The 288,358-nt window shown below is 43.4% G+C and overlaps 2 protein-coding genes across 5 annotated transcripts; both read left to right on the top strand.

Annotated features, from left to right (window-relative positions):
• Nucleotides 1-54,725: 54,725 nt before the first annotated feature.
• ATXN7L1 (ataxin 7 like 1) lies at nucleotides 54,726-260,632 on the top strand. Of its 4 annotated transcripts, XM_077264763.1 has the most exons (13): nucleotides 55,051-55,090; nucleotides 55,459-55,527; nucleotides 109,173-109,261; nucleotides 117,179-117,283; nucleotides 175,736-175,955; nucleotides 202,740-202,996; nucleotides 205,313-205,398; nucleotides 229,675-229,931; nucleotides 230,616-230,808; nucleotides 232,700-232,821; nucleotides 242,406-243,336; nucleotides 259,674-259,748; nucleotides 260,241-260,632. In XM_077264763.1, the coding sequence occupies exons 3-13, from the start codon at nucleotides 109,216-109,218 to the stop codon at nucleotides 260,280-260,282; spliced, it is 2,334 nt and encodes a 777-aa protein (XP_077120878.1). In that variant the 5' UTR covers nucleotides 55,051-55,090; nucleotides 55,459-55,527; nucleotides 109,173-109,215; the 3' UTR covers nucleotides 260,283-260,632. The 4 variants fall into 4 exon arrangements, with proteins under 4 accessions (XP_077120877.1, XP_077120876.1, XP_077120878.1 ...); XM_077264762.1 differs by lacking the exon at nucleotides 109,173-109,261 and having other exon boundaries at nucleotides 54,726-55,090; nucleotides 260,244-260,632; XM_077264761.1 differs by lacking the exon at nucleotides 109,173-109,261 and having other exon boundaries at nucleotides 54,726-55,090.
• Nucleotides 248,047-251,338, top strand: LOC143775959 (uncharacterized). The gene is made up of 4 exons (XM_077264765.1): nucleotides 248,047-248,243; nucleotides 248,392-248,587; nucleotides 248,738-248,897; nucleotides 249,694-251,338. The coding sequence occupies exons 1-4, from the start codon at nucleotides 248,097-248,099 to the stop codon at nucleotides 250,670-250,672; spliced, it is 1,482 nt and encodes a 493-aa protein (XP_077120880.1). The 5' UTR covers nucleotides 248,047-248,096; the 3' UTR covers nucleotides 250,673-251,338.
• Nucleotides 260,633-288,358: the final 27,726 nt, after the last annotated feature.

Below are 288,358 nucleotides of genomic sequence, written 5' to 3'. Positions count from 1 at the left end.
CAGTATAACAGTCAGTGAATAATAGGCAGTATATGGAGAAAACACCAAACAAAAGTTCAAAATTGGTGTGAAAATGTCACTGAACCACTTCACAACTAAATATATATAGTTTTGGTAAATGGTATTATCATTTTTTTGACGAAATTCGGCAGGAGCTTGAAGAGCGACGTCACTGGGACCGCCTCCACGCAGTAGAAACTTGCTGTGAGGTAAAAATTCAAAAATCACACCAAAATGGCGGGCGGAGTGTGTCACAGTACGGCACATTTCTGATTGGTCGCTCGCGGCAGGCGGCAACCAATCAGAAAAGTGCCGCGCACCACGAAGGCATATATCTTTGTCCACCCTGAGCGGGTGTAGGACGCTGGTGACGTCACTTATCTCCGGACATTATCTCCGGACAAAGCCACGGAAGTTGGCACAAATTGCCGGAAGTAGTATTCTAGGCAATTATATATTAGATTTTAATGTTATCAGTGTTTACCTTTGAACGTTTATATTGTATTGTCCTGTCACCAGCCATGTGTACGATTATCAGCCGAAAGCCTCTCTGGAACCAATAATCACCCCATGTAAAGGTATCTTTATAAGTTAAAGATTCAGAATACTATGACTTTTATCATATCCTGAACAGTCAAGTTTTTTATGAACCGTTAAGGTTTTCTGGTTGAAGTAAAAAAAACTCTGAGTGTTTACAGTTTGAAACCATAAAATGTTGAAAAATTATGTCATTCTTGAGTATATCACTCAATGGTGCTCATAAACGTGTCAAATTTGATCTATAATATACTTTAATATACGTTACTTTAATCCTTAATATACTTAAGAACAGGGCCCCAGACATCAGACAGGGGGTCTGAAACACCGCACAGTGGTCCAAAATATCGCTGTGCTCTGCCTGGGGCCCCATATGCTGCCTGGGGCCCCTGTGCTCTGCCTGGGGCCCCATATGCTGCCTGGGGCCCCTGTGCTCTGCCTGGGGCCCCTGTGCTCTGCCTGGGGCCCCATGTTCTGCCTGGGGCCCCTGTGCTCTGCCTGGGGCCCCATATGCTGCCTGGGGCCCCTGTGCTCTGCCTGGGGCCCCATATGCTGCCTGGGGCCCCTGTGCTTTGCCTGGGGCCCCTGTGCTCTGCCTGGGGCCCCATGTTCTGCCTGGGGCCCCGGTGCTCTGCCTGGGGCCACTGTGCTCTGCCTGGGGCCCCATATGCTGCCTGGGGCCCCTGTGCTCTGCCTGGGGCCCCATATGCTGCCTGGGGCCCCTGTGCTCTGCCTGGGGCCACTGTGCTCTGCCTGGGGCCCCATAAGCTGCCTGGGGCCCCTGTGCTCTGCCTGGGACCACTGTGCTCTGCCTGGGGCCCCATATGCTGCCTGGGGCCCCTGTGCTCTGCCTGGGGCCACTGTGCTCTGCCTGGGGCTCCATATGCTGCCTGGGGCCCCTGTGCTCTGCCTGGGGCCCCATATGCTGCCTGGGGCCCCTGTGCTCTGCCTGGGGCCCCTGTGCTCTGCCTGGGGCCACTGTGCTCTGCCTGGGGCCCCATATGCTGCCTGGGGCCCCTGTGCTCTGCCTGGGGCCCCATATGCTGCCTGGGGCCCCTGTGCTCTGCCTGGGGCCCCTGTGCTCTGCCTGGGGCCCCATGTTCTGCCTAGGGCAACTGTGCTCTGCCTGGGGCCACTGTGCTCTGCCTGGGGCCCCATATGCTGCCTGGGGCCCCTGTGCTCTGCCTGGGGCCCCATATGCTGCCTGGGGCCCCTGTGCTCTGCCTGGGGCCCCTGTGCTCTGCCTGGGGCCACTGTGCTCTGCCTGGGGCCCCATAGGCTGCCTGAGGCCCCTGTGCTCTGCCTGGGACCACTGTGCTCTGCCTGGGGCCCCATATGCTGCCTGGGGCCCCTGTGCTCTGCCTGGGGCCCCATATGCTGCCTGGGGCCCCTGTGCTCTGCCTGGGGCCCCATATGCTGCCTGGGGCCCCTGTGCTCTGCCTGGGGCCCCTGTGCTCTGCCTGGGGCCCCATGTCCTGCCTGGGGCCACTGTGCTCTGCCTGGGGCCCCATAGGCTGCCTGAGGCCCCTGTGCTCTGCCTGGGACCACTGTGCTCTGCCTGGGGCCCCATATGCTGCCTGGGGCCCCTGTGCTCTGCCTGGGGCCCCTGTGCTCTGCCTGGGGCCCCATGTTCTGCCTGGGGCCCCTGTGCTCTGCCTAGGGCCACTGTGCTCTGCCTGGGGCCCCATATGCTGCCTGGGGCCCCTGTGCTCTGCCTGGGGCCCCATATGCTGCCTGGGGCCCCTGTGCTCTGCCTGGGGCCCCTGTGCTCTGCCTGGGGCCCCATGTTCTGCCTGGGGCCACTGTGCTCTGCCTGGGGCCCCATAGGCTGCCTGGGGCCCCTGTGCTCTGCCTGGGGCCCCTGTGCTCTGCCTGGGGCCCCATATGCTGCCTGGGGCCCCTGTGCTCTGCCTGGGGCCACTGTGCTCTGCCTGGGGCCCCATATGCTGCCTGGGGCCCCTGTGCTCTGCCTGGGGCCCCATATGCTGCCTGGGGCCCCTGTGCTCTGCCTGGGGCCCCTGTGCTCTGCCTGGGGCCCCATGTTCTGCCTGGGGCCCCTGTGCTCTGCCTGGGCCACTGTGCTCTGCCTGGGGCCCCATATGCTGCCTGGGGCCCCTGTGCTCTGCCTGGGGCCCCATATGCTGCCTGGGGCCCCTGTGCTCTGCCTGGGGCCCCTGTGCTCTGCCTGGGGCCCCATGTTCTGCCTGGGGCCCCTGTGCTCTGCCTGGGGCCACGTGCTCTGCCTGGGGCCCCATATGCTGCCTGGGGCCCCTGTGCTCTGCCTGGGGCCCCATATGCTGCCTGGGGCCCCTGTGCTCTGCCTGGGGCCCCTGTGCTCTGCCTGGGGCCCCATGTTCTGCCTGGGGCCACTGTGCTCTGCCTGGGGCCCCATAAGCTGCCTGGGGCCCCTGTGCTCTGCCTGGGACCACTGTGCTCTGCCTGGGGCCCCATATGCTGCCTGGGGCCCCTGTGCTCTGCCTGGGGCCACTGTGCTCTGCCTGGGGCCCCATATGCTGCCTGGGGCCCCTGTGCTCTGCCTGGGGCCCCATATGCTGCCTGGGGCCCCTGTGCTCTGCCTGGGGCCCCTGTGCTCTGCCTGGGGCCCCATGTTCTGCCTGGGGCCCCTGTGCTCTGCCTGGGGCCCCATGTTCTGCCTGGGGCCCCTGTGCTCTGCCTGGGGCCCCATGCTCTGCCTGGGGCCCCATGTTCTGCCTGGGGCCCCTGTGCTCTGCCTGGGGCCACTATGCTCTGCCTGGGGCCCCATATGCTGCCTGGCTGGGGCCCCTGTGCTCTGCCTGGGGCCCCATGTTCTGCCTGGGGCCCCTGTGCTCTGCCTGGGGCCCCATGTTCTGCCTGGGGCCCCTGTGCTCTGCCTGGGGCCACTGTGCTCTGCCTGGGGCCCCATATGCTGCCTGGGGCCCCTGTGCTCTGCCTGGGGCCACTGTGCTCTGCCTGGGGCCCCATGCTCTGCCTGGGGCCCCATGTTCTGCCTGGGGCCCCTGTGCTCTGCCTGGGGCCACTGTGCTCTGCCTGGGGCCCCATATGCTGCCTGGGGCCCCTGTGCTCTGCCTGGGGCCCCATATGCTGCCTGGGGCCCCTGTGCTCTGCCTGGGGCCCCATGTTCTGCCTGGGGCCCCTGTGCTCTGCCTGGGACCACTGTGCTCTGCCTGGGGCCCCATATGCTGCCTGGGGCCCCTGTGCTCTGCCTGGGGCCCCATATGCTGCCTGGGGCCCCTGTGCTCTGCCTGGGGCCCCATATGCTGCCTGGGGCCCCTGTGCTCTGCCTGGGGCCCCATAGGCTGCCTGGGGCCCCTGTGCTCTACCTGGGACCACTGTGCTCTGCCTGGGGCCCCATATGCTGCCTGGGGCCCCTGTGCTCTGCCTGGGGCCACTGTGCTCTGCCTGGGGCCCCATATGCTGCCTGGGGCCCCTGTGCTCTGCCTGGGTGTAGGACACTGGTGACGTCACTTATCTCCGGACATTAGCTCCGGCCATTAGCTCCGGACATTATCTCCGGACATTGGCTCCGGACAAAGCCACGGAAGTTGGCACAAATTGCAGGAAGTAGTATTCTAGGCAATTAATCTCCGGACATTAGCTCCGGACATTAGCTCCGGACATTAGCTCCGAACATTATCTCCGGACATTAGCTCCGGACAAAGCCACGGAAGTTGGCACAAATTGCAGGAAGTAGTATTCTAGGCAATTATATATTAGATGTGATCATGTCACAGCGCAGGCGGCGCCGCCGCCTGCCTGCTGAATGTGAATTTTTTTTAATCAAAACATGTTATATTCAGTATGTAAAAATAGAGGGCAGGTCACTGAGGGATCAGGGACCTGTCATAAGCTAATAAGCTATACTGATGAATATGTAAGCAGAGCAGCACATAAACCCCCCCCCCCCCCCCCCAGCTCGACAGCACAAGAATCTCATTAACTGAAAATTACAAATAAAGATTAACCCCTTCACGACATGCGCCGTACTATTACTGCGCATGTCGTGTCTCCCCTTTGATGTGGGCTCCGGAGCTGAGCCCACATCAAAGTCGCGACATGTCAGCTGTTTTGTACAGCTAACATGTGCGTGCAATAGCGGCGGGTGAAATAGCTATTCACCCGCCGCTATTAACCTGTTAAATGCCGCTGTCAAACGCTGACAGCGGCATTTAACTACCGCTTCCGGCCGTGCGGCCAGAAATGAGCGCATCGCCGACCCCTGTCACATGATCGGGTTACTGATGCCTGCCTGCTGTGAGCGCCCCCCTGTGGTCGGCGCTCACAGCACACCTGCAATTCAGCTACATAGCAGCGATCTGATGAATAACGGGCGATCAAAAGAACGTATCTGCACAAAAGTGATATGATTAAAAACATCAGCTCGGCACGCAAAAAATAAGCCCTCACCCGACCCCAGATCACGAAAAATGGAGACGCTTCGGGTATCGGAAAATGGCACTTTTTTTTTTTAAGCAAAGTTTTGAATTTTTTTCCACCAGTTGGATAAAAAATAACCTAGACATGTTAGGTGTCTATGAACTCATAATGACCTAGAGAATCACAAAGGCAGGTTAGTTTTAGCATTTAGTGAACCTAGCAAAAAAGCCAAACAAAAAACCAGTGTGGCATTGCACTTTTTTTGCAATTTCACCACACTTGGAATTTTTTTCCCATTTTCTAGTACAAGACATGGTAAAACCAATGATGACTTTCAAAAGTACAACTCGTCCCGCAAAAAACAAGTCCTCACATGGCCATATTGATGGAAAAATAAAAAAGTTATGGCTCTGGGAAGGAGGGGAGCGAAAAACGAAAACACAAAAACCAAAAAGGGCCGCGGCATGAAGGGGTTAAACAGGTACCAGGTCTCTCTGTTAACTTTCTCACTGATCAGCAAAGATTTTGTTAAATGAGTACTGCTGGTTGTTCATAAAACATTTTTGTGTCCTGATCCTGAATCTGCAGTCAGCCTTTTCCTAGTGGGCACCAATTTTCCTTGCACCAATAAATTTAGTTTACATCGCCTCTTCATAAATTACTTTATCTTTTTAGGTGCTGGGATTGTCATAACTTTGCAATGTTCTCATGTAGTCTGATTGTTTTCATACTTTGGTAATAAATAGAACTCATTTTAAAAAACAGTGTGGGATTGCACTTTTTTTGCAATTTCACCGCACTTGGAATTTTTTTCCCGTTTTCTAGTAAAAGACATGGTAAAACCAATGGTGTCGTTCAAAAGAACAACTCGTCCCGCAAAAAATAAGCCCTCACATGACCATATTGATGGAAAAATAAAAAAGTTATGGTTCTGGAAAGAAGGGAAGTGAAAAACGAAAACGCAAAAACGAAAAAGGGCCGCGACTTGAAGGGGTTAGGCCGGCCTCACACTAGCGAGTTTTACGGACGTATGAGCGCATAAACTACATCCGTAAAATTCGCATTACACACGGCCCAATGAATCTCTATGGCCCAGCTCCTATCTGCCGTATATTATGCATCCGTAATATACGGTCTTGTACGGCCGTAGAAAATCGTAGCATGCTGCGTTTGTCACCGTATTGCGCAAAAAAAAATCGCCAATGAATGTCTATGGGGGCGAGAAAAATACGGATTCCACACGGACCAGCAGTGTGACTTGCGAGAAATACGCAGTGGTGTTAGTGAAAAGCCGGTAATTCAATTGCCAGCTTTTCATTTCTCCTTCACAAACCCGACAGGATATGAGACATGGTTTACATACAGTAAACCATCTCATATCCCCTTTTTTTTTTGCATATTCCACACTACTAAGGTTAGTAGTGTGTATGTGCAAAATTTGGGCTCTGTAGCTTGTAAAATAAAGGGTTAAATGGTGGAAAAAATTGGCGCTTTTGTGAGATGAGTTTTGTGTGGCGACATGCGTGTAGCAACTTTTTGTGTGTCGAGTTGCATGTGACAGGTTAGTGTAGCAAGTTGTGTGCAGCAAGTTTTGCGCATGGCGAGTTTTGTGCGTGGTGAGTTTTATGTGTGGTGCCTTTTGAGTATGTGCAAGTTTTGTGTGAGGCAACTTTTGCATGCGTTGCAACTTTTGTGCATGTGGCAATTTTTCCGCGTGTGCAAGTTTTGCGTGTGGTGAGTTTTCCATGAGGTGAGTTTTGCACGTGTGGCGAGTTTTGCATGTGGAGAGTTTTGCGCGTGGCGAGTTTTGAGCGGCGACTTTTGTGTTTCGACTTTTATGTGGCGAGGTTGGTGTATGTGTGGTGAAATGTGCGCTGAGGGTGGTATATGTGTTCGAGCACGTGGTAGTGTGTGGCAAATTTTGTGTGTGTGTTCATATCCCCGTGGTGGTGTGGTGATTATCCCATGTCGGGGCCCCACCTTAGCAACTGTACAGTATATACTCTTTGGCGCCATCGCTCTCATTCTTTAAGTCCCCCTTGTTCACATCTGGCAGCTGTTAATTTGCCTCCAACACTTTTCCTTTCATTTTTTCCCCATTATGTAGATAGGGGCAAAATTGTTTGGTGAATTGGAAAGCGCGGGGTTAAAATTTCACCTCACAACATAGCTTTGACACTCTCGGGGTCCAGACGTGTGACTGTGCAAAATTTTGTGCCTGTAGCTGCGACGCCTCCAACACTTTTCCTTTCACTTTTTCCCCATTATGTAGATAGGGGCAAAATTGTTTGGTGAATTGGAACGCGCGGGGTTAAAATTTCACCTCACAACATAGCCTATGACGCTCTCAGGGTCCAGACGTGTGACTGTGCAAAATTTTGTGGCTGTAGCTGCGACGGTTCAGATGCCAATCCCGGACATACACACATACACACATACACACATTCAGCTTTATATATTAGATATGTCATTGAGACACATATATATATATTCTGTATTTATATTTAATTCTGCGCGATATATGTGAAAAGCCGGTAATTCAATTGCCGGCTTCTCATTTCTCCTTCCCAAACCCGACATGATATGAGACATGGTTTACATACAGTAAACCATCTCATATCCCCTTTTTTTTTGCATATTCCACACTACTAATGTTAGTAGTGTGTATGTGCAAAATTTGGCCGCTGTAGCTGCTAAATTAAAGGGTTAAATGGCGGAAAAAATTGGCGTGGGCTCCCGCGCAATTTTCTCCGCCAGAGTGGTAAAGCCAGTGACTGAGGGCAGATATTAATAGCCTAGAGAGGGTCCATGGTTATTGGCCCCCCCGGCTACAAACATCTGCCCCCAGCCACCCCAGAAAAGGCACATCTGGAAGATGCGCCGATTCTGGCACTTGGCCTCTCTCTTCCCACTCCCGTGTAGCGGTGGGATATGGGGTAATGAAGGGTTAATGCCACCTTGCTATTGTAAGGTGACATTAAGCCAGATTAATAATGGAGACGCGTCAATTATGACACCTATCCATTATTAATCCAATTGTATGAAAGGGTTAAAAAACCACACATTATTAAAAAGTATTTTAATGAAATAAACACACAGGTTGCAAAACTCGCCACACGTGCAAAACTCACCTCATGGAAAACTCACCACACGCAAAACTTGCACACGCGGAAAAATTGCCACATGCACAAAAGTTGCAACACATGCAAAAGTTGCCTCACACAAAACTTGCACATACTCAAAAGGCACCACACATAAAACTCGCCACGCACAAAACTCGCCATGCGCAAAACTTGCTGCACACAACTTGCTACACTAACCTGTCACATGCAACTCGACACACAAAAAGTTGCTACACGCATGTCGCCACACAAAACTCATCTCACAAAAGTCGCTACATGCATGTCGCCACACGCAACTCAACACACACAACTTGACACATGAAACTCGCCCTAAAACACACACAAGTCTGGTATTATCCTTCAAAAATAAAAATCTGATTAATAAGCAGACAAACTACAAGAGCAACAAATGTACCATATAGGAATCCGGCAGCTGTCAGTCACATGACCTGTCTATTATGTGTATGTGTGAGCTAAAATATACTGCCAGGGGGTGGGCTTACTGTTGGCTGGGGATTTATCAGGCTGCCAATTTAGCTTACAAATACTGAGGTAAAAATACTGACCAAATAACGTGTGAACGAGGTCTAATACAGGAGGAGATGACATACAGATATATACTATTTACAGGGGAGATGACACACAGGTATATACTATATACAGGAGGAGATGACACACAGATATATACTATATACAGGAGAGATGACACACAGGTATATACTATATACAGGAGGAGATGACACACACATATATACTATATACAGGGGAGATGACACACTGGTATATACTACATACAGGGGAGATGACATACAGGTATATACTATATACAGGAGGAGATGACACACAGGTATATACTATATACAGGAGCAGATTACCTACAGGTATATAGTATATACAGGAGGAGATGACATACAGGTATATGCTATGTATAGGAGGAGATGACATACAGGTATATACTATATACAGGAGGAGATGACACACAGATATATACTATATATAGGTGAGATGACACACAGGTATATACTATATACAGGAGGAGATTACATACAGGTATATACTATATATAGGAGGAGATGACATACAGGTACATACTATATACAGGGGAGATGACACACAGCAGGTATATACGATATACAGGGGAGATGACATACAGGTATATACTATATACAGGAGATGACATACAGGTGTATACTATATATAAGGGAGATGACAAACATGTATATACTGAGGTGAAAATGAGAGGTGTGAGGTGAAAATGAAAAGGTGTGAGTGCAAAATGAAAGGAGTGAGGGAAAATAGTGGAGTGATCGGAAAATGACAGATGTGAGGTCGAAATGACAAGTGTTAGGGGGGAATGAGAGGAGTGAGGGGGAAAATAAGAGGAGTGAGGGGGAAAATGAGAGGTGTGAGGGAGAAAATGAGAGATGTGAGGGGGAAAATGAAAGATGTGATGGGGAAAATGAGAGGCGTGATGGGAAAATAAGAGAAGTGAGGTGCTATAACTAACCACAGATATTTACTATGCCCAGGCAACGCCGGGCTCTTCAGCTAGTATATATATATACTGTATATATGTTTTACCGAACATTTGAGCACATAAATCCATTAGATGTTGGTTTTGCAAGCCTGTGAGAAAATATCGCAGTACGGATGCCATACGGATTACATAAGGAGGATGCCATGCGCAAAATACGCTGACACACCCTGCCTACGGATGACATACGGATCACTATTTTGGGGACTTTTCTGCGTATTATGGCCGTTAAAAACGGACCGTATTTACATACGCTGAGTGTGAGGCCGGCCTTAAGCAACAACCACAAGATGGATTTCATCAACCAAGGTATTATTTTAATCAGTATAACAGTGCCAACGTGACACTGTCTGTAGGTTACTCAGCACAATCCTGCTGACAGGTTCCTTTTAAGGCTGGGGTCACACTTGGCGTAAGACAATACGCCACGTATTATACGTTCGTACTACGGCCGTAATACGGAGAAATGTTCCCAAAATATTGATCCGTAGTCAGGGTGTGTCAGCGTATTTTGCGCATGGCATCCTCCGTATGTAATCCGTATGGCATCCGTACTGCGAGATTTTCGCGCAGGCTTGCAAAACCGACATCTAATGGATTTATGTGCTCAAATATTCATTAAAATATATATACAGTATATATATATATATATATATATATGTCATTGAGACACATATATATATATTCTGTATTTAGATGTCATTCAGCGCGATATCTGTGAAAAGTCGGTAATTCAATTGCCGGCTTTTCATTTCTCCTTCCCAAACCCGACAGGATATGAGACATGGTTTACATACAGTAAACCATCTCATATCCCCATTTTTTTTGCATATTCCACACTACTAATATTAGTAGTGTGTATGTGCAAAATTTCAGCGCTGTAGCTGCTAAAATAAAGGGTTAAATGGCGGAAAAAATTGGCGTGGGCTCCCGCGCAATTTTCTCCGCCAGAATGGTAAAGCCAGTGACTGAGGGCAGATATTAATAGCCAGGAGAGGGTCCATGGTTATTGGCCCCCCGTGGCTAAAAACATCTGCCCCCAGCCACCCCAGAAAAGGCACATCTGGAAGATGCGCCTATTCTGGCACTTGGCCACTCTCTTCCCACTCCCTGTAGCGGTGGGATATGGGGTAATGAAGGGTTAATGCCACCTTGCTATTGTAAGGTGACATTAAGCCAGATTAATAATGGAGAGGCGTCAATTATGACACTTATCCATTATTAATCCAATTGTATGAAAGGGTTAAAAAACACACACACACGATTAAAAAGTATTTTAATGAAATAAACACAGCGGTTGTTTTAATAATTTATTGCTCTCTCAATCCATCAGCAACACCCTCGCTTGGCAAAATAATAAACGCACAAGATACATACCCTCAGCTGAACCGTCACGTCCCACGAAGTAATCCATCTGAAGGGGTTAAAATATTTTACAGGCAGGAGCCCTGCAAATGCAGCTGTGCTCTGTGCCTGTAATCCCCGGCGAATGAATGAAATGTAGGTCATTGACCTACATTTCCTTCAGTCGCGGTGATGCGCCCCCTGGTGGATGTCCTCATATGACCTGGAGTGTGGGAAAAAGTTCCCAGGCTGCAGTTCATGAGAACATCCAGCAGGGGCGCATCACCGCGACTCAATGTAAGTATAGATCACTCTGCTTTCCTTTCAGCACCCGGGGGATTACAGGCACTAGCGAGTGGTTTATCGCAGCTCGTGCCTGTAATATTTGTTAACCCCTTCAGATGGATTACCTCGTTGGACGTGATAGGACATCAGAAGGTATGTATCTTGTGCGTTTATTATTTTTCCAAGCGAGGGTGTTGCTGATGGATTGAGAGAGCAATAAATTATTAAAACAACCGCTGTGTTTATTTCATTAAAATACTTTTAAATCATGTGTGTGTGTGTTTTTTAACCCTTTCATACAATTGGATTAATAATGGATAGGTGTCATAATTGACGCCTCTCCATTATTAATCTGGCTTAATGCCACCTTACAATAGCAAGGTGGCATTAACCCTTCATTACCCCATATCCCACCGCTACAGGGAGTGGGAAGAGAGTGGCCAAGTGCCAGAATAGGCACATCTTCTAGATGTGCCTTTTCTGGGGTGGCTGGGGGGCAGATGTTTTTAGCCACGGGGGGGGCCAATAACCATGGACCCTCTCCTGGCTATTAATATCTGCCCTCAGTCACTGGCTTTACCATTCTGGCGGAGAAAATTGCGCGGGAGCCCACGCCAATTTTTTCCGCCATTTAACCCTTTATTTTAGCAGCTACAGCGCTGAAATTTTGCACATACACACTACTAACATTAGTAGTGTGGAATATGCAAAAAAAAAATGGGGATATGAGATGGTTTACTATATGTAAACCATGTCTCATATCATGTCGGGTTTGTGCAGGAGAAATGAAAAGCCGGCAATTGAATTACCGACTTTTCACTAACACCGCTGCGTATTTCTCGCAAGTCACACTGCTGGTCCGTGTGGAATCCGTATTTTTCTCGCCCCCATAGACTTTCATTGGCGATTTTTTTTGCGCAATACGCTGACAAACGCAGCATGCTGCGATTTTGTACGGCTGTAGAAAGCCGTATAATACGGATCCGTAATATACGGCTGATAGGAGCAGCCCCATTGAGAATAATTGTGCCGTATGTAATGCGAGTTTTACAGACGTAAGAGCGCAGAAATTACGTCCGTAAAACTCGCAAAATAAACGGCACAATTATTCTCAATGGGGCTGCTCCTATCAGCCGTATATTACGGTTCAGTATTATACGGCTTTCTATGGCCGTACAAAATCGCAGCATGCTGCATTTGTCACCGTATTGCGCAAAAAATTTGCCAATGAAAGTCTATGGGGGCGAGAAAAATACGGATTCCACACGGACCAGCAGTGTGACTTGCGAGAAATACGCAGCGGTGTTAGTGAAAAGTCGGTAATTCAATTGCCGGCTTTTCATTTCTCCTGCACAAACCCGACAGGATATGAGACATGGTTTACATACAGTAAACCATCTCATATCCCCTTTTTTTTTTGCATATTCCACACTACTAATGTTAGTAGTGTGTATGTGCAAAATTTCAGCGCTGTAGCTGCTAAAATAAAGGGTTAAATGGCGGAAAAAATTGGCGTGGGCTCCCGCGCAATTTTCTCCGCCAGAATGGTAAAGCCAGTGACTGAGGGCAGATATTAATAGCCAGGAGAGGGTCCATGGTTATTGGCCCCCCCGTGGCTACAAACATCTGCCCCCAGCCACCCCAGAAAAGGCACATCTGGAAGATGCACCTATTCTGGCACTTGGCCACTCTCTTCCCACTCCCTGTAGCAGTGGGATATGGGGTAATGAAGGGTTAATGCCACCTTGCTATTGTAAGGTGACATTAAGCCAGATTAATAATGGAGAGGCGTCAATTATGACACCTATCCATTATTAATCCAATTGTGTGAAAGGGTTAAAAAACACACACACATGATTTAAAAGTATTTTAATGAAATAAACACAGCGGTTGTCTTAATATTTTATTGCTCGCTCAATCCATTTCCAGGCCCTCGCTTGGCAAAATAATAAACGCACAAGATACATACCCTCAGCTGAACCGTCACGTCCCACGATGTAATCCATCTGAAGGGGTTAAAATAATTTACAAGCAGGAGCCCTGCTAATGCAGCGGTGTGCTCGTGCTTGTAATTCCCCGGCGAATGAATGAAATGTAGGTCATTGACCTACATTTCCTTCAGTCGCGGTGATGCGCCCCCTGATGGATGTCCTCATATGACCTGGAGCGTGGGAAAAAGTTCCCAGGCTGCAGTTCATGAGAACATCCAGCAGGGGCGCATCACCGCGACTCAATGTAAGTACAGATCCAGCTTTCCTTTCAGCACCCGGGGGATTACAGGCACGAGCGAGTGGTTTATCGCAGCTCCTGCCTGTAATATTAGTTAACCCCTTCAGATGGATTACATCGTGCGTTTATTATTTTGCCAAGCGAGGGCCTGCAAATGGATTGAGAGAGCAATAAATTATTAAAACAACCGCTGTGTTTATTTCATTAACATACTTTTAAATCATGTGTGTGTGTTTTTTAACCCTTTCAAACAATTGGATTAATAATGGATAGGTGTCATAATTGACGCCTCTCCATTATTAATCTGGCTTAATGTCACCTTCCAATAGCAAGGTGGCATTAACCCTTCATTACCCCATATCCCACCGCTACAGGGAGTGGGAAGAGAGTGGCCAAGTGCCAGAATAGGCGCATCTTCCAGATGTGCCTTTTCTGGGGTGGCTGGGGGCAGATGTTTGTAGCCGGGGGGGGGCCAATGACCATGGACCCTCTCCTGGCTATTAATATCTGCCCTCAGTCACTGGCTTTACCATTCTGGCGGAGAAAATTGCGCGGGAGCCCACGCCAATTTTTTCCGCCATTTAACCCTTTATTTTAGCAGCTACAGCGCTGAAATTTTGCACATACACACTACTAACATTAGTAGTGTGGAATATGCAAAAAAAAAGGGGATATGAGATGGTTTACTGTATGTAACCATGTCTCATATCATGTCGGGTTTGTGCAGGAGAAATGAAAAGCCGGCAATTGAATTACCGGCTTTTCACAGATATCGCGCTGAAGTAAATATAAATACAGACTATATATACAGGTCCTTCTCAAAAAATTAGCATATAGTGTTAAATTTCATTATTTACCATAATGTAATGATTACAATTAAACTTTCATATATTATAGATTCATTATCCACCAACTGAAATTTGTCAGGTCTTTTATTGTTTTAATACTGATGATTTTGGCATACAACTCCTGATAACCCAAAAAACCTGTCTCAATAAATTAGCATATTTCACCCGTCCAATCAAATAAAAGTGTTTTTTAATAACAAACAAAAAAACCATCAAATAATAATGTTCAGTTATGCACTCAATACTTGGTCGGGAATCCTTTGGCAGAAATGACTGCTTCAATGCGGCGTGGCATGGAGGCAATCAGCCTGTGACACTGCTGAGATGTTATGGAGGCCCAGGATGCTTCAATAGCGGCCTTAAGCTCATCCAGAGTGTTGGGTCTTGCGTCTCTCAACTTTCTCTTCACAATATCCCACAGATTCTCTATGGGGTTCAGGTCAGGAGAGTTGGCAGGCCAATTGAGCACAGTAATACCATGGTCAGTAAACCATTTACCAGTGGTTTTGGCACTGTGAGCAGGTGCCAGGTCGTGCTGAAAAATGAAATCTTCATCTCCATAAAGCATTTCAGCCGATGGAAGCATGAAGTGCTCCAAAATCTCCTGATAGCTAGCTGCATTGACCCTGCCCTTGATGAAACACAGTGGACCAACACCAGCAGCTGACATGGCACCCCACACCATCACTGACTGTGGGTACTTGACACTGGACTTCAGGCATTTTGGCATTTCCTTCTCTCCAGTCTTCCTCCAGACTCTGGCACCTTGATTTCCGAATGACATGCAAAATTTGCTTTCATCAGAAAAAAGTACTTGGGACCACTTAGCAACAGTCCAGTGCTGCTTCTCTGTAGCCCAGGTCAGGCGCTTCTGCCGCTGTTTATGGTTCAAAAGTGGCTTTACCTGGGGAATGCGGCACCTGTAGCCCATTTCCTGCACACGCCTGTGCACGGTGGCTCTGGATGTTTCCACACCAGACTCAGTCCACTGCTTCCTCAGGTTCCCTGCTTCCAAGGTCTGGAATCGGTCCTTCTCCACAATCTTCCTCAGGGTCCGGTCATCTCTTCTCGTTGTACAGCGTTTTCTGCCACATTGTTTCCTTCCAACAGACTTACCATTGAGGTGCCTTGATACAGCACTCTGGGAACAGCCTATTTGTTGAGAAATTTCTTTCTGGGTCTTACCCTCTTGCTTGAGGGTGTCAATGATGGCCTTCTTGACATCTGTCAGGTCGCTAGTCTTACCCATGATGGGGGTTTTGAGTAATGAACCAGGCAGGGAGTTTTTAAAAGCCTCAGGTATCTTTTGCATGTGTTTAGAGTTAATTAGTTGATTCAGAAGATTAGGGTAATAGGTCGTTTAGAGAACCTTTTCTTGATATGCTAATTTATTGAGACAGGTTTTTTGGGTTTTCAGGAGTTGTATGCCAAAATCATCAGTATTAAAACAATAAAAGACCTGACAAATTTCAGTTGGTGGATAATGAATCTATAATATATGAAAGTTTAATTGTAATCATTACATTATGGTAAATAATGAAATTTAACACTATATGCTAATTTTTTGAGAAGGACCTGTATATGTGTCTCAATGACATATATATATATATATATATATATATATATATATATATATATACTGTATATATGTTTTCCCGAACATTTGAGCACATAAATCCATTAGATGTCGGTTTTGCAAGCCTGCGCGAAAACCTCGCAGTACGGATGCCATACGGATTACATACGGAGGATGCCATGCGCAAAATACGCTGACACACCCTGACTACGGATCAATATTTTGGGAACATTTCTCCGTATTACGGCCGTAGTACGGACGTATAATATGTGGCGTATTGTCTTACGCCAAGTGTGACGCCGGCCTTACGTCCGTAAAACACGCATGTGTGACCCCGGCCTAAGGGTACATTTCCACTGGCGAGAGACAAATCGGTCCGTAATCTGGACCGAAAAAACGGATGTAACGTATGCGATTGTCATGCGAGTGTCATGCGAGTGCAATGCGATTTTTAATCGCATCATCCGTATGACATCAGTATGACATCCGTATTGCTGTCCGATTTTTACGCACCAGTGTCCTTTGAAAAGCCGGCAATTCAGCGCCGTGTACAGTAAAATCACACTGACAGGTTAGAATAGAGTAGATATATGCACATAGAATGTGTATATATACATACACTCACCGGCCACTTTATTAGGTACACCATGCTAGTAACGGGTTGGACCCCCTTTTGCCTTCAGAACTGCCTCAATTCTTCGTGGCATAGATTCAACAAGGTGCTGGAAGCATTCCTCAGAGATTTTGGTCCATATTGACATGATGGCATCACACAGTTGCCGCAGATTTGTCGGCTGCACATGCCAAAGATGCTCCATACAAGGCAGGATGGATCCATGCTTTCATGTTGTTTACGCCAAATTCTGACCCTACCATCCGAATGTCGCAGCAGAAATCGAGACTCATCAGACCAAGCAACGTTTTTCCAATCTTCTACTGTCCAATTTCGATGAGCTTGTACAAATTGTAGCCTCAGTTTCCTGTTCTTAGCTGAAAGGAGTGGTACCCGGTGTGGTCTTCTGCTGCTGTAGCCCATCTGCCTCAAAGTTCGAGGCACTGTGCGTTCAGAGATGCTCTTAGGCCTACCTTGGTTGTAACGGGTGGCGATTTGAGTCACTGTTGCCTTTCTATCAGCTCGAACCAGTCTGCCCATTCTCCTCTGACCTCTGGCATCAACAAGGCATTTCCGCCCACAGAACTGCCGCTCACTGGATTTTTTTTCTTTTTCGGACCATTCTCTGTAAACCCTAGAGATGGTTGTGCGTGAAAATCCCAGTAGATCAGCAGTTTCTGAAATACTCAGACCAGCCCTTCTGGCACCAACAACCATGCCACGTTCAAAGGCACTCAAATCACCTTTCTTCCCCATACTGATGCTCGGTTTGAACTGCAGGAGATTGTCTTGACCATGTCTACATGCCTAAATGCACTGAGTTGCCGCCATGTGATTGGCTGATTAGAAATTAAGTGTTAACAAGAAGTTGGACAGGTGTACCTAATAAAGTGGCCGGTGAGTGTATATACATGTCAGTAAGACACCTATATATGTATATTTATATTTAATGCAGCGCTAGATAGCTTAAAAGCCTCTAATTCAATTGCCGGCTTTTCATTTCTCCTGCACAAACCCCACAGGATATGAGACATGGTTTACATACAGTAAACCATCTCATATCCCCATTTTTTTTGCATATTCCACAATACTAATGTTAGTAGTGTGTATGTGCAAAATTTCGGCAGATATTAATAGCCAGGAGAGGGTCCATGGTTATTGGCCCCCCCGTGGCTAAAAACATCTGCCCCCAGCCACCCCAGAAAAGGCACATCTGGAAGATGCGCCTATTCTGGCACTTGGCCACTCTCTTCCCACTCCCTGTAGCGGTGGGATATGGGGTAATGAAGGGTTAATGCCACCTTGCTATTGGAAGGTGACATTAAGCCGGATTAATAATGGAGAGGCGTCAATTATGACACCTATCCATTATTAATCCAATTGTCTGAAAGGGTTAAAAAACACACACACACATGATTAAAAAGTATTTTAATGAAAGAAACAAACAGGTTGTTTTAATAATTTATTGCTCTCTCAATCCATCAGCAACGCCCTCGCTTGGCAAAATAATAAACACACAATATACATACCTTCGGATGTCCAATCACGTCCCACGCGGTAATCCATCTGAAGGGGTTAACTAATATTACAGGCACGAGCTGCGGTAAACCACTCGCTCGTGCCTGTAATCCCCCGGGTGCTGAAAGGAAAGCAGTGATCTATACTTACATTCAGTCGCGGTGATGCGCCCCTGCTGGATGTTCTCATGAACTGCAGCCTGGGAACTTTTTCCCACGCTCCAGGTCATATGAGGACATCCACCAGGGGGCGCATCACCGCGACTGAAGGAAATGTAGGTCGATGACCTACATTTCCTTCATTCTCCGGGGAATTACAAGCACGAGCACAGCTGCCTTTGCAGGGCTCCTGCTTGTAAATTATTTTAACCCCTTCAGATGGATTACTTCGTGGGATGTGACGGTTCAACAGAGGGTATGTATCTTGTGCATTTATTGTTTTGCCAAGCGAGGGTCAGCAAATGGATTGAGAGAGCAATAAAATATTAAAACAACCGCTGTGTTTATTTCATTAAAATACTTTAAAATCATGTGTGTGTGTGTTTTTTAACCCTTTCAAACAATTGGATTAATAATGGATAGGTGTCATCATTGACGCCTCTCCATTTTTAATCTGGCTTAATGTCACCTTCCAATAGCAAGGTGGCATTAACCCTTCATTACTCCATATCCCACCGCTACAGGGAGTGGGAAGAGAGTGGCCAAGTGCCAGAATAGGCGCATCTTCCAGATGTGCCTTTTCTGGGGTGGCTGGGGGCAGATGTTTGTAGCCGGGGGGCAATAACCATGGACCCTCTCCTGGCTATTAATATCTGCCCTCAGTCACTGGCTTTACCACTCTGGCGGAGAAAATTGCGCGGGAGCCCACGCCAATTTTTTCCGCGATTTAACCCTTTATTTTAGCAGCTACAGCGCCCAAATTTTGCACATACACACTACTAACATTAGTAGTGTGGAATATGCAAAAAAAAGGGGATATGAGATGGTTTACTGTATGAAAACCATGTCTCATATCATGTCGGGTTTGTGAAGGAGAGAGCAAAAGCCGGCAATTCAATTAGCGGCTTTTATGCTATCTAGCACTGCATTAAATATAAATATACATATATAGGTGTCTCACTGACATGTATATATGTATATATACACATTCTATGTGTATATATCTAGTCTATTCTAACCTGTCAGTGTGATTTTACTGTACACCGCGCTGAATTGCCGGCTTTTCAAAGGACACCGGTGCGTAAAAATCGGACAGAACTCGCATAGTGCGAGTGCTGTGCGATTTTTTTCTCTCACCCATTGACTTGCATTGGCGAGTCTCGTCCGAGACTCGCAGCAAATCGCAGCATGCTGCGATTTTTTTCTCAGTCCGATTTCGGCAGAGAAAAAAAATCGCAAATGAAAAGACAACTATTGAATAACATTGGTCCGAGTGCAATCCGATTTTTTATCGGATTGCACTCGTCCGTTTTCCTCGCCAGTGGAAATGTACCCTAAGAGTCTGCATATTTATACAACCACATTATTATAATTTTTTATTTTACCACCTTTAAAAGTTCTCAGTTTGTTTTTACACACAAATTTTATGAGAGAGAGAGAATATGGTATAATAAATCAACATTTAATTTAGAAAAAAAAAGGACGAATAAAAACAGTTTGAGTTTGGTGAATATATCTTTATCTAGTTTAGATACGGTAATTCGTGTGAAAGTTTAGTTGTCCCTAAATTTATAGAAAATAAAAGACATGATGCCCTTGCTGTCTCTTGGACCAATCTCCTCAAATGTTGTAGCATGACATAAATCATGGTGACAGATTTAGTCCTGTGTGGGGTGTATCAAAGAAAATGCTTACATTTGTATTCCCAAAGTTTTCTGTCTTTTTGTGATGTGAAGTTACCTTTTAACATGACAACTTTCATATGTGTTATCCTCGAGCACAAAAATATATAGCCACAGATATTGATGGGTCTTTTATTTTTGAATCGTTTGACCTTGAGAGCTCATCCTTGCTTTCAGTTTCTGTCCTATTTCTCCAACATAGAGACTCCCAGTAAGACGTTTAATGAACTGAATCAGGTACACCACTTTAGATGTAGAACATGCAAATGGTAACATGGATATTTAGCACATCAAGCAGAATATTTTTTTCTTTCTAAAATCTCTTGACGGAACTCAAGATGGTCAGTGGGTGTTAGGGCTAGCGGAACGCACCGAGTAAATATAGATGTTTATTATAATTGGTGCGTTCGCAGCCTGGGGTCCACCATGCAGGAGGAACCTGCTGCTAGTGAATGGTGGCACTGTTCGGCGGTATAGACTAGCTCTGTTACTTCACAGAGTAGCCGTGAAAGGAAGCACTGCGCCATGTTAGCCTCACAGGAGCACAAGCTTACTGCCGAACTGATAGCAGTCAGTGGTTATGCAAACACGCAATCTCCTCACCGGAGGTGCCAGTATTCTAGGGGCTTATTTCTGCCGGGTCCCTGAATACATTCACACATAACCACACTGGCGCAAAGCACATATTTGGATTGATACTAGCACATGGCTGTGCGGCCATGCAAACCTTTTATAGCTGCAGCAAGTACAGGACCTTCCTAGAAGGACCAATGAGAGGCTGCCACAGAGCCTGAGCACCTTCAGGACATTCCTGGAGAACCAATGGGATTTGCTGCAGTATCTAAGCATGTGACCCTCGATCTCCAATGCGAGATCTTACCCTGGGCATGCTCAGAAGGTGAAAAGCAGGACTTAGTCCCAAAAGCGTCTGCTCGCCGCTGCCCAGCACTGGCTTCAATGGCAGAAGCTGGAAAAGCAGCAGTAACCCTTTGCACAGAGTCAGACTGAGCGAGACGCTGGGACCGACGTCTCCGCTGAGCAGGCTCCACTGTGGCAGGAGAAGAATGGGAGACCGCAGCGGAGATGGCCCGAGATTCCCCCTGTGCAAAGGCGGGAACTCGACTCCTAACAGTGGGGCCCTTCTTCTGTTTGAATCAGTTATTCAACTGATCCGTTTTGGACATGAATTCTGTTAATCTGTTCCTAAAGTGAAACAACCAAATGGAGTGCAAATGTGAGCTCTGCCGAACTTGTGTCAGAATCATGGTTGTTATACAACTCTTATTGATTCCTTTAGGGAAAAAAACCCTGTCATAGAAATGTTTAAAAATGTTTACCAATTTTACCACATTGATGGGAAGCACCAGTTATAGAATCCGATTAAGAGATATCCCACAATACATCCCTTGCTCCATGCAGCTCCTGCATCAATCATTACTAACAAACATTGATGCTGGAAAAGCTCATAGTGGCTCTTCTATGTATATAATTGTCTAAGGGGTACCTCCGTCTGTTTGTCTGTCTGTCTGCAACTTCCGTAACGGAAATCCTGCGTCGCTGATTGGTCGCGGACGGCAGCATTGCGCGCATCGGGACAGCTTCGCTGGATGCCAGAGGGTGAGCATATAACTATTTTTTATTTTATTTTATTTTTTAACAGGAATATGGTGCCCACACTTCTATATACTACGTGGGCTGTGTTATATGCTACGTGGGCTGTGTTATATACTGCGTAGGCTGTGTTATATACTGCGTGGGCAGTGTTATATACTGCTTGGGCTGTGCTATATACTATGTGGGCTGTGTTATATACTACATGGCTGTGTTATATACTACGTGAGCTGTGTTATATACTACGTGGGCAGTGTTATATACTACGTGGGCAGTGTTAAATACTACGTGGGCAGTGTTAAATACTACGTGGGCAGTGTTATATACTACGTGGGCAGTGTTATATACTACGTGGGCAGTGTTATATACTGCGTGGGCTGTGTTATACACTATGTGGGCTGTGTTATACACTGTGTGGGCTGTGTTATACACTACATGGCTGTGTTATATACTACGGGGGCTGTGTTATATACTACGTGGGCTGTGTTATATACTACGTGGGCTGTGTTATATACTACATGGGCTGTGTTATGTAATACCTGGGCTATGTTATATACTGCGTGGGCTATGTTATATACTGCGTGGGCTGCGCTATATATTACGTGGCCTGTGTTATATACTACATGGGCTGTTTTATATACTGCATGGGCTGTGTTATATACTGCGTGGCCTGTGTTATATATTATGCGGCCTGTGTTATATACTACGTGGCTGCTATATACTACGTGGCTGCTATATACTACGTGGCTGTACTATATACTACGTGGCTGTGCTATATAATACGTGGCTGTGCTATATTCTACGTGGCTGTCTGTTACGTGGGCTGTGCTATATACTACGTAGGCTGTGTTATATACTGCGTGGCTGTGTTATATACTACGTGGCTGTGCTATATACTACGTGGCTGTGCTAAGCACGACGTACATACATACATACTCTAGAATACCATCTAGTATTATATTACAGCCGTGGTGAGATTCAGGGGGTTCTCCCAGGTTCACTGGAATAGCTTGTTAAAATAGCAGGTGGTTCCCCAAGCCGGCAAGGATGTGGAGCCAGGAGGATGGCGACCTGATGGATGTGGGGCCAGAAGAATTTAGAAATTATGGATGTGAAGCCAGGAGGATGGAGACATGATGGATGTGGGGCAAGGAGGATGGAGACATGTTGTGGGGTATTTTTCGGACACTACGTGGTGGTAAAATGTGGTCCTGTCATGGTGTGGAGGTATTTATCCCATGTGTATGGTATTATTTGGTCACTATGTGGAGGCAATATGTAGTCTGGTCATTGTGGGATGGTATTGTGCACATATTTGCTGTTGGCCACAGATTAGTTGTAGCAGTTGAGGTGACCGATGGACAGGTAGTCATCCTTTCCAATTTGAGCAGGTTCCTTTAGTACTAATTTTCAAAACTTCTAGAAAACCCTTTAAAAATATCTACCACACTAAGTGACTGACAGTGACTGGGACAACGAGTGCTGGACTGGAGGCAATGAGGTGGAGTAAGGTAGGGTAAGAAGGGTAAAGCGCCTTTAATTTTATTTACCGTTAATTGTATTTTGTGGTTGAGGAAAATGTGCATAAATGGGCATGGTTTAAGAAAATGGGTGTGGCTTTGAATGGGCATGGTTTTCTAAATGGACATGGTTTTCTAAATGGGCATGGTTTCCTAACACAAACAGGGAACCGATCGTTAAAAAATTGCCAAGGAAAAGATGGCCTTTTCAACCCCAGATGGTTGTTTCCAGTATAGCAGGATGCCATTTGTTTTGCAAGGTGCTCCAGCTACCTTCCAGAGAACAGTGGACTATCCCAGCTCACCACAAGAAGTATGCAGCAGGCTACCTGGGCCTTTAATGAGCCTTGCAATATGACTTAGGATAAGAGCCAAACCAGAATCCCAAGTAGCAGATATGGTGTTTTGGAGAATTGCCCTTCATCAGTGCAAAGTATAAGATCTCATTTGGCTGAGAGGCTAAGACCAAATGCGATCTCATACTTTACACTGACGAGTTGCAATGCCATTAAATACCGTGTTTGCAATTGGGATTCTGGCTTGGCTTTTTTCATGTCATATTGCAAGGATCGTTAAAGAGTCGATATTGAGTTGTAGGATTGCAGCTTCCAATATGTGGCACTAGAATTCAAGATTGCATATTTAATTTCCCAGAGGAGCTTGCAAGGCAGTTAAGTCTCCTCATACTGGCATGCCACACCTGGCTTGCACACTCCATAAGGAATCTCCTTCAACTGAAAATTTGTCTGTGTATAGCTGTCTGCTATCTGCTTGAGAAAGAATATCTCCCATGCAATTTTACCTTTCACCAGTAGATGGCAGAGAGCATTAAGTGTAGACTGTACGGGTATACTCACATTGTGTTTTTGACACTTTTGTCCCATGTTTTTTCCATATTTTTGTGAAACACAGCATTTTATTGTTCCAAATAAGCACATGTTGCTTATTTGTTCCTTGTAGATTTGAAACAGCATGTCAATTCTTTCAGCATTTTTGCAGCGATTTTACCCATTTCTAATAAATGGGAAAATATGCATGAAAAATGAATCAAACTTACAAAAATGCGGTTTTCCTGCCGCGGGACACATTTTTGCTGAAAAATGTTTGCACATTCCCTAAGTGGGCATTAGCAAGAAAGCAAAAGTAAGGCTTGGTTCGGGAACTCCATTTGTTCTGTTCTATCCAAAACTGATAAGTTGCATACAGTAAGTGATGAAAATTAAAGCAGAAGGGCCCTATAGATGATTATGGGGTACGTTTTCAGAGTCCCGTGGGTTGCAAGATGGAGTACTAAGGGTTTGGACCTGTTTTTTTCAGCACATCCCATAAATGTTCAGTTAGACAGAGATCTATGAAAACCACACCTTGATTTTTTTGTCATGTTCCTCAAATAATTTCTAAACAATTTTTGCAGTGTGGCAGAAAGCATAATTTTGCTGGAAAACTGCCTTTAGAAAAGACTATTCCCATGAAGGGATGTACATGATCTGCAACAATGTTTACTTTTAACGTATTTTTCAAACCATAAGACGCACTTTTTTCCCCAAAAATTTTGCGGGAAAATAGGGGGTGCGTCTCATGGTCGCAATATACTTACTAATCCTGTGGCTGTGGTGGTGCAGCGGGACTCTGTGGTGTGGTGGTGGCGGGCTGTGTTCCGGTGCAGTGGCAGCGGCTCTCTGGGCTCTGTGGGGGGCTCTGCCGGCATTTCGTCAAAGCCTGGAGGCCCTCGCACATCCGTTGCTACCATGTTGCGGTGGCCTCCGGGAAGATGGACGCTGGCATGCTTAGTTCCTGAGATCTCATTGTCGAAATGTGAAATGCCGGCGGAGCCCCCCACGGAGCACAGAGAGCCGCTGCCACTGCACCGGAGCATAGCCCCTGCCCCGGAGCACAGCCCCCCTGCCCCAGCACAGAGCCCCTGCCCCAGCACAGAGCCGCCGCCACCGCACCAGCTCGGGATGGGATTTCCCGGAGGCCACACCAGCCTGGACCACCGAACGACCCCTGTGACCACTCCTCCACCTGTGCCGATCCCTTCTCTGGTAAGCTGAATTCGGACTGTAAGACGGACCCCCATTTGACACATTTTTTTCCCCCCTATTTTCCTTCTGAAAATTTGGGGTGCGTCTTATATTCTGAAAAATACAGTATGATATATTTTCAAGTGTCCATTAACATCTACATGAATGCCAGGACTCCATATTCCCCAACAGAGCATTGCCTTGAGCAATCTACTCTATCTTCTAGTTTCCCTTCTTTACATATTGCTTTCTGGCGCCATGTGTTGCTTGTGTAAATGACACACATGCATGCAACTGGCTGTCCACATGATGTAAATGAAAACGTGATTCATCAAATCATCTTCCGTCTTTGCTCTATTATCCAAGTGGAATGCTCATATACCAATTGTATGTGCTTTTGGTTGAGTTCAGGATGGTCACTCAGAATAGTCAGAGTGTTATGTCCCATGAATGAGACATTTTACAGACTGTCCTGTACATTTTATATGCTGTATTGCAGTCTCTCATATTGTTCATTGTTGCTATGTGTTCCTGTGTTTTGCATAGCTGAAATCCTCCCTTTCCATCAAGTTTGTCCCTTCTGTCTCCCTCTGCTGGGTGTCATGTCACTTCCTTCTTCTTCTCCCTGTGTCTAAGTCTCCATCTTGGCTTCATTAGAGGCACATGTGCTTTCAGCTTGTCTCAAAGAAAGTATTTTTTATCTGCTGCTGCTGTTTATGCATTCAACAAGAATTCTTAAAGAAATCAAAGTCTCTTCTGGATTCTTCATAACATGTGTCAACTTCATGCAGAATATATTCGACAGAGGTCACGCAGAACCCACACCCCTGCTAAAGGAAGGTGAAGAATGCTGGTATCTCCCATCCTTTGGTGTCTACCATCCTCGCAAACCCGACCAAATTAGAGTGGTGTTTGACTCCAGTGCTCAGCATGAAGGCATCTCCCTAAATAGCCTGCTCCTCACTGGGCCTAATGTAAACAACAGCCTTATATGAGTACTTATTTGTTTCAGGCAAGAACCTGTTGCAGTAATGGTCGACATTCAACAAATGTTTCACTGTTTTATCGTGAGAGAAGACAGCAGAAACTACCTCAGATTCCTATGGCACAAAGACAACGACGTCCATAACAAGGTCATAGACTACAGGATGAAGGTGCACGTCTTCGGGAAAAGCCCCTCACCTGCAGTGGCCATCTATGGATTATGACGGACAGAACAGGAAGGTGAGAGAGAATGGGTCTGCTCATCTATAGATGCTCGTCTATTTGTGGAAAGAAACTTCTACGTAGATGATGGGCTTTAGTCTCTTCCCACAAGTGAAGAGACAATCGATCTGCTCTCTAGGACTCAGGAAATGCTGTCAACAGCAAACCTTAGACTCCACAAGATCGTCTCCAACAGTAAAAAGGTAATGGAAGCATTTCCATCTGAGGATCATGCTACTGGTGTAAGGGATCTTGTTCTGGGTTATGACGTTCCTCCCACGCAACGCAGCCTCGGTCTGCTTTGGGATATTTAGCAGGACACGTTCACTTTCCAGGTGTCAGCTTGTGATAAACCTTTCACTAAACGAGGAGTCCTATCTGTTGTGAACAGCATCTATAATCCTCTCGGGTTTATCGCACCCATCACCATTCAAGGCAAGATACTGTTGAGACAGTTGACCGCCGAGAGTATGGATTGGGACACTCCGCTACCATCCCAGAAACAACAAAGGTGGGTGGCGTGGAAGAAGTCTCTGAAGGTCTTAGAGCATTTCCAAGTCCCACGTTGTTATTCCCCAGGCACCCTTTCAGCCACCATCAGAAGAGAAATCTACATTTTCTCCGATGCTTCTACAGAGGCTATAGCTGCTGTAGCTTACCTGAAGACCTTGGAAGAAGATAACAAGGTGCATTGTGGATTCTACACATACAGTAAAGTGGTACCATTAACATCGGACCCTGATGCACCAATGATCCTTACTCCTGCTACACTTCTTACTCAAAAGGTTGGAGCTGCCGCAATCCCTCCAGGGAAGTTTGTGGACAGGGACATTTACATATGTCAGTGGAAACGGGTACAACACTTGTCCAATGCCTTTTGGCACCGCTGGAAAACTAAATACCTGCACTTGCTTCAAAGCCGTCACAAATGGCAGACTGCAAAACCTAATCTCCAAGAGGGAGACCTCGTCCTCCTTAATGATAAAGAAGCTCATCGCAATGACTGGCCAATGGGTCTTATCACCAAGGTTACATCAAGCAATGACGGGAAGATCCGTAAGGTAGACGTCAAGGTTACGAAAGGCGGTTCAACTCGTATTTTCTTCCGTCCAGTCACTGAGCTTGTGTTACTTTTACCAAAAGAGGACATCACATGAAAATCATTGTTTATGGACACAGCTCATGGCGGGGAGCCTACCGCCATATATTCCTCCAGCTGTGTTGGAACGTTTGAACTTTCTCCAGTGGATTGTTGGGTTGGTGGAAGTGTTTGCACGTTGCGGCTTTCCCAATCTGATGATGGGTTTACCTTTGGACTTGGACTATCCTGCTGTTGAGAACTTCATGCCTCCAAATGAAGATTGAAGATTGGACCATGCCAATTGGATTACAACTGTTGTTATTGTTACTAGCATGCTTGTTTTCCTTTTGTTTTTCAGGTCTACAGTGACATCCCCAGAGGACATCATAAGAATTATGAAATCTAAAGATTTCAGATGGGGAGTGTTATGTCCCATGAATGAGACATTTTATATGCTGTATTGCAGTCTCTCATATTGTTTATTGTTGCTATGTGTTCCTGTGTTTTGCATTGCTGAAATCCTCCCTTTCCATCAAGTTTGTCCCTTCTGTCTTCCTGTCTCCCTCTGCTGGGTGTCATGTCACTTCCTTTTTCTTCTCCCTGTGTCTCAGTCTCCATCTTGGCTTCATTAGAGGCACATGTAATTTCAGCTTGTCTCAAAGAAAGTCTTTTTTATTTGCTGCTGCTGTTTATGCATTCAACAAGAATTCTTAAAGAAATCAAAGTCTCTTCTGGATTCTACATAACATGTGTGCCGGCAGCTGAGTTAAGCTATCTGCGAACGAGGCCAATTGTAAGTAAGGTGAAGAGATCCAGCATCTCACAGAGCCATATTTGCAGCCACAGGCCTCGGGGACAGAATACTGAGGCAATGCAAAACCAAAGGCAGCAAGTTGTGACTCACTTTGTGTTCTAAACCTTGTCTATTATAAACAGCATTATCTATTTCAGCAGTCTATGGTACAGTGGTATATGACTAGATCGGGTAGTCATTGCTCCAGTAAACCTGGTGTTAAAGCTCATATGGTGAAGTAGATTCATAAAGCCCCAGGTTAGAGTGGACAAACTGATATGGAAATTTGGCTTGGATAAATTTATCCCTGTGTGTGCTGCTGCCGCTCCTAATAAGACTGAGTATTTTGAGCGCTCATCAAGAATGGACTGTACACCATTGTGACAGAACAACATTCCATCAATACTGACACTTTATTGTACATACATAGTTTTATATTTTCATATAGAAAGGAGTGGTTAGGGGTTGTTAGGGGTGGTTAGTTAATTACCATATTGTCTAGCTCCTCTGTCATTGGTTATCTAAACATATATGGAATATTATGATTAATGCACATATGGGTGCTGATTAAGCAACTAAAATGTAGCTCTGCATCTAGGACAAAGTTGAGACATCTGATCAGCACCTAACACATCTGGCGTTCCGCTTTTGAGATGGAAAACCCCATACAATCTGTCTGGCTTATATCAGTTTATGTCAGCCATTTTAAGCCATTGATTATAATGTATATATTAGCTGTGAGTATATGAGTATATATGATTATAGAGCAGTATACATGCAAGTGAGATCTACATGATATATATATTTCTATCACAAAACCGACCCGGAATTTGATACAGCAGGCTGGAAGGCATGTGAGAAAGTATTGACCCAAGCAACAGGCTATGCTGGATGGGAGACTAACAAGCGAAGCAAGACACACCAGAAGGCACAGAACCAAGAGAGTGGATGGATCAGCAGGTGTGAAGCAGAACTTGGATATAGATTGAAGAATACTTAACAGCTTGTACTCTAATATCAATTTGCAATGCCACAGCAAACGATGGGTTAACCAAGGTTACAAAAGCAGTAGATGCAAGTTGAAGAATTCACAGCAGATTGCAATGTAATGTGAACAGACTTCAATAAAAGTTCATAAATCTTATAGCAAACTACAGATTAACAAAGGTCCTGTAGAGCATTAGGCACAAATTGTACATACCATGTGAGTCTGGGGTTATGATAGCAACAAAAGAAACTGGATTGTGGCAAAATCCAAACAAACAGCAGCTGAATGACAATCTGAATACGCAGACGTAGTGGTCTCTCTAATGATGTCACTAAGAAGCACCCGTTATAAAACATGGAGCACAGCAAAGTGTGGCGGCTACGGCCACCAATAGAAATGAGAAAAGAGTTCAGCAGTCTGTTTAACTACTGGGTGAATAATTCCGTTCTGTTAGAGAAAATTTAATGGAGAAGAATCTGTAGGGAAGATTTCTAGATCCAAAGAACTTTTGGAAGAGGTCTGCTTATATACCAATAGCAGAGGCATTACTGCCCTTACTGGTGTGTGGGGCTCAGTGAGCAGAAGCAAACTCACATCTTATTTTTTTTGTACTGAAAGCTGCAATATGGGGACAGGATGGAGACACATGGGGCCAGAATGGGAGGACATATGGGGGCAAGATGAAGACACATGGGGCCAGGATCGGAGAACATATGGAGGCAGGATGAAGACACATGGGGCCAGAATGGGAGAACATATTGGGGCAGGATGGGAGACTATATATGGGCAAGATATGTTATTACAGGAAGGTGCCAGGGTGTGGGATATTATTAATGTTGGGGCTAAATAAGAGATGCTATTACTGCTGTGATGTATTTTATTTTTGAGGATACCCTTTTTCAGTGAAGGGGGGTGTCTTATTACTATGCAGGGCGACACTATGTCACTTTTTTTCTATATATTCTATATAGTATAGAAGTTGGGAAAAATTGGGGAATATGCTCTGGAAGTTGTTCTCTAGATATCTGTGTGTTATTTTCTGCAGAGACGAGCCGTGGTTGGAAGGGGTAACGGTCTGCACTGGATGAAGAAGAAAAGCAAAGATGAATATCTACAACTAGAGATGACACTTACATTATACACTATATACAGAGCTCCTGTATATAATGTCACTGGTGATCCCTGTATTACCTGTACACTGACACTCTATTCAGAGCTCCTGTACATAATGTCATTGGGGAGTCCCTGTAATATCTGTACACTGACACTATACACTGTACACTATGTACAGGGCTAATGTTTGTAAAAGCACTTATAGTAATACTAGTATTGTGGTTTTTTTCAATTAATTATCAGTATTGTAGTATTTGATCACTATATGGTGGTGATGTTTGATTTGGTCATGGTGTGGTGGCATTTGTCTCTTGTAAGTGGTAATATGTGGTCTTGTCATGGTGTGGAGGTATGTGTTCCTTGTATGTTGTGTTATTCGGTCACTATGCAGTGGTAATATGTGGTCCGGCCATGGTGTGATGGTATTTGTTCCTTGTTTGTGGTATTATTAGGTCACTATGTAGTGGTAACATGTGATCTGGTCATGGTGTGGTGGTATTTGTCCCTTGTATGTGGTAATATGTGGTTTGGTCATCGTGTGGCAGTATTTGTACCTTGTTTTGGTATCATTCAGTCACTAAGTGATGGCAATATGTAGTCTGGTCATGGTGTGGCAGTATTTGTTCCTTGTATGTGGTATTATTCTGTCATGTGGTGGTAATATGTGTTCTTGTCATGGCGTGGTGGTATTTGTCCTTTGTATGTTGTAGTATGTGGTCTGATTTAAAAAACTGACCGTCACATGCAAACATAGACTAAGTGCAAATAGGTAATAATAATAAGACAGCACACTGTAGCGCCAAAACCTGCAAACATGAAACATGAAAATTGAGTTGCATTACTGCACTAGAAATATGAAAAATTGAGAAAGTTTAGCACATAAATTGGCCAATTTATGTGTACCTTGTAGCCACGATTAGGCATTTCTCATATACAAGGGTCTAGCAATGCCTTTCCTCTCTGAGAATACGGTTTTCATCTGAATGGGAACCTAATGTGAGTCCTCTTTGACTAAAATCTCTCTCTGTGGAGGTGTAGTGGTCCTACTATAATTAACACACCTGTGGCTAAAAGGAGGAGTTCTCAGTCAGAAGGCTAATGAATACAAATTTCAAAAAACTGACCGTCACATCCAAACATAGACTAAGTGTGAACAGGTGCTGAACCTAGAGTCACCAACTCATATACATACCATAGTATGTGGTCTGGTTATGGTGTGGCGGTATTTGTACCTTGTATGTTGTATTATTTGGTCACTATATGGTAGTAATATGTGGTCCAGCCATGGTGTGACAGTATTTGTGCAGGGGTGGAGGCGCAGATGGGGTGGAACCTGGGCGGAGTATCAAGGGGGTCTGAAAATTTTGTCAGTATGAGGCCCTGAAATTTCTGGTGGCAGCCCTGGCATCAACAGGATGGTGTAGGACAGGAGCACTGGAAAAATTACATTTAAATTATTGGGACGCTTGAAAAGCAGAATCTGACAAGTTCCAAGAAGTAGGACAACCCAGAGGAATTGAGAGAAAATGACATAGGCACTAACAGTTAACCTAAAGATGATAACACCTTATTTGCCTAAGGTCTGAAGATTCCTTGTTTGGTCTTCAATTTGGAACAATTTATTTGAAAATGATCCTGTTCACCACAATATGAACAGAGTGCTTTACTCAGGCAACAGAGGTTTTTGACCGAAGATAATATCTTCCAGACAATTTTCAAAGCTTCCGATATGGCCACTCCTGAAGGAGATTTTGAAGAAGCTCTGGCATGTAAAATACACAACTTTATGGATTTTCCTCCTTGACCTCTCATTAAAATTTAAATTCACACAGGTGGCATGAAAAGTTAAATCATTAAATCATCAATGGTGGGAGGCAAATCTCTACTAACAATCTTTTATCTGACTGGATAGGATGATGTAAAAGATAGCCAGAAAACATCATTGTTGCAGGGAAATTCAGTAGACAAGGTGGGTAACTGGATGGCATAATGTCCCACAGTGTTAGTCCTGACCTTATTTGTCAAACACTAGAAAGTCAAACAGAAAGCCAGATCGTACCGCTCTGGTAATAGTGAAGCCCAGGCCAAAGCATCTCTGGTTAACAAATAATAAATGTATGCCACTTTCAACAGAAAAAAATTGCTGGGGCATAGCTCAAAGTGTTTGGTGCACTGAATTTCAAAGCCCTGGCAGCCCTTTGGATCTCCATTAAAATCTTCTGAAATAGATAAATGTGGAGATTTTCCCCAAGAAGTATGTCCCAGGTAGGAATTAGACAGTGATAGGGGTTAAAGACCCATAAGTGTTGCAGCGCCCCAGAGTCCTGGTCGTTGCAGTACTGATGCTCTGCCGCTAAGGGGGGCTATGGTACGTCTGATGGCACTGAAGGAGTTCACCTGACCAGGTATCACAGACACCAATACACTTCACAGTCTGGCCTCCAGGGGGAGCTAAGGGTGCTATGTATTAGGCCACTCCTCACAATCTGGTAAAACTGGGGGTTAGAGAGGAAGTTAGGAAGAAGCTGACTGGGAATCGAACAGGCAACACCCTGTGGCAGAGGGTGTTGCGGGGAGAGACTCAGGGGGGTCCCTGTCAGGGGTGGGATCCTGACGGAGGCCTAGCGAACAGAGAGAACGTTACGGAACCGCGCCTGCCCTAGATAGCGGCGGTGCCCTAAGAAAGGACAAGAAGCGAGGTATATTGTGCTGAGTGAGAAACGAGATCAACGCAACAAGGAGAAATACCAGTAGGAGTCGTGCTGTAAGACGAGGCAACATCCTACTGAGGCGCGTAGCCGGTGGCCGGAACGCCGAGGAAGTACTAGGCTCCAAGCAATACTTCAAACCTACGGCAGGACAGTCAGCTATAGGCGGGCTGTCTCACACAAATCACCTACGAAGACACAGGGGGCAACAACAGGAGAAGGGCGACACTAGGGTCCAGGAAGAGCTCCGAGCCTACCCGTCATACGGGTGCGTCCTAGCCATATCATCTGGGGGACGAAGAAGAACATCAGAATCGAGTTGTGAGGGAACACGAGAAACAGACACAACAGTTGTGGGGACTATCCCGTAAGCACAGCAGGGGAGGACCACAACACACAAGCGCTAGAAGGTAGGCACAGATTTCCACCTGCAAAGGGAACTCTGGAGGTGCCATCGGACCGGCCGGACTTGCGCAGCCTGGTTAACCGTATTCCGGACTGAGGATCCTGAAGCCTTCAGTAAAGAGACTGCAACCTGGTGTCCTCGTTATTTACTGTGACCAGCACTGCACCGCACTACCACCACCATCCACACCTTTCACTGGGCGCCCCTCAGCAGGGTCACGGACCGGGTCTAGCCACCGTGACAACCCCAGAGCAGAGACCCAGAGGCCCGGTACCGGGTACCCCTCGGCCCTGCGGCAGTGGGGGCGCTACAACTTGGCGTCACGAACAGGATCTACTTAAGCCTGAAGAATCGGGTCATGTGTGCCTTGGAACTGTGCTTTATTGTGCTTGGACTGTGACTTATTGCAAAGACTGTGCAGTGCCACTTGCCGCCAAAAACCGCCGCCATTACAGCGCTGAGGTGAGCGCAGGAGAAGAAGAGGGGCGTGGAGTAGGCGTGGACCAGCTGAAGAGCGCGAAAGACAATGGCCGCCCAGTCTAAATATTTCTGCACCGTGAGGACGTGTCCGTCAGCAGCCGAGATCCGCCTCCTGATTCTCAATGGTGGGCGGAGACAGAGAAAACAAAACCGCCCACGAAGGAGAGAGCGGGAAAAAGACCAGGAAGCGACCCATGCGGAGGACGCCATGACGAGTCGCTCAGACCAGGAATGCGGGGTTGAAGCCGAAGACTCCCCCAGCCACCCAGATGAGCCTAGCGGCCAGCTCTCCGCGATTGGGGCCGGCCTCCTGCAAATGGAGATGGAGGGCCTGATCGAACAACTCCTCCAGCTGCGGACGGAGGCGCCAGCGGAGGACCTTCTAACGTCGGACCCGGCGTTGCTGCCGGAACCCCAGCCGACGCTCCCATTGACCATACCGCCAGCGGAGCCGACCGAGGAGGAGGGGCACGCACCGACTGGTGAGTCCGCCGACCCTGTCCCGCTGGCTGAGGGTCTGTTGATAGGCCCCGTCGCGGCACCCTCTCTCCCTGGGACCCATAGACTCCAGCGCTTGTTACCGTGGGAGGAGACAACGGGTATGGAACACCTCTTGAAAGCCCCGATTCCACCAATTACCCCGCTGAGTGAGGTCCATGCGGAGCGTACAGTGTGCCACTTGGTGAACCTAGGACCCAACCTCATGGGGTTCCCCGGGGTGAAGACACAGGAAGGGGAGATGGTGCAGGCCCTGAGCTGGGAGGAATACCAGGTCCAGCTGGAACAGCAGTGGGAGGAGAAGGAAAGGGCGTACCAGGCCGGGCTAGAGGCCTACCACCAAAAGGACTTGGCGGTCAAGGACCGGGCCCGCAAGGACCCCATCGCTCACCAGGCCCCGCGCAGGCAGGGCACCGTTGTCGCCTTCAAGCTCTGCAGAGGCTGGGGCTTTATAAAAGAGCCGGGCCTGTACGCCGAAGTCTTTGTTAACCGGCGGGATGTGGAGTCTCATCTCAGAGAGGGCCACCCAGACCGGGATCTCTACCCGGGGGACGAAGTTACTTATACCAGGCACTTTGGGGAAAAGGGGTGGTTCGCCCTGAATGTCCATAAGAAGCAAAACCTCGTGACACCCCCGACTAAGGTGCCAGTGAAGCTGACCCCCATAGCAAAGGTGCCCCCTTGTGGTCAGCCCATGATCATCACCAAAACCACCGAGGTCACTCCGACGTACACCATCTTCAAAACCACGACCTGCAACATTGTCACCTCAACCACTGTCGTGGCCAAGGGGGCGTCTTCTCAGGTGGTCAGTGCACCAGCTGCCCCAGAACGGAAGACGGTGGGCACGCAGACCCCCAGATGGGACAGCGCTCCCCCTTACGCAGTACCAGGCGGCGGGCAATATCCAAAGGGGTTGCCCCTGCCGGTGCTGCCTCCTGAGTGGTTCAAGTAAATGTTCTAATCTTCCGAACATGTAAATAGTAAACTGTTTGTCTTCTTGCTGCTACAACCCGATCAGGGTAACTCTTAAAGGGATCCCTTTGTTTACCCGGGATCCCTTCTTCTGCTTTTTGTTTTTGTTCCTGTTTTATTATTGTTGAAAGAACTGCTGGATCATGAACACTGCATGATTACAAACTCCTTGTAAATAGTTTGCACCTTCTTAAAGGTGCCCTCTACTGGTTTTATAAAAGAAAGGACTCTTTGCGAAGAAACTGTTCCTGGAAGCAGTACCAGAGTCCTCGCTGCGTACGGACTTGCAGCTTGAGAAGTTGCACTACCTCATAGAGACTTGGTTCCTTCTTAAAGGGAACGTTCATCGATAGCACTTAAAGAATGATGATGCTTTAAAAGAAAGTACTAATAATGCTTATGTATAGAAAGTTATATGTAGTGAGCTAGTTAATTGTGAGAAATGTTTAATGATGTTGCTAGAAGAATGAGGACAGGAAGTGAACCCATACGGGGTTAATCGGTGAGTCCTCCTAGGAGCCATACAGAGATGGCTCGGTGATCCTGAACTGAGAGATGGATGATACGTTCTATACTGTGTATAGTAGCAGAAAGGCAGTAGGCCCGGGCGGAAAGGGGCGGTCCTGCAACAGAACGAGAGGCAGTAGGCCTGGGGCAGATAGACAGGCGGTCCTGCAGCTGTAAAGATGGAAAATGAAGGAAAAGTTGATTAGCCTTATAGTGTTTTATAAGAAGGTCTTTAGTGGATTCAGCGTGTACGTCCTTAAAGGCAACGTTAAATTATTGTTCAAAATTTTGCACTTAGTAGAATACCCGGTTGGGTAAGAAAAGTTATTTATAGTATGCTATTTAAAGTATTCAACCATGTTTGTAACGTTCAAGTGTCCTCACCTCCCATAAAGGGAAGCTCTGTTCAAATTTACTTATTGTTATTGCATTTCAAAATTGTATGTCTTTTTGCTGACATGTATTGTTGTTTTCTTCCCAGTCCAGGAGTACTGGATTTAACCGGGGGGGAGTGCAGCGCCCCAGAGTCCTGGTCGTTGCAGTACTGATGCTCTGCCGCTAAGGGGGGCTATGGTACGTCTGATGGCACTGTGTTATGACCCCAATGGCGAGGGTCTCAGAGATATCAGCAAGTCTGCGAAGTACAAAAATCCAGCTCATAGGGCAGTGGTAACTGGGTTGACCATATATCTACTCCTAACGCCAACACTAGAAGTAGCGGGGGAACATGCCTACGTTGGTCGCTAGATGTCTCGCGCCAGCCGGAGGACTAACTACCCCTAGAAGAGGAAAACAAAGACCTCTCTTGCCTCCAGAGAATAGACCCCAAAAGTAGGATACAAGCCCCCCACAAATAATAACGGTGAGGTAAGAGCAAATGACAAACACAGAGATGAACTAGGTTTAGCAAAGAGAGGCCCGCTTACTAATAGCAGAATGTAGTAAGATAACTTATATGGTCAACAAAAACCCTAACAAAATTCCACACTGGAGATTCAAGAACCCCTGAACCGTCTAACGGCCCGGGGGGAGAACTCCAGCCTCCCTAGAGCTACCAGCAAGGAAAGGATACAGATAATGAACAAGCTGGACAAAAATGCAAACAAAAACAAATAGCAAAAAGCAAGAAAGCGGACTTAGCTTAATCACGCAGGAACCAGGATCAGTAGACAAGAGCACTACAGATTAGCTCTGATATCAACGTTGCCAGGCATTGAACTGAAGGTCCAGGGAGCTTAAATAGCAACACCCCTGACCTAACGACCCAGGTGAGCATACAAGGGATGATAGACATACCCAGAGTAAAATCACTAGTAGCCACTAGAGGGAGCCAAAAGGTAAATTCACAACAGTACCCCCCCCTTAGTGAGGGGTCACCGAACCCTCACCAAGACCACCAGGGCGATCAGGATGAGCGGCGTGAAAGGCACGAACTAAATCGGCCGCATGCACATCAGAGGCGACCACCCAGGAATTATCCTCCTGACCATAGCCCTTCCACTTGACCAGGTACTGAAGCCTCCGCCTGGAGAGACGAGAATCTAAGATCTTCTCCACCACGTACTCCAACTCGCCCTCAACCAACACCGGAGCAGGAGGCTCAGCAGAAGGAACCACAGGCACAACGTACCGCCGCAACAAGGACCTATGAAATACGTTGTGAATGGCAAACGACACCGGAAGATCCAGGCGAAAGGACACAGGATTAAGGATCTCCAATATCCTGTAAGGACCAATGAATCGAGGCTTAAATTTGGGAGAGGAGACCTTCATAGGAACAAATCGAGAAGACAGCCATACCAAATCCCCAACACGAAGTCGGGGACCCACACCGCGGCGGCGGTTGGCAAAACGCTGAGCCTTCTCCTGTGACAACTTCAAGTTGTCCACCACATGATTCCAGATCCGCTGCAACCTATCCACCACAGAATCCACTCCAGGACAGTCAGAAGGCTCCACATGTCCCGAGGAAAAACGAGGATGGAAACCGGAGTTGCAGAAAAATGGCGAAACCAAGGTGGCAGAACTAGCCCGATTATTAAGGGCAAATTCAGCCAACGGCAAGAAGGTCACCCAATCATCCTGATCAGAAGAGACAAAACACCTCAAATACGCCTCCAGAGTCTGATTAGTTCGTTCCGTTTGTCCGTTAGTCTGTGGATGAAAAGCGGAGGAAAACGACAAATCAATGCCCATCCTACCACAAAAGGATCGCCAGAACCTGGAAACAAACTGGGATCCTCTGTCCGACACAATATTCTCAGGAATGCCGTGCAAACGAACCACGTTCTGGAAGAACACAGGAACCAGATCAGAAGAGGAAGGCAGCTTAGGCAAAGGAACCAGATGGACCATCTTGGAGAAACGATCACATATCACCCAGATGACAGACATGCCCTTAGACACCGGAAGATCCGAAATGAAATCCATAGAGATGTGTGTCCAAGGTCTCTTCGGGACAGGCAAGGGCAAGAGCAACCCGCTGGCACGAGAACAGCAAGGCTTAGCTCGAGCACAAGTACCACAGGACTGAACAAATGACCGCACATCCCTTGACAAGGAAGGCCACCAAAAGGACCTGGCCACCAGATCTCTGGTGCCAAAAATTCCCGGGTGCCCTGCCAACACTGAGGAATGAACCTCGGAAATGACTCTGCTGGTCCATTTAGCAGGCACAAACAATCTGTCAGGTGGACAAGAGTCACGCCTACCAGCCTGAAATCTCTGCAACACACGTCGCAGATCTGGAGAAATAGCTGACAAGATAACTCCTTCCTTAAGAATACCCTCAGGTTCAGCGACTCCAGGAGCATCAGGCACAAAGCTCCTAGACAGAGCATCGGCCTTCACATTCTTAGAACCTGGTAAATACGAGACCACAAAGTCAAAACGGGAGAAAAACAATGACCAGCGGGCCTGTCTAGGATTCAGGCATTTAGCAGACTCGAGATACATCAAATTTTTGTGATCAGTCAAGACCACCACACGATGCTTAGCACCCTCGAGCCAATGACGCCACTCCTCAAATGCCCACTTCATGGCCAACAACTCCCGATTGCCCACATCATAATTTCGCTCTGCCGGCGAAAATTTCCTAGAGAAAAAGGCACAAGGTCTCATAGTAGAGCAACCAGGGCCTCTCTGCGACAAAACGGCCCCTGCCCCAATCTCCGAAGCATCCACCTCAACCTGAAAGGGAAGTGAGACGTCAGGCTGGCACAAAACAGGCGCCGAAGTAAACCGGCGTTTCAACTCCTGGAAAGCCTCCACGGCAGCAGGAGCCCAGTTAGCTACATCAGAGCCTTTCTTGGTCATATCCGTCAGCGGTTTAACAACGCTAGAGAAATTTGCGATAAAACGACGGTAGAAGTTAGCAAAACCCAAGAACTTCTGAAGACTCTTAACTGACGAGGGTTGAGTCCAATCATGAATAGCTCGGACCTTGACTGGATCCATCTCCACTGCAGAAGGGGAAAAAATGAACCCCAAAAAGGGAACCTTCTGTACACCAAAGAGACACTTTGAGCCTTTTACAAACAAAGAATTTTCACGCAGAATCTCAAAAACCATCCTGACCTGCTCCACATGCGAGTCCCAATCATCAGAAAAAAACAGAATATCATCCAGATAAACAATCAAAAATTTATCCAGATACTTCCGGAAAATGTCATGCATGAAGGACTGAAAAACTGAAGGTGCATTAGAGAGCCCAAATGGCATCACCAAGTACTCAAAATGACCTTCGGGCGTATTGAATGCGGTCTTCCATTCATCGCCCTGCCTAATGCGCACAAGGTTGTACGCACCACGAAGGTCTATCTTGGTGAACCACTTGGCACCTTTAATCCGGGCAAACAAATCTGACAACAGCGGCAAAGGATACTGAAATTTGACAGTGATCTTATTTAAAAGCCGATAGTCAATACAAGGCCTCAAAGATCCGTCCTTTTTGGCCACAAAAAAGAATCCCGCACCAAGAGGGGAAGAAGAAGGACGGATATGCCCCTTCTCAAGAGACTCCTTGATATATGAACGCATCGCGGTATGTTCAGGTACCGACAGATTAAACAGTCTCCCCTTAGGAAACTTACTGCCAGGAATCAAATCTATTGCACAGTCACATTCCCTATGAGGAGGCAGTGCACTGGACTTAGACTCGCTGAAGACATCCTGATAATCAGACAAATACGCCGGAACTTCCGAAGGCGTAGAAGATGCAATAGACAAGGGCAGGGAATCTCCATGAATTCCATGGCAGCCCCAGCTTGACACTGACATAGCCTTCCAGTCCAAGACTGGATTATGGGTCTGTAACCATGGCAAACCCAAAACAACCAAATCATGCATTTTATGTAGAACAAGAAAACGTATTACCTCCCGATGTTCGGGAGTCATGCACATGGTAACCTGTGTCCAAAACTGCGGTTTATTTTTTGCCAATGGCGTAGAGTCAATGCCCCTAAGAGGGATAGGATTTTCCAATGGCTCAAGCACAAATCCGCAGCGCTTGGCAAATGACAGATCCATAAGGCTCAGGGCAGCACCTGAGTCCACAAACGCCATGACAGGATACGATGACAGTGAGCAAATCAAAGTTACAGATAGAATAAATTTAGGTTGCAAATTACCAATGGCGACCGGACTAACAACCTTAGTAAGACGTTTAGAGCATGCTGAGATAACATGTGTAGAATCACCACAGTAGTAACACAAGCCATTCTGGCGTCTATGAATTTTCCGCTCATTTCTAGTCAGGATTCTATCACATTGCATTAAATCAGGTGCCTGTTCAGACAACACCATGAGAGGATTTGCGGTTTTGCGCTCCCGCAACCGCCGGTCGATTTGAATAGCCAGGGCCATAGAATCATTCAGACCTGTGGGAATGGGAAAACCCACCATCACATTCTTAATGGCTTCAGAAAGGCCATTTCTAAAATTTGCAGCCAATGCACACTCGTTCCACTGGGTCAGCACGGACCATTTCCGAAATTTTTGGCAATACACTTCGGCCTCGTCCTGGCCCTGAGACATCACCAGCAAGGCTTTTTCTGCCTGAATCTCAAGATTGGGTTCCTCATAAAGCAAACCGAGCGCCAGAAAAAACGCATCAATGTCAGCCAATGCCGGATCTCCTGGCGCCAGCGAGAAGGCCCAATCCTGAGGGTCGCCCCGTAAAAAAGAAATAACAATTTTTACTTGCTGAGCGGAGTCTCCAGATGAACAGGGTCTCAGAGACAAAAACAATTTCCAATTATTCCTGAAATTTCTAAATTTAAATCGGTCTCCGGAAAATGGTTCAGGAATCGGTATCTTAGGTTCTGACATAGGATTTCTGATAACATAATCTTGTATGCCCTGCACACGAGCAGCAAGCTGGTCCACACTTGTAATCAAGGTCTGGACATTCATGTCTGCAGCAAACACAAGCCACTCAGAGTTAAAGGGGAAAAGAAAAAAAAATGAGAAAGAGAAAAAAAAAACTCAGAACTTTCTTTCTTATAATCCCGCTTCTGCAATGCATTTAACATTTAATACGGACCTGGCAAACTGTTATGACCCCAATGGCGAGGGTCTCAGAGATATCAGCAAGTCTGCGAAGTACAAAAATCCAGCTCATAGGGCAGTGGTAACTGGGTTGACCATATATCTACTCCTAACGCCAACACTAGAAGTAGCCGGGGAACATGCCTACGTTGGTCGCTAGATGTCTCGCGCCAGCCGGAGGACTAACTACCCCTAGAAGAGGAAAACAAAGACCTCTCTTGCCTCCAGAGAATAGACCCCAAAAGTAGGATACAAGCCCCCCACAAATAATAACGGTGAGGTAAGAGGAAATGACAAACACAGAGATGAACTAGGTTTAGCAAAGAGAGGCCCGCTTACTAATAGCAGAATGTAGTAAGATAACTTATATGGTCAACAAAAACCCTAACAAAATTCCACACTGGAGATTCAAGAACCCCCGAACCGTCTAACGGCCCGGGGGGAGAACTCCAGCCTCCCTAGAGCTACCAGCAAGGAAAGGATACAGATAATGAACAAGCTGGACAAAAATGCAAACAAAAACAAATAGCAAAAAGCAAGAAAGCGGACTTAGCTTAATCACGCAGGAACCAGGATCAGTAGACAAGAGCACTACAGATTAGCTCTGATATCAACGTTGCCAGGCATTGAACTGAAGGTCCAGGGAGCTTAAATAGCAACACCCCTGACCTAACGACCCAGGTGAGCATACAAGGGATGATAGACATACCCAGAGTAAAATCACTAGTAGCCACTAGAGGGAGCCAAAAGGTAAATTCACAACAGCACTGAAGGAGTTCACCTGACCAGGTATCACAGACACCAATACACTTCACAGTCTGGCCTCCAGGGGGAGCTAAGGGTGCTATGTATTAGGCCACTCCTCACAATCTGGTAAAAATGGGGGTTAGAGAGGAAGTTAGGAAGAAGCTGACTGGGAATCGAACAGGCAACACCCTGTGGCAGAGGGTGTTGCGGGGAGAGACTCAGGGGGGTCCCTGTCAGGGGTGGGATCCTGACGGAGGCCTAGCGAACAGAGAGAGAATGTTACGGGACCGTGCCTGCCCTAGATAGCGGCGGTGCCCTAAGAAAGGACAAGAAGCGAGGTATATTGTGCTGAGTGAGAAACGAGATCAACGCAACAAGGAGAAATACCAGTAGGAGTCGTGCTGTAAGACGAGGCAACATCCTACTGAGGCGCGTAGCCGGTGGCCGGAACGCCGAGGAAGTACTAGGCTCCAAGCAATACTTCAAACCTATGGCAGGACAGTCAGCTATAGGCGGGCTGTCTCACACAAATCACCTACGAAGACACAGGGGGCAACAACAGGAGAAGGGCGACACTAGGGTCCAGGAAGAGCTCCGAGCCTACCCGTCATACGGGTGCGTCCTAGCCATATCATCTGGGGGACGAAGAAGAACATCAGAATCGAGTTGTGAGGGAACACGAGAAACAGACACAACAGTTGTGGGGACTATCCCGTAAGCACAGCAGGGGAGGACCACAACACACAAGCGCTAGAAGGTAGGCACAGATTTCCACCTGCAAAGGGAACTCTGGAGGTGCCATCGGACCGGCCGGACTTGCGCAGCCTGGTTAACCGTATTCCGGACTGAGGATACTGAAGCCTTCAGTAAAGAGGTAAAGAGACTGCAACCTGGTGTCCTCGTTATTTACTGTGACCAGCACTGCACCGCACTACCACCACCATCCACACCTTTCACTGGGCGCCCCTCAGCAGGGTCACGGACTGGGTCTAGCCACCGTGACAACCCCAGAGCAGAGACCCAGAGGCCCGGTACCGGGTACCCCTCGGCCCTGCGGCAGTGGGGGCGCTACAAGTGTCACTGCGCGAGATTTAAATCAATGCATCCATGCGAGATGAGAGGTCACCTATTGCCTGGACAAGCTCCCATTGGCTCACAGTTAGTAGCATAACTAGTCTAGATAAATCCTTTGCATCAAGCATAGTCCTCTTTATCCATGGCCTCTATCCATTGAGTCTTTGGCTCTGCTGTGGCCCGTCTGCATTTTGTATGAGCATCCTTCTTTTAAATTTTGCTCCAGCGCCACTCTTGCCGCAGGTGGCGCTTGTGAACATTCATGTTCTAGTATTCTCCAGCAAAATGGAGCCAGAGGGGGTGCATGCGCAGATTGGGATCTCTGCTCAATTACAGCGTTGTGCCTTCCTGGCCATTTTGCTGGAGAACGCTGGGACATGAATGTGTGCAAGCGCTGCCTGTGGCAAGGACGACGCTAATGAAACTCAAAAATTGAGGCTCATACAAATGCGAAGGGGCCACGGCAAGTCCGAAGACCCTACCCGCAGTCCCGCCTTGATGAACAAAGAGGCTATTGCACCAAAACGTCTAAGATAAATTAAACAATAACCTGCCAACGGATTTTCTCACTACAGGTATCCATTACATCAGTATAACAGGGCCATTATGGCCATACCTTAACTTTAACAGGTTAAATCGTGATGACAGGTTCTCTTTAAACATAGTTTTAAAAAGAGCGTGAATGGGTAAAAACCCATTTTGGTTGCCTTTTCCATATACTCAGAAAGGTAGGTCCTAACAGGTTTTTTCACCCTTTTCTGACATATGAAGTACTGTTATGTATCATATAGGATATCCTCTTTGATGCAGGCTCATAAGCTGAACCTGCATCTTTTCTGGTATCTGCCTCTAATAACAGCAAAAAAAAGCTTCACGTGTTGCTGTTAACCACTTAAATGCCACTGTCAATCTCTGACAGCATTTACAGTGTGCAGTTTTGGGGGCATGCCGATCAAAATATTTATAAGCCCCGCATCCCCTGCAGTGTGATTGCAGAGTACCAATGGGTTGCCATGGCAGCAAGGAGCCTGCAGATAGCCTTAGTACCTGCCATTTCAGTGCTGCTATGAAGACCAACCTGTGGTTGGTGTTAAGAGGACACCCTGATTTTTCCTATATCGCCCAAGTCCCCACGCTCTGAGGGGGCCCACCTGGAGCTACCCGCCGATACAGTTACATTCTGCGGCAGAGCAGGGAGAATCAATCTCCCTGCTCTGCCGCCCCTGAAGAGGTGTGGGGCGCGATGCTAGTAGTGGGCCCCCCGCCCGTCATCGGAAGGTCAACTGTACTGGCATTTAGCCGATACAGCTGATCGCATTAATGTGAGGAGCGCTACACTCTTTCTCCCATCATCCCCCTCTCAGCGTCTGACGTCATCGACGCAGATACTGACAGGGGGCGAAATGACGTCACTAGCCGGCGCCCGCTGTCAGGAGATGAGCGGGCGCTCAGAGCTGCGGAGGAAGAGAGGTGAGTATTTATTTATTACGGGTGCCGCCTTGTACTACAGGGTCTGCCTATAGGGGTGCTACCTTATACTACAGGGTCTGCCTATAGTGGTGCTGCCTTATACTACAGGATCTGCCTATGGGTGTGCTGCCATATATTACAGGGTCTGCCTATGGGGTGCTGCCTTATATTACAGGGTCTGCCTATGGGGTGCTGCCTTATATTACAGGATCTGCCTATGGGGTGCTGTCTTATACTACAGGATCTGCCTATGGGGTGCTGTCTTATATTACAGGGTCTGCCTATGGGGTGCTGCCTTATATTACAGGATCTGCCTATAGGGGTGCTACCTTATATTACAGGATCTGCCTATAGGGCTGCTGCCATATACTACAGGGTCTGCCTATAGGGCTGCTGCCTTATATTACAGGATCTGCTTATAGGGGTGCTGTCTTATATTACAGGGTCTGCCTATAGGGGTGCTGCCTTATACTACAGGGTCTGCCTATAGGGGTGCTGCCTTATATTACAGGGTCTGCCTATAGGGGTGCTGCCTTATACTACAGGGTCTGCCTATAGGGGTGCTGCCTTATACTACAGGGTCTGCCTATAGGGGTGCTGCCTTATACTACAGGGTCTGCCTATGGGGTGCTGCCTTAGATTACAGGATCTGCCTATGGGGGAGCTGTCTTCTACTACAGGGTCTGTCTATAGGCGTGCTGCCTTATACTACAGGGTCTGCCTATGGGGGTACTGTCTTATACTACTGGGTCTGCCTATGGGGTGTTGCCTTATATTACAGGGTCTGCCTATGGGGGTGCTGTCTTATACCACAGGGTCTGCCTATGGGGTGCTGCTTTATACTACAGATTCTGCCTATGTGTGCTGCCTTGTGCTATAGAGTCTGCCTATGGGGGCTGCCTTGTGCTATAGAGTCTGCCTATGGGGGGAGCATTATACAACATATAGTAAGCCTATGGGGAGTGCATTATACTATATGGAATCCTATGGGGAGTGGATTATACTACATTTTGGACCATCTGGTGCATTATACTATATGGAGGCTATTTAGGGGGCCATCGTACAGTGTGGGGATTACAGTGAAGGGGCCATCATACAGTGTTGGAGCAATCAAACAGTTTGGAGGCTACTAAGGGGTCATTATACTGTGTGGGTGGTACTATACATTGAGGGGGATTATACTGTGTATAAGAGAGCATCATGCTGTGTATAGGGGAACTGTACAGGGGGGAGATGCTGGACATTATTAAATGTAAAGTGGGCACTTATTGTTATAGGGGAACTCAGTTTACTGTTACTATCAAAGGGGCACACACAGGACATTATTACTTTCTAGGGGGCAAAATAAGGGCACTGTTTTCTAGGGCACTTGCACCCGGAATTACTATATTAAAGAGGATTGCTTTAGAATTTAGAGGGCACAGAGAACCACACAGCAGGTGCAGTAATAGGGACACATACAGCAGCAGCGGCTCAGCATTGGGATATCAGCAGGATCAGGAGTTTGTGCAGGTTGGGAAGAGATAGTGATGGCTGGAATATGAGAAGTGAAACGTGTCTTTGTTGTATTCTCTGCAGACGAGTCCTGGCTGGAAGAAGTTGTCATGTCGGTCTGGGCCAGATGGAAAAGACGGGAAAAGTGAACGATTCCATCAGAAAGAACGTCAGCGGTAAGTCATTATCGGTAACTATGCTGTGATCTCTTATACTGTATGTTCTGTAGGGCTGGTATCTACCACTGACCATATGGCGGTAATATCCATGTTGGTCTTTATATAGAAATTATCTTCAGTAACAGCGCGGTCATCTGCTGAGGTTCTCCTCCACTATTAAGGTGCATCACCCAGTTGTAATCAAGGTTTCCTTGTAGATTGTAAGATTGTGAGCAGGGACCTCACTCCTAATGTCACTGTTTAAATTGTCTTAACTTGTACTGAATTTATTGTCTGTACATGTCCTCGCTTAATTGTAAAGTGCTGCGGAATATGTTGGCGCTATATAAATAAAAACTATTATTATTATTATTATTATTATTAGGGGACCCACTCAGAAGCTTCGCCCCCCCTGAACCAAAACCCTAGCTACGCCTCTCCTAATACTAAATGTTCTGGTAGCAAGATTGCTCACATTAAGGGCTCATTCAGAATAGCGTATAATCGGTCTGTGTAATGTCCATATGCAAAACAGTGGCATACCATTAGCACAGAGACCAATGCAAGTCAGTGTGGGAGTTCACATGGACTTTTCATTTTTTTTTTTTTTTACACATGGACTATGGTCTATGTGTAACAAATCGCAATATACATTAATCTGATAAATATTTTAGATCAGACTTGCCCATTGAAAGTCAATGGATGAGCAAAAAAACATTACAATTAAGGCTGGGTTCAGACAAGCGTATATAAAATCATTCATTTTTTATCCAAAATATAGTTGATTTTTTATCTATATGGTTGGCCTCACACTCAGCGTATGTAAATACGGTCCGTTTTTTACAGCCGTAATACGCAGAAAAGTCCCCAAAATAGTGATCCGTATGTCATCCGTATGCAGGGAGTGTTAGCGTATTTTGCGCATGGCATCCTCCGTATGTAATCCGTATGGCATCCGTACTGCGATATTTTCTCGCAGGTTTGCAAAACCGACATCTAATGGATTTATGTGCTCAAATGTTCGTTAAAACATATATACAGTATATATATATATATATATATATATATATATACAGTATATATATATACACAGTATATATATATATATATATATATATATATATATATATATATATATATATATATATATATATGTCATTGAGACACACATATATATATATATATTCTGTATTTATATTTAATTCAGCGCGATATATGTGAAAAGCCGGTAATTCAATTGCCGGCTTTTCATTTCTCCTTCACAAACCCGACAGGATATGAGACATGGTTTACATACAGTAAACCATCTCATATCCCTTTTTTTTTGCATATTCCACACTACTAATGTTAGTAGTGTGTATGTGCAAAATTTGGGCACTGTAGCTTGTAAAATAAAGGGTTAAATCGCGGAAAAAATTGGTGTGGGCTCCCGCGCAATTTTCTCCGCCAGAGTGGTAAAGCCAGTGACTGAGGGCAGATATTAATAGCCTAGAGAGGGTCCATGGTTATTGGCCCCCCCGGCTACAAACATCTGCCCCCAGCCACCCCAGAAAAGGCACATCTGGAAGATGCGCCTATTCTGGCACTTGGCCACTCTCTTCCCACTCCCGTGTGGCGGTGGGATATGGGATAATGAAGGGTTAATGTCACCTTGCTATTGTAAGGTGACATTAAGCCAGATTAATAATGGAGAGGCGTCAATTATGACACCTATCCATTATTAATCCAATAGTACTAAATGGTTAATAAAACACACACATGATTACAAAGTATTTTAATTAAATAAAGACACAGGGTGTTGTAATATTTTATTAGACTCTTAATCCACCTGAAGACCCTCGTTCTGTAACAAAGTTAAAAAACAAACAACAATATTCCATACCTTCCGTTGTTATGTCCCACGATGTAAATCCATCTGAAGGGGTTAAATCATTTTACAGCCAGGAGCTGTGCTAATGCACTCGCTCGTGCCTGTAAACCCCCAGGGACTGAAAGGAAAGCTGGGTGATCTGTAGTTACCTTGAGTTGCGGTGAGGCGCCCTCTGCTGGATGTCCTCATATGAACTCGAGCGTGGGAACTTTTCCAAGGCTCCAGTTCATGAGGACATCTAGCAGAGGGCGCCTCACCGCAACTCAAGGTAACTACAGATCACCCAGCTTTCCTTTCAGTACCCGGGGTTTACAGGCACGAGCGAGTGCATTAGCACAGCTCCTGGCTGTAAAATGATTTAACCCCTTCAGATGGATTTACATCGTGGGACATAACGACGGAAGGTATGGAATATTGTTGTTTGTTTTTTTTACTTTGTTTCAGGACCATGGTCTTCAGGTGGATTAAGAGTCTAATAAAATATTACAACAACATGTGTCTTTATTTCATTAAAATACTTTGTAATAATGTGTGTGTGTTTTATTAACCATTTAGTACTATTGGATTAATAATGGATAGATGTCATAATTGACGCCTCTCCATTATTAATCTGGCTTAATGTCACCTTACAATAGCAAGGTGACATTAACCCTTCATTACCCCATATCCCACTGCTACATGGGAGTGGGAAGAGAGTGGCCAAGTGCCAGAATAGGCGCATCTTCCAGATGTGCCTTTTCTGGGGTGGCTGGGGGCAGATGTTTGTAGCCAGGGGGGCCAATAACCATGGACCCTCTCTAGGCTATTAATATCTGCCCTCAGTCACTGGCTTTACCACTCTGGCGGAGAAAAATGCACGGGAGTCTACGCCAATTTGTTCCGCAATTTAACCCTTTATTTTAGCAGCTACAGCGCCCACATTTTGCACATACACACTACTAACATTAGTAGTGTGGAATATGCAAAAAAAAAGGGATATGAGATGGTTTACTGTATGTAAACCATGTCTCATATCCTGTCGGGTTTGGGAAGGAGAAATGAAAAGCCGGCAAATGAATTACCGGCTTTTCTCTCTAACACCGGTGCGTATTTCTCGCAGGTCACACTGCTGGTCCGTGTGTAATCTGTATTTTTCTCTCCCCCATAGACTTTCATTGGCGATCTTTTTGCGCAATACGGTGACAAACGCAGCATGCTGCGATTTTGTACGGCCGTACAAGACCGTATAATACGGATCAGTAAAATACGGCTGATAGGAGCTGGGACATAGGGAATCATTGGGCCGTGTGTTTTGCGTATTTTACGGATGTATTTTCTGCGCTCATACGTCCGTAAAACTCGCCAGTGTGACGCCCGCCTATGTCTGTTTTTTACATTTGTATTCAATCTACACACGTGGTCAAAATTGTTGGTACCCCTCATTTAGCGACAGAAAAACCCACAATGGTCACAGAAATAACTTGAATCTGACAAAAGTAACAAATAAAAGATCAATTAAAATGAACAAATGAAAGTCAGAGATTGCTTTTCAACCATGTTTCCACAGAATTGAAAAATGAAACTCATGAAATAGGCCTGGACAGAAATGATGGTACCCCTGAAAATAATGTGACAAAAGGGACATGTTAAATCAAGGTGTGTCCACTAATTAGCATCACAGGTGTCTACAATCTTGGAATCAGTGAGTGGGCCTGTATATATAGCTACAGATATTCACTGTGCTGTTTGGTGACATGGTGTGTATCACAGTCAACATGGACCAAAGGAAGAGAAGGAAAGCGTTGTCTCAGGAGATTAGAAAGAAAATTATAGACAAACATATTAGGCTAGGTTCCCATTGCGTTTTAGAGTGAGCGCTAACGGACAGCGTTGCACGGCGAAATTAACGCCGTGCAACGCATCCGTTAGCGCTCCCATTGCCAGCAATGTTAAAGCGCATTGCTAGCACGTGTCATTTTCGGCACGCGCTAGCGTTGTGCCGTTCTTTTGTAGCGCGCCTCGGACGCTGCTTGCTCGGGGATCTGCGCTAGCAGGGACGTTTAACGCGACCCCTTAAAAGACATTGCGTTAGCGCAATCCGCTAGTGCTTAGCGCTAAACGGATTGCCCTAACGCAATCTGAACCTAGCCGTAGGCTATGTTCACATGATCCTTTTTTTGCTGCTGTTCCGCAGCGCTTTTCAGGCTGCGGATCCGCATCCTTTTTCCATGCAGGGTACAATACAATGTTACCCTATGGAAAACAAAAACTGCTGTGCCCACTATCCTTTTTTTCTCAGGCAAATCCGCGCGGATTTGCCTGCAGAAAAAAAGAAGTACCATGTCACTTCTTTCTGCGGATTCAGCTCCTGTTTTCAACAGGTACCAATAGGAAAGTGCTGTTGAAAACCTGCAGAGGAATCTGCAGAAGAAACTGCAGGAAAATCAGCAGTGCAGTTTTGCACTGCGGGTTTTCCAAATCAGGACCTGAAAAAAAAAGGATCAAAAAAAGGATCGTGTGAACATGGCCTTAAAGTTAAAAGTTATGAGACCATCTCCAAGCAGCTTGATGTTCCTGTGACTACAGTTGCACGTATTATTCAGAAATTTAAGATCCATGGGACTGTAGCCAACCTCCCTGGACATGGTAGCAGGAGGAAAATTGATGACAAATCAAAGAGACGGAGAATACGAATGTTAACAAGAGCCCAGAAAAACTTCTAAACCGATTAAAGGTGAACTTCAAGCTCAAGGAATATCAGTGTCAGATCGCACCATCTGTCGTTGTAAGAGCCAAAGTGGACTTCATGGGAAACGACCAAGGAGGACACCATTGTTGAAAAAAATCATAAAAAAGCCAGACTGGAATTTGCCAAACTACATGTTGACAAGCTACAAAGCTTCTGGGAGAATGTCCTATGGACAGATGAGACAAAAATTGAACTTTTTGGCAAGGCACATCAGCTCTATGTTCACAGACGGAACAATGAAGCATATCAAGAAAAGAACACTGTCCCTACTGTGAAACATGGAGAAGGCTCTGTTATGTTCTGGGGCTGCTTTGCTGCATCTGGCACAGGGTGTCTAGAATCTGTGCAGGGTACAATGAAATCTCAAGACTATCAAGGGATTCTAGCGAAAAATGTGCTGCCCAGTGTCAGAAAGCTTGGTCTCAGTCGCAGGTCATGGGTCTTGTAACAGGATAGTGACCCAAAACACACAGCTAAAAATACCCAAGAATGGCTAAGAGGAAAACATTGGACTATTCTGAAGTGGCCTCCTATGAGCCCTGACCTATATCCTATTGAGCATCTTTGGAAAGAGCTGAAACATATCATCTGGAAAAGGCAACCTTCAAACACGAGACAACTGGAGCAGTTTGCTCTTGAGGAGTGGGCCAAAATACCTGTTGAGAGGTGCAGAAGTCTCATAGACAGTTACAGGAATCGTTTGATTGCAGCGATTGCCTCAAAAGGTTGTGCAACAAAATATTAAGTTAACGGTACCATCATTTCTGTCCAGGCCTATTTCACGAGTTTTATTTTTTTTTTATTCTGTGGAAGCATGGCTGATAAGCAATGTCTGACTTTAATTTGACTATTGTGGGTTTTTCTGTCATTAAACGAGGGGTACCAACAATTTTGACCACGTGTGTATATGGTGTATATGCCTGTTTTATACATCTGCATCACATTCAGTATTTACAAGAATAATTTAATATATAAGACAAAATACAGTTTCCATTATTAACAATTGTTATGAATCTGTGAAAAACACATGACGTACGGATGGTAACCCATATGTGATCTGGTCTTTGTGTACCCATTGCCTTATAATGGGCAAGTCTAATCCAAAATATGGATCAAAATAAGGAATGCTGCAATTTTGGTACACACAGACCATCGGTCTGCATGTAAAAACATTTATGTGAACTAGCCCATTGACTTGCACTGATCAGTGTGCTATTAGTATGCTTCTAGTGATGAGCGAATGTGCTCGGATAAGGTGAGCATGCTCAGGTGCTATCTGAGTGTCTTCTGCGTGCTGGAATAATATGTTTGAGTACCTGAGGCTGCATGTCTCGCTGCTGTTAGACAGTCGCAACACCTGCAGGGATTTCCTGACAAATGAGCCCTAAGGCCACATGCACACGTTGAGTATTTGGTGACTTTTTTTTACCTCAGTATTTGTAAGACAAAACCAGGAGTGGAACAATCAGAGGAAAAGTAATAGAACACGTCACCACTTCTGTGTTTATTACCCACTCCTAGTTTGGTTTACAAATACTGAGTTAAAAAAAACTCATCAAATACTCAATGTGTGAATGTGGCCTAATATGGGAAACTGTATTGGGCCTTCTATTTCTCATTAAATTGGTCACGCAAAAACTGAATACCATATAGATGTACAAACTGAACATAAATAGTGAATAAGGATGAAAACACAGATGAAATTTTTTTTTTTTTTTTTAGGGATTCCGGCCTTACTGAGCATACCGATTAGGGCTAGCTAAGATGAGTATATTATACTGACGGATGTGTGATGTCCGTGTGTGCCAACAAGTGCTCAGGCAGCCATTATGGCCAATGTGCTGGTGCACAGAGCTTATCGACACGGACTAGCGGTCTGCAGGGAAGAAAATGGCAGCATGTACCACTTTGGTCAGATTTACAGACCAGAGTAATGCATGTACATGGCAGACAGCTCCTGCACTTGTCTGATATGCCGAGTAGTGGTGAGCGAGTATGTTCGTTACTCGAGTTTCTCCGAGCATACTCGAGTGGTCTCCGAGTATTTCGGCGTGCTCAGAGATTTAGGCTATGTGCACACTTTGCGGATTTTGCTGCGGATCCGCAGCGGATTTGACCGCTGCGGATTCGCAGCAGTTTCCCATGAGTTTACAGTACAATGTACACCTATGGGAAACAAAAAACGCTGTGCACATGCTGCGGAAAAAAACGCGCGGAAACGCAGCGGATTACATTCCGCAGCATGTCACTTTTTTTCTGTGGATTTTCACCTGCTCCAATAGGAAAATGCAGATGAAAAACCGCAGAAGAATCCGCAGTAAAAACCGCGATAAATCCGCAGTAAAAACCGCGACGGGTTTTCACTGTGGATTTTAGAATTCCGCTGCGGAAAAATCCGCAGTGGAATCTGCAAAGTGTGCACATCGCCTTAGTTTGTTGACGCAGCTGCATGATTTGCGGCTGCTAGACAGCTTGAATACATGTGGGGATTGCCTGTTTGTTAGGGAATCCCCACATGTATTCAAGCTGTCTAGCAGCCGCAAATCATGCAGCTGTGTCGACATAAACTAAATCTCCGAGCACAATCCGAGCATGCTTGGAGAAACTCGAGTAACCAGCACACTCGCTCATCACTAATGCCGAGGAGCAGATGGAGCTGCACATGGCCCCAATCTGACTTGCGATGTGACTAGCTTGAGCTGTAGTACGGCTGTCTGAATGGGGCCTTATAAAGCGCCTGTTGGCAGTTTTGCAGACCAGGACATTTATTTTTAAACTAAAAGCAGGAACCCATTGTTATCTTATTACAATAGGTACAAAAAAGTGCCGATCCATAAACCAGAAGGTGGACATGGGCAGAAGGGCCCATATGCAAGGACAGTGTATGGGCCCCTCTTTGTGTCTATGACAGAAGCAGCTATGGATGTGGCCCCCCTCACCTCTTGGGCCCCTGTGTGGCTGCCCAGATTGCACCAATGGTATGTCCGCAACTGTAAACCCCAATAAAAACAACCATTATTCATGTTGCAAATTCATGAGGAGAAAACAATATAAAAATAAGCTGTAATATTGCAAAGTAACGGTTAAGGGTGTGTGCACACGTATTTTTTAGGTCTGCGAATTTTTCCGCAGCTGTTTTGATAAGGCTATGTGCACACGTTGCGGATTTTGCTGCGGACCCACAGCGGATCTGCAGCTGTGGGTCCGCAGCAGCTTTCCATGGGTTTACAGTACAATGTAAACCTATGGAAAACGCAATCCGCAGTGCCCATGCTGCGGAAAAAAATGCGCGGAAACACTGCGGATTACATTCCGCAGCATGTCAATTCTTTGTGCGGATTCCGCAGCGGTTTACACCTGCTCCATAATAGGAATCCGCAGGTGTAAAACCGCATGTGGAATCCGCACAAAATCCGCAGTAAATCTGCAGGTAAAACGCAGTGCCTTTTACCTGAGGATTTCTCAAATCCGCTGCGGAAAAATCTGCAGAGCTCAAAACTACATGTGCACACAGCTTAAATCTGCAGGTAAAAAGCACTGCGTTTTACCTGCGGATTTAATGCGGTTTTTGTGCGCATTCCTATTATGGAGCAGGTGTAAACCGCTGCGGAATCCGCACAAAGAATTGACATGCTGCGGAATAAACAACGCAGCGTTTCCGCACGATTTTTTCCGCATGTGCACTGCGGATTTTGTTTCCAATGGGTTTACATGGTACTGTAAACTCATGGAAAACTGCTGCGGTACCGCAGCAAAATCCGCAACGTGTGCACATAGCCTAAAAGTTCTGGACCCTATACAGCCATAAAAGAGACACAGTATGGCGACACTTTACAGAACAAGGAATGGCTTTAAATAAAACTAAATAAAATAAAGTTCTGGTGTTGCATGTTTCTTCTTGCCATTTCAGCGCCCCGTGTATTATTTCATGACTTGGATTTACCTCACAGTATACCATGAATGGGAAGCATAGCTCCCTCTCTGGTCACAGGCGGCACTGCAGCCACAAGTCGCCAAACATGAGCATGGAGGATCAGAGACACGGCCGCTCGGCTTCCCCCTCCCCTCCAGTCAGCTCAATGTCGGAACGTTCCGAAGATGACGTCACGGAGCCTCGAATCCCGTGTCGCTCCGCTTCCGAAGGAAAGGAAAAGCAACAAGAAGGAAGAGCAATGGCGACACTGGATCGCAAAGTGCCCAGTCCGGAGGCTTTTCTGGGCAAACCGTGGTCCACCTGGATCGACGCAGCTAAAATCCACTGCTCCGACAGTAAGAACACGGCCCCATGCATTGCTGTGTGCCCGGGCAGTGAGCCGCACAGCCCGGCTTTCTATAGGCATCTAGATGGCTGTATAGAAAATAAAAGTGAGAGAGCGCCCGGTCCCCGGTGCCCCTGCGGCTCCCGGTAGTCCTGCTCAGGAGACAATCCCCAGGTCCGGCAGGAGACAGGCAGGCTGAGTGTGTATGAGGCCCATCCTTCTGCTGTCTATCCGCCGGGGATCCTCACTATGGCATAGAATAGCAGCCAGGCTCCAAGTGTGGGTGCCCTCTGCGCCTGGCATGGGTGGCCCATGGGTGCCCGGCTTCCTACACATGGCGCCTTACCTTCGCTGACTTTGGCTTTTTTTCTCCCACAGATGTAGACATAGAAGAGACTGGAAAGGACGGCAGCAAAAGCAGGGAGGTGATGAGGCTTAATAGAGAAGGTAAGTGTGGGCCGCGGACGCGGACCCTCTGATAAACAAGGGTTGGCCATGCTGACCAATCCGCACTGGTCAGACGTGTCTATAGGGTGAGGTACGCGCTCACGTTTACTAACCCCCCTGCTGTTGGAAGGTGGGCCCCCAAGAGTGGATTTGTGGGGTCTTGGAGGGGTGTTATGTGCTCTCGTCGTTCCTAGGGAAGCTTGTCCATATGGCCCACCTCATCTGAAAACACCACCCCCTGACCCAGGCTTTGACAGATCCCAAGGAGCCTGGTAGCCAATGTTCCTTGCCAGTTGCTACTGCTGCCTAGCCTTAGAATTGGCTTCGACTCTTCGTGTGTGGGCCATTAAAATAGTAAAGCTGACTTCTGTCTTCTACTTTTATTTATTTTTTTTTCTCCCCGCTACAATGACGGGATGAGCTCTTGGGCCTATACTTGGTTACCTCAGTAAAGGCCTGGATGAATCCACTGGTGTCCAATGGCTTGTGTTTCCTTTTTAGCGATTGTCTGTTTTTACTGGTTACTAGAAGGGTGTGAATCTGTAGTAAGCCATCTTCCTTCTGTATAGTACATTCATACCGTGTTCTCTGATCTGTTCACACGGGCATATTTCATGGTCGCATAGAGCCCACCATGGCCTGACTGACCGCGAGTCTTTGGACCCAAACTCAGTCTCATTTGTGTCTCTGAGGCCATAAAGGGTCCTATACAAGTAAGAGCTCATTCAAATGTCCGATTTTTATGTACGAATGCTATTCGGGATTTACACGGATAGCACCCGCACCAGCGATAGTCTATGGGGCCACTCACATGTTCAAATTTTTCCTCAGACTGAGCAGTCCACAGGAAAATATCTGAGACATGTCCAATTCTGATCCGAGGGTCGGATCAAAATCAGCAATGCAAGTCATTAGGTCCATGAAAAAATCGGACTGCACTAGTATGAGATCTAAGTGAGGTTGAATTTTCACTGACTCTCAGAATGGAAAAGATGGAGAATTTTTATTTTTTTTAATCTCTCCACGTATGAGAAAATCAGATGACACATCAACTCTGATCAGAAAAATTGGTCCGATTTTCCAAACTCGCTGATATCAACGAGTTTGACTGGCACTCTAATGTGTATGGGGGCACTGGCCAATTGATTGTCGGGAAAATGTTGATTGGGTAAGTCCAATTTTAGATTGCTGATCGCTTTATTCACCCAGAGAGAAGCTGGCAGCAGAGTTGTCTTTCAGTGGTTTTCTCATAGAGAGTGCTAGGCCAAACGAGTAGCTCCTACGGCTGACTGAGATAGCTGTTGGCCTATTAATCGGCCTAAGCCTCATTCATTCGACAGCTGTGTAATTTGTAGGGCCAGCTTTAGTTCGGGTCAGGAGCTCTGTGGTGTGTACATGGGCAGCACGGTGGCTCAGTGGTTAGCACTGTATCTTTGCAGCGCTGGGGTCCTGGGTTCAAATCCCACCAAGGACAACATTGTAAGCATTTTGTATGTTCTCCCCATGTTTGCCTTGGTTCTCCGGTTTTCTCCCAGACGCCAAAGGCATACTGATAGGGAATCTAGATTGTGAGCCTCAATGGGGACCGCGTTGATAATACATGTAAAGTGCTGCAGAATATGATAGTACTATATAAGCTAAGCATAATAAATAATGCACCTGTGTGAATCCCGCCTAGCCCCATAATTCCAGTCATATACATGAAACATAGAGACTCTGTTGACATTCTTTGTGTTTTTTTATTATTTATTGTTCTTATACTTTGGAAATTGCATGCTAGAATCCGTGTATTCGCCATCACAAAATCTTTTTTGGTTTCAACACCAGACAGGCGCTCCATGTGAGGTGCGGTTGGTTGTCCACTTGGCCTTTATTATGCATACAACTCTTTCCTTTCTGTGTTGCCGTTTTTATGAATTTGTCATTTTCCGAGATTGTTTCCTAGTTGCATTCTGGCGGCTTTGTTTTAGTTTATTTTACAATGTAAACTCTGGGCCTTAGAGCAGCATACTTTGTGTCATTGCTGACAGGTTCTCTACTGTGGGCACACTTACGTGATCGCTTGGTGTATAACCGTCAAGTATAGTTGACGTTCTCCGAAATGGAAATTCTGCCTTTCGGAGTGACACACCAATTTAGCTGTATAATAGCCCGTGCTTTAAGTCGGCTCCTAGTGACTAGTCTTCAATGAAATTGTTCTACTAGAGCCACGTTTTCTATGAAATGGATGAAGCTTTGGGGTTGCTTGTAGCCGAATGGTTATTTTGTATTTATATTTTTGTTTTACGTCCAAAACATTTACTATTTATTCTTTACAAATTCCACGTTACTTAGCCGTGAAGGCATTCTTCTAATATTTTAATATGACCCTCGCTTTCTTGGAGTGTCTAATATGAGCACTTTCACCTTTTATATTCATAAGTGCACTGGAAATGAGTTTGCCTTCTGCTCTCTAATAAGTACGACACATTGAAGACGTCTGCCATACCCTAGTAAACAGACTTAGCATGCATGCTTTCCATGGATCTATCTCCACAAGGCTACTTGTTGCCATATTACTAGATGCTACGGCCTCCGGAAGATCGGGCTTCCCAATCTGAGCAAAATAATGAAAAGTTCTGATGACGTTGCTAGTACTTTTCCTATATTTATTTTTCAGTGTTTCTATAAACTGGGGATTGAAAAGTACACTCCTTTTTCATTTTTTTACAGTCCTTGTTATGAAATCTTCAACTCTGATGCTTATTAATTTAGTATAGACCAAAGATTTTCACAATTTGTATAATTCCACCTCCACACTACTGGAAAGAAATGGGGACTTGCTCAGTATTTCAGTTCTGTAGGATAAAATAGATGTTTTTTCATGTCTAAGTTAACATAAATATTGTTTTGTTTCATGTAGTGTCTGTGTGCATAATGGGCGACATACTGACCAGTGTTGGTCTGTGATCTAGCGCACATGAGCGTTTTCTGTGGGAAAATTACATCATGCACTAATCTTGTTCTTTTATTGCAGTATTAGTATGAGGCCGGGGTCACACTAAACGTGTGAAAAATCGGTCCGAGTCTCCCTGCCGAGTCGCACGAGTTTTCTCCGTATGATCATCCGTGTATAATGCGTTTGCAATGCGATGATTCGATTTTCTCACACCTATGTATCTGTATGACATCCATATGACATCTGTATGGCTTTGCTTTTCTCACTGCTTTTCCCCATTGAATTTTATGGCTCAATGGGCTGAAATGAGGAAAACGTGCATATTTCTTGCAAGCTACACTGATGGTCCGTGTGGTGTTCTATTTTTTTTATTTTTTTTAATTATTATTTTTTTTTAATTTTTTCTTGCACCCATAGGCTTGCATTGGCGAGTCTCGGGTGATATACTTGTACAATAGCAGCATGCTGTGATTTCACTCACATGCTAAATACGCCTGAGAAAAAATACGGTGATGTGAGCTGCCCCATAGATTAACACTGGTCTGAGTGCTACGCAATGTTTTCTCGCATAGCACTCGTCCGTATTCTTCGCTAGTGTGACCCTGGCCTTAGTATTAGTATGAGTGCTAGTATTAATGGCTCCTGCACCCATTAGTGTAGTGTAAGCACATGGAGCTGCATACTCGGTCGCATCCTCAATTTGTAGAGTTGGTCCAGTCAATCATATATTTGTGTGAACTCTGCATTACTCATTGGTCATTAGTATTGAGTGGCACTTTTGAACTAAAGGGGTTATCCTTTACTTTGGAGATAAGAACTTGCATGCATGCCTGTGCCCAGGCTTCAAAGGAGACTGTGGTTTTTGCTACATGCAGCAATACTGTGGCAGCGCTGCACATAGCACAAGCGATCAGACGATTGCATCTTCAATTCCCTAATAAGAACAGTAAAAAGTAAAAAAAAGTTTTAAAAATGAATAATAAAAAAAACCCTAAAAGTTCAATTTGCCCGCCTTTCTCCCAATTGAAATAAAAGATGTTAAAAAAAAAATACACATGTGGTATCGCCGCGTTCAGAAAAGTCTGATCTATCAAAATGTAAAAACACCGTAAATAGAAAAAATTCAAAATTAGGTATTTTTAGTCTCCACAGTTTTCCGAAAAATGCTGTAACAAGCGATCAAAAGTCACATCTATCTCAGAATGGTACCAATAAAAACATCGTCTTGCCCCCACCCCCCCCCAAAAAAAATAAGCTGTCACACAGCTCCATCATCCGAAAAATAAAAATGTTACGGGTCTGGGAAAATGGCGACACAACTTCAAAAATTTTTGTTTGCAAACTTCAGATTTTTTCTTTTTACACCACTAAAATAATAATGAAAAAAAATTAACATGTTTGGTATTGATGGGAATCATTGCATGGTTATTTTTGCCACAAAATGTAGACAGTAAAAACAATTTTTCAAAAATTTCAGAATTTTTTTTTTTCACAATTTCACCACACTTGGAATTTGTTTCCCAGTACACTGTGGGGTAAAATAAATGCTGTCATTCAAAAGTACAACTACAAAAAACAAGCCCTCCTATGCCTGTGTGGACAGAAAAATAAGAGTTACGGCTCTTGTAAAATGTTTTTCAATGACATATAGACTTGCATTAGCAAGTTGGATTCATGACTAGCATAAAAAATGGATGTTTTTTGGGCTTTTTTTTACCGCAAGAAAAACAGACATGTGAGTGACCCCATAGGCTATAATGGGTACATGATCTATATGCAAAAAACACAGATAAGAAAAAAAGAACTTCTGAATAAGGTCAGAAAGAGTATGTTCCTCTCGCCATGAAAATTGCTGTAAGTCCGCCAAAACCCATTGTATGAATAATGGGAAACTTGGACTTCTAAATCTGAGTTGTGATAACATATTTGATCAAATTGATTATCGAAAAAGAATTTTCCTGGTCTTTTTGGTAAATCTTCCAATTGCAAACTTTTCTGATTTGCTTTAATATATTATTTTTTTTAATGACCTTCTTGAATGTAATAGTACCTGGTTCATAAAGCATGAATAATATTATCTAGTAGATATACGTTCTGTCTGTAAATCTGTGGTGTATGGGCACAGAGTTTAGCTTATATTGCTGACGGGGTTTGATAAGGCTTTGTCCACACTGGAATTACAAGTGAACATTAGTGATGAGCGAATATGCTCGTTACTCGAGATTTCCCAAGCACGCTCGGGGGTCCTCCGAGTATTTTTTAGTGCTCGGAGATTTAGTTTTTATTGCCACAGCTGAATGATTTACATCTGTTAGCCAGCATAAGTACATGTGGGATTCCCGAGCAACCAGGCAACCCCCACATGTACTTATGCTTATCACTAGTGAACATGATCCATAATAAAACAGATCTGCAGTACAATGTCATAGATATTGTAAAAAATAGGAACAGATCTGCAGTATAATGTCATAGATATTGTAAAAATAGGAACAATGTTGCTAGTGTTGACAGCACCTAAATAATGTTTTTCTTGTATTTTTACTGTTCATTTTGTGGATATCTTCCTTGTAGACTTACATCATTCAATGGATGTTGGATCTTACATGTGTGTGAACAGAAACCAATGTGGCAACATAAGCTTGTGTAGTTCCTAGCTATGAGTTTGTAAAGGCTTCCATAAGTGTTAAGCCAATATGAAATTTCAAATTTCAGACTGCCAATCCTTTCCTAATGCAGATATAAGCTGCCATCAGAGATGTCTGGTAGCAGCTCTCTCATAGGAAACATAGGAGTTGTCGACAGAGCATGCGCTTCCATGTATAGAACAATCAGGAGAAGGAGCTGTTGGCCGAGCCCACTATCTAAAGTGTATGTGGGCTTTACGTTTGGATCACACATTGTGCATTTTCCTAGCTGATTTTCTGTTTGTAAAATCTGCAATGTTATAGGTTATGTGCACACGTGGAGTATTTGCTTGCAGAGATTTCTACAAGGCTTCTGCATCTCTTGGCAGCAAAAACGGTACGGCAAAAACACGCGTTTTGCTGCTGTTTTGTATTTGTTTTTTGCATGCGTTTCTGTACAGCAATGAAGGCTTTTTTGAGCTAAATAAAGCTATTGAAAAAAGTTTTGTGATGTAATTTATTGGGTCAACACCACCTTTTTCATTCTGATGCAGTAGCATCAGGGTAATGGGATTAGGGCTTGGTGTCAGCAGCAGTCATTGACACCAAGGCCTAGGCTTAGTAATGAAAAGGTGTCAGCCCGACACCCTCATTAATAAAGGTACCTTCACACGAAACGACGCTGCAGCGATAGCGACAACGATGCCGATCGCTGCAGCGTCGCTGTTTGATCGCTGGAGAGCTGTCACACAGACCGCTCTCCAGCGACCAACGATGCCGAGGTCCCCGGGTAACCAGGGTAAACATCGGGTTGCTAAGCGCAGGGCCGCGCTTAGTAACCCGATGTTTACCCTGGTTACCAGCGTAAAATGTAAAAAAAAACAAACAGCACATACTTACATTCGCGTCCCCCGGCGTCCGCTTCCTGTACTGACTGACTGAGCGCCGGCAGTAGCAGGGCACAGCGGTGACGTCACCGCTGTGCTGTGCTTTCACTTTCACTTTGCGGCGCTCAGTCAGTGTGGGAAGCAGACGGCGGGGGATGCGAATGTAAGTATGTACTGTTTGTTTTTTTTTACATTTTACACTGGTAACCAGGGTAAACATCGGGTTACTAAGCGCGGCCCTGCGCTTAGTAACCCGATGTTTACCCTGGTTACCAGTGTAAAATATCGCTGGTATCGTTGCTTTTGCTGTCAAACACAACGATACACGGCGATCGGACGACCAAATAAAGTTCTGAACTTTATTCAGCGACCAGCGACATCACAGCAGGATCCTGATCGCTGCTGCGTGTCAAACTAAACGATATCGCTAGCCAGGACGCTGCAACGTCACGGATCGCTAGCGATATCGTTACAAAGTCGTTTCGTGTGAAGGTACCTTAAGTTGGGAAGTAAACACACACACACACACACACACACACACACACACACACACACACACACACACACACACACACACACACACACACACACACACACACACACCCTATGTAGAAGCATTAACAGAAGTAACCTACATAGCCTGTAACCATGCAACAACTCTAAATTAAAAGAAAAAAAGATGGAAAAAAAATTTGCGTGTGTTCCCTCATAATTTTCGTAACCAACAGAGGGAAAACTGACGGCTGGGGGGTGATGTTAATATTCTGGGAAAGAGCCAATAGCCATAAAGGTTCCCAGGCTATTATTTTGAGCTCACAACGGTTTGCTTAGTCTTTACTGGCTAGTTTACGGGGGGACCCCAGAAAAAATTGACATAGGGTTCCCCTATAAACTCTAACAAGCAAAGGCTAGGCAGACAGCTGCGGGCTGATATTAATAGCCTACGAAGGGGCCATGGATAATGGACCCCAAGGCTAAAAATATCCCTCAGTCGCCCCAGAAAACGCGCATCTATAAGATGCGCCAAATCTGGCGCTTAGCCTCGCTCTTCCCACTTGCCCTGTAGGTGTGGCAAGTGGGGTGATGGTTGGGGGGTTAATGTCACCTTTGTATTGACATCAAGTCCACAGGTTAGTAATGGAGAGGCGTCAATATGACGCCCCCATTACTAACAACATTGTGATAATATAAAATAAACACACCCAGAATCAAGTCCTTTAATTGAAATAATGACACAGACTCCTTTATTGAATCTAAATTAAACCATACTCACCGAACGCCTAATTCATGGACACCAACGTCTCCTGTAACAAAAATAAAATAATAAACCACAATGTTCCTCACCTGTCCGCAGAGAAGATAATGTATAATATCCCACGACGATCCTGATGACTTTGAGAGCAGTCATTGATGTGACTGCTCTCAGACATTCACGATACACTGTGGGAGCGATTACCTCCTGTCAGTGTATCACTGAGCTGCCTTGAGAGAGTTCACCGGAGTACATGAGCTGATCAGCTCTGGTGCTCTCACGGCACCACCGCTGCCTGAGAATTTTCTCACGCAGGCAGCAGTGATGCCGTAAGGGAGATAGCCGGAGCTGATCAGCACAGTGTGAGCACAGGTGCCGGCTTATGAGACTACGTCTCCCATCAGCGGCTCCTGCCATCACTGTTATCAGTGGCAGCCGACGTAGGCTGATGGGAGGAGTAGTCTCATCATCCCACGCCTGCTGACCTGCAGTAAGCGTTTTACAGTGGGTTACCGCTGCAGGGTCACGCTGACATCTGACAGCATGACCCCGCAGCGATCTGACCGACGGTCTTACAGGCGGTAGCATTACCGCCAATTAGAACCACCGCGCCGGTCTTTCCCACCCTGTCACACAAATAACAGTGTGGGAAACACCATAGCAAGCGGTAAAAATGCAAGCAAACTAAGCAAATCTGCAAACATTTTTAGACCTACATTTTTGCTGCGGATTTGACTTGACTCAACTGAAGTCAATGGGTGGAAAACGCTACAAATCTGCACAAAGAATTGACATTCCTAAGAAAAAAATGCACTGCAAATAGTCAAAGGAAATTTACTGATCATGTTCACAACACTTTCGGATTGTCATTGAATTAGCTTGCATAAGCTTTCCATAGCATTTTTTGCCCATTTCCGCACTGAAGAAAAAGCTGTGAAAACGCATCAAAAATGCACCGTGTGCACATAGCTTTACAGTACCAGCAACATGGATGAGTTTTTTTCTTAATTTTATCCACATGCTAGTTTTTTTGTGTTGTATAGTAGTTGCATAAATTGGCTTTTACTACTTTTTTTTTTTAAAATATTTTTAGAGCACTTCATGCTTTCCTTTGCCGACAAGCTTTTTGGAGATGGAAATTTCATTCTCCAGCAGGAGTGTCCTGCGTACCCTATCTTTAACATTGGATATGCAGGCCATGCAGATGTATGCGCATTCTTCCGCATGCGTCGTTTTGAAGCTGCGCCGACCGCAACAAAATGCAACATGTTGCGTTTGACGCAGGTCAGCACAGCGTCAAGATGACGCATGCAGAGGCATCCACATACATCCGCATGGCCTGCGTACCCAATGTTAGAGATCGGGTACGCAGGATGCATGCAGAAGTAGGCGGAGCTGAAGGAAGAGACACAACAGTGGGCGGGGCTTCACGGAGGAAGAAGGCTTTCGTCCGCATCCCTGCCGAACACTAGTGTGAAACTAGCCTAAGTTAAGTAAACTTGAACTCAAGTCAACTCTCAAGGGAAAAAATCTGTCACTGTAAATGACTAGTAAGTAATATAATTATAATCCGTTTACAATGGTTCTTACAGTTTGCCTTGATTACTATGAAGGACAAGGTATTTATTTTATTGTAACTTTTTATCTTGTATCATACTAGGATGTTTGTTGGGGTACTTCTTATGTCAGTGTGTGTTTTCACTGCTTAATACGACAGTACTTCTTGAGCCAGCATTTGGTGCTGTTTCAGATGGTAATATCTGAAGATGTCAGTGCCTAATCACATACATTGATCAAGCCTTCTTTTTATTTACCTTTTCTTTAAAGGGAATCTGTCAGCAGGATTTCTCCCCCCAAACATCTTATATGTATATGTAGCTCTTACAAAGACAAGTCCAGCAATACCTTTACACATCCAGTTTGTTTCTCTGTCACTGAGAAATCAGAGTTTGAATTGAGGATGAAGTGCTATGTTAGATCTGAAGCCTTAGTCACTCTCACCACACATCGCCTCCTCCTGCCCAACTAACAGCCTCTGTGCTGTTTGAATTCAGGCAAAGGAGTTGTCAGTCAAGGAAGAGGAGGCGCCGCTGTGCGGGGAATACAGCTGGACTTTAGATCTACAAATAATTGTTGAGCCTCATTTGCATATCAAAATTAAGTGCTGATTTCTCAGTAACGGAGGAGCTAACTGGCCAGGTCAAGGTATTACTGAACTAGTCTTTCAAAGAGCTACATGCACTTATAAATAGTTTGGGATGGGAAATCCTGCTGACAGATTCCCTTTAAGCTTCTTAATTGTTTGGAATGCACTTGATAGTAAAAAAATCATATGCTGCTTTTTTATTCCTATAGTGGTTATACCATGACCGTGTTAAATAAGAACTTAATTTCCTCCATTTTTGTACCTTGATCACAATATAGCACAGTGCTCGCTATTTTACTTGTTAGGCTATGTGCCCACATTGCAGAAATGCTGCAGAAATAATCTCATTTTCCATATAAAGAAATAGAACAGAAGGCGGCACTCGCCAGTTTGCTGTGATGAACGTCTTTAATGTGTCTTTAATCCATATTACAGGTTATTTTAGACACATTCCAGGTGATAGCGAGGGAGCGGGGAGTGCAGGTGGACGACGGCCGTTTCGTGCAGTCAGCACTTCTACGGGTCCATGTGCCAAGCCATGCGTTCTGTATTTCTATATTTAACATTAGAGACGCATGTGTCTGCGATCGGTTGCGTTTTGCCGCGTTTGACGACGCATGTGTCGTTTCGTCATCTGCGGTTTGGCGCGGTAAACGCAACATGTAGTAATTTTAGAGGCGTCAATTTGCCGACTAGAACGTATGTGGTTGTTAGCGCAAGGAATGCGGCAAAAAAACGCATTACTGTCTATGGGAACGCATGCGTACACATGTCTTTGCGTATGCATGCGTTTGATGTGCTTGCGTACTTCGGACTGCGCATGTCCAGGAACTGATTTAGACACGCCCATTAAAGACACACCCTCCTGGAAATATGAAACGCATAAAAAGCGCAAACACTTGTAAAAACGCATGCAAACACTGCGTTTTTTTTTACCATCATGTGTAAGCTGATGCAGATAAAAACGCTGCGTGAGCACACAGCCTTATCCATCCATTTATGTCTGACTAATACTTGTGAAAGTAAATATGGAGATATTTAAAGGGAACTTATCACAATATTATCTGTCGGTAAATTTCCACCTTGTTCTTCCTGACTGTAATGGGTTTCTAAGGATGTCCCTGTCTAAATTGTCATTTGCCCCATACAATCGTGCACACTGTATGTTAATGAACCATGAAGAATCGTGGATGGTACAGGTCTTGAGGACTCTTGCAGTCCTCACTTCTTTGAGGGGTGGAGACTAGTGATGAGCGAGTGTACTCGTTGCTCAGGTTTTCCCGAGCACGCTCGGGTGATCTCCGAGTATTTGTTAGTGTTCAGAGATTAAGTTTTCATTGCCTCAGCTGAATGATTTACAGCTATTAGCCAGGCTGAGTACATGTGGGGGTTGCCTGGTTGCTAGGGAACCCCCACATGTATTCAAGCTGTGCCAGCCACTAGTGATCTTCCTTTTATCTAATCTAGGTCTATTACCATCTTTTCAGTCAATCACTGAAGACTCTCAAATGTTAATATTATTATATCTACTGGTTAACACGGTGCAAAGATATATAGTTTTTTTCTTTTATCTAACTACAGTTTACTGTCTGTTATCAAGTAGAATCCATCTCTAGCAGCAGATCACAGCAAGTGAAAACAGGTTTTTGTCTCTCTGCTCCTGCTCTCCTGTCTGTCTGTTTGTATATGTTCATAGCTGAGGTTTCCAGTCCGAGCATGTAAAGTAATATCTTCTGGCGCCCACAGGGAAGGGAAGTTCCCGCACTTATAGTGATGAAGAGGAACAAGTTACAGAGCATGAGAATCCAGGTTGTTCCTGGACATATTAGACTGGCATGTGCATTATAAGACGTTACATTTGTGGTGGGGCTGAGTGCAGACAAGGTCATGCTTCTCGGCAAGGTCTTCTGCTAAACAGATATTCTCATGTTCAGGTGGCAAAGTCCTTATGAAAACAATTGTTATGAGGAAATGAGTTTTTTTAAATTTTGTTTACTGCTCATTACCTTGGCTACCGTCCACTGCTGCAGTCTAGCAGCGGTGACCAAACTTGTAGTGATTACCAGCTCTTTTAAAATTGAGCTTGTAAGTGCCGCTCTGAAGCTGACCAGATCGCTGGGGCACATTTTCTCCAAATTTGTCCAGCTTTATTTCTACTGTAATAATCAGATGCTGCAGAGGCAATCTGGCTCACATAGCAGCATGAGAAAGCGTACTGCTCGGGCCACCAGCGTGACGGTGCCACTAGCCTAAACTGTCATCAAGCAGGAGCGCTCCCCCGCAAGCATGAAGCCCAGGAAGCGCAGCGCTCCTGCCAATGATGAGAATCCCCTTAAACGACAGGTACTCTTTATTTGTTTTATTTATTTTACTCTCTTATATTGCACCATTAATTTGCACAGCGTTAAAGGTTTGCAGTGCTGGAGTCTCTACTTGCTTGTCCACAAACCAAAGTAATTACCTGGTTGGAAAAAACAAACTCTTTTTAGGAAATTACACAACAAAAATTTGGTGATTCTCTGATGCCATGCAGTACTGGCATGAAGAGTTAATCTGGGAATATAGTTGAAAGGTCCGCATTGTCTGGAGCAGCTGAAAGTTCCACATTTACGGGGGTCTCAAGACTATCCTTGACAGATGTTGGGGAGAGGGATTGGGCAGTTTAGATTTCAACATTGCCAGTCATTACTTCCCATGGGGTGTTTACGTTTTTTTTTTTCGTTCTCCTCATTAAAACAAACATGCATGATTGACCAAGTGGACATGTTTATAGCCAGGTAGGGAAAAAGAGTAGTTAGTCAAATGGGCGAATGGCCAACAGCTATCTCCAGTGTATGGACAGATTTACAGTCAGATTAGAATAGTTCATATGGTTTTCCTGTGCTTGTGCTGAGTGAGGAGACCTGGTCAATGACTTTCTATGCAAGTTGGTCTTGTATGTGTATCTGAAGATTTACACATATGACACTACTAACAGCAGAAATGCTTTATTCCACTAATGCATTGTAATAGATTATATTTCCTAGATGGGGTAAACCTGAAGTCATGTGCTCATGTAGGGATTATTATTGTAAATTGGAGCAACATTCCCTGTGTCTACATTTCCATAACAATTGCAATATTTGACAATTGTTAGTAGCTGATTGGAATAGAATCTCCATTATATTTCTCTCTGTGACTGCAGACTTGTGAATCGTCACAACACATGTACTGGGTGCTGTGAGGAGTTGCAAGTGTTGGCGCATGGAGCGGCAGTCACGTGACACCCAAGTATGCGATATGCATACTCCCGGCCACAATCCAACTAGACTGTTCCTATGCACTCAATGCAAGTGTATTTAGCGAGTTCTAAAAGAGTCTAGTTGCATTGTGGCCGGGAATGTGCGCATCCCATACTTGTGGTTACGTGACTGCCATTCCCAGCGCTTACAACGGCGAATCCTCACAGTTCACTGCGAGGATCACAAGTCTGCAGTCACATAGTGTGACTGCACACTTGTTGGTTTAGACTAGACAACCCCTTTAAGTAATTTTATCTTGGTGTTGCTGGCTTGTCTACATTTCTTTGTTTTCATATAATCAAACTGTGCAAAAGATGTGCTTCTTATTTTGTTCTAAGGAAAGTTTCTGTTTTCTTCCTAAAGAAAGAAGTAAGAAGAAACTTACTGCTTATTATAAAAAAAACAAACCAAAAACCCTCAAGAACAGAGGGATTTTTAATTTTATAGTGCATAGCTCATTGTTTAGGTTACCGGCCACCCTGTGGTCTCAGAGCAGCTCGATCCCTAGGTTAGGAGTGTGCGTGGCTTGCAGGCTTTATGCTTTAGATCCTGCTCGTGGCGCTCTGATGGTGATTGGATCACTGGATCTGACCAGCTTCAGTCTCCCTGTGTTTCTCCCAAGCTGCAGAGTCAAACCTGCCACTGGTTGCACCCTTGTGAGAGCACAGAGTTCGGACCAGCAGTATGACCTTACTGCTAGCCTGAAATGTCAATCTTCAGAAGCATACCGCCCCTGACAACCAGGATGCAGAGGTGTAGTGTGCTCCTGAAGAAAACAAGTTGAGACAACCCTAAAGATTACGGTCATCCTTTCTCTTCGCGCTTTAAAAAGTAGATCTATTTTATTCTGTTTTATAAATTTATGTTCTGACCCTTACAGAGAATCTATTTTATAGTAGCCAGGAAAGCATTATCATTTGAGATTAGCCCAAAAGTGGAGATCCTCATGTTGACCAGTCTCCTGTGAAATGTTTTAGTGAAACTTACTGGTTACTTTAGCTTGGTTGCGGTTACTGGTAAGCATTTATTATTATTATTATTATTATTATTATTATTATTATTATTATATTATTATAGCGCCATTTATTCCATGGCAATTTATATGTGGAAGAGGATATACATAACAAAAACAAATAAAATAATCTTGACCAAAACGAGTCACAACTGGTACATGAGGAGAGAGGACCCTGCCCGCGAGGGCTCACAGTCCACAAGGGATGGATGAGGATACAGTAGGTGAGGGGAGAGCTGGTCGTGCAGCGGTATGGTGGTTCGGTAATAGAAATGCATTAACACTTTATAGTTAAAGGGATTATTTTGTTATTAATGGACAGTCTGGTTTAGAAAGCAGTCTGAAACAATGTGAGTTGGCCAGGACCTTCATCTGTAAGTAATGAGTAGATGCAAAGAGCATTTATTACTCTGAATGGCCTGATAGTATTTTGGCTTACAATTTGTGAACCGAGAAAAGGAAAAGTTAGAAGTGTTAGTAGCATTGCAAGTGGTTATTAAGAGTTTTGTGATTGCTGCCATATGCTGAGCATGATGGTCATTAATTTGTATTTTGAGGATGTCAGGGCAAGCTTGGAATTGTAGCTTTCCGAAAGGAGGAGGTCCAAAACCACAACTTAGCATATGTCGTCAATAGGTGCTCTGTAGTGGTACGAGCATTGATCAAGAATGGAGGGGCTACAGGGCAACCAGACACAGATGAAGATTCAGCAGTACAGCATTTGTCAGCTGTTCTTTAGGAGGTGGATATCGTACCAAATAGATTTTTTTTTATTAATCTCTATCTTTTAAGTGGTTGTCCCAAAAAACACATATATCACCTATTGAAAGGTGATAGACTAATCGTTGAGGGTTACCCGCACTGGGATTCCTACTGATTAATAGAACTAACTACTGCTGTCCGCGGTTGGGATTGAATGGAGCGGCATGGACACACACATACTTTTCTTTTGCTAAGAAAGCAGATCTAGATGTTCCCACATTAGCAGCTAGGAAACCTCATTATTACCTATTCTGTATCAAACGTGGAATCCTGCTAACCTGAGGGTGGGTTCCACCGTAGACGTCTAATAATGTGAGAAGGGTGCAGGGCACAGCCAGATACATTTTTCAATGCTTTATTTTGGAGTACAAACGCATATAACAGTATTTTAGGAAACTTTACTTTTGTGCCCCACAATAAAGCACTGACAGACGTATCTGGCTGTGCCTCTGGCCTTTTTTGCGTGTTGGACTTTCAATCATGTTCTTATCACTAAGCACACTACTTATAAAGCTGTATACTAGCCATCTGAATGCACGCTAAAATATATACCTTTACTGTGGAATGTGAATATCAGTTTTCCTGTATTTTATGTGATTGTTTTTTGTTTTTTTGTATTTTGCACTTTTATTACTTTTTTTTTCCTTCACTACATCAGAGATTTTCATTTTTAATTTAAAAATGTTCTTTTACCTGTGTGTCAATATCATTTCTTTTTAGGCTATGTTCACACGTTGCGTTTTTGCATCTTTTTTTGCTGCTTTTTTAATGCAAATTTTAAGCTGCGTTTCACAGTACCAGAAAAGTCTGAGATTTCAGAAATCTTGCTTTGTCCTGACTGTTTTGTCAAAGAGCTGCGTTTTTGCAAAATGCAGGATGTCGAACGCAATGTGTGAACATAGCCTTACCGTGTTTTTTAATACTTTATGTACAGATTGTTCTCTTTGAAGAAATTAGGAATTTGAAGTGAAACACATTTTATTTGCCTTTTTTTTGCTTTACAGAGGTAATGAGGATTTGATCTTCACGTTTTAGGTTAGTGTGATTCATGGGGACATGCATCTTCATTTATAAACCATGTCAGTAGAACATATGACTGTGTTTTTGTGGATGGGACTAATAAGAAAGAATGCAAGATGTCTCTGGTTAGAACATAGTTCATGTGTTGGGGAAATAAGGAAGTTGAGTAATAATTCTAGAATGTCCTAATAGCTAAATACTGCACTTCTACTACTAGTATGGAAATTCTAATATCATTAATCCATATTTGGTTGTGGAAGAGGAAAACTAAATAGCCTTTTTATATATGATCAGAGCAGGAAGAATCTTGGGACATGCGAAACAGCTGTTGCCTGAAACTTTGTGTCTCTGCATTCCATCTCATGACCGGATAAATCATTTTTGACATGTCGGTGGTGAGTGATGCACCTTATCTACGTATGGTTGAAGAAAGAAAGAGTTGCGATATCTGTTGGAAGCTGACCAGTCCCGAGCCAGACCATATTCTCTGGAAAACAGTGATATAGTTGAGGAATTTGTGTGACAACAGGGCCAGCGTTTTCTTTGTCCTTGCCTATTTTTAGTTACATATGGTTGAAGAAAGTTACGATATCTGTTGGAAGCTGACCAGTACATAGCCAGTTCAGTATCACGCCGCAACAATGATGCCGCTCCAGGCTGTCTAATCAAAAGAAGAGCAACGGATGTTGGGGAAGTAGGAGGCGGTTCTCAGGGCTCCTGTTCTGCAATCTGACACGGCTGATGGACCGGGTACTGTGAATGAATTAGCAACAACTTTAATAATGTAATAAGCCAATGGAGTCCATGGGGCACTGCCTGTACCCGCTGTGCAATGAATGGGGAACGGCTTAATTATTTTCTTTTATCTGTGAGGTACATACAGCTCTGGCAAAAATTAAGAGACCACTGCAAAATGTTCAGTTTGTCTGATTTTTCTCTTTATAGGTATATTTTTGAGTAAAATGTAAATTGTTCATTTATTCTATAAACTTCTGACAACATGTCTCTGAATTTCCAAGCAATACATTTTGTATTTTTTTTTTCTGAAAAGGAGAAATGATCAAAATTACAGAAAAAAATTAGTGCTTTCAGACCTCAAATAATGCAAAGAAAACAAGTTCATAATAATTTAGAAACAACAATACTAATGTTTTAACTCAGGAAGAGTTCAGAAATCAATATTTTGTGGTATAACCATGATTTTTAATCACAGGTATCATGCATCTTGACATGCTTTCCACCAGTCTTTCACTCTGCTTCTGGCACAAAAAAATTAAGCAGTTCTTCTTTGTTGATGGCTTGTGACTATCCATCTTCCTCTTGATTACATTCCAGAGGTTTTCAATGGGGTTCAGGGCTGGAGATTGGGCTGCCCATAACAGGGTTTTAATGTGGTAATCCCTTATTTTTTGCCAGAGCTGTATATAATAAGTTAGAAACCTTTTCTTGGAAAAAATACACACACACACACCCGACCAAAAGTTTGGGTAGTCACCGGAAATGGTTTTCACTTCACAGGTGTGCCCTGTCAGGTTTAATAAGTGGGATTTATTGCCTTATAAATGGGGTTGGGGCCATCAGTTGTGTTATCTGGTGGATAAACAGCTGATAGTCCTACTGAATAGACTGTTAGCTGCTTTTTTCTTGCCATAATACAAATTCCTAAGTAAAGAAAAACGAGTGGCCATCATTACTTTAAGAAATGAAGGTCAGTCAGTCCGAAAAATTGGGAAAACTTTGAAAGTGTCCTCAAGTGCAGTGGCAAAAACCATCAAGCGCTACAAAGAAACTGGCTCACATGAGGACTGCCCCAGGAAAGGAAGACCAAGAGTCCTCTCTGCTTCTGAGGATAAGTTTATCGGAGTCACCAGCCTCAGAAATCGCAGGTTAACAGCAGCTCAGATTAGAGACCAGGTCAGTGCCACACAGAGTTCTAGCAGCAGCCATATCTCTACAACAACTGTTAAGAGGAGACTTTGTGCAGCAGGCCTTCATGGTAAAATAGCTGCTAGGAAACCACTGCTAAGGACAGGCAACAAGCAGAAGAGACTTGTTTGGGCTAAAGAACATAAGGAATGGACACTAGACCAGTGGAAATCTGTGCATTGGTCTGATGAGTCCAAATTTGAGATCTTTGGTTCCAACCACCGTGTCTTTGTGTGATGCAGAAAAGGTGAACGGATGGACTCAACATGCCTGGTTCCCACCGTGAAGCATGGAGGAGGAGGTGTGATGGTGTGTGGGTGCTTTGCTGGTGATACTGTTGGGGATTTATTCAAAATTGAAGGCATACTGAACCAGCATGGCTACCACAGCATCTTGCAGCGGCATGCTACTCCATCCGGTTTGCGTTTAGTTGGACCATCATTTATTTTTCAATAGGACAATGACCCCAAACACACCTCCAGGCTGTGTAAGGGCTATTTGACCAAGAAGGAGAGTGATGGGGTGCTACGCCAGATGAGCTGGCCTCCACAGTCACCAGACCTGAACCCAATCGAGATGGTTTGGGGTGAGCTGGACCGTAGAGTGAAGGCAAAAGGGACAACAAGTGCTAAGCATCTCTGGGAACTCCTTCAAGATTGTTGGAAGACCATTTCCGGTGACTACCTCTTGAAGCTCATCAAGAGAATGCCAAGAGTGTGCAAAGCAGTCATCAAAGCAAAAGGTGGTTACTTTGAAGAACCTAGAATATAAGACATTTTCAGTTGTTTCACACTTTTTTGTTAAGTATATAATTCCACATGTGTTAATTCATAGTTTTGATGCCTTCAGTGTGAATGTAGAATTTTAGATTGTAGATTGTAGAAAAATCTTTAAATGAAAAGATGTGTCCAAACTTTTGGTCTGTACTGTATGCAGTTAACTGGGTGACCCGTGGAAGCGCCATACCAGGCGCGAAACGGCCATCTATGCTTGCACACTCCTTTTTCCTAAACACCCCCGAGCCGTGAAGATTGTAACCACGTTTGAATAAAGTACTAAAAGGATTGGTGAGTGCTGTAACCTGCTTTTCTTGGAACATGGATATATATATTTCTTGGAGCATGGAGATATATATATATATATATATATTATATATATATATTTTTTTAGAAAGAACGAGGCAGCACTCCATCATTGCAGTGTTAGACGTGCAGGATTTTAATCAACCCACTGGTCTGGGCGACGTTTCGGCTCAGAATGAGCCTTTCTCAAGTCATTCTGAGCCGAAACGTCGTCCAGACCAGTGGGTTGATTAAAATCCTGCACGTCTAATATATATATATATATATATATATATAATTTATATATTATATTTATATATACATACATACATACATACACACACACACACACACACACACACACACACACACACACACACACACACACACACACACACACATACACTCACCGGCCACTTTATTAGGTACACCTGTCCAACTTCTTGTTAACACTTAATTTCTAATCAGCCAATCACATGGCGGCAACTCAGTGCATTTAGGCATGTAGACATGGTCAAGACAATCTCCTGCAGTTCAAACCGAGCATCAGTATGGGGAAGAAAGGTGATTTGAGTGCCTTTGAACGTGGCATGGTTGTTGGTGCCAGAAGGGCTGGTCTGAGTATTTCAGAAACTGCTGATCTACTGGGATTTTCACGCACAACCATCTCTAGGGTTTACAGAGAATGGTCCGAAAAAGAAAAAAAATCCAGTGAGCGGCAGTTCTGTGGGCGGAAATGCCTTGTTGATGCCAGAGGTCAGAGGAGAATGGGCAGACTGGTTCGAGCTGATAGAAAGGCAACAGTGACTCAAATCGCCACCCGTTACAACCAAGGTAGGCCTAAGAGCATCTCTGAACGCACAGTGCGTCGAACTTTGAGGCAGATGGGCTACAGCAGCAGAAGACCACACCGGGTACCACTCCTTTCAGCTAAGAACAGGAAACTGAGGCTACAATTTGTACAAGCTCATCGAAATTGGACAGTAGAAGATTGGAAAAACGTTGCTTGGTCTGATGAGTCTCGATTTCTGCTGCGACATTCGGATGGTAGGGTCAGAATTTGGCGTAAACAACATGAAAGCATGGATCCATCCTGCCTTGTATGGAGCATCTTTGGGATGTGCAGCCGACAAATCTGCGGCAACTGTGTGATGCCATCATGTCAATATGGACCAAAATCTCTGAGGAATGCTTCCAGCACCTTGTTGAATCTATGCCACGAAGAATTGAGGCAGTTCTGAAGGCAAAAGGGGGTCCAACCCGTTACTAGCATGGTGTACCTAATAAAGTGGCCGGTGAGTGTATATATTTTATAATACGCATGCAGTGAGCTATTCAGAAAATGCAGACCCACCTGTTCAGCACCCACACATTGTATAGAGTTTTAAGGGTAAAACGTGATCACTGCAGATAGATTTAATGCTTGTAAATTCTGAACAATTTCTATTTCAGATCTGTTCAGACTATCCAGAGTCAGCCATTGCAGTATCTTAACCATAGGATCTGTGTCCTAGGTCCAAATGAGTTTAACATATGAAATTAATTTACTATACAAATGACGTTTACTTAGACGATGTTGATACATTGCTTTTATTTGTCTGTTTTTTAATACAGGAAAGCAAAAAAAGTTTTGTGTTGGAAGTTCACTTTGATTTTAATTTGGATTTTGTTTCTTTGTTAGTGTCCTTTACATTAGTTTCCTTTAGGTTCTAGTTGCTTAAGTTTACCTGGCCTGTCAATCTAGTAGACAAATTACTACTCTATTATATGGGCAGTGTCTTCATCCTTCGTCTGCACAGCTGTTATTTTAGTAGAGCTACTGATTTAAAACTACCGTATATACTCGAGTATAAGCCGACCCGAGTATAAGCCGACCCCACTAATTTTGCCACAAAAAATGGGAAAAATTATTGGCTCAAGTATAAGCCTGGGGTGGAAAATGCAGCAGCTACCGGTGAATTTCAAAAATAAAAATAGATGCTCCATACCGTTCATTATGGCCCCATAGATGCTCCATATAAAGCTGTGCCACATATAATGCTCTGCACCGTTCATTATGGCCACATAGAGGCTCCACATAAAGCTGTGCCATATATAATGCTCTGCACCGTTCATTATGGTCCCATAGATGTGCCATATATAATGCTCTGCACCGTTCAGTATGGCCCCATAGATGCTCCATAGAAAGCTGTGCCATATATAATGCTCTGCACCGTTCATTATGGCCCCATAGATGCTCCATATAAAGCTGTGCCATATATAATGCTCTGCACCGTTCATTATGGCCCCATAGATGCTCCACAGAAAGCTGTGTCATATATAATGCTCTGCACCGTTCATTATGGCCCCATAGATGCCCCACATAAAGCTGTGCCATATATAATGCTCTGCACCGTTCATTGTTGCCCCATAGATGCTCCACATAAAGCTGTGCCATATATAATGCTCTGCACCGTTCATTATGGCCCCATAGATGCTCCACATAAAGCTGTGCCATATATAATGCTCTGCACCGTTCATTATTGCCCCATAGATGTGCCATAGAAAGCTGTACCCCATCTATAATGCTGCTGCTGCAATAAAAAAAAAAAATGACATACTCACCTCTCTTGCTTGCAGCTCCTCAGCGTCCCGTCTCGGCGTCTCTCCGCACTGACTGTTCAGGCAGAGGGCGGTGCGCACACTAGTACGTCATCGCGCCCTCTGACCTGAACAGTCAGAGCAAGAGGATGGGAAGACAGAGCGGAGCCCGGCGTGTGGAACGGGGACAGGTAACTATGTAATACTTACCTGCTCCCGGCATCCCTGGCTCCTTATCCCGGACAGCTGGTCTCCGGGTGCCGCAGCCTCTTCCTCTGTCAGCGGTCACCGTTACCGCTGATTAGAGGAATGAATATGCGGCTCCACCCCTATGGGAGTGGAGTCCATATTCATAACTTTAATGAGCGGTCCCACATGACCGCTGAACAGGGGACGAGCTGCGGCACCGAAGACCGTGGGACGGGCAGGGGGAGCGCCAGGAGCGCCGGGACTAGGTGAGTATGCGACAGTCCTCTCTCCCTCCTCACCCGCCGACCCCACCGCCGATCATGACTCGCGTATAAGCCGAGAGGGGCACTTTCAGCCCCAAAATTTGGGCTGAAAATCTCGGCTTATACTCGAGTATATACGGTAATATCATAAGATGCCCCCCCCAAGTCGAGTGTGGAATTCTCCTAATCATCGGGGTCCTCTATCCCCCCCCCATACTGAGAAACCTCTTTGTCTGAGTGCTGGGCATAGGGAGAAAACTGTCAAACTGGTGGGCAGGGCAACTGACAGCTCAGGAATATCAATACCACAGAGATTCACCTTAGGCCTCATTCACGCGTCTGTGAGAAAAAAATAAATTACCAAGCTTCTATATTTTGTAGTGCTAAACACGGACAGCACAATGATTTCCACCTGTGTGCTGTTCGTTTTTCGCAGACCCATAGACTTGTATTGACCATTTTCATCCACAATACCGTTTAAAGCGGACATATCTCTGTGACTTTTGCATGGACACACGGACCATGAAAAACACGGACATGTGAATCAGCACCATAGATTATAATGGGTACGTGCTGTATCTGTGAAAAAGACGGATACAACACTTATGTACAACATGGACGTCTAAATGAGGCCTAATAGTGTCATTTTATGGAAACTGGTAAGTGAAACATTGTTATAATTGGAGTATCTGTCACTACTGTATGCATGCTCAGGTAAGGCAGCATAACCTTGGTAATGGATTCCTTAGGTATGGGAGCACGTATTGGTTTGGCCTCACAAATCCCCCCCCCCCCCCCCGTCTTCTTTTTTGTGCTTTTTTGTGTTTATTACTACTTTATTGCTACCTGTTAATTAAAAAATATTGTATAGTATGACTTGCCCCCTTGTTTATTGGCACCTTATAGTGATGAGCAAACATGCTCAGATAGTGTTATGCCAACATGCTCGGATTCTAACGGAGTGTCTTCAGCTTGCTCAAAAAATATGTTCAAGTCCCTGCGGCTGCTTGTCTCATGGTTGTTCGACAGCCACAACACATGCAGAGATTGCCTGTCTGTTAGCCGCGAGACATGCATGTGTTGCAGCTGTCGAACAGCCGCTAGACATGCAGACGTGGGGACTCAAACATATTGTTTGATCACGCCTAAGTTGTTCGGTTAGCACCGAGCATGCTGGCATAACACCTTATCCGAGCACCTTTGCTCATCACTAATACCTACCAAAAAGCTTTCTAAGAAAGAACTGGTGAATCAGTAACATGGTCAAGGCTTCCCAGCTCATTGATGCACATGGAGAGCAAAGGCTAGTATGTCTGCTCACATGCGACAGAAGAGCTACTGTAGCACAACTTGCTGAAATAGTTAATGCTTGCCGTAATAGAAAGGTGTCAGAACACACTGAGAATCTCTGCTTGTTCAGTATAGGGCTGCATAACCAGTGACCTTGCTGGGTAGCCATACCTACCCTATCCAGAGCCGAAAGCACACACGAGCATCGCAAATGGACATTAAAGGGAACCTAAAAAAACCACAAAAAACAAAGAGACAGCGCCACAATGGATGGTGAAAAAAATAGGAGCTTACATTTATTCTGCTTCCTGTAGCGACATTTCGGTCAATGTAACCTGTCAGCTGTTGTGGCCGATATAAAATATGGCCACCGCTTTTCAGGGACTATCTACAGCATTGTATAATGCTGTAGATAAGCCCCCGGTCCGACCTGCAAGATAAGAAAAATAAGTTTTATTATACTCACCCGGGAAGGGGGCTGTCCGGTCCAATGGGTGTCGCAGGTCCGGGTCCGGCGCCTCCCATCTTCTTGCGATGCTGCCCTCCTGTTGCTTCATGGCTCCCTGACATCGCGCTCTTGCGTAGGCATACTTATCTATCCTGTGGAGGCAGAGCAAAGTGCTGCAGTGCGCAGGCATCGGGAAAGGTAAGAGAGGCCCAGCGCCTGCGCACTGCAGTAATTTACTCTGCCCTGCTGTAGATAAGCCCTGAATGGCGGTGGCCACATCTTATATCTGCCAAAACTGCTGACAGGTTCCCTTTAAATCTATGAAATAAAGTTTCCTGGTTTGATAAATGTTATCATAGTTGATTTATTTGCTATCATACAGGCAGGTGTGTGTATACGTCTGAGGTTACTTTAATGCTTGCGTTTTTTGCAATCCGTCGCAATCCATCGTTTTGGGAAAAAAAACGGATCCTGCAAATGTGCCCGCTGAATGCGTTTTTTGCCCATAGACTTGTATTAGCGATGGATGGCCACACGTCGCGTCCGTCTTGCAACGGATCCGTCGTGTTTGGCGGACCGTCGGCATGAAAAAACGTTCAAGTGAACTTTTTTTGTCCGTCGCGTCCGCCATTTTATACTGCGCATGAGCAAACTCCGCCCCCTCATCCCTGGACTTTAGAATGGGCAGCGGATGCGTTGAAAAACTACATCCGCTGCCCACGTCGTGCATACATTTCACAACTTGCGCATAGCGACGGACCCGTACCAACGCTAGTGTGAAAGTAGCCTTACCTGTGGAAAAGATGCGTATGGTGTCATACATTGCTTGCAGAGTTGGTATGTGATGGAAACCACATAATGTGGTCAGGTCATGAAGACGTGCTGTCCACATCATTACTGTGCAACCAGATCTTTACATAGTATTCCCGCGCACAAAATTAGTGGCCGGTGTTGCCAATGACATATCCCTTATTACTGCACAGTACACTCAGCCAACATGGACAGGTTGTCAGTAATTGAATGGCATTATGGGATATATTATTTTATATGCTGATTGCAAAAGAAACATCCCACTGACAATCAGGAACAGAAATGTAAAATTCCTATATTAAAATCCCCCACTAGTTTTGTCTGCATTAGTTGATCCTTTTTCTTTTGCATTATGCCAGTGTATATGAGGCTTCTGGCACAGAAGCCATTTTAATGCAATGTTGAAGCCAAAACTTGGGGTCGAAGAGGGAAGTAAAATCTTCCTTATGTAATTACCTTCACTGTCCACTGTTTGCTTTCTCATAAAAAAAACTTGTCTTGTGTCAAATGTCAAAAAGTGGAAGTAGTTAGTCCAGATTTCTGGAGCAATTTGCTTTTTATTCGTGGCTTTAATATTTGTGCTTTATTTGCTAAGTTTTTAGCCATTTTTTTTAAACTTGTCTTTAGTTTTCGTTTTCTGTGTGACTGCAGACCTATGAATCCCCTCCCCCAGCACATGCGCTGTGGGGATTTACCGCTTTCTTAGCCGGGACCTGAGGGTATATATGCGTTATACATACTTCTGGCTGAAGCCCGTCTAGTAGCCATGGTTTCTCTCCATAAACTTGTGTTGAGAGAGGTTGCGACTCGTCTAGTGACCCGGCTTGGCCGACTAGGGGGCATGGCTTCACTCCATCCTGTTTTGGTGTTTTCTGCTATACATAGATTGCACAGAATCTTTCTATGTTTCTGTGACTTAAAAATTCTCATCAATGTGATCCTGGTGTTGGGATTCTCATTACTCTCAAAGATGGCCCAGTTTGGGCTTGGCTACCTATGAGGATTTTGTTTTGCATGTGTAGTGCTCCCTTAAATAGAAAAAAAAAATGGTATCCAGATCATCTCTCCCAACCCCGGCCCCCCATGTTATAGCCAGTCAAACCTCCCAATTGCTACACCCAGAAACCCTTCTAACCTTATTAATATTCCATGCATGCCTTCTGTCTCTTTCAATTGTGCCCTTTGGAATTCTCGCTCTGTGTGTAATAAACTCTCCTTCATTCATGACTTCTTCCTTTCTAATTCTCTTAATCTCCTGGCTGTTACTGAAACCTGGATCCAGCAGTCAGACACCACCGCTGCTGCTGCTCTTTCATAGGGTGGACTACACTTTTCTCATACCCCAAGATCAGACAACAGAGCAGGTGGAGGCGTTGGTCTGCTCCTTTCACCCACTTTTTACCCTCACTTGTATTCCCTTCCTTTGAGGTCCATGCTGTCAGACTCTACGTCCCCTTCTCCATGCGAGTGGCGATGGTGTATCGTCCTCCTGGCCCCTCTCATCAGTTCCTGGATCACTTTGCCACCTGGCTTCCACACTTTCTCTCCTGTGACACCCCCACCCTTATCATGGGTGATTTCAACATCCCCATTGCTTCTCCCCTCTCCCCATCTGCTTCTCACCTTTTATCTCTATCCTCCTCTTTCGGCCTCTCGCAGCATACTAACTCTCCAACACATGAAGATGGAAACTCCCTTGACTTGGTCTTCTCCTGGCTTTGCTCAGTGGACAATTTTACAAACTCCCCTCTCCCGCTCTCTGACCACAACCTTCTTTCATTCTCTATCAAGAACTGCCATCCCACTCAGGTCACCCCCACTTTCCACACTTATAGAAACATACAGGCCATTAACACCCAGAAACTTATGAAGAACTTGCAGTCCTCATTGGCCCCAATCTCCTCCATCTCATGTCCTGATTCTGCTCTGAAGCATTACAATGAAACCCTGCAAAGTGCCCTGGATGAAGCTGCACCTCCTATACATAGAACAACTCAGCACAGACGGCGACAACCGTGGCACACGCTGCAAACACGTTTCCTGCAGCGGTGCTCCAGGTGCGCCGAACGTCTGTGGAGAAAATCTAATCTACCCGAAGATTTCATCCATTATAAGTTCATGCTAAAAACATACAACTCTGCCCTTCACCTCTCCAAACAAACCTATTTCAACACCCTCATTACCTCACTGTCAAATAACCCTAAACGTCTCTTTGACACTTTCCAGTCCCTACTCAACCCAAGAGAGCAGGCCCCAACCACGGATCTACGTGCTGACGATCTGGCCAATTACTTCAAAGAAAAAATTGACCACATTTGACAGGAAATCATCTCCCAATCTCTTCATACCATGCACTGTCCTCCCTCCCCCACTGCATCTAGTTCGCTCTCTGACTTTGAACCAGTTACAGAAGAAGAAGTAAGCAGGCTCCTTACATCTTCTCGCCCGACCACTTGCACCAGTGACCCCATTCCGTCACATCTCCTCCAGTCCCTTTCCCCGGCTGTCACCTCTCACCTAACAAAAATATTCAACCTTTCTCTCACTTCCGGTATTTTTCCCTCCTCATTTAAGCATGCCATCATACATCCATTACTTAAAAACCATCCCTCGACCAAAACTGTGCCGCTAATTATAGACCTGTCTCTAATCTTCCCTTCATCTCTAAACTCCTCGAACGCCTGGTCCACTCCCGTCTTACCCGCTATCTCTCAGATAACTCTCTTCTTGACCCTCTTCAATCTGGCTTCCGCTCCTTACACTCTACTGAAACTGCCCTCACTAAAGTCTCTAATTACCTACTAACAGCTAAATCTAATGGTCACTACTCCATGCTAATTCTCTTGGATCTCTCCGCAGCATTTGATACTGTGGATCATCAGCTCCTCCTCACTATGCTCCGCTCCATCGGCCTCAAGGACACCGTTCTCTCCTGGTTCTCCTCCTATCTCTCTGATCGATCCTTCACTGTATGTTTTGCTGGTTCCTCCTCTCACCTTCCCCTTACTGTTGGGGTTCCTCAAGGATCAGTCCTAGGCCCCCTCCTCTTCTCCTTGTATACTGCCCCTATTGGACAAACAATCAGTAGATTTGGTTTCCAGTACCATCTCTATGCTGACGACACCCAATTATACACTTCTTCTCCTATCACGCCAACCTTTTTAGAAAACACCAGTGATTGTCTTACCGCTGTCTCTAACATCATGTCCTCCCTCTATCTGAAATTGAACCTGTCAAAAACTGAACTCTTCGTGTTCTCTCCCTCTACTAACCTATCTATGCCTGACATTGCCATCTCCGTGTGTGGTTCCCCCATTACTCCAAAGCAACATGCCCGCTGCCTTGGGGTCATACTTGACTCCGAACTTTCATTCACCCCCACATCCGATCACTGGCTCGCTCTTCTTATCTGCATCTCAAAAACATTTCTAGAATTCGCCCTTTTCTTACTTTCGACTCTGCAAAAACTCTTACTGTTTCACTTATTCATTCTCGTCTGGACTATTGTAACTCTCTACTAATTGGCCTCCCTCTTACCAAACTCTCCCCCCTCCAATCTGTCCTGAATGCTGCTGCGAGGATTATATTCCTCACCAACCGTTACACCGATGCCTCTACCCTGTGCCAGTCATTACACTGGCTACCCATCCACTCCAGAATCCAGTACAAAACTATTACCCTCATCCAGAAAGCACTCCATGGCTCAGCACCACCCTACATTTCCTCTCTGGTCTCAGTCTACCACCCTACCCGTGCCCTCCGCTCCGCAAATGACCTCAGGTTGGCATCCTCAATAATCAGAACCTCCCACTCCCGTCTCCAAGACTTTACACGTGCTGCGCCGATTCTTTGGAATGCACTACCTAGGTTAATACGATTAATCCCCACAGTTTTAAGCGTGCCTTAAAAACTCATTTGTTCAGATTGGCCTACCGCCTCAACGCATTAACCTAACTATCTCTGTGTGGCCTATTAAAAAAAACAAACTAAAAAAAAAAAAACATAATCAGGTTCCTCGCATCATGTTCTCATACACTTTATGCAGTCAATAGCACTCTGTGTCTGTACTGCTACACACTTAGTCAGTTAACTGGTTCATGCAGCTTTACATGAATACCCGAGCCTTACACTATGGCTGGTCCAAATAACTAAAGCAATTGTTACCATCCACCTCTCGTGTCTCCCCTTTTCCTCATAGTTTGTAAGCTTGCGAGCAGGGCCCTCATTCCTCCTGGTATCTATTCTGAACTGTGATTTCTGTTATGCTGTAATGTCTATTGTCTGTTCAAGTCCCCTCTATAATTTGTAAACCGCTGCGGAATATGTTGGCGCTATATAAATAAAAATTATTATTATTATGATCATCATTGTAAGTTGAAAACAATGTAACATGAGATCATAACTGCATGGAAACAATGCATGTAGAAGGTCAAAGCTCCTTCATGGTCTGACGAGGCTGTCCTCACGTGTCTGGTAGCTGCTCAATCACCGTAGGCAAAGTACAGAACATTTAGTGCTGTACTTCACAGTAGAAAGCCGCCAATCAGTGTATGCACTCATGTTCTACTGCTGCAATGACCACGCTGACTGGCTGGATCTTTCAGTCAATCCATGTGGTGCCGATCTATGTTTGTAGTGATGAGCGAGTGTGCTCGTCACTCGAGATTTCCGAGCATGCTCAGGTGTTCTCCGAGTATCATGGGCGTGCTCGTAGATTATGGTTGTGTCGCTGCAGCTGTTAGACAACCTGAACACATGCAGGGATTGCCTGTCTGTTGGGGAATCCCCTACATGTATTCAGGCTGTCTAGCAGCCACAAATCATGCAGCTGCATGGACTCAAACATAATCTACGAGCACGTCCATGATACTTGGAGAACACCCGGGCATGCTCTGAAATCTCGAGTAACGAGCACACTCCCTCATCACTAGTTGTTTGGTTTGACATTTCGGTGCCCCAGGAAAGACCATTGGATGTGGAAAATAACTTGTAACTTGAAGGACAGTCCCCATTGACTCGCCATGTAACATTATTTTATTATGCCCCCTTTTCACTTTTGTAGTATACCACAGTTAACTCTATAGTCCAAACCACCGCTATACTTGCACTGAGAGCAGTCGTGGACTAGTAACATTGCACTTCTTTACCCTGCGAGAAATGCAAAAGTGGCATTTTTGAGATTTGCCAACAAGTCTCCAATGTCACAGAAGTACACTGCACAGAGTAGATTTATATTCAGTGGCAAAATATTTGTCACAGCAAGTATAACTGTTTATTACCAATGTTTGTGAGATCTCATTAAGATAGTGCCCTAAGCATGTGGATTGTAGTCTCTGTTTATCCGTACTAGGCGAGAAGCAATTTTTCACATATGATGGCTTATATCTTGTTAATTAGTATTTCCATGGTACTTTAAGAAATGTTTTCTCTTGTATCAAATGTATAAAATTATAGAATATCTACAGTCCTGACCACCACGTTTTGTGGATTCTATACCCTTAAAAGCAGTTTTGGCAGAAAATGGTAAAGCCAAATGTGTTTATAAAATCAGATCAGAATTGACAGGGCTTAAAGGGTTTGTCCACTTTTTTTTTTTACCCACATGCACATATTTGGGACAAAATATAGTCTTTGCAATTGGGTTTCATTAAAAATATTGCACCATTTGTCTTTTAAAGGATTTTTGTTTCACTGCACATTTATCTTTGATGTAGTCCGTGCTAGTAAATCAGCTCAGATAAAAAAAAAAAAAAAAACGGATGAAAGAAGAAGCTCACTGACCATTCTTAGTTAATTTCTTCGGCAATTAGCAATAGAGAGTGCAAAATAGAGGCTATAAATAACAAATGATACACAATTTTTACTGAAAAAAATGAAAAAATTGTCTTTAGAGTAAAATGCATGTATTTAAGTAAGAAAAAGAAGGGTGGACAAACCATTTAAATGGGTTAACCGTGGTGATTTAATTCTTTTACAATGGATATAAGAACTAACAGAAAGGTAGTTGCTAACTACCTGCCTGTTGTGTCCAACGCAGATCTCTGCCTGCACAGAGCGGTGGTCACAGAGCGCTCCTGCCAGCTATTCAGCGCCTTTCGCTGACGTCACGACAATAGAGCAGTGGCTTCTCTTCTCCTCTGTTGAGAGGGCGTGACTGCCAACATTATGCTGATAGGCAGTGGGGAGTCTGCTATTAAACTGCATTGAGACAGCTGTCAATCAGCATGACGTCAGCTGTCAATCAGCATGATGTCAACAGGCATGTGCTGTCAACAGACAAGCCCAAAAGAGGGTGAGCTGCTTTGTTGACATGGAGCAGCTGATTTTCTGCCATCAGTCAGTGATTTGCTCTGACTTGGTGCTGGGCAGAAGAAGCCGGTAGTTAGCAACTACCTACCTGTTAGTTTTTAAGCCCATAGTAAAAAAAATAAAAATAAAAACAGCTGTGGATAATCTCTTTAAATTTCTATTAAGGCCTTTTTAAGAATATTTGGGAGTCAAGTTAAAATCGGTAGCCATTCTATTTAAATAAGTTATATTGTAAGTTGAGAGAAGACGACAACCTGCTTTATGATTGACAGAGGTAAAGTATACATCTAATTACACGTGAAAATAAAAGTAGTGCAGGATTCTACAGCACAAACATGTTTCTAAATCCCACCTTTTTGTTACTAACTGCAGCACGGACCGGCAAAACTCTATGCTGCGTTCTGCACTAAATTAGGCAACATCATGCTTGTCACTCTTAAGCTACCATCTTGAGTGCAGGAGCAAGCACCGTTAAATTCTACACAGTGCTTTCCAGTCATCATCACTGTCCCCATTGAGGTTAACAGCAGGACTATGGAGTTGTTAACCATTTTGGTGGAGTCTGTATAAAATGGATCAACTTGTAAAATATACAATAAATTGGGTACAGTAGTGCAATGCAGGATGCAGGAGTTTTCATAATAACTAGGGAAAGTTCTGAAATTTCCTGTAAAGATTTGTTTTGTTCCTGATCTGTGGATCTCTGCTTTTAGCTGAGATGAATCTGTGCTGCACTTTATGCACATGCTCAGTAGTGACCAGACCTGTGGGGTGGGAGTCAGGGAAATTGAGGAGTCGGAGGTTTGGCTTACCAACACCACAGCCCTCGTTAACCGTCTAATTTCCCTATTAGTATGGCTCTGGGGTGTTGGAGGAAAGTAGGGTTTCCAGAGGAAACACACAAACATGAGGGGGATCATAGAAACTCCTTGCAGATTTGTCTTTGGTGGGATTAGAACCCAGAACCCCATTGCTGCCAGGCTACAGTGCTAATTTTTGAGCCACCGTGCTGCCCAAATCCCATGATGCTCGGTGCCACAGTGAAGGCAGTACACTATCAGTAGGAGACGGACACTGCCTGGTTTAGTGGAGCCTGAAGCACAGATTTCGTCCGCTCCGTGCTGTGGGTTATCTGCGAAACCGTATATGGAGTGATAAAGAAAAATGACTATACTGCAGAGCCCTGCACTATAATCTAAATTTTTTTCTGTAAGGTACTCTTAAAGGCAAACATGTTACTATAAAACACGGAAGTTTATCTGCATGGCCACTAGGAGTAAACATAAACTACTCTGCAACTATATGCCAGTCATTCAGAGCTGAGCCACAAGTCCGTATGATCACCTGTGTCTGAAGCCACTTCTACAGATTGTCATAATTTTTCATGTCAAAACTACAGATGTTGCCACAGAATCTGTACAACCTGATTATAAGTGATAGGAGTCCATCAGTTGCTGCCAGTGGCTCCTGTGCAATGATTCCAATTTTGCCTCATGGTTCTTGTGTGTCTGTCTTTCTGTGCATCAGAGAAAAAACAGAAGCAGCATACCAAAACAGTGTACAAAAGTTGATTATTTGTAAGCCCGTTGTGACGATGCCTCGGTTCCAATATAAGGTTCACAATTTTATGTAAACAATATTTAATTAAGAAAATATGTGTGGTGTGTTTTTTAATATTTCATGTTTTGTGGGTATATGGCCATTTTTCTTTTTGTTTTTGGTGGTGTTTGCCCTTTTTCTGCATGTTCAATTATTTGGTCCCCGTTTGGCTCTACATACCCCTAATACCTCAGATGGCCACAATCTGTTTGGCTCTACATACCCCTAATACCTCAGATGGCCACAATCTGTTTGGCTCTACATACCCCTAAAACCTCAGATGGCCACAATCTGTTTGGCTCTACATACCCCTAAAACCTCAGATGGCCACAATCTGTTTGGTTCTACATACCCCTAATGCCTCAGATGGCCACAATCTGTTTGGCTCTACATACCCCTAAAACCTCAGATGGCCACAATCTGTTTGGCTCTACATACCCCTAAAACCTCAGATGGCCACAATCTGTTTGGCTCTACATACCCCTAATACCTCAGATGGCCACAATCGGTTTGGTTCTACATACCCCTAATGCCTCAGATGGCCGCAATCTATTTGGCTCTACATACCCCTAATACCGCAGATGGCCACAATCTGTTTGGCTCTACATACCCCTAATACCGCAGATGGCCACAATCTGTTTGGCTCTACATACCCCTAATGCTGCAGATGGTCATGTACTCATGTTAGTGAGAAGTTGCTGATTATACTGTATAGTGTGTAGACGAAAAACAAATCAATGATTCTTTGTCATCAGATATTTATTTGTTTGACATATGTCAGTTTGGTAACGGCATATTTGGACGGTGAACTACTTTTGTGTAAATTTCTTAAATTACAATATAATTTTAATTTATAACTTGCGACCTTGTAGTAATGGCCATTTACCAGTGGGGGCCCTCTAATATTATATGTGCTGACTCAGCAAAGGCCTCATTTTCTCACTGCTTTTTATTGTGGTGGCGTGCTACCAGACATTTTCTAATATTTGTGAAGTCAGTGACAGAGACTAATTGATGGAAAGGCTTTCCGGTGGCTGTAGTGATGGCTGTAGTGTTCAGACTGTAGTCATTTCAGCTCCTGTTAGATAAGTAGAGATCAGATCTTATTGCTGCTGACATAACTTGCAGTGATGGGTGTGCTGACTTGTTGTATCTGGACATGGTCTATGTAGGGATGTATTGGTATTCTAGGAAGACAAGGAATTAATAGGCTAATGACTAAACAACCATACTCATCCTTTCGTTATTTCTTTCCTCTATTAATCCTGGCTTGTCAGGATCTTCTATCTGTATTCCCATCCATCGGTCCTCAGTACAACACATACCTATGCAAATTTCCTTCATTTGAATGATAAGTAGGCTAAGTACATGTAAATGAAATGCATACATCTGCAGTTGGAGCCTTGGCCTGCTTGTGACTCTCCAGGCCTGAAGTGCTCATCCCTTGCTCCAGCATTAATGGCACCTGCACAGTTGGCTGGGACAGCGCGGCTAAGAAGGAGCTCCTTGTGCTTACTCCGGAGTGCCCTCACCAAGTGCTGGAGGACTTTCACTGGTGCCCAGGGCTTGGATGAGTCTCAAAATGTAATGCTATTAGTAGAGTGATAATCATCCGGCTTTGCAGTTAGATTGTGTTTTGCCAATACTGACTAGTTGTAGAGAAAGTATAGTATGCCAAAACAATCCCATAGGTGTAAGTGCTCAAGGCTAATATTCACCTTGAAAATTGTTACTCCTAGTCTACTTGGGATGAGAAGAAGTAGGGTAAAGTGCCTGTCACTCCCATCAGTTGTCTGTTGTAGAGCCATAGGCCCATAGAACTTCATTATAGAGTTACCAAGAGAATAGCCATGGGTGCAAGTGCTCGACTTTAATATTCACCTGTTTAATTCTTATTTTTAATCTACTAGGGATCATAAACAATAAAGTAAAAAGCCTGTCACTCCCATCAATTGTCTTATGTAGAACCACAGGTCCATAGAACTTGGTTAGTTCTCCCAGGATCTCACTGATTCGCATTAAGAAAGTACAGTATGCCAACAAAATTGCCATAGATGTAAGTTCTCGAGTTTAATGTTCACCTCTGTAATTATTACGCCTAGTCTACGCGGAATTACAAGAAATAGAGTAAAATAGACTGTCAATTGTCTGATGTAGAACCACAGGTCCCATAGAACATAATTAATGAGCTCTCCCAGGTACTCACTGTTTCAGGTCAGCGTTGCTGTGGCTGCACGATGTTAGAAGGTATCCAATAAGCTTATAAAGGTAAGTTCACACAGGGCGTTTTCTGCAGCAAAACCTGATCATCTTGGCAGGAAAGAAGCTGCGCCAAAAATGCAGGTTTAGGTGCGGAATGAATTGATAGGATAGATTGATAGAATGATTAGATAGATTGATAGAATAGAATAGATACATTACCTGCGGTATCCTCTTCCCCGGCATTTTCCCCGGTCCAGGGTTACCTCAGGTCAGGCAGTGAGGGAGCGCAGGGTCAGTGACGTCACCGCTAGTTACTGAGCCTGCGCCCGCTGCGTCTCCTTCATTCCCCAGTATCTTACAGCTGGGAGCGGTCCCATTATCAGCGCTCCCGGTGTTAAGCTTTATCTCCCCCAGATACTGCGTAGGACACTCGTTATATTGGACTGCGACGGATCAGGGAGTATACTGTTGCTTTTTTATTTTATTTTTTATTACAGAATGGCAGAACACTAAAAAGATGATCAAAACTGTGTGGTGTTTTATTTCATTAAAATACTTTTTTCTGCATATGTGTTTATTTAACCCTTTAACTGCTATAGGATTAGTAATGGATAGGTGTCTTATTGACACCTCAATTACTAAGTCGGCTTAATGTCACCTTACAATAGCAAGGTGACATTAACCCCTCATTACCCTGCTTGCCACTGCTAGAAGGCAAGTGGGAAGAGCCGGGGAAAGCGCCAGAATTTCTATAGTTAGTCTGGGGGGGCCTATATCAATGGCCCCTTACTAGCCTGAGAATACCAGCCCCCAGCTGTGAGCTTTAGCAAGGCTGGTTGTCAAAAATGGGGGGTGGACCCCATGCCGTTTTTTTAAATTATTTATTTAAATATATTTTTTTTTTTTTAAAGTGTGAGGACCCCTTTATTCTTGATAACTAGCCTTGCTGAAGCTGACTGCTGGAGGTTGCAGTCCCCAGCTGTGAGTTTTGTCTGGCTGGTTATGAAAATTAGGGGGGAACCCACTCCATTTTTTTTTTAATTATTTATTTATTTATTTATAACGCAGGAGGGGCAGATGAAAACTCCCATCCACTGCTCCTGCTGTTGCTGTCATTAGCGGCTGTAGGTGTCAGATGATGGGAGCAGTAGTCCCATCAGCTGACACCAGTGATCGAAGGTGAGTTTACACCTCCGATCACAGCTGAGCGGATTTCCTGCCAATCAGAAGCGGTGATTGCCGCACTGTCATGCATATGACATCGTGTCAAAAACTGTATTGTCAGACCCCCCAATTCAAGTGACTGGAGATCAGGTCCGCTCTGATGGATGACAGGCTGTATGGACGCATCACGCAGCCTGCCATCTAGATGGCACATCCGGCTCTGCTTGAGGATTCTGCAGCAAATACGCTGCAAGAAAAGTCAACCTTGCGTATTTGCAGCATTTTTTTCACCATTTATTCAAGTCAATGGGTGAAAAACGCTGAAAAAACGCTGAAAGAAGTGACATGCTCTGTCAAACGCTGCAAAGCACAAAATACTGATCACACAAAAACCCAATGTGTGTGCATGAGATTTCTGAAATCTCATAGGCTTTGCAGGTACTGTAAAAAGCAGCTGAAAATCAGCATAAAAAAGCAGCAAAAACACCCAGTGTTGAACTTACCCCTAAGGCCATGTGCACACGTTCAGTATTTTTCGCAAAAAAACGCTTACATATGCCTCCTATTATTTACAGTGTATTCCACATTTCTTGTGCTAATGTTGCATTTTTTTCCGCGAAAAAATCGCATCTCAGAAAAAAAAGCAACATGTTCATTAAATTTGCGGAATTGCGGGGATTCCGCACACCTAGGAATGCATTGATCTGCTTACTTCCCGCACGGGGCTGTGCACACCATGCGGGAAGTAAGCAGATTATGAGCGGTTGGTACCCAGGGTGGAGGAGAGGAGACTCTCCTCCACGGACTGGGCACCATATAAGTGGTAAAAAAAAAAATTAAAATAAAAAATAGTAATATACTCCCCTTCTGATGGCCCCGGAGTCTTCCCGCCTCTCATCGTGCATGCTGCCGCTTCCGTTCCTATAGATGGTGTGTGTGCAGGACCTGCGATGACGTTGCGGTCTTGTGATTGGTCGCGTGACCGCGACGTCATGGAAGGTCCTGCACACACACACCATCTATAGGAACGGACGCCGCTGAGGAGATTGGCTGTCTGCAGGTGAGTATAACCATTTTTTTAATCTTTTTAATTATTTTTAACATGATATCTTTTTACTATTGATGCTGCATAAGCAGCATCTATAGTAAAAAGTTGGTCACACTTGTCAAACACTATGTTTGACAAGTGTGACCAACCTGTCAATCAGTTTTCCAAGCAATGCTACAGATCGCTTGGAAAACTTTAGCATTCTGCAAGCTAATTACGCTTACAAAATGCTAAAAAAAAACGCGAAAAAAACGGGAAAAAAACACACAAAAAAATGCGGATTTCTTGCAGAAAATTTCCGGTTTTCTTCAGGAAATTTCTGCAAGAAATCCTGACGTGTGCACATACCCTAAAAGAGGTAAAAATGTGCTTGTTATCCAAGAGCATAGACACTGTCTTTGGAGAAATGTGGTCTACAGCCGTTCACGTGTACCCCTAATCTGGGAGCCTGTGTGTCAGCAAGTCTAAAGCACCAGTTCAGCCTTTATTAATAATAAAATAATAATAATAATATTATTTTGACACAGGAGTTATGTCACTAATGTTCCCTGCCCCTAGCAATATACTTACAAGATACAGTCTTCTATTTTCTACATCACTCCAGTCATCTGCACGTTGGGCCTTGCCGGATCGCTCCAGTGTTTGCTGGGCAAAATGGGTCATTTCTTAATGTAAGTCTATGAGAGCCAGAACGAGGCTCCCATAGACTTGCATTGAGAGCTTGTGACTGTTATCTCTGGCTCCCCATCAGTCAGAAGCTGTGGTCACAAGATGGTGGATCGGGCCGGGATGAGCAGAATAACGTGGCTGGTAAGTATATTACTGTATTTGGGTCAGGTAACAGACATTAGTGATACCATTCCAGGGCTGAAAAAAAACAAAAACAACAATTACCGGGAAGAATAGAGGGGGGCACAAAAAAGCTGTTCCAGAATCAGTGGAGCAGCACCATTTGAAGGAGGGGCTCAATTTAAATAAAAAAATCCAGTGAAAGGTCCTCATTAATGTATTTTTTATGCAATCACAGGCTGGAAAAATTGTTCTACCTGGGCCGTTATTTAATATTTCCTACAACTGATGTTAATTCTGAAGAATTCTCAAGGTCAGGAAATGTCAGTCATATGTTAATTACTTCTTTCCCATGGTACGTAGAAGCCGGTTTACAGTCTAATTAAAAACATTTCTCAAGATCTGGTTGGTACTCTGAAATATTCAATGTTTTTGGTTTTCGTGACAGGATCCAAGTGCTGGGAGAGGAACAAAATATGTTCTATCCAAACCGGTGATTCCTGGTTTGCAGAAAGATGCAGAAGCAGTAAAATAAGTTTCCATCATAACTTGGTCTTGGTTCTTGTTTAATCCTTTGCAACCTTGTTTTTTTCATTTTTGAGTTTCTGTTTTTTGCTCCCCTTCTTCCCAGAGCCATAACTTTTTTTATCTTTCCATCAATATGGCCATGTGAGGGCTTGTTTCTTGCGGGACGAGTTTTACTTTTGAACGACACCGTTGGTTTTACCATACAGTGTACTGGAAAATGGAAAAAAAAATCCAAATGTGGTGAAAATGCAATTACGTAATTGTTTTTCTTTTTTTTTTTTTTTATTTACCATGTTCACCAAATGCTAAAACTGTCTGCTATTATGATTCTCCAGGTCATTATGAGTTCGTAGATACCAAACCTGTGTAGGTTCTTTTTTATGTAAAGAAAACAAAATCCAAAGTTTCTAAAAAATAAAAATAATAATAATAAAAAAAAAAAAGTTGCCATTTTTCGTGATCTGGGATTGGGTGAAGGCTTATTTTTTGTGCGCCGAGCTGACATTTTTATTGCTACTGCTTACCGATCGGATTAATTATTTTTATATATTTATACATCGGTTGCTTCTACACGTGGCGATACCAAATATGTGTTTGATTTCTTTATTATTTTATTTTGAATGGAGGGTGATTTGAACTTTTATATTATATTTTTTTTAAATACTTTTAAAAACCTTTTTTTTTTTTTTTTTTACTTTTTACATTTTTACCTTCTGTAATAGTCTCCATGGGAGACAAGAAGCTGCGATCACCCAATCGCTTCAGCCCTGCTCCATGTAGCTAAAATGATCACTTGCTATGAACGCTGACTGCTGGGCGGCGCTCGTAGCAATCCGGCAATGACAACCACAAGGGTCTCCTGCAGACCCCGGGTTGTCATGCCAACCCATTGGCAACATGTGCCGGAAAAATTGCGGGCTCATTGCCGGAGCGCGCAGCAAACGGGAGGCCACCTTATGTCTAAGGTGGGAAAAGGATTATCAATTAAAGACCATGAAAAGCCAGTCCATTCTGCCCCATATCATAAAGCTGGGGGAGCTGAACAGATTGATAAATAGTTTTGTGAGAAAAGATTTAGTATAATCTGTTTATTAACTATTAAAACCTCTGCTCTTTCTGGGTTTTTCAGTCCAGTGGACACTCCTTTCAGTGACTGACAGCCATCTCTGTATGCACACTGATATAAAAGCTGTCAGTCACTGATGGGATCGCCCACTGGACCAAAAAACCCAGAAAGAGCAGAGGCTTAAATGGTTACTAAACAGATTATACTAAATCTTTTCTCACAAAACTTAATATCAATCTGTTTAGCTCCCCCTCCTCTATAACATGATCTCTGCAGTTTGCACTGCATTTTCATGGTGACTTGTTCTCTTTAAGAAAAGTGACCTGATGGCTAAGAACAACTAATACTTTCTGTTGTATATGTAGTCCATTTATTGGGGTGTATTATTGAATGAATCACAAATGATCAGTCTGATATCCAGCATTGTCTGTGAACAGAAGTATATAGAGTTGAATTTGATATCCCAAGTGTATGGGTTTACATCTGGATATTGTAATGAATGTGTTTTGACATCAATAATTACTCACATGGGTCAGTGGCATGAAACCACTTTTTTTGTCAATGTCAAACAAATATAATGTTGAAAGCCGCTTTTAGGGGATAATTGATCATATTCTCAGGTAGAAGCGCACTGCTCCCCGGTCTCCTGGCTTCCTGTTTGCTGAGAACGGTGCTCCTGCTTGACAGACAGTTCGGACCTGCAGTATAGATGTACGGCTAGGCTGAACTGTGCGCTCCTCCGATGCTGCAGAGGTAAAGCTGTCTCATATAGTGGCATCAGAGGAGTGCAGTGGCATTGAAGCTAGCCATTCAGTCACCTTCAGAGAAGCAGTCGTAAGCTCTGTTGGAAAATGCTTGTAAGTGCTGATCGTTTTCGGCCACCACTGCTTGAGTGCAGCAGTGGCAGGTAACCAAGGAGATGTGCAGTAAACAATATAATTTAAAATGTTTTGTTTTTTCTACCAGCACTTTGCAATGATACCAATAAAAGAACATGAGAATGACCCTTTAATCTCTTATTGAGAAATCCCCCAGGAATATTTTGTTTTCATATGACTGTTTCCTGGAACGTAATTCTTGGTAAAGAGCATTTATATGTCGCTATTTCCAGCCTAACTGCTGTGAGCCAATTGAAAGTAATAATGTCACGGTGACCAGAGCAGGCGGCACAGCTTTCTTTAATGTAATGTCAGATGTGTAATAGTTGTTCCTCAACCCTTATTCTTATATATGTTCTGTCTTTTCAATGTGTTGCTGACTCTGGAAGCTTGCATTTAATTTATACCTCTGACATCAATTTGTTCATGTTTTCTACTTTGACTTCAATGAATTTTGAAATGTGCAGTGGGCAACATTGTAAAGCTGTGATTCCAAATGCAGCAATACACATTTTCTTGAATGTCACCCGAACACGTCTAGCTCGATGAGATTGGCAAACCACCTGATATGTATGGCGGCAAGGGCAACTCTACCCCAATGGCAGACTTTGGGTGTGTGTAATAGTGGTGGTGGGGTATTTAGGAGGGATAGCTGTTAGCTAAATGTGGTTCTACCATATTGTGTATGGCCAGTCTTCCTTCACCTCCTCTGTCCCACTAGCCTGACACTCACTTATGCGAGGAGGTCAGTGGGCCACCAGAGTTGGGCCACCATTACGTGCAGTTAATCATGATGCTGGATGTTTCTCTTTGATTTTTAGAATGCCTCTCTGTGGATATTCAGTAGATATGTAGACTTCATGGCATCCAGTATGATGTGAGTGATAGGAAGCTGAATATTGCAGCAGACCTTCTTCAGAGCTGATCTGATCTTAGGGCAGCGGCTGGGAATTGTAATCCTCCATTAAATTCACTGCACCTTACTTCACTCCTATTTACAGCTTACTGGTCGAGTCCACATTTTACCTAATGCATGGCTAAGGCTAGGTACACATTGTGCGTGTGCCCATTGCCTGGTGCATGCGCTCGGGACGTATGCTCCTGATAGTGGGCACAGGCTGCTGTCCACTGTGCATAGGAAAGTGCAATGATGCCAAGCGTATGCAGACGCATACCTACCAGACTCAGACCAGAAGAACGTACTTTTGCCCTACGCCTGGTGAACGTGTACGTACTGTAGGCTAGGTGTACAGACACAGTGTGCACCTAGGTTTGTACTGGATCTAAATATGCATACAAAATTTGGTCTTTTTGGCTGATGTTATGATTCTGCTAAAAATCTTAGCCTTTTAGTGTAACACTGCTCAAAGCCAAGTGGGCTGTGGAGCAGTTTGATGCTTAAAAAATCCAAAGGACAGCCGTTAAGTAAATATAATAAAAATTGACATCTGTGGTGAATACACAGTATATTGTGGTGCAATCTGTGTGCTATTATTGATAGCTATGTCTGTACGGCTGTGCTGAAACCAGCAGGGTGGGCTGCCATTCGAAACCATGACTGACATTTTCTTAGGCTTCCATAGATGGTCCATTCTTAGACAGTTTGTAGATTTCAGGTGTAGGTGATTGATAAACTAGATGGTGGCCCGATTCTAACGCATTGGGTATTCTAGAATATATATGTATGTATGTATGTATGTATGTATGTATGTACGTACGTCCCGCTTAGCACAGTCACGCAGTATATAACACTGGCCACGCAGTATATAACACAGGCCACGCAGTATATAACACAGGCCACGCAGTATATAACACAGGCCACGCAGTATATAACACAGGCCACGCAGTATATAACACAGGCCACGCAGTATATAACACAGGCCACGCAGTATATAACACAGGCCACGCAGTATATAACACAGGCCACGCAGTATATAACACAGGCCACACAGTATATAGAAGTGTGGGCACCATATCCCTGTTAAAAAAAAAAAAAAAAGTTAAAATAAAAAATAGTTATATACTTACCCTCCGGCGTCCAGCGCTTCCAACTTTTTACTATTGATGCTGCCTATAAGGCATCAATAGTAAAAAGATATAATGTTAAAAATAATTGTAAAAAAAATAAAAAATTGTGCTATTCTCACCTTCCGCCAATTATTTTTAACATTATATCTTTTTACTACTGATGCCTTATAGGCAGCATCAATAGTAAAAAGTTGGTCCGGGATGGGGCGACACACTGGCACTGACTGGAGGGAAGTAGGGAGGGGGCACTGACTGGAGGACAGTATGGAGGGGCCAATTCGCTGCCGGACTAAGCCTGTCGCCTGCCGACCGCAACCAATCAGCGACGCGAGATTTGCATTACGGAAGTTGCAGACAGACAGACAAACAGATGGAAGTACCCCTTAGACAATTGTATATATAGATTGCAGAAGTTGTGTCTTTTTAATTTTTTTTCTTTTTAAAGGGAACCTGTCACCTCAAATTGGCGGGATATTAAAATGATTTGCTACCGGTCTGATGGGCAGCGTATCCTCTTCATTTCTCCACCCCGTCCGTCCCTGTTTTCCGCAATATTTTAGGGAATAAGAGTATTCGTGCGCCATAGTTGGCGCATGCGCCATGCAGTCTTCGGTGGCGCACATGCAGTATGCCTTGTCCTACTGTGGGCAAAGCCGAAAAGCATTACTGCACATGCGCCTGCGCACTATGTCCCGGACGTCAACAGGGCAGACAAAGTACGCCTGCGCCGGAGCCGCAGCGTGAAGACAAGACATCATGGTAAGAAGATAAGAGGCCCCGGACCGCGACGCCCATCGTCTTGGGATTTTTTACGCCCATCGTACCGGGACCGCCCCTGGGTGAGTATAATCTAACCTCTTTTTCTCATCTTTCAGGTTACATTGGGGGCTTATCTACAGCATTACAGAATGCTGTAGATAAGCCTCTGATGCTGGTGGGCTTAGCTCACCTTCGATTTTGGGGGTGACAGGTTCCCTTTAAGGGACTAAAGCTCTAATACCAGAAATCACAAAATTGAGAATTTGCGCCTAAGTTTTGTGACTTTTTGCAACTTCAAGCCAGTTTCTCCCAGCTCTGACGAAGTTTGCAAAACTTGGCAAGGACAGATGCGTGGACTGCTGCTTGCCAAATTCATGATGAGTGATAGCTGACCTTGATGTATCGGGCCCATAGAATGGTCACCAATTAGTGTGAGCAGGCCGGCAATTTACCTCCTATCAGCTTATATGTAGTTGAACAACGCTTGCTTAATGGCATTGGTGCCATGTAAACTCAGCATAAGGATAATACCCTTTTGGTTTATGGAAGCCGAGTGCCTGCTTTAAAAATATGTACTCAATGCCATTGTACAACATCCACTGCCGCAAAGTGTAGACCACCAGTTAGATCCATAGAGAGATAACAACATTTTTTCCATAAACTTATGTTGAGCAAAACCTTTCTGGCAAAGCGCAGCCTTGCGTGCCCCTCTTAATACATTTCTTATTCCTGCACGCCTCTCATTAAGACTGGCATATGAAATTAATGAATTGGTTTTAAAATGTTGTGGACATTTAGCTGTTTTTCCATTGAGTGGCTCGCCTATCTCTTAATAGTTCATCTCATTAACCGGTTGAATCTCATTATTCAGTTACTTTTTACATTGTACACAGTTTCGCCCTGCTCGGCATCTATTTTTATTTTTATTTTTTAAACTGGGCAGAACTTAGCAGAGAGTGGTGTGGCCAATTAAAGCCAGAAAATTCATTATAATTTATGCCAAAAAACCAGGATAACTTACGACAAAAATGTGTGGAGTACATTGCTTGCAAACTGTGCATGGCATCTGAAAGACGTGCCACTTTCATGTAGGAGGGCAAGTCTTTGAACGAATTTAGCACATTTTACTCCAGCGCGCACTTCTAAAAGGCTGCCATGCAAAGCGCCATTTTCAATTAATCTTGTCCATAATACTGATCTTTCAAAGCGGTCAGCCTGTACCACTGATTATAAGACATTCATTCAGTTTAGATATTTTGGCCATTCTGAATTGAAATTAAACAATAACGAAGACTCGTCATATGACATTACCTGATTTCTTGAGCAGGCTGCAGACAAACCAGTCATTTTGTGATTCATTTTGTAGCACAGGCGGTGTAACCAGTAAGTTGCTAATTCACATTAACTACAGGCTTTCGATGAATAACATGGGTGTTTACAGAAATATTTCTATAGATTACAGCACTGCAAAACCAAATAAGTTTAGATCGTTCTGTAGAGCAGGAAAATGGATGGTCACATGATGTCACCAAAGGTTCTTAAGCAGTCTTATCCTCAGAATAGAAATGCTGGGGGGCCCCAAGAGTGTGCTGGCCCTGAGAAATTTCCCAATTTTTCCCTTCTATCCCTCTAACTTTGGCCCTGCATTCCAGCCTGTCTCCTCTTTAGTTCCTCTAGAATCCTGCATTTAAAGGACTTTTGGTGACATCGTGATCACATGTCCGTGATGTCACCAAATGTTCTTAAGCAGTTTTAACCTCGGAATAGAAAAACTGGGAGCGGGCCCTGGGCAATTGACCCGATTTCTTCCCCCAAATGCAAGCCCTGACAGTAACTAGGGCTTCTTCTTTGGATTGGACTTATATTTCAAGAATACTCAAAAAAAACCTGTAAAATCATGCTAGGGCTTATTTTCAGGAAAACACAGCGTCAATGGCATCCTATTTAGGGGTGGTGTATTGAGCTATGTGCAGTATGCATGCCCAGAACCAGCATAATATTGATGGATCCACACAACAGCAGAGGAAAGAAGAGTCTTTGGTTGCCTTGTCCTGCAATACAGATAGAATTATGCATACACTGTGCTACCTATATTGTAGAACATCTCTGGTCACTACTTTAAGCCACCTTACAGTGGGTACGGAAGGTATTCAAACCCCTTTAAATTTTTACTCTTTGTTGCTTTGCAGCCATTTGGTAAATTCAAAAAAGTTCATTTTTTTTTCTCATTAATGTGTACACTCGGTGGCCCATCTCGACTGAAAAAAAAAAGAAATGTAGAAATTTTTGCAAATTTATAAAAAAAAAGAAAAACTGAAATATCACATGGTCATAAGTATTCAGACCCTGTGCTCATTATTGAGTAGAAGCGCCCTTTTGAGCTAGTACAGACATGAGTCTTTTTGGGAATAATGCATCAAGTTTTTCACATCTGGATTTGGGGATCCTCTGACATTCTTCCTTGCAGATCCTCTCCAGTTCCGTCAGGTTGGATGTTGAATGTTGGTGGACAGCCATTTTCAGGTGTCTCCAGAGATGCTCAATTGGGTTTAGGTCAGGGCTCTGGCTGGGCCAGTCAAGAATGGTCACAGAGTTATTCTGAAGCCACTCCTTTGTTATTTTAGCTGTGTGCTTAGGATCATTGTCTTGTTGGAAGGTGAACCTTTGGCCAAATGTGAGGTTCAGATCAATGTGGAAGAGGTTTTCATCCAGTATATCTCTGTACTTGTCCGCATTCATGTTTCCTTCAATGACAACCGGTTGTCCTGTCCCTGCAGCTGAAAAACACCCCCATAGCCCTCTTTCTCTCCTCCACACTTATCCGCTCCTCACCCAACCGCCTCCAAGACTTCTCCAGAATATCCCCCATCCTCTGGAATTCTTTGCCCCAACACATCCGTCTGACTATCAACCACATTCGGATCCTTCAGACGGAACCTGAAAATCCACCTCTTCAGGAAAGCCTACAGCCTGCACTGACCCTGCTGCCTCCTCACCACTACCGAAGCTACCGCCTCACCAACACCGGAGCTTCTGCAACCCTCAACCTATTGTCTCCATCCCACCATCCTGTAGGATGTAAGCCCGCAAGGGCAGGGTCGTCACCCCTCTGTTTGTCTGTAATTGTTAGTTTGCTTCCTGTAAGTGATATCTGTAATTTGTATGTAACCCCTCCTTATGTACAGCACCATGGAATCAGTGGTGCTATATAAATAAATAATAATAATAATGCGGATGAGTGCTTTAAAAAAGCGCATTACAGTCTATGGGAACGCATGAGTACGCATGTCTTTGTGTACGCATGCGTTCGATGTGCTTGCATACTTTGGACTGCGCATGTCCAGGAACTGATTTAGACAGGCCCATTGAGACACGCCCTCCTGAAAATATCAAACGCATGCGCATAAAAAGCGCAAACGCTGCTTTTTTTTTTTCCGTCATGCGTAAGCTGATGAGGATAAACGCTGCGTTATCATGCGTTTGCATGCGTTTGTGGTTGCGGACGATACGCTGCCGACTCAACCGCAAATGTGAACCTAGCCTATTGTGTATGGGCAGCTGAATGATCCAGTTTTTTTTCATCAACATTTTACTGCGCTTGGAACCTTTCTTTTCCCATTTCCAAACTTCTTCCATTTAAGGATTATGTAGGCCACTGTGCTCTTAGGAACCTTGAGTACTGCAGAAATTCTGTTGTAACCTTGGCCAGATCTGTGCCTTGCCACAATTCTGTCTCTAAGCTCCTTGGCCAGTTCCTTTGACCTCATGATTCTCACTTGGTCTGACATGCACTGTGAGCTGTGAGGTCTTATATAGACAGCCAGGTGGGTGCCTTTCCAAATCATGTCCTATCAGTTTAATTAAACACAGCTGGACTCCAATCAAGGAGTAGAACCATCTCAAGGAGGATCACAAGGAAATGGACAGCATGAGACTTAGGGTATGTGCACACGTTGCGGATTTCTTGCAGAAATTTCCTGAAGAAAACCGGAAATTTTCTGCAATAAATCCGCATTTTTTTTTTGCGTTTTTTTTCCGTTTTTTTTGCGTTTTTTTAGCATTCTGCAAGCGTAATTAGCTTGCAGAATGCTAAAGTTTTCCAAGCGATCTGTAGCATCGCTTGGAAAACTGACTGACAAGTTGGTCACACTTGTCAAACATAGCGTTTGACAAGTGTGACCAACTTGTTACTATAGATGCTGCTTTTGCAGCATCTATAGTAAAAGATAGAACGTTTAAAAATAATAAAAAAAAATAAAAAAAATGCTTATACTCACCCGCAGACATCAGATCTCCTCACCGGCGTCCGTTCCTATAGCTGATGTGTGCGCGCAGGGCCTTCCATGACGTCACGGTCACGTGAGCGGTCTCGGCCAATCACAGGACAGTGACGTCATTCGGCAAGGTCCTTCACCGCACACCAGCTACAGGAAGTCAGGAACCGAAGCCAGCGTGCAGCACAGAGGCGGGAACACTTCGGGGGCCATCAGAGGGTGAGTATAGGACTATTTTTTATTTTAATTCTTATTTTTTTACCAATTATATGGTGCCCAGTGCGTGGAGGAGAGTCTCCTCTCCTCCACCCTGGGTACCAACCGCACATAATCTGCTTACTTCCCGCATGGTGTGCACAGCCCCGTGCGGGAAGTAAGCAGATCAATGGACCCCTAGGTGTGCGGAATCCCCTGCAATTCCGCATTTTAATGAACATGTTGCTTTTTTTTCCGCGATGCGATTTTTTCGCGGAAAAAAAGGCTACATTTGCACAAAAAATGCGGAATACACTGAAAATAATGGGAGGCATATGTTAGCGTTTTTTTCGCGTTTTTATCACGTTTTTATAGCGAAAAAACGCGAAAAAAACGCGAAAAATACTGAACGTGTGCACATGGCCTTAATATGAGTGTCTGAGCAAAGGGTCTGAATACTTATGACCATGTGATATTTCAGTTTTTCTTTTTTTAAAAATATGCAAACATTTTTACATTTCTGATTTTTTTTCTCAGTCAAGATGGGGGTGCAGAGTGTATATTAATGAAGAAAAATAACTTTTTTTGAATTTACCAAATGGCTTGCAATGAAACAAAGAGTGAAAAATTTAAAGGGGTCTGAATACTTTCTGTGCCCACTGTAGCATGCATGTCCCTAATGTACCCGGCCAAGAGGTGCTGTGTGTCACTTTGAGGTCAAATTGGAGGAGATAAGTGGCAACTGAAAGAAAGGAGCAAAGAAGCGTAGAGTGCAGAATTTGTTGCAGGACTGTGCAGTGCCTGTCGGAAAATGTAGTTGAATTTAAGATGCTCCACAAATTCAGCCCAGGATGTCAACAAAGGGCACTTGATAGAAAGCCAAATACTAACAGGAAGGTAATTTTCAAAAATAAAAGGTATTGGCATACGCCTATTTGGGAAGATATACTATTGCTTTGGCCTATTTTTATTTATTTTCCTTTTACTCCATTCCCGACATTTGCAGTATATTTACGTCATGGAAGGGAACAGCTTCTCGACCAATGAAGTATATATAAATCATGTCATTCATGCTATAACCGTGACTAAACGCACGGTGATCGTATGAAGGTGCCTACTGTTTCTGACAGCAGGGCATCGAGACTTGTAGCCACAAGGCATAGTGCCCCCTCCCCACACACAACTTTGATCACTGTGATTTGCTGTTCAGAAGTGATAGATAAGCCCCCGATGTAACCTAAAAGAGAAGAAAAACAAGTTAGTTTATACTCACCCAGGGGCGGTCCCAGTGCCATCTGGTACGATGGGCGTCGCGGTCTGGCGCCTCCCATCTCCATACGATGACGTCCTCTTCTTTTCTTCCTGCCACGGCTCCTGCGCAGGCGTACTTTGCCCTGTTGAGGGCAGAGCAAAGTACTGTAGTGCGCAGGCAGCGGGAAAGGTCAGAGAGGCTCAGGCTACGCACTGCAGTACTTTGCTCTGCCCTCAACAGGGCAGATAAAGTACGCCTGCGCCAGAGCCGCGGCAAGAAGCAAAGAAGAGGATGACATCATATGAAGATGGGAGGCGCTGAACCCGGACCGTGACGCCCATCGGACCGGACCGCATCGGGACCTCCCCTGGGTGAGTATAATCTAACTTGTTTTTATTCTCTTTCAGGTTACATCGGGGGCTTATCTACAGCATTACAGAATGCTGTAGATAAGCCCCTGATGCCGGTGGCCTTAGCTTATAGGCGAATTTTTGGGTGACAGATTCCCTTTAAGTTAGCCTTAGGATAAATGCCGGCGATGGACCGTGTGATGTAGACCACAAGAAGAGCCCTGCCCGGCTCCACTTTTCTCCTCTTGATATGATGTCCTGTATCTTTAAAAGGGACCTGTCAGGTTCCACATGCCCCCAGAACCATCAGCAGTTGTCTATACAGTTAGGTCCATATATATTTGGACAGAGACAACATTTTTCTGATTTTGGTTATAGACATTACCACAATGAATTTTAAACAAAACAATTCAGATGCAGTTGAAGTTCAGACTTTCAGCTTTCATTTGAGGGTATCCACATTAAAATCGGATGAAGGGTTTAAGAGTTTCAGCTCCTTAACATGTGCCACCCTGTTTTTAAAAGGACCAAAAGTAATTGGACAGATTCAAGAATTTTAAATAAAATGTTCATTTTTAGTACTTGGTTGAAAACCCTTGGCTGGCAATGACTGCCTGAAGTCTTGAACTCATGGACATCACCAGACGCTGTTTCCTCCTTTTTGATGCTCTGTCAGGCCTTCACTGCGGTGGTTTTCAGTTGCTGTTTGTTTGTGGGCCTTTCTGTCTGAAGTTTAGTCTTTAACAAGTGAAATGCATGCTCAATTGGGTTGAGATCAGGTGACTGACTTGGCCATTCAAGAATATTCCACTTCTTTGATTTAATTAACTCCTGGGTTGCTTTGGCTTCATGTTTTGGGTCATTGTCTATCTGTAGGATGAAACGACGACCAATCAGTTTGGCTGCATTTGGCTGGATCTGAGCACACAGTATGGTTCTGAATACCTCAGAATTCATTCGGCTGCTTCTGTCCTGTGTCACATCATCAATAAACACTAGTGACCCAGTGCCACTGGCAGCCATGCATGCCCAAGCCATCACACTGCCTCCGCCGTGTTTTACAGATGATGTGGTATGCTTTGGATCATGAGCTGTACCACGCCTTCGCCATACATTTCTCTTTCCATCATTCTGGTAGAGGTTGATCATGGTTTCATCTGTTCAAAGAATGTTCTTCCAGAACTGTGCTGGCTTTTTTAGATGTTTTTTAGCAAAGTCCAGTCTAGCCTTTTTATTCTTGATTCTTATGAGTGGCTTGCACCGTGCAGTGAACCCTCTGTATTTACTTTCATGCAGTCTTCTCTTTATGGTAGATTTGGATATTGATACGCCTACCTCCTGGAGAGTGTTGGTCACTTGGTTGGCTGTTGTGAAGGGGTTTCTCTTCACCATGGAGATTATTCTGCGATCACCCACCACTGTTGTCTTCCGTGGACGCCCAGGTCTTTTTGCATTGATGAGTTCACCAGTGCTTTCTTTCTTTCTCAGGATGTACCAAACTGTAGATTTTGCCACTCCTAATATTGTAGCAATTTCTCGGCTTGTTTTTTTCTGTTTTCGCAGTTTAAGGATGGCTTGTTTCACTTGCATGGAGAGCTCCTTTGACCGCATGTTTACTTCACAGCAAAACCTTCCAAATGCAAGCACCACATCTCAAATCAACTCCAGGCCTTTTATCTGCTTAATTGAGAATGACATAACGAAGGGATTGCCCACACCTGTTCATGAAATAGCCTTGGAGTCAATTGTCCAATTACTTTTGGTCCCTTTAAAAACAGGGTCGCACATGTTAAGGAGCTGAAACTCCTAAACCCTTCATCCAATTTTATTGTGGATACCCTCAAATGAAAGCTGAAAGTCTGAACTTCAACTGCATCTGAATTGTTTTGTTAAAAATTCATTGTGGTAATGTCTATAACCAAAATTAGAAAAATGATGTCTCTGTCCAAATATATATGGACCTAACTGTATATCAAAATTCTCTGTCTATCAGTAACATTACACACACATACATTAAATTACACACACAAACAGATCTTTAGAAAAAGTATTTCTAAAGTCTGTTTATGATATGTAAATCAACCCTTTGACTAGTTGATGGGGATTTAGTGTCCCCAGACTATTTGGCACACTTAGCATGTTTCACACCCCTAAAGATTGGTGTATGTATGTAATGTACACTGCTCAAAAAATAAAGGGAACAGTAAAATACCACATCCTAGAGATCACGGAATGAAATATTTCAGTTGCAAATCTTTATTCATTACATAGTGGAATGTGTTAAGAACAATAAAACATAAAAATGATCAATGTAAATCAAAATTAATATCTCATGGAGGTTTGGCTTTGGAATGATACTCAAAATCAAAGTGGAAAATCAAATTACAGGCTGGTCCAACTTCAGTGGAAATGCCTCAAGACAAGGAAATGATGATCTGTTGTGTGTGTGTGTGTGTGCCCCCCACGTGCCTGTATGACCTCCCTACAACGACTGGGCATGCTCCTGATGAGGCGGCAGATGGTCTCCTAAGGGATCTCCTCCCAGACCTGGACTAAAGCATCCGTCAACTCCTGGACAGTCTGTGGTGCAACGTGACTGGTGGATGGTGCGAGACATGATGTCCCAGATGTGTTCAATCGGATTCAGGTCTGGGGAATGGGCGGGCCAGTCCATAGCTTCAACTCCTTCATCTTGCAGGAATGCAGGAACTTCTGACACACTCCAGCCACATGAGGTCTGGCATTGTCCTGCATTAGGAGGAACCCAGGGCCAACCGCACCAGCATATGGTCTCACAAGGGGTCTGAGAATCTCATCTCTGTACCTTATGGCAGTCAGGCTACGTCTGGCGAGCACATGGAGGGCTGTGCCACACACACCATTGCTGACCCAATGCCAAACCGGTCATGCTGAAGGATGTTGCAGGCAGCAGATCGCTCTCCACGGCGTCTCCAGACTCTGTCACGTCTGTCACGTGCTCAGTGTGAACCTGCTTTCATCTGTGAAGAGCACAGGGCGCAAGTGGCGAATTTGCCAATCCTGGTGTTCTGTGGCAAATGCCAAGTGTCCTGCATGGTGTTGGGCTGTGAGCAGAACCCCTATCTGTGGACGCTGGGCACTCAGACCATCCTCATGGAGTCGGTTTCTAACCGTTTGTGCAGACACATGCACATTTGTGGCCTGCTTGAGGTCATTTTGCAGGGCTCTGGCAGTGCTCCTCCTGATTCTCCTTGCATAAAGGCTGAGGTAGCGGTCCTGCTGCTGGGTTGTTGCCCTCCTACAGCCCCCTCCACATCTCCTGGTGTACTGGCCTGTCTCCTGGTAGCGCCTCCAGCCTCTGGACACTACACTGACAAACACAGCAAACCTTCTTGCCACAGCTCATATTGATGTGCCATCCTGGATTAGCTGCAGTACCTGAGCCACTTGTGTGGGTTGTAGAGTCTGTCTCATGCTACCACGAGTGTGAAAGCACAACCAACATTCAAAAGTGACAAAAACATCAGCCAGAAAGCATTGGTACTGAGATGTGGTCTGTTGTCCCCACCTGCAGAACCACTCCTTTGAGTGTGTCTTGATAATTGCCAATAATTTCCATCTGTTGTCTATTCCATTTGCACAACAGCATTTGAAATTGATTGTCAAACAGTGTTGCTTCCTAAGTGGACAGTTTGATTTCACAGAAGTTTGATTTACTTGGAGTTATGTTCTGTTGTTTAAGTGTTCCCTTTATTTTTTTGAGCAGTGTATTAAAGGAACTGTTAGAGAGGGAATTTAGATATGTAGACATAACTGATGAAGGATCTGGGGGCACGGGGGACCTGACAGGTTCCCTTTAATCCCACATCAGGTGGAGTATTCACTTGACTAGTTCTAGGTAACGAGTCCAGTCTCCAGAACAAAAATGTTCCCAATGAAACCTCCACAGCTGAAATTGAACATATCCGTAACAAGAGGCTGTGGTTCCTGCAGCAGAACCAGAGCCAAGATGTCCCCATCACTGAGCTCAAAGACCCTGCTTACAATCAGGGAACAGTTTGGGTACTAATTTGAGGGCCATTATACAGTTCATGTACAAGTGTGGGGACTACTGTGGGAGCCATATCACAGTTTGGGGGCTAATGTGGGAGCCATTATACAGTTTAAGGGCTAATACGGGGGTCATTATTCAGTTTGAGGGCTAGTGTGGGGGCTATTATACATTGTGAGGGCTTCTGTAGGGGTCATTATATTTTGTTTAGGGTGAGCAGTGGTGACATCATACTATGTATAAGGGAGTGGTGGCCCCATCATACTGTGTATAGTGGAGCTGTACATTGGGGGACTCGGAGATATTATTCAATTTTAAGTGGGCATTTAAGCATTATTATTATAGGGGCACTTGGAGCATTGTGGCCGACAAAGGGGCAAAATATGGACACTGTTTTCTAGGGCATAGCACAGGTCATTAATATTTTTAGGGGTGAATTTTGCCATCAAGTAGGCACAAAGGAGGCATTATTACTATGTAAGGGGCATAGTGGTGGGCATTATGTGGGGCAGTAAGAGGAGCGCTGTTATTGGCACACACTAGGTGTAGTTATAGGGACACACGCGACAGCAGCGGCTCAGTATTGGGGTATCAACAGGATGAGGCGTTTTTGTAGGTTCGGAATAGATGAAGACTGGTCTGGAAATGTGAGAAGTCAAATGTGTCTTTGTTATCATCTCTGCAGATGAGTCCTGGCTGGAAGAAGTTGGCATGTCAGATTGAGCAACATGGAAGAGACGGGAATAAAGAAGGACTTCAGAATGAACATCATCTGTAAGTTACTTTAAATAACTGTACTGCATTCACTTCTGTGTTCTGCAGGACTGATAACTCCCACAGTGTGGTCACCATATGGCGATAATATCAGTGTACCACCATAGTTTTAATCAGTGTTACTGTTTGCCCAAGTGCTCCCCTGAGCTGAACCCATAGCTACGCCTCTGTCCCCAGTAATCCCTGACTGCGCCTCTCGGGTATCAACGTACTCGGGACAAATTGCTGTTACCTGTATGAATATAAAATATTTGGAGCTTAAAAAACATTTTTGTGTAAAAAAAAAAAAAAAAAAAAAGTGCGTATATGTGTGTACATATGTGTGTATGTATATATATATATATATATATATATATATATATATATATATATATATATATATATATATATATATATATATGTGTAGTAACATAGTAACAGTTAGTAAGGCCGAAAAAAGACATTTGTCCATCCAGTTCAGCCTATATTCCATCATAATAAATCCCTAGATCTACGTCCTTCTACAGAACCTAATAATTGTATGATACAATATTGTTCTGCTCCAGGAAGACATCCAGGCCTCTCTTGAACCCCTCGACTGAGTTCGCCATCACCACCTCCTCAGGCAAGCAATTCCAGATTCTCACTGCCCTAACAGTAAAGAATCCTCTTCTATGTTGGTGGAAAAACCTTCTCTTGTGCCCGTCACCTTCCTTGGTATAAACAGATCCTCAGCGAGATATTTGTATTGTCCCCTTAAATACTTATACATGGTTATTAGATCGCCCCTCAATCGTCTTTTTTCTAGACTAAATAATCCTAATTTCGCTAATCTATCTGGGTATTGTAGTTCTCCCATCCCCTTTATTAATTTTGTTGCCCTCCTTTGTACTCTCTCTAGTTCCAGTATATCCTTCCTGAGCACCGGTGCCCAAAACTGGACACAGTACTCCATGTGCGGTCTAACTAGGGATTTGTGCAGAGGCAGTATAATGCTCTCATCATGTGTATCCAGACCTCTTTTAATGCACCCCATGATCCTGTTTGCCTTGGCAGCTGCTGCCTGGCACTGGCTGCTCCAGGTAAGTTTATCATTAACTAGGATCCCCAAGTCCTTCTCCCTGTCAGATTTACCCAGTGGTTTCCCGTTCAGTGTGTAATGGTGATATTGATTTCTTCTTCCCATGTGTATAACCTTACATTTATCATTGTTAAACCTCATCTGCCACCTTTCAGCCCAAGTTTCCAACTTATCCAGATCCATCTGTAGCAGAATACTATCTTCTCTTGTATTAACTGCTTTACATAGTTTTGTATCATCTGCAAATATCAATATTTTACTGTGTAAACCTTCTACCAGATCATTAATGAATATGTTGAAGAGAACAGGTCCCAATACCGACCCCTGCGGTACCCCACTGGTCACAGCGACCCAGTTAGAGACTATACCATTTATAACCACCCTCTGCTTTCTATCACTAAGCCAGTTACTAACCCATTTACACACATTTTCCCCCAGACCAAGCATTCTCATTTTGTGTACCAACCTCTTGTGCGGCACGGTATCAAACGCTTTGGAAAAATCGAGATATACCACGTCCAATGACTCACCGTGGTCCAGCCTATAGCTTACCTCTTCATAAAAACTGATTAGATTGGTTTGACAGGAGCAATTTCTCATAAACCCATGCTGATATGGAGTTAAACAGTTATTCTCATTGAGATAATCCAGAATAACATCCTTCAGAAACCCTTCAAATATTTTACCAACAGTAGAGGTTAGACTTACTGGCCTATAATTTCCAGGTTCACTTTTAGAGCCCTTTTTGAATATTGGCACCACATTTGCTATGCGCCAGTCCTGCGGAACAGACCCCGTCGCTATAGAGTCCCTAAAAATAAGAAATAATGGTTTATCTATTACATTACTTAGTTCTCTTAGTACTCGTGGGTGTATGCCATCCGGACCCGGAGATTTATCTATTTTAATCTTATTTAGCCGGTTTCGCACCTCTTCTTGGGTTAGATTGGTGACCCTTAATATAGGGTTTTCATTGTTTCTTGAGATTTCACCTAGCATTTCATTTTCCACCGTGAATACCGTGGAGAAGAAGGTGTTTAATAAATTAGCTTTTTCCTCGTCATCTACAACCATTCTTCCCTCACTATTTTTTAAGGGGCATACATTTTCAGTTTTTATTCTTTTACTATTGATATAGTTGAAGAACAGTTTGGGATTAGTTTTACTCTCCTTAGCAATGTGCTTCTCTGTTTCCTTTTTGGCAGCTTTAATTAGTTTTTCAGATAAAGTATTTTTCTCCCTATAGTTTTTTAGAGCTTCAATGGTGCCATCCTGCTTTAGTAGTGCAAATGCTTACTTTTTACATATATATATATATATATATATATATATATATATATATATATATATATATATATATATATATATATATATATATATATATATATATACATACATATACATATATATATATATATATATATATATATATATATATATATATATATACATATATATATATATATATATATATATATATATATATATATATATATATATATATATATATATATATATATATATATATATAAAATGTATTGTGATATTTTATTCTTTATTTTCACGAGTCAACGTTATAAATTTCTGTGAAGCACCTGGGGGTCCAACAAGCGGTGGATACTGCATTGGAATAGGATGCCAACCTACTGACCACCACTGTTCTACACTGGAAAAGTATTTCTATTTGAACATATAACCATGTAGTACACCTATATAGATTGAGCTATATCTACAACCCCTGTCAAAAATTACCGTATGTAATCACCGGCCTTGGAGGATGTTCATTCAGTTGTTTAATTTTGTAGAAAAAAAGCAGATCGCACAAAACTAAAGTAATTTCAAATGGCAACTTTGTGGCTTTAAGAAACACTAAAAGAAATCAAGAACAAAAAATGTGGTAGTCAGTAATGGTTACTTTTTTTTTAACCCAAGCATAGGGGAAAAATTTATGGAGTCAAAAAAAAAAAAATGTAAATGTCAATTTTTTCATTCCATATTGCTTCAGTTCCTGTGAAGCACCTAAAGGGTTAATAAACTTCTTGAATGTGGTTTTGAGCACCTTGAGGGGTGCAGTTTTAAGAAGGTGGTCACGTTTGGGTATATTATGTCATACAGACCTCTCAAAGTCACTTCAAATGTGATGTGATACCTAAAAACAAATGGTTTTGTATATTTTGTTGGAAAAATTAGAAATGAGAAAGTTAAAAACTTTTAACTACCTAACAAAAAAAAAAGTTTCAAAAATTATGCTGATGTAAAATAGACATATGGGAAATGTCATTTATTATTTATTTTCTGTGACATAACTGGTTTGAGAGCATAAAAATGAAAAGTTTATAAATTGCGAAATTTTCAAACTGTTTGCCAATTTTCTGATATTTTCACAAATGCGTCATATCGATCAAATTTTACCACTATCATGAAGTACAATGTGTCACAAGAAAACATCTCAGAATCACTAGGATCCGTTGAAGTTTTCCAGAGTTATTACCTCGTAAATTGACAGTGATCAGAATTGTCAAATTTGGCCTGGTCATAAAGGTGAAAATGCCTAACTAGAAAACCTTTTTAAATATATTTATTCTCAAGTTGTTTATTGAGCTGCTCACAAATCTGCAGTCTCATTACTTCCTGGTTTTTGGCAGAGCTGGCACTGAACCATAAAGTTTAAAGGGAACCAGGTTAGGCCGACACGAGTTACGGCCACTGCCTTTCAGGGCAGTCTATAATGCTGTATATCTTCCCCCAATCTGACCTGTAAGAGAAGAAAATAACTTCTATTATACTCACCTGCGGGGAGGTCCGGTCCGAGGGGTGTCGCTCTTGGTCCGGTGCCTCCCAACTTCTTATGATCGCCGTCCTCCTTCTTGGCTTGTGTGGATGACGCGTCTCTGCATCATCCACACAGTCTGCTCGTCAGCATCGCGCTCCAGTGAAGGTGTACTTATCTGCCCTGTTTAGGGCAAAGTACTGCAGTGCGCAGGCTCCGGGAAAGGTCAGAGAGGCCCAGTGCATTCACTCTGCAGTACTTTGCTCGGCCCTCAACAGGGCAGGTAAGTACACCTGCACAGGAGCGCGATTGCAAAGCAGACTGTGTGGATGATGCAGGGACGGGTCATTAATGGATGACACCTAAATGCTGTAAAGAAATCAATGGGCTGGAGAGAGCTGACTAGAATATTAAAAGTTAATTTCTGTCCTGGAATGGAACTACTGTGCATAATCGACCAGGGTCTGGGCAAACATTTGTGGCTGATCTCCATAGAAACCAGCTGTACACTCTGTGAGATAAAAGCTCTTATTGCAGGAGAATAATAGCAGATCGAGAAAGCAAATCATTTGCAAACTTGCTTATTTTCATACTGTCTAGCTAATGCTATTTAATAACATGAGAGTACTTGTTTAACTTGGGGCATAATGATCATATAGGTGGTGAAGTGGAGATTCATCATAACAAAGTAATTTTAACTTGTTCCATGAGCATAAGATGTGATGTACCGTAACTTCAAGGATGTCTTTATATAGGTTTTCTTTCTTTAATTTGATCAGTAGAAAGCAAAATCACACGTTTATTAGAAATAACCCCAGGCATGATATGATATTGTGGTGTGGTAGGCCAAGTCTTACTGGTTTTGCTATCTTTGATTCAGTGGTTATCTGTATCTTAACATAATGTTAACCATGTAAATGTGTTTAGGTATGTTGCATATATTGTAATGTCTTGATTAATATCAGTTTTTGGGGTTTTTAAGCAGGAAGTAACTCAAAGGGATCGTGTCATCAGTAGTTATCAGCCTCCTAATACACTTTTTAATGTTACTGGTATTATCCCTAAGGCTAAGTGCACACGTTGCAGAATTGCTGCGTAAATTTCCGCTGCAATTACGCAACTCCTGCCGCGAGTATATTGCATGCGGAATTGGCATTCGTATTCCCGCTCAACACTAGCGTTTTGCAAGCGTAATTAGCTTGCAGAATGCTACCGTTTTCCAAGCGATCTGTAGCATCGCTTGGAAAACTGATTGACAGGTTGGTCACACTTGTCAAACATAGTGTTTGATGTTTGACAAGTGTGTCCAACTTTTTTCTATTGATGCTGCCTATCTACGCAGCATCAATAGTAAAAAGATAGAATGTTAAAAATAATTAAAAAAATAAAAAATCGTGATATTCTCACCTTCCGGCGTTCCCGGCAGTCTTCTCGCTCCTCGCGATGCTCCGTTCCCAATAATGCATTGCGGCAATGACCCCAGATGATATAGCGGTCTCGCGAGACCTCTACGTCATCACAGGTCATTTTCTCAATGCATTATTGGGAACGGAGCATCGTGAGGAGCGGGAAAACTGCCGGGGACGCCGGAAGGTGAGAATATCACGATTTTGTATTTTAATTCTTTTTTTTTTTAATTTATTTATTATTTATTTTTTTATAAAATTATATGGTTCCCAGGGTGTGGAGGAGAGTCTCCTCTCCTCCACCCTGGGTACCAACCGCACATGATCCGCTTACTTCCCGCATGGCGGGCATAGCCCCATGCGGAAAGTAAGCGGATCAATGCATTCCTATGTGTGCGGAATCCCCGAATGAACATGCTGCGTTTTTTTAGATTCCGCCACGGAAAAAAACGCAACATATGCACAAAAATTGCGGATTGCATTCTAATAATAGGATGCTTATTGTATGCGTTTTTTCCGCAGTTTTATCGCGTTTTTATAGTGAAAAACCGTGAAAAAAAACGCAAAAAATTCTGAACGTGTGCACACAGCCTAAAGGCTAAATGTAAGTGCTTAAAAACGAAGTTGAATTGTCCCTGCTCTCCTTATCAGTGGTCACCAGACTAGTCCAAGACATCTGCCAGTCAATACCACGGTGCAGTGGAAGCACACACGCAGCAGTGTAATGTGGACGGGAACAGTATGAAGGAGGAGAAGAAATTGTCCCTGTTCTCCCCGCATTCCGAGTTATAGTGCTGTGGGCTTGCTTCCACTGCGCTAGTGGCACTGATAGACAAATGTCTGGTAAGCTATGGCAAGGAGAGCAGAGACGAGCTTAGTTTTTAAACACAGTCAGCGTTTATGGCTAATATGGTCATCATTAAAAAGGTACTATGTGACTGATAATGTGCTTCTAATAGCCTCAGGGGGTAAATCTTGATGACCAATTTCCTATACATGTATCTGGCTGTATGATTTCAGCCAGGTATATTTGACTCTGAAATACATCAGAGTGTATAGGGAGAGACCTGTCACTCTAGGGGGCAGGCAGAGAGAAGCCGCTGGGGACCCGCCTGTCCGAATAGTCTCCTGTATGTCTTGGTCCCCGGCCGACTTTTAAAGTGTGTTTTTCTCTGAAATGCTCTCTTCACTGATCTCTGCAACTATAATTACAAACACTTTTGGATCTTCGTTCTTGGTGTTGTCAGCTCTCATCCTCACCCCACACTAACTGCCCTAAGATGAGATCTTGAAGTGTCTGTAATGATGCATTACTCAGCTCTGCTATAACTCTATATAGTAGCTGTAGAGACCAGTGAGGAGCGGACAGCATGTTGTAGAGCTGGGGGAGCTGTGTACTTTGATATATAGTTTTGTGAGAAAAGATGTAGTATAACCTGTGTTTTATTCATTTAAATCTCTCGTTTCTGGGATTTTTGGCTGTCCGATCAGTAGCTGACTATCTCTGTATGCACTCTTACACATAGAAAGCTGTCAGTCACAAATAGGACCACCCACTGGACCAATAGTACTGGAAAGAGCAGAGGTTTAAAATGAGTTAGGGCATGCGCTGTTGCAGTGATTTTTTTTCTTTTGCACTAAAAACACTTCTCTTGGCAGAAAAATAGAGCATATAATATGTGTGTTTCTGATGCGTTTTTACTTTTGTTTTTTCATACATTTGAATGGATGAAAAGTGCTGAAATAATTCACACAGTCTGTGGTTTAAAAAGAAAATAACCACGGCTCAAAAAGCATAAGAAGAATAAACATACTGTGTGAATGCATGTTACAATCTCATAAAATTTTGCTGGTAGTGTAAAACGCAGCTTTTTTTTCGCATGAAAAAAATACACTAAAAAAAAATAAATGCAAAAACACAGCATGTGGACTTACCCTATATATCAATCTACTCAGCTCATCGTGCCGTATAACATCCTGTCTGCAGAATAGACTGCATTTGAATGGTAAGATCTTCCTTTCAAAATACTCATCCCCTTAGGGATTGTACATTTGACCAGAGGTGTCAAACTGCATTCCTCGAGGGCCGCCAACAGGTCATGTTTTCAGGATTTCCTTGTATTGCATAATTTAATCACCTGCACAGAATGATTCCAGCACCTTGTGGAATGCTAAGGAAATCCTGAAAACATGACCTGTTGGCGGCCCTCGAGGAATGCAGTTTGACACCTCTGCATTTGACAATGTATGGACCCTTTAAAAAGGTTCATTGACATCGATACTAAATCTGTATGTAGTAAGTGCCCCCTAGTGGAGGCTGCAATAGCCAGGATTTTATCAGAAGTTGCTGGGCTCCAAAACTGGACCCTGAATGAGATCTATTTTTGAAAGCTTAAAGATAGACCATCAGGTTTTAAGAACTAGATAAGCTTTCAACATTGTACCTAATAAATAATACTTTTATAATACTAGTTTTTGCTAAAGGCAATTATTGTTTCTGCACATCAAGTACTTTTTGGTGACAAAACCTTTGTTCATGAACCAGGTTGATACCAAGCAGTGAGGAGGCCTGTGGTGGAAAAGCCGAATGTGTGCTAAGAAATGATAGGACCAGTGGTTCTGACTTGTACACTTGCTAACAGGGCTCACTGTACTCATTATTCTTATTTTTCTCTCTACAGACATGCACTTATTTGGGCACTATCCATCTCATGACGACTTCTATCTAGTGGTCTGTAATGTCTGCAGTCAAGTAGTAAAGCCACAAGTATTCCAGACACATTGTGGTAAGTAAATCCTTGCTGCACTGTTATTTTATTCCTCCATTTTTATTTCTCATATACAGCTGACAGGGACCATAAAGTTGAGAATAAAAGTAAATTATAAAGTAGAAATTAATTAGCCTTATGTCTTCCTGGAGATAATTCTGTATTTAAAGGGCTTTTCCACTCTAAGAAAATGTGGTCCCAAAAAGCTTTTTAATATCAGATACTCGCCCTCCCCGGTTCAGTACCAGCTCTTTGCTGCTGCTCCTTTCTGTGTTTTAGCAGCCAATCACTGAGCTCAGTAGATGGCACAGACGCAGCGCTCAGTGATTGCCTGCAGTGGTGATGTGTTGACATAACATCACCGCTGCCCTGAAAACACACCGAAACCTGAGCTGCTGATTGCATTTAATGTGGAAAATCCCTTCAATAATCAAGTCCAATTGGTAACCCATGATGTCATGAAGTTTATCTGGTTGCGGTACTTCTCCTTTATCGCCATGATCTCTTAGTGTCTGATACACTTAACATTTAGGACTTTGTGTATTTCATTGTCTCTTTGGAATCAGGCTTGGTTTTCTAATGTCTCTGCTGTCATTCTTTATATTAACCTTTTTTGTAGCCAATATGAAGAGCTTCAACAACAAATTCTTTGGGATTTCTAGGAGAATGCAGCTTATGTTGTTTGGAATTCTTTTTTACATTCCACCCGCAGTAATCTGATGTTGGAATATGTCTAAAATATGCACATTTATCATTATGTTCAGATTACATAAGAGCCATTTTATACCCGCCAATGATTGGATGGACAAATGTTTATTCCTGACTGTGGCTGTTTATAAACTTGTCCAGAGCAAATGATGAAATTATCATTTGATGGCAGTATTAAAATGAATCTGTTAGCAGGTTTCTGATATGTACTCTGACGACAGCAGGAGATAGAGGCTGGAACACAGAATTCAGGGATGTGTCACTTGTCACAGTATGTGCTGTAGTTTACTAACTGTGATGGATTGATCACGAAGAGATTAACATTGCTGGACTAGTCCAGCAACTAAGCAGCTCACTATCTGTGGACTTTGTACATGGAGATGCAAAATTTGCTAGAGCTATAGACACAAATGGGGACAATAGTCCATAAAGGGAGCTCCCAAAGCAATGGAGACAATACCAGAGAAAAAATGGAGCCTGTATGCCCCAAAAGGCTTATTACCAAAAAAGTATGAAGACTTAATTCATATAAAAGGTATACATTTTATTAAACATGATAAAAAATAAATACCAAAGTAGCATAGAGAAATAGTAACTTGTATCAGGGAAATGGTGAAGGCACAAGATATGTGACAATAGAAACAGGTGATTAGCGCTCAGTGGTAGTAAAGAAAGTACATATATATATTTTGTATGCAACACTAGTCTAATATCCATCACAGTGGATAGCAATAACTGGTCCTAACGAGGAGCGCTGAGTGATCACATGTCAGGTGAATGGCGTTCAAATGTGCACTGAAATAATAATACTTATTCATATAGTTCACATGCTATAGTAAGGATGGGTAGGCCCTGCTCTGGGACAAGTAGTGGCAGCATAGATCACCCATCAAGTGCAGAGTAGCCTGTGTGCGTCAGCCAAGCCCCAGAGTGCCTTTTTTTGTCAGCTTACTTTTTAAGAAAAATTGTACCTTTTATATGAATTAAGTCTTTATACTTTTTTTTTTTTGTACATGGAGAGCCTGGTGTGGGTGGGGTTAGCTATGTGGGCGGGGCTAGCTTTCTCAACTCCGCTTCATTTTAAATCTAAAAACTCTTATTGTGTCAGAAAAGCTGCACCCAGTAATCTAAGTGATACATTGTTGGATTCAGCTTCTCTTTGCCTACCTCAGGCTGCTCTCAGATGAGGCAGCTCCCCTGCTGACAGATCCTCTTTAGGGTATGTGCACACGTTGCGGAATTTTCCTCGCGGATTCCGCAGAATCTGCATGTAAAACGACCTGCGTTTTACCTGCGGATTCACTGCGGATATAGTGCAGTTTTTGTGCGGATTTCGCCTGCGTTTTTACACCTGCGGATTCATATTATGGAATAGGTGTAAAACGCTGTGGAATCCGCACAAGGAATTGACATGCTGCAGAAAATAAAGCGCTGCGTTTCTGCGTGGAAGTTTCCACAGCATGTGCACTGCTGATTTTGTTTTTTTCATAGGTTTACATGGTGCTGCACACCGCATGGAAAACTCCGGGCCAAATCCGCAACGTGTGCACATACCCTTAAGGGATGCTCTACTGACAGTAATCATGTGCTGATAATGAGCTTTGCTGTCTTCAGCAGTCCTATAGATAATGAGTGGCGCATGGGTCTCTGCCACTCTATTGCAGTGGGACTTTTCAGAGTCTTGTGCTCAACTTGCTGATTTGTGGTTATCCGATTGCTTATTCCAGTGCTTTTAAAACTCTTGAGAGGAGCCTCACCAGTGGCATCCCCCTTCTAGCTGGTGAGGTGTAGCTGTAGAGGTAATTTTCAAAGAATAGAACTGAAACAGTCATTCTCATGCTGAAGTAATCTCTGGTTTAGCAATATTATGAAATAATATTCAACTAGATGTAATTATGAATTATATAGCATACAGGAGACAAAAGGAAAATTGAGCGATATCTTTAATAGTCGTATGGACTTCTACCACAGATAATGAAGGTGTCTACCAGGTGTCTGTCTGAGGCTCCAGTAGAAAGGTTAGATCCACCTATCTAACCTGTGGATAGGTGATAACTTTATATTTTAAGAATAACCCTTTAAAGGGAGTCTGTCATCAGGTGTTTGCTATGCAACCTGGGAGCAGTATGATGTAGGGGCAGAGAGCCTGATTCCAGAAATGTATCATTTTCTGTATTACTTGGTGTTGTGTTGATGGAATTCCTAATTTCTCTGCTGCAGATGTAGCAGTGGTCAGATTGCTGAGCTGTGTATAACCCCGCCCACACCACTGATTGGCAGCTTTCTGTGTACATTGTCAGCAAGCTGCCAATCAGTGATAGGGGGTGGTGTTACACAGGTTAGATGGACTGGCTTGCATGTGAGACCTTGTCCTGTAATGATAATCACCTGCTGATAAAACACGTATTGTATTGATACTACAGCAAGCTGCTGAGCAAGTGATACATCCCTGGAATCAGGCTCTCTGTGCCTACATTATACTATTCTCAGATGACATTGCAAAACCCTGCTGACAGATTCCCTTTAACTTAAGTAATAGTGATTGGAAAAAGTGCATTGGTCTCTGTGCGATTTTACACAAGGCTGTACATTACCAACACTGCTCAGTATGTGTTCCATTTCTTCTAACTCCTTCATAATGGTGACAGCCCATTCATTTCTTTTTTTTTTGTTGATGTTTTTTGTACAAATGCAGAATACATGTCAGAACTTTTTATTTTGCTTGTTGTAACTGCATTTCCGGAAAACATTCTGCATGCAAGAGAAAAATCCAGCTGCCATTTAACTGTTTATATGAAAACCTGACAAGGGGAAAGAAAGTAAAATAATATGCTCTTAGTGCATTTTCATCGGAGTTCTTCAAAGACCAAAATATTCCTGGTAGGGTCTTCATAGCAGACAGAGAACTCTCAATACAGATGGCTGCCTTCTCATGAAATTAAAGCTGTGAACATTCACCAACTCATTCACCAATTCACTCAAACTTATGTGGCAGAGTATTCCAGTCTCAGTGCTTGCATGAAATAAAAATGTATATTGGCCCTATTGAAGCCAGAAATGTGCTCTATCTGGCTTATTTGTGGACTTGCCAACAGAATTTCCCCATAAACCCTTAGTGTCCATAAAACACCCTTTTATAAACAGTGTTAGTATAATACTGCCACTGATTTACTGTAAAAATAAGAAAGCCTCTTGTCTGTATTTATAAGTTTGGATGTCCAGTTTTTGTGAAATAGAGCGCCAAATCCCTTGATGTTTCTTCTTTACATGCACTCAAGTTTACCTGCTAATATCTATGCAACAGAGTGGAGAAATTAAAGTATAAACTAATTTTACTCCACTGTTCCATGATTTGGCCAGTTTAACATGCTCAAACTGGTAAAAGGTCCTCTTTAAACAGATCACATTATTAACAATGGGAACAATGGAAATACATATGATGCCGGACTCTGGTGTTAACTTAATAGGTTGCCTTTTCTCTCTACTGACTGGAACTGGAGGAGTGGAAAAGGACGTGGATGGAAAATGTGGCTCGAGCTTCTCACTATCTTTGTGACAGCAATATTCTTGATTTGCTCACTATAGCCATCGGGAGATAGTGATGTGTAGCAGTGAATCCTTCTTCAGGACTAGTTACGTTGTCTTTCAGATCATAAATTAGCATGCAGCTTCTGTTTCTGCAGGCAATTGCATAGCTATTCTTACACTTCGTATACTTACTGTAAGATCAGTCTGCTTATTATCAAGACTGGGGAAGCACTCCCAAATCAAACTTTTTATTAACATGCTCATGTCATCTGACCAGTACTTTTTGGTGACAAGGTGCCAACTCGAAATAGTTTCTTATCAATCCTAGAAGTGGTCCACTACAATGTATATTGTGCACATCGATTTAAACCGTTCAAATAACTTTTTTTTGCACATATCTTATGTTGACATATTTGCCTCTGAGCAGCATTATTACTGCTCAGTCCCGATAGCGTGACCCCCAACTGAAGCCACCGCCGACATCCGGTGATATCTCATCAACCTCCGGACTATGGAAGTTGACTTTCCATTGCCGAGGCGTGACCCAGTCTCACTCACTCCCCCTGATTGATTGGGATGTTAGCGGTCTTTCACCACATTTCACAGCTCAGTATTCAGTGTAAATATGTCATCATAAGGTATTTGCAAAAAATACTTATTTGAAAGGTTTACGGCGAACTTGTCATGAGGATTTTGTAAAGTAAACTACAGACAGTGTCAGGTCGGCGCTGTTATACTGATTTACATGATACCTTGGGTGATGAAATCCGTCTTGTGGTTGTTGTTTAATCTGTATTTAAAGTTTTCAGTTAATGAGATTCTCGTGCTTCAAGGCAGCCTGTAGGATGGTGTCTTTTTTTTTACATTTTTTTTTATGGTGCTCTGTTCTCATATTCATCCTTATGGGCTTAAATGACAGGTCACTGAACCTTCAGTAACTTGCCTCCTATTTTAAATACTACGCTTGTGCAGTTCATCAGCTTAATTTTGTTAGGGGAAAAAACTTAGGCTGCAACAAAATGGTGGCGACACTTGAGCAGTGGCATCTATCGGCAATTTTGCTGCACCAATTTTTTTTCCAAAATGGCGGTGCTTCCACAGTAGCATCTATTGCCAGTAAATGCTATTGCACATGCGCCGATGCTATTTCGCTGCAGCAATTTTTTTTCTTCCAACAAATTGGCGCCAGACGTGCTTGAGCAGGAGCATCTATCGTTGAAATTTGTCTGTTTAGCCGAGCCGTTCCATTCCCAGGGTTGATTCTTGCTTTCTTGCTGCCGGATGCTGAAATTTAAATGCCAACCTCACCCACCCCTAGCAGTAAATGTATGCCAATAGTGAATAAATCGTGTATATATAATCATACACCAGCACTAAATAACATGGTGTAAACCTTCTGCTTCCAACCACCGCATTAATCACCTTCTCTAACTCCTCTTCTGGAGCACCAGGTCTCCTGCGCCTCCTTCTTGATTTTTTCTTTTCATCCACCTCATCCTCTCTGTCCACCAGCCCTGCTCTTTCTCCAATCCCATGCTTGCCATCTCTCCATGACTGGCTTGCCTTGGGTCCCACCCTCTTCTTCCATCGTCCTGCTCTTTGAGGGCTGAACTATAATAATAATAATAATAATTTTTGTTATTAGTTTATTTAGGTAGCACCAACCTTTTACGCAGCACTTTACTTTTTAGAGAAGACTTGTAGAGACAATAAAAGAAATTACAGGATAACAATAATCTCATAACTCCGCAGATACCAAGAGGAATGGGGGCCCTGCTCGCAAGCTTACAATCTGAGGACAGACACAATAGGTGGATGGTAACAATTGCTTGTATAGTATGGTCCAGCCATCAATATAATAAATATAGTGTTCAAGTAATGCTGCATGAGCCAGTCACCAGCCAATATGTGTATGGACATAGGGGGCTATTAAGTGCATGTAAGGTGTGTGAACAGATGCTACGAGGGTCCTGGCTTTGAAGAAAATTTTGTATGGGCAAAACGGGGATAGTTAGATAAGTATGTTGAGGCCAATCTAAAGAAATGTGTTTTTGGGGCAACTTAAAACTGTGAGTATTGGGGATTAATCGAAGTGTCCTGGGTAGTGCATTCCAAAGAATTGGCGCATTACGTGAGAAGTCTTGGAGACGGGAGAGGGAGGTTTGGATTATTCAGGATGTCAATCTTGGGTCATAAGCAGAACAGAGGGCATGGGTAGGGTGGTAGACTGAGACGAGGGAGGAAATGTAGGGTTGTGCTGAAGGATGGAGCGCTTTGTGGATGAGTGATGAGTTTATATTGAACTCTATATCATATGGGTAACCAGTCAACGACTAGCACAGGGTTGAGGTATCCGTGTAGCAGTTGGCGGGAAATGTGATCCTGGCTGTTGCATTCAGGATGGATTGGAGACGGGAAAGTTTAGTAAAAGGGAGACTGATTAATCAAAGACTTCCAGCTTGACTGTAGCATTTACTCACTCACAATTTGAAGCGTTGTGGCTAGAAGTAGGTATGGCTATCTGCCCATTTAGGGGTTTGAGCCATGGCAGACACAGAAGAGGGCCCTTGTGCAAGAAAAGTATATGGGTCCTTTTCAGTCTAATAATGTGTCCATGACAGAAGTCATTTTACTGCTTGGAAGGTGGGAGTAGGTCCCCTTGTCCTTTTGGGGCCCCTATGCTGTTGCCAAGGTTGTACCAATGACCTGGTTGCTTCTTGGGATGAGCTACCTGGTGTTGCTTTCATCCCCAAATCAGTGGCCGGTCAAGTAACACATTCTTGAAATATGCAAAAAAGGCTGATCTGTCATGCAATGCAATTTATAACGTCCTTGGGGCCATGCAGTAGGTGTGCAGATTGTCAGTTATGGCTATCCTCCCTTCTGAGAAACTGGAGAGTTCCACCTCAGGCAGGATGCTCATTTTCGCCTCATGGCAGATGTGGCACTGTCCATCCTTGCGACTTTTTAGGCGATGTGCCCATGGTGTCCGTTCAGGCGTAACAGAATTTTTACATCAGGCAAAGCACAAGATGCAAAGACTCTTGACACCATTGCCCTAAAATGTATGCCAACTAGGGTGGCAACACACAAGATGTTAAACAGAAAATTATGCACATACAGGTGTTTCTCACTAAATTAGAATATCATCATAAAGTCAATTTATTTCAGTTCTTCAATACAAAAAGTGAAATTCATATTATATAGTCATTAACAGACAGTGATCTATTTCAAGTGTTTATTTCTGTTAATGTTGATGATTATGGCTACAGCCAATGAAAACCCTTTCGTATTGAAGAACTGAAATAACTTTTTGATGATGTTCTAATTTAGTGAGAAGCCCCTGTATGTGAACCCACCCATCGATAAATCTTCTCTAAAAAATTAAAATGTAAAGTAGCATATAATTATCCCGAGGTTTAAAATACGCAAAGAAAAAAGCAGCATGGGCAAGAGTTTTCTGCGGTGCATTTAGGGGTTCAGCCTGTATCTCCCTAAAATCAGCACGAAGGTGGGATTGAGACAGACACCTGAGGAGCTGTATACTGACCCGAATGGGGTTCAAATGAACTCTGTTGTGTTTGTTTTCTTAACGTGTCCTACTGGCTCAGAAACGTAGTCTTTGTTTCCCTGGTTGTCTCAACAACTGGACATGTTCTGAAGAAAACCACAAATTAAGTTCCTTGGAACTCCATTGGTATCACCGCAGCCTATGGCCCATCAGGGGTCTTTCTGAGTCCTGTTTTCAGGGGGGGATTCAGAAGGAACCCCCAGATGCACTGCACAAATGCAGTGTGAGCAGAGCCTAGTCTTAGAATTGATTTATTTTGTTTTCTTTGGTGTAGGAAACCTTGTAAGCATGTATGCATTGTAATCTACGAATGCTTCTTAAGGTACCGTCACATTAAGCGACGCTGCAGCGATAGCGACAGCAATGCCGATCGCTGCAGCGTCGCTGTTTGGACGCTGGAGAGCTGTCACACAGACCGCTCTCCAGCGACCAACGATGCTGAGGTCCCCGGGTAACCAGGGTAAGCATCGGGTTGCTAAGCGCAGGGCCGCGCTTAGTAACCCGATGTTTACCCTGGTTACCAGCGTAAAAGTTAAAAAAACAAACAGCTCATACTCACCAGCGCGTCCCCCAGCCTCTGCTTCCTGACACTGACTGAGCGCCGGCCCTAACAGCACAGCGGTGACGTCACCGCTGTGCTTTCACTTTCAGTTTAGGGCCGGCGCTCAGTCAGTGTCAGGAAGCAGAGGCTGGGGGACGCGCTGGTGAGTATGAGCTGTTTGTTTTTTTAACTTTTACGCTGGTAACCAGGGTAAACATCGGGTTACTAAGCGCGGCCCTGCGCTTAGTAACCCGATGTTTACCCTGGTTACCAGTGTAAAATATCGCTGGTATCCTTGCTTTTGCTGTCAAACACGGCGATACACGGCGACCTAGCGACCAAATAATGTGCAGACCTTCTAGCAGCGACCAGCGACATCACAGCGGGATCCAGATCGCTGCTGCGTGTCAAATACAGCGATATCGCTATCCAGGTCGCTGCAACGTCACGGATCGCTGGCGATATCGCCTAGTGTGACGGTACCTTAACACACTGAGGCTTTTGTGCATACGAGGTCCATATTGGATCATACTTAGGAAAGTAGACTTCCCACATGGACCTGTCTGTCGAGATGCTTTCAGCTTGTTTCTTTGTTTGAATTTATGACTTTGCCCAGTAGGGGTCTCCTAATCGGTTTTGACAGGTGTTGCATAATTCTGGCACAGTGTATGTTAAGAAATCAGCAGAATTAAAGGAATATTTTTTTATGTGCATTTGTGTGAGTGGATTTAATAATTAGATAAATGTGTTTTTATCCATTTTCTTATGTAAAGTTCATTCCATTATTATGGCGGTGCAGCAAAAAGTTGGTTAAGCCAAGAAAATAAGAAGCAAATTTTATCTCTGACTGCTTTTCAGCATATTGTATATGTTGTATTGCCTCCTCTACAATTTCAGAAACTTACTATGCTTTTGGACACTACATGTCAAGGGGCATCCTCAGCTATCCAGGTTTCTCTTTCTCTTTTTTCTAGTTATAAAGTGACCCCTTAGGCATCACATCTAGAAATTACCCTAGTTGTCAGAAGTTAATGATATTTTGATAGCCATGTCCTTAAGGCTATGTTCGCACGTTGCGTTTTTGCTGTGTTTTTTCTGCAGGAAAAACCTGGTCTCTTGGCAGTAAAGAAACTGCTTACAAAAAGCATTTTTTGCTGAATTTTTTAGGATCCCAAAGTCCAGCTTTGCTTCCACCACAGAGGAATAAATAATGTGAAACCATAAAACCATTTTGGAAAAAAGGGCAATTTGATTAAATTATTCAGTGAAAAAATGTTATGCCTGAAAATATATTCTGAACAAAAAAGTCACATGAGTTCATGAAAAAATGCACAATTGCAAATGTAACAGCAGGGTGAATTGAATTGATCGGGAATACTTGATATGTATGGGAATTTACGTAAAGGTACCGTCACATTAAGCGACGCTGCAGCGATATCGACAACGATGCCGATCGCTGCAGCGTCGCTGTGTGGTCGCTGTAGAGCTGTCACACAGACAGCTCTCCAGCGACCAACGATGCCGAAGTCCCCGGGTAACCAGGGTAAACATCGGGTTGCTAAGCGCAGGGCTGCGCTTAGTAACCCGATGTTTACCCTGGTTACCAGTGTAAATGTAAAAAAAAACCAAACACTACATACTTAGGCTACGTTCACATTTGCGTTGTGCGCCGCAGCGCACAATGCAAACAAAAACGCATGCACAACGCTGCGTTTTGCGCCGCATGCGTCCTTTTTTTCATTGATTTTGGACGCAGCAAAAATGCAACTTGCTGCGTCCTCTGCGCCCGCAGACGCATGCGGCGCAAAACGCAAGTGCGACGCATGTCCATGCGCCCCCATGTTAAATATAGGGGCGCATGACGCATGCGGCGACGCTGCGGCGACCGACGCTGCGGCGCAGACCGCAAATGTGAACGTAGCCTTACATTGCCGTGTCTGTCGCGTCCCTTGCCTTTAGCTTCCCTGCACTGTGTAAGCGCCGGCCCTAAAGCACAGCGGTGACGTCACCGCTGTGCTTTGCTTTACGGCCGGCACTGACACATTCAGTGCAGGAAGCTCTGAGCAGCAGCGTGGACGCCGGGGGAAGTGACAGACATCAGAGGGTGAGTATGTAGTGTTTTTTTTTTTACTTTTACAATGGTAACCAGGGTAAATATCGGGTTACTAAGCGCGGCCCTGCGCTTAGTAACCCGATATTTACCCAGGTTACCATTGTAAAACATTGCTGGCATCGTTGCTTTTGCTGTCAAACACGACGATACACGCCGATCTGACGACCAAATAAAGTTCTGGACTTTCAGCAACAACCAGCGATATCACAGCAGGATCCTGATCGCTGCTGCCTGTCAAACACAATGATATCGCTATCCAGGACGCTGCAACGTCACGGATCGTTGTCGTTCTCGTTGCAAAGTCGTTTAGTGTGAAGGTACCTTAAGACATTGGCAGAGCATTGAGTTTGTAGGACAATGTTTACTTTTACACTTTGGTCAGCCCTTGAGTTGATCAGGTATTGTTCAAATTCCCACTTGGTCGGCCAATGTTTACTTTGCACACATCACTAATTTTATTAAACTGTACTAATCCTGACTGCTATTCGCAGGTGAGAAGACTGATCTCCCCGATTGTGTTACTGATTGGTAAAAACATTTACCTTTTAAACTTTAACCTGGGAACAGTGCTTTTCCCAAACCTGTAAACCCCTTTAAGCCTTCTAGTCCCCGTCACTCTAATTATTGATTGTATGTAGCACTGTCATGTTGATACAACAATTTTTCTACTTTTGATTTACCTTCTGCTGAACAGTGATCCCCCTTCTCAGGGATCCAGCGCCATTCTGCTAATTTTCTCAGTGACGTCACCGCTCTCCAGGCTCTCCTGCACCGCTCTGCATGACCCGGAAGTGACTTTTACAGTGTGAGTCTATGGAGTGTCAGAGCGTGGCTACATAGGCTTACATTACAAATGCGACTACCAGCTGGTGCACAGAGCATAGAGTGAGCCGGATAGTCTGAAGAGCGGTGATGTCCCTGGGAAGAGGAGTGGAAGAGTGCTGGATCCCAGAGAAGGCGGTGGAAGGTGATTATATTATTTCATATACATATACACAGATTTATTAAAAAAAAATCTTCATGAGAGATATTCCATAAAGGGGTATTCATATCTCCACAATCCTTTCCCAATATGTAATAGGTGTAGAAATTATATTAGCAAATACTTCTATTAAAAATGTAATATAGTTATTCTGATTTGCTATGTTGCTTACCCCATGTGCAGGGCATTTCAGTAGCTTAGGTATCCATGATTACAACCACTCATATAGTGACAATTAGCTGTTAGTGGTCATAACCATGGATATCTAAGCTACTGCAATGCCCTGTGCATGGGATAGTGACATAGAAATGCAGATTAGTTCTTCTGATTCGCTAATTGGAGGCATTTGCTAATATTTTTATTATTACATCTACTACATATTGGGATAGGATCTTGGAGATGAGAATACCCCTTTAAGTGTGTAGACTATGTGCCAGTTGTTTGGCACTGCCCTACTTCGTCTATCATTGTATTCCAGAGTTTTGAGATGTGGATAGTCTTCATATGTGTATATTATGCATATGTGGATATGTTCAGTGTTACATAAATTTACCAAGGTTTTTGGTTCAGGAGACTGTTGGGTACAAGGGCATTTGTACATGAGCTAGGGGCAAATAAAGTGCAGTATTTTATCCAGTATAAAAATGAAAGGTTTTTTAACAGGTTATTGCTAACCTGGTAAGGTTGTGTATCTCTGTATATGGATATATAATTTTATGTTCTACATAAAACAAAACTTTTTTTTCTTTATAACGGCAATAAGTGAACGCTGACATATTGTGTGCCTTTCCTTTAAAACTGTTTGACTGTTAATTAGTGATGAGCGAACATGCTCAGATAAGGTGTTATCTGGGCATGCTCGAGTGCTAATAGAGTATCTTCAGAGTGCTCAAATACTATGTCCGAGTCCCCGCAGCTGCATGTCTCACTGCTGTTCGACAGTCACAGCACCTGCAGGGATTTCCTGTTTGTTTGGCAATCCTTGCATGTGTTGTGGCTGTGAGACCTGCAGCCGCGGGGACTCGAACGTAGTATTCAAGCACGCCGAAGATCTCTATTAGCACACGAGCATGCTGGGATATCACCTGATCGAAGCACGCTCGCTCATCACTGCTGTTAATGTGGCTACACGTGGTTATGTCCTGAGGAAGGAGTGTGTAAACTTTGAAATGTCAACAATAAAACTAAAATGAACACGTTTGTGCATCCCGGACCATCATCATTCATCAGCAGCGTGGAAATCCACGTTTTTTTTTTCTCCAGGGTACAAGGACATGGCACATGCTTTTAAACAAACATTAGCGTAATCTGGATGGGGAAATGCATTACAGTTTTATTGTTTGTACTAAACACAGATTGGCAAGCCCTGTTTATAAGCTGGAAAGGTTCAGGCGGTTGCTAAGTGGTGCTGTTGATTTAACCACAAAATAATCCTCCTCCTTGTTTTGCAGTGGGATATTATCTGTGTGATCAGTCAGCCAAGAATGATGTGGGAGCTTCTGTGTGCTCTCCAGTCTGTCTTTCTCTGCCTCCGCGTGTATCCTGCACACTCATGTATTCATTTCAGCTCTTGCTAATTATAGCACTTTCTTAAACTAACAATTTGACATTATACACTAGAAGTGATTGTCGCCTTGCAGATCTGATGTAGGACAGATGTCTGATACATAGCCTTTTTGAATCTCATTGATTAAGATAAATGAGAGATACGAGAATCCAGGATGTAATTGTATGACACTTCAAAGAACGACATTGGCGTTAGCTTAAATTTCCTGCAAGCTTCTGCTAACTTATGGCAATCTTAAGCTTTCCCATACAAAATCATGTTTGCCCCATGTTGGAGATCTGTGAAAATCAGTATGAGATATGTAGGATTTCTCACTTTCATTTTAGATCTTCCCAATTTAATTACCGTACTTCTATTGCTCAACCAAAAGTTCCTCTGAAAATTCAATGGGCAACGTAATCTAAAAGATTAAATCTGCCCAACTTTTGTGAGATATGTTTTACAGATTAGTAATTACTACATGAGCTGTGAGACACTCTTCTCCCACAGCAGTAACTTTTGTAGGGGTAATACCTCTGCAGTGTGACATTTCGGAATTTTTTTTGTACAGGTGGAGGTTCACAAATGTGAGCGTTTTTGGGTGCCATACTTGAATTGAGGAGGCAAGGGTGCTTATGTTTTGGTACCATACACTAATAATATATGTTACCTTACTAAATAAATGTACAATATCTGTCATATTACACAGCATTAGTGCCAGCACGTATACCTTGTCACACTAGAAGAACGTATAAGATATGTCTTTGGCAGGGAAAGACTTAAGTGTCTATTTGAAGGAATATTCCCCTTATGCATATGTACAGAATACAGAATAACTTAGACCCCAATTTGTTGGGAGAACAGGATTTTGTGATTCCCACAGTTAGTTCTTGTGGCTTCACTTCCTGTAAATTGAGGGGCTCTGCATTTTAAAAAAAAAAAATTGAAATTTTGACAGAAAAATGCATTTTGCGACTTATCTCTATATTCTTTTAAATTCTCTTCATCTGAGCAGAATATTACTTGTGCATTTTACCATTTTGGATTTTGATCACCATTAGCCAGACTTGTGGATCAGAGGCAATACTTTCTTCTGCTAATATGTGCCTTTTATTGTTATTCAAGCATCTTTAACATTGTATATTAAATTATGGATATTTTATTAACCGTAGTTCCCAGGGGCAAAGATACATGTGCGAGAAGTGGATGTCACTACGACGTTCTGGTGCCTAAGAATGTGCCACATAAGAAACCACGACTGTTATTAATGAACTAGATGGTGGCCCGATTCTAACGCATCGGGTATTCTAGAATATGCATGTCCACGTAGTATATTGCACAGCCCACGTAGTATATTGCCCAGCCACGTAGTATATTGCCCAGCCACGTAGTATATTGCCCAGCCACGTAGTGTATTGCCCAGCCACGTAGTGTATTGCCCAACCACGTAGTATATTGCCCAGCCACGTAGTATATTGCCCAGCCACGTAGTATATTGCCCAGCCACGTAGTATATTGCCCAGCCACGTAGTATATTGCCCAGCCACGTAGTATATTGCCCAGCCACGTAGTATATTGCCCAGCCACGTAGTATATTGCCCAGCCACGTAGTATATTGCCCAGCCACGTAGTATATTGCCCAGCCACGTAGTATATTGCCCAGCCACGTAGTATATTGCCCAGCGACGTAGTATATTGCCCAGTGACGTAGTATACAGCACAGAGCCACATAGTATATTGCACAGCGACGTAGTATATTGCCCAGCCACGTAGTATATTGCCCAGCCACGTATGTCACAGGTTACAAAATAAACATATACTCACCTTCCGAGGGCCCCTTGTAGTTCTGTCGCCTGTGTGTGGTGCAGGCGGCAGCTTCCGGTCCCAGGGTGTGATGTCACGGTCACATGACCGTGACGCCATGGAAGGTCCTTCTCGCATACCATCCTTGCCACCGGAACCTGCCGCTTGCATGGAGCGGTCACCGGAGCGTCGCGAGGAGCGGGAAAGGCGGCGGAAGGTGAGTATATAATGATTTTTTTTTTTATTATTATTTTTAATATTAGATGTTTTTACTATTGACGCTTCATAGGCAGCATCAATAGTAAAAACTTGGTCACACAGGGTTAATAGCGGCGGTAACGGAGTGAGTTACCTGCGGCATAACGCGGTCCGTTACCGCTGGCATTAACCCTGTGTGAGCGGTGATTGCGGGGAGTATGGAGCGGGTGCCGGGCACTGACTGCAGGGGAGTAGGGAGGGACTAATCAGACTGTGGCCGTCGCTGATTGGTCGGGGCAGCCATGACAGGCAGCTGGCGAGACCAATCAGCGACTTGGATTCCATGACAGACAGAGGCCGCGACCAATGAATATCCGTGACAGACAGAAGGACAGAAAGACGGAAGTGACCCTTAGACAATTATATAGTAGATGGCACATGGTACGTAGGGGTCTTGTAGCAGATTTGGCTTTGGAGACCTGGAGCTTCAAAATACTGTTTTGCTCCATTTTTTATTGCATTCTATTAGAAATAATATGCATCTTAGATTTAAATAAGCACTCCTCCCATCAAAATTATTGCAGTCATCATATTATATAGCACTGTGCACTTACAATTGCTCCTTTTGCCTTTCTACCCAGCTAATTCTTCTCTTTTCCAGTAGATCTATGACATCACAGGATTAAAAACTGACTTGCTGAATCCTTCTAATCTCTATGTACAAACAGGAGGTCAAATTTCCCTGCATGAGTCACTGCTAATGTCCCTGATAGAGGGGAAGGGACAGGGCAGCTGGGTCAGAAGTTGAAGAGGGGATGATTTCTGCAGGGACAAGATACTACCTGTTTCCACATAGAGCAGAGAAAATAGAAGAATTTACTGGGGAGGAAGGCAAAATGAGAGGGTATGATTTTTACATCGCTCTTTTTTTTTTTTTTTTTTTTTATATTAGTTTTATTACAGGTGGGGCAAGATAAATATTCAGATTCATATTTCTTTTTGACCCACCAGTAAAGAAAGTAAAACTCTAGCACAAGTATTGACAGTATAGCCCCTTTTTCTTAGACCTTTACTACCTGTTTTCACATTTTTTCGTTTTCTTCAAACAAACTTCTTGTAATAGTTAATAGTAGATTATGAGCTTCTTAGGGGTGCAATACCAGCAGGTGCCACGGTTGCCCTGAGGCTGTACTTTTTAAGCATCAGCAGAAAGGCAAGATAAGGAGATGCAAATCATCTGGATATTTAGGTCACGTTGTAAAATAATACAAGGGGAACTTACGAATTTTTCACTCATTCATCCTATTAATAAAATGTTTTCATGTGGAAAGTGAATCATGTTTTGTTATCCGAGCTCACAATTTGGTTATCAGCAAGGACCTTAAGGTACCTTCACACTGAACAACTTTCCAACGAGAACGACGACGATCCGTGACGTTGCAGCGTCCTGGATAGCGATCTCGTTGTGTTTGACACGCAGCAGCGATCTGGATCCTGCTGTGATATCGCTGGTTGGAGCTAGAAGGCCAGCACTTTATTTCGTCACTGATCACCCGCTGTCATCGCTGGATCGGTGTGTGTGACACAGATCCAGCGATGTGTTCACTTGTAACCAGGGTAAATATCGGGTTACTAAACGCAGGGCCGCCCTTAGTAACCCGATATTTACCCTGGTTACCATTGTAACTCTGCCTACTGACCCTTTTGTACTCTGGAAGATGAAACATCGCCTTTGGAGTCTATCAGCAGCTCTCTCATAGAGAACAATTCTTAGCTGAACTTTCCTGTTTGTAAGACGATCGTAAGGCTGACAGCTCTCTATGGCTGGTTTCACATTTGCGGTTTTGTCCGCAGCGTTTGACGCATACATCCACATGCGTCTTGATTTCCTATCTTTAACATTGTAGACGCAGGTGCATGCGTTTGCATGCGGTCGCCCGCGTTTGCTTACACATGCGCGGTGTGCGGTGGGGTGTTGCAATTTTTGAGGAGGCAAATTTCCATCAAATATACGCAGGCATGCGAATGCAGATGAGTGCGTTAAAAAAACGCATTACTGTCTATGGGAAAGCATGAGTACACATGTCTTTGCGTACGCTTGCGGTCGATGCGCTTGCGTACTTTGGACTGTGCATGTCCAGGAACTTATTTAGACACGCCCATTGAGACACGCCCCCTCCTGAAAATATCAAATGCATACGCATAAAAAGAACCTAGCCTATTGTGTATAGGCAGCAGAAGGATCCAGTTTTTTTTCATCACCATTTTACTGCACTTGGAACCTTTCTTTCCCCATTTCCAGAATATTATATGATAAAATCAATGTTTTTAGTTAACACTACGACTTATCACAGCAAAAAACTAGCCCTCATGGTTATATTGATGGAAAAATAAAGTTAGGACTCTTAAAAGAAAAGAAGCAAAAAACAAAAGCGTAAATATTAAAAGTGGCCATGGTGGGAATGTGTTAGAATATCTATTGGTTATGAGAAAAATATAAGTGACAATAGATTAATTTATAAGACACTTCTGATATTGTCTTGTAGGTGTGCCAATCAGGTGATTTCCCACAGTACTATGGATGCAGAAATTTACCAGAGAAGTTGCAATATCTGTTGAGGTTCTTCTTAGAAGTATCAGACTCGGAGAGGGTAAAAACTCCAAAAATAAGGTAATGTTGTATAAAATACTGTTGACTTAACAGGACCTACTAATTTTGATAGTCTGAACCATGAGTAAAACAGATTATCTGTAACGCAGAGTGTCGAAACTACTAGGTCTTGTTAACAGTATTTTATACAACATTGCCTATATTTATTTAGTTTTTTATGCTTAAATACATGCTAAGTTTTACTTAGAAAAAAAAAAAAGCCTCTATTTGCTGGATCGTTTCTCCCTTCAACTGGATCTGTGCGTGACTTCTGACAACTCCACTTCCACTATGCCCAACTATTTAGTGAGCTGATCTACCACTGTTTTTTCCCTTTCGAGTGTGAGATGGGGGATATGTGATTATACAGCATTTGAATGGGAATTTGGATCTTTGTGCTCAGATCTGGCATTATTTGGCCTGTTTTGTCGATTTATTAACTAGATGGTTTATAGAAAACAGTATTTTGTAGTGTGATACCCCACCGAAAATGTTGATTCTTAAAGGAAATGAGGGGTTTTCTGACAATGTATCTATTGGGGTACACTCATCTATGCTGAGCACTGTGTGTGTGTGTGTGTATGTATATATATATATATATATATATATATATATATATATATATATATATATATATATATATATATATATATATATATATATATGCGCTGAGTGTATGTGTGTATCAAGTTACGTCCACTCCTCATAGCCAGACTCGCTTCACACGCAAAGCCCCGTCCACACAGCCCACGTTGTTAGTGCACACGGGCGGACACACATTCACCTCGAAAGCCACCCAGCAAAACTCACCGGCTGCGTTGTCCCATGCGCTGCGAGCTACAATCAGGGCCGCCGCATTCAGAGTATAAGTGTGCGGCAGGCACAGGCCACATCTAGCTCTGTCGTGTCTAGAATGGAGTTGCTCCTGTGAGGCATGAAGTCAAGGGAAAGGGAAGAGCCTCATGGATTACACCGCTGTGATCATAACAGGAAGTTGCTGTGCACGTGTGAGGGGAAAATGAGAGGAATGAGGGGGGAAAATGATAGGAGTGAGGCTGTGTATAGAGAAGAGTGAGGCGCTGCAGGTGGAGGCTGTGTATAAGGCCACATTCAGTATTTGGTCAGTATTTTACCTCAGTATTTATAAGCCAAAACCACAAATGGGAGAAAAACACAGAAGTGGTGACATGTTTCTAATATACTTTTCTTCTGATTGTTTTACTCCAAGTTTTAGCTTACAAATACTGAGGTAAAAATACTGACCAAATAACGTGTGAATGAGGTCTAAAGGAGAAAAGTGTGGTGCTGCAGAAGAAGTTGGCTGTGTATACGATACGCTTTATTGCAGTTACTGCAATTTCTCTCGGGATCAAGTGGTTCCGATTGTATATGGAAGAGGAGTGTGAAGTGCTGCCTGAGGAGGTGACTATAAAGAAGAAAAGCTATGCTGCAGAAAAATGCTGTGTATAAAGGAGGAGCGTGAGGTGCAGGAGGAGGCTGTGTTAAAAGGAGCATGAGGTGCAGGAGGAATAAGGCCCCTTAACTGCTGCTGTTAAAAGTCGTATTGGCAGTTAAGGGGTTAATATTGTGTTAAAAAAACTTCTGGTGGTCCCAAACGTCTTCCATTTAAGGATTATGGAGGCCACTGTGCTCTTAGGAACCTTAAGTACTGCAGAAATTCTGTTGTAACCTTGGCCAGATCTGTGCCTTGCCACAATTCTGTCTCTGAGCTCCTTGGCCAGTTCCTTTGACCTCATGATTCTCATTTGGTCTGACATGCACTGTGAGCTGTGAGGTCTTATATAGACAGGTGGGTGCCTTTCCAAATCAAGTCCTATCAGTTTAAATAAACACAGCTGGACTCCAAAGAAGGAGTAGAACCATCTCATGGAGGATCACAAGGAAATGGACAGCATGTGACTTAAATATGAATGTCTGAGCAAAGGGTCTGAATACTTATGACCATGTGATATTTCAGTTTTTCTTTTTTATTAAATTTGCAAATAATTCTACATTTGTTTTTTTTCAGTCAATATGGGGTGCAGAGTGTACATTAATGTGAAAAAATTAACTTTTTTGAATTTACCAAATGACTGCAATGAAACAAAGAGTGAAAACTTTAAAGGGGTCTGAATACTTTCCGTACCCACTGTATCTATATCTATCTTATATATAAAATCTTTGTTTCCTTTCTGAATCAACATTTTTTCATGGGCTACCATTCTACAAAATTCCCCCACAAATGTGGACCATTGATTGCAAACTAGATTTGTTATTTTGCACACCCAAAAAAGTAAGTTTCCACAAAGATTAATTCAGTACCATGATGCAAAATTGAGTATGCCCCAATGAAAGTTTTGGAATCAAAGCTAAAGTTTAAACTACAAAATTCTGTTTCACAAGAATTCAACCACAGATAAATCTATTAATTTAACAGGTGCCCAGCAGACATTTGACTATAAAAGACTGTTACTTAACAACCACTTCCCATTTCATGCTATCAGCAATGGCACCACATGAAAGAGAAATGTCACAAGACCTGAAAAAGAAAATTTATTTACACAAGAAAGGTGAAGGGTGCAAGAAGATCAGCAGAGCATTACTTATCAGTCCAGAATATTGTAGCAAAAGTGATACAAAAATGTAAGTGCAACAATCTGGCAAAAACAACCTGGCCGACCACAGAAGTTAGCACCTAAACAGGAGCGTCTTCTGATGGGAAGGGTTAAAGAAAACTGACATGTAAGTTTACTGTAATTATCTAAAGAAGTAAAAAGCCAAAAAGGGGTATTTTCCAGTGACAAAATATGGCATACACTGCAGAGGAATGGCGTGCTCGGGGACGAGGAGGAATCCTCTCCTAAAGCTCATTCACAAGAAAGCCTGCTATTCCATCCGGTTTGCGTTTAGTTGGACCATCATTTATTTTTCATCAGGACAATGACCCCAAACACACCTCCAGGCTGTGTAAGGGCTATTTGACCTAGAAGGAGAGTGATGGGGTGCTACGCCAGATCACCTGGCCTCCTGTTGTGATCCGCTTTTTGGCTCCCCTGGTGGTGGCTGGTGGTACTGGAGACTTGTGTGTGCTTTTCTGCCTCAGCTCACCTGCTTCCATCAGTTTTGGGAGTTCCCTATTTAGCCTTGCTCTCCAGTCACTTCCTTGCCGGTCATCATTGTAACCTGAGTCTTTCAGTTGCATGTTCCTGCTACTAGTCTGCTGATCAGCTAAGTGGACTCTTGTCCTTATTGTTTTGTTTTTCTTGTCCATTTTACAGTTTTGTCATTTCCTGTTACTGGAAGCTCTTGTGGACTGAAATTGCCACTCCTGTGTCATGAGTTGACACAGGAGTCTTAAAGTAATTTCAGGATGGGTTTTTGAAAGGGTTTTTCAGCTGACCGTGAAGTCCTCTTTTGTATCCTTCCTCTATCTAGTAAGTGGACCTCGCTTTGCTAAATCTACCTTCATACTGTGTATGTCTTTTCCTCTGAACTCACCGTCAATATACGTGGGGGCTACTATCATCTTTGGGGATTTCTCTAGAGGTAAGCCAGGTCTGTTCCTTCCTCTTCCAGGCGTAGTTAGTTCTCCGGCTGGCGCATGGCATCTAGGCAGCCGTAGGAATGCTTCCTGGCTACTGTTAGTTGTGTGGTAGATTTAGGTCACGGTCAGCTTGAGTTTCCATCACCCGAGAGCTAGTCTGTTATTTTTGTGTTTCTGATGTTCCCATGCCATTGGGGAATCATGACAGCCTCCACAGTCACCAGACCTGAACCCAATCGAGATGGTTTGGGGTGAGCTGGACCGCAGAGTGAAGGCAAAAGGGCCAACAAGTGCTAAGCATCTCTGGGAACCCCGTCAAGATTGTTGGAAAACAGTTCCCGGTGACCACCTCTTGAAGCTCATCAAGAGAATGCCAAGAGTGTGCAAAGCAGTCATCAAAGCAAAAGGTGGCTACTTTGAAGAACCTAGAATATAAGACATATTTTCAGTTGTTTCACACTTTTTTGTTAAGTATATAATTCTACATGTGTTAATTCATAGTTTTGATGCCTTCAGTGTGAATGTACAATTTTCATAGTCATGAAAATACAGAAAAATCTTTAAATGAGAAGGTGTGTCCAAACTTTTGGTCTGTACTGTATAAAAAGTGGTATAGGTGTAGACAAACCACTATATGTTGGATAATTCATAGACCACCACACCTGATACGGATAAGCCTAGTACAGACATCTGATCATGTCATGCATATGTTCTGTCTCCCAAAATAGCATATATGTAGACCTCTTTTTGCGACACCATGTTAGTGCCTTACCTGCCTATATCAGTGTAAACTCTGACTTATTGAATAGGTAATATCGTGATGGACCCTGGGATGATTTTGGCCTTGATTGATGTGGAGGCTCTTTATAGCAGCATTTCCAAGCATTTTGGGCCTGAAAGCCATTGAATATATGCTTAAACCAAGATAGGCCCAATTTAGTAAACCATTTCATACTGTGTCTGTTTCAGTATATCCTTAACCAAAATTACTTGATTTTTAATGGGACCATAAGCTCAGGGGATCATCAATGAGGTGCTTTTTGCACCCCCACTTATGCTAACTTGCTCTTGGGCTGGTGTAAAAATACAGTGGTTTATCTAGACGAAAGGGTCAAGTGGAGTCCCCAGACTGATTTCTATGAGCAACATATTGATATATCCTAATTATTTGGTGTGAGAGTAAGCAAAAACCTTCCAGGACATAACTTGACTGAATGGTAACATGGGTCTTTTTAAACCGAACCTGTCACCAGGTTTGACCAATATGAGCTACGTCACCACCTTTCAGGCCTGATATATAGTATTCTAGAATGCTGTATATCTGCCACCAACCTAACCTGCCAGACAAGAAAAAGAGCTTTAATTATATTCGCCTGCGGGACTGTCTGATCAGAGGGGTGTCGTTGGTCTTAGTTCGGCGTCTCCCTTCTTGCGATGTCATCCTCTTTCTTGCTTACATTCCTACGTCATCCCCATAGTCTCCCCAGCATAGTGCTCCTGCACAAGCGTTCTTCTCTGCCCTGACTAGGGCAGAGTAAAGTACTGCAGTTTGCATGTGCCGGGGCTCTTTGACCTTTCCCAGTGTCTGCGCCCTGCAGTACTTTACTCTGTCCTCATCAAGGCACGCAGGAGCGTTGTGCCAGGGAGACTGGGGATGATGTAGGGACGCGTCATCCACACGAAGCAAGACGGAGGATGGCATCGCATGAAGAAGGGAGGCTCAGAACCAAGACCAGCGACACCCCTCAGACCGTACCTCAGGAGAGTATAAGAAAAGCTTCTTTGGTTAGGGGAGATATAAAACATTATAGAATGCTGTATATCGGACCTCAAAGGTGTTGGCCATGTCTCATATCGGTCAAACCTGGTGACGGGTTCACTTTTAAGTTCACCTACGAAGAAGGCAGAGATTGTAAATCCTTCTTTGACATTAATGAAGACTCCCTAGGTTTCTTACAAACACCTTTCTATGTGCAACCAACTGTGATAAATTGTTTCCTCAGATGGAATAGCCATCACTTCAGCAGCCTCAAGAGGTATCCCCCAAAGGCCAATACATTCTAATCAGGTAAAAGTACTCTTCTCTGGCCTCCTTCATGTGTCTGGCCAGGCACCTCCGAGAGCAGTTTATCCTTAAGGGAATATCCTGGGAATGGGGCATTTAAACCAAGCCTATAGAGTTGCCCTAGGGTGTAAGAGGCACTCCCTACTGTGTGTAAAACCTAAGAATGCGGTGCAAAATCCTATCTGCTTTAATAGGCACTTTCAACAATCAAACTGATGGCTGATCCAGATCTATCTGACAAAATCCCCAAAACACCAACAGTTTCATTTAGAAAGGGAAGGTCTCTGTGGCAGACTGGTTCTCGTAATATCAGGCCGTCTAAGTTTTTGCACAGTGATACCACCAAAAAGTGTACTTACTACTGCAAGATAACTGGTGTAAAATACCTGTGTACACACATGTGGCAAGGCCAAAACAGAGATGTCAGACACTTACATCCTTTACACTTTACATCCATCTGATCTCTAGATGGATGTAAATAATGTACATGGCAGTGAGATATGGTCCATTTCTTTGGTGATGATTGGGACAGAAAAATTCTTCAGCATGAATGCAAATGGATTTTTTCTGCTGGGCTGTGTTAGTCCAATGGGACTGACTAAGCAACTGAGTTTTGCATGCTTCATTTGATTCCAGCCGACCCCAGTTGCCTGCCGATGACTGTACCAACCTTTCACTGTCATGCCTTTCTGTAAAAGTGATTCTCTATTTTTCTAAAAAAAAAAGAATAAAAAAATATGGGGGGGCTTGTTTAGTTTGTAGTGGTGTCTTTCTTGTTTTTGGTCCATGCACTCTATTTATCTATTTTGTTTTTCTGCTTAACTATATTTATTGAATCGTATCATTAACCCCTTAGCGACCTTGGGGTTTTCCATTTTTGCGTTTCAATTTTTTGCTTCCAAGAGCCATAACTTTTTTTATTTTTCGGTCAATGTAGGGGTGTGGGCTTGTTTTTTGCGGGACGAGTTGTACTTTTAAACTACATGATTGGTTTTACCATATTGTGTACTGGAAACGGGAAAAAAAATTCAAAGTGCGGTGAAATTGCAGAAAAAGTGCAATTGTTTTTTTGGGGGGGTTTTGTTTTCACCATTTTCACTAAATGCTAAAACTGATTTGTCATTATGATTCCTCAGGTCAGTATGAGTTCATAGATACCAAGCATGTATAGGTTTTGCTTTATTTAAGTGGTGAAAAAAAATCCAACGTTTGTAAAATTTTTCGAGACCCGTAGCATCTACATTTTTTTTAGATCTGGGCTGGGTGCGGTCTTATCTTTTACGTGACAAGCTGGCATTTTTATTGATTTCATTTTGGTCTAGATATGATTTTATGATCGCCTGTTATTGCAATTTTGCAGCAACTAAAAAAAACCCTTAATTCTGGTAGGATTTTGTTGTCCTTTTACGCTATTTACCGATCTGATTTAATTCATTTTATATTTTGATACACCGGTCGTTTCTTAACACCACAGGGCAGCAGTCATAGCGATCTGGCAGTGACAACCACAGGGGTCTCCTGCAAGCCCCCCCCCGTGTTGTCATGTCAATCCATCGACGACCTGCGGTCATTTGACACGGGTGCCGATGGGTGGGGTATGTGACGAGCTTCCGGCGTGAGCATGTTAACTGCCACTGTCAGATATTGAAAGCAACATTTAACATGTTAACAGCCGCTGGTGGATCACAGTTCACCCTCAGCTGTTAGGCTACGTTCACACGATCCGTTTTTCACTGCGGATTTTTCCGGTCCTTTTTCGGGGAAATCCGCAGTGGAAAACGGCGGTGCTTCTCTCGGCGGATTTGTGTCCTTTTTCTTCTGCGGATTCCACTGCGGGTTTCCAACTGCAGTTTCCTATTGGTGCTGTTGGAAACCCGCAGCGGAATCCGCTGAAAGAATTGACATGGTACTTCTTTTTTCCGTTGGCAAATCCGCGCGGATTTTCCAGCGAAAAAAAGGATCGTCGGCACAGCGGGTTTTGTTTTCCATAGGGTAACATTGTACTGTACCCTGCATGGAAAACGGCTGCGGATCCGTAGCTGCAATTCCGCTACGGATCCGCAGCAAAAAACGGATCGTGTGAACGTAGCCTTAGGGGCACATGACAGCTGATCAGATTAACTGTCATGTGCCAGAAAACATGCGGGCTCAGCGCTGGAGCCTGTATGGAGTGTGGGGACACGACCTTTGATGTGTGTGTGTGTGTGTATATATATATATATATATATATATATATATATATATATATATATATATATATATATATATATATATATATATATATATATATATATATATATATATATATATATATATATATATATATATTTTATTTATTTATTTATTTTTATTAGAGGGGTTTCCCCATGAACACACATACCATGTACACTACCGTTCAAAAGTTTAGGGTCACTTTGAAATACCTTATTTTTGAAAGAAAACCACAGTTTTTTTTCCAATGAAGCTAACATTAAATGATTCAGAAATACACTCTATACATTGTTAATGTGGTAAATGACTATTCTTTAGCTGCAAATGTCTGGCTTGTAATGCAATATCTTCATAGGTGTATAGAGGCCCATTTTCAAGAACTATCACTCCAGTGTTCTTAATGGTGGTTACAATACCCTTGAAAACCCTCGTGCAAGTATGTTAGCACAACTAAAAACATTTTGGCTGATTAGAGAAGCTATAAACCTGATCTTCCTTTGAGCTAGTTGAGAATCTGGAGCATTACATTTGTTGGTTCCATTACCAGAAAATGGCCAGAAAAGAAGAACTTTCATGTGAAACTAGACAGTCTATTCTTGTTCTTAGAAATTAAGGCTATTCCATGCGAGAAATTGCCAAGAAACTGAAGATTTCCTACAACGGTGTGTACTACCCCCTTCAGAGGAGAGCACAAATAGGCTCTAACCAGAGTAGAAAGAGAAGTGGGAGGCCCCCTGCACAACTGAGCAACAAGAGAAGTACATTAGAGTCTGTAGTTTGAGAAATCAATGCCTCACAGGTCCTCAACTGGCAGATTCATTAAATAGTACACGCAAAACATCAGTGTCAATGTCTACAGTGAGGAGGCGACTCCGGGATGCTGGCCTTCAGAGCAGAGTGGCAAAGAAAAAGCCATATCTGAGACTGGCTAATAAAAGGAAAAGATTAATATGGGCAAAAGATCACAGACATTGGCCAGAGGAAGATTGGAAAAAAGTGTTATGGACAGACAAATCCAAGTTTGAGGTGTTTGGATCACATAGAAGAACATTTGTGAGACGCAGAACAACTGAAAAGATGCTGGAAGAGTGCCTGACGCCATCTGCCAAGCATGGTGGAGGTAATGTGATGGTCTGGGGTTGCTTTGGTGCTGGTAAAGTGGGAGATTTGTACAAGGTAAAAGGGATTTTGGATAAGGAAGGCTATCACTCCGTTTTGCAACGCCATACCCTGTGGACAACAGGACAATGACCTAAAACACACCTCCAAATTATGCAAGAACTATTTAGGGAAGAAGCAGGCAGCTGGTATTCTATGTGTAATGGAGTGGCCAGTGCAGTCACCAGATCTCAACCCCATTGAGCTGTTGTGGGAGCAGCTTGACCGTATGGTACGCAAAAGTGCCCATCAAGCCAAACCAACTTGCGGGAGGGGCTTCTGGAAGCATGGGGTGAAATGTCTCCAGATTATCTCAGCAAATTAACTGCTAGAATGCCAAATCCAAAGGGAGCATTCTTTGAAGAAAGCAAAGTGTGAAGGAGAAAATCATTATTTCAAATAAAAATCTTTTTTTCGAACCTTGTCAATGTCTGGACTAGATTTTCAATTCATTTGGCAACTCATTTGATTAATAAAAGTATTCATGGAAAACACAAAATTGTCTGGGTGACCCTAAACTTTTGAACGGTAGTGTATACTTGAGTATAAGCCGAGTTTTTCAGCACATTTTTTTTTGTTGTGCTGAAAACGCCCCCTCAGCTTATTTATACTCGAGTCATTGTCCCAGAAGATAGAGGGAAAGGGAGAGCAGTGGGTCACAGAGGCAGAAGCCGGCTGCTGCGGCTAACTCCTGTGCCCGCTGCTAAAGAGAAATGAATATTCACTGCGCTGGCAGTGAATATTCATTTCTCTGTAATGGCACGCACAGTGTCAGCCGCACCAGCCGTCTTCCTGCAGCTGCCGGGCGGTCACGTGTCACCGCTACTTAAGAGAAATTAATTTTCAACTCTCTCCTCTCCCATAGGAGTGGTGAGAGTTGAAGATTCTTTCCCTTTGGTAGCAGGCATACGTGACTGCAGCTGACACTGTGCGTGAGACTTACCGTAATAGCAATGGATACTCACTGCCCTCCACACACATAGTCCTGGGGTGGAGAGCAGTGAGTATTCCAGCAGCTGTGATCTGCTTGTAAGCAATGCATGACATCACTGCTACGCGCTACTTACAAGCATAAAGCAGCTGCTGACACTGGAACAAGACACTGTGAGGGAGCGCAGGAACAGAAAGTAGAATGGTTTAGGGGTTTTTTTTATGCTTTTTTGATGGGAGCCATACATACCAGGATAGGGATGAGGGTGCCATGTATACCAGGATAGGGATGAGAAGGCCGTGCGTACCAGCATAGGTATGAGGAGGCCGTGCATACCAGGATGAGGATAAGGGAATAAAGCTTACCTGGCTTATACTCGAGTCAATAAGTTTTCCCAGTTTTTCGTTTCAAAACTTGGTGCCTCGGCTTATTTTCTAGTATATACGGTAGTTTTAAAGTTGATTTTAATCAATAGATTTTGGAATAATAATAATTTCCACAATTGGATGTGTTTAAATAAAATGTTCCTGTGCTGAGATAATCTTATTAATGTGCCCCTGCTGTGTACTTTGTAATGGCTGTGTCTGACCGTGTAGGAACATGGTCTGATCATACCACAGCTCCTGGGCAACGGAGGAAACAAAAACGTATACAGATATTACATCCCGGGATCACAACTGATTCTTTTTGTAAGGTAACGCATTTCCCTGCTTGTTTTTAAGAATGTTTTACCTCAGAGAATTATTTGCGATCCTGTGTTGTCCTGTCTGTATACTCTTTTGCTTCCTTCCCTGCCTAGGAGCTGAGGTATAATCAGACCATGTTCCTGCACGTAGCCAAAAAATTACCGCACACTCTGATTAGGTATGATGCAAAAAAAGTGTTCAATACGTTTATTACAGAAAAAGATTGCCATGAAGTGAACAGAAACACAACGAATCGTAACGTCGTAGCGATGGAAATTTCAATGTGTGACGGTACCTTCATCATCAGTGTGCGCATTGTTTACTGGAACAAATCTTCCCATAGATTTATTTTACACACTATCCATGTATCTGATGTTTGCCTTTTTAGGGTACCGTCACACATTGAAATTTTCATCGCTGCGACGGCACGATCCGTGACGTCGCAGCGATCGTATGAATATCGCTCCAGCGTCGTAGACTGCGGTCACACGTTGCAATCACGGCGCTGGAGCGATGCCGAAGTCCCCGGGTAACCAGGGTAAACATCGGGTAACTAAGCGCAGGGCCGCGCTTAGTAACCCGATGTTTACCCTGGTTACCAGCGTAAACGTAAAAAAACAAACAGTACATACTCACCCGTCGGTGTCCTTCAGGTCCCTTGCCGTCTGCTTCCTGCTCTGAGTGCAGCCGTACAGTGAGAGCAGATCGCAGCACCGCTGTGATCTGCTCTCACTTTCCGGCCGGCACTCAGAGCAGGAAGCAGACTGCAAGGGACCTGAAGGACACCGACGGGTGAGTATGTACGGTTTGTTTTTTTACGTTTACGCTTGTAACCAGGGTAAACATCGGGTTACTAAGCGCGGCCCTGCGCTTAGTTACCCGATGTTTACCCTGGTTACAAGCGAAGACATCGCTGGATCGCTGTCACACACAACGATCCAGCGATGTCAGCGGGTGATCAAGCGACGAAAGAAAGTTCCATACGATCTGCTACGACGTACGATTCTCAGCAGGATCCCTGATCGCTGCTGCGTGTCAGACACTGCGATATCGTAACGATATCGCTAGAACGTCACGAATCGTAACGTCGTAGCGATGGAAATTTCAATGTGTGACGGTACCTTCAGCCATTAATGATGTATGCTTTTGCAGTGTGTCCAGAGTTCACACCGATAAGCTCATAATTCTGGGGTGCGACAATACTTTTTCTGGGGCTCACAGGAACACAATGGGGCAACACACAGCAATCAAAGTTATATATCCCGAAAGGGCTGCCCAAGCCCCATTTCAGGATACTATAACTATGGTACACACATATCACCTGACAGATTCCCCTTAAGGCCCTTTTCATGATTCAACCTCTATCATACAGATTGCATCTGTTGAATTGCAGGCGAACTGTACCCACTGCGTACATGCACTTATTATTTTAGGCTAAGTACAGGTGAAGAACACCTATAATCAGAGGGGTATGCCCCAATTCAGATACAATAAAATCAGGCCCACTGCACAAATAGAAAACTAGATAAAACCTACAAAGATGCTAGTAAAGACCAGACCAAAGAATTATGTGGAAAATCAAAATGTAATTTTTACTCATTAATAAATGTCTGGAAACAACCAAAGATAAAACACAACACGAAGACAAAAGACTTAAAACCATTTGAGGTGGAGGGACACAGCAAGTATGGTATGGACACTGGGTAATAGATATGGCAATAATAATAATACAAGTACATCAAAATGATACAGTAACAGTGAGTTTTCTGCATCTACTATGTAAATTAAGTTTCCCATAGTGACTGGGCCAATTTTTTTTAAATCTGACATGTCACTTTATGCAGGGCCGGTTTTAGGTAAAGTGAGGTCCTGGGCAAAAGTTTTAAAATGGGGCCCGGGCCCCAAATGCTAATGTATTGAACCATCACACAGAAACATTTTGGTTATATTTACATGTGCTGAGTTCAGGCCGCTAAACAAGTGTGATCAACAATATTGAAGTCGTTCGACACTTGTTTCACGGCCTGTTTGCGCTGGCTGAGGAACAATGATGGGGACAGAATAATCACTAGTAGATCAATCTGTCCCCATACAGAATCATGTTATCAGCAGCATATCTGCAGTTTTCACCAGGCGAAGTGCTGCTGAGAACAATGATTTTTGTTCCGGCGTAAACAATCCAATCACTAGATAAATAGGCAGCATTTTGCTTGTTTAATATAATACACTCCCCATAGTACTCAATAGGGTATAACACACTCCTCATAGTCCTCCATATGGCATAATACATTCCCCATAGTCCACCATATAGTATAGTACACTCATAGTCCTCCATATGGTATAATACACTCTCCATAGTCTTCCATATAGTATAATACACTCCCCATATCCTCCTTATGGCATAATACATTCTCAATAGTCCTCCATATGGTATCATACACTCCCCATAGTCCTCCATATGACATAATACACTCCCCATAGTCCTCCATATGGCATAATACACTCCCTATAGTCCTCCATATGGTATAATACACTCCCCATAGTCCTCCATATGGTATAATACACTCCCCTAGTCCTCCATGTGGTATAATACGCTTCCCATTGTCCTCCATGTGTCATAATACACTCCCCATAGTCCTCTATATGGTATAATACACTCCCCATAGTCCACCATATGGTATAATACACTCCCCATAGTCCTCCATGTGGTATAATACACTTCCCATTGTCCTCCATATGTCATAATACACTCCCCATAGTCCTCCATATGGTATACACTCCCCATAGTCCTCCATATGGCATAATTATGCTCCCCATAGTCCTCCATATGGCATAATATACTCCTCATAGTCCTCCATGAGGTATAATACACTCCCCATAGTCCTCTATATGGTATAATACACTCCTCATAGTCCTTCATATGGTATAAGCTGAAGAGGAGGAAAGATCAATGCATTATACACACCTAACATATAAGAATGAAAAAGTACAATTTTATTGACACCAGAAACCCAAAACCAATAAAATTATTTAAAACCTATGTGTCCACACCCCTGAGGAAATTATGGCCTGGATAACAAAGCATATAAACATAAATAATACAATGAAGCAATCATAGGCAGTAAAAGAAGCAGCGTATATAAAATACAGGTAACAATAGAGCTAACAGAGGAAATGGATAATCACCCATAACAGAGGTACCTCAGAAAGAATAACAGTTAACCAAAAATGGGCGTCCCCATAATTGGTGTAGTAACCAAACCTTAAAGGGAACCTATCACCCCGTTTTTTAAAGATTAGATAAAAATAGTGTGAAATAGAGGCAGAGCTGGGCTTTACATTAGTGCCTTTTTGGTGCCTTTACACCCCCGTTAGGCTGCCGAAATACCTTTGTGAAGTGGCCGTTTTGTCCTGTCACTCAAGTTGGTCAGGTCGGATGGGCGTGGTCACAGCGCTGTTTCTCCCCCAGATCAGGCTCATCATTACGTTGGTGGCGTAGTGGTGTGCGCATGTCCAAAGAGAAGATCCACTGCCCAGGAGATTCAAAACAGCGCGGTCTACGCTATTCGCCGTTTACCGGTGGGCGCGGCCATCTTTCCTGTGGCCGCGCGTGCGCAGATGGAGCGCTCTGCTGCCCGGGGCTTCAGGAAAATGGCCGCGGGATTCCGCGCGTGCGCAGATGGAGATCGCGGCGGCCATTTTCCTGAAGCCCCGGGCAGCAGAGCGCTCCATCTGCGCACGCGCAGCCACAGGAAAGATGGCCGCGCCCACCGGTAAACGGCGAATAGCGAAGACCGCGCTGTTTTGAATCTCCTGGGCAGTGGATCTTCTCTTTGGATATGCGCACACCACTACGCCACCAACGTAATGATGAGCCTGATCTGGGGGAGAAACAGCGCTGTGACCACGCCCATCCGACCTGACCAACTTGAGTGACAGGACAAAACGGCCACTTCACAAAGGTATTTCGGCAGCCTAACGGGGGTGTAAAGGCACCAAAAAGGCACTAATGTAAAGCCCAGCTCTGCCCCTATTTCACACTATTTTTATCTAATTTTTAAAAAACGGGGTGATAGGTTCCCTTTAATAAGTCCTCAAGCTACAGCACATGCATAAGAGAAAAAGGTATGGGAATGGGGTCACCATTTATAGATAGCAGCTCAAAAGTGAACCTCTGGAGGAGGCACAATGGAAAAGCATGTAGAGATAATTTGGCTATTGGAAACCCCCAAAAGTGATATCATTTAAAAAAAAATAAAAAAAAAATGCACCCCTCAGCTTATTCACATATTACCATCGCTGTCCCCAATGGGGCTCACAATCTAGATTCCCTATCAGTATGTCTTTGGAGTTTGGAAGGAAACCGGAGTACCCGGAGGACACCCCCGCAAACACGGAGAGAACATACAAACAAGGTGTCCTTGGTGGGATTTGAACCCAGGACTCCAGCGCTGCAAGGCTGTGGTGCTAGCCACCGTGCCGCCCATAGAAATGATACAGTAACACTGTGACTTTTTGATATTGCAGCATTTCTGCATCTATTATGTCAATTAAGTTACCGTACTCATGTTTTTTCATTGTGTTTTTGGGTATATTTTTTACATGTGTTTTTGACGCTGTGGTTTTTGTCTTTTTTTGGTTTGTCATTCTCTTAATAAAGCTGCTTTGTTTTTGACACTTTCTGGTATTTTACTTTGACAAAACTTCAATGATACAGTCATGTGTGGATTACATGTGGAATTTACAGCTGTGGCTATCATTACAAAATCAGTGCAGCAAAGCCGCACAATGCAAAGGGTGAAACTTGCGCCTACATCCCCAGCATGAATGCACACGCTCTGGATTTCAAACCTAGTCAATTTACACTGTGGATAAAGTTTGCAATGTTTGTTAAAATCTTATGCACTTTGCTGGCACTGTATAATACATAGGATTTTCCTTAAAGAGAACTTGTCATCAGGATCACACATGTTAATGGGCATAAAGACGCTGTTATACTGATTTTAATAGGAACCTTCACTGTAGAAATCTGCAGCCTGTGTGTTGTGTAATGACCATTAGAAGATTAGATGCAATAAGCGGTTTGTGTGTCAGGGTGGCCTGTGGGTAATATTAATCTTTATTTTTATATAGCGCTAACATATCCCACAGCGCTTTACAGTTTGCACACATTATCATCGCTGTCCCCGATGGGGCTCACAATCTAGATTCCCTATCAGTATGTCTTTGGAATGTGGGAAAAAACCGGAGAACCCGGAGGAAACCAACGCAAACACGGGGAGAACATACAAACTCTTTGCAGATGTTGCCCTTGGTGGGTTTTGAATCCAGGACACCAGGTCTGCAAGGCTGCAGGGCTAACCACTGAGCCACCGTGCTGCCCAGGTAGGGTTTTAATCTCTGCCATGGCCCCTCCACTGTCTTCATCGTCTTACGGTTTCACATTTTGTGCCAGCACCATCCTGGCGGCACTTGCTCACATTGATCTTGTGGTGGGCTTTAGGAAATTGGCCCCAGTGTCTGCAATGTGTGCACTTTCAGTATTTGGTTAGTATTTTACCTTCGTAACTGTAAAAAAAAACTAGGAGAGGAACATTCAGAGGAAAGGTATAATAGAAACACGTCACCACTTCTGCATTTATCACCCACTCCTGGATTTGACTTACACATACTCAGGTAAAATACTGACCAAATACTGAATGTGTGAACGTGGCCTTATATTGTGTGATCCTGATGATGGCTTCTCTTTAACCCCTTTACCCCCAAGGGTGGTTTGCATGTTAGTGACCGGGCCAATTTTTACAATTCTGACCACTGTCCCTTTATGAGGTTATAACTTTGGAACGCTTCAACGGATCCCAGTGATTCTGACATTGTTTGCTCGTGACATACTATACTTCATGTTAGTGGTAAAATTTCCTTGACATTATTTGAGTTTATTTGTGAAAAAAGTGGAAATTTGGCGAAGATTTTGAACATTTCGCAATTTTCCAACTTTTAATTTTCATGCCGTTAAATCACAGAGATATGTCAAACAAAATACTTAATAAGTAACATTTCCCATATGTCTACTTTACATCAGCGCAATTTTGGAACCAAATTTTTTTTTTGTTAGGGAGTTATAAGGGTTAAAAATTGACCAGCAATTTCTCATATTTACATCACCATTTTTTTTTAGGGACCACATCACATTTGAAGTCACTTTGAGGGGTCTATATGATAAAAAATACCCAAGTGTGACACCATTCTAAAAACTGCACCCCTCAAGGTGCTCAAAACCACATTCAAGAAGTTTATTAACCCTTCAGGTGTTTCACAGGAATTTTTGGAATGTTTTAAAAAAAAAGTTAACATTTAATTTTTTTTTTTCACAAAAAATGTACTTCTGATCCAATTTGTTTTATTTTACCAAGGGTAACAGGAGAAAATGGACCCCAAAAGTTGTACAATTTGTCCTGAGTACGCCGATACCCCATATGTGGGGGTAAACCACTATTTGGGCGCATAGTGCTCGGAAGGGAAGGAGCGCCACTTGACTTTTCAATGCAAAATTGGCTGGAATTGAGATAAGACGCCATGTTGCGCTTGGAGAGCCCGGGTCATTCCATATCAAGTGATCCAAATATGAATATTTTTTTTACCTTACGTCTTTAGATTTTTTTATTTTTTGTTTTTATGAAGTACAACTTTAGTTAATTACAAATTAAAAGTTTAACATTTTTTTCTTCATCAGTTAATTTTTTACAGATTTTTAAAGTTTTGAAAAAGCATGGATTTTGGCCTGGTATGGCTTTACATTTTTTATCATATCTCGGGCTAGAATTAAGATATAGAGGTGGGAGAGCCATCATTTTTCTCAGAACGGTACTGGCTTTCATTTGATATGTCACAAGACTATGTTTCTTTATATTTTGTTTTGGAGAAATTAAATTAAAAATTTTGATGCGCAATTCTGAAAAAAACGTATGTTTTAAAATTGTGAAAACATGCATGTGTGTTACTTGTGTCCTTGTTTATATTTGTACAGGGATTCAACTTGGGATCTATCACATTTGTATTTTTTTTTAAGCCTTGAATCATCTGATTTTATGTTTGTGTGAGTTTCTTCCTTTTTTCTTTTCAAATTACAACTTACTGCATTCAACATTTATATGTAACAATAAAGAAACTCAAAAATCAAATACCGAAGTGCCAGAATAAATACATCTTAATCATCATAACAACTTGCTCAGCATTTTCAACCTGAATTCATTGAACAAGCCAAAAGATAAAAGGTGATCACATCCTCCAGTGTGGTTTTCTAAATACAGTCTCGTCCTAATTATGTTAAAAACAAGATTAAAAGAATCAATATTTTTACCACCTATTTGTACATGGAACAATTTTTTTTCTACTATATCACTAAACATGTCATTTCTGAAGTGTTTAAGAAGAATAGTACAGTAGTTAAATCCTCGTTCTATAAAATATGAACTAATCAAACAATTAGTAGTAGGTTTTTACACTGGCCTTCTATCATCAATGTGTCCCTTCTAGTGGGTGAAGTGTCATCTTGTCCATAAGCGCTCACTAGCAATGGCCGTTTCCTTCTGTGTCAGAGTATGGACGGCTGTCATGGTGCTCGGCTCCACCTGAGTTATATCTGATTTTTGTTCACTTTTACAATGTCTGATTTTCTTGGATACACAAAGGACGGCGCTGGACCAGAAGGTGCAGAAAAGTCACTTCTACGTCTTCATTTTCACAATCTTTGGAGAGTCCAGTAGCCGTCAGCGCTAATCATATTCACAGGTCACATAGCCAGTTGTGTCATCCATTGCCGATCTTGTGCCGCCTTCTACCACTTCATAGACGTCACTGTCTTTATTTCCACTACATGGGATGATGACAGTGCGGTATTGCTGAGTCCCTGTGATGGGTTCTGCTTCCTGTAACCAATGTCATAAACTCTCCTCCTCCTCTTCGTAGTCCTGGTTTGAACAATACATGAACTGGATGTTAAGAGTATTTTTCTCCCTCCATTTGAGGAGTTGCCTGGGTGATAAGATTTGGTGTGAATACGGCCTCTGGAGGCCCGAGCTGCCGGCCCGTCATCTGCTCTGCAATCACCGTCTACCCCTGGTCATTCTCAGCCCTAACAAAGCTTCTCCTCTGTGGTAACATAATAAAATAATACAGGAATATCTAACAATCATGGATTATTTGGTAAATCTAGACCCCACACTGTTAGACCACAGGCTGAACAGATCTGAAATCAAGATTTTTGAACTGACACTGTAATAGTTTTATTTTTTAAAATATGATCCCATCATGATCCCATCTTGTATTTTGGTACAGATGTGAATAGGAGCATAGCAGGCACATGTGCAGTTTTTGAAATTTTTAAATTAAACGTTTTTTTCGGAAATGCGTTTAAAGTTTTGCGCCTGCGTTCGCATAGGTAAATTATTATCAAAGATACTCTTGTGACATATCTGGTGAAAGCCTGTACTGTTCTGAGTAGAATGGTGTTTATTTTGTTTATCTCTTTTCTAGCCTGAGTTATGGGGAGAAATGTAAAGGCAGGCAACACCGAAATTCGCACTTTTTCCGAACTTTGAAAATCAATAAAAAATAAAAAACAAAATCTAGAATTTTTTTTTCTTCACATTTTGCATTCTCTGACACACTATTACCAAATAACAAAATCTCAAAAGAATGAAAAATATAGTGGTAAAAATCATTGGTTCACTTGACATGGAATGACCCGCCCCTGATGTGCCTAAACAGTGGAAACTTCCCAAAAGTTACACCATTTTGGAAAGTAGATCCCCTAAGGAACTTATCTAGTTGTGTGGTGAGCACTTTGAACCCCCAAGTGCTTCACAGAAGTTTATAATGTAGAGCCGTAAAAATAAAAAAATCTTATTTTTTTCACAAAATGATTTTTCACCCCCAATTTTTTTATTTTTAGAAGGGTAACAGGAGAAATTGGACCCCAAACGTTGTTGTGCAATTTGTCTTGAGTACGCCAATACCCCATATGTGGGAGAAAACTACTGTTTGAGCGCATGGCAGAGCTCGGAAGGGAAGAAGTAGCGTTTTAGAATGCAGACTTTGATGGAATGATCTACGGGCGTCATGTTGCATTTGCAGAGCCCTTGATGTACCTAAACAGTAGAAACCCCCCACAAGTGACCCCATAGTGGAAACTAGACTCCTCAAGGAACTTATCTAGATTGTGGTGATCAGTTTGAACCCCAAGTGTTTCACTAAAGTTTATAACGCGGAGCCGTGAAAATAAAAAATATTTTTTTTCCACAAAAAGGATTTTTTTTTAGCCCCCACTTTTGTATTTTCCCATGGGTAACAGGAACAATTGGACCCCAACAGTTGTTGTCCAATTTGTCTTGAGTACGCTGATACCCCATATGTGGGGGTAAACCACTGTTTAGGCACACGGCAGAGCTCGGAAGGAAAGGAGCACCGTTTTACTTTTTCAACGCAGAATTGTATGATTGAGAGCGGACATCTTGTTGCGTTTGCAGAGCCCCTGGTGTGCCTAGACCAGGGCTCCCCAACCTGTAGCTCGGGAGCCACATGTGGCTCGCGGCCCCATGAATTGTGGCTCGCGACTGTCTGCCAGCTTGATGCATTAGGTCCAGGTCTAGCAAACAGGTATGAAGAGCACATCTCAAAGTGGTGAATTTTGTGAGTAGCCCTGCACAGAATTGCAGATCTGGATGCACATTTACTGGTCTTAGGGGTTTAGAGATGTTTTAGGTATGGTACGCTGGAAGTTTGTACTACCTGTTAAACGAGGTGCTCAAAGCTGGATGTGACAGTGTGTTGGGAGAATACTGAATGGGGGTATTGTGGGAACCCCTGGATCTCAGTGTACTGCTCTGGAGTGATTTCTGTGGAAAAGCTTTGGTTATCATTATACCTGTAATGGGGGCTTTGGTTGACACTACTTTGAAGGGGGTGGGAGCTGGATGTGGCTCGCGACCCTCTCTCAGTGCTGAATGTGGCTCCCGACCCTCTCTCTAAACTGAATGTAGCTCTCAAGGTCAGAAAGGTTGGGGACCACTGGCCTAGACAGTGGAAACCTCCCAATTCTAACTCCAACCCTAACCCCAACACACCCCTAACCCTAATCCCAACCCTAACCCTGACACACCCCTAACCCAACCGTAAATGTAATCCAAACCCTAACACCAACTCTAGCCCCAACCCTAACTTTAGCCCCAGCCCTAACCCTAATGGGAAAATGGAAGTAAAAAAAAAATTTTATTTTATTATTTTTCCCTAACTAAGGCGGTGATAATGGGGGGTTTGATTTACTATTTATAGCGGGTTTTTATGTTTGCCAGCTGTCACACACTAAAAGACGCTTTATATTACAAAAAATATTTTTTGCATTACCACATTCTGAGAGCTATAATTTTTCCATATTTTGGTCCACAGAGTCATGTGAGGTCTTGTTTTTTGCGGCACAAGTTGATGTTTTTTATTGGTATCATTTTTGGGCACATGACATTTTTTGATCGTTTTTTATTCCGATTTTGTTAGGCAGAATGAACAAAAAACAGCAATTTGTGAATTTCTTTTTTTTTCGGGGGGGGGGTCGTTTATACCATTCCGCTTTTGGTAAAATTGATAAAGTAGTTTTAGGGTATGTGCACACGTTGAGGATTTGCTGCGGATCCGCAGCGTTTTTTGAGGTGCAGAAATGCTGCAGATCCGCAATTGATTTACAGTACAATGTAAATCAATGAGGAAAAAAATGCTGTGCACACCTTGCGGAAAATCCGCTGCGGAAACGCTGCGGTTTAAAGCTATGTGCACACGTTGCGGATTCGGCTTCGGAATTTCTGGTGCGGATTCTGTCTCTCCTGGCAGAAAACGCACCTGCGTTTTTTTTGTGCGGTTCTGCAGCGTTTTTTTGTGCGTTTTTGCTGCGGTTTTCTTGCGGATTTGCTGTGTTTTTTACCCCTGCGGTTTTCTATAATGGAATGGGTACAAAAACGCTGCAGATTCACAAAAAAGAATTGACATGCTATTTCTTTAAAACCGCAGCGTTTCCGCAGCGGATTTTCCACAAAGTGTGCACAGCATTTTTTTTTCTCATTGATTTACATTGTACTGTAAATCAATTGCGGATCTGCAGCATTTCTGCACTGCAAAAAACGCTGCGGATCCACAGAGAATCCGCAACGTGTGCACATACCCTAAAAGAAGTAGCATGTCACTTCTTTTTTGTGAATCTGCAGCGTTTTTGTACCCACTCCATTATAGAAAACCGCAGGGGTAAAAACCGCAGCAAATCCGCAAGAAAACCGTAGCAAAAACGCACAAAAAACGCTGCGGAACCGCACAAAAGACCGCAGGTGCGTTTTCTGCCAGGAGAGACAGAATCCGCACCCGAAATTCCTAAGCCTAATCCGCAACGTGTGCACATAGCCTTATTCTTCGGGTTAGTAAGATTACAGCGATACCTCATTTATATCTTTTTTTATGTTTTGGCGATTTTATACAATAAGAACGATTTTATAGAAAAAATAATTATTTTTGCATCGCTTTATTCTGAGGGCTATAACTTTTTTTATTTTTTCGCTGATGATGCTGTATGGCGGCTCGTTTTTTGCAGGCCAAGATGACGTTTTTGATGGTACAATGTTTATTTATATCTGTCTTTTTGATCCTGTGTTAGGCCAGCATCACACTCAGTGTACGAAAATACGGTCCGTATTTTACGGCCGTAATACGCAGAAATGTTCCAAAAATAGTGATCCGTATGTCATCCGTAGGCAGGGTGTGTCAGCGTATTTTGCGCATGGCATCCTCCGTATGGCATCCGTACTGCGATATTTTCTCGCAGGCTTGCAAAACCGACATCTAATGGATTTATGGGCTCAAATGTTCATTAAAACATATATAAAGTGTATGTGTGTGTGTATGTGTATATGTGTATATATATATATATATATATATATATATATATATATATATATATATATATATATATATATATATATATATATACACTCACTGGCCACTTTATTAGGTACACCTGTCCAACTTCTTGTTAACACTTAATTTCTAATCAGCCAATCACATGGCGGCAACTCAGTGCATTTAGGCATGTAGACATGGTCAAGACAATCTCCTGCAGTTCAAACCGAGCATCAGTATGGGGAAGAAAGGTGATTTGAGTGCCTTTGAACGTGGCATGGTTGTTGGTGCCAGAAGGGCTGGTCTGAGTATTTCAGAAACTGCTGATCTACTGGGATTTTCACGCACAACCATCTCTAGGGTTTACAGAGAATGGTCCGAAAAAGAAAAAAAATCCAGTGAGCGGCAGTTCTGTGGGCGGAAATGCCTTGTTGATGCCAGAGGTCAGAGGAGAATGGGCAGACTGGTTCGAGCTGATAGAAAGGCAACAGTGACTCAAATCGCCACCCGTTACAACCAAGGTAGGCCTAAGAGCATCTCTGAACGCACAGTGCGTCGAACTTTGAGGCAGATGGGCTACAGCAGCAGAAGACCACACCGGGTACCACTCCTTTCAGCTAAGAACAGGAAACTGAGGCTACAATTTGTACAAGCTCATCGAAATTGGACAGTAGAAGATTGGAAAAACGTTGCTTGGTCTGATGAGTCTCGATTTCTGCTGCGACATTCGGATGGTAGGGTCAGAATTTGGCGTAAACAACATGAAAGCATGGATCCATCCTGCCTTGTATGGAGCATCTTTGGGATGTGCAGCCGACAAATCTGCGGCAACTGTGTGATGCCATCATGTCAATATGGACCAAAATCTCTGAGGAATGCTTCCAGCACCTTGTTGAATCTATGCCACGAAGAATTGAGGCAGTTCTGAAGGCAAAAGGGGGTCCAACCCGTTACTAGCATGGTGTACCTAATAAAGTGGCCGGTGAGTGTGTGTGTATATATATATATATATATATATATATATATATATATATATATATATATATATATATATATATATATATATATATATATTATAGCGGTGACGTCACTGCTGTGCTCTGCTTTACGGCTGGCCGGTGCTGACACATTCAGTGCAGGGAAGCCGCCGGCGGGGGACGTGACAGGCATCAGAAGGTGAGTATGTAGTGTTTTTTTTTTACTTTTACAATGGTAACCAGAGTAAATATTGGGTTACTAAGCGCGGCCCTGCGCTTTGTAACCCGATATTTACCCTGGTTACAAGTGAACACATCGCTGGATCGGTGTCACACACACCGATCCAGCGATGACAGCGGGTGATCAGCGACGAAATAAAGTTCTGGCCTTCTAGCTCCGACCAACGATATCACAGCGGGATCCAGATCGCTGCTGCGTGTCAAACACAACGAGATCGCTATCCTGGACGCTGCAACTTCACGGATCGTCGTTCTTGCTGCAAAGTCGCTTAGTGTGAAGGTACCTTAATAAAATATTACAACACCCTGTGTCTTTATTTCATTAAAATACTTTTAAATAATGTGTGTGTGTTTTATTAACCATTTCGTACTATTGGATTAATAATGGATAGGTGTCATAATTGACGCCTCTCCATTATTAATCTGGCTTAATGTCACCTTACAATACCAAGGTGACATTAACCCTTCATTACCCCTTATCCCACCGCTACACGGGAGTGGGAAGAGAGTGGCCAAGTGCCAGAATAGGCGCATCTTCCAGATGTGCCTTTTCTGGGGTGGCTGGGGGCAGATGTTTTTAGCCAGGGGGGCCAATAACCATGGACCCTCTCTAGGCTATTAATATCTGCCCTCAGTCACTGGCTTTCCCACTCTGGCGGAGAAAATTGCGCAGGAGCCCACTCCAATTTTTTCCGCGATTTAACTCTTTATTTTACAAGCTACAGCGCCCAAATTTTGCACATACACACTACTAACATTAGTGTCGGGTTTGTGAAGGAGAAATAAAAAGCCGGCAATTGAATTACCGGCTTTTCTATAGAACACCGCTGCGTATTTCTCGCAGGTCACACTGCTGGTCCGTGTGTAATCTGTATTTTTCTCGCCCCCATAGACTTTCATTGGCAATTTTTTTTTTGCACAATACGGTGACAAACGCAGCATGCTGCGATTTTCTACGGCCGTACAAGACCGTATAATACGATCAGTAAAATACGGCAGATAGGAGATGGGCCATAGAGAATCATTGTACCGTATGCAATCCGTATTTTCTGCACCTCTCATATGTCCGTAAAACTCGCTAGTGTGACGCCGGCCTAATTCCACTTTTTGTTCCGCGGTATGATGATAAAGCATTGTTTTTTGCCTAGGTTTTTTTTTGTTTTTTTTACGGTGTTCACTGAAGGGGTTAACTAGTGGGACCGTTTTATAGGTCGGGTCGTTACAGACGCGGCGATACTAAATGTGTACTTTTATTGTTTTTTTTATTTACATAAAGAAATGTATTTACTGGAACAATATATATTTTTTAATTTATTTAGGATTTTTTTTTTTACACATGTAAATATATATATACTAGATGGTGGCCCGATTCTAACGCATCGGCTATTCTAGAATATGCTATTGCCCAGCGACGTAGTATATTGCCCAGCCACGTAGTATATTGCCCAGCCACGTAGTATATTGTCCAGCCACGTAGTATATTGGCCAGCCACGTAGTATACAGCACAGAGCCACGTAGTATATTGGCCAGTCACGTAGTATGCACCATATCCCTGTTAAAAAAAAAAAAAAAAAAAAAAAAAAAAAAAGAATTAAAATAAAAAATGGTTACATACTCACCCTCCGTTGGCCCCCGGATTGAAGCGGTTACCGATGGTCCTCCGGCGCTCCGGTCTGAAGAGTGCATTGCGGTCTCGCGAGATAATGACGTAGCGGTCTCGCAGGACCGCTACTTCATTATCTCGCGAGATCGCAGCATGGACCAGTTACCGGAGCGTAGCGAGCGGGAAAGGCCTGTTGTGGATCCGAGGGGCTGACGGACGGTGAGTATATAACGATTTTTTTTTATTATTATTATTTTTAATATTAGATATTTTTACTATTGATGCCGCATCAATAGAAAAACGTTGGTCACACAGGGTTAATAGCAGCGTTAACCGAGTGCGTTACACCGCGGCATAGCACGGTCGGTTAACGCTGCCATTAACCCTGTGTGAGCGCTGACTGGAGGGGAGTACGGAGCGCGCACTGACTGCGGAGAGGAAGGAGCTGCCATATTTTTCTTCCGGACTGTGCGCGTCGCTGATTGGTTGTGGCAATGGTCGTGGGTGTTTTGCCACGACCAATCAGAGACTTGGATTCCATGACAGACAGAGGCCGCGACCAATGAATATCCGTGAAAGACAGAAGGACAGACAGAAGTGACCCTTAGACAATTATATAGATTTTTTTTTACTTTGTCCCAGTGTGGGACATCATGGTAAAGTGTCAGATCGCTGATCTGACACTTTTTAAAGCACTGTCAGATCAGTGATCTGACAGGCACTGCAGGCTTGCCTGCGCCTGCTCTGAGCAGGTGCTTACAAGCCACCTCCCTGCAGTACTCAGAAGAAGCCCCAGGGCCTGCAGGGAGGAGGACGGAGGAGATGCTCGGAGCAACGTGATCACATTGCATTGCTCCGAGGGTCTCAGGGAAGCACGCAGGGAGCACCCTCCCTGTGCGACAGGGTGGATAAAAATCAATGTTTTTTTAAAAAAATCAAAAAAATCGGATTTTTTTGATTTAAATCAGATTTTTTTGATTTAAATCGGATTTTTTTCAATAAACTGCTTTTTGAGGAAAATATTTTACCATCCAAAGGTTCTTCCATCATGAGATAAAGCTGAGTTGTTTAACTCAGTAGAATAAAGGCTGTATATGTGTAACATTCACAATGCCATGCTCTTCGAGAGGTTTCTGTAGGATGCTGACTATCCAACAAGTTTGGGCATGTCAACTGAATGGAAAAAGAAACTAAACCAAAAGTGAAACCAAGCTAGAAGTGTGGAATTAAAGGGGCAGTATGAACAAAATGTGGAGGCTATTAATAGTTTATACAATTAAGACATGCTGCTTTTAAACACCTACCTATTGCCATATAGTAAAACAAAAAAGATTTTTACTTACTTTGGGGTCCCCCCCTCACCCTGGCGTTAGATCGTTGCCCCTAGTTTCGTCCGTGTAACTATGGGCGCACATGCGCACTGCTCTCACTTCTCATTTTAATCGTGATTTATATTAAAAAAAACCTTTTGATTTAAATCAGTGATTTAAATCATGATTAAAATCATGATTTAAATCGATCCGATTTAAATAGAAAAAAATCTTTTGATTTAAATTGTGATTTAAATCATGATTTAAATCGGCGTGATTTAAATCAATCCACCCTGCTGTGCGATGCTTCCCTCTGCCGCCGGAACGCTGCGATCATATTTGATCACTGTGTTCTGGGGGTTAGTGTGCCAGGATCGGTCTGTGACTGCTCCTGGCACATCGTGCTGGATGTCAGCTGTGATAGTCAGCTGACACCCGGCTGCGCTCCCCCTGTGAGCGCGGCTGATCGTGTTAGACGAACTATCCCATCGGTGGTCATACGGGCTCAGGCCACCTCGACGGGATAGTATGTCCAATGTCAGAAAGGGATTAAGGCTACTTTCACACATCAGTTTTTTGCCGTCAGGCACAATCCGGCAAATTTTGAAAAAAAAAAAAACAGGTCCAGCGAAAGTTGCCGCCAGATCCATTTTTTTCTCATAGACTTGTATTCGTGCCAGTTGGCAATAGATGGCCTCACGTTTCATCCGTTTTTTGCCAGATCCATCTAAAATTTGTTTTCCGGCGGCCGGAGACAACGTACATAGGAACTTTTTTCTGTCCGTCAAAAAACTGCACCGCGACGGATCCGGCAATAAATGGATGAAACGTGAGGTAAAATTATGGAATCTGGCTACGGATTCTGTTGTTTTTTTTTTAAACAAATCATGCATTTTCCTTACAAATCCTGCATTTTCCATTCTGGCCTCTCCCAGATAGGCTAGTCGGATCCGTTGCATCAGTTTTTCACAATTCGCCGGATTGAACCTGACGGCAAAAACCTGATGTGTGAAAGCAGCCTAAAAAGTTCCCGAATGTATGTATGTATATATATATATATATATATATATATATATATATATATATATATATATATATATATATATATATATATATATATATATATGTAATGTACATAGTGAAGCATGTATCCTGTCCTGTGAGGGCGGCGGGGCCGGCTCCTTGTGGCAGTACGGCAGCTGTCGGGAGCTCCGGGGAAGATGCACCTATGTAGCAGCCTTCTAGCCGCCTGGTGGGTGGAGGAAGCTGCAGTTTTCACCCCGCTCGTGTTCTTGGCATCCTTCCACAGCTCTGAACTTCTGGTACCCGGCTGGTGAGAGCTGAAAGTTGCTGTCGAACAAGTGCCTGTGGGCAGCACAGCTGGGCCGCACGGTCAGCGCCGTCTTCCCTCCGCTCCGTGACGGCTCACCTCCTCGCGCAGAGCCCGTGTGACGGCGGCGGTGTCAGTGCTTCCTAAAGTACAACATGTTTACAGGCGCCGCGCTAGCAGAATAAGTTGGCCGCCTCTTCCTTCCTCTCGCTGTAAGTGGCTTTCATTTTTGTTTGTCGATCTCCGTGATCTAGAAGAATCTCCTCGCTCGCGTCCTCCTCACGATCGCTCCCTATGGACGGGCCTCCATGTGGCCTTTATTTTTATTGTTAGTTGCTAATGCAGGAGTGCGAGAGAGCGACGTAATGGTGTCAGGAGCGGGGAGAGGCGCTCGTCATTGGTGAATTTCCTCCTGCGAGCGCTGCACACGATCCCAGGCTCCGTACTGGCCTGCACACAGCATTGTTGTGGCGATGCGCTGCCTCGGTGCTGCTGCGGGCTGAGGGAGCCCACGCTCCGGTACCGGGGAGCCGCTCCGTGCTCCTGTGCCAGCACTAGGCCACTGCTCATACCTGGGCACGGCTGGAGCTGCTGCACTTCCTTGTTACCCGCTTCCTCGGTTTGGTTTTGATAATGTTAAATCTATAGAACTTGGCATTAAGCGCTGCTGTAATGTCTGTGAGTGTAAACCCGTAATAAATCCCGCACGGCACATTTCTCGTGTTACATGAGGGAGCAAATTGTATTTTTATACTGCAAGACCAGTTTGGCGCGGTGTAGGGACCAGTTTGGCGCGGTGTAAGGACCAGTTTGGCACGGTGTAGGGACCAGTTTGGCACGGTGTAGGGACCAGTTTGGTGCGGTCTAGGAACCAGTTTGGCATGGTGTAGGGACCAGTTTGGGACCAGTTTGGCGTGGTGTAGGGACCAGTTTTAGGGCCAGTTTGGCGCGGTGTAGGGACCAGTTTTGGGACCAGTTTGGCGTGGTGTAGGGTCCAGTTTGGCATGGTGTAGGGACCAGTTTTGGGACCAGTTTGGTGCGGTCTAGGAACCAGTTTGGCATGGTGTAGGGACCAGTTTTGGGACCAGTTTGGCGCGGTGTAGGGACCAGTTTGGCGCAGTGTAGGGACCAGTTTGGCGTGGTGTAGGGACCAGTTTTGGGACCAGATTGGCACGGTGTAGGGACCAGTTTGGCGTGGTGTAGGGACCAGTTTTGGGACCAGATTGGCGCGGTGTAGGGACCAGTTTGGCACAGTGTAGGGACCAGTTTGGCGTGGTGTAGGGATTACTGACCTGTCCGCTTCTGTATCTGAAAAAAAACAAAAACCTATACAGAAAAGAAATACCACCGTTATAAAGATATAAAAATACTATGAATACTAAAAGCAACAATATATACCCCCCAAAAAGTATTCAGAAGAAAAAATATGTATAGATAGATTTTTATTTTATTGACAATAGAAGCATGATTATACACAAAGCCATAAAAAAAATTTAATTAATAAATCATAAAAACCGCACAATGCACCAGAATTTTAATAGAAATAAATTAAAAACAATTGATGTCCAATTAACCAATTTTAATATTTATTAAAAAATTTATTAAAATCACACATATGTAGAAAAATCCACACATGTATAAATTAAGAAAGATGTGTAACACAGGGGACAGGGAGCAACAGACCTAGCAGCAGTAATAATAATAATAATAATAATCTTTATTTTTATATAGCGCTAACATATTCCGCAGCGCTTTACAGTTTGCACGCATTATCATCACTGTCCCCGATGGGGCTCACAATCTAAATTCCCTATCAGTATGTCTTTGGAATGTGGGAGGAAACCGGAGTACCCGGAGGAAACCCATGCAAACACGGAGAGAACATACAAACTCTTTGCAGATGTTGTCCTGGGTGGGATTAGAACCCAGGACTCCAGCGCTGCAAGGCTGCAGTGCTAACCACTGCGCCACCGTGCTGCCCCCGATTTTCTATATCTTATCAAAAACCATTGCTGAAAAATATATATCTAAAAAATATATGTGAAAAAAAATCAATATATATGTACATATATATATATTAAAGTGAAAAATGAATAATTTATATTAAAAAAGTGAATAAATATATAATATATAAACAAAATAGTGGGAGAAAAAACTTGCACCAAAAAATAATATATAATGTGATCAATATAAGTGCATTATTAATTAAAGGAACTAAATGAAGAGTGAGAAGTAATAACTAGAGACATTAAATAATAAGTGTATCACCAGTGATCAAGTGATCAAAAAGCAATGGTCCTGGGAACTGAGTTAATCAAAAAAAGTCCATAATGCTGAAATGCTCACCAGTCTGGAGCTCACACCGTCCCCTGCACACACCACTCCAACGCACGTTTCGCTGCTGCTTTGTCAGGGAGTGTTACACATCTTTCTTAATTTATACATGTGTGGATTTTTCTACATATGTGTGATTTTAATAAATATTAAAATTGGTTCATTGGACATTAATTGTTTTTAATTTATTTCTATAAAAATTCTGGTGAATTGTGCGGTTTTTACGATTTATTAAAAAATTTTTATGGCTTTGTGTATAATCATGCTTCTATTGTCAATAAAATAAAAATCTATCTATACATATTTTCGCTTCTGTATCTGGTCTGATTTTCTTTCATGCCAAAACTGATCCGTATTTCTCTCTGGTCACTGAGTGACATTGTGGGTGTTATCTAGCAATGGAGGGTGTAGCGCTGCTGGAGATGGGCCGACCTTGAGAGACCTAAAGGTACCGTCACAAGTCTTTTTTTGTCACCCTGTATGATGATGTAAGGGCAGGTTCACATGACCCTATAGAAAATTATCATTCAGAGTTTCATCCAGAAAAGTGGGATGATTTTTCTTTCTCACTTGTCACTTCCAACGGGAGGGACCCTGAAAACCGATGAAGGCAGCTGGAGGGGAGTATGAGACGGGGGGCAGGGGAATTACATTTAAAGCACGACTGTAGCGGTGCTCCAACCCTCTGTCACAGCGTACTGGTATACTGTGTGTGTATGTCCCCAATCTCCTATGCAATGTAAAGAAAAGAAACATGCATAAACGCAGGGATCAACAAACAAGATAACAAATTTTATTAAGGGTACCGTCACACAGTACCATTTTGATCGCTACGACGGCATGATCCGTGACGTCGCAGTGATCGTATGATTATCGCTCCAGCGTCGTAGACTGCGGTCACACGTTGCAATCACGGCGCTGGAGCGATGCCGAAGTCCCCGGGTAACCAGGGTAAACATCGGGTTACTAAGCGCAGGGCCGCGCTTAGTAACCCGATGTTTACCCTGGTTACCAGCGTAAACGTAAAAAAAACAAACAGTACATACTCACATTCCGGTGTCTGTCCCCCGGCGTTCTGCTTCTCTGCACTGTGTAAGCACAGCGGCCGGAAAGCACAGCGGTGACGTCAGACGTCACCGCTGTGCTCGCTTTCTGGCTGGCCGGCGCTCACAGTGCAGAGAAGCTGAGACGCCGGAGGACAGACACCGGAATGTAAGTATGTACTGTTTTTTTTTTTTTTTACGTTTACGCTGGTAACCACGGTAAACATCGGGTTACTAAGCGCGGCCCTGCGCTTAGTTACCCGATGTTTACCCTGGTTACAAGCGAACACATCGCTGGATCGCTGTCACACACAACGATCCAGCGATGTCAGCGGGTGATCAAGCGACGAAAGAAAGTTCCATACGATCTGCTACGACGTACGATTATCAGCAGGATCCCTGATCGCTGCTGCGTGTCAGACACTGCGATATCGTAACGATATCGCTAGAACGTCACGAATCGTACCGTCGTAGCGATCAAAATGGCACTGTGTGACGGTACCCTAAGTGTCCTTTAACCACACAACTTGGATTTAAAAACATTTAAAACCGCAAATAGCACAAAAAATACACCCAAGAAAACAATAAGGGGAGACATAAGATAATACACAAGGGGGAACAGTCCCTTAAACACTCTCCTCTAAAGTTATATAATATCCAATAAAATGGTTAGCTATAATTTATACCATAAATAGCTCTAACGTTGTGGATTGGTACCCAATATAGGCAAAAAAATACAAAATGCAACCTGAATGATAGCATATTAACCAGGAGAAATAAACATATATATAAATAGTCTAAATACATAGATAACAATTTGGTACCATACCCACACCCACATAGACAATTCAATGGCACATTAACATGGTTATACCAAGGAGATAAACCAAACCAGAGTGTGCACCGCAAAAAAAATAATAAGCTCCTAATGGACATGCTCACACTCTGTATGTGGCTGAGGAGTTCGAGATGAAAAACAGGAACCGGCCCCCTTGTAGCCCACCCAACGCATATCGTCACCTAAGTGACTTCATCAGGGGTGAAGTAGTTCACCCCTGATGAAGTCACTTAGGTGCCGGTTCCTGTTTTTCATCTCGAACTCCTCAGCCACATACAGAGTGTGAGCATGTCCATTAGGAGCTTATTATTTTTTTGCGGTGCATACTCTGGTTTGGTTTATCTCCTTGGTATAACCATGTTAATGTGCCATTGAATTGTCTATATGGGTGTGGGTATGGTACCAAATTGTTATCTATGTATTTAGACTATTTATACATATATATGTTTATTTCTCCTGGTTAATAGGCCATCATTCAGGTTGCATTTTGTATTTCTTTGCCTACATTGGGTACCAATCCACAACGTTAGAGCTATCTATGGTATAAATTATAGCTAACCATTTTATTGGATATTATATAACTTTAGAGGAGAGTGTTTAAAGGGAACCTGCCACCCCCCCCCAGTCGTTTCAAACTAAAAGAGCTACCTTGTGCAGCAGTAATGCTGCATTCTGACAAGGTGGCTCTTTTAGTTCTGGGTGCTGTAACTTGAGAAATAATCTATATATATAATTGTCTAAGGGTTTTTCTGTCTGTCTTTCTGTCTGTCTGTCCTGGAAATCCTGCGTCTCTGATTGGTCGAGGCCGCCAGGCCTCGACCAATCAGCGACGGGCACAGTATCGACGTAGATGTCATAATGGTTGCCATGGCGACGATGATGTCATAAAGGTTGCCTCGACCAATCAGCGACGGGCACAGTCTGCCGCGAATTCTGGAATCATCATTGTCCATATACTACGGGGACATGCATATTCTAGAATACCCGATGTATTAGAATCGGGCCACAATCTAGTCAGTTTTATAATTTGTCTGAAATACCTGCTCCTCAGTCAAGTAGGCCGGCGTTTCCCCCCTGCTTCAGACAGCACACAGCTGTCACTCACATCTTCTTGGCGCCGGGCGCCGCCTCCTCCTCGCCGCTGTTTTCAAAAGTAGCCGGCACCTGCGCTCTGTTTCCCTGCCTGGTGCAGGCGCAGTGAGCACTGGCTGTCTTTCCTCTTATGCAGCCCAGCTGACTGCGCCTGCGTGGCCGCCCTGCCTGTGAATCCCAGCCCCGCAGTGACTTATGATTTATTCACATTGTGGGGCTGGGAATCACAGGCAGGGCGGCCGCGCAGGCGCAGTCAGCTGGGCTGCATATGAGGAAAGATGGCCAGCACTCACTGCGCCTGCACCAGGCAGGGGAAAAGAGCGCAGGCGCCGGCTACTTTTGAAAACAGCGGTGGTGAGGAGGAGGCGGCGCCCGGTGCCAAGAAGATGTGAGTGACAGCTGTGTGCTGTCTGAAGCAGGGGGGAAACGCCGGCCCACTTGACTGAGGACCAGGTACTTCAGACAAATTATAAAACTGATTATTTCTCAAGTTACAGCACCCAAAACTAAAAGAGCCACCTTGTCACAATGCAGCATTACTGCTGCACAAGGTGGCTCTTTTAGTTTGAAACGACTGGAGGGGGGTGACAGGTTCCCTTTAAGGGACTGTTCCCCCTTGTGTATTATCTTATGTCTCCCCTTATTGTTTTCTTGGGTGTATTTTTTGTGCTATTTGCGGTTTTAAATGTTTTTAAATCCAAGTTGTGTCGTTAAGACACTTAATAAAATTTGTTATCTTGTTTGTTGATCCCTGCGTTTATGCATGTTTCTTTTCTTTACATTGTCTGTGTTTAACATGCTGCGGGTTGAGCACATAGAATATTATTGTTGATGGTGCCCTCTATTTTCTAGTAGTCTGCAATCTCCTATGCAAGGCACAAAAAAGACCTTTTATTCTACTCAGACATCCCCGTCGCTGGTCTTGATGCGGCATCTCCTCCCTTCTTGTGATCGCCATCCTCCTTCCCGGCGTCATACTTGTGACGTGTCCTGCATCATGCATACAGTGTCTCCCATCACGCTCTTGCACAGGCACACTTCTCTCTGCCTTGGCGAGGGCAGCCCCAAGCACTGTAGGGCACATGCGCTGGCTTTACCAGTGCGTTCTTTGGCCTTTTCCAGCACATGCACAGCGCAGTGCTTTGCTCTGTCCTCAGCATGATGGAGAGAAGTACGCCTGCGCAGGAGCGGGACTGGGAGACACTGTGTGGATGATGTAGGAAACGTCATCCACACACCGCAGGAAAGAAGGACGGCGATCATAAGAAGAGTGGAGGTGCCAGATCAAGACAAACGTCGCCCATAGGACCGGATGCTCCATCTGTGAGTATGATAAAAGGCCTTTTTTGTGCCTTGCATAGGGGATTGGGGGCATGTATACAGCATGCTAGGCTGCTGTAAGAGAGGGCTTATGGGTGGTGGCGTTATTTATGGAAAACCTGCTGACAGGTGCCCTTTTATTATTTAGGCTACGTTCACATTTGCGGTCTGCGCCGCAGCGTCGCCGCATGCGTCATGCGCCCCTATATTTAACATGGGGGCGCATGGACATGCGTCGCACTTGCGTTTTGCGCCGCATGCGTCCCTGCGGCGCCCACGTCCGGGCGCAGAGGACGCAGCAAGTTGCATTTTTGCTGCGTCCAAAATCAATGAAAAAAAGGACGCATGCGGCGCAAAACGCAGCGTTGTGCATGCGTTTTGCTGCGTTTTTGTTTGCGTTGTGCGTTGCGGCGCCGACGCTGCGGCGCACAACGCAAATGTGAATGTAGCCTACAGGACCATTTACAGTTTTCTATGTTACAAAATTGTAATGTATCTGTAAAAATCGGATGCTATTCTGGGACTCTGTATGACATCTGATTTTTTCATACCCTAATAGACTTGAATGGGTGAATCTCATCCGATTTACGGAAGAAACTAGTGCATGCTGTGATTTTCTTTTTTTCACACATATTTTGTCATCAAACAAGGGGTAAAAGCATTAACGTAAGGATAAGCACACCAATCTGTGACCATAATATGTATAATATATTGAATACATATACCCTATATACAAATGAAAATCAATTAAAAGCAAAGAACAAACTAACCCATGACGCTAAATGCCAAAAGAATGTGTTAAAGAAATACTGCAATAATAATGTAATATTGCATCACTGGAAAAATGGGGTTTGCTGTATAATAAAACAAAAAGAACCAACTTAAAGTACCGGTATGTGATCACTGCAAGATATGTTGGTGATCCAGAACAAATATGTCACAAATCTGCAACAATGAAGCGCAATAAGTATTGAATATAGGTATGTGATATTTATACATTAAATAAATAAATACTGTCAGTATCACTGCCCCATGAATGACATTGGTTCGAGTGCTGTCTGTTGTTTTCACAGATAACATTCAGGCCAATAACACATTTCTGTGAACAAGCCCTAACAATAGGCTTTCATTTTTTGCATTTTATTGGTCTATTTTTTCCCTTCTAATTAGTAACATTATGGAGATGGTAAATACACTCTGCTCTTTCCAGTGGTCAGCTGACAAGTCGGACTTGTCGTGTAACTTTCATCCTTACTTTGTTGCATTTCTCCATTTATGTATAATCACTTAATAATCCTATAATGACTCTATGAGCCCAGCAGTGATGTTGTGGGATTTTTGTTTTTATGCTGAACACTTTCCCTTTGGATTGTTTGTGCAGTCAGCATCTGAGTAATCTAATAGCCTCCCATGGCCATGGACGTGACTTGGTTATTCCGTCTTTAAATTTATAATTCCGACTAATGCTTGTGGCACTAAAAATACGGCTCATGCAAAACGCCATATTGCGAAAGAGAACAATCACATTTCATTCTTGGAAATCAAGAAAGCTATTCCATGGGTCATGTGATTAAGCCTATTAGTCCTGGTAACACACAAATGGCATGATTGTTATTATTAGTGACTTAAAGGGGTATTCCCACCTCCAAGATCCTATTCCAATATGTAGTAGGTGTAATAATAATAATGGCAAATTAGAAATGATTCACTATGTCTCTTTCCTCATGTGCAGGACCTTAAATGTATCAACCTTAAAATAGACTTTGGGGGAAAACCCCTTCAAATCAGGTTTTTGTGTTAAACATATTTTTTAATTGGACATTTTTTATATTAATATTTTTTTTTAACTTTGTGTTGATTCAGGAAATCCACGCATATATTAGCCACAATGGACAGACTCTTAACCTATTTTTGGCATTGAACCATCTAATGAGCATGTGCAAAGCTTATTGTGAAGGGAGGGGGTGTTGTGACATGGCCTATTATGATTGGTGGATCGGTGTTTCCTGTCAATACAACTCGGCCTCTAATGATAATAAGTCTGCTATAAACTCTTTGAAAGGGCAGGAAGTATGAGTCTGAAAAAGCCTCAGTGGACAGTTTCTTAATTGCCAGATACTAATTTTGTTCTTTAACCAGTTCATGACTGGGATATTTATTTGGACCTTAGGTTTAAAGAGCTTTAAAAAAATGAATGCAGATATTCAATACATGTTTGCATCTTTTTTTCATGATACACTGGGCATAATATTTGTTGTTTTCATACTTTTGTTTTATTTTTTGCCCATGTTGTAGAAAATTTAAAGGGAATGTGTGGTTTACATTTTTTTTTATGACCGCAAAGGACCACTAAAATATACATTTTAAAAATTGTTCCCCTTTCTGTAACAATTATTTTTATATGCCGGATGGGGTGGTGTTAGGAACTTCGTTTTTGACTGACAGTGACCTTTTTTTTGTTTATTTCTTTCTTCCTTTTTATTTATTGATTATGAATTTATTTCACATATTGTACCCACCATAAGGTCATAAAAGACCTTTGTGGACCTCTCAATATTTAAATACTTTTTCACCTGCTTTTTAATGTAACTGGGTTGGTTTGTTAGCCCCAGTGAAGGGAGAAGTTCAGCATTCTGGTTGCATAGCAGAACCTACTGGGTCTTCTAAAAACCCGCAGCTCTCTTCCCATACCCGGGGATCACATGGCTGATGGGTCCAGAAGAGAAACGCTGCCAGTACTTCCTATTATTGTATACACAGTGCTTGTTTAGCATTGTTCATTCAGTGATTGGGAAGGCAGACACTGTAATAAACCTTCTCTGTGGGGGTTTTGGCTATGTCTGACCATTGGGTGCAGCTTTTCTACTACGTGGTGATATTTTAGAACGTCACTGCAGTGTATAACGTCTGGATGTTTATAGTATATTTAGTTAAGTTTAATGTTAAGTTTAATGCACATTGTAAGCAGGTCTCTAAATGTTCCAGTTTTATCCCTGGACCAACTTTTGATTTGTAGGGACTGCAACCTTCACAGGGAATGCAACAAACATATGTCATCTCTGTTTCTAAAGGGAGGGATTTTCCTTTACTGCAAGTCTTAAAATAACGTTGTATCCAGAAAGATGCTACTGTCTGCAAGGTGTCTTCCCCAGTTTTTCATATAGATTTTAAGGATCTCTTCCAATAAAGAAATAATACAAAAAAATCTAAAGGTCTGTGTGTATTTATTTACCGTATATACTCGAGTATAAACCAACCCGAGTATAAGCCGAGGCACCTACTTTTGCCATGGAAAACTGGGTAAGCTTATTGACTCAAGTATAAGCCGGGTATGCATTATCCCCCTCATCCCTGTCCTGCTATGCGTGGCTTCCCCTGTCCTGTCCTGCTAGGCGTGGATCTCCCTGTCCTGCTATGCGTGGCTCTCCCTGTCCTGTCCTGCCGTTGGCTCTCCCTGTCCTGTCCTGTCCTGCTATGCGTGACTCTCCCTGTCCTGCTATGCGTGGCTCTCCCTGTCCTGCCGTTGGCTCTCCCTGTCCTGTCCTGCTATGTGTGACTCTCCGTGTCCTGCTATGCGTGGCTCCCCCTGTCCTGTCCTGGTATGTGGCTCCCACTGTCCTGTCCTGGTGTGTGGCTCCCACTGTCCCGTGCTGGTATGTGGCTCCCACTGTCCTGTCCTGGTATGTGGCTCCCCTGTCCTGGTATGTGGCTCCCCTCATCCTGTCCTGGTATGTGGCTCCCCCTGTCCTGGTATGTGGCTCCCCCTGTCCTAGTATGTCTCTACCCCTGTCCTGTCCTGGTTTGTGGCTTCCCCCGTCGTGTCCGGGTATGTGGCTCCCCTCGTCCTGTTCTTGTATGTGGCTCCCCCGTCCTGGTATGTGGCTCCCCCTGTCCTGGTATGTGGCTCCCCATGTCCTGGTATGTGGCTCCCCATGTCCTGTACTGGTATGTGGTTCCCCCTGTCCTGTTCTGGTATGTGGCTCCCCCTGTCCTGTCCTGGTATGTGTGGTTCCCCCTGTTGTATGCATGGCTCCCCCAGTCCCACATTGCTCAGTTCTCCCGTCCCCGCATTGCTCATCTCCCCCGGTCTGGTCTGCATGGCTCAGCTCCCCCCCCCCCCCCCCCTTCCCCTGGTTATATGCATGGCTCACATTGTGTTAGCCGGCGGCTGCAGCTGTCACTGTGCCACAGCCGACGGCTCCTGCCGTTGCTACGCCGCTCCTCTTTCCCCACCAGCATTCTGGACAATTAACTCATGTATAAGCTGAGGGGGGCGTTTTTAGCACAAAAAATTGCGCTGAAAATCTCTGCTTATACACGAGTATATACGGTATTTTTACTATTGCTTATGTGTTATCCTTTCTCTACTGTTGTATAGCACTGCGCTCTGCAAACGACTTTCGACTAACCTCTGTACTAATCCGTACCTCCCGACTCCAAGACTTCTCCCGTGCTGCGCCAATCCTCTGGAATGCTCTACCCCAAGATATTAGGACCATCCACAACTTGCATAGTTTTAGGCGCTCGCTCAAAACTCATTTGTTCAGAGCGGCCTATCACGTTCCCTAATCAAACTCATGTTTGTGTGTGTGTAGCCCATTCACACACACACACACACACACACACACACACACACACACACACACACACACACACACACACACACACACTATCTCCACCTGCCCCCCACTCCCTGAAGATGGCTGGACCATCACTGTAAATACACCATTGTAAATACACACCTGTACTTTGTATCTCCCCCACCTCATTGTAGATTGTAAGCTCTCACGAGCAGGGTCGTCTTATTTCATCTTATTTTGTCTTATTTTGCTTTATTACTGTATTGTTAACATTGTTACCCATGACTGTTGTGTTTGAAACTGTTAAACTGTAAAGCGCTACGGAATATGTTGGCGCTATATAAATAAAGATTATTATTATTGTTATAAGATAAAAAGAGACGGTAGTGTAAGAGAAAGAAAACAATGATCTATGAGGCCTTTGTGGCCTACCCTCTAACACTCTCGCACCCCTCCAGTCCATCCTTAGCTCTGCTGCCCGACTAATTAATCTCTCTCCTCGCTACCCTCTTGTTTCCCCTCTTTGCAAATCTCTTCACTGGCTCCCAATTACCTAGCGTATCCAGTTTAAACTACTAACACTGACCTACAAAGCCATCCATAACCTTTCTACTCCGTATATTTCCGAACTAACCTCTCAATATCTTCCCTCACGTAATCTCCGGACCTCCTTCTCTCCTCCACGCTTATTCGCTTCTCACCCAATCGCGTCCAAGACTTCTCCCGAGTATCCCCCATCATCTGGAATCCTGTGCGCCAACACGTCCAGTTATCCACCACATTTGGATACTTCAAACGGAACCTGAAAACCCACTTCTTCAAAGAAGCTTACAACTTGTAATGACCACACGGCCACCTCAACACCATCGGAGCTACAGCAACCCTCGACCTACTGTCTCCTTCCCCATAATCCTGTAGAATATAAGCCGGCAAGGGCAGGGTCCTCTCCCCTTTGTACCAGTCTGTCATTGTTAGTTTTGTTTACTGTAAGTGATATTTGTATTTTGTTGTAACCCGGTCTCATGTACAGCACGATGGAATTAATGGTGCTATATAAATAAATAATAATAAATAATCTAAAAGTTTCAATGTTATTTAGTCTATTGTTTACAGAACTGGTTATAAAACAAAAGGTCTGGAAAGAATAGGCAGAAATTGGATGGTTCTGTAGCAGTTTGCCATTCACTTTGTGTTTGCTACTAATTAATTTTTATGGTTTCTTACAAGATATTTCAGTAAGTTTCTATTTCCGAGCAGCTTGGTGAACTTTATCCTGCCTTCTAACAGAACATATCTGCAGTTTCATATAGTACATCAGCCTTAATACGAGAGTGACGGGAGGAACCTTTAGAATTTTTCATTTTTATGACTTAATAAAACCATTCCACTCAAATCTGACCTATTTACCAAGCTTGCATTATCATGGCCTTTATGTACAGTCGGTGGGGGTCAGAACTATGGGTGTATCTTTCATTTACTTTTATTGGCACTTGTCAATCTTTTGCTTCATACTGTATGACTTCTTGTGGTAGACAACCTGGAGTAAATAAGTGAAAATTACAGATTCTGTGATGGTTCTGGGTTGTGTAATATACTTAAATATATATATTTTTTGTATTATCATATGTTTTAGAAAGAAGACACGGTTCAATGTGCAAACCTTCCCCCTCTCCGGCTTCTCCTTCCAGCACACGATCATCAATTGTACAGATGAAAACAAAATCGTGTATCAGCAGCCATAACCCTGTCAACAGTAACTCAAAGCCATTCAAAGCGCCCAAAGACAATCTACTTACCTCCAACAACAAGCAACACACGGTGTTCTCTTCAAAGGTGTCAAGAGACAAACCATGGTATGTAACAGAAATTAAGATGAGTGATGACGCTGGTTGCATTTCTGAAATTTGGTGGAATCAGTATAAGGGTTCGATGAACGGGACAGTGGCTCAGGTGTTGGCACTGTTGCTTTGTAGTGTTAGGATCCTGGGTTCAAATCCCACCAAGAATATCTGCAAGGAGTTGGTATCTTATCAGTGTTTTCATGGGTTTTCTCCGGGTACTCCAGTTTCTTCCCACACTCCAAAGTTATACTGATGGCAGTTATCACACATATATGACAGCAATTTCCTACTCGTATAGCGCCTTCATATTCCACAGCACTGTACAGAAATTATCATCTCCGTCCCCATTGGATCTAACAATCTATATCCCTTATCAGTTTCTCTTTGGACTGTGGGGAAGCACATCTTCCACACAGACTGTATAGCTCTTCTGTCCTAAAAAATAAATCAGGAGCATGTGACCAGACATCTCCATCAGCATCCTGGGAGGGGGTTGATGTCTGGTGTGTTCACTTAGGCTACTTTCACACTAGCGTCGGGCTCGGCCCGTCGCTGTGCGTCGGGCCGACGTTCCCGACGCTAGCGTTGTCTCCGCCGCACAACGGGGGCAGCGGATGCATTTTTCCAGCGCATCCGCTGCCCCATTGTGAGGTGCGGGGAAGTTCGGGGAGGTGGGGGCGGAAAAAGCGGACTGTCGTGAGCAAAAAACGTTACATGTAGCGTTTTTTGCTACCGACGGTCCGCCACTGCACGACGCATCCGTCGCACGACGGGTGCGACGTGTGGCAATCCGTCACAATGCGTCGCTTAATGTTAATGGTGAAAAAACGCATCCTGCAAACACTTTTGCAGGATGCGTTATTTCGGCAAAACGACGCATTGTGACGGAATGCAGTTAACGCTAGTGTGAAAGTAGCCTTACTCCTCTAAAAAGTTATATTTTAAGGGCAGGAAATATTTGGAATAAACAAAAAAAAATGTATTAAAAAAAACATTGTACAAAAAAACACCCACACCTATCAAAATATAAATTTATTTAAATACTACTTTAAATGCCGAATAAAATTCCAGAATTGCTGTTTTTTTGTCACGCCACTTCCATAAAATAATGCAATAAAAGCAATCAAAATGTCTTACGTGCCCAAAATGTTATCAACAATAAGTAGTGCTCATCTCACTAAAACAAGCCCTCCTACAACTACGTGGATGGAAGCCTAAAAAGTTGTCTCAGAAAGTGGTGACACCGAAAATTGTGTTGTTGTTTTTTTACAAAATTAAAAACAAACAAACAATAAATAACCACTAAAATATACTATTTCTATATTCCTACTTGCCCAGAACATACTATTGCCATGTTATTTTAGCTCACCATTTCACCAATCTTGGAATTATTTCAGTTTTTTTTCAATTTCAATGAACTATGCAACTCAAAAAAACAAAAGGGCAAAAACAGAAAGTCTACTGGTCATTAAAGGGGTGAAATGGTATAAGGACATGTTTATCGCATTTCTACTTTTTACTTTTCAGTTGTGTATAATAAAACCGCGAGTCTTTCAAGATACACTTTAGTTCTCAGTTACATTATTCTGTGGAAATTGAGCAGTTGTAGGCACACCTATTAACAGTTTGAGAAGCCATTCATTTCTTTCATTCATATCTCTTATGCTACCTACCCAGAATACATTTAGAAAGTCCAGATTAAATGCTGTGTTTTCGCTAAGGAATTAGGCTAAGTTCACACTGCTTTTCGGATTTCTGTTTTTCTGTTTTTGATCTAACTTTAAAAAAAAATAGTAAACCAAACATACGGTACTCATGTGGTCTTACCACTTTTAGCCCAGCTCAGGATGCCCAAATGGTCTGTGCCACGATTGGGAGGGATGACATCCTGTTTGGTCACTTGATCGCTGAGGCCTGTGATTGGTTGTAGATGTCAGGTCACTGGAACAGAACATTGAATGTATCTCTGCAGTGTTAGGCTACTTTCACACACAGCATATTTGCTGCGTATTTTTACGCGCGCGTATTTTGCTGCTGCTTTACCTGCGTTTTTTTACGCAGGCAAAAAACGCAGCTGCTTTCACACACAGCGTTTTTTGCTGCGTTTTTTGCAGCTGCGTTTTTTTCAGCATTGTGTACTGAAAATAAAGTTTGTTTGAAAAAAAAAAAAAGGGGAAAAAAAGAGTCATTGAGGTCATTTCCTGTCTTTATGACTCAGAATACAATACACACTGGAGTTAACATCATGTCGATTCTGCCAGCTGCAATGGCCTTGAGCCAAAGACGCCTCAGCAAGCGGAACAGACATCAGCTGGGGTTTACTAACCCCACTGTCACTAACCCCAGGTTACTAGGGCAGGCGTCAGTCAGACGCCCCCCCTCGTAACCCTGTACGGTAAGGGTATGTTCACACGATCCTGATTTCAATCCTTTTTTTTCAGGACAAAAACCGCAGCTCTTGGCAGAAAACGCAGGTGCGTTTTTGGTGCGTTTTTGATGCGGTTTTTGATGCGGTTTTTAGTGCGGTTTTTTATGCAGTTTTCTCTGCAGATTGTCTGTGTTTGACACAAATAAAGCTTTAACTGCAGTGGGGGAAAAAAAAAGAAATGATGTCATTTCCTTGTCCAACCCTTTTCTTCTTCCATCCTCCATTTTGGGACTAAACACCAAAATGAGTGGACGTGTTTTGAATGACAGCGCTCCGCAGAGTGCTGAGCGTAGGCCAGATCACAGCCCGCGGATCCAGCTCTATCTAGCTATTTAAGTCTACGTTCACATTTGCGGTCTGCGCCGCAGCGTCGGGCGCCGCATGCGTCATGCGCCCCTATATTTAACATGGGGGCGCATGGACATGCGTCGCACTTGCGTTTTGCGCCGGCCGCATGCGTCACTGCAGCGCACGCATCCGGCCGCAGAGGACGCAGCAAGTTGCATTTTTGCTGCGTCCAAAATCAATCAAAAAAAGGACGCATGCGGCGCACAACGCAAATGTGAACATAGCCTAAGTGCCACGTATTTAAGTGCCACGTATTTCAGTGCCACGTGCCACGTATTTAAGTGCCACGTATCACGTATTTCAGTGCCACGTATCAAAGTGCCACGTGCCACGTATCAAAGTGCCACGTGCCACATATTTCAGTGCCACGTATCAAAGTGCCACGTGCCACGTATCAAAGTGCCACGTGCCACGTATCAAAGTGCCACGTATCAAAGTGCCACGTGCCACATATTTCAGTGCCACATATTTCAGTGCCACGTGCCACGTATCAAAGTGCCACGTATCAAAGTGCCACGTGCCACGTATCAAAGTGCCACGTATCAAAGTGCCACGTATTTAAGTGCCACGTGCCACGTATCAAAGTGCCACGTGCCACATATTTCAGTGCCACATATTTCAGTGCCACGTATCAAAGTGCCACGTATCAAAGTGACTGAGCGCCGGCCCTAAAGTGAAAGTGAAAGTACAGCGGTGACGTCACCGCTGTGCTGTTAAGGCCGGAGCTCAGTCAGTGTCAGGAAGCAGACGCTGGGGGACGCGCAGGTGAGCATGTACTGTTTGTTTTTTTTACTTTTACGCTGGTAACCAGGGTAAACATCGGGTTACTAAGCGCGGCCCTGCGCTTAGTAACCCGATGTTTACCCTGGTTACCCGGGGACCTCGGCATCGTTGGTCGCTGGAGAGCGGTCTGTGTGACAGCTCTCCAGCGATCAAACAGCGACGCTGCAGCGATCGGTATCGTTGTCGCTATCGCTGCAGCGTCGCTACACACACACATACACACACACACTCACACTCCATGCTGCTTCACTGGGGGGCGGGGGCTTCCCTCTTCCTGTCCGACGTCACGTCCGGTCCTGGGTGTCAACCCCTCCGTACAAAGACGCCGACACCCAGGACAAAGGCGCTGTGTGTGCACATTAATATGGGGCCCTAGGGGGATACGCAGACACGCCGCTGCGTAAAGAATTGACATGTCAATTCTTTTTACGCCGGCGTGTTTGCAGACAAAAGCGCCGCGTTTTTTTGCGGTGTGTCTGAACGGCAAAGTGAATTTCTCATTCACTTTGCCGGCAGACGAAAATGACATTGCGCATTTTTGAAAAGCGCCCGCAAAATAGCGCTCAAAAATGCGCTATGTCTGTAGCCTTAAGTCGTCTGACTCCCCTTTAACTCTGATCACTGTTGTTTAATCCCTTAGATACCATAGTCAATAGTTACTGTGGCATCTGCATCTAAGTGCTTAGTCGCCTTTATTACCATCTCAGTAACCCCCCCATAGCACAATTGTGGGGTGCCGATAGGTTGTTATGGCAGTCTTCTATCTTTGTACTCATATTAACCCCTTTGTGACCGGGCCATTTATTAAAAATCTGACCAGTGTCACTTTATGTGGTAATAACCCTGGAACGCTTGAACATATCCCATTGGTTTTTAACCCCTTTCAGACCTCGGATGGGATAGTACGTCCGAGGTCAGATCCCCTGCTTTGATGTGGGCTCCGGCGGTGAGCTGGCATCAAAGCTGGGACATGTCAGCTCTTTTGTACAGCTGACATGTGCCTGCAATAGCGGCGGGTGGAATTGCGATCCACCCACCGCTATTAACTAGTTAAATGCCGCTGTCAAACGCTGACAGCGGCATTTACTTGGCGCTTCCGGCCATCGGGCCGGAAATGAGCGCATCACTACCCCCGTCACGTGATCGGGGGTGAGCGATGCGTCGGCATGACACCCAGAGGTCTATTGAAGACCTCTATGGTTGTTGATGCCTGATTGCTGTGAGCGCCACCCTGTGGTCGGTGCTCATAGCAATGCAGCAATTCTACTACATAGGAGCGATCTGAGCATCGCTCCTATGTAGCAGAGCCGATTAGGCTATGCCAGCTTCTAGCCTCCCATGGAGGCTATTGAAGCATGGCAAAAAAATAATTTTTTTTTTTTAAAAATATGAAAAAAAATAAAAGTTTATATCACCCCCCTTTCACCCCATTCAAAATAAAACAATAAAAAATTCAAATACACACATATTTGGTATCGCCGCTTTCAGAATCACCCGATATATCAATAAAAAAAGGATAAACCTGATCGCTAAACGGCATAGTGTGAAAAAAAATTAAAAACGCCAGAATTACGTTTTTTTTGGTCGCCACAACATTGTATTAAAATGCAATAACGGGCGATCAAAAGAAAGTATCTGCACCATCATTAAAAACGTCAGCTCGGCACGCAAAAAATAAGCCCTCGCCCAACTCCAGATCACGAAGAATGGAGACGCTACGGGTATCGGAAAATTGCGCAATTTTTTTTATTTATTTATTTTTTAGCAAAGTTTGGATTTTTTTTTAACCACTCAGATAAAAAATAACCTAGACATTTTTGGTGTCTATGAACTCATAATGACCTGGAGAATCATAAAGGCAGGTCAGTTTTAGCATGTAGTGAATCTAGCAAAAAAGCCAAACAAAAAACAAGTGTGGGATTGCACTTTTTTTGCAATTTTACCCCACTTGGAATTTTTTTCCCGTTTTCTAGTACATGACATGCTAAAACCAATGGTGTCGTTCAAAAGTACAACTTGTCCCGCAACAAATAAGCCCTCACATGACCATATTTACGGAAAAATAAAAAAGTTATGGCTCTGGGAAGGAGGGGAGTGAAAAACGAAAACGCAAAACCGATAAAAGCTGTGGTCACGAAGGGGTTAAGATTGTTTTTTCGTGACACATTATACTTTATGAGAATGATAAATTTAGGTTGATGGGTTTTGCATTTATTTATAAAAAAAAATTTAAAATGTGCAATTTTTGAACTTTGATTATCCCTTTAATCCAGATAGTCATATCACACGAAAACATTAATAAATAACATTTCCCTTGTGTCTGCTTTATATCCGCACCATTTGTAAAATGACATTTTATTTTATTAGCATTTTAGAAGGTGTAAAAATATACAAGTCATTTTTTCAAGGAAATTTACAAAACCTATTTTTTTAGGGACCTGTTCGTTTTTTTGGGAAACCCCCCAAAAGTGATACCATTTTAAAATCCACACCCCTCAACATATTCAAAATTGTTTTTGAGTACCGTATATACTCGAGTATAAGCCGACCCCCCCTAATTTTGCCACAAAAAAATGGGAAAACTTAATGACTCGAGTATAAGCCTAGGGTGGAAAATGCAGCAGCTACCAGTAAATTTCAAAAGTAAAAATAGATACCAATAAAAGTAAAATTAATTGAGACATCAGTAGGTTAAGTGTTTTTGAATCCATATTGAATCAGGAGCCCCATATAATGCTCCATAAAGTTTGATGGGTCCCATTAGATGCTCCATATTTAAATATGCCCCATATAATCCTGCATAAAGGGTAATAAGGGCCCCATAAGATGCTCCATACAGACACTTGCCCCATATAATGCTGCACAAACGTTATGGCCCCATAAGATCATCCATACAGTCACTTGCCCCATATAGTGCTGCACAAGCGTTATGGCCCCATAAGATGCTCCGTACAGTCACTTGCCCCATATAGTGCTGCACAAGCGTTATGGCCCCATAAGATGCTCTATACAGACACTGCCCCTTATAGTGCTACACAAGCGTTATGGCCCCATAAGATGCTCCGTACAGTCACTGCCCCATGTAGTGCTGCACAATCGTTATGGCCCCATAAGATGCTCCGTACAGTCACTGCCCCTTATAGTGCTGCACAATCGTTATGGCCCCATACAGATGCTCCGTACAGTCACTGCCCCTTATAGTGCTGCACAAGCCTTATGGCCCCATAAGATGCTCTGTACAGACACTGCCCCATTATAATGCTGCACAATCGTTATGGCCCCATAAGATTCTCCATACAGTCACTGCCCCTTATAATGCTGCACAAGCGATATGGCCCCATACAGATGCTCCGTACAGTCACTGCCCCTTATAGTGCTGCACAATCGTTATGGCCCCATACAGATGCTCCGTACAGTCACTTGCCCCATATAGTGCTGCACAATCGTTATGGCCCCATAAGATGCTCCGTACAGTCACTGCCCCATATAGTGCTGCACAATCGTTATGGCCCCATACAGATGCTCCGTACAGTCACTGCCCCATATGCTCTTGCGGCGATAAAAAAAAAAAAAATCACATACTCCCCTCCCTTCGCTCAGGACCCCCGGCACTTTCAATATTTACCTGCTTCTCGTGCGGCTCCGTCTTCAGCACTGACGTTCAGCAGAGGGCGCGCACTGACTACGTCTCCGCGCCCTCTGACCTCAGCGTCACAGCCAGAGGACGCTGATGACGGAGCCGCACCGGAACGCGTAGCGGTAAATATCGCGCAGCGCTGTATACTCACCTACTGCTGGCGTGGTCCCTGCCCGTCCCTGCTTCTTCCAGCGCTGCATCTTCTTCCTGTATTAAGTGGTCACAGTTACCGCTCATTACCGAAATTAATATGCGGCTCCACCTCTATGGGAGGTGGAGCCGCATATTTATTACGGTAATGAGCGGAACCATGTGACCGCTCGGTACAGGAAGAATATGCAGCGCTGGAAGAAGCAGGGACGCGCAGGGACCGCGCCAGCAGTAGGTGAGTATAATTAGATAGCCCCCCCTCCCCTGCCGACCCCCGGGTATGACTCGAGTATAAGCCGAGAGGGGGACTGTCAGCCCAAAAAAATGGGCTGAAAATCTCGGCATATACTCGAGTATATACGGTACTTCATTAACCCTTCAGGTGCTTTTCTGGAATTAATGCAAAGTGGCATGACAGGAACATTACCTAAATGTAGGTAACTTCTGAACAGTCAGCTATAGCTGGAAGACTCTAAGACCATTATTTGGCCATGAACTGCCATGGTAAACATCAGGACTACATGATCATGATCTCGGGGTGCTGATGTGGCTATAGAGGGAGCCCCCACACTTTGTTAACCATCTAGATCAGTGGTTCCCAAACTCCAGTCCTTACGGACCCCACGGGTCATGTTTTCAAGATTTCCGTAATATTCCAAAAAGTCAGTTTATACGTATCAGACAAAACTATACGAAGGATATGGATTTTGATAAAGAATCCCAGGTTTTGCAAAAACAATTTGCAGAGAGAGGATATGATCCTCTATCCCTTGAGCAAGCAAGCCAGGAAGCTAAGACTATACCAAGGACCAATCTGATTCACGTAACAAAGGAATCAATATGCAATCCATCCTCCTTGGTACAGGAAATTGGCAAAATCCCGTTAATTACTCAATATCATGCAAATCATGGGAGATTTTCAAAAATTATTAGAAAATATTGGCCAATTTTATAAGAAGACTAGCTGTACTACCCGGCTTCGCCCGGGTTAATGACTGCTGTTAGCAAAATAGAATGTGTTAGGGTACCGTCACACAGTGCCATTTTCATCGCTACGACGGTACGATCCGTGACGTTCTAGCGATATCGTTACGATATCGCAGTGTCTGACACGCAGCAGCGATCAGGGACCCTGCTGAGAATCGTACGTCGTAGCAGATCGTTTGGAACTCTCTTTCGTCGCTTGATCACCCGCTGACATTGCTGGATCGTTGTGTGTGACACCGATCCAGCGATGTGTTCGCTTGTAACCAGGGTAAACATCGGGTAACTAAGCGCAGGGCCGCGCTTAGTAACCCGATGTTTACCCTGGTTACCAGCGTAAGCGTAAAAAAAACAAACAGTACATACTCACATTCCGGTGTCTGTCCTCCGGCGTCTCAGCTTCTCTGCACTGTGAGCGCCTGTCGGCCGGAAAGCGAGCACAGCGGTGACGTCACCGCTCTGCTTTCCAGCTATGGTGCTTACACAGTGGAGAGAAGCAGAACGCCGGGGGACAGACACCGGAATGTAAGTATGTACTGTTTGTTTTTTTTACGTTTACGCTGGTAACCAGGGTAAACATCGGGTTACTAAGCGCGGCCCTGCGCTTAGTAACCCGATGTTTACCCTGGTTACCCGGGGACTTCGGCATCGCTCCAGCGCCGTGATTGCAAAGTGTGACCGCAGTCTACGACGCTGGAGCGATAATCATACGACGCTGCGACGTCACGGATCGTGCCGTCGTAGCGATGAAAATGGCACTGTGTGACGGTACCCTTAACAAAAATTTATTCTGCACACAAAAAACACAAAACAAATAGATAGAAATGTAATTATTAAAAGGCAAAAACTAAGCTAATAGAAGCATTTCTTAACATATATTAGCTTTGTTATACTGAGAATGTCTTTGTTGCCTATATTAACCAATCAGAGCTCAGATTAATTAACTGTAGCAAAATAGAAGCTGAGCTGTGATTGGTTGCTATTGGCAGCCTGATAAATCCCCAGCCAACAGTAAGCCCACCCCCTGGCAGTATATATTAGCTCACACATACACATAATAGACTGGTCATGTGACTGACAGCTGCCGGATTCCTATATGGTACATTTGTTGCTCTTGTAGTTTGTCTGCTTATTAATCAGATTTTTATTTTTGAAGGATAATACCAGACTTGTGTGTGTTTTAGGGCGAGTTTCATGTGTCAAGTTGTGTGTGTTGAGTTTTGTGTGGTGACATGCGTGTAGCAACTTTTTGTGTGTCGAGTTGCATGTGACAGGTTAGTGTAGCAAGTTGTGTGCAGCAAGATTTGCGCATGGCGAGTTTTGCGCGTGGCGAGTTTTATGTGTGGTGCGTTTTGAGTATGTGCAAGTTTTGTGTGAGGCAACTTTTGCATGTGTTGCAACTTTTGTACATGTGGCAATTTTTCTGTGTGTGCAAGTTTTGCATGAGGTGAGTTTTCCATGAGGTGAGTTTTGCACGTGTGGCGAGTTTTGCGTGAGCCTAGTTTTGCATATGGCGAGTTTTGCATGTAGCGAGTTTTGCGCGTGGCGAGTTTTGAGTGGTGACTTTTGTGTTTCGACTTTTATGTGGCGAGGTTGGTGTGTGTGTGGTGAAATGTGTGCTGAGGGTGGTATATGTGTTCAAGCACGTGGTAGTGTGTGGTGCATTTTGTGTGTGTGTTCATATCCCCGTGTGTGGTGAGTATCCCATGTCGGGGCCCCACCTTAGCAACTGTATGGTATATACTCTTTGGCGCCATCGCTCTCATTCTTTAAGTCCCCATTGTTCACATCTGGCAGCTGTCAATTTTCCTCCAACACTTTTCCCTTCACTTTTTCCCCATTATGTAGATAGGGGCAAAATTGTTTGGTGAATTGGAACACGCGGGGTTAAAATTTCACCTCACAACATAGCCTATGACGCTCTCGGGGTCCAGACGTGTGACTGTGCAAAATTTTGTGGCTGTAGCTGCGACGGTGCAGATGCCAATCCCGGACATACACACATACATACATACACACATTTAGCTTTATATATTAGATATACCTGTAGTATGTACCTGTATGTCATCTCCTCCTCTATATAGTATATACCTGTGTGTCATCTCTCCTGTATATAGTATATATCTGTGTGTCCTCTCCTCCTGTATATAGTATATACCTGTGTGTCATCTCCCCTGTAAATAGTATATACCTGTGTGTCATCTCCTCCTGTATATAGTATATACCTGTATGTCATCTCCTCCTGTATATACTTTATACCTGTGTGTCATCTCTCCTGTATATAGTATATGCCTGTATGTCATCTCCCCTGTATATAGTATATACCTGTGTGTCATCTCTCCTGTATATAGTATATATCTGTGTGTCATCTCCTCCTGTATATAGTATATACCTGTGTGTCATCTCCTCCTGTATATAGTATATACCTGTATGTCATCTCCTCCTGTATATAGTATATATCTGTATGTCATCTCCTCCTGTATTATACCTCGTTCACATGTTATTTGGTCAGTATTTTTACCTCAGTATTTGTAAGCTAAATTGGCAGCCTGATAAATCCCCAGCCTACAGGAAGCCCACCCCCTGGCAGTATATATTAGCTCACACATACACATAATAGACTGGTCATGTGACTGACAGCTGCCGGATTCCTATATGGTACATTTGTTGCTCTTGTAGTTTGTCTGCTTATTAATCAGATTTTTATTTTTGAAGGATAATACCAGACTTGTGTGTGTTTTAGGGCGAGTTTCGTGTGTCAAGTTGTGTGTGTTGAGTTGCGTGTGGCGACATGCATGTAGCGACTTTTGTGAGATGAGTTTTGTGTGGCGACATGCGTGTAGCAACTTTTTGTGTGTCGAGTTGCATGTGACAGGTTAGTGTAGCAAGTTGTGTGCAGCAAGTTTTGCGCATGGCGAGTTTTGCTCGTGGCGCCTTTTGAGTATGTGCAAGTTTTGTGTGAGGCAACTCTTGCATGTGTTGCAACTTTTCTGCATGTGGCAATTTTTCCGCGTGTGCAAGTTTTGCGTGTGGCGAGTTTTCCATGTGGCGAGTTTTGCACGTGTGGCGAGTTTTGCATGTGGAGAGTTTTGCGCGTGGCGAGTTTTGAGCGGCGACTTTTGTGTTTCGACTTTGATGTGGCGAGGTTGGTGTATGTGTGGGGAAATTGCGCTGACGGTGGTATATGTGTTCGAGCACGTGGTAGTGTGTGGCGCATTTTGTGTGTGTGTTCATATCCCCGTGGTGGTGTGGTGATTATCCCATGTTGGGGCCCCACCTTAGCAACTGTACAGTATATACTCTTTGGCGCCATCGCTGTCATTCTTTAAGTCCCCCTTGTTCACATCTGGCAGCTGTTAATTTGCCTCCAACACTTTTCCTTTCATTTTTTCCCCATTATGTAGATAGGGTCAAAATTGTTTGGTGAATTGGAAAGCGCGGGGTTAAAATTTCACCTCACAACATAGCTTTGACGCTCTCGGAGTCCAGACGTGTGACTGTGCAAAATGTTGTGCTTGTAGCTGCGACGCCTCCAACACTTTTCCTTTCATTTTTTCCCCATTATGTAGATAGGGTCAAAATTGTTTGGTGATTTGGAAAGCGCGGGGTTAAAATTTCACCTCACAACATAGCCTATGACGCTCTCGGGGTCCAGACGTGTGACTGTGCAAAATTTTGTGGCTGTAGCTGCGACGGTTCAGATGCCAATTCCGGACATACACACATACATACACACATACACACATACACACATTCAGCTTTATATATTAGATAAGGTGGTGGGAGAATTTTTGACCGCAAAACCATGATTTGTCTATAAAAAAGTAAAAAATATTGGGAACATCTTGGCACCCACCACAAAAATGGGGTTGGGTACCAATATCCTTAAAGGTAAGAATACCACAGGGGGGGAAGGGGGGTTTCACCTACTGTGGCAATTGCCCATGCTGTATACGTATCAAATGTCCAAAGTTATTGCAAGAATCATTTTGGAACATGGACAAAACCAGATAGTTCCATCTTAAAGAAAGTATATCTTGTTATTCCATGGGAATTATATATATGATCAGGTGTCCCTGTGATAAAATATACCTGGGCCGCACAAAAAGACGACTCAGAGATAGGATTAAAGAACATCTGGACAACATTTCGAAGGGATTTGTAGGACATCCCCCTATCGCGACACTTTGCAGATAAACATAGGCGGTCAATTGAAGGAATTTCTTTTTGTGGAATTCAAACTGTCCCAAAAAACCCGAGAGGGGGGACTACATTAAGAGTATGTCTCGCATTGAATCCAAATGGATTTTTATATTAGACAGTTTAGCCCCTAAGGGGCTGAATCAAGAAATAGAACTGTATGCCCTTTAAGGATTTATGAAGTGTGCAATAGACAGGTAACTGTCCCTTTTTATAATTCATAATTTTTATTGACCGGTATTTCCAATACACTTCATTGAGAGATTAAGGATAGTGTAGTAGGTTTTATTAGATAGATATAAATTAAATACTTTTCACAAATTTTAAAGTTTTATAAGAGGGTTATATGGGGTTATTTAAATATTTAAATGTTTTATGCATAAATTTAATAAAGATTAGATTTTTTAAGCTAGGGTTTGTATTAGGTTTTTTCAATAATAAAATAGGCACATTGGGACGCAGCATATACCTATATATTTGTATATATATATGGATCCGCACAGGTATACATTTACACACCTAAAAGAGTTTTAATCATTAAGATCTATCAGATCTAGTACATCCATGGAACAGTATTAAGATGCAGCAGTGTAGCAGTAGAATTACCTCAAGCTTGTTCAGAGCTGTCCAGCACAGTGTTCCATTTGCTGTCAGAACGAACGGTTGGAGAGGCGTGGATAGGTATAAGTGAACAACGGTATTGTAGGTGCCATACCTTGAGAAAGAGGGACGGTTCCCTCGAAACGCGTCGGGATTGGCCCCTACACACGTCCGTCATACACGGACAGGTGACGTCACCATTCAGCCACGCCCCCGCTCACCACGCTACTCCGACAGCGGCGCCATTGGCCGAGGCTATCCGCTGTGCTCCAGCAGCGTTTTCACGGGGTATTGCAGCCTTTGGGAGGACGCTCCCGCATCTGACATTAGCGGACAGTGGGGAGGAAACTACCATTCAAGTCTGTCCACCCTTCACAGGACCACATGTACACCTGTAAGTGCCTCTCAGCGCGGCAATCTTTCTTGTATTATTTATTTATCAAGATTTCATTAGTGTTGCACAGATGGTGGAAGTATCATCAAGGCATCAGGAATTCTCTCACCTGTGCAACACTATGGAAATTGTGAAAAAAGGGCCGTGTGGTTCGTGAGGACTGGCGTTTGGGAAACACTGATCTAGATGCTACAGTCGCTATTGTAAGCATCATTTAAGGGGTTAAACGACCATAATTGATGACAACACTGATCATGGCTGATGCAGCATGTTGTCAGCTATAGTGTACAGCTGACAGCTGCTGGATTGTTTCCTGTCTCTTATATACCCACAAGGTTGGCAATGGCTAGTCCAACAATAATGACCATGTCTAGTTCAAAGTCCTCACATTGCTTGATTTTCCCATTGTAATGCGGGTTCTCACTGAAAGTAATTAGTTGAAACTATTATCCCTTGATTTTATGTAGCAAGCTGGAGACTAGTGTCTCAATTGCTATACAGGGCACTCTGTCTCTAAAAAAGTGGCCTTTTACTATATGTTGAGGAAACGCATGGAGTCTCCGAAGCAAAAAGTTAGTTGTGAAGCTTGTGAAGAAGTCAGTCTAGTCTGAACATTATTTCATGCCTTAGTAACAAAATGATGATGAATTTTCACTGTTTCATTACTCATCATGAACAGGGCTGGGAGCATTTTTGGCTCGACTGTTAATTCCAACTTAAACATAATGTAAAAAATATTTTAGAAGGGTTATCTGAAAAAGGTCAACCTTCTGTTGTGTTGCATGAATACTTAGACATATATAAGAAAGAAACTAATGGTGAACTGTGAATGTATTTTCAATCTAGTTTCTTTATAGTTGGAGCTTTCCCTAGTTTTTTTTTTTTTAAATCGAATGTATTATTCTTTTCAATATTGGTGAATGTTAAAAAGACTAATGTCAAAGTGACACACTATAGATAGTGTCCCTTTATATCTGCTACAACCTTGAGTCTGTGAATAGATTTTTTTTTAGGTTTGCAAATCTAGACCTTGCAATTTTTGCCTTTCATGCTTGCATGACTATTAAAGCTTTGTGAAGCATGGAGACCACCACTGAAGAACAATTTTCAAGTCCAATAAAGTTGCACTCTGTAGTGCTATACCATGTAAACATGAAATATATGAAATTGCTTATTCCATTACTGCTCTAGAAAATAGGAAAAACTGAAGATACTTAGTACATAAAGTGGCCAATTCATGTATGCCCAGCAGCCAATGACAAGATGATATTCTTTTGCTGGGGTCCTACCCTAACGTGATTCCTCTCTTCGGCTGATGGCCTACATTTATATGGGTAGGTAGTATACTGCTATAATTAAAACCGCCCAGGCTTATGGGTGACGTGCTCGTCAGAGGGCTTATGTATACAAATATCAGACTGACCATCCGTTCTAAACAGAATACTGGTCTGAACAGGGGCATACGAAGAGTAGCCATCTTTATAGATCACTAATAAAGTTGCACTCTGTAGCGCTATAGCATGTAAACATGAAATATATGAAATTTGAATTGCATTACTGCTCTAGAAAATAGGGAAAAATGAAGATTTGGAAGTAACGGTCAGTCTTTTGATAAAATTTTAATTCCAGCCATGAATTCTGATCTTCGACTTGGTTACTTTAGGACATTGATGTTGTTTCAAACACTTTTTGTGAAGGTTTAGCTTTAATTGGAGTTGTCTTATCTGGCTGGAAAATCTCACTTGCAGTCCTGGTGTGTACTGCAGCCAGTTTTCCTTCAGGAGTTACATGTATTTTACTGCACTTATTTTACCTTTTACCTTCCAGGGCCTGCTGTAGAAAAGCATCCCCAAAACATGATACAGTCCATTGCCATGCCTTATGGTGCGTATGGTGTGGTGTGCAGTGTTTTGGCTTGCGCCAAGTGTAGCATGTTTTCTTGTTGTTTTTCTTCTTTATCTTCCTTAAAGCTCCAATGGATAAAATACTCAAGTAGTAGTCTGTCTTTGCCATATTAGCAATTGCAGTTTGCGATGCCTTCAGAGTTGTCTTGGATTTCTTCCAAAACTAGGAACTTCCCCTTGCCCCTATCTACTATATAATTGTCTAAGGGTCACTTCCGTCTTTCTGTCTGTCACGGATATTCATTGGTCGCGGCCTCTGTCATGGAATCCAAGTCGCTGATTGGTCGTGGTAAAACGCCCACGACCATTGCCACGACCAATCAGCGACGCGCACAATCCGGAAGAAAATGGCCGCTCCTTACTCCCCGCACTCAGTGCCCGGCGCCCGCATACACCCCTCCGGTCACCGCTCACACAGGGTTAATGCCGGCGGTAACGGACCACGTTATGCCACGGGTAACGCACTCCGTTATCGCCGCTATTAACCCTGTGTGACCAAGTTTTTACTATTGACGCAGCCTATGCAGCGTCAATAGTAAAAACATCTAATGTTAAAAATAATTAAAAAAAAAATAAAAAAATCATTAGATACTCACCTTCCGCCGCCTTTACCGCTCCTTGCGATGCTCCGGCCGGTCCATGCAAGCGGCACGTTTCGGTGGCAAGGATGGTCTGGGAGAAGGACCTGCCGTGACGTCACGGTCATGTGACCGCGACACGGTCATGTGACCGCAACACGGTCATGTGACCGCGACGTCATCACAGGTCCTGCGCGAAAAGGACCTGCCATGACGTCACGTGACTGCGACGTCATCACACCCTGGGACCGGAAGCTGACGCCTGCACCCCACACAGGCGACAGAACTACAACGCGCCTGCGGAACATGAGTATATGTTTATTTTTTATTTTTTTAACCTGTGACATACGTGGCTGGGCAATATACTACGTGACCGCCCAATATACTACGTGGCTGGGCAATATACTACGTGGCTCTGTGCTGTATACTACGTCGCTGTGCAATATACTACGTGGCTCTGTGCTGTATACTACTTCACTTGCCAATATACTACGTCACTTGGCAATATACTACGTCATTGGGCAATATAGTACGTGGCTCTGTGCTGTATACTACGTCACTGGGCAATATACTATGTCGCTGGGCAATATACTACGTCGCTGGGCAATATACTACGTCGCTGGGCAGTATACTACGTCGCTGGGCAGTATACTACGTCGCTGGGCAGTATACTACGTCGCTGGGCAGTATACTACGTCGCTGGGCAGTATACTACGTCACTGGGCAATATACTACGTGGACATACATATTCTAGAATACCCGATGCGTTAGAATCGGGCCACCATCTAGTGCAAAATAATAATGAGTGTGTGTGTGTATCAACTATGATGTCATAGTGGTTGCCATGGCGACGATGATATAAAGGTTTCCATGGCGAAGATGATGTCAATGGTTGCCATGGCGACGAAGCTGTCATAATAGGCTGCAATGGTGACGGTGATGTCATAATAGGTTGTAATGGTGATGGTTATGTCATAATGGTTGCAATGGTGACGATGATTTCATAAGTTGCCATGGCGATGATGATGTCAGAATGGTTGCCATGGCGAAGATGTCATACTGTCATATGGGCACAGAACTATGGGATGGAGGGTGTGTGATGGGTATATGGGCACGGGACTATGGGATGGAGGATGTGTATGATGGGTATATGGGCACGGGACTATGGGATGGAGGATGTGTATGATGGGTATATGGGCACGGGACTATGGGATGGAGGATATGTAAGATGGGCATGGGACTATGGGATGGAGGATAATCATTATAATTTGTTATAACGAACCACAGTTAGTTACTATGCCCGGGCAACGCTAGTAATAATAATAATGTTTTTTATTTCATTAGCACCAACATATTCCGCAGCACTTTACATTTTAGAGGGGACTTGTACAGGCAATAAAGACATTACAGAATAACACATAACTCCGATACCAAAAGGAGAGAGGGCCCTGCTCGCAAGCTTACAGTCTGAGGAAATAGGGGAGACAAAACAGGTAAAAAAAAATGCTTGTACTGAATGGTACAGCCATCAATATAATAGGGTATTCACATAATGTTGCATGAACCGTTAACCAGACAGTATGTGTACAAGTTAAGACACAGAGGCCTGTTAAGTGCGTGGGAGGGTGTGTGAGCAGGTATTACAAGCGTTCCGATTTTGAAGAAAATGTTTTTTGGGCAAAGCGAGGATAGCTTGATAAGTGAGGTGAGGTGATAAGCCCGTCTATAGAAATGTGTTTTTTAAGCCAGCCTTAAAGGGAACTTGTCACCCCCAAATCGATGGTCAGCTAAGCCCACCAGCATCAGGGGCTTATCTACAGCATTCTGGAATGCCCTCGATGTATCCTGAAAGATGAGAAAAAGAGGTTAGATTATACTCACCCAGGGGCGGTCCCGCTGCAGTCCGGTCCGATAGGCGTCGCAGTCCAGTCCGGGGCCTCCTATCTTCTTAAGATGATGTCCTCTTCTTGAAGTCACGCTGTGGGAAAGGTCAGAGAGGCCCTGCGCACTGCAGTGCTTTGCTCTGCCCTCAACAGGGCAGACAAAGTACGCCTGCGCCGGAGCCGCAGCATGAATACAAGAAGAGGACGTCATCCTATGAAGATGGGAGGCCCTGGACCGGACCGCGACGGCCATCGGACTAAAACCGGATCGGGACCACCCCTGGGTGAGTATAATCTAACCTCTGTTTCTCATCTTTCAGGATACATCGGGGGCTTATCTACAGCATTACAGAATGCTGTAGATAAACCCCTGATGCTGGTGGGCTTAGCTCACCTTAGATTTTGGGAGTGACAGGTTCCCTTTAACCCCCGGGCTATTTTTGCATTTTCATATTTTGCTCCCCTTCTTCCCAGAGCCATAGCTTTTTTTATGGCCATGTGAGGGCTTGCTTTTTGCGGGACAAAATGTACTTTTGACACCATAGGTTTTAACATATCGTGTACTGGAAAACAGGAAAAAAATACCAAGTGCGGTAAAGTTGAAAAAAAAAAAAAAAAAAAGTGCAATTCCGTTGTTGTGTTTTCTTGTTTGTTTTTTTTTGTTTTACCATGTTCACTAAATGCTAAGTGACCTGCCATTATGACTCTCCAGGTCATTACGAGTTCATAGACACCAAACATGTCTACGTTCTTTTTAAGTGGTGAAAAAGAAATCCAAACTTTGGTTGAAAAAAAAAAAAAAAAGGCACCATTTTCTGAGGCCTGTCTCCATTTTTCGTGATTTGGGGCTGGGTGCACGCCAAGCTGAAGCTAATTTATCAATACCAATTTGGTGTAGATATTATCTTTTGATTGCTGTTATTGCATTTTATTGCAATGTCGCGGCGGTCAGAAAAACGTAATTCTGGTGTTTTTACTTTTTTTCTCGTTACGCCGTTTAGCGATCAGGTTAATTATTTTTTTATATTGATCGAGCGTTTCTGAACACGGTGATACCAAATATGTGTATGTTTGATTTTTTTTATTGTTTTAATTTGCATGGGCAAATTGGGGGTGATTTGAACTTTTATATTTGTTTTATATTTTTTTCAAACTTTTTTTTTTTACTTTTTGCATGCTTCAATATTCTCCATGGGAGACTAGAAGATGCTTTAGCATCATAGAGTGCAATCTTTTTTGTATATTTTATATGGAGGTAGATCCTGGTATGCACCTATTCACACTAGTCTGGATGTGCCAGTCAGTTTTTTGTCTTTTGTAATGTTAGCTTACTGACCGAGCACTCCGCCCTCCACCAGGTGGTGATTTTAATTACAGCAGGTCCCTACTTACCCATAAATACAGGCATTGCTGACAGAGGTGTCCACATTCACCCAGGAATTCACACAGGTCAGGGACCCATCAGGCTGAGACTACCTTGACGATGGTTGATGGGTACATAATATTTGGCCAAAGTTTATGCTAAGCGTCTCATATTTTTTCCTAATCTACCAAAGCCATATTGCTATTCAAATTTCACATATTCCAAATTGACATGCTTTAGCATCATAGAGTGCAACCTTTTTTTGTATATAGAAGCTGCAGTTGTCACTTGCTATGAGCGCTGACCACCGCTGGAGACCTCTGATTGTCATGCCAACCCATTGGTGACCTGCGATGACTTGACTGGGTCACCGATGGGCGCGATTTCCCAATCTCATCCCGGAAGCATGAGTTAAATGTCGCTGTCAGAGATTGGCAGCGGCATTTAATGGGTTAACAGCCACGGGTGGATTGCGATTCCACCTGCGGCTGTTAGAGGCACATGTCAGCTGTTCGAAACAGCTGATATGTGCAGGGAAACATGTGAGTTTACCGCCGGAGCCCACATCAAAGGGAGGGAGTCCGACGTGGGCGTATTATTATGCCCAGTGTTGCAAAGGGGTTAAAATTGTGTGTACTGGGAATTAATCAAATTGTTCTGGGTAGTGCATTCCAAAGAATTTTCACAGCACATGAAAAGTATGGGAGTGGGAGGTTCGAATTATTGAGGATGTTAGTCTTAGGTCTACAGCTTAACTCTCCATAGAGAAAGCAGAGGTGTTTTATTACGGTCTTTGAATTCCCGATTGCTGTATAGACAGCAATAAACATGCACTGGGTGTATAGTAATAGAAAGTGCCAATGGCATTTCCTCTTTTGGACTTGTGATCTCTGGTTTCTGACCTGGGACTGGAGGGTATGTATGCGTTATTCATACTCCCGACCAGTGGTCATGGCCTCGCTCCCGTAAACGCGTACGGAGCGAGTCCGCACCCGCTAGTCGTCCACGACTGCATCACTAAACAGGATGCTGCCTCTCTCAATATAAGTGTAAGGCGTGACGCCTCAACCACTAGACGGGCCCTGGTCGGAAGTATATACCGCACATACCTACCCTCTGGTCCCAAGTCAGAAACCTTCGAATCCCCGCAGCACACAGAGTGACTGCAGACTTACCGATTTGTACAAGACAATCTTTAAAAAAAAAATGTTAGAAAAGAAATGCATTTAATCTACTGAATATTTATTTAAATTAGAATATTGTAATATCTGCAGATATGAGGATCTGTCATCTTACATTTCTTTTCTTTTTTTTTCTTTTTGATCATACAAACCTGCTAAATTGCAGTTAAATGTGTGTAGAAATTTAGTTTTCCCTGTGAATTATTTTGCTTACACTGAATAGTTCTCTGATATATCGTCCTCCGGGTCACCTGCCTTATGATCTTTGCTATGTGTTTGTTTTGGAATTGCTTGGTAACATGAAAGCCAAATTTGTTAATAATGGGTTTGGCACTTCCTACTGTACCTGATCACATTGCAGAACATGTAACAGGGTAATCTGTAATGTGGCTACACAGATCACACTCTACTTATTGGGCCTGCCAACTTTAGCTACCCGGCTACAGTGTAGATTATCCTTCCACTATCCTATGAGTACAGTGAAGCTATGATCTAAATTCACAGTCTGAAGTCCATAGTATTATTACAACAATCTGCAGCCAACTCTTCATCTTTATTCTTTGTCTGATCAGTATTTTCCAATCATTTTGGTTTTAACAAAAACAAAATTAGAGCCTAAATGAAAAAAAAAAAACAGGTTAATGGAAATATGTTGTCATCTTTCTTGAATTCACATCTTTCCTGGATAAAGAATGCTGATCAAATACTAAAATGAGAATGAGACCTTACCTTACACGCAAGGAGAGAGCCTTTTAACAAATTTTTCTACAGCTGTACACCTTTGATTGCAAAATGTAAAACACATGACCCCACCAGTTGTTTTTTTAACCCCTTTCTGTCATTAGACGTACTATTCCGTCCATGTGGGGTGGGCCCTACTTCCCAAGGACGGAATAGTACGTCATACGCGATCGGCCGCGCTCACGGGGGGAGCGCGGCCGATCGCGGCCGGGTGTCAGCTGCATATCGCAGCTGACATCCGGCACTATGTGCCAGGAGCGGTCACGGACCGCCCCCGGCACATTAACCCCCGGCACACCGCGATCAAACATGATCGCGATGTGCCGGCGGTGCAGGGAAGCATCGCGCAGGGAGGGGGCTCCCTGCGGGCTTCCCTGAGCCCCCCGCAGCAACGCGATGTGATCGCGTTGCTGCGAGGGTCTTACCTCCCTCCCTGCCTGCTCCAGACCCGGATCCAAGATGGCCGCGGATCCGGGTCCTGCAGGGAGGGAGGTGGCTTCACAGAAGCCTGCTCAGAGCAGGCACTGTGAAGCAGCCTGCACTTCTCGCAGATCGGTGATCTGTCAGAGTGCTATGCAAACTGACAGATCACCGATCTGTATTGTCCCCCCCTGGGGCAAAGTAAAAAAGTAAAAAAAAATTTTCCAAAAAAAAAAAAATATTCCAAAATAATGAAAAAAAAAAAAATATTATTCCCATAAATACATTTCTTTATCTAAATAAAATAAAAAAAACAATAAAAGTACACATATTTAGTATCGCCGCGTCCGTAACGACCCGACCTATAAAACTGGCCCACTAGTTAACCCCTTCAGTAAACGCCGTAAGAAAAAAAAAAAAAACGAGGCAAAAAACAACGCTTTATTATCATACCACCGAACAAAAAGTGGAATAACACGCGATCAAAAAGACTGATATAAATAACCATGGTACCGCTGAAAACGTCATCTTGTCCCGCAAAAAACGAGCCGCCATACAGCATCATCAGCAAAAAAATAAAAAAGTTATAGTCCTGAGAATAAAGCGATACCAAAATAATTATTTTTTCTATAAAATAGTTTTTATCGCATAAAAGCGCCAAAACATAAAAAAAATTATATAAATGAGATATCGCTGTAATCGTACTGACCCGACGAATAAAACTGCTTTATCAATTTTACCAAACGCGGAACGGTATAAACGCCTCCCCAAAAAGAAATTCATGAATAGCTGGTTTTTGATCACTCTGCCTCACAAAAATCGGAATAAAAAGCGATCAAAAAATGTCACATGTCCGAAAATGTTACCAATAAAAACGTCAACGCATCCCGCAAAAAACAAGATCTCACATGACTCTGTGGACTCAAATATGGAAAAATTACAGCTCTCAAAATGTGGTAACGCAAAAAATATTTTTTGCAATGAAAAGCGTGTTTCAGTGTGTGACAGCTGCCAATCATAAAAATCCGCTAAAAAACCCGCTATAAAAGTAAATCAAACCCCCCTTCATCACCCCCTTAGTTAGGGAAAAATAAAAAAATTAAAAAATGTATTTATTTCCATTTTCCCATTAGGGTTAGGGTTAGGGCTAGAGTTAGGACTAGAGTTAGGGCTAGGGTTATTGCTAGGGTTAGGGCTAGCGTTGGGGCTACAGTTAGGGTTGGGTCTAAAGATAGGGTTAGGGTTTGGATTACATTTACGGTTGGGAATAGGGTTGGGTGTGTCTGGGTTAGAGGAGTGGTTAGGGTTACTGTTGGGATTAGGGTAAGGGGTGTGTTTGGATTAGGGTTTCAGTTATAATTGGGGGGTTTCCACTGTTTAGGCACATCAGGGGCTTTCCAAACGGGATATGGCATCCGATCTGAATTCCAGCCAATTCTGCGTTGAAAAAGGAAAACAGTGCTCCTTCCCTTCCGAGCTCTCCCGTGTGCCCAAACAGGGGTTTACCCCAACATATGGGGTATCAGCGTACTCAGGACAAATTGGACATCATCTTTTGGGGTCCAATTTCTCCTGCTACCCTTGGGAAAATACAAAACTGGGGGCCAAAAAATAAGTTTTGTGGGAAAAAAAAGATTTTTTATTTTCACGGCTCTGCGTTGTAAACTGTAGTGAAACACTTGGGGGTTCAAAGTTCTCACAACACATCTAGATAAGTTCCTTGGGGGGTCTAATTTCCGATATGGGGTCACTTGTGGGGGGTTTGTACTGTTTGCCTACATCAGGGGCTCTGCAAATGCAACGTGACGCCTGCAGACCAATCCATTTAAGTCTGCATTCCAAATGGCGCTCCTTCCCTTCCGAGCTCTGTCATGCGCCCAAACAGTGGTTCCCTCCCACATATGGGGTATCAGCATACTCAGGACAAATTAGACAACAACTTTTTGGGTCCAATTTATCCTGATACCCTTGTGAAAATACAAAACTGGGGGCTAAAAAAATCATTTTTGTGAAAAAAAAAATAATTTTTATTTTCACGGCTCTGCGTTATAAACTGTAGTGAAACACTTGGGGGTTCATAGTTCTCACAACACATCTAGATAAGTTCCTTGGGGGGTCTAGTTTCCAATATGGGGTCACTTGTGGGGGGTTTGTACGGTTTGGGTACATCAGGTGCTCTGCAAATGCAACGTGACGCCTGCAGACCAATCCATTTAAGTCTGCATTCCAAATGGCGCTCCTTCCCTTCCGAGCTCTGTCATGCGCTCAAACAGTGGTTCCCCCCCACATATCGGGTATCAGCATACTCAGGACAAATTGGACAACAAATTTTGGGGTCCAATTTATCTACCCTTGTGAAAATACAAAACTGGGGGCTAAAAAATCATTTTTGTGAAAAAAAAAAAGAATTTATTTTCACGGCTCTGCGTTATAAACTGTAGTGAAACACTTGGGGGTTCAAAGCTCTCAAAACAAATCTAGATAAGTTCCTTAGGGGGTCTACTTTCCAAAATGGTGTCACTTGTGGGGGTTTTTAATGTTTAGGCACATCAGGGGCTCTGCAAACGCAACATGGCATCCCATCTTAATTCCAGTCAATTTTGCATTGAAAAGTAAAATAGCGCTCCTTCCCTTCCGAGCTCTGCTATGCGCCCAAACAGTGGTTTACCCCCACATATGGGGTATCGTCGTACTCAGGACAAATTGCACAACAACTTTTGTGCTCTAATTTCTTCTCTTACCCTTGGGGAAATAAAAAAATGGGGGCGAAAAGATCATTTTTGTGAAAAAATATGATTTTTTATTTTTACGGCTCTGCATTATAAACTTCTGTGAAGCACTTGTTGGGTCAAAGTGCTCACCACACATCTAGATAAGTTCCTTAGGGGGTCTACTTTCCAAAATGGTGTCACTTGTGGGGGGTTTCAATGTTTAGGCACATCAGGGGCTCTCCAAATGCAACATGGCGTCCCATCTCAATTCCAGTCAATTTTGCATTGAAAAGTCAAATGGCGCTCCTTCCCTTCCGAGCTCTGCCCTGCGCCCAAACAATGGTTTACACCCACATATGGGGTATCAGCGTACTCAGGACAAATTGCACAACAATTTTTGGGGTCCAATTTCTTCTCTTACCCTTGGGAAAATAAAAAATTGGGGGCGAAAAGATCATTTTTGTGAAAAAATATGATTTTTTATTTTTACCGCTCTGCATTATAAACTTCTGTGAAGCACTTGTTGGGTCAAAGTGCTCACCACACATCTAGATAAGTTCCTTAGGGGGTCTACTTTCCAAAATGGTGTCACTTGTGGGGGGTTTCAATGTTTAGGCACATCAGGGGCTCTCCAAATGCAACATGGCGTCCCATCTCAATTCCAGTCAATTTTGCATTGAAAAGTAAAATGGCGCTCCTTTCCTTCCGAGCTCTGCCATGCGCCCAAACAGTGGATTACCCCCACATATGGGGTATCAGCATACTCAGGACAAATTGTACAACAAATTTTGGGGTCTATTTTCTCCTGTTACCCTTCGTAAAATAAAACAAATTGGATCTGAAATAAATTTTGTGTGAAAAAAAGTTAAATGTTCATTTTTATTTAAACATTCCAAAAATTCCTGTGAAATACCTGAAGGGTTAATAAACTTCTTGAAAGTGGTTTTGAGTACCTTGAGGGGTGCAGTTTTTAGAATGGTGTCACACTTGGGTATTTTCTATCATATAGACCCCTCAAAATGACTTCAAATGAGATGTGGTCCCTAAAAAAAAATGGTGTTGTAAAAATGAGAAATTGCTGGTCAACTTTTAACCCTTATAACTCCGTCACAAAAAAAAATTTTGGTTCCAAAATTGTGCTGATGTAAAGTAGACATGTGGGAAATGTTACTTATTAAGTATTTTGCGTGACATATGTCTGTGATTTAAGGGCATAAAAATTAAAAGTTGGAAAATTGCGAAATTTTCAAAATTTTCGCCAAATATTCGTTTTTTTCACAAATAAACGCAATTTATATCGAAGAAATTTTACCACTATCATGAAGTACAATATGTCGCGAGAAAACAGTGTCAGAATCGCCAAGATCCGTTGAAGCGTTCCAGAGTTATAACCTCATAAAGGGACAGTGGTCAGAATTGTAAAAATTGGCCCGGTCATTAACGTGCAAACCACCCTTGGGGGTGAAGGGGTTAAAGGGAATCCATCATCAGGTTTTTGCTACCTCACCTGAGAGCAGCATGATGTAGGAAAGGAGACCCTGAATCCAATGATGTGTCACTTAGATTCTTGGGTGCAGCCTTTCTGACACGATCAGTTTTTAGATTTGTGGTGAAGCAGAGCTGAGAAAGCTAACCCTGCCAACATTGGTGAGCTGCTAATCACAGGATTGGGCGGAGTCAGACCAGGGGGGGCCTGCTGTGTTGAATGACAAGCTCTTGGTGCTAAAACAATCATTGGCAGTAAACAAAACCATGGAGCTTCATAAGAGAGACATCCCTGAAATCTGTGTTTTCACCCCTACAGCATGCTGTCTTCAGGTTACATAGCAAAAATCTGTGGACAGATTCCCTTTAATACTGTGTGGAGATTTTGAAGTTCTCGATTTATATCTTGGCAACAGTCTCATGTGTAGATGCTGATGCACTGAAGTTTGTGTGTTACATATTTAGGAAATGTGGATGTATTGCCACTTTGTTGAGGAAATCTTCAAGAAGTCCTGTAAGAACATATTTTCATCGAAAATGATCATGGTATACAAAAGGCATGATTCACATAGTGAATTATGATATATTCTCATTTTCTGGTTTACGTATAGAGATAGTGTATAAAATATGCATATTGTACATATCCCTTTAGTGGGAATTATCTTGTTGCTCCGCAGTGTTTGTGTCTTGTGTTTGCCAGCTCACTCTGTGGTTTTGCATCATGAGGTTGTGGGAGCACCTGGAGTTTATGTAGTTGACTGTTAGGAGCCTCAACTGTCTTTTTCAGTTCTAATCTTCCTACTACGCCTCAGTGTAATGTCCGGATGTCTCTACTTGGAAACATATTCTAATGCTGCCGGTGTGTAGAAGACAACCCCACTCCCTTTTGTTCCAATAAGTGTTCCATTTTCTTAATATAAAAGTACTTAGATGTTTCTAGATAGTGGAACTATGAGATGCGAATCAGATCGGACCTGTGTGTTATGTGAGTGATTTTGTTTTCCAGCGGTCCTGTTCCTGTAGTGAGCCTCGAGAAAATCCCAAATCTTGTGAAAGCAGATGGTGCCAATGTTAAAATGAATTCCGCTACAAACTCCTCTTCAGCAGCATCTTCAGCATCCTCCCTATCAAAACAGTCTGTGGTACCGAAGCCCGTACCCCCTTCACCAGAAAAGATCCTCAATGGCAAAGGAATATCTTCTGTAGACAAAAAGCATCAAAATGGCACCAAAAACAGTAACAAGCCTTACAAAAGAATTTGTGGTGAGTGAAGCCCAGATATATCAGATAGTCTTCCTCTAATATCTGTGATTTATGTATGATGTTATGTACCGTCTAACTGGAGCAGTAAAGACAAGACTTGATATACAAGTATTTATCTGATGTGATGTGGTTAAAAAAAAGCTTCAACATGTGGATAAGTAAGATGACCTAGTGAATGTTATTGGAAATGGTCATTTACAGTACACTCTTCTATTTTCACTGGTGCCATTGGGAGCATAATATGTCAAAATAAATTTCCCATAATATAATGTACCACACATTGAGACCCTAACAACTTGTCTTGTGATTTGTAAATCAAGGGAAGGACAATGGTCCATTAAAGTGTTGGGTACTTAGGAACTGTCTGATAAATTCTGGCAGCCGAAGCAAAGCCTACACTTCAAGATGTAAGAGTATATTTTGTTTTATGTGCTGTGAATTCATACACATAATTGTGGAATTTAATGGGGCCAGTCGGTATGGGACAAAGCGATGGGCTTTTCTGTGAAGACACCCCCCCCAAAAACAGTATAATTTTTTATCACTGATTTCTTTCCGCATTTTCTTGGTGTATTTGAATTGGGCTGCAAAAATCAGTTTCAAGTGCTCTGAAAATCTTGTCTTGATTTCGGTGCAGAATCTACCCTGAAATCAACGTTGAATCTTCAAAGTGTGAACATACCTTTACTACTTACCAATCCAACCGTGAGGGACCATAAAATCTTTAAAAAAGAAAATTTCAGGAGAGAGATTTTCATTTTATATGCATCTCAGTATTATTTAATATGGCATAATAATATCTATATTACATACACAAAAAGGCATTCATTGGAAAAGTATGTTAAGCGAGTAAAAACCATCATTATGGCTATACAAAAGTACAACATTTTTATTAATGTGTACCACATAATGTATAGTCCATATAAATGGTATGGATAAGTGAGTTCAACAAGTCACATAGGCGGGCAGAGGAGGGAAATTTATCATACTCAGTATCCCAGTTTCCTGACTTTAAGGCTGCCGTCACACTAGCAGTATTTGGTCAGTATTTTACCTCACTATTTGTAAGCCAAAACCAGGAGTGGGTGATAAATGCAGAAGTGGTGCATATGTTTCCGTTATACTTTTCCTCTATTTGTTCCACTCCTGGTTTTGGCTTACAAATACTGATGGAAAATCATGACCAAATACTGCTAGTGTGACGGCAGCCTAAAAGTTGCAGTTTCTTGATCAGCCACATTGGTGAAAAAATGCATTGCATTCGATGTTTGGGCAACCTCAGGCGCGACACATTTATTTTTATTTAAGCCAGAAAATTGACATAAGTTATATCTGAAATCTATTCCAGTTTTGGGACATTCGTTTTCTGGAACATGGACATCCCAGTGATCCACCTGCTAATAAATGTAGCACATTTAATTTTTTTTTTTTTTTTTTAAAGACCAGCAAAATAAATGCCAGGCCTGATAAAGTCCCAAGATTAACTATTACATTTCTCTGTTAGATGTCGTGAAAAAAATCTCAGTAATTCAGACATATTTTTTATGCTCTTGTATCTAGATATTCCGGTTGCACACTTATTTTTCTGCTCAATGGGATTGTTTTAGATTCTCTCACATAATATGTGCAGTGTTGTTTGGAGAAGACATTTCTAGCGCCCCAGTTCTTATGACCGGCAGAGCAAGTGATGAGAATACTCGGCCGTGAGCAAGTTGGATTGAGCATGTGCGACTAACCAGCATTGAGCATGTGCGACCAACCAGCATTGAGCATGTGCGACCAACCAGCATTGAGCATGTGCGACCAACCAGCATTGAGCATGTGCGACCAACCAGCATTGAGCATGTGCGACCAACCAGCATTGAGCATGTGCGACCAACCAGCATTGAGCATGTGCGACCAACCAGCATTGAGCATGTGCGACCAACCAGCATTGAGCATGTGCGACCAACCAGCATTGAGCGCGTGCGACCAACCAGCATTGAGCGCGTGCGACCAACCAGCATTGAGCGCGTGCGACCAACCAGCATTGAGCGCGTGCGACCAACCAGCATTGAGCGCGTGCGACCAACCAGCATTGAGCACGTGCGACCACCAGCATTGAACACGTTAGGTTTTTGTTCTGAGCAAGTGAATTCCAGAGGATGTCATTCCTAGTATGTAACAGCAATATCTAGAACCAGAAGCATAAAAAAAATTCTATTTGAAAAATTGGTATGTTTTATGTGATCTAACAGAAAAATGTCATGTAATAATATACTGTTTTTTATCGCATTTGGATCAGCATTGTAAACATATAATTTGTCTTTTTTCAAGCGGAGAGAGAATTTGACCCAAATAAGCACTGTGGAGTGCTGGATCCTGAGACAAAGAAGCCTTGCACAAGATCCCTCACATGCAAGGTACATTTTCTATTAGTATACACAAACACTGTGTTTAACCCCTTAGTGACGGGGCCAAATTTCTAAAATCTGACCAGTGTCACTTTACCAGTTTTCTTGTAGTTTGCTTTTTTGTGAAATTAAGCTTAAAATCGTAATTGAATTGTATTAATGCAATGTTTGCACTTTTGCAAACATTTCTATATGAAAAATATTACCGTATTTTCTGGTGTATAAGACGACTCCCAACTTTTCCATATAAAATATGGAGTTTGGGATATACTCGCCGTATAAGACGGGGGTTATCTTATATGCCCAGTCGTCTTATACAGCGCGTGCGGTCCAGATGGTTCCCAGGGTCTGGAGGAGAGGAGACTCTCCTTCAGGCCCTGCTATCCATATTCATGTAAAAAAAAAAGAATAAAAAAAAAAATATGGGTATACCTACCATCTGACGGCCCCCGGCTCTCAGCGGTGCAAGCGGCGGCCTCCGTTCCCAAGGATGCATTGCGCGAAGGGTCGGAGATGACGTCATTTCCGTCCTTCGCGCAATTGATCCTTGGGAACGGAGGCCACCGCTTGCACCGCTGAGAGCCCGGGGCCGTCAAGGGTAAGTATATCCATATTTTTAATTTTTTTTTACTTGAATGTGGATCCCAGGGCCTGAAGGAGAGTCTTCTCTCCTCCAGACCCTGGGAACCATCCAGGACCGCTCCCTGCACACGCCGTACCCGTCGTATAAGACAACCCCTGACTTTTGAGATGATTTTCAGGGGTTAAAAAGTCGTCTTATACGCCGGAAAATACGGTATATACGTATTTTCTTACAAATTATATATAATTACCACTAGGGGGAGCAATTTCCGTTTTAGACCTCAAGCAGCTATAGTAAGACTTACCAGCTTTACTGTTAGCTGGAAAATTGGGGCAGTAACTGCTGACATCACCATTTTCCTCCCCTTTTGGGTGGTCTAGTATCCCTGGGGCAGAATGAAGAGTAGCATCATAGGGCAGCGCCATTTTGTGAGTGACTGTCCTGTGATCTGCTATCATCAGTTACTATGTCTCTCTCCCATCAGTCTTCATATGTCTCTCTCACCCAGACTACATGTATCTCACCCCCTCCACAAGTTCACTGCAGACCCGCAGCTCTGTAGCTTATCTGAGGGATGAGTCACAGCTCTTGCTGACAGCTCCTGCTAGGATAATGCTGATCCTACACTGTTCCTCCTTGATGTCTTTGCAGTCTCTGATACTCCCTGAGCTTTTCTCCCACATTTTACTCCTCTCAATCTAGGATCTGTTTTGAAGCAGTACTGCTTCTGTTAGCATATCCTAATCACAGGAGACAAATCGACAGCTCCATGAAAATGGCAGCACAACACTCCCAATACTGTTAATTGTGCAGCCCACAGGCGTGCCCAGTTCACAGCAGTGACTACTCCATTACAATAGATAGGGTCAGAGGCGGTCTGTTATCTCCTATGACCATGGGGTGCCGTATTATGACACTGATAGTGTCGTGCTGCTGCTGTGAAAGCAAGATGTCAGCTTCCAGTGCCTTCCTTAGGGTACTGTCACACAGTGCCATTTTGATCGCTACGACGGCACGATCCGTGACGTCGCAGCGATCGTATGATTATCGCTCCAGCGTCGTAGACTGCGGTCACACGTTGCAATCACGGCGCTGGAGCGATGCCGAAGTCCCCGGGTAACCAGGGTAAACATCGGGTTACTAAGCGCAGGGCCGCGCTTAGTAACCCGATGTTTACCCTGGTTACCAGCGTAAACGTAAAAAAAAAAAACAGTACATACTCACATTCCGGTGTCTGTCCCCCGGCGTCTCAGCTTCTCTGCACTGTGTAAGCACAGCGGCCGGAAAGCAGAGCGGTGACGTCAGACGTCACCGCTGTGCTCGCTTTCTGGCTGGCCGGCGCTCACAGTGCAGAGAAGGACAGACACCGGAATGTGAGTATGTACTGTTTGTTTTTTTTTTAGTTACCCGATGTTTACCCTGGTTACAAGCGAACACATCGCTGGATCGCTGTCACACACAACGATCCAGCGATGTCAGCGGGTGATCAAGCGACGAAAGAAAGTTCCAAACGATCTGCTACGACGTACGATTCTCAGCAGGGTCCCTGATCGCTGCTGCGTGTCAGACACTGCGATATCGTAACGATATCGCTAGAACGTCACGAATCGTACCGTCGTAGCGATCAAAATGGCACTGTGTGACAGTACCCTTAGGGTATGTGCACACGTTGCGGATTTCCTGCGGATCTGCAGCGTTTTTTGCGGTGCAGAAACTCTGCAGATCCGCAAGTGATTTACAGTACAGTGTAAATCAATGAGAAAAAAAAATAGCTGTGCTAATGGTGCGGAAAATTCCGTGCAGAAATGCTGCGGATTAAAAGAAGTAGCATGTCACGTCTTTTTTGCGGATCTGCAGCGTTTTTGTACCCATTCCATTATAGAAATCCGCAGGGGTAAAAAGCGCAGTAAATCCGCAAAAAATCCACAGTAAATCCGCAGCAAATCTGCACAAAAAATGCCACAAATCCGCACCTGTGTTTTCTGCCAAGAGATGCAGAATCCGCACCAAAAATTCCTAAGCCTAATCCGCAACGTGTGCATTTATGTTAGTCATTTTTGACAGCAGCATCTAAGGGGTTAAAACTCCTACAACACACACAATGTTTCAAATGCAATCAAATCTTGGTTATAACAGCATGTTATGCTACATTACATTGATGTATTAATGATCTGCAAACGCGGTACCTTCACTTTAAGTAGTAATAACTCTGGAATGCTTCAACAAATCCCTGTTATTTTGAGACTTTTTTTCGTGACACATTATACTTTATGATAATGGTAAATTTAGGTCGATATGTTTTGTGTTTATTTCTAAAAAAAAATCAGAAATTTGACAAAAATGTAAACAAATTAGCAATTTTCAAACTTTGAATGATTATCCCTTTAAATCATACCACAGCAAAATATTGATAAATAAAATTTCCCTCAAGACTGCTTTAAATCTGCACCATTTGTAAAATGTTATTTTGTTAGCATTTTAGGAGGTTTAAAAATGAAGCAGCCAGTTTTTCATTTTTTTCATGGAAATTTGCAAAATGTATTTTTTTTAAAGGCCTATCCAGGTTTGAAGTTACTTTAGGGGTCCTATATATTGGAAATACCCCAAAAGTGATACCATTTTAAAAACACCCCTGACCTACTGAAAACTGCTGTCAGGTAGTCTATTAACCCTTCAGGTGCTTTTAAGGAATTAATACAAAGTGGCATGATAGAAATGAAAAAGTGCATTTTTACCTCCTAAATGTCACTAATTTCTGAACAGGTCACTGTAGCCGGCAGACTCTAAGGCTGTGTGCACACGATGCAGATTTCCTGCGGATCTGCAGCGGATTTTTCCGCGCAGAAATGCTGCAGATCTGCACTGTGAATTACAGTACCATGTAAATCAATGTGTAAAAAAAAAAAAAAAAAGTTGTGCACATGGTGCAGAAAAATCAGTGCGGAATTGCTGCGGATTTAAAAGAAGTGCATGTCACTTCTTTTGTGCTTATCTGCAGCGTTTCTGCACCCCTCCATGATAGAAATCCGCAGTGGCAAAAACTGCAGCAAATTCACACAAAATCAGCATCAATTCCGTGGCAAATCTGCACAAAATCTGCATAAAAACCGCGGCAAATCCGTGGCTGCGGATTCTGCCAGGAGATGCAGATTTTGTGCAGAAAATTCTGCACCACTTTTCCTACGTGTGCACATGCCCTAAGGCAGTGTTTCCCAAACTCCAGTCCTCACGGACCCCACAGGTTTTCAGGATTTCCATAGTGTTGCACAGGTGAGAGAATTCCTGAGGGCTTGATGAAACTTCCACCACCTGTGCAATACTAAGGAAATCCTGAGAACATGACCTGTGGGGTCCGTGAGGACCGGAGTTTGGGAAACACTGCTCTAAGGTCTTTATTTGAATTGCCATGACAAACATCAGGACCACACAATCATGATCTTAGGGCACCGATGGGGATAAAGAGGGAGCCCCCACACTCTTTTAACCATTTATGTTAGTCATTTTTGACAGCAGCATCTAAAGGGTTAAACAAATATGGACGGTGACAACACTGATCATGGCTGATGCAGCAAATTGTCAGCTATAGTGTCCAGCCGACAGCTGCTGGATTGTCACCTGTGTTGGAATGCTATTCTCTTATATCTCAAGTCAGTAAAAAGACATATTGAAGGTCATTAAGGGGTTAAAGATTTACATTTTATACCACGTCTTTATTCTCATAATACAAAATCCATTGGACCTGGTGATTAAATGGGCGTTTTTAACATTTAAACCATAGGTCACTATGGTTTAATTTTCCACAATTACTTGTTTTATTTTATCAAAATGGAGGCTTGGTCAGGAGATGTGTTGTTAAGACAATTTTATTTTAATGAGCAATTGATGGAAACATTGACGGATCTACTAGATACTTTACTTGGATGGTGTTGTGAGTGCTGCAGCCCTCTTGTTTAAGGGTATGCTATATGCCAACAATCGCTAAGGTGGATCACATGGGCATCTTATGGACACAGCTCATGTATAGATGTCACATATTAGCTATTTAACCTCTTCCCGACCTGTGACGCCACGTAGGCGTCATGAAAGTCGGTGCCAATCCGACCTGTGACGCCTATGTGGCGTCATGGCAGGATCGCGTTCCTGCAGATCGGGTGAAAGGGTTAACTCAAATTTCACCCGACCTGCAGGAACAGGGGGAGTGGTACTTCAGCCCAGGGAAGGTGGCTTTGCCCCCACGTGGCTGCGATTGCTCTGATTGGCTGCTGAAAGTGAAACAGCCAATCAGAGCAATTTGTAATATTTCACCTATGAAACTTGGTGAAATATTACAATCCAGCCATGGCCGATGAAGCAATATCATCGGCCATGGCTGGAGACCGTGATCTGCCACCGCTGTCAGTGTTTCCTCCCCTTCGTCCTGACCTCCGTTGCCCTCCTCTCCCCTCCGCCCCCCTGTTGTCCGATCCCACCCCCCCATACTTGCCGAGTCCCGGTGTCCCTCCCGGTGTGCGTCCGTCTTCAGCGATGGGCGCCGCCATCTTCCTAAATGGTGGGCGCATGCGCAGTGCGCCCGCCGAATCTGCCGGCCGGTAGATTCATTCCAGGCACATTTTGATCATTGTGATACAACCTATCACAGTGATCAATATAAAAAAATAGTAAATAAAGCACCCCCTTATCACCCCCATAGGTAGGGAAAATAATGAAATAAAGAAAATATATTTATTTTTATTTTTCCACTAGGGTTAGGTTTAGGTTTGCAATTAGGGTTAGGGTTGCAATTAGGGTGAGGGTTGCCATTAGGGTTAGAATTAGGGTTAGGGTTAGAACTAGGGTTAGGGTTAGAATTAGGCTATGTGCACATGGTGCGGATTGGCCGCTGCAGATTCGTGGCAGTTTTCCATCATGTTTACAGTACCATGTAAACCTATGGAAAACCAAATCCGCTGTGCCCATGGTGCGGAAAATACTGTGCGGAAACGCTGCGTTGTATTTTTCCCGTTTCCTATGACAGCACACCTGAGAGAGGGATCCGCCCAGTCAGGACAGGAAACCTACTGAAATAAAAGGGCGGTACCTCTCCCTCGCTTCAGTTGGGTTTCCTGTCCTGATGGGAACCCTTGTGCTGAAGTCACGGCGGTATTTTGATCGAGGGAAGATCAGAATGGAGCAGGCGAAAGTAATTTTGATTGCTCCATTTTGGCCGAAAAGACCTTGGTTTTCCCTCCTGAGACAGAGGTCAATAACCAATCCATGGATTCTACCAGAGATTCCGGACCTGCTCACTCAGGGTCCAGTATGCCACTCTCAGGTGAAGGGCTTCCATCTAGCAGCCTGGAATTTGAGAGGGCATTACTGAGTTGGCAGGGGTTTTCACCAGGGCTAGTCTCCACCTTGTTGAAAAGTAGAAAACCAGTCACATCTAGAATTTATGGTAGAACATGGAAAAAGTTTCTAGATTTTTCAGGGCAACCTTTGGGGGATGAGGCTCCTGTAGGTACTATTTTAGAGTTTCTGCAAACGGGTTTACAACTAGGGTTGGCAACCAATACGCTCAAAGTACAAGTGTCGGCTTTAGGAGCCTTATATAATTGTAATCTGGCCTCCAATAGGTGGGTGTCCCGCTTTATAAAATCTTGTAGTAGGTCTAGACCGGTGGCAGTTCAGAGGGTCCCCCCGTGGGATTTGAATGTGTTAGAAGCTCTGACTAGGAGTCCATTTGAACCTTTGCAGGAATCATCGATAAAAATACTCACTCTTAAAACAGTGCTTCTGGTAGCATTGACATCAGCCCGTAGGGTGAGTGACTTGCAAGCCTTGTCAATCTCCCCTCCTTACAAGCAAATATTTAATGACAGAGTAGTACTCAGACCAGATCCGGCATATCTCCCGAAGGTAGTACTTAAGTTCCATAGAAGTCAAGAAATTGTGTTACCCTCCTTTTGTGATAATCCCAAGAACCCAGGGGAAGAGAAATTTCATACACTGGATGTAAGAAGAGCTATTTTGCAGTACATATCTTTGACTAGTCAGTGGAGGAAGGATCAGTCCTTATTTGTAGCTTTCCAGGGTAACAGGAAGGGATATGGGGTATCCAAGGGTACTATTGCTAGGTGGATTAGGGAGGCCATTTCATTATCCTATGCTTCTCGTGGTGCCCCGATCCCTGAAGGCATCAAGGCTCACTCCACCAGAGCTGTGGCTACTTCCTGGGCAGAAAAAGCAGAGGTATCGATTGATCAAATTTGTAAGGCCGCACCTGGTCCTCACCGTCTACCTTCTTTAGACACTACCGACTAGATGTATCCTCCTCAACTGACCTTACCTTTGGTAGAAGGGTGCTACAAGCGGTGGTCCCTCCCTAAGGTGTTTCTTTCTCCAAAAATCTCTCAGGTGTGCTGTCATGGGAGACGGGAAAACACCAAGGTTACTTACCGGTAGCCGTTTTTTCCGGAGCCCATGACAGCACCTGTATATTCCCTCCCTTCTTTTTTTCACCCTTTGGTGCGCACTTTTTAGCTGGGTGTGTTTTGTTATTATTATGATGTGGTGGTGGATTGCCATGTGTACTAACCAAGGGGGCCTCTCATGCTCTGAAAACCAACTGAAGCGAGGGAGAGGTACCGCCCTTTTATTTCAGTAGGTTTCCTGTCCCGACTGGGCGGATCCCTCTCTCAGGTGTGCTGTCATGGGCTCCGGAAAAACGGCTACCGGTAAGTAACCTTGGTGTTTCTGCAGCATGTCAATTCTTTGTGCGGATTCCGCAGCGTTTTACAACTATTCCTCAATAGGAATCCGAAGGTGAAATCCGCACAAAAAAACACTGGAAATCCGCTATAAATCTGCAAGTAAAACGCAGTGCGTTTTACCTGCGTTTTTTCAAAAACGTTGCGGAAAAATCCGCACACGAATCCGCAACGTGGGCACATAGCCTTAGGGTTGGAATTAGGGTTAAGATTAGGGTTAGAGGTGTGTTTGGGTTAGGGTTGTGGTTGGGATTAGGGTTAGGGGTGTGTTGGGGTCAGGGTTGTGGTTAGGGGTGTGTTGGGGTTGTGATTACGGTTATGGTTAGAGTTGGGATTAGGGTTAGGGGTGTGTTGGGGTTAGTGTTGGAGTTAGAATTGAGGGATTTCCACTGCTTAGACACATTTCAGGGGGTCTCCAATCGCGACATGGCGCCACCATTGATTCCAGCCAATCTTGCATTCAAAAAGTCAAATGGTGCTTCCTCCCTTCCGAGCCCCGACGTGCGCCCAAACAGTGGTTTACCCAAACATATGGGGCATAAGCGTACTCAGGAAAAATTGTATAACAACTTTGGGAGTCTAATTTCTCCTGTTACCCTTGGAAAAATAAAAAAATGGGGGCTAAAACAATATTTTTGTGGGAAAAAAAAAATTATGTTTTATTTTCACGGCTCTGCGTTATAAAATTCTGTGAAGCACTTCCCTTCCAAACTCTGCCATGCGCCCAAACAGTGGTTTACCCCCATATATGGGGTATCCGCGTACTCAGGACAAACTGGACAACAACTTTTAGGGTTCAATTTCTCCTGTTACCCTTGTGAAAATAAAAAATTGCGGGCTAAAAAATAATTTTTGAGGAAAGAAAAATGATTTTTTATTTTCATGGCTCTGCGTTATAAACTTCTGTGAAGCACTTGGGGGTTCAAAGTGCTCACCACACATCTAGATAAGTTCCTTGGCGGGGTCTAGTTTCCAAAATGGTGTCACTTGTGGGGGAGCTCCAATGTTTAGGCACACAGGGGCTCTCCAAATGTGACATGGTGTCCGCCAACGATTGGAGCTAATTTTTCATTCAAAAAGTCAAATGGCGCTCCTTCCCTTCCGAGCCTTGCGGTGTGCCCAAACAGTGGTTTACCCCCACGTGAGGTATCTGTGTACTCAGGAGAAATTGCCCAACAAATTTAAAGATCCATTTTATGCTGTAGCCCATGTGAAAATGAAAAAATTGAGACAAAAAGAAATTCTTTGTGAAAAAAAAAAAGTTATTTTTAATATTTACGGATACATTTATGAACCACCTGGGGGTTCAAAGTGCTCACTATGCATCTAGATAAGTTCCTTGGGGGGGGGGGGTCTGGTTTACCCCCACATTTGAGGTATCAGTGTACTCAGGAGAAATTGCCCAACAAATTTTAGGATCCATTTTATCCTGTTACCCATGTGAAAATTAAAAAATTGAGGCTAAAGGAATTTTTTGGTGAAAAAAAAGAAGTATTTTTTAATTTTTACGGATCAATTTGTGAAGCACCTGGGGGTTGAAAGTGCTCACTATGCATCTAGATAAGTTCCTTGGGAGGTCTAGTTTCAAAATGGGGTCAATTGTGGGGGAGCTCCAATCTTTAGGCACACAGGGGCTCTCCAAACGCGACATGGTGTCCGCTAAAGATTGTAGCCAATTTTTCATTCAAAAAGTCAAATGGCGCTCCCTCCCTTCCGAGCCCTGCCGTGCGCCCAAATAGCGGTTCCCCCCCCCCCCACATATGGGGTTTCAGTGTACTCAGGACAAATTGGACAACAACTTTTGGGGTCCACTTTCTTCTTTTACCCTTGGGAAAATTTTAAATGATCTTTTAGCAACATTTTTTATAAGTTAAATGTTCATTTTTTCCTTCCATGTTGCTTCTGCTGCTGTGAAGCACCTGAAGGGTTAATAAACTTCTTGAATGTGGTTTTGAGCACCTTGAGGGGTGTGGTTTTTAGAATGGTGTCACTTTTGAGTATTTTCAGCCATATAGACCCCTCAAACTGACTTCAAATGTGAGGTGGTCCCTAAAAAAAATGGTTTTGTAAATTTTGTTGTAAAAATGAGAAATCGCTGGTCAAAGTTTAACCCTTATTTTAACCCTTATAACTTCCTAGCAAAAAAAAATGTTGTTTCCAAAATTGTGCTGATGTAAAGTAGACATGTGGGCAATGTTATTTATTAACTATTTTGTGTCACATAACTCTGGTTTAACAGAATAAAAATTCAAAATTTGAAAATTGCGAAATTTTCGCCAAATTTCTGTTTTTTTTCACAAATAAACACAAAAATTATCGACCTAAATTTACCACTAACATTACGCTCAATATGTCACGAAAAAACAATCTCAGAATCGTCTCAGAATCGCTAGGATCCGTTGAAGCGTTCTTGAGTTATTACCTCATAAAGGGACACTGGTCAGAATTGCAAAAAAATGGCCAGGTCATTAAGGTCAAAATAGGCTGGGTCATGAAGGGGTTAACATTCATAGCACACCTATAAGTACAGTGGCTTGTGAAAGTATTCACCCCTTTGGCTTTTTAACTATTTTGTTACATTACAACCTGTGTTTAAATATTTTTGTAGTGGGTTGTGAGCTTAACGTTGGGCACATATGCTAAGTGTCTAATGGGTAAAAACCGTACCAGTTTCTATCATTCTTCACTTTCCCCTGCTTTCCCCACCTTCATTTTCCCCTCCCTGGTTTTGTGTTCATTTGCCTTATTGTCATGTGTACCAATGCAATCTCCAACATACAGATTTTGGTATATATGCTCTGAGTAACGTCTACATTGTTGTATGTACACTACCGTTCCAAAGTTTAGGGTCACTTAGAAATGTCCTTATTTTTGAAAGAAAAGCACAGTTTTTTCCAATGAAGCTAACATTAAATGATTCAGAAATACACTCTATACATTGTTAATGTAGTAAATGACTATTCTAGCTGCAAATCATCACTCGAGTGTTCTTATGGTACTTTGTGTTTGCTAACTGTGTAAGGACGGTTTCACATTTGCGGTTGTGTCCGCAGCGTTTCTTCCGCAAATATCCGCATCCGTTGTGTATTCCTATATTTAACATTAGGGACGCATGCGTCTGCGATCGTTCTCGTTTTGCCGCGTTTGACGACGCATGCGTCATTTCGTCGTCTGCGGTTTGTCGCGGAAATGCAACATGTAGTAATTTTTAGAGGCGTCAATTTGCCGCCTGGAAACGTATGCGGTCGATTGAGTAAGGAATGCGCCAAAAAAACGCATTGCTGTCTATATGAACGCATGCGTTCACAAGCACTTGCGTTTGCTTCTGTTCGTGAACGCATGCGTTCCACAAGAGAAAAACATGTCTAGACACTGATAAGCCACCCCCACATACAAGGTGATAAAGGGAGGGAGTGGACATTTGCAGGTCACTACTCACGAGACACTGAAGCAGACGAGACACAGGCTACATCCTTGGAGGAAAACAAGACACTGAACAATGTGAGTATATCCTATCCAATGCCCTTATTTTCTATTTTCTGTCTGTACGTGTCCTAATTTCTGCCATTTCTTTCTGCATGCATCAGAATGTCGTCTTCTTCTGATGAGGAGCAACGTCCTGGGCCTTCTGAAGTAGAACATGTCAGTGAAGTGAGTAGTCACCTCCTCAGATTGGTAAGGATTCACTGTCATATCTACACATATGACAATTTGTTTTTTTTTCCTTTTTTTAGAGCACTTCTACTGCGGCAGATGCAGGGCAGGAGCAGAGGGGTCACGGTCGAGTGTCAAGGCGGCAGCGTGTAAGTATGCAAGGCTGACTGTTTACTGTATCCTCACTTTAGTATTCTTGAATCTTCCTTTCTTTACTTTCCGCTTTCTTTATAATTTTCTTCTGGACTCCTTTTTTTTATCTTGAGTTTCCTTATACATGCCATTTCTCAGCCTCTGTTTTCTTTCTTTTCCTTATGTTAATTTATACAACAATTAATGTCTTCATTTATGTTTTAGGTTCCAGAACGGGATGAGGACCTCATTGACAACGATATCCTCATCTCCCTGGTCCAGTATTGCAATGCAGTTTGAAGCAGCAGAGACCTTGGCCGTGCTCACACAACTGTGTGTGATGAGATGAAACTCTCAGGAGTTTCTATCATCACACACAGTTGTGTGAGCACGGCCAAAAGTCCATTGTCTAACAATTATGTTTTGTTTTTTCAACAGTGGCCAGAGTCAAAGCACGTTGGCGTTCGATGAAGGACTGCTTCAACAAGGACCTGCGTCAAGAGAGCCGTGTTCCCAGTGGTTCAGGAGCAAGGATCAGAAAATACAAATACCATCGTGTTCTGGCATTTTTAAGACCGGTCCTTGCCCAGAGAACGTAAGTATTTCTCCGGTGCATTAGGTTGTATTGTATTGCCATAATCTATATATTTCTATTCCACAGGATTTTGCGTCTGGTTAATTTTTGGTATTAATTTTATTTTTCCTTTTTTCACAGCACATGGAGCAGCACTGTTGGCCCAGGTTCTGGAGCGGTCCTTCATCAGACAGCCACAGATCCGTCCCAGCCATCCAGCAGCGCTGCAGCAAGTGGGCCTGCCACACTAACTGGAGACCAGGAAGCTGGTCCATCAGGTGTTCCCCTTTCCCAGTCCTCTGTCACTGCCCCTTTTTTTTTGGGCTCCTCCCGGCAGCGGCAGAGGGCATCGGACAGGTCCCTCGTGCCCGAGTTTTTGCACTTGAGCTCGGTTTTTCACGAAGGCCTCAAGGCTTTGGGTGACCGAATGGATATATCACTTAGCCACATGAATACACGTATCTAGGAGGTCACCAAAAGCCTTGAACAAGTAAAAGCCGACCTCCAGAGGCCAGCACATCATTTTTTTAACCAAATTGAGCAGGGCATGTCGGAACACCTTACTCCTGATCTCCAGCTGAGTGTCATGCAGGCCTGCAATGCTACAGGCTATGCAGCAGAGTCGGTATTTTCAGCAGACAGTGGCGGCATATCCACCTGTGCCTTCACTGTCACGATTAACTTCAATGCCGACCTCTGCTGCATACCACTGCACGGCCACCTCTATTTCTAGCACTGTCGGACACCAGTACAGCACCACCACGATGCCGAGTGCTGTTGGACAGCCCACCGCCACCACCATGACAACCGCTGCTCCTGCTTGGACCTCCTCCACTGACACGACGATGCAGCAGGGCCCAGGCATGGCCTTCCGTACCGCCACCACCACGATGCAGCAGGACCCTGGCATGGCCTTCCGTACCGCCACCAGAACGATGCAGCAGGACCCAGGCATAGCCTTCCGTACCGCCACCACCACGATGCAGCAGGACCCATGCATGGCCTTCTTTACTGCCACCACCACGATGCAGCAGGACCCTTGCCTTCCGCTCTACGAGCACTATGGACTCTGGCATGGCTGCACGCTCTACGAGCACTATGAACTCTGGCATGACTGCACGCTCTACGAGCACTATGGACTCTGGCATGGCTGCATGTTCTAAGAGCATTATGGACTCTGGCATGGCTGCACGCTCTATGAGCACTAATGACTCTGACACAGTGCAGCCGGACCCTGACAGGTCACCCACCACGACCATGCCACGACATATGAGCCCACTGAGGCTTACCAGAACCCGGCAATTACAGAAAAAAAAAAAAAAAACAGCGGACTCTTAGTATTCCTCCCCCTTCACCTCCCAGTGTGTCTGTAATGTCAGGTTTGTCTCACCCTTCCAGTGCGTCTCAAGCCTCTCATGTGTCAAGCCCTATCTCCGAACTACCAGACCCCACTAGTTTCATTGCCCCTTCTCCTGCCACCTCTGCGTCGTCCATGGTTAGCCAAGCCTCAGTGCTTCACACCCCCCGTTTACATCACTCTACCCCAAGCAGGTGCAGTTAAATAAATAATTTGGTTGTTAAAAAATAAATACAAGTTTTTTTGCCCCAATTATGTTTGGTTTATTGTGTCTTTCGCCGCCGGCAACACACACCGTGCGCCAAATAAGAAACTTCGTCACACACTTTATTTTTTGGCCACATCATAGCTCCAGTAGTTAGCAAGTACAAGGCTTTGTGTGTCTTTAGTATAGAGCTGTGAGGTGGACCAAAAAATGTATACTTGTATTTTCTCCTTAATCTCTTCATTCTGCTTAGTCTGTGACTAGTGTTGCAGACTGAAGAGAAAATGGTGGCAATACCATGCAAAACTATACTCTACAGGTCAGGTGTCCAAAAACTCATTAGTTGGGACGCCTGACCTGGTGAGTAGAGAAGTGCATTGTATAGCCTCCTTTTTCTCTTCTGTGTACATAATCTATTTCACACAAACTCAAGGGACGATGGCGGTCATACACGGCATATCTATGCTCACCTGCACATGTGTCAGAAATAGTGAATTCATGAGGCTGTTATATGTGCATCATGAATTCATTATTTCTGACACCTGACTTGATGAGTATAGATCTGTTTTGTATGACAGCCATTGTATCTTCAGTCTGTGTCCAAAGGATACTGCATAGCAGAACAGAATCTGGACGCAATGACATCAACAACCTTATCACTAAAACCTCATGGCTCCCGTCACACTAGCAGTATGTGGTCACTACTTTATATTGGTATTTGTAAGCCAAAACAAGGAGTGGAACTATTAGAGGAAAAGTATAATATTAGCATATCTAGCACTTCAGCCTTCATCACCCACTTCTGGTTTTGGATTACAAATACTGATAATAAATACAGACCAAATACTGCTAGTGTGAGGACAACCACGGTTTATAGAGGAAATACATATGAGACACGGTCAAGACAACAAAAAAAAGTTTATTGACGAGAAACATTAGTAACATGTAAGAAAATAACTGGTACAGATAAAATAACAACAGGACATTTACACAACATTGTCCTGCCATGACACACGTCCAATATCCGAATCAAAAAAGGCAGCAAATTGGTTCCGCATGTGGCCAACTTCAGCTGTTGACTGCAGCGGGTGATGCTGGTAATCGGGCAGTGGGTGTGCAACTGGTTCATCCAGTTCAATGTTGGGCCGCTCCTTAGCCATAATGTAATTGTGCAGAACCACACAGGCTTTGACCACCTCGTCAACTGTCTCCATTTTTAGATTAATGGCTGATGCAAGAATGCGCCATTTTGAGACTAGAATCCCAAAGGTACACTCTACAGTTCTTCGTGCCCTGGTCAGTCTGTAGTTAAAGATCCTTTTAGTGTGGTTCAAGTCACGACTGGAATATGGCTTCAGTAGGTTTTCGCACATCTGAAAGACCTCATCCCCAACCATAACAAATGGCATCGGTGGACCTTGAGTGTTGGGGAGAGGTTGTGGCCATAGAAAATTAAAATTTTTGCCATACACACGGCGGCCCATATCCGAGTTCTTGAAGGTCTGGGAATCGTTGCCACGGCCAAAAGCTCCAATGTCCACGGCGATGAAGCGACAGTCCGCATCGGCTATTGCTATGAGCACAACAGAAAAATATTTTTTATAGTTGAAGTACTCCGATCCTGTTCTGGCTGGTTTAATAATGCGGATGTGCTTTCCATCCACCGCTCCTAAACAGTTGGGGAAATCACACACACTCCAGAATTTTTCCGCAATTCCAATTCACATGTCCAAGGTGGGTAGGGGTATAAACTCATCCCGGAATACATTCCACAAAGCCCGGCAGGTGTCCGCAACTGTTCCCGACAGGGTGGATATTCCAAGCCGGTATTGGAAATGGGGGGATGATAAACTCTCTCCGGTTGCCAGAAATCTGGAAGACAAGAATTAAAGAAAAATTACAATTAGTTCTATTTAAGGTGTGGTTATGCTAAAGACAGAAAGGAAATTACGAAACAAAAAAAAAACATGTTTAGTACACCCAAAATTAGCACTGGCATTGGTTTACATTTCTTACGTACCTTAATGTAACCAGCAGACGTTCCTCTGGTGGAATCGCTCTACGGAGCTGGGTGTCCTGTCTCCGTATGGCTCCTTGGACACGAGCAAGCAAATCCCGGAACGAGTCTTGCGACATCCTTGTATATTCCGGGAATTTGTCCGGGTTGGCATTAAGCTCGCCATACAGCGTGTCATAGGCTCCACGGCTCTCACGTAGTTCAATAATGGGGTGTCTCCAAAGAAGCCTACGCCGTCTCCTTCTCCATCTTTCGCGATTTCTATCTTGCTCCCAAGCAAATGCACAGGCAAGAAACCGCTTGATGCTTAAATCCAGGTTGAAATAAAAGCTCTCCATGCGAAGATCCATCATGACACAGGATACAGGAGCAAAATCTGAAGATTTCAGCTGTTCAAGGGTCTATATAAAGATATCCCATAATACACGCCCTCTGTAGTCCCTTTGGCGGTGTCTGGTTATCTAGATTTTTCTCCTGTAAAATTTGTTATCATGCGCACCAAAAACGCAAACGCAGAAAAAAACGCATGGAAAAGCATGCAAACGCGGCGTTTTTTTAAACCGCATGCGTCTAAAAAACGCCGCATTTGTATGCGTTTTTTCCATCACTTGCGGATGCGGATTAAATGCTGCGGATTCTAACGCAAATGTGAAACCAGCCTAAGAAGGCTAATGGATGGTTAGAATACCCTTGAAAACCCTTGTGCAAGTATGTTAGCACAGTTGAAAACAGTTTGGCTGATTAGAGAACCTATAAACCTGACCTTCCTTTGAGCTAGTTGAGAATCTGGAGCATTACATTTGTTGGTTCCATTAAACTCTGAAAGTGGCCAGAAAAAAAGAACTTTCATGTGAAACTTGACAGTCTATTCTTGTTCTTAGAAATGTAGGCTATTCCATGCAAGAAATTGCCAAGAAACTGAAGATTTCCTACAATGGTGTGTACTACTCCCTTCAGAGGAGAGCACAAACAGACTCTAGCCAGAGTAGTAAGAGAAGTGGGGGTTCCGCTGCACAACTGAGCAACAAGACAAGTACATTAGAGTCTGTAGTTTGAGAAATCGACGCCTCACAGGTCCTCAATTAGCAGCTTCATTAAATAGTACACGCAAAACACAAGTGTCAACGTCTACAGTGAAGAGGCGACTCCGGGATGCTGGCCTTCAGGGCAGAGTGGCAAAATAAAAGCCATATCTGAGACTGGCTAATAAAAGGAAAAGATTAGTGATGAGCGAATATACTCGTTACTCGAGATTTCTCGAGCATGCTCGGGTGTCCTCCAAGTAAATTTTAGTGCTCGGAGATTTTGTTTTTCTTGCCGCAGCTGAATGATTTACATCTGTTAGCCAGCATAAGTACATGTGGGGGTTGCCTGGTTGCTAGGGAATCCCCACATGTACTTATGCTGGCTAACAGATGTAAATCATTCAGCTGCGGCAAGAAAAACTTAATCTCCGAGCACTAAAAAATATTCGGAGGACACCCGAGCATGCTCGAGAAATCTCGAGTAACGAGTATATTCCCTCATCACTAGAAAAGGTTAATATGGGCCAAAGAACACAGACATTGGACAGAGGAAGATTGGAAAAAAAGTGTTATGGACAGCTGAATCCAAGTTAAAGGTGTTTGGATCACACAAAAGAACATTTGTGAGACGCAGAACATCTGAAAAGATGCTGGAAGAGTGCCTGACGCCATCTGTCAAGCATGGTGGATGTAATGTGATGGTCTGGGGTTGCTTTGGTGCTGGTAAAGTGGGAGATTTGTACAAGGTAAAAGGCATTTTGCAACGCCATGCCATACCCTGTGGACAGCACTTTATTGGAGCCAATGTCATCCTACAACAGGACAATGACCCAAAGCACACCTCCAAATTATGCAAGAACTACTTATGGAAGAAGCTGGTATTCTAACTGTAATGGAGTGGCCAGCGCAGTCACCAGATCTCAAGCCCATTGAGCTGTTGTGGGAGCAGCTTGACCGTATGGTACGCAAAAAGTGTACATCAAGCCAAACCAACTTGTGGGAGGGGCTTCTGGAAGCATGGAGTGAAATTTCTCCAGATTACCTCAGCAAATTAACTGCTAGAATGCCAAAGGTCTGTAATGTTGTAATTGCTACAAAGGGAGCATTCTTTGAAGAAAGCAAAGTGTGAAGGAGAAAATCATTATTTCAAATAAAAATCTTTTTTCCGAACCTAGTCAATGGCTGGACTAGATTTTCAATTCATTTGGCAACTCATTTGATTAATAAAAGTATGCGGGAGCGGGTGACCCTAAACTTTGGAACCGTAGTGTTTGTAAGACAAAAACTTCTAAATTCAATAAAAATAAAGTATATGTATGTGTATATATATATATATATATATATATATATATATATATATATATATATATATATATATGTGTGTGTGTGTATATATGTGTATATATATATATATATATATATATATATATATATATATATATATATATATATATATATATATATATATATTAGTACAGACCAAAAGTTTGGACACACCTTCTCATTTAAAGATTTTTCTGTATTTTCATGACTTGTGAATTAACACATGTGGAATTATATACTTAACAAAAAAGAGTGAAACAACTGAAAATGTCTTATTCTAGGTTCTTCAAAGTAGCCACCTTTTGCTTTGATGACTGCTTTGCACACTCTTGGCATTCTCTTGATGAGCTTCAAGAGGTAGTCACCAGAAATGGTTTTCACTTCACAGGTGTGCCCTGTCAGGTTTAATAGATAGGATTTCTTGCCTTATATATGGGGTTGGGACCATCAGTTGTGTTGAGCAGAAGTCTGGTGGATGCACAGCTGATAGTCCTACTGAATAGACTGTTAGAATTTGTATTATGGGAAGAAAAAAGCAGCTAAGTAAAGAAAACCGAGTGGCCATCATTACTTTAAGAAATGAAGGTCAGTCAGTCCGAAAAATTGGGAAAACTTTGAAAGTGTTCCCAAGTTCAGTTGCAAAAATCATCAAGCGCTACAAAGAAACTGGCTCACGTGAGGACCGCCCCAGGAAAGGAAGACCAAGAGCCACCTCTGCTTCTGAGGATAAGTTTATCTGAGTCACCAGCCTCAGAAATCGCAGGTTAACAGCAGCTCAGATTGGAGACCAGGTCAATGTCACACAGAGTTCTAGCAGCAGACACATCTCTACAACAACTGTTAAGAGGAGACTTTGTGCAGCAGGCCTTCATGGTAAAAGAGCTGCTAGGAAACCACTGCTAAGGATAGGCAACAAGCAGAAAAGACTAGTTTGTGCTAAAGAACACAAGGATTGGACATTAGACCAGAGGAAATCTGTGCTTTGATCTGATGAGTCCAAGTTTGAGATCTTTGGTTCCAACCACCGTGTCTTTGTGCGACGCAGAAAAGGTGAACGGATGAACTCTACATACCTGATTCCCACCATGAAGCATGGAGGAGGAGGTGTGATGGTGTGGGGGTGCTTTGCTGGTGACACTGATGGGGATTTATTTAAAATTGAAGGCATACTGAACCAGCATGGCTACCACAGCATCTTGCAGCGGCATGCTATTCCATCCGGTTTGCGTTTCTGCGTTTTGCAGAAAAATGTTTAAATGAGGAGCTGTGTCCAAACTTTTGGTCTGTACTGTGTATATATATATATTTTTTTTTTATGTGAAATCCGATTTGTGTGTGATGCTGAAGCACTATATAGTCTAAGTTAAATATATATACAGTACAGACCAAAAGTTTGGACACCTCATTTAAAGATTTTTCTGTATTTTCATGACTATGAAAATTGTACATTCACACTGAAGGCATCAAAACTATGAATTAACACATGTGGAATTATATACTTAACAAACAAGTGTGAAACAACACTGCAACACTTTCAAAGTTTTCCCAATTTTTCAGACTGACTGACCTTCATTTCTTAAATTAATGATGGCCACTCGTTTTTCTTTACTTAGCTGCTTTTTTCTTGCCATAAAACAAATTCTAACAGTATTCAGTAGGACTATCAGCTGTGTATCCACCAGACTTCTGCACAACACGACTGATGGTCCCAACACCATTTATAAGGCAATAAATCCCACTTCTTAAACCTGACAGGGCACACCTGTGATGTAAAAACCATTCCCGGTGACTACCTCTTGAAGCTCATTTAAGACAATGCTAAGAGTGTGCAAAGCAGTCATCAAAGCAAAAGGTGGCTACTTTGAAGAACCTAGAATATAAGACATAATTTCAGTTGTTTCACGCTTTTTTGTTAAGTGTACAATTCCACATGTGTTAATTCATGGGTTTGATGCCTTCAGTGTGAATGTACAATTTTCATAGTCCTGAAAATACAGAAAAATCTTTAAATGATACGGTGTGTCCAAACTTTTGGTCTGTACTGTAGTTACATAGGTTGAATAAAACGTGCATCCATAAAGTCCAAACTTTCTCAAAGTTGGAAAAGTGAGAAAAATATAGGCATAAATTAAATTTATGGGATCAAATAACTAAAAATTGGCATGTGCATATGTATTCACCCCTTTTCTATAAAGCTCCTAAAAATGTCTGGTGCAAGAAAATAAATCACATACTTGGTGAAAGATTGCACACAGATTGACTTCCTAAGTGTTACATGTCTGTCAGTATATACACACACCATTTCTGAATGGCCACATAGGCTGCAACACCAATAAGCAAGAGGCACCACTAACCAAACAGCACAATGAAGACCAAGGATATATCCAAACAAGTCTGGGTTGGATTATAAAAAAAATAAAAATATCCCAATCACTGATGATCCCTCGGCGCACTATTTAATCTATTATCATCAAACGGAAAGAAAATGGTACCACAACAAACCTGCCAAGAGAGGGCCGCCCACCAAAAACTCTCAGCCTGGGCATGGGCAAGGAGGGCATTAATCAGAGCGGTAGCGCAGAAATCAATGGTAACCCTGAAGGAGTTGCAGAGTTCCCAAGCAGAGACTGGAGTATCTGTCCATAGAACCACAATAAATCGTACACTTTACTTAAACACAAAAATTGTAACGCTCGTTTTGAGTTTGCCTCAAAGGTATGGTGGAAGGTACTGTGGTCAGATGAGACCAAAATTGAACTTTGAACTTTTTGGCCACCAAGGAAAACGTTATGTCTAAGAGCCAAACCAACAAAGCTCATCGCCCCAAGAACACCATCCTCACAGTGAAACATGGTGGTAGCAGTATCATGTTGTGAGGTTGTTGTTCAGTAGCAGGGGCAGGATAAATGGTCTGAGTCAAGGAGAAGATAGATGGTGTGAAACACAGGGATATTTTTGAGCAAAACCTATTTGTCTGTCAGTGATATAAGGCTGAGACAGAGGTTCACCTTCCAACAAGAAAATAACCCAAAGCATATTCCTAAAGCAACACTAGAGTGGTTTAACATGCATATGTGAAATATGTAAATGTTTTGGAGGGTCTAGTCAAAGTCCAGACCTTAATCCAATTGAGAATCTGTGGTCAGAGTGGAAGTTTGCAAGGAGAAACCATCCAACTTGAAGGAGCTGGAGCAGTTTTGCTTTGAGGAATTGGCAAAAATCCCAGTGGCAAGATGTGGAAAGCTCATCCACATCTTATCCAAAGCAACTTGCAGCTGTAATTGCCGCAAAAAGAGGCTCTACAAAGCATTGACTTTAGGAAGGTGAATAGTTATGCACACTGAAGTTTTTTGTTCTATTTTTTGTTTTTTGCTTCACAATGAAAAGAAAACCAAATGTTCACAGTTATAGGCATGTTCTTTACATGAACTGATGCAAACTCTAAAAAAAAAACAGTGAAATTCTAGATTGTGAGGTAGCAAAACACGAAAAATGACAAGAGGGTGTATACATTTGCAAGCCGCTGTCATGTCTGTTAACTGGGTGTAGGAGCTGATTTGGGTGCCATTTAGCCAAGAGCATGTATTCAGTTCTCTGATCCCAACTACTCTTTAAAGGGAACCTGTCGGCAGAATTGTGCACAGAGTAACCTACACACAGTGGCAGCCATACTGCTGGTACTAGGCGCCATTATACTGATTACAATGATACCTTGGTTGATGAAATCCATCTTGTGGCTGTTTCCTAATCTTTATTTTCAGTTTTGGGTTAACCCCTTCAAGTCGCTGCCCTTTTTCGTTTTTGCGTTTTCGTTTTTCACTTCCCTCCTTCCCAGAGCCGTAACTTTTTTATTTTTTCGTCAATATGGTCATGTGAGGGCTTATTTTTTGCGGGACGAGTTGTACTTTTGAACAACATGGTTTTACCATGTCTTTTACTAGAAAACGGGAAAAAAATTCCAAGTGTGGTGAAATTGCAAAAAAAGTGCAATCCCACACTTGTTTTTTGTTTGACTTTTTTGCTAGGTTCACTAAATGCTAAAACTAACCTGCCGTTGTGATTCTCTAGGTCATTACGAGTTCATAGACACCTAACATGTCTAGGTTATTTTTTATCCAAGAGGTGAAAAAAAATTCAAAACTTTGCTTAAAAAAAAAAAAAAAAAAAAAAAGTGCCATTTTCCGATACCCGAAGCGTCTCTATTTTTCGGGATCTGGGGTCGGTTGAGGGCTTATTTTTTGCGTGCTGAACTGATGTTTTTAATGATACCATTTCGGTGCAGATACGTTCTTTTGATCGCCTGTTATTGCATTTTAATGCAATGTCGCGGCGACCAAAAAAACGTAATTCTGGCGTTTCGGATTTTTTTCTCGCTACGCTGTTCAGCGATCAGGTTAATGCTTTTTTTTTTATTGATCGGGCGATTCTGAATATGGCGATACCAAATACGTGTAGGTTTGATATTTTTTTTATTGTTTTATTTAGGATGGGGTGAAAGGGGGGTGATTTAAACTTTTATATTTTTTATATTTTTTTCATATTTTTAAAAACATTTTTTTTTTTACTTGTGCCATGCTTCAATAGTCTCCATGGGAGGCTAGAAGCTGGCACAACCCGATTGGCTCTGCTACATAGCAGCGATCATCAGATTGCTGCTATGTAGCTGAAATGCAGGTGTGCTGTGAGCGCCGACCACAGGGGGGCGCTCACAGCAGGCCGGCATCAGTAACCATTGAGGTCTCAAGGACCTCTATGGTTACTGTCCTGACATATCGCCGACCCCCGATCATGTGACAGGGGTCGTCGATGAGGTCATTTCCGGCCGCCCGGCCGGAAGGGCCGGTTAAATGCTGCGGTCAGCGTTTGACAGCGGCATTTAACAGGTTAATAGCGGCGGGTGAATAGCGATTTCACCCGCCGCTATTGCGCGCACATGTCAGCTGTACAAAACAGCTGACATGTCGCGACTTTGATGTGGGCTCACCGCCGGAGCCCACATCAAAGGGGGAGACACGACATGCGCCGTACTATTACGGCGCATGTCGTGAAAGGGTTAATGATATGCTCGTGCCCTAAGGCTATGTGCACACTTTCAGGATTTCTTGTAGAAATTTCCTGAGAAAAACCTGAAATTTTCTGCAAGAAATCTGCGTTGGTGCGTTTTTTTTGCGGATTTTTCCGGACATTTCCCAATGCATTATATAGTGGGAAATCTGCAGAAATTCTGCAAAATTAATGAACATGCTGCGTTTTTTTACCGCAATGCATTTTTTTCGCGGAAAAAAACGCATCATGTGCACAAAAATTGCAGAATTCATTCTAAATGATGGGATGCATAATGTATGCTTTTTTTTTTTTGCGGTTTTATAGCGAAAAAACACGAAAAATCAGCAACGTGTGCACACAGCCTAAGGCTGGGCTGGGTTATGTGGTGCTCTGATTATATAGTCATAATGCAGCCTGCTGCCTGGTCACTGCTCCCTCACTGCCCCCTAGTTTGCATAATGAATACCTAACATACTGAAGAAAGAGACAAAAAACGCTTCTGCAGGCAGGTGCTGGCCCTGGCTCCTGCTCTGCAGCATAATCGCATGGTTAGTGTGGCAATAATACATTTTCTTGATGTTATCCAGCTAGGGGGGGGGGGGGGGGAAAGAAACCATTTGAAAATGTCGCCTGCGCAGTAGCAGCGGCGCCATCTTGGAGGAGGATTATGCGACTATGCTGCAGAGCAGTATCAATTATGCATGTTTTTGTCATGATTTTACCTATTTTATTAGATCAGGTATAAAGCACTGAAAACATTGACATGCTGTAGATTAGAAGCTGCTACAAATCTGCAAGGAAAAAAATAAGCAACATGTTCATGAGACTTCAGGTATCTTGCATTGCTGGTGCTAGAAAATCGTTTAGTTTTGTGACAACTATGCAGAAAGAGCCCGACAAAATACAGCAAACGCTTAACGATTGCGCAGAGCTGTATGGTAAAGGTATGTTCACATGAAGCATTTTTGCTGCATTCTTTATGCAAATAAAAATCCACTGAATCGTCAAAAACTGAGATTTCAGAAATGTCATGCACTTTTTTTATGTACTGTAGAGAAATCACACATGTAATCTGCTCCCAAAAAAAATCATTCAAAAAACTATGTAGAAAATGGTGCAAGAAAGCAGATTTTGACTGCAGGAAAAAACTGAGCAAAATCGCTGCATGTCAACATAGCCTAAGCATTCGCTGCATTTTTATCGCTTTTTTTCCACACCGTTTTATCAGAAAAACTGAAGCATTTCCCAGTACCAGCAAAGCAAACGATATGCCTGAAGCCTCACGTAAACGCTAGCGATGTTTTCCTTGCAGAGTTGAATCCGTTTCTAATCTGCAGCATGTCAATTATTTCAGGGTTTTTCACCCATTCCATTGCATGGCTTAAAAAAAGAAAAAAAAAACAGAAAACTTGTTTGTATGTTGCATTTTTCCTGCCAAGAGACAGTTTTTTGTTTATTTTTTGCGAAGAAATGTCTGCATCAAATACTTAACGTGTGCGCTTACCCTTAGGCTATGTGCACACGTTCCGGAACCTTCCTGTGGTGTCAATGTTTTTGTGAGTAATACATTTCTAAATGTGGCTAGCACAATATCTACTGTGTATATTTCTCTTTGCTTATTAGACACACACACTTAACCACAGACGAGCAGTTCCAGGTCGCAAGAAACCATTTGACATTCTCCTAGCTGAACACAAGGCTCGTTCAAGGGATAAAGAAGTCATAAAAGACAAAGATCATCCACAGAATGCACGAGACTCTCATCAAAACCAGCCTCCACCAACGCAAGAACAGTCATCGGGGTCTTCTGCCAGCTCTGCTCCAGAACCAAAAGTGGCTTCCCCTGCAAAAGCTCGACTGCCCAATTCTGTCCTACCTAGGTGAGCTAAAGTGATTAGTTTTACTCCATAGTTTACACCATTAGTTTTACACATTGCAAAATCTTTAATTTCATCCTCAAAATCTGTGCACTATTACCATCATGTTTTTTTGGACTATTTTCATGCCAGATAATGGTTTTTAAAGGGAACTTGTCTTCAGGTTTTATGCCATGTAATCTGACAGCTGTATGTTATATGGGGCTGAGACCCTGATCCTAGTGATCCTTAGTAGACTATAAAATCAGTGTTTTATCAGCAGGATATTATCACTCCAGGCCTAGATGCCTTGTGACTCTTGGTCAACTGCTCTGTCACCCCACCCCTGATTAGCAGCTTTCTGTCAATATACAGTATACACAGAAAGTGGTGGCCAGGGTTACACAGGGCTCAGCATTTGAGCTCAGCTAGCTCTGTAGCACAGAAAACTGCTGGTCTGCATGCTGTCATTTTCATACAATCACAAAGTGACACATCACTGGAATCATGATCTCTGCCCATACATAATGCTGCTTTCCGATTACATAACAAAAACCTGGTGACAGATTCCCTTTAACTGTTGTATCTTCAATTTCATAGATCTCTTTGGAATGATAATATTTGGGATTTTTATTTTGAGAATTTTATATCTAAATCTATGTTGTGGCTAACTACAGCTAATGTTTTATATAATTTTTATTATTCTAGGCCATCTTCTGCAAATAGCATAAACAGCTCAAGTTCATCAAACCACAGTGCTTTTGTGCCAGAGCCCACTGCAAATCCTGCAGCAGGGGATCTAGCTAGTCGGCTTTCGAGTGATGAAGGGGAAATTGAAGGTGTTGAAGAGACAGAGAAATTAGACTGTTATTACTCTGGACATCATCCTAAACCTTTAGCGGTATGTAGTCTATATTTAAATGTAGAATTAACCTAGTCTCAAGAATAGAGATGTTTTTCTACTACCAATTTAATTATTTCTAAAGGGAACCTGTAATGTCAAAAAATGCTATTAACCTGCAGATATGTGGTTAACTGGAACCTGCCACCGTTTTTTTTGGCTTATAAACTATGCCCATCACCTTTAAAGTCGTAAGAATGGGCTTTCTGCAACCCCTTTATATCCTCAGACATGCCTCTGTATGCCTCAGAAAAGGTGTTTTACCCTTGTACCGAGCTGTATGTAAATTGCGCAGTCCGATGGGTGTCTCCAGATTGTGATCAGTTCTGCCTCCGTCCCTTCCAACGCCCCTCCACTGTTTTTCAAAATTTCTATACAGTTACCATTAGAAAGCATAGCAGGTCATATGGATACTTCTAGGACCTTTTTCTTATTCATCGTTTGCATCGTGTCGTGGGACAAAACAGGATACAGGGAAAGGGTGAGGCTGTCATTTGCAGATCCCTATGTAATCTACCTGTCCTTGGCATGGGGCTGGCACCATTAATACAATGTAAAGTCCGGGCCTATTACTGCACCTCACTGTCAATGAAAGTGGTGCGCCCCTGTGTTAAGAAAATTAGTTTGTAGGCTTCACCGGAGCATGAAAGATTGACGTGAATGTCCGTAACATGTAAAAAGGAAAGATGTGCTTTATCTGGTTTTATATTTAATAAATCATATATTTGCAGTCTGTTTAACTGTATATTGCTGAAAGTAAACAATAAGCATGCACTTAGGAAGGGGAAGTCTTTTATTTAAGGTACCGTTACACTAAACGACTTACCAACGATCACGACAAGCGATAACGACCTGGCCGTGATCGTTGGTAAGTCGTTGTGTGGTCGCTGGGGAGCTGTCACACAGACAGCTCTCTCCAGCGACCAACGATCAGAGGAACGACTTCGGCATCGTTGAAACTGTCTTCAACGATGCCGAAGTCTCCCTGCAGCACCCGGGTAACCAGGGTAAACATCAGGTTACTAAGTGCAGGGCCGCGCTTAGTAACCCGATATTTACCCTGGTTACCATTGTAAAAGTAAAAAAAAAAAAAAAAACACTACATACTCACATTCTGATGTCTGTCACGTCCCCCGGCATCCACAGGGTTAAAACTGCTTTCGGCAAGAGCGCTGCTATGCACGCGCTGCTGCCGAGAGCTTCCCTGCACTGAATGTGTCAGCGCCGGCAGTAACAGCGGTGATGTCACTGCTGTGCTCTGCTTTACGGCCGGCGCTGACACAGTCAGGGCAGGGAAGCTCTCGGCAGCAGCGCGTGCATATAAGCAGCGCTCCTGCCGAAAACAGTTTTAACCCTGTGGACGCCGGGGGACGTGACAGACATCAGAATGTGAGTATGTACTGTGTTTTTTTTTTTAACTTTTACAATGGTAACCAGGGTAAATATTGGGTTACTAAGCGCGGCCCTGCGCTTAGTAACCCGATATTTACCCTGGTTACAAGTGAACACAGCGATCCAGCGATGACAGCGGGTGATCAGCGACCAAAAAAAGGTCCTGATCATTCCCATCGACCAACGATCTCCCAGCAGGGGCCTGATCGTTGGTCGCTGTCACACATAACGAGATCGTTGCTTACGTCACCAAAAGCGTGACGTTGCAACGATATCGTTAACGATATTGTTATGTGTGACTCAGCCTTAACTGTGAAAAGTTTGCTTTGCACAATCCAACGTCAAACCAAACCCTTGAAAATAGTTATTCAGAAATCTATCTGTTCCTGAAGTTTTGCTGTACGACAATGTCGTTCATGGGGTTTACCTTATTGAGCTCCGCATGTAACATGCTTGGACAGTTTTACACATCAGTGACATTGTTTATCTTTAACTTTAGTTTTGCTCCTTTGGAAGCCGTTTGATGGGAAGAGGGTACTATGTGTTTGATCGACGGTGGGATCGGTTTCGGTTTGCATTAAATTCGATGGTGGAGAAACACTTGAATTCACAAATGTGGAAGTAAGTTTTAAAATCTTGTCTACTGTGATAAGTTTCCAATGTAATTCATAAATAGAAATATTTACCCAAAATGTGATCAATATACACTGCTAAAATAAATTAAAGGGAACATATAAGCAGTGGCATTCACCAAATAACATTAGAATTGGTAGGTTGCCAATGGGGCCCTGTTCTCTTCACAGATGAGCAGGTTGATACATATGACAAGCGGGAAAGAGCCTGGGAACACCATGATGAACTTTATGGTCCTGCAACATCATCAAGCATGATCGGTATGGCGATAGGTCATTAATAGACAGTTGTGGCATATCCTTGGAGGGTCACACAAATAACTCCACATTATAACTGCTGTCAGGTTATGGTTAGAATAGGTACTGGGATGAAATTCTCAGGGCCATTTTCAGACATTTACCAGAGGGCATTGGGTTCCTCTTGATGAAGGACCATGCTCTGTCTCATTTGGTCAGAGTGTGATAGGCATTTTCTCGATGTTTGAGGCATTGATGCAATTTAATGCCTCTCATGCTCCCCAGTCCTGAAGGCAATTGAGAACCTCTGGACATTGAGATCACTGATGCAGGTCTGGGAGGAGATGCCACAGGACAATATATGTGGTTTTGTTGGGAGCGTGCCCAGGCACATGGGGGCCAGAGACGGAGTCACATTATGAGTTACTGTGAAGTAATTTCACTCAGATTGGATCAACCTGTGATTTTCATTGTTTACTTTTGGTTTTCAGGTTGGTTTAGAATTAAGTTCTCAATTGGTTGATGATTTTGATTTCCAGTGACCGATAATGACTTTTTATTTCCAAACATTTTATATCATTAAAGATTTTCAGCTTGAATATTTTGCTTATCAAGATCTGATGTGTGATTTAAAGGGAACCTGATATGTCCGATAATGCTGCTATCCTGCAAACATAGCATTTATTTGCAGGTTATTAGCATTATGAAGTTGCCCAGCTGCAGTATTAAAGTTCACTTTCTCCTGGGGGCCGACTGCTTTCAGTTGTGCAGGCATGTCCAGGGCGATTACAGTGACCACTCACCGCACTGAGAGCGGCGTGGCAGCTGTGCGTACGGCCCAGTACTGACTGACTGACAGCCAGCTCTGATCTGATGCTTTGTAGAGCTTGCTGTCAGTCAGTACTGGAGTGTGGTTACAGACACTGCTCTCACTGCTCTGAGTGGTGACTGTAATTGTTCAGGGTACACTTTGCATGACTGAAAGCCACCGTCCCCCTGGAGTAATAAAATTTTCTCACAGGTGCCGCACTTTCAGTACAGCAGCAAGGCACCTTCATAGCACCATTAATATGCAGATTAACTCTATATCTGCAGGTTAATAGCATTATCAGACCTGATAGTCTCCCTTTAAGTATTGCCTTCATTGTATATCTCCAGTATTAGACCTGAAAGAAAGATTGGACAGCAGTGTTAGGCCATGTGCACACTTTGCGGTGTGCTCTGCGGGTTTATCCCGCAGCGGAATTGATAAATCTGCAGGGCAAAACCGCTGCGGTTATCCCTGCAGATTTATCGCGGTTTGTTCTGCGGTTTCCGCTGCGGGATTACTCCTATACTATTGATGCTGCATATGCAGCAATATGCAGCATCAATAGTAATGATAAAAATAATAAAAATTGGTTATACTCACCCTCTGATGTCCGGATCTCCTCGGCGCTGCACTTGGCGGTCCGATTCCAAAGCTGCTGTGCCGAGAAGGACCTTCGTGACGTCACGGTCATGTGACCGCGGCGTCATCACGGTCATGTGACCGCGACGTCACCGCAGGTCCTGCTCGCACAGCAAACCGAAGACCGGCCGGCCGCGGGCAGCGCTGAGAGGTGAGTATAACATGATTTTTTATTTTAACTCTTTTTTTTTTTACACTATTCATGCTTCCCAGGGCCTGGAGGAGAGTCTCCTCTTCTCCACCCCGGGTAGCAACCGCGCATTATCCGCTTACTTCCCGCAAAGTGGGCACAGCCCCATGCGGGAAGTAAGCGGTTCAATGCATTTCTATGGGTGCAGAATTGCAGCGATTCTGCACAAAGAAGTGACATGCTGCGGGTTTTAAACCGCTGCGTTTCTGCGCGTTTTTTCCCGCAGCATGTGCACAGCGGTTTGCGGTTTCCATAGGGTTTACATGTTAATGGAAACGCTATGAAAACTGCTGCGGACCCGCAGCATCAAAATCGCCGCGGATCCGCAGTAAAAACTGCAAAGTGTGAACATGGCCTTAGGATCCTCTTCTTACCTCAGCAGTCCGGTATCTCTAGCATTAGAACAGAAAGTGGACGACAGAGAAAGCAGCATCTTCTCACCTCAGTGCCCGTCATCTCTAGTATTAGATTAGAAAGACAGTGTGGACAGTAATGTGAGCGGCCTCTTCTTACCTCAGCACCTCTGATTTCTCCAGTATTAGAATAGAAGGACATGAAGAACAGCAGTGTGAGCAGCCGCCTCTTAGAGCAGTGTGAGCAGCCTCTTCTTACCTCAGCATCTCTGGTATCTCCAGTATTAGGATAGAAAGACAGTATGAGCAGCCTCTTTTTACCTGCACTCACCTGGGATCTCCAGCACTAAATCAGAGAGACAGTGTAGAACAGAGTGAGCAGCCTCCTCTTACCTCTCCAGTATTGGATCAGAAAGACAGGTTGGACACCAGTGTAAGCAGCAGCAGCCTCTTACGTCAGAACTAGTGATGAGCGAATAAACTCGTTACTCGAGATTTCCCGAGCATGCTCGGGTGTCCTCCGATTTTTTTTTTAGTGCTCTGAGATTGTTTTCTTCGCCGCAGCTGAATGATTTACATCTGATAGCCAGCATAAGTACATGTGGGGGTTGCCTGGTTGCTAGGGAATCCCCACATGTACTTTTGCTGGCTAACAGATGTAAATCATTCAGCTGCGGCGAGGAAAACTAAATCTCCGAGCACTAAAAAATACTCGGTCACCCGAGCATGCTCGGGAAATCTCGTGTAACGAGTATATTTGCTCATCACTAGTCAGAACCCCTGCTATCTCCAATATTAGATCAAACACACATATTGGGCAGCAGTGTCAGAAGCATCTTTTCCTACCTCAGCAAACCTGGTATCTTACTATTTCCAATAATAGAGCAGAAAGATAGGGTGTACAGCAGTGTGATCAGCCTCTACTTACCTCAGCGCCTCTGGTATCTCCATTATTAAATCAAAAAGATGGGAAGGCAGCAGTGGTGAGCAGCCTCCTTTTACCTCAGCACTCTTTTTATCTTCAGCATTAGATCAGAATATCCACAGAGAACATCTTCCTGCACAAGAAAGGGGGATGGTGGCATTTTCAGTTACCATGCACACTGGCATTTGTCTTATTGAAGGGGTTCTTTGAGAAGTAATCCAAGATGGCCACTGTTGCCTTTTTCTGGTTGCAACCCGTCCTAGGCAAGCATGAAGTCAGGTTGCAGCCTGAAGAAATTCTGCTTGATACATACACTCACCGGCCACTTTATTAGGTACACCATGCTAGTAACGGGTTGGACCCCCTTTTGCCTTCAGAACTGCCTCAATTCTTCCTGGCATAGATTCAACAAGGTGCTGGAAGCATTCCTCAGAGATTTTGGTCCATATTGACATGATGGCATCACACAGTTGCCGCAGATTTGTCGGCTGCACATCCCAAAGATGCTCCATACAAGGCAGGATGGATCCATGCTTTCATGTTGTTTACGCCAAATTCTGACCCTACCATCCGAATGTCGCAGCAGAAATCGAGACTCATCAGACCAAGCAACGTTTTTCCAATCTTCTACTGTCCAATTTCGATGAGCTTGTGCAAATTGTAGCCTCAGTTTCCTGTTCTTAGCTGAAAGGAGTGGTACCCGGTGTGGTCTTCTGCTGCTGTAGCCCATCTGCCTCAAAGTTTGACGCACTGTGCGTTCAGAGATGCTCTTAGGCCTACCTTGGTTGTAACGGGTGGCGATTTGAGTCACTGTTGCCTTTCTATCAGCTCGAACCAGTCTGCCCATTCTCCTCTGACCTCTGGCATCAACAAGGCATTTCCGCCCACAGAACTGCCGCTCACTGGATTTTTTTTCTTTTTCGGACCATTCTCTGTAAACCCTAGAGATGGTTGTGCGTGAAAATCCCAGTAGATCAGCAGTTTCTGAAATACTCAGACCAGCCCTTCTTGCACCAACAACCATGCCACGTTCAAAGGCACTCAAATCACCTTTCTTCCCCATACTGATGCTCGGTTTGAACTGCAGGAGATTGTCTTGACCATGTCTACATGCCTAAATGCACTGAGTTGCCGCCATGTGATTGGCTGATTAGAAATTAAGTGTTAACAAGAAGTTGGACAGGTGTACCTAATAAAGTGGCCGGTGAGTGTATATCTCTGAGTTACCTGGTAGTTCCTGTCAGACAGAGGAACAGCAACATGAACTTGTATAATTTATTTGCTCTCTAACCTGACTGGTTTACAACAGGACTTGGAGCAGAAAATAAAAAGCCCTCCGTGCTCTGCTCTAAACAGAAACCATGATGGCAATAAGTGACAGTAGAGTCCCAGCTCTTTTTCTGAAGAGGCTATTTGCAGTTACAGCAGAGCACGGAGACTTAGGCCCCTTTCACATATCAGTTTTTTGCCGTCAGTCACAATCCGTTAGCTCGACGGATCGATTGATCCGTCGCAGAATGTGAAAAACTGATGCGACGGATTTGTTTTTTCAACGGATCCAGCTAGGGAGGCTAGCTATTTGGATCCGAAAAAAGCGGAGCATGCTCAGTTAAGAAAAAAACAATCCGTCATTTGATGGATCCGGCGCCCATAGGCTTCCATTCTAGCAAGCGACGGACGGCGACGGATCTGTTGTTGTCCGTTTTTTCAACGGAGACAAAAAAAGTTACTTTGCCCATTGTCTCCGGCCTCGGACAAGCAATTTTCGACGGATCTGGCGAACAACGGATGAAACGTGAGGCCATCTGTCGCTAATACAAGTCTATGAGGAAAAAAACGATCCGGTACTGATGTCGCTGGATCCGTTTTTTTCAAAATTCGACGGATTGTGACTGATAGCAAAAAGAATGATGTGTGAAAGGGGCCTTTGTGAGCAGAGTGGCTCAGTGAGCAGAGCATGGAGACTTAGTGAGCAGAGTGGCTTTTTTTCTTCGTGTCTAACCTGACAGATTGGGTGAGCAGTTAAGTTATTATATTGTTCCTGCCAGGGATATATGTATCAGGCGCCGTTTCGCAAATGAGCTTCTTCCCTCGTCGGGCGGGGCAGGATACAGCTGTCTCCCTACCGCACTGCACCGCAGCAACTAGACATCCACTTCAGGTAATAGTAATTTCAATACCTAAGTATGGAATTTTCTTCTTTTCATGTTGGCTGCATGGTATTTTCTATAAGGGCAGGGATAATAGGATACAGGGTGTTTTCAGTGTATGGCCATTAGGGCTCACTTCCACTTGCGAGAAAAACGGGCGAGTGCAATCCGATAAAAAATCGGATTGCACTCGTACCAATGTTATTCAATGGGTGACATCTCATCTGAGATTTTTTTCTCAGCTGAAATCGGAATGAGAAAAAAATTGCAGCATGCTGCATATTGCTGCGATTCTCGGACGAGACTCGCCAATGTAAGTCAATGGGTGTGAGAAAAAAAATCGCACAGCACTCGGATCATGCGAGTGCTGTCCGATTTTTACGCACCGGTGTCCTTTGAAAAGCCGGCAATTCAGTGCGGTGTACAGTAAAATCACACTGACAGGTTAGAATAGATAAAATAAATGTCTACACATAATGTATATATGTGAGACTCTCCATTATTAACCTGACAATGTCACCTTACATTAGCAAGGTGACATTAACCCTTTATTACCCCATATCCCACAGCTACAGGGGAGTGGGAAGAGAGTGGCTAAGTGCCAGAATAGGAGCATCTTACAGATTTGCCTTTTCTGGGGTGGCTGGGGGCAGATGTTTTTAGCCGGGGGTTTTGGGGTCCTATAACCATAGTCCCTCTCTAGGCTATTAATATCTGCCCTCAGTCACTGGTTTTCCCACTCTGGCGGAGAAAATTGCGCGGGTGCCCACGCCAATTTTTGTCTGTGATTTAACCCTTTAATTTAACAGCTAGAGCCACAAAATTTTACACACAGACACTTCTTACATTAGTAGTGAGGAATATGTAAAAAAAGAAGGGATATGAAATGGTTTACTGTATGTAAACCATGTGTCTCATATCCTGTCTGGTTTGGGAAGGAGATGGCAAAAGCCGTCAATTGAATTACCGGCTTCTCGGTTATCTATCTCTGTATTACTGTATATATATATATGTGTGTGTGTGATTTGAAGAATATTTTGTTGTAAAGCAATGTATAAGTGTCAGAACTGCTGTATGTAAAATCTCATGTTAAAATCGCATTGCATATGGATGTCATACGGATGTTGCGATAAAAAAATCGCATGACACTCGCCTGATTTACCTCCGTTTTTTCGGTCTGTAAATCGGACTTTTCTATTTTTGCACTTCTTGGCATATAATATTATTTTTAGGCGCTTGTTTCACCCTGGTTGGTTGATCCATCCCTACCTACAAACCACTTTTTCCTGATCTCTAACATTGCTGACTCATATTGTATATTATGCCCTTTTAGTACCATAGGTGTAGTGCAGGCATCTGGGTTCTTTGCTGCTTTTCCTCCCCATCTATTTTGGAGGTAATTCACTTCCCCCTGTCTATTTTAAATATTTAATTGTGTACCCTGTTTATTTTGCTTTCAATAAAGTAATTTCCCTTTTAGCATTCTCTCTCCTTTTGTCACTTCTTTACTGGTATGGTAAATATTCTCATATCAGTGTAGTGAGTATCTAAATGTATTGAAGTGCTCTTAGCCAGCCTATATCTAAGGACTATGGGAATTAGGGATAAGATTAGAACACTAATTACAGTTAAGTCCATATATATTTGGACAGAGACAACATTTTTCTAATTTTGGTTCTAGACATTACCACAATGAATTTTAAACAAAACAATTCAGATGCAGTTGAAGTTCAGACTTTCAGCTTTCATTTGAGGGTATCCACATTAAAATTGGATGAAGGGTTTAGGAGTTTCAGCTCCTTAACCCCTTCATGACCTTGGGATTTTCCGTTTTTCCGTGTTCGTTTTTCGCTCCCCTCCTTCCCAGAGCCATAACTTTTTTATTTTTCCGTCAATTTGGCCATGTGAGGGCTTATTTTTTGCGGGACGAGTTGTACTTTTGAACGACATCATTGGTTTTAGCATGTCGTGTACTAGAAAACGGGAAAAAAATTCCAAGTGCGGTGAAATTGCAAAAAAAGTGCAATCCCACACTTGTTTTTTGCTTGGCTTTTTTGCTAGGTTCACTGAATGCTAAAACTGACCTGCCATTATGATTCTTCAGGTCTTTACAAGTTCATAGATACCTTACATGACTAGGTTATTTTTTATCTAAGTGGTGAAAAAAAATTCCAAACTTTGCTAAAGAAAAAAAAAAAAATTGTGCCATTTTCCGATACTCGTAGCGTCTCCGTTTTTCATGATCTGGGGTCGGTTGAGGGCTTATTTTTTGCGTGCCGAGCTGGCGGTTTTAATGATATCATTTTGGTGCAGATACGTTCTTTTGATCGCCCGTTATTGCATTTTAATGCAAGGACCTCTATGGTTACTATTCTGAAGCATCGACCTCCAATCATGTGACGGGGGTCGGCGATGCCATCATTTCCGGCCGCCCAGCCAGAAGCGGTAGTTAAATGCCGCTGTCTGTGTTTGACAGCGGCATTTAACTAGTTAATAGGCGCAGGCAGATCGCGATTCTGCCCGCGCCTATTACGGGCACATGTCAGCTGTTCAAAACAGCTGACATGTCCCGGCTTTGATGCGGGCTCACTGCCGGAGCCCACATCAAAGCGGGGCTTCTGACCTCGGATGTACTATCCCGTCCGAGGTCAGAAAGGGGTTAACATGTGCCACCCTGTTTTTAAAGGGACCAAAAGTAATTGGACAATTGACTCCAAGGCTATTTCATGGACAGGTGTGGGCAATCCCTTCGTTATGTCATTCTCAATTAAGCAGATAAACGGCCTGGAGTTGATTTGAGGTGTGGTGCTTGCATTTCGAAGGTTTTGCTGTGAAGTAAACATGCAGTCAAAGGAGCTCTCCGTGTAGGTGAAACAAGCCATCCTTAAGCTGCGAAAACAGAAAAAACCCATCCGAGAAATTGCTACAATATTAGGAGTGGCAAAATCTACAGTTTTGTACATCCTGAGAAAGAAAGAAAGCACTCGTGAACTCATCAATGTAAAAAGACCTGGGCGCCCACGGAAGACAACAGTGGTGGATGATCGCAGAATTATCTCCATGGTGAAGAGAAACCCCTTCACAACAGCCAACCAAGTGAACAACACTCTCCAGGAGGTAGGCGTATCAATATCCAAATCTACCATAAAGAGAAGACTGCATGAAAGTAAATACAGAGGGTTCACTTGCACGGTGCAAGCCACTCATAAGCATCAAGAATAAAAAAGCTAGACTGGACTTTGCTAAAAAACATCTAAAAAAGCCAGCACAGTTCTGGAAGAACATTCTTTGGACAGATGAAATCAAGATCAACCTCTACCAGAATGATGGAAAGAGAAAAGTATGGTGAAGGCGTGGTACAGCTCATGATCCAAAGCATACCACATCATCTGTAAAACACGGCGGAGGCAGTGTGATGGCTTGGGCATGCATGGCTGCCAGTGGCACTGGGTCACTAGTGTTTATTTATGATGTGACACAGGACAGAAGCAGCCGAATGAAGTCTGAGGTATTCAGAGCCATACTGTGTGCTCCGATCCAGCCAAATGCAGCCAAACTGATTGGTCGTCGTTTCATACTACAGATAGACAATGACCCAAAAGATAAAGCCAAAGCAACCCAGAAGTTTATTAAAGCAAAGAAGTGGAATATTCTTGAATTGCCAAGTCAGTCACCTGATCTCAACCCAATTGAGCATGCATTTCTATTTCTTGTTAAAGACTAAACTTCAGACAGAAAGGCCCACAAACAAACAGCAACTGAAAACCACTGCAGTGAAGGCCTGGCAGAGCATCAAAAAGGAGGAAACACAGCGTCTGGAGACGTCCATGAGTTCAAGACTTCAGGCAGTCATTGCCAACAAAGGGTTTTCAACCAAGTACTAAAAATGAACATTTTATTTAAAATTATTTAATCTGTCCAATTACTTTTGGTCCCTTTAAAAACAGGGTGGAACATGTTAAGGAGCTGAAACTCCTAAACCCTTCATCCAATTTTAATGTGGATACCCGCAAATGAAAGCTGAAAGTCTGAACTTCAACTGCATCTGAATTGTTTTGTTTAAAATTCATTGTGGTAATGTCTAGAACCAAAATTAGAAAAATGCTGTCTCTGTCCAAATATATATGGACTTAACTGTACATGTACTTTACACTATAGCTAGAAACTCCATGTCTGTAAATGTTTGACATTGTTTTATCCTTACAGCCGACATTCTAGAAGTGGTATTACTGTTTAGTGGTTCATTTTTTTTTCTTTCTTATCCCAAGAAAAATTCCTCCAGCCGCAGATTGTCCTATGCCTTCTCCAGCAGCGCACATCAACAGCCCTTTTCCTGCATCGGTTCTGCAGCCCTTCAGCAGTCCGAGTTCGGTATATCTGCCCTCCCCTCCCACCAACTCCAGAACCACCTCCTCATATATGTTATCCAATGCATCTTATGTCTCCTCATCAGACACAAATTCTGTTACGTCACATATCACTGCTTTCCCTCATGTCGCAACTACTCTAAATATTATGGACTCTACCTTCAAAGCCCCGTCTGCTGTTTCTCCTGTACCGATCACCAGTCCCTCACCGTCACACAAGCCACCAAAATCCAAGCCTGGAAAATCGTCAAAAGCAAAAGACCTGTCTTCACGGAGCGACGAGCCTTCAAGTAACAAAAAGAAAAAGCCTCAGACGCCTTCTTCCACCTCTTTCTCTTCATTACCTTTACAGACGTCCTCCTCGTCTACGTTTTCAGGGTCCCACAAGAAAAACTGTATATTGAACTCTAGTGCTACGATTAACTCATATCAGGCAACTTCTTCCTATAATAGCGTGTCTGTGCACAATACAAACAATGGAACAAGCCCAATCAGTGCCAAACTGGAATCGTCAGTAAGGACTTCTTTATCTGGCAGCTCAACAGACTCTATAAAACACATGAGCATGGTTGTTAGCAGTATTGACTCTAGCCTGTCAGTGTCTTCCCTGGTGCATCATCCGGGGGAGCACACATTGGCGGTGCACAATGCAGTGTCCTCATTGCCTCTTCCCTTTGATAAATCCGAGGGAAAAAAGCGTAAAAACTCTAGTTCGAGCAGTAAGGCCTGTAAAATCACTAAAATGCCTGGTATGAACAGTGTTCACAAAAAGAACACCACCAACCTTATATCTTCTGTGCCAGATACCCCAAATAGCTCCATGTCTCGTCAGGTAAGAAAATGATCAGATAATGCAGGCATGGGGCATGGCTTCTGTTTGCAAACCTGAACTTTGTTTTATATTCACTCTCTTTTCATATGATACATCCAGTTATGGGGTGCTCTTAATTAGAGCTGGTGCACCAATTTGAATTAAAATCTTTATTTTTTGAATTATCCTTTTGTATAACGTCTGAAGAATCATGAGGGATAATCTCTGTAGGTATGCTGCATGTTCATTTCTGGGCTGTTCACTGTGAGAGGGTTTATGAAGATAAAAAACGTACTTGAAAATGTTTTATTATTATTATTATTATACATTTTTATAGCGCCATGGGGCTTTACATGTGAACGGGGCAAATATAGTCAAGTACAATAAACATGAGAAAAACAAGGCACATACAAGTACAGGAGGAGAGAGGACCCTGCCCGCGAGGGCTCACAGTCTACAGGGGATGGGTGAGGATACACTAGGAGAGGGTAGAGCTGGTCATGCGGCGGTTTAGTAGACTGGGGATCACTGCAGGTTGTAGGCTTGTCGGAAGAGGTGGGTCTTTAGGTTCCTTTTGAAGGTTTCCGTGGTAGCCGAGAGCCTGATGTGTTGGGGTAGAGAGTTCCAGAGTATAGTGGAAGCACAGGAGAAGTCTTGGATGCGGTTGTGGGAGGAAGAGATGAGAGAGGAGTAGAAAAGGAGATCATGAGACGATCGAAGGTTGCGTGTAGGTAGGTATCGGGAGACCATGTCACAGATGTATGGAGGAGTCAGGTTGTGAATGGCTTTGTATGTCATTGTTAGTGTTTTGAACTGTAGTCTCTGGCCAATAGGAAGCCAGTGATGGGCCTGGCAGAGAGGAGAGGCTGGGGAGTAACGGGGAGACAGGTGGATTAGTCGGGCAGCAGAGTTTAGGATGGATTGGAGTGGTGCCAGAGGGGAGGCCAGAGAGTAGAAGGTTGCAGTAGTTGAGGCGTGAGATAAGGGCATGTACTAGTGTTTTTGTGGTTTCATGGTCAAGGAATGCACGGATCCGGGAAATGTTTTTGCGTTGGAATCGGTAAGAGGAGGCAAGGGCTTGGATATGTGGCTTGAAAGACAGGGTAGAGTCAAGGATCACCCCGAGGCACCGAGCAAGTGGGATCGGGGAAAGTAAGCAGCCATTGACATTGATGGATAGGTCGGGTGGAGGGGTAGAGTGAGGTGGGGGAAAGATGATGAATTCTGTTTTGTCCATGTTCAGTTTTAGAAAACGAGCAGAATAGAAGGATGAAATAGCAGACAGACATTGTGGGATTTTGATCAGTAAGGAAGTGAGGTCGGGTCCAGATAGGTAGATCTGCTTTTTATCAGCGTAGAGATGATATTGTAAACCATGGGATTCTATGAGCTGTCCCAGGCCGTAGGTGTAGATGGAGAAGAGTAGGGGTCCTAGAACTGATCCTTGGGGAACACCGACATACAGGGGGCGAGATGAGGAGATGGTGTGGGAGAGGGAGACACTGAATGTCCGGTCTGTTAGATATGATGAGATCCAGGATAGGGCCAAGTCTGTGATGCCAAGAGATGAGAGAATCTATAACAGGAGGGAGTGGTCCACAGTGTCGAAGGCAGAAGACCGGTCCAGGAGGAGGAGGACAGAGTAGTGTTGCTTGCTCTTGGAAGTTAGGTCATTGGTCACTTTAGTTAGGGCAGTTTCCGTTGAGTGATGTAGTTGGAAGCCAGATTGTAACCGGTCAAAGAGGGAGCAGGAGGAGAGGTGGGAGGACAGTTCAAGATGGACATGCTGTTCCAGTAGTTTTAGAGACATAAGGGAGAAGGGATATCGGGCGATAAGCTGGACACAGAGGATGGGTTGAGGGAGGGTTTTTTGAGGATAGGTGTGATTGATGCGTGTTTGAAGGATGAGGGGAAGACACCGTTTGTAAGTGAGAGGTTGAAGAGTTGTGTTAGGGTTGCGATGAAGACTTTTGCAAGGTTAGGGATGAGGTGGGATGGGAGCGGGTCAGTCGTGCAAGTGGTGAGATGTGAGCTTGACAGAAGGATGGAGAGCTGATCGTCTGTTATGGTGGAGAAGCTGGCTATGGAACAGGGCTGAGAAGTCAAGAGTGGGGGCTGTGGGCCAAAGCTTTCATGTTATCGATCTTCTTAAAGAAAGAGGCAAATTCTTCAGCAGAAATGAGAGGGGAGGGAGGAGATGCTGGGGGACGGAGTAGAGAATTGAAAGTGTTAAAGTGCTGTTTAGGGTTGTGAGTCAGGGAGGATGTGAGAGATGAGAAGTAAGTTTGTTTTGCGGCAGTGAGCGTGGACTTGAAGCTGGCGAGGGACTGCTTGTATGCAGTGAAGTGCTCAGCAGAACGTGATCTCTTCCATCTCCGTTCAGCGACCCTGGAAGCTTGTCTCAGTTCTTTGGTCAGGCTGGTTAGCCAGGGCTGCCTGTTGATTCTACGAGTTTTGCTATGCATGAGCGGGGCTGCCGAATCGAGTGTTGCTGTTATTATGGTGTTATAAAAAGTGGCAACAGCATCTGTGTCATGGAAGGAAGCTATGTCTGTAAGAGGTAGAAGGGACTCAGAGAGTGAGTGTAGATTGAGGTGTTTGAGGTTTCTGCAATGGTGAGTGAGTTTGTGGAGTGGTGGTTGCGCACTAGGAGGGGAGAGGGAAGAAAATGTCAGTAGATTGTGGTCAGACAGGGGGAGGGGTGAGTTAGTGAGATTAGTAAGAGAACAGAGGCAGGTGAAAATGAGGTCCAATGTGTGGCCATCTTTATGGGTGGCTGCGGATGACCATTGAGTGAGGCCAAAGGAGGCAGTGAGCGATAAAAGTTTAGAGACGGCTGCGGTGGAATTGTCAATGGGGATATTGAAGTCACCCATGATGATCTAGTGGGGATGTCGGCTGAGAGGAAATGAAGTAGCCAGGTGGTGACGTGGTCAAGAAAGGTGGCGATGGCTAGTTCTGGGGTCGGTAGATGACAGCCACCTGGAGGTTGGAGGGGGAGTAGATGCGGATGGCGTGCACCTCGAACGAGGGAAGAGTAGCGAAGGGTGGTAGTGGAATTGGGGTAAAGGAGCAAGTATCAGACAGGAGCAAGCCAACCCCTCCACCACGTTTGTGGCATTTTGTTATAAAAGTATTATTAGTACAGGTAAGTACCCAGGTTATTAAAGTATTTACCTCCACTTTGCCCAGATTTTATTGTGTAACAAGTATGATTAATGTATAAGGCTACGTTCACATTTGCGTCGTGCGACGCAGCGTCTTCGACGCATAACAACGCATGCGTCATGCGCCCCTATCTTTAACATTGGGGGCGCATGGACATGCGTTGTCATGCGTTTTGGTGCGTTGCACGACGCATGCGTCGTTTGGCCGCACCTGGCGGGGCGCGGTCGACGCTACATGTTGCAGTTTTGTAGCGTCATAAAAACGCGTGCGTCGCCCTTGCGTCGTAATTGCGTTACAATCCCCATTGAAACCAATTGACAATGCACGGGATGCAAGTGCGTGCGTCGTGCATGCGTCGTTAAATAAAATGACACAAAAAGTGTCTAGACTGTGTCTAGACAGTGAAAAAACATCCCCCATATATATAAAAAAAATGTTTGCATTGTTTGGCACTTTGCATCAGCATACGACAGAGACCAGACCTCATCATCTGCTTTCAAGAGATGTAAGTATAGAATGATTCTGCGCATTTTCTTAATGTTTTATTTTTAAATTGTTTATTGCAAGTTGTGTATTCTGCACTGTGGTTGTGGACATTGTTGTATTTTATTCTGGTTGTGATGTATGGCGTTGTATATGATGGCGTTTCATTGTCTCCGGCCTTGTTGATTTTATTGTAAAGTATGGTGGTGTATCCAGGATTGACTTTTATTTTCCATTTTTTGGGGGTGTTTTTTTATTCTGGTTGTGATGTATTTCTGGCGTATATGATGGCGTTTCATTGTCTCCGGCCTTGTTGATTTTATTGTAAAGTATGGTGGTCTTTCCAGGATTGACTTTTCTTTTCCATTTTTTTGGGGGGTGTTTTTTTATTCTGGTTGTGATGTATATTTCTGGCGTTATATGATGGTGTTTCATTGTCTCCGGCCTTGTTGGTTTTATTGTAAAGTATGGTGGTCTTTCCAGGATTGACTTTTCTTTCCTTTTTTTTTTTTTGGGTTGTTATTTTTTTTTCTGGAATCTATTGTGCTGTTTATTTTGGGTTGTTCTGTGCATGTGGTTGTTCCACTGTGTTTTTTTTTTTAAATAGAAATGTTTTCTTTTTTAATCAGGTTCTGATGAATTTCAGGGCTTCATATGTAGCCGTACTCTTTTATTTATTTTGTTATTTTTTTCTATTGTAACGTATGGCGGTATGGTTTGCCTTTTCTTGTACCTTTTGGAAATCAATGTTGTAAAAATTTTGTTTAAAAAAATCTGTGTCTTTTTGGATTAGTACATAGGGTCTGTTGTTTATTTGTTTTGTTATCTTTCCTGGGACTGGTATTATGCTTTTGCTATACTCTGGCATTGTGTCGTCTCTGCCATTGTTTTTTATTTCAATGTATGGCGGTGTTGTTTGCTCAGCGCTTGTTCAGTTGGCATTGTACTATGAGTGCACTGTTCCTTGTGGTCGTAATGTTAATGTATGGATTTTTTTATATTTTCCTATATGTGCCTCTGTATTGTGCATAGTAAAATAATTACATTTTTTTCATTTCAGAATTTCATCTTGTTATTAGAATGGCCAGCGACTCGAGCCACACGACACCGCTGGGGAGTCCGGTGAGTACATGATCTACTGTTGCTTACTATTCGGTGTCATTTGTAGACGTGTCACTCAATTTTTAAAAACTATTTTCCAGGCTTCTTCAAGTGAGGAGGAACAGAGCCAGCAGGAGCAGCGTCCTCGGGGCCAAGCTGTGGTGTCAAGACGGCGAGTAAGTATTTTTTTCAAACAACCTAGTAATTTTTATTTTTTTCCTTACATTTTTTTTTATTTTATTTTATTTTGGGGGGGGGGGGGGGGAGGGAGGGAGACCAATTTTTATTTATATTGCAAACATTAATGTTTTTCAATTATTCTAGGTTTCACAACGGGACCAAGATGAGGGGATAGATATAGCAATCATGGTCGCCTCTATCCAGGAGCGAGGCCCGTTGTGGGACAGCCGTGACCCCCGGCACGCGGACCAGGTGGTTTTGAGACGTATGTGGGCTGAGGTGGCCAAATCGCTGTGGGATGGCTTTGACAGCGCTTCACCCACGGACAAAGATAAATTTGGTAAGTATTGCCGAAATGCCGCTCTGACCCATCAGGCCAGGATACACAACCGTCTGTGATGTGTTCTACTTTTGTTGCATCGCACACGGTTGCGTTATCAATTAAAAAAGTTTCTCTCAACCTTAATTTTTTTGTTTGACTTTTTCACAGTCAAAAAATTGAAGACCAGATGGCGCTCCATGAAGGACCATTTCAATCCGGGCCTGCGGAAGGAGGGACAGACTCGTAGTGGTGCTGCTGCGGCAGGGACATCAACATACAAGTACAGCAGAATTCTTCAGTTCCTGAGACCGGTCCTTGCCCGCCGACAGTAATTATTTAGTACCTATTCCCACACATCGGGTATTGTACAACATGCATATTCACGTAGTATATTCCCCAGCCACGTAGTTTATTGCCCAGTGACGTAGTATACAGCACACAGACACATAGTATCTTGGCCAGCCACGTGCAATATTTCATAGTGGCGTAGTATATTGCCCATCCAGGTTTATCACAGTTTCCAATACACATTAAAATAATAGACACGGGAGACCTTGTTGTCCACGGCAGGTTCTGTTCCCAGGGTTGGTCTGATCGCAGGACCTGTGGTGACGTCTCGGTCACATGACCGTGACGTCATGGCAGTTCCGACGATAAGCGTAAACCATGGCGGCCGTTACAAACGGCAACCATGGGTGAGTATAGCATGGTAATTTATAAAAACAAAATGTTTTCAATTTTTAATATTGATGCGGCATAGGCAGTGTCAATAGTAAAAATTTGGTTACATCTTAACGGCGGCAACGGTTACCGCCGGTAAGTGTTTATCAATGACAGAGGGGAGTATGCGGGCGACAGGCATTCACTGCGGGGAGTAAGGAGCGGCCATTTAATTCAGGACTGTGCCCGGCGCTGATTGGTCGCGTCAGCCATGACAGGCAGCTGGCCGTAACAATCAGCGAATTAATACGGTTAGGACTGACAGACGGAACTGACCCTTTACAATTATGTAAAATTATAATGTTATAGTGTGTGATGCAATGTTAACTTTATATTATACACAGGAGGCGGCGAATGTGAAATGTTATATTTTGTATACTAATGTTTTCCTTATGTTTTCACAGAACACACAGCAGCACCCTCGAGCCTGTTCGGCCCTCTGGAGCGGTCCTTCGTGAATCGCCATCTGACCCGTCACAGCCATCCCACAGCGAGAGCAGGCTTGCACCACCATCTGGAGAACCGGCAGCCGGTCCATCAGATGTTCCCCTGGCCGAGGCCACTGGCGCTCCTTCCTTCAGGTATTCCCGACAGCGTCAGCGGGCCTCGGACAGGCCGCTACTGCCCGAATTCTTGCATTTGAGCACGGTCTTCCAGAATTGTTTCAAGGCGCTGGGCGATAGAATGGACACAGCTGTGTCCAATATCGACCGGCGTCTTGAAACTATGGAATCCGAGCTCTCGAGGCCGGCAAAACATTTCTTTAGTGCCATTGCGAAGGGCATGGTGGAACATCTTACGCCGGAACTCCAGATTTCGGTGATGCAGGCCTGCAACAATGCCTACGTGACTGCTCTGCAACAGGCTCGGGTCATGCAGTCAGCGACTACAATGCCTGTAGTACCATCGCTGGCTAGCATGACTCCGACTCCTGCTGCAGAGCACCCACACAGAGCTCTGCGTGCCGAGGGCCGCCGCCGCCGACACCATAGAACCGAGCCGCAAAGTCCTGCTCCTGCCAGGCCTTCAAGGACCCAAAGACGCCACGCTGAACAACACCCAGAGGGAGAGAGGAGAAAACGGCCAAAAACGACAACATCTACGGCGGCTCTGGCTGCTCCAATATTAACACCGAGCTCTCGGCCGGGGTCTAGCCGGAGCAGGAGTAGCCAGAGCCAGTCCACAGGGCCAAGGAGACTGGTCGTGCCTCCTCCCTCCCCTCCTGCGTTGGCATTCTCACCACCGTCGACCACAGGGTGGTCAGACGTCGGCATACCTTCTAGTATTGTCCAGTATGGTGGTTCCTCCTCCACCCCCCCCTCCACCCACTCCCAAACTGGTGGATATCAATCACCCTTAATCGCCGAAGTTCCTACCCCTTAGAACCTTTCCCCATTTTTCTTTTTGTGTCACCCTTAATAAAATTGTTTTATTTTGACTACAAAATCTGAGTTTCTTGGTCTAAAATAAAGTTTGCACCAACTCACACCGTGCGCCGTATACACAAATCTTGTGTTTTTAACACCTCATATCTGCAATGTCTGACACAATTTTATCCAGTTATTTAGTTGTAATTTTAGCCTGTCTCTCATTGTACTATGAGGTGTTACAAACACATAAAGAGGATTAAAAAATATATCAATTTTCAAACCTACTGCAAAGGTACCGTCACACATAACGTTTTGGTTAACGATATCGTTGCTTTTTGTGACGTAGCAACGATATCGTTAACGAAATCGTTATGCGTGACCGACCAACGATCAGGCCCCTGCTGGGAGATCGTTGGTCGCTGCGAATGATCAGGACCTTTTTTTGGTCGCTGATGATCCGCTGTCATCGCTGGATCGGCGTGTGTGACACCGATCCAGCGATGTCTTCCCGTGTAACCAGGGTAAACATTGGGTTACTAAGCGCAGGGCCGCACTTAGTAACCCGATGTTTACCCTGGTTACCATTGAAAATGTAAAAAAAAAAAAACAGTACATACTTACATTCCGGTGTCTGCCACGTCCCTCGCCGTCATCTTCCCGCACTGACTGACACTGTGAGTCCCGGCCGTAAAGTAAAAGCAGAGCACACCGGTGACGTCAAAGCTGTGCTGTGCTTTAGGGCCGGCACAGTGTGGGAAGCTGATGGCGATGGACGTGGCAGACACCGGAATGTAAGTATGTACTGTTTGGTTTTTTTTACATTTACAATGGTAACCAGGGTAACCATCGGGTTACTAAAGTGCGGCCCTGCGCTTAGTAACCCAATGTTTACCCTGGTTACACGGGGACTTCGTCATTGTTGGTCGCTGGAGAGCTGTCTGTGTGACAGCTCTACAGCGACCACACGACTTAACAACGATCACGGCCAGGTCGTATCGCTGGTCGTGATCGTTGGCTAATCGTTTAGTGTAACGGTACCTTAACCCCTTCACCCCCAAGGGTGGTTTGCACGTTAATGACCGGGCCAATTTTTACAATTCTGACCACTGTCCCTTTATGAGGTTATAACTCTGGAACGCTTCAACGGATCTTGGCGATTCTGACATTGTTTTCTCGTGACATATTGTACTTCATGTTAGTGGTAAAATTTCTTCGATATAACTTGCGTTTATTTGTGAAAAAAACGAATATTTGGCGAAAATTTTGAAAATTTCGCAATTTTCCAACTTTGAATTTTTATGCCCTTAAATCACAGACATATGTCACACAAAATACTTAATAAATAACATTTCCCACATGTCTACTTTACATCAGCACAATTTTGGAACCAAAATTTTTTTTTGTGACGGAGTTATAAGGGTTAAAAGTTGACCAGCAATTTCTCATTTTTACAACACCATTTTTTTTTAGGGACCACATCTCATTTGAAGTCATTTTGACGGGTCTATATGATAGAAAATACCCAAGTGTGACACCATTCTTAAAACTGCACCCCTCAAGGTACTCAAAACCACTTTCAAGAAGTTTATTAACCCTTCAGGTGTTTCACAGGAATTTTTGGAATGTTTAAATAAAAATGAACATTTAACTTTTTTTCACACAAAATTTATTTCAGCTCCAATTTGTTTTATTTTACCAAGGGTAACAGGAGAAAATAGACCCCAAAAGTTGTTGTACAATTTGTCCTGAGTACGCTGATACCCCATATGTGGGGGTAAACTACAGTTTGGGCGCATGGCAGAGCTTGGAAGCAAAGGAGCGCCATTTGACTTTTCAATGCAAAATTGACTGGAATTGAGATGGGACGCCATGTTGCATTTGGAGAGCCCCTGATGTGCCTAAACATTGAAACCCCTAACAAGTGACACCATTTTGGAAAGTAGACCCCCTAAGGAACTTATCTAGATGTGTGGTGAGCACTTTGACCCAACAAGTGCTTTACAGAAGTTTATAATGCAGAGCCGTAAAAATAAAAAATCATATTTTTTCACAAAAATGATCTTTTCACCCCCAATTTTTTAATTTTCCCAAGGGTGAGAGAAGAAATTGGACCCCAAAAATTGTTGTGCAATTTGTCCTGAGTACGCTGATACCCCATATGTGGGTGTAAACCATTGTTTGGGCGCAGGGCAGAGCTCGGAAGGGAAGGAGCGCCATTTGACTTTTCAATGCAAAATTGACTGGAATTGAGATGGGACGCCATGTTGCATTTAGAGAGCCCTTGATGTGCCTAAACATTGAAACCCCTAACAAGTGACACCATTTTGGAAAGTAGACCCCCTAAGGAACTTATCTAGATGTGTGGTGAGCACTTTGACCCACCAAGTGCTTCACAGAAGTTTATAATGCAGAGCCGTAAAAATAAAAAATCATATTTTTTCACAAAAATGATCTTTTCACCCCCAATTTTTTATTTTCCCAAGGGTAAGAGAAGAAATTGGACCCCAAAAATTGTTGTGCAATTTGTCCTGAGTACACTGATACCCCATATGTGGGTGTAAACCATTGTTTGGGCGCAGGGCAGAGCTCAGAAGGGAAGGAGCGCCATTTGACTTTTCAATGCAAAATTGACTGGAATTGAGATGGGACGCCATGTTGCGTTTGGAGAGCCCCTAATGTGCCTAAACATTGAAACCCCCCACGAGTGACACCATTTTGGAAAGTAGACCCCTTAAGGAACTTATCTAGATGTGTGTTGAGCACTTTGACCCAACAAGTGCTTCACAGAAGTTTATAATGCAGAGCCGTAAAAATAAAAAATCATATTTTTTCACAAAAATGATCTTTTAACCCCCATTTTTTTATTTCCCCAAGGGTAAGAGAAGAAATTAGACCACAAAAGTTGTTGTGCAATTTGTCCTGAGTACGACGATACCCCATATGTGGGTGTAAACCATTGTTTGGGCGCATAGCAGAGCTCAGAAGGGAAGAAGCGCTATTTTACTTTTCAATGCAAAATTGACTGGAATTAAGATGGGATGCCATGTTGCGTTTGGAGAGCCCCTGATGTGCCTAAACATTAAACCCCCCCACAAGTGACACCATTTTGGAAAGTAGACCCCCTAAGGAACTTATCTAGATGTGTTTTGAGAGCTTTGAACCCCCAAGTGTTTCACTACAGTTTATAACGCAGAGCCGTGAAAATAAAAATTATTTTTTTTTTTCACAAAAATGATTTTTTAGCCCCCAGTTTTGTATTTTCACAAGGGTATCAGGATAAATTGGACCTCAAAAGTTGTTGTCCAATTTGTCTGGAGTACGCTGATACCCCATTTGTGGGGGGGGACCACTGTTTGGGCGCATGACAGAGCTCGGAAGGGAAGGAGCGCCATTTGGAATGCAGACTTAAATGGATTGGTCTGCAGGCGTCACGTTGCATTTGCAGAGCCCCTGATGTACCCAAACAGTACAAACCCCCCACAAGTGACCCCATATTGGAAACTAGACCCCCCAAGGAACTTATCTAGATGTGTTGTGAGAACTTTGAACCCCCAAGTGTTTCACTACAGTTTATAACGCAGAGCCGTGAAAATAAAAATTATTTTTTTTTTTTCACAAAAATGATTTTTTTAGCCCCCAGTTTTGTATTTTCACAAGGGTATCAAGATAAATTGGACCCTAAACGTTGTTGTCCAATTTGTCCTGAGTACGCTGATACCCCCTATGTGGGGGGGAACCACTGTTTGGGCGCATGACAGAGCTCGGAAGGGAAGGAGCGCCATTTGGAATGCAGACTTAAATGGATTGGTCTGCAGGCGTCACGTTGCATTTGCAGAGCCCCTGATGTACCCAAATAGTACAAACCCCCCACAAGTGACCCCATATTGGAAACTAGACCTCCCAAGGAACTTATCTAGATGTGTTGTGAGAACTTTGAACCCCCAAGTGTTTCACTACAGTTTACAACGCAGAGCCGTGAAAATAAAACATATTTTTTTTCCCACAAAAATGATTTTTAGCCCCCCAAATTTTTATTTTCCCAAGGATAACAAGAGAACTTGGACCCCAGAAGTTGTTGTTCAATTTGTCCCTAGTACGCTGATACCCCATATGTTGGGGTAAACCCCTTTTTGGACGCACGGGAGAGCTCGGAAGGGAAGGAGCACTGTTTTACTTTTTCAACGCAGAATTGGCTGGAATTGAGATTGGACGCCATGTCGCGTTTGGAGAGCCCCTGATGTGCCTGAACAGTGGAATCTCCCCAATTCTACCTGAAACCCTACCCCTAACCTCACCCCTAACCGTTTACTGAACATTTTCTGACAGTCATAAGTGCCACGTATTTAAGAGCCACGTATTTAAGAGCCACGTATTTAAGTGCCACGTATTTAAGTGCCACGTATTTAAGTGCCACGTATTTCAGTGCCACGTATTTCAGTGCCACGTATTTCAGTGCCACGTATTTCAGTGCCACGTATTTCAGTGCCACGTATTTCAGGTTAGGGTTAGGGGTAGGGTTAGGGTTTTTTGTTTTTTTCTTGTTTTCTTGTGTTTTTCTATAAAAACGCATGCGTTTTACCGCGTTTACATGCATTTTTTCACACATGTGGTTTTTTTAAAAAACGCATGCAGATAAAAACGCAAGTGTGAAACCAGACTAAAAGACGCTTTTTATAGCAAAAAAGTTTTTGCGTCTCCACATTTTGAGACCTATAATTTTTCCACATTTTGGTCCACAGTCATGTGAGGTTTTTTTTTTTTTGCGGGACGAGTTGACGTTTTTATTGGTAACATTTTCGGACACGTGACCATTTTTTATCACTTTTTATTCCGATTTTTGTGAGGCAGAATAACCAAAAACCAGCTATTCATGAATTTCTTTTGGGAGAGGCGTTTATACCGTTCTGCGCTTGGTAAAATTGATAAAGCAGTTTTATTCGTCGGGTCAGTACGATTACAGCGATATCTCATTTATATCATTTTTTTATGTTTTGACGCTTTTATACGATAAAAACTATTTTATAGAAAAAATAATTATTTTGGCATCGCTTTATTCTGAGGACTATAACTTTTTTATTTTTTTGCTGATGATGCTTTATGGCGGCTCGTTTTTTGCGGGACAAGATGACGTTTTCAGCGGTAACATGGTTATTTATATCCGTCTTTTTGATCGCGTGTTATTCCACTTTTTGTTCGGCGGTATGGTAATAAAGCGTTGTTTTTTGCCTCGTTTTTTTTTTTTTTTTTCTTACGGTGTTTACTGAAGGGGTTAACTAGTGGGCCAGTTTTATAGGTTGGGTCGTTACGGACGCGGCGATACTAAATATGTGTACTTTTATTGTTTTTGTTTGTTTTTTTTAGATAAAGAAATGTATTTATGGGAATAATATTTTTTTTATTATTATTATTTATTTAGGAATTTTTTTTTTTTTTTACACATGTGGAAATTTTTTTTTTTACTTTTTTACTTTGTCCCAGGGGGGGACATCACAGATCGCAGATCTGATAGTGTGCACAGCACTCTATCAGATCCGCGATCATACTTTCATCGGAGCAGGCTGCAGCTTTCATCTGCAGCCTGCTCCGACCCGGAAGTGCTCCCTGCAGGACCCGGATACAGCCCCTCGGCCATTTTGGATCCGGGGCCTGCAGGGAGAAGACGTTCGGTATGAGGTGAGTACATCACCTTGTACCGATCGTCTCAGGGAAGCACGCAGGGAGCCCCCTCCCTGCGCGATGCTTCCCTGTACCGCCGGTACACCGCGATCATGTTTGATCGCGGTGTGCCGGGGGTTAATGTGCCGGGGGCGGTCCGTGACCGCTCCTGGCACATAGTGCCGGATGTCAGCTGCGATATGCAGCCGACACCCGGCCGCGATCGGCCGCGCTCCCCCCGTGAGCGCGGCCGATCGCGTATGACGTACTATCCCGTCGGCGGTCATGGGGGCCCACCCCACCTCGACGGGATAGTACGTCAAATGTCGGGAAGGGGTTAAGGTTATTGGTCAGGTGAGGTGGTAGCAATGATCACGTGGCCAAGTGTCACCACTATTTGACTCTAGACGTATTCCAGCATCCTGAGTTCAATAGTGTTAACTCACTAGAGTTGAGCGAACATGATCGTCTCCCTCCTTGTCAAGCAAAACACTTGCAGACTAGTAGCATATGGGCCCCGGCTTCATGGAGTGCGGATTATGATCTGCAGCCACATGTTCAGAGGCTGTGTGACAGGCAGAACACATGCACATCCAAGGCCTATTTGTTGGCCTCGCCATGCATGTGTAGTGCCTGTCACACAGCCGCGGCACATGCAGCGGCAGCGGCAGAAAACCTGCTTCAGCCATCACGCTCCATGATGCCAGGTTCCATATGCAAATAGTCTGCAAGATTAATAGCTTGACAAGGTGGGAGCCGATCATGTTCGCTTTTAAAACTATGGAACACACGGCTATGTGAACAATTGGGTTGTTTTGTCAGAGTCAATTTGGGAACTGGTGCTCACATTACTACATTTTGTGGTACACACATTTGGTTCTAGAACATTGGATTTGTTTTAACTTTTTTTTATTGGCAACAACATTGTAGGGGAGCATTTTTTTAAATGGAAAGGCACAATAAAGAACTTTATTTCAAAGCACAACACAGTAGAAAATCACGGTACATTACAACATTTAAAGAACATGACATTAGGCTGGTAAAATGTCATGGACTCAATAGTGTTTAATTCTTTACATGACCGTGTTTAGATTTTTATTAATCACAATAAATTTACTTACAGTTACAGCAGGATAAAGTACAGTTTCTACATTAAACCATTTGATCTTGCCATGACACACGGCCAACATCTGAAACAAAATATGAAGCAAATCGATCCCTCATCTGAGCAATTTCCAAAGTTGTCCTCAGAGGATGATCTTGGTAATCGGGCAATGGGTTTGGTATGGGTTCATCTAGTTCCACTTTAGCAATAATATAATTGTGGAGAACCACACAAGCCTTCACCACCTGATCAACTGTCTCAATTTTCAGATTTATAGCGGATCCTAAAATCCGCCATTTGGAGACAAGGATTCCAAAGGCGCACTCCACAGTTCTTCTGGCCCTGGACAGTCTATAATTAAAAATACTTTTTGTGTGGTCCAAGCCCCGACTGGAGTACGGTTTCAGTAGGTTGGCACACATTTGAAATGCCTCATCACCAACAACCACAAATGGCATTGCCGGCCCTTCGGTGTTGGGAAGAGGTCTTGGCTGGGGGAAATTAAAATTGTTCTCATATAATCTTCGGCCCATATCAGACTCCTTAAATGTCCGTGAATCATTTGCACGGCCAAATGCTCCAATATCCACGGCGAGAAACCTGCAGTCCGCACCTGCAATTGCCATGAGCACGGTGGAAAAGTATTTTTTGTAATTAAAAAACAGAGATCCACTTCTTGCAGGCTTTGTAATCCTAATGTGCTTCCCATCCACTGCTCCAATACAGTTAGGGAAAGAACACACTTGGTCAAATTTTTGGGAGTTGGCCTCCCATAACTCTGTTGTTGGGATTGGTAAAAATTCCTCCCGGAGATTGTCCCACAATGCGCGGCATGTGTCGGCAATAATACCCGAAAGTGTGGAGACTCCAATCCGAAACTGGAAATGCCGGGATCTCAAGGTCTCTCCGGTAGCCAGGAAACTGCCAAGAAGAAAAATAAATAAATTTAATTAAAGTACATTGTTATAAAATAAAATTACATTTTCCATCCCTCCCCCCCCCCCCCCCCCAAACAAAAAAAAAGTTTATTTAAAAAAAGGGCAGAACATATAAAGTCCTTCAAATAGCTACATTACGTACCGTAGAGTCACCAGCAGACGTTCCTCGGCGGAAATTGATCTCCGGAGCTGCGTGTCCTGCCTGGTAATGGCTCCTTCCACCAGACGCAGCAGATAGCGGAAGCTGTCTTGAGACATCCTGGTATACTCAAAATATTTTTCCAGGTTGTCGTTTAGCTCACCAAACAAGCAATGGTAAGCTCCACGGCTCTCTCGGACTTCCACTATAGGGTGTAGCCAAAAGCGCCGATGACTCCTTCTCCGTTGTTTATCTCTTTTCCTTTGTTCGTGAAAGGCGATAGCGCAAGCATTAGCCATGGCAAAATCCAGCTCCATATTGAGGTAGATACTCTCCATGGGACGCTCCATCTTGATGCAGTAAAAACACGCAAAATGGGAGGAATTTTTATGTATGCCGGGGTATATATACTAAAATTCCATTATACCCACCCTCTTCTCTCCATTGGTGGTATTATCTAGTGTCTAGACACTAATGGGGCTTTTCGTCATGCTATTGGGTGAAAAATGACATCATTGTTTGACAACGCATGCGTCGGAAAACGCGTTTTTAGCAAAAACGCACAAAAAACGCTGCGTTTTACGACGCATGCGCTCAACGCATGCGTCGAAAAAGGTGCGTTTAGTGTGCGTTACTAATGTGTTATGCGTTGCGTCGACGACGCAAATGTGAACGTAACCTTACATTAAGCTATTTGATTAACAAGAGAAGATAAAATGAATCTGTAGAAAGTAATCTACATTTATTGCAAAACTTAAAGGGGTTGTCTGACAGAAAAAAAACTTGAGCATGCACGATTTTAAAATAAAAAATGAAGGCATATTCACCGGCATTCGTGTGGAGGCAGTTGTGCATACTGCTTTGGAGGTCACTGAAGTGAGGTTCAGAAGGCACAGGGCTATTGAAGCCTGTGACTGGCTGCACAGGTCAGGTGACAAAAAGAGTACATCATCGGGTGTTTATCTGATAACGCACTCTTCAGGTCACTTGACCACTGCCGGCTTCAGCGGTCTTGAGACTTCTGAATGCAGCAGTGCATTGCTTCCGGTTTCAGCACCGACCTCCAAAGCGGTCTGCTCAGGATCCACGGTGCTGTAGGTTGGTGACTATGCCCACATTTTCATGCTAAATATTTCTGTCAGTAAATAATTTTGCTTATATTATATTTTCTCGCCAGATGGGGAAAAGTAGCGGTGTAGCTTTGTCACAATCTACTCCTTCAAGTACATCAAGTCCAGTACACAACAAGCAAGTAAGTGAAGAAATAAGCAGGATTAGGATTTCAGTGTTACATTATTATATTAAATTGTCATATTTTGAGGATTAAAAATAAATAGTACGAAGATTAGAGATGCAGAAGCGCAAGTCCTTAATACCAGAGACTACAAGATAAGTTAAAGCATGGCAGGACTTGGTTTGAACAGTCATTCTGTGCTGACAGAGTCCTTCTAATCTGTGGGGAAACTCTGCAGCAAGTGCTCAATTTTACTGCACGATGACCACAATGGGAATAAAGCATTCCGCAAATCTTATTAAAATCATTGGGCTGTTGATTGATTGCATAGACATGTTTGGTCTCCTGTAGCTGTCTCCGCCGCTGGCTATCAGATTAGGGTCATTAATTTTTTTCCGAATTCTTCATTGGGGTACTTAAAATTGACAGCCCATTTAATCTAGTAGAAGAAGAAACAAAATGATTGTGATGCAGCATGATTGTAATAATGTGTATCTCTTTGTTTTTAAGAAGACTTCAAATCGTGCTGGAAGGATAAGAACGCTTCCATGACACTGGGAGATAATTGGACGATTGCTATGAGATCTCAGCAGCCCATCAAGCGGTTTACTTGAAGTGGGCAGGGATGATATCGCCTTTCATAACTAAATGACGGAGACGTGTTAGTCTAAAGTTTACAGAACCAAACTGGGTGTTTTTGCTTTGCCACTTAGTTGGTGTATTACTTTTCCTGTAGAAAATCCTTCTCAATCTCAAGGGTGTTTTAGGAGAAAAGCAAAATCTGCCTTGAAACCCTTTCTTCCTCTTCCCCAGCTTCTGACAGTAAAAAGGTCACATCAGCAATGTCTGTACTTCTTATTTATTTTTCTGCTTCTTTTTACCACTAAAATTATTTTTTATTATATCAGTTTTATTAAGAGTCCTGCAGCAGAGACAATATGGAATTCGTCACAGAATCTTAAATTAATCTAAACGACAAAAGTGAAGAAAAACCATGTGGATTGTACTTGTATTCCCCGAATACATAACACTGTAATGTATAGAAGCTTTATTTGTGATGGGAGATGTACTGTTCCAGAATGTTCCTCACGGTCTAGTGTGTACTGTACAGATAACCACGGCACGCCAGAAATTTGATGAAGTAAACGTTGGCGACACTTCCTGATGTGTAGATACATTTAATTCCATAGGCTGACTTGTCAATAAAAATTCTTTCCTGCATTGAATTTCTTGAGTGTCGTGGGTTATATGTACACTACTGTTGGAATCCATACACATCACTGAGTACCATGAGATGTCAAGAGTGCTGGCCAGATATTTCCTTTTGTGTATTGTGATCAAAAAGGATTATTTAACCAATTTGTTCTTCATTTTATGAAGTCTTCCTCCATTCCTAATCTTATCAATTTCTTGGATAAAGTGGTTGTTGATCGTCAAAGGAAAGAACAAAGATTAACAAAATATATAAAGGTATAGTTTTAATATATTTAAGGTGGTATGAGGGTGGCAGAAAATAGCAGTCAGCTTATTATTATTCTTAAAGCAAAAAGTCAGAAGTTGATGAACATTCACTTGCAGAATATCTCCCATCACATCTGTGGTGGAAACTGACCCCACATATGTAACACAAATTCTGTTATCTCGCTATGACATTAATATCAGTGTGAAATAAACAGCAGACAGTGAAATGGTGACAATATATTGAATAAATCAATATAATAAACTTTGAAATGTAGGCTCTGGTCCTCCAGCCCTTAGTATGGTTTAAAGGATACCACTGCTTTCAAGTAACCTATCAGAATAAGGTGTCCATAAGGAATAACACAATTTCTTGCATTGTGTGAGACACATCCTGCCTTCTCACCAGTGTTCCTCGCTGCAGACTCTGTGTAATTTACAATCCACTGTTTGCTGGAGGTATGAGACGAACTGCGGTGATTTCTTCCATAGCACAGAGAGGGGAACGGCTGCTCTTCAGTCACTTTTTAGCTCACACAGACAAGCTGCAGCAACATGAAGGACATTTTACAGCAGAGCTGAGCTTTCTTCATCTGAATCAAGCTCTGATGTGCAGTAAAACACGTTATAGAGCTCTGAACTCAGACACATGCAGTCAGTCTTCTCTGAGCAATGTGGACTCGTGCTGCTTCTTCACAGTCGACGGTGAGTTCCAAGGGGGAAGAAGTAGTGTCTGATAAGTGGAGATCACCTGTATTATTATTTTGTGCAAAGTTTGGTGAAAGGTCCGTTCCTTTATAAGCCAGATAATACAACAACAAAGTCTATATAAGTTCTGTATTCTTGGGGTGTATTTTAATTTAAATATTACAGGTTATATGATGTCCTGATTATACTTATTGGAAATAAGGGCACCCCAAGAAAACAAGTCAGCAGTGGCAGATTAAGCAATGTCTCCCAGCACACCATATGGGTAATACTTTCCATGTAGTCATTAGTGTTTGTGAATTATAACAAATACATTAGAAATGGGTCTGAGCAATTCTATTAGAAACGGTTTTATTTTTCTAACATGTAGCCCACTCAATATTCAGGTAACCCCCCGCTTCTGACCTTGGTCTGTGTAAGGACTTTATAGAGCCAATATAGTATGACTTACTATAAAATGCAATACATTCTTCTCACCTCTACTGAGCTAGCATTTTATAGATGTTGCAGTGGTCACGTGAAGGATGATAGGAGGAAGATAAATTATTTATTATTACAAAAATATTATATAACAGAGCAGTTACACATGTTAATTTATTAGAAAAATCTCCCTGATCATGTTTTATACTGTGTATCCTGGTGGTACCAAGCTTGTTCTATACATATATATTCATCCCACCTAGATCACTGATGTGGACTCTGAAGTGTTACATGTTTTTTTCTAGCCTTTATTGGGCTGCAGGACCAGGGCTTGTACTTGGATGAGTTTCCATCTACAATTCAAATATGAAAAAAAAAAATTCTGTACCCAGGTTGCACAAAAATAATCACATGAAATAATAAACTGCATTGGCATAAATTAACTATGAAATGTCAACCATTTCTCTGTGGACTGTGATCTGTTCTTATCACATGCATTGTCCTGCTATATAGAAAAAAAATGTATTCTCCCTGTGTCTAAAGGATATTGATCAAAGTTTTCCAAACTTCAGTCATACCAAACACTTTCTGTCTCTACAGTGTTAAAAGTGCACTTAATACGTTGACTTGTTTTAAATCAACTACAGAAAAGGATGTTGGCTTGTTTTTCCTATTCTGCTTCATACGGCTCCTGAAATGTGTAGAAGAAATTATGAATCCACGCTAAGATTGTTCAGGGGAAAAGAAACATTGAGGATTTTTTTTGTTGTTGTTTTAATGTTAATGTTATAATTTATGTTTTGCTGAGATAAATGACTTGAGATTGCATAATGAAAATTAGGAAAGTCAAAGCAATGTTTATATTTTTTTTATATGGATTATGTTGTATATTTCTAAAGATGAAAATAATGTGTACATATCTTTGTTATTTTTGCACAGTCTTTTTGTTTAAGATTGTAATGATCTTGCAAATGGTCATTTACTTATTTATTTATTTTCCCTCTCCTGTGCTCAGAAACTGAGGATTTGAATTGAAAATCTTGCCTCTTCCTTTGCTGCTTTACATTCCTTCCTTTCAGTGACCTACTTCTTCCTAAAACATGGAATATATTTATATGTAGTGAACTCTGAACTGGGATTTAGTGTCTCAGCTGATCGTGACATCCTCTCATTCTAGAAGGGTCAAGCAGGAGAACTGTAATTAATACTAGACATCTTCGTATAGCACCTATGCCTCAAAGTAACATTTGGCCAAAATTCACGTAGTGCAGATGTTGAAGCAATACATGTAATCTGGCTTTGTATGCCTTGCAAGCCCATGGCATATTTGGCCTGGGAAGGTATTGTGCCATCTTTGTACATTTATTTCATTTCTTTTCTAACATCAAATCAAAGGACAATAAATCACCCTTTTACAGAATGTCTTTAAAGTCTTTAGCTTGATATTATTATGAAAAAAGAACACTGTGCCTTGTGGAATGATAGTGGATATGGCTGCACACTTGCACGGCCCAACTGATCTATATGTAAGATGTTGGTTTAGGCTTCCAGAAACGGGACTCTTGCTACCTTTTATATCGGGAAAATATCAAATTTACTATCCCTCTACCATCTAATGCAGCAAGTACGTAGCCATACTTTCTATTATTCTGTATTGCAGTCAGCAGATTATGAGCTGAGGGCTCTTACGGGGGGGTAAGTGAGCTAACAGGCACTTTCTTCCAAGAGGCTAGTGAAAAGGACAAGTAATAGACTAATTGTTTACAAGCATAACAAATACTGCAAAAGAGGACTGGATGAATTGCTAGCCGAGCTCTTGAAGATGAGGATCCTGTAGTTTAAAGTGGACTTGCCACCAAGATATTACCTATGCAGAAAAGCAAAGTGTTTACTCGCCCTGCTACACGTCAGCTGTCAGCGCATCTATCGAGTAGTAGTGGTGAAAAGGACATCCCTGCTTTTGGGACATTAATAAGAATGTTCTTACAGGTTTTTTTTGTCTGTGTTTTGTTTGTTTTTTTTAGACGAGTCCACTTTAACATTTTACTGTCATAGTGGCCTGCAACTCGATAAATATGTCAGTTATTACAAGGCAAATTGTGCATGGTGGAGAACTGATGGCTCATTGGTCACTGTCAATATCGAAATGTGATTTGTAAAAAAAAAATGTTTCCTATCCTGGTGTTAAGAATTTATCGACTGTTTTTCATTTATTACCTACAACTCCATGACAATTCTGCACTTTCTGCAAGTATATTTGCACAGCGAGGTATAAAAAAAGATATTTGATATCAAGCAACACCAAAAGGAACTGTAAAATACAGATTAATGTTATGAGTTACAATTACATAACCTTTAGGTCTGTTCACATTTTATTTTTGCTTTACGTTTGGTGTATTACTTGCCAAACTTACCCAAAAGCCAACAAGCCCACAACATATGCCTGAAGTCTGTAATATGGGCTGCTGGACATAGTTTTTTTTTTATTATTACAAGGTATAGAGAAGCATAGAAAAGGATTAACCAGCTCACCCCAGCTAGGCGTCCAAGGAGGCACGGATCTGTAAGGAACCACTTGTGGAAATGAAGAGAGGAAATGATCCAGCTTCCAAGCTTGCAAACATTTATTGGATTAAAAAACATTAATAGATTCCATCACGAGTGTGGACACAGCTACGCGTTTCGAGCATCCATTGCATTCTTTAACAAAGCTAACACGTGCTGAATGCAGAGTGATTTATACAACCATAAACCAATTGGAACACAGATGGTCAGTCACATGATAAAGTGTCATAATTGGATAAAAGCACCATAGGGAACTAGGCGTGAAAAACACATAAGTGAATGATAAAACCATTACAAAAGTGTGTTAATCCAACAACAATAACAAAAAAAACTTAAAAAAAAATATATATATATATATATTTGTTGTTTGCTTACACACTTTTGTAATGGTTTTATCATTATTCACTTATGTGCGTTTTCACGACTAGTTCCATATGGTGCTTTTGTCCAATTATGACACTATCATGTGACTGAGCATCTGTGTTCCAATTGGTTTATGGTTGTATAAATCACTCTGCATTCAGCACATGTTAGCTTTGTTAAAGAATGCAATGGATGCTCGAAACGCGTAGCTGTGTCCACACTCATCATGGACTCTATTAATGTTTTTTAATCCAATAAATGTTTGGAAGCTGCATCATTTCCTCTCTTCATAGAAAAGCGTAGTCTGTTTAGAAACCTTAACAAAGGAATACAATAAAAAAAAAATAGCTTGGTATACATTTTTTTTCTCATTATGGAAGTCAGCTGGTGACCTTTTCACTCTTACTATACAGTGGCAAATCTGGGAGGCTTCCATCGGAGGGATACATTAAGAAATATCCTATTTAGTAATGTCATTACACAATTGCATCTAAAACATCTCAGTTGATGTTGAAATTGGTAGATGTGAAAGGCTCCCAGTATACAGCTCCAGAAAACAGAATTTGGGGAGCTGTAATTTGTGCTGGCCATTTCATTAAGGACTTTTACACAGAACTATTTTAACAAGCTCCTATGTGCTAGCTGATCTTAACCAATCAGCATGCCTGAAAACACTCCAATGCTGATTGGTTAAAACTGCTGACTTTAAAGTACACTGCTTATCCTAAGTGTCATCTTCTGTTCCATGCCATCCAGTTCTATGTGTATGGTAGACAAGGGCAAAGACATGGGAGTAAAAAAGTGTGAACATGAAAACTTTCACTGTTCTCTTCAGTCCTCCATTAGCTAAAACATTTTGTTTAAGTAATGTCTTTATCATAGAGACATTACAATGTGGTTCTTCTAGCGCTGATCTTCATGGTCAAAAGGCCACAATCTACTACTGCTGACATCTCCATTGTTACCCTCCAAATAGGCTTCTGCCACCTCCATAGTGTTATGTAAATATTTTTTTGCACTTTAATCTCGATAATGAGATATAGCCAGGGCAATGAAAAGTGATTTTTCTTTTTTTACAATACATAACATTATTCTTCCAACCATAGGAAAGAAGTTGCAGACCATTTTGGCAGTAAATTGTTGCAGGATGCTATTCGCAATTCTTGGTACCAAATGATGATCATGCTGACAGCTCTGTATATCACAATAAATGTATGTATATCTAGCATTGAATATTTTTACGCTTCTATTCACATACGAGGAAGAATTCTCTACCTTTTTGGTCAATTTCAGTAACTACAGTATTATTGACATTCATTTCCTGACCGTTAACCCTTCTGTTTTTAAGAGCAAAATTGCTCTGATGGTGAATGTGTTTATGATGTAATAAAATTGGAAATCCATTCCCAGCAATAGGAGCTCAGTCTGCCACACGTGTCTGCCGTGCAAAGGCCTTTTAGCCATAAAACGTGACATGGAGAACTTGTTTGCCTTCTTTTTTTAATTAATAGTAAATGTACATAGTATTGATTGACCTTTGTAGAAATAGTTTATACAGCATATTCTACTATAGCTGGATCTTTAAAAACAGAGGATACTTTTTTTTTTTTTTTTTTAATTCTACACCTTATTTTTTGGTATGCTGTCCCACCCATGACACTTAAACAAAGCTCACGTAAATGTGGGGTTTGAAGAGCTGTTGTCATGGGTTGTTAAATCTGTTGTTGTGTAGAAAACAAATAATTTGTAACAAATATGTGCTTTCCTGCTAAAGCAGACTACAAAGCTTTTTCCAGAAGGCATTTAAAGAAAGCATGTCCAAATCATTCTGTTTAGTGAATTTTTATAGAAATACTTTGTAAACACTACTTTCTCTTGTTTCGTTTTTATTTCACTTTTATGTAGTATTCAATGTAATTCATTCCATGCATAAAATACTTGAGTGCAGTGAGTAGGTGACAAGAATCTGATCAAAAGATCACTTATCTCACTCTTGCTTTAAGGGGAGGCTGGCAGTTTCTCAGGGTCCCATGAATACAATGGGAGCCTCAGTTTAGCATAGATATTACACCAGAAACACAGATGCCTTAACCTTCTCATTGGTGGGGAGATGTTAAAATTCTCTCCAGTACTGACAGGGTTAATTTCCACTAAGGAGGGATTGATAGTAATAGATGTTATAGGGTCTGTCCCCCAAAGACCTTATACACTTTTTTTTTTTTGTAAAGCACCAGTCCCACTTAGCAATGATGATATAGTTTGAGAAAAAAATATTCTCTTCTAATATTTATGATTTTTTTTGTAAAAGATAGAAAATAGTAATGGTTTATTGGTCATGCAATACTAAAACAGTGAAAATAATCTCCTGGTTAGTTGGTATGACTGAAAAAACAAAGTGCAGTGATTTTGATGAGACATCAGGGCTAAATGTAAAGTAAGGAATATTCTTGAGCATATCTATTGAGATATTTTAATTTCAATGTACTTGAAGTTTCCTCAATAATGGGTAATTATGCAGAGGATTTCACACTGACGTTTGTATTAAAAAAAAACAATGGAAGAAAAAAAATGCTTTTTTTTATGGACTGTTAAGCTGGACTGGAGCTGTAATTAAAATAACTAAAATTAGAAACGCTGGGGTATTTTTTTTTTCAGTGAAACAAAACTGTAAAATCCCCACTCGATATGTTTCAAGTAGTTGTAAATAGTAAATTCTATGGCATAAAGTTTGGAAAGTGAAAAAATAGTTTAAATTTTTTTTGAACAAATGTATCTGGTTGATACTGCCATGGTGATGTGCCTGGCCTGGAGATATTTTCCAGTGAGGGATGTATTGTTATTGTCTTTACATTTATTTTTATTTCTCTTGGTTTTTTTTTTCTTTATTTTTTTGTAACATGGCTTTGTAAATAAAATAATTTATATGTTTGTAAGAAAAAAAACATTTGTTTTGTAATTTTTGTTTTAATAAATTGATGTTTTTTTTGGCTATGTTAATATATAAATTTGAATGTTACGGTGTGTTAGTAGACTGAATCGGAGTCTTTGGTATTTGTATATTATCACTAGCTTTCCCTCATTTTTGCCACAGCAGTCTCTTGAGGGCGGAGTGTGTGTGTGGTGTGTGGGGGGTTATAGCAAAGAGGCACAGTTGTTCTATTGTTATACAGTGGCATGTAAAGGATTGGGCACCCCTGGTCAAAATTTCTGTTGTAGTACACAGTTAAGCAAGTTGAAGATTGAATGATCTGAAGTTACATTTCCTTTTGTATTTTAGGCAAAAAAAAATAAATAATAATAATAATAATAATAATAATAATAAAAAAAAAAAAATATATATATATATATATATATATATATATATATATATATATATATATATATATATATATACACACACATACTGTGTGTATATAGATAGATACAGATATAGATATATAAAAATATTATTAATAATTTATATAGCACCATTAATTTCATGGTGCTGTACATGAGCAGGGGTTACATCTCAAAATACAAATATCATACAGTAAACAAACTAACAATGACAGACTGGTACAGAGGGGCGAGGACCCTGCCCTTGTATATATGTGTGTATGTGTATATATATATATATATATATATATATATATATATATATATATGTATGTATGTATGTATGTGTGTATATATATATATATATATATATATGTGTGTGTATATATATATATATATATATATACACACAGTACAGACCAAAAGTTTGGACACACCTCATTTAACCCCTTCATGACCCAGCCTATTTTGACCTTAATGACCTCGCCATTTTTTGCAATTCTGACCAGTGTCCCTTTATGAGGTAATAACTCAGCAACGCTTCAACGGATCCTAGCGATTCTGAGATTGTTTTTTCGTGACATATTGGGCTTCATGTTAGTGGTAAATTTAGGTCGATAATTTCTGCGTTTATTTGTGAAAAAAACGGAAATTTGGCGAAAATTTTGAAAATTTCGCAATTTTCACATTTTGAATTTTTATTCTGTTAAACCAGAGAGTTATGTGACACAAAATAGTTAATAACATTTCCCACATGTCTACTTTACATCAGCACAATTTTGGAAACAATTTTTTTTTGCTAGGATGTTATAAGGGTTAAAATTTGATCAGTGATTTCTCATTTTTACAACAAAATTTACAAAACCATTTTTTTTGGGGACCATCTCACATTTGAAGTCAGTTTCAGGGTTCTATATGGCTGAAAATACCCAAAAGTGACACCATTCTAAAAACTGCACCCCTCAAGGTGCTCAAAACCACATTCAAGAAGTTTATTAACCCTTTAGGTGCTTCACAGCAGCAGAAGCAACACGGAAGGAAAAAATGAACATTTAACTTTTTAGTCACAAAAATGATCTTTTAGCAACAATTTTGTTATTTTCCCAAGGGTAAAAGGAGAAACTGGACCACGAAAGTTGTTGTCCAATTTGTCCTGAGTACGCTGATACCTCATATGTGGGGGTAAACCACTGATTGGGCGCACGGCAGGGCTCGGAAGGGAAGGTGCACCATTTGACTTTTTGAATGGAAAATTAGCTCCAATCGTTAGCAGACACCATGTCGCGTTTGGAGAGCCCCTGTGTGCCTAAACATTGGAGCTCCCCCACAAGGGACCCCATTTTGGAAACTAGATGTCCCTAGGAACTTACCTAGATGCATAATGAGCATTTTAAACCCCCAGGTGCTTCACAGAAGTTTATAACGCAAAGCCGTGAAAATAAAAATAATTCTTCTTTCCTCAAAAATGATTTTTTAGCCCGGAATTTTTTATTTTCCCAAGGGTAACAGGAGAAATTGGACCCCAAATCTTGGTGTCCAGTTTGTCCTGAGTACGCTGATACCCCATATAAGGGGGTAAACCACTGTTTGGGTGCACGGCAGGGCTCGGAAGGGAAGGCACGCCATTTGGCTTTTTGAATGGAAAATTAGCTCCAATCATTAGCGGACACCATGTCGCGTTTGGAGATCCCCTGTGTGCCTAAACATTGGAGCTACCCCAAAAGTGACCCCATTTTGGAAACTAGACCTCCCAAGGAACTAATCTAGATGTGTGGTGAGCACTTTGAACCCCCAAGTGCTTCACAGAAGTTTATAACGCAGAGCCATGAAAATAAAAAATAATTTTTCTTTTCTCAAAAATGATTTTTTATCCCGCAAATTTTTATTTTCCCAAGGGTAACAGGAGAAATTTGACCCCAAACGTTGTTGTCCAGTTTCTCCTGAGTACGCTGATAACCCATATGTGGGGGTAAACAACTGTTTGGGCACATTCCGGGGCTCGGAAGTGAAGTAGTGATGTTTTGAAATGCAGATGTTGATGGAATGCTCTGCAGGCATCACGTTGCGTTTGCAGAGCCCCTGATGTGCCTAAACAGTAGAAACCCCACACAAGTGACCCCATTTTGGAAACTAGACCCCTGAAGGAACTTATCTAGATGTGTGGTGAACACTTTGAACCCCCAAGTGCTTCACAGAAGTTTATAACGCAGAGCCGTGAAAATAAATACGTTTTCTTTCCTCAAAAATAATTTTTTAGCCCAGAATTTTTTATTTTCCCAAGGGTAACAGGAGAAATTTGACCCCAAAAGTTGTCCAGTTTCTCCTGAGTACGCTGGTACCCAATATGTGGGGGTAAACCACTGTTTGGGCACATTCCGGGTCTCGGAAGTGAAGTAGTGACGTTTTGAAATGCAGATGTTGATGGAATGCTCTGCAGGCATTACGTTGCGTTTGACCCCATAAATCAAAACATAAATAAAGCTATTATACTGGCTCAAATGACCTATCAAAAACTGGACAATAAGATCTCCACAAGAATTTATGCCGACTCAATTACCCTATCAAAAATTAGCAATAAAGCCGTAGCTATATTTAATGCTACTCACAGCCATGCAAGGATTATATCCATTTCATTGCCTAGTCAGAGTAAGTACTATGACCGCACCTATATTTAGTGCAGATAGAAACCATGGATTCCAAGAGCCCTATATACCAGCTTTAACCAGATCAATGCGCTCCAAGAGCTACTGCTAACCTGGATCCACTAATATCAAAATACATCAACTGTAAAAACTGAAAATGTATGTATTACCTAAATAGGTGGTGCTCCCTGCTTACAGCCACACATGGCACGCTAGTCCTGGCCGAACCCCAACGCGCGTTTCGCGACAGCTTCTTCCTGGGGGCGTGAAACGCAGAGCCGTGAAAATAATAAATACGTTTTCTTTCCAGAAAAAAAATTTTTCAGCTCAGAATTTTTTATTTTCCCAAGGGTAACAGGAGACATTTGACCGCAAGAGTTGTTGTCCAGTTTCTCCTGAGTACGCTGATACCCCATATGTGAGGGTAAACCACTGTTTGGGCACATGCTGGGGCTCGGAAGTGAAGTAGTGACGTTTTGAAATGCAGACTCTGATGGAATGCTCTGCAGGCGTCACGTTGCGTTTGCAGAGCCCCTGATGTGCCTAATTAGTAGAAACCCCCCACAAGTGACCCCATTTTGGAAACTAGACCCCCAAAGGAACTTATCTAGATGTGTTGTGAGCACTTTGAACCCCCAAATGCTTCACAGAAGTTTATAACGCAGAGCCGTGAAAATAAAAAATCATTTTTCTTTCCTCAAAAATAATTTTTTAGCCCGCAATTTTTTATTTTCCCAAGAGTTACAGGAGAAATTGGACCCCCAAAGTTGTTGTCCAGTTTCTCCTGAGTACGCTGATACCCCATATGTGGGGGTAAACCACTGTTTGGGCACACGTCTGGGCTCGGAAGGGAGATAGCACCATTTGACTTTTTCAATGCAAGATTGGCTAGAATCAATGGTGGCGCCATGTCGGGTTTGGAGACCCCCTGATGTGCCTAAACAGTGGAAACCCCTCAATTCTAACTCAAACACTAACCCCAACACACCCCTAACCACAACCCTAACCGCAACACACCCCTAACCCTAGTCTTAACCCTAATTCCAACCCTAACTCTAATTCCAACCCTATCCCTAAGGCTATGTGCCCACGTTGCGGATTTGTGTGCGGATTTTTCTGTACCGTTTTTGAAAAATCTGCAGGTAAAACGCACTGCGCTTTACCTACGGATTTACCGCGGATTTCCAGTGTTTTTTGTGTGGATTTCACATGCGGATTCTTACTATGGAGCAGGTGTAAGACGCTGCGGAATCCGCATAAAGAATTGACATGCTGCGGAAAATACAACGCAGCGTTTCCGCGCTGTATTTTCCGCACCATGGGCACAGCGGATTTGGTTTTCCATAGGTTTACGTGGTACTGTAAACGTGATGGAAAACTGCTACGATTCCGCAGCGACCAATCCGCTGCGGATCCGCAGCCAAATCCGCACCGTGTGCACATAGCCTAATTCTAACCCTAATTCCAACCCTAGCCCTAATTGTAACCCTAATTCTAACCCTATCCCTAAGTGCAACCCTATCCCTAAGTGCAACCCTATCCCTAAGTGCAACCCTATCCCTAAGTGCAACCCTATCCCTAAGTGCAACCCTACCCCTAACCCTAATGGAAAAATAAAAATATTTTCTGTACTTTATTATTGTCCCTACCTATGGGGTGATAAAGGGGGGGGTTTATTTACTATTTTTTTTTATTTTGATCGCTGTGATAGAACTTATCACAGCGATCAAAATGTACAGGGAACGAATCTGCCGGCCGGCAGATTCGGCGGGCGCACTGCGCATGCGCCCGCCATTTTCCAAGATGGCGGTGCCCATGCGAGAAGACGGAGGACACCGGGACTAGGTAAGTATGGGGGGGTGCGATCGGATAGCGGGGGGGGGGGCGGAGGGGAGGACGGGGGAGGGGAGGACGGGGGAGGGGTGGAGGGGAGAGGAAGGCGCTTAGGACAGGACGGAGGGGTACGGAACACTGACAGCGGCTGCAAATCACTGCCGTCAGTCGGTGGGGGGGCCAGATCGGGGTCTCCAGCCATGGCCGGTGCTATTGCAGCATCGGCCATGGCTGGATTGTAATATTTCACCAATTTTCATAGGTGAAATATTATAGATTGCTCTGATTGGCTGTTGAAAGTGAAACAGCCAATCAGAGCGATCGTAGCCACGGGGGGGCGAAGCCACCCCCCCTGGGCTGTAGCACCACTCCTTGTCCCTGCATGTCGGGTGAAATTGGAGTTAACCCTTTCACCCGGCCTGCAGGGACGTGATCCGGCCATGACGCATATGCTGCGTCACAGGTCGGATTGGCACTGGTTTTCATGACGCATACGGTGCGTCAAAGGTCGGGAAGGGGTTATAGATTTTTCTGTATTTTCATGACTATGAAAATTGTACATTCACACTGAAGGCATCAAAACTATGAATTAACACGTGTGGAATTATATACTTAACAAACAAGTGTGAAACAGCTGAAATTATGTCTTATATTCTAGGTTCTTCAAAGTAGCCACCTTTTGCTTTGATGACTGCTTGGCATTCTCTTGATGAGCTTCAAGAGGTAGTCACCGGGAATGGTTTTCATTTCACAGGTGTGCCCTGTCAGGTTTAATAAGTGGTATTTATTGCCTTATAAATGGGATTGGGACCATCAGTTGTGTTGTGCAGAAGTCTGGTGGATACACAGCTGATAGTCCTACTGAATAGACTGTTAGCTGCTTTTTTCTTGCCATAATACAAATTCTAAGTGAAGAAAAACAAGTGGCCATCATTACTTTAAGAAATGAAGGTCAGTCAGTCTGAAAAATTGGGAAAACTTTGAAAGTGTCCCCAAGTGCAGTGGCAAAAACTATCAAGCGCTACAAAGAAACTGGCTCACATGAGGACTGCCCCAGGAAAGGAAGACCAAGAGTCACCTCTGCTTCTGAGGATAAGTTTATCCAAGTCACCAGTCTCAGAAATCGCAGGTTAACAGCAGCTCAGATTAGAGACAAGGTCAATGCCACACAGAGTTCTAGCAGCAGACACATCTCTACAACAACTGTTAGGAGGAGACTTTGAGCAGCAGGCCTTCATGGTAAAATAGCTGCTAGGAAACCACTGCTAAGGACAGGCAACAAGCAGAAGAGACTTGTTTGGGCTAAAGAACACAAGGAATGGACATTAGACCAGTGGAAATCTGTGCTTTGGTCTGATGAGTCCAAATTTGAGATCTTTGGTTCCAACCACCGTGTCTTTGTGCGACGCAGAAAAGGTGAGCGGATGGACTCTACATGCCTGGTTCCCACCGTGAAGCATGGAGGAGGTGTGATGGTGTGGGGGTGCTTTGCTGGTGACACTGTTGAGGATTTATTCAAAATTGAAGGCATACTGAACCAGCATTGCTACCACAGCATCTTGCAGCGGCATGCTACTCCATCCGCTTTGCGTTTAGTTGGACCATGATTTATTTTTCAACAGGACAATGACCCCAAACACACCTCCAGGCTGTGTAAGGGCTACTTGGCCAAGAAGGAGAGTGATGGGGTGCTACGCCAGATGACCTGGCCTCCACAGTCACCAGACCTGAACCCAATCAAGATGGTTTGGGGTGAACTGGACCGCAGAGTGAAAGCAAAAGGGCCAACAAGTGCTAAGCATCTCTGGGAACTCCTTCAAGATTGTTGGAAAACAGTTCCCGGTGACTACCTCTTGAAGCTCATCAAGAGAATGCCAAGAGTGTGCAAAGCAGTCATCAAAGCAAAAGGTGGCTACTTTGAAGAACCTAGAATATAAGACATACTTTCAGTTGTTTCACACTTTTTTGTTAAGTATACAATTCCACATGTGTTAATTCATAGTTTTGATGCCGTCAATGTGAATGTACAAAATCTTTAAATGAGGTGTGTCTACACTTTTGGTCTGTACTGTGTGTGTGTGTGTGTGTGTGTGTGTGTGTGTGTGTGTGTGTGTGTATATGTATGTATATATATATATATATATCCTCTATATACAGTTGAAAGCAGAAGTCAAATGTCAGAATAATGAGAGAATGTTTTAAGGAATTTTTATAATTTACTGCAAAGTCAAAAGTTTACACACATTTCATTAGTATTTGGTACCATTGCCCTTAAATGGAATGACTTGGGTGAAACGTTTGGAATATCCTTCTACAAGTTTCTCACAATAGTCGGAATTTGGGCCTATTCTTCCTTACAAAACTGGTGTAACTGATCCAGGTTTCTAGGTTGCCTTGCCAATAGGATTGAGATCAAGGCTTTCTGATGGCCACTTCAGAACATTGATTTTGTTATACTTAAGCCACTTTGTTACCATTTGTTATGCTTTCGGTCATTGTCCATTTGGAAAACCCATTTCCGACCAAGCTTTATCGTACGGGCTGATGTCTCGAGATTTGCTTTCAGTATTGCCACATAATCTTTTTCTCGTGATGCCATCTATTTTGTGAAATGCACCAGTCCCTCCTGCAGTAAAACAACCTCACAACATGATGCTGCCACCACCGTGTTTCACAGTTGGGATGGTGTTCTTAGGCTTCCAAGATTCTCCCTTTTTCCTCCAAATGTAACGATGGTCATTATGCCCAAAATGTTCAATTTTAGTTTCAACAGACCACAGGACATGTCTCCAAAAATTAAGGTCCATGTTCCTATCTGCATTTGTAAACATTAATCTGGCTTTTTTATGTTTCTTTTTGAGTAATAGCGTCTTCCTGGCAGAGTGGTGTTTCAGCCCATGTTGATACAGTACTCGTTTCACTGTGGATATTGACACAATCTTACCAGCTTCCGCTATTATCTTCACAAGGTCTTTTGCTTTTATCCTTGGGTTGATATGCACATGTCGGACCAAAGCAAATTCTTCTCCTTCCTGGACGGTATGATGGCTGGACATTCCCATCTTGTTTGTACTTATATATAACTAGATGATGGCCCGATTCTAACGCATCGGGTATTCTAGAATATCTATCTATGTATGTATGTATATAGCAGCCACATAGTATATAGCACAGGCCATGTAGTATATAGCAGACAAATACTACGTGACCTGGGCTATATGCTAAGTGCCTGCTATATACATACATACATATTGTGGAATACCCGATGCGTTAATACAGGCCACGCAGTATATAACTGGCCACGCAGTATATAACAGCCCACGCAATATATAGCAGCCACGTAGTATATAACACAGGCAACGTAGTATATAACACAGGCCAAACAGTATATAACACAGCCCACGCAGTATATAACACTGGCCAGGTAATATATAGCACAGCCGGGGGCGTGGCCTAGCAGGAGATGTGAGAGGACGCGTGTCGGACCTCTCCTGCTGCCCGAACGGTGATCCGGATACATTAGAGGCGCCGCCGGATGCCACATACCGGTGGAGAGGCTCCTGAGTGTCCGGGGAGCGGAGGGAGCCGATCGCACTGCGTGCACACAGCAGGATGACACGCAGGAGGCAGAAAGAAGTTGGGGTGGCGGGCAGCACGAGCTCCCAAGATGGCGCCGACAGCGCTGTGGAAGAGGCGGCAAAGGCAAGCGCTGCCTATCAGAAGAGGCTGGAGGTAATTGCTAAGCTGGAGCAGTTTGCGAGGACAGAGGATGCAGTACGGCTGATGCCAGATGCCGCTGGAGAGGTGACAGGAGAAACAACGGTCTCAGATGAGCAGGTGGGAGTGAGGTCTGGGGCACAGGCAGAAGGGATGGTGAGCGGATCCCCCATAACACCTATTGCAACATCAGATATGAGAAATCCTCCACTGAATGATGTAGCTGAGCTGACTCCAGAATATGTGGCACAGCTGGGGTCTGGGAATGCTGATGGGGCTGGGGAACCGACCCTGAAGGATATTTTTTCTGCAGTATTATTCTGCAAAACTGCATTGACAACACTAACGGTCCAGGTAGATGACCTGAAGGGGGAGGTTGCCTCTTTTTGCTCAGCTATGCATAAAATGGAGGGCAGAGTTGAACTGTTGGAGGAACGTGTGGGAGGTGCGGAGGATCAGATTGCTGAACTGGTAAAGAGAGAGAAAAAATGTCCAGCGCATAGCGGTTAGAGCTTAAAACTGATGATTTGGAGAATCGTTCGCGCAGGAACAATTTGAGAATTGTTGGTGTGCCTGAAAAGGCAGAAGGAAATAACCCCACTGACTTTATTGAGACATGGCTGAAATCTAAGGTTGGAGGGGACAGTCTCACAAAACTATTTACGGTCGAAAGAGCTCACCGGGTGCCGACCAGACCTCTGCCCCCCTGGCTCCGCCCCACGGACCTTTCTAGCTGAAATCCTAAATTACAGAGACCGGGATATTCTGCTAAGGAAGGCCAGAAATATGGAGGAACTGACTATTGACGGCAACCGAATATCTATATATCCTGATTATTCTACAATTGTACAGAAGCTCAGGATGAAGTTCGGAGAGGCTAAAAGACGCTTGCGTGAACTGGGTCTGGCCTACTCTATGCTGCATCCGGCTAAATTACGTGTGGTGGCCATGGACAGGGTCCACTTTTTTCAAAATCCTGAGGAAGTGTCACATTGGCTGGACTTGAATGCAAAACGTATTGGAGCAGAAAAGACCCGCTGAGGAGATTCAAATGTGGTCTTCTGGCTATTGTGATAGGTTGGGGGGAGAAAATTGAATTGATGGTTAATTGTGATATATTACTATAGGAATCTGGTGTGTGGTTCATGTGCGCTAAGGTTGTGTTCGGCGGTGCAACTGTTTATATATTCTGTTTCTAAAGGGCGGGGGGAGGAACGGCTGAAAGATAGTGGGAAATCTACTGGTAGTTGGTATCGGCTTTTGAGACACTGCTGGGAGAGCAACTTCGCGTTCCCCTTTCTCATACAGAGAGGGAGTAGGAGATTATACGTTGATTGTTATAACGTTTGGGGGAGGAAGTTATTGAGGGAAGGGAAGGGTAAGGTTAGGGGTTATTTTGTATAATGAGGGCTTGGGGGGGAGTTTTGGGTAGATGGGCCCAGTTTGGGGGGGTAAGGGAGACCTATGGAAAGAAGAAGAGAAGGATAACTATTGTACAAAATGATGGGAGATAGAGTTAAAGTTTTGAGCTGGAACATTAGAGGTATATCAAATGATACAAAACGCAAAGCTATTTTGCAGTATATTATTAAACAGAGACCCTCGCTGGTATGCCTTCAAGAAACTCATTTAGTAAAGGGAAAAACCGTTATATTGCATAAAAGATGGGTGAGGAAGGCTTATCATGCGACATTCTCGACCTATGCTAGGGGAGTGTCAATCCTCGTGCATACAAGTGTACCGTTCGAGGAGGTAGAGGTGGTAATAGATAGGGATGGACAGTATGTATTCCTTGTGTGTAAGGTGTTTGCCAGACTGATATGTGTCGTGTCGGTGTATATTCCTCCACCGTACTCAGGGAAAAAACTACAGGAAATCCTAAATATATCTGGCAGATGGGGAGGAGTCCCATTGCTCATAATAGGGGATGTTAACAATATTATTGACGATCACTGGGATAGGGGGCAGCATGCTACGTTGAGGAAGGAGGGGAATTTGACAGCGTTCGGTAGCTATCTGAAAGAAGTGGCATGGAAAGACTTGTGGAGAGTGCGCAATACTGATACATACTGTTTATCCTGTTGTTCGGCGACACACGGCTCTTTATCTCGTATTGACATGGCCCTAGGTAACGAAGAAATGGATAGGTTGGTACAGGAGGTGGATTATATGCCTAGAGTAGTGTCGGATCACAGTCCATTGGTCGTAACATTGCAAATTGAAGGCTTTGGGGGGATGGCTAAATTGGGTTGGAAGATAAACCCCTTTTGGTTACAAATTATTAATATGGGAAAGATCGGGGAAGAGATAAAGGAATTCTTTAAATTTAATGATGGTAGTGCAGCGAAACATGTGGTTTGGGACACCATGAAGGCTTATTTGAGGGGAATATTATCTAAAGAGATATCTAGGCATAAAACACAAACAAGGGAATCTGACAAAGAGATATTGGAGGAATTGAGGGCAGCGGAGGCTGCATTGAGTAATTTGCGCTCACAAGACACCATGAATCGTATGAAAACGGCTCAGGAGGAGGTAAACAAATTACACTTACGCAAAGCAGAAAGGGCGAGAGCTTTCCAAAGAGAGGCCTTTTACGCGGAAGGAGAGGTGGGTCACCTTCTCTCAGTGGTGGCGTCTGCACAGAGGGACTCGACACACGTATATGCCTTAAAATTAGATAATGGTAATATTGCAACACAGGGGGCCCAAATCTTGGAAGGTTTTAAGGGTTTTTATAGCAAATTGTATGCATCACACACGGGGCAGAGAGAAGGTGAAATCGACAGATTTCTAGAGGAGGCAAATTTACCCAGATTAGAAGCTGAGGATAGAGATTGGTTAGATAGGCCGCTCACGGTGGAGGAGCTGGAGGGTGCCTTGAGGTCCATGGCGGGGGGGAAGGCTCCGGGGGCTGACGGCATCCCTGTTGAAATCTATGGTGTCCTTTCTGAGGAGTTGTTGACTAAATTGTTGGGGGTCTTTGAGGAGTCACTGGAGAGGGGAATATTACCTGCTTCCATGAGGGAGGCCATTATTGTGGTCATCCCTAAACCTGAGAAGAATCCACGGTTGCCGGAGTCATATAGACCAATATCACTCCTAACAACAGATGTTAAGATTTTGGCTAAGGCCTTGGCGAACAGACTGACTCGGGTGATAGAAAAAGTGATCCATTCGGACCAATTGGGCTTCATGCCTAATAAATCCACTGCCATCAACTTGAGAAGGTTATTTCTCAATATGCAGATACCGGCGGAGAATGCTGGTGAGAGGGTGGTGGTCTCCCTCGATGCACATAAAGCCTTCGATAGTATAGAATGGCAATACCTGTGGTCGGTGCTGGGTCGCTGTGGGTTTGGGCCGGTTTTTGTGTCGTGGGTGAGGCTCCTATACTTCTCTCCGGTGGCTAAAATCAGGGTGAACAATGCGCTGTCAGACAACTTTCAACTGTTTCAAGGTACGCGGCAGGGGTGCCCGTTGTCCCCGTTGCTGTTTGCTCTAGCGGTGGAACCTCTGGCAGCGTCTATCAGAAGGTCTCAGTTAGTAAAGGGGTTTGTGTATGGGAAAATAGAGGAAAAAATTGCTCTGTATGCTGACGACATTTTGCTTTTTCTCGAGGGTCCTGGGGAACCTTTGAGAAATGTAATTTCATTAATTGAAGAATTTGGGCAAATCTCAGGGTTGATTTATCAACTGGGACAAATCAAGTGTTTTACAGGTGGACAGAGGAATGGATTGTACAAGGGAGGTGGAAGAAGGTACAAAATTAAGGGTGGTTTCACAATTTAAATATCTAGGGATCCAGGTATCTCTCGCCTTAACTAAATTTGAGGAGCTCAATCTCGAACCACTAATAACTAAATTACGGACCAAAATCTCAGCGTGGAATAAGTTGCATCTGTCGGTGGTGGGTAGAGTAAATCTCCTTAAGATGGTTGTGATGCCACAGGTTTTGTATATTTTACATAATTCTCCAGTTTGGATCCCACTGACCAAATTCCGTAGACTTAAATCATTATTTGGAGAGTTGGTGTAGGGTGGGAGGAGTCCGAGAATTAGGCAGGAGATACTGCAGAGACCTAAAGATGAGGGGGGACTTGCCTTGCCTAATCCCTGGTTGTATTTTTTGTCTGCGCAGAGCCAACATCTTAGGGGATGGGGGAAAGAGCTAGAGGAAGGTCAGGGTCATAACAGTCTGATATATATTATTGGCATGCGGCCCTTGTGTCAGGGCCTAGAAGCAGGACTATTTAAGAAATTGGGAACTTGTCTTCACACCATAAACTTAATTCATAAGGTTTGGCAGACGCTTAAACGAATAAGGGGGGTTGTGAGATTTACGGAGTTTTCACCTATTTGGGATAACCCTTCTTTTCAAGAATTCAATCATATGGAAGGAATGGGAGAGTGGAGGGAAAAAGGCATTGGGTTGATAAGTCAGTTGATTCATAATGGGAGTCTTAAGCCCTTCGATATGCTGCAGCAGGAATTCCAGTTCCCGGGGTTAAAATTATATCAATATAGACGGGTTCAGCACGCATTCCAGGCACAGAGAGAGGGCCTATAGTGATTCAGACGGACCTAATGTTGGACTTTATACTAAATAACAATGGAACAAAAGGGGCTATATCCGAAGTATATGGTGACTTGCTACACACTTTTCTAACAGATTACCCTATAAAGGCCAGAGGGAAGTGGGAGGCCGAATTGGGGGAAATAGACGATGATAGGTGGGAATCTATCTTGGAATACGTACCCAAATTATCGATGAGTGAACCTGGAAGGATGTCACAACTGTATGTGATAAACAGAGCCTATAGGACACCTGATATGCTATATAAAGCCAGGCTGAAAGACGATTCTGGGTGCCCTAGGTGCTCTCAATCTCAGGCGGGCATACTACACATGTTGTGGCTTTGTCCCAGACTATTTGTGTACTGAGTTGTGGTGCTGAATCAGATTGGGGTGATCTATGGGTGTTCGATTCCCAGGGATCCGGTGGTTTGTGTACTTGGGTATGTGGAGGAAATCCTGGCCGACGAAACTGCCAAAATGGCAATTGCTAGATTACTGTTCATTGCGAGAAAGGTGATTGGAAGGTATTGGATTAGGGAGGAACCTCCTACTAGACGAGAGTTTATTGCACAGGCAAATCATATTGTCCAGCTCGAAAAGAGTATATGTAAAAAGAGGAATAGAATGGTCTTTTTTCAAAAGCTGTGGCAGCCATGGCTGGACGGGAATAATTGAGAGATTGTGGTAAAAAGGTGTTAATACTATAATATGTATGTATTGTTTTTTCTCTTCTTTCCAGGAGTAATGTTTGGTTGGAGTCGGGTCTTCAGAGGGGAGGGGGGTAGGGTTGTTTCTTTTAAATCAAAAACACAAATGTACCCTGTTTATTTGAATGGATACTGTTGTATTTATTATACACAATAAAAATAACTGATTAAAAACAATATATAGCACAGCCCACGCAGTATATAACACTGGCCAGGTAATATATAGCACAGCCCACGCAGTATATAACACTGGTCACGTAGTATATAGCAGCCACACCGTATACAACACAGCCCACGTAGTATATAGCAGTGTGGGCACCATATCCCTGTTAAAAAAAAAATATTTAAAATAAAAAATAGTTATATACTCACCCGCCGGAATCCAGCGAAGCTGTGCCGGAACGCGCGCGGCTGCCGCCATCTTCTGTTCCCAGGATGCATTGTGAAATTACCCAGATGACTTAGCAGTCTGCGTCTCGGCGGACTACGGAAGGTGAGAATAGCAGGTTTTTCGGGGTATTTGCCCCTCATCAGTGTGGAGTAGGAAACTGGCTATTAGGAGCAGTGCCTAGTGAAAAGACTATAAACATAAGGGTGAATGACCTCGGGGAGATCAAAACATCCAACACCGCGGAGACTCCATCACGTGTTTCTCAACGCAGTGAGCCAGAACAGTGATCCGAAACAGCTGTCTGTGGATGGATACCCTGTTTTGGCATAGGTGGTTTTCCTTTATTGGATGCTGCCCTTCCCATGGTTGTTCCTTCCCGGTGAAAGATCTGGCTATTCATTGCTTGCGTTGAGAAACACGTGATGGTGTCTCCGCGGCTTTTCTACATGCATTTGCATATTTCCCATCAGGGATGGGGGCAGTGTTCTGGATCACTGCGTTGAGAAACACGTGATGGTGTCTCCGCGGTGTTGGATGTTTTGATCTCCCCGAGGTCATTCACCCTTATGTTTATATCCTTCAAAGAGCGACCTCTTCTATAGGTGATCAATGGTCGCTCCGTCAGTTCTTTACCAATATCTGGATCCATAAGTAAAATGGACCAATGTTTCGTTAGGACTTTCCGTACTTCATGTGCGCCATTATCAAATGTGACAAATATCATCTGTCCTCCATTTTTCGCTTTTTGAGCTGGCCTCAATCATTCTGATCTATTTTTACATTTAACCTCCTTGTATGCCCGCCTGAGAACATCAGGGGGGTATCCTCTTTCCAGGAACTTGTTACGAAGTTCCTGTGCCTGTGCTTCAAACTCCTCCTCTGTGAAGCAGTTCCTGCGGATCCTGAGGTACTGGCTCTTAGGTATCCCTCTTTTTAAGTGCGTTGGATGGCTACTCTCCCATTCAAGTAATGAGTTTGTTGCGGTAGGTTTTTTATATGTGCACGTAGCCAACGTGCCTTCTTCCCCCTTCTTGATCAGGATATCTAGAAATGGCAGTGATGATGAGTTCATTACGGATGTAAAGAAAAGTCCTAAATCATTATTGTTAAGGGTATCCACAAATGATGTAAAGTTTTCAACAGAGTCACCCCATATCACCAGGACATCATCAATATAACAAATCCAAAAATCAATACATCCAATGTTTTCCCTCTCGCTCCCAAACACTCGAGTCTCCTCCCAGCAGCCCAGGAACAAATTTGCGTACATGGGGGCACAAGGGCACCCCATCGCAGTGCCCCTGAGCTGGTGGTATATCTTTTGATCAAAGAGGAAGAAGTTCCTAGTTAGACAAAACCGCATTAGTTTTAGCACAAACTCATTATGTGTACGAAACTGACAACCCCTCATGCTCAAAAAATATTGAATTGCTATAAGTCCCTTGTCATGGGGTATCGAGCTATAGAGGGCCTCCACATCTATACTTCCTAATTGTGCCCCAGGATCCACAGTCAAATCCTCCAATCTACGAAGATCAGGTGTATCTTGCACAAAAGATTGTAGAGAGGATACAAAAGGTTTTAGTACTCGGTCCAGATAGATGCCAACATTTTGGGTAATGTTTTCTATGCCTGACACTATGGGTCTCCCATTGAGCAGAGAGAGCCCTTTATGTATTTTAGGCAGGCAATAGAACGTTGCCACCACTGTATTTTTAGGTAGCAAAAAATTATATTCCACCTTATCTATGACTCCAGCGGCAAGACCCTCATCCAAAATGGTTTTCAACTCAGCAGTATACTCTACAGTTGGATTGTTGGTCAGAATCTCATAACTGTTACCCCTTAGACCCCAGTCCAGAGCCTCTCACCTAGCCAAATCAGTTCTCATGCTTCGCACTGACGAGGGCCAACAGCCCGAAACACCGTGTCTGCGAATTGAGATACTGATTTGGCTTTTATCCTAAGTCATATTGCACGACTTGTTAAAGGGTTGATTGTGACTTGTAGGATCACTACTTCCAATAGGTGGCGCTATAGAGTTAAGTCCTCTTTTTTTCAGCAGAGGCAATTTGCATATTTAAATTCCCAGAGGAGCGTTGCACGGTGAATAAGCCTCCTTACCTTGACAAGCCAGCTGGTATGTCACTCTCCATAAGGAGAAACGTTACCCCTTAGACCCCAGTCCAGTGCCTCTCATCTAGCCAAATCAGTTCTCATGCTTCGCACTGACGAGGGCCAACAGCCCGAAACACCATGTCTGCGAATTAAGATACTCATTTGGCTTTTATCCTAAGTCATATTGCACGACTCGTTAAAGGGTTGATTGTGACTTGTAGGATCGCTACTTCCAATAGGTGGCGCTATAGAGTTAAGTCCTCTTTTTTTGAGCAGAGGCAATTTGCATACATAACTGTTACGATCACTCAAAAGGGTCTCACACATCTTTTGATATTCCATTGTATCCAGGGCAACCACATTGCCACCCTTATCTGAAGGTTTGATGACAATGTGGCTGTCCCGTTCCAGTTGTTGAATCACCGTCATCTCTGCTTTAGTACAATTAAACTTTTTAAAGGTATTTTTTTCCTGTAATTGTTTAAGCTCTTGCACAACCAGGTTTTCAAACACATCTATAGCAGAGATGTCTCCTGTCTGGGGGCATCTTCGTGCTTCGATTTTTCAGGTCTGTATAAGGACCCTTTCCCACAGTGTTAGGATTTACCTCCCCAATGCTCTGTAACAATCTTACATCGGATAATAGGTCCACTGGTATCCCCATATCACTGCAAGTACGATTATCCTGTTTCTGGAAAAATTTCTTCCATCGTATTTTGCATAGGAATAAATTAAGATCTTTCACAGAGCGGAATAAATCAAAATTACTACTTGGGACAAAGGTAAGACCCCTTTTCAAAACACGTTTTGCCTCCTCACTAAGTACTTTTGCAGAGAGATTAATTATCTGCATATCTCTTTGGATAGAAACACCAGTGGTAGAGTAATTAGTATTTACTGATGTCTCTCAGGTGGGGACGGGTATAGTAAGAGGGTTATCTATTTTAGATTCTGCAGCCGATTCCTGAGAGGATAGCTTTGATCTAAAAAATGTCCCCCTTGAATGTTTTCAGTTCTATCTGATCCTCCTCGATTTCCCCGGCCTCTCCCCCTACCTCTACCCCTTCCTCTTGAAGACCTACTTCTACCCTCTGTGTCAGAAAAATCTGTATCAGTGGATGATATATCTGTTTCTAATTCCAGATTAATTGTTTCTTTTTTATTTTCATTCTGATATCTCTTCCATTGAGAGCCCCTTTAACCACACCTGGAATTCTCTTCAGGCCTTTTACCCATTTAATTGATAATGGATTAATGATGGAACAGCCCATGCAATGCATTAAAAGGAACCTGTCACCCCAACCCCCCCCCCGGCGTTTTTACCTAAAAGATCCACCTTGTGCAGCACTAAATACGCATTCTGTCAAGGTGGCTTTTAGTTCGGGTCCCTGCCAATTCTGCAATAATCAGCCATGACTCCGGGCCTCTGCACGCTGGGCGCTGCCTCCTCTTCCTTCATTAGCGTCCCCAGCGCCTGCGCTGTAAGTTTGAAGGGCAGTGCAACTGCGCATGCCCGAAAAAAAAAAATAACAGCGCAGGCGCCGGGAACGCTAATGAAGGAAGAGGAGGCGGCTGTGGTGCGTCTGTGTCAGGGGTGAAAAACCTGCCCCCAGGTCTAATTCGAGGTATGAGGGGGCACATTATAAAAGCGATTATTGCAGCGTTGGCAGGGACCAGAACTAAAAGAGCCATCTTGACAGAATGCAGCATTAGTGCTGCACAAGGTGGCTCTTTTAGTTAAAAACGCCTGGGGGGGGTGACAGGTTCCCTTTAAAGAGCAATTGAGACAATTGTCCAATTACTTTTGGTCCCTTTAATAAGAGACAGCTACATATTAAAGAGCTGTAATTCCTAAATCCTCACTCCAATTAGGATGTGAATACCCTCAAATTAAGGGTATGATCACACTGGCGAGAGAATCGTGCTGATTAGGCTAATGACACTGGGCTTAAACTCTGTCAGAGTTTGATCAGAGTGTCATATGAGTGTGATTTGCTTCTCTTGCATGAGAGAATCGCAGCACAGTGCGGAGAAGATGGAGAAATTATGTTCTCTATGATCTCTATTAGCGTACATCAGACTCCACTTGGATGACATCCAAGTGCAGCCCGATGTATCACAATCAACCTTAGACTTGTATGGGTGTGCGTGATATGAATATTGGAGCCACACATAGCATGGTGCGATTGTTTTCTCATGCCGAATCGGCATCAGAAAATCGCAGATCTGCACTGCCCCACTGTATATCATTGGGTTGAGTGATATCCAATAAAACATCAGATATCACTTGGTCATGTTGTACGGCAGTGTGAGCGAGACCCAAAGCTGAGAGTCTGCACGTTAAGCTCATATTGATTATATAATTGTTTCTTGAATAAGTTTTGGTAAACAGCTAAAATGCCAAAACTTGTCACTATCCAAATATTTCTGGACCCAACTGTATACAATAATATTTAGGTGGATGTTTGAATGTTGGGCAGCATAGTATGTGTCTCCGTTATTAAAATGATTATTACTTTATTAGATTATAATAAAATACCAAGTAAACACCATAAGTATAGACCAGTGATGGCGAACCTATGACACGCGTAGTCATTTTCAGTGACACGCCGGCCGCCGGCCGCGGCCCCATAGAAATTGCTTCTTTCCCAGGGTCTGAAGGAGAGGAAACTCTCCTTCAGGCCCTGGGAACCATATTAATATGTAAAATAAAGAATTAAAATAAAAAATATTGCTATACTCACCTCTCCGACGCAGCCTGGACGTCCGCGAGGGAACCGGCAGCGTTGTTTGCTTAAAAATCGCGGTTTTCCTTCCTTCCTTGAAGTCCCGGCTTGTGATTGGTTGCGTGCCGCCCATGTGACCGAGACGCGACCAATCACAGCAAGCCGTGACGTAATTTTAGGTCCTTCAGGATTTTAAAATTACGTTCCGGCGTTGTGATTGGTTGCGTCGCCCATGTGACCGCACGCAACCAATCACAACGCCGGAACGTAATTTTAAAATCCTGAAGGACCTAAAATTACGTCACGGCTTGCTGTGATTGGTCGCGTCTCGGTCACATGGGCGGCACGCAACCAATCACAAGCCGGGACTTCAAGTAAGGAAGGAAAACCGCGATTTTTAAGCAAACAACGCTGCCGGTTCCCTCGCGGACGTCCAGGCTGCGTCGGACAGGTGAGTATAGCAATATTTTTTATTTTAATTCTTTATTTTACACACATTAATGTTGTTTCGATACCGATACCCGATACCACAAAAGTATCGGATCTCGGTATCGGAATTCCGATACAGCAAATATCGGCCGATACCCGATACTTGCGGTATCGGAATACTAAACAATGGCATCCGATCCGATTTTTTATCGGATCGGATGCCATGCAGGAGGGTCTGTGGGTCCAAACAACAGAGCTCCGGTGCAGAGCGTCTAGGCCTGGGACTTCCGGTAGGCCAGGCGCAGCTCCCGGAAGTCCCAGGCCTCTGCGTCGGATCTGTGTTGTTTGGGCGACATTGCGCTGCTCCCTGCTGCGCCGACCAGAAGTCCCAGGCTGCACCGACCAGAAGTCCCAGGCTGCACTTCTGAGGCCTGAGGAGATAGCTGTCTGGAGGCCCTGTGATAGCTGTCTGGACTCAGGCCCTGTGATAGCTGTCTGGACTCAGGCCCTGTGATAGCTGTCTGGACTCAGGCCCTGTGATAGCTGTCTGGACTCAGGCCCTGTGATAGCTGTCTGGACTCAGGCCCTGTGATAGCTGTCTGGACTCAGGCCCTGTGATAGCTGTCTGGACTCAGGCCCTGTGATTGCTGTCTGGACT

Source organism: Ranitomeya variabilis, chromosome 5 (genome assembly GCF_051348905.1).
Source record: "Ranitomeya variabilis isolate aRanVar5 chromosome 5, aRanVar5.hap1, whole genome shotgun sequence".
NCBI classification, from domain to species: Eukaryota; Metazoa; Chordata; class Amphibia; order Anura; family Dendrobatidae; genus Ranitomeya; species Ranitomeya variabilis.
Note: the sequence above shows the minus strand (reverse complement) of the source record. Positions and strands in the feature narration are given on the sequence as shown.

Excerpts from the sequence above, each read along its gene's own strand:
- ATXN7L1 (XM_077264761.1), top strand. The coding sequence starts at position 54,778 with ATGAATGGGAAGCATAGCTCCCTCTCTGGTCACAGGCGGCACTGCAGC. Across the intron at positions 230,809-232,699 it reads ATCATCCTAAACCTTTAGCG|TTTTGCTCCTTTGGAAGCCG; the intron begins GTATGTAGTCTA and ends CTTTAACTTTAG. Across the intron at positions 232,822-242,405 it reads TTGAATTCACAAATGTGGAA|AAAAATTCCTCCAGCCGCAG; the intron begins GTAAGTTTTAAA and ends TCTTATCCCAAG.
- LOC143775959 (XM_077264765.1), top strand. The coding sequence starts at position 248,097 with ATGATCTACTGTTGCTTACTATTCGGTGTCATTTGTAGACGTGTCACT. Across the intron at positions 248,244-248,391 it reads CTGTGGTGTCAAGACGGCGA|GTTTCACAACGGGACCAAGA; the intron begins GTAAGTATTTTT and ends CAATTATTCTAG. Across the intron at positions 248,588-248,737 it reads CACGGACAAAGATAAATTTG|TCAAAAAATTGAAGACCAGA; the intron begins GTAAGTATTGCC and ends ACTTTTTCACAG.